Below are 288,358 nucleotides of genomic sequence, written 5' to 3' on the forward strand. Positions count from 1 at the left end.
AATAAGTAAAATAGATTAAAAAAAACTTCAAACAAGCAAAGGATGGCAGAGATTGACAGAGGATACAAAGACCATGCCCAGAACCATAGCAATGAATGAGAAACAAGATGGCCGCGCCCGTTCACGACCGCGCGGGTAAGTTCGCGCGAGATTTTCCTTGCGAACACGCGCGAGACTGTACTGGCAAACCGCGGACTTTGCGAGATTACACTTCGCGCCCGGAAACGGAAATACGTCAGGCAAACAAGATGGCTGCGCCCTTGAACGACCGCGAGGGTAACTTCGCGTCTTGCGCTACGAGCGGCTCGCAAAAACGCACAAAACCTTGCCAACTAACACGCCGCAAAAAAAACAAATTGCATATTCGCACGAATTTGCGGCTTCCGAATCCGATCTTGCGCGTGTTCGCACCCCGCGAACCCCGCGAAATTGCAGAAAAACGAGTTTTTCAAAAGTGAAAGCACTCGGCAGGGGCAAGAGTTCAAACTCATCATTAGTAACAATTCCCGGTAGTGCTTCCTGACTGGGGCCCCTCCAGAATTCAGTTGCTAGTTGCAACAATTGTATGACCCTGCTCTGACCCTCACAGCAGGCTCATACAATAGCTACAAGTAGGCCACAAAGAAGGTCCTGGGGAAAAAAAATGCACTGCAACAGAAAGCAAAATTACAGATAAGGAAGCAGGTGCCAGACTGGAATTTTAAAACAGTGACACATTAATAAACTAACCCCAAATTAATTCATCTGAGTTGAAGCAGGGATGGTGTGCTTGCTTTTCCCCCCCATAATCTACAGTAATGATGAACCAGAGGGTGGCATTGATGTAACAGAGGGTTGCAGTGGTGAAACAGAGGGTGCTGGGAACCTGTGATGATGAACCAGACGTAGAAACAACATAATTCGCGACCGTTGCGCGACGAAATGTAAGTTCGCAATTGCGAACTGGTACGAAACCCTCGCGAACTGGCAGAAATCCTTGCGAACACAAAAAAAAAAAAAAATCCGCAAATTCGCAAGAATTCGCGGATTTTGCGGATTGCGAGTTCAAAAATCCGCAAATTCGCGAACGCGAGATCCGCAAAATTCGCCCATGCTTAGAATAAAGCTAATGTGAGAAATATTTAATTCTAGTGACTGTGAGACAGTAGCGCTTAGCTAATGTACGCTCATATGTCCACAGGTGAAACGTCTCGCAGGAGTTCGCAGGAGACTGAAGGAACACCACCAGAGAGGGAGGAGAGTCAGGAGCCAGGTCCAAGTACACAGAACGTCTCACAGGACATAGGTGCACCAAGTACCCATACTCCTGCACAAGAATCAGAAATGGCTCCAGAGTTGCGTGCGTCCCCTCGCAGATCTCAATCCCCTCTGTTGCTGTCATCCCCTGAAATGCCAGCATCACAGCATGATACAACACCTGCATCACAACTAAGCAGGAGGCATGTTGTGGCCCCACTTCTAGAAATGGAGTCATCAGTGGCTGACATGGAGGGGGATGAAACACACAACTTGGCTGAAGATGTCAGCTCTAGTACAACGCACTCAAGTGCAGGGGTGGGCCATGGTGGTGCAAGACGCCGCAGAGTCCATGAAAGGCCAGCAGATGCACCTGTGGAGGGTCCAAGTGTGTTCCGTGGTCTGGAGGGGAGCATGGTGAGAATACAGAGGATGCAGGGAAGAGCCATCCAGGCATGCCAACGCCAAATGAGGTCCCTGAACAATAACATAGGAGAAATAGGGAAGGGCATCAATGAGCTTGTAGAAGTGAACAAAGAGATGGCAGCAGGGATGCACGAAATTAGCCAATTGGTGCAGCTGCTATGCACCAAACTAGACACTGATTTTGAGGCAAGGCGCAAGGAAAGGCAGCAAGCTCATGGCCAAAATAAAGCGATCAACCGCCTGGCCACTGCCACATCCCTGCTATGCAGGAGAAGCAGTAACATGCAGGAGGCTATGACCCAAAACACCAATAAGGGCACTAGGGGCATGGGCAGGATGACCAGTGCTCTTGAGGCGCTGTTATATGCCCAGACTGCACAAACAGCTGCTCTGGATGTGACTGTAAGTGAGAAGAGCACAAGCAGGAGCAGCATTGCAAGCTCCCTTGTCCCAGAGACGACGAGGAGCAGGCGCCACGCTGAGGCCACAGGCCAGCAAGACAGTGAGCATGGTGAGCAACATACAAGTGGCACTGGGAAGCGTGGACGGAAATGACTATTACAGTTCATGGTGAAGTGAACCAGGACTGACATCATTCAAGTTAAATACTTTTGTTGCACATTTGTGCTTTTGAAACCTACGTCATTACACTATTAAACTACATTGGGTGCATACTCCACCTGTCTGTGTCTCTTTACTTACTTAAAAGAAGTTGTGTGTGACCTCTTCCCGTCTGTGTCTGCCATCAGTTGGTGTTGCAACTCCAGATGTGTGTGGGTCAGGTACTGCTTCCTCGTCATCATGGTCCTCATAATCAGAGATATCCACTTCTGTGCCCTTCTTGACCGCAAGGTTGTGCAGCATTGCACAGGCTGCAATCATCTTGCAGCAGGTGATTGGTGTGTACTGGCGGGCCCCTCCACTCTTATGGAGGCAGCGAAACCTGCTCTTCCACATACCAAAGGTGCGCTCCACAATTTTTCGGGTTGTTTTGTGTGCCCTGTTGTATCTCCTCTGACTTGGTGTTGTAGGGTTGAGGTAGGGTGTGAGGATGAAGGACCGGAGGGCATATGCACTGTCCCCTAATTGTAAGAAGAAAAAACATTATTTCAGATATTTCTATGCGGAATTGGTGGATAAGATTCTGCAGCCAAATGTGCCTGTGTCAGCAGATTGTTCAGGTTTAACGCTGCACTTGTTATGTTCTACCTCATTCCTTATGCAAAACATTAAGTAGCAGGAAGCAAAACAAATCCCAAGATGAAATATTTACGTGACAATGGGCTCCTTGAAAAAGGGTGTACCGCCCTCAACTGTATTCTTTCCACATCTCACTTCTCACCAATTAATGAGGCTACTGTTTTGCCACAGGGCCTCTATTTGTCTGGCACAACTGGAATTAACATTGTGAATGTCAGTAAAAGCTAGAATGTTTTTCCTTGGAAAATGCAAATAGAAAACATCTAGCACAAAAAAAATTCTGAATTTACTTTGCCGTCTTCTAGGCTACGGCTAAAAAATTGTCAAAGCAAACGCAATCAGAAATGCCAACTTAGAGAACAGGGAATTTTACACAAGCTGAGACTCTAATACCAGCTGCAGGCCTTCCACAATCTCACATATGAACAAATACCTAATTTGTCTAATTAAAAATGACAAATGTAGCGCATCGCACCACGGTGTGACATTTCCAGCTGTTGCATGTATCATTTTATCACTAGTCTTCAATCCAAGCAGAGTCATTTCGTCCACCAATAGAAGGGATTTCTTCCAGGTGTTATAATCAATTAAACTTAGTGGAGCTAGGTCCAGATGTAGGTAATCTGATTTTACCGATTCTAAAATACCGAATTTTACCGATTCGGTATTTTAGAATCGGAAAATGGTATGTAGATAAAAAAATCGGTAAAAAATACAGATTCGGTAAAATTCAGAATCGGACAATCGGAAATTACCGAATCGGTATTTACCGGATTGGTATTTACCGATTCGGTATTCCCCATTCATTCCTATGGGCCTTTTGGCCCATAGGAATGAATAGGAAATACCGAATCGGTAAATACCGATTCGGTAAATACCGAATCGGAAAGCAAACAAAACTGAAACTAAAGTAGGCAGCCAATCAGGTGCTACCACCCTCCCCCTCCCTACCAGGAAGTGGCTACACAGGCAGATGCAACTAATTAGAAGGTACTGGAAAGGCAGTTGGAGCTGAGCTGAGTCCCTGAGCAGCAGAAAGGGTTTTGTGCACTTTTAAAACTGCAAAATGGCAAGCAGCAAAGACAAAGAGCAGCCTGAGAGGAGGAGGAAACTCAAATTCAGCAGCATGGACCTGCAGGTCCTTGTTGAGGAGGTGGTGAAGGTGCACCAAAAACTCTTTGGCAGGCAGTCCCTCACTGTGGCAGAATCTACCAAAAGGAAACTCTGGCTGGATATACTGGGCAAAGTTAATGCTGTTGGGGTGACTACCAGAGACACAGAGGACCTGAAAAAGCGCTTCTACGACCTCAGGAGCCAAACCAAAAAGAAATTGGCTGAACACCACAAGCAGGCATCAAAAACTGGCGGAGGCAAGAACCCAGCACCCCCCCTTACTGACCTGGAGGAGATGGTGGCCTCCACCATAGAACCTGACAGCGTCTGCGGACTGGGAGAAGTAGACAGCTCAGCCAGAGCTGCAAGCAGAAAAGGTAAGACAAATGCACTGCATTCCCCCCATACTATCACCTTACCTGTACCCTTTGTGGGCAAGTGAACCCCAGTCCAGTACTGCTAGCACTATACAGGGGCAATGCATCATGGTATATGTAGTCAGGAAATGTAAGAACATGTCATACAGCACACCAACCACAAAGTCAGCTAAATGTTTGCATAGAGAATAAAGCTAATGTGAGAAATATGTAATTCTAGTCACTGTGAGACAGTAGCGCTTAGCTAATGTACGCCTATATGTCCACAGGTGAAACGTCTCGCAGGCGTTCGCAGGAGACTGAAGGAACACCACCAGAGAGGGAGGAGAGTCAGGAGCCAGGTCCAACTAACCATAACGTACCACAGGACACAGGTGCACCAAGTACCCATCCTCCTGCACAAGAATCAGAAATGGCTCCAGAGTTGCGTGCGTCCCCTCGCAGATCTCAATCCCCTCCGTTGCTGTCATCCCCTGAAATGCCAGCATCACAGCATGATACAACACCTGCATCACAACTAAGCAGGAGGCATGTTGTGGCCCCACTTCTAGAAATGGAGTCATCAGCGGCTAACATGGAGGGGGATGAAATACACAACTTGGCTGAAGATGTCAGCTCTGGTACAACGCACTCAAGTGCAGGGGTGGGCCATGGTGGTGCAAGACGCCGCAGAGTCCATGAAAGGCCAGCAGATGCACCTGTGGAGGGTCCAAGTGTGTTCCGTGGTCTGGAGGGGAGCATGGTGAGAATACAGAGGATGCAGGGAAGAGTCATCCAGGCATGCCAACGCCAAATGAGGTCCCTGAACAATAACATAGGAGAAATAGGGAAGGGCATCAATGAGCTTGTAGAAGTGAACAAAGAGATGGCAGCAGGGATGCGCGAAATTAGCCAATTGGTGCAGCTGCTATGCACCAAACTAGACACTAATTTTGAGGCAAGGCGCAAGGAAAGGCAGCGTGCTCATGGCCAAAATAAAGCGATCAACCGCCTGGCCACTGCCACATCCCTGCTATGCAGGAGAAGCAGTAACATGCAGGAGGCTATGACCCAAAACACAAATGAGGTCACTAGGCGCATGGGCAGGATGACCAGTGCTCTTGAGGCGCTGTTAAATGCCCAGACTGCACAAACAGCTGCTCTGGATGTGCCTGTAAGTGAGGAGAGCACAAGCAGGAGCAGCATTGCAAGCTCCCTTGTCCCAGAGACGAGGAGGAGCAGGCGCCACGCTGAGGCCACGGGCCAGCAAGACAGTGAGCACGGTGAGCAACATATAAGTGGCACTGGGAAGCGTGGACGGAAATGACTATTACAGTTCATGGTGAAGTGAACCAGGACTGACATCATTCAAGTTAAATACTTTTGTTGCACATTTGTGCTTTTGAAACCTACGTCATTACACTATTAAACTACACTGGGTGCATACTCCACCTGTCTGTGTCTCTTTACTTACTTAAAAGAAGTTGCGTTTGACCTCTTCCCGTCTGTGTCTGCCATCAGTTGGTGTTGCAACTCCAGATGTGTGTGGGTCAGGTACTGCTTCCTCGTCATCATGGTCCTCATAATCAGAGATATCTACTTCTGTGCCCTTCTTGACCGCAAGGTTGTGCAGCATTGCACAGGCTGCAATCATCTTGCAGCAGTTGATTGGTGTGTACTGGTGGGCCCCTCCACTCTTATGGAGGCAGCGAAACCTGCTCTTCCACATACCAAAGGTGCGCTCCACAATGTTTCGGGTTGTTTTGTGTGCCCTGTTGTATCTCCTCTGACTTGGTGTTGTAGGGTTGAGGTAGGGTGTGAGGATGAAGGATCGGAGGGCATATGCACTGTCCCCTAATTGTAAGAGGAAAAAACATTACTCACATGCACACACACACACATCCACCTGCAATACGTATCAAGGGAGTTTCACACAGTGTGTTAACTAGCAAGTATCCTTCGCCAAATTCCCCCGCTGTCAGGCGTGCGTAGATCCCACTGTTTTGGAAGATGTAGGAGTCGTGGGAACTCCCTGGGAATTTGGCTACTATGTCAGTGATCATGTACTTGGAATCACAGATCACCTGTAGATTTATGATGTGGGTGGACTTCCGGTTCCGATAAATGTACTCTGTGGCAGCAGGTGGGCATATTGTTATGTGGGTACCATCAATACAGCCAATGATGTTTGGGAATGCGCCATCTGATAAAAGTCTGTCTTTGTCCTTAGCAGTTCTGCATGCGTTGCAGGGAAGCTGATGTAGTAATGCATTCTCTGCAACATGGTGTCAAGGAATTTTTTTAAGAAACTGGACAGACAGCTCTGGGACACCCCACCTACCGCAGCAACTACACTCTGGTAACTCCCAGATGCAAGCAGGTGTAGGCTGCTCAGCACCTGCACATGGGGTGGGATGGAGTGCGCCCTTGGGGTTGGATGGTCCAACAGTGGGTGGAGATCCCTAATAAGGTCCAGGATAGTATGGAGATTAAACATCTAGTTGAGGAAGGAGAAGCTGAGGGGTGGATCACTTCACACGAGGCTAAATTTTTGGTAACTGACAAACCTGTGATGCCATATTTTTATTGCCTCCCTAAAATCCATAAGAGTCAACGCCCTCCTCCTGGGCGACCCATTATCTCCGGGATTGGCTCATTACTCGAGCCATTATCCAAGTTTGTTGATTTCTTCCTACGACCGTTGGTTACCATCATGCCGACGTATCTTAAGGAAACAGCAGATGTATTGCGCATCTTGCCCGAGATTGAATTCAACAGCTCCACTAACGTCTTGGCTAGCTTCGATGTGGAGTCATTATACACGTGCATCCCACAGCAAGAAACCCTGGACTCCATTGGGAGTCTTCTAGAGGCGCGTGACTTGGACAGCATCACCCCGGTGTCTTTTATCATGGAGTGTGCCAGGTTGGCCATGATGGAGAACTTCTTCAGATTTGAGGAAAGAATCTTTCTCCAGGTCTCTGGCACCTCAATGGGCAGCGTTTTCGCGCCTAGCCTGGCCAACCTTTACGTCCATCAGTTTGAACTGAACTATGTACTTCACCCCAGCAACCCATACCAACAACATTTGGTGCTGTGGAAGAGGTACATAAACGACATCTTGGTGGTATGGCGTGGCTCAGTAGAGGAAATTAAGATCTTCCACTCATGGCTCAATCAACAAAACACCTTTCTTAAGTTCACTATCGAGGTTAGCCAGGAACAACTATCTTTTCTTGACATCTCGATCTTCCCTTGTGACGGGAAGTTACAGTGTGAACTTTTTAAGAAACCGATGTCCAGAAACTCTCTTCTGTCGTTTGACAGCCACCACCCGAGAGCCCTAAGGGAGAATCTCCCAGTGGGCCAGTTCCTTCGTATTCGCAGGAACTGTTCTACAAGGGACCTCTTTGACAAACATGCAAATGATTTGGCCTCCCAGCTACAGGCACGTGCCTACCCGAAGCTTCTTATACGCCAGGCATGGAAGAGGGCAGCAAATAACAATCGCGAAGCAATGCTCGAAGTTGATACCCCTAAACCTTCAAACGACTGGCTTACTTTTGTGACCACTTTTTGTACATTATCTAACCAACTACAGAAAACAGTGCGCAAGCATTGGCCTATCCTTAACATTGCTTCATCAAGGGCTTTGCCCCCTCTGTTTGCCTTCAAAAAGGGTCCCAGCCTACGAGACAGTTTAGTCCACACACGTCCTTTAACCCAGCCTGTGAAGGAGACCAACACACTTTGGAGTCTACCACCTGTGCGAGGCCACCATCCATGTGGCTCTTGCAGTGTTTGCCCCCAAACTACCAAAATGACCACAGTGGACATAGGTACCAATTGTTCCTGGATACTTCGCAACCATACCAATTGTAATTCAGAAGATGTAATATATATGATTACATGTCCATGCTCTCTGAAATATATAGGTCATACTACACGAAAAGTGAAGTTGCGTATCAGTGAGCACAAAAGCACAATTCGCTGTAGAAAGCAATCTACCTGTCTCACTGATCATTTTCTGCTCAAACATCATAAGGCTGATGAATTGAGGTGGTTTGTGTTGGAGAAACCTTTTATCCCTCCACATGTCTCTGACATCTCCCGCTTTCTGTTCATCAAGGAGCAGAAATGGATTTTCCGTTTGAAGACAGACACTGAGGGCCTTAATGACCACATCCCTTGGGTATCGATCTGATGATCCACTACTTGAACATGAGCCGTCATGAAGAACTTATGACCTGCTGTCGAAAGTTCTCTTCAGTCTATACTCCTCTCTCTGTTATTGTGGTCGACTAACAATTTCACTGCTAGCTCACAACGCAGTTGTAAGTATATTCAATACTATATACTAGTTTTGCCTCCAAAACCCCTTTTTCTATACTAGTCCATCTCTAGTGACAAACCAGTACTATCTGAACTAGCTGGGTAACAACAACATATATATTACAATTGTGCTCTTAATTTTACGAGGTCCTAGCCTTACATCCCTACTAATACTGGTCTTCCCCAATTAAATGGGACACGAGACACACATTGGGTCTAGGTTCAATAAGGACTAATCATCACCTGTGCTGACCCTGCCCCATTGTACGTGGGCAGACCAAATTGGGAAGGCAGCACTTAATTGTGTATGCGCGACTTGTTCTGACTCTGCCCCATGATCCTAGCTGTTTCGGCAGTGTTCAGCACACTGCACTCGAGTCTCCTTGATAGTTTGTTTCGAGGCCTGCAGCTTGTACTGGATTGGACATGTGATCGTACCTGATGGGCTCGTGTTTCAATCCTTGCATGCATGTGTGCCTTACTATGGGCTGACACTTGGTCTTGAAGCCCCGAGTATACATCTGTTTTCCCTCAGTGGTGGACAGTAAGCACCGGACACAGTGTGCGCAACTCATTCTAGCGCGTCTGCGCGGTGTGTAGTGTCTCGGGAGTGCTTGGTGGGAGCGTGACGCTTCACTCAGTTATTTGCGCATGCGTGCCACATAGCGTCCCGAACTTCAAAGGCGTGCAGACAGAAGTCAGGCATCTTTTTTGATCCTGCTCGATATGTCTGCCGCCTTTGACACAGTAAATCATAAGATCTTGCTGAGGCGGTTGTTTGAGGCAGGAGTGAGAGACTCAGCATTGCGTTGGTTCCATTCTTTTCTGCAGGACAGGCAGCAGGCGGTTTCAGTGCCTCCTTTTCAATCATCTTTTTCCCCGGTCTTGCATGGAGTGCCTCAGGGCTCTGCCATCAGCCCTATTCTTTTTAATGTATACCTCAGGCCATTAATTTCGCTTATTAAAGGATTCGGCATTCAAATGATTAATTATGCAGATGACACGCAGATGATTCTTTCCTTGGAAGGTGAGGAGTCCATCTCTGTGGAGGTCCTACATAACTGCCTAAGGAACACGGCAAGCTGGTTAAAGGCAAACTCGCTTCAGTTTAATGCCGGGAAAACTGAAGTGTTTTTCAACGCTGGAACGAGGATTCCTCGACCGTTTCCTAACAATTTCTGGCCCCCGGAATCCGGCTCCACCGTCCGGCCTGCGGACTCTGTCCACAACCTAGGGGTTATGTTGAACCATGGGCTCAGTATGGACACCCATGTACAGAAAACATCGGCCTGTTGTTATGCCATCCTTCGTTCTCTTAGGAAGGTTCTGCCCCTTTTACCCTCCCATGCTCGTGCCCAAGTGGTTAGATGTACCATCCTGAGCAGGTTGGACTATTGTAACGCCCTCCTGCTCGGGTCCCCTGAGTATCTATTGGACAGACTCCAAAGGGTCCAATCTGCGGCGGCTAAATTGGCTTTGGGGCTGCCTAGGAGATCTCATGGACCTGCTGCTCTGGCAAAACTACACTGGCTTCCTCTTAGACAGAGGATCCAATTTAAGGCCCTCTGTATAGTTTTTAGGGCTCTCCACTGATGCGGCCCAGCCCCTCTAAGATCTAAGTTTGTTTGGTATGCCTCTACCAGACAGCTTCGCTCATCTGATGCTAAACTGGTAGTCGTTCCCAGATTTAGGAAGGTCAGAGCTGGTGGTCGATCCTTCCAGGTGACTGCCGCCAGACTCTGGAACTCTCTCCCCATCGAGAACAGGGCTACCAACGAACTTCTGCAGTTTAAGTAAAAGGTGAAAACCTGGCTTTTCCCTGGCTAGCCTTTTCCCCCCGGAATTTTTTCTGTTCTGCCTCTATTTTGGTTCTGCCAGCGCCAGGATGCCTGCAATGGTGACAGCCGCGCTTTACAAATTCTTAAAATAAATAAATAGAGAGTCTGCCCGCTCCGAAAATGGCTATGTTTTATCTATCGGCAGCTGCAATCAATTAGCGCGATTTCAACCAATCAGGGCGACTATATAAACAGCGTCGGTCTTCCCAATCTCTACCTCCCAGACTGCTCGCAGTCTAGTTTGGAGCACCGACGGACAGGTAAAGAGGAGAGGATCGCTCTGAAGGTTTTTTACTAATACTGGAACCTCTGTCCTTCATCTTTCTCTCTGGTACTGGCAGAGTGGGTCTTATCTCTTCTCTGCCTTTTCTTGACAAATTACTTGCCTCTACAGTATACTAATCTCATGAATAAGTAAGGAGGATTTTGTATGGAGAGGGATCCACTTTGCATCTTATAAGAAAGATCTAACTGTGGGAAAAGGGGCTTTTCTGCCTTCCTGTATTTTTAACTCTATCTGGAGCAGAGTACTTTTGGGTTCGTTGATCTTGGCTTTTACATGGTTTAACGTTGTACAAAGTATTTAGACAGAGTGGCATCACTGAGCTAGCTCATTGTCTGACTTTGTTTGTAAACAGAGTGGGGCTTCCTTCTCCGAGCAGTCAGCCGGGTGAGGTGAGGCCTTCCTCCCGCATAAAGCTGGGTAAGAACAGAATCAGTCTTTACAAAAATGATAAAAGTGACTGGTTTCTAATTAACTACGTTTTGGGTTGTTTTTTGTGTGGTGCACAACAGCACCACGGCATGTGAATATCTGATGCTACACTATGTTGCACTCCTTTTCTTGTATTTTTTGAGCATACCTATGACCCACACTTTTTCTTCTAGGAAAGAAGAGGCAGCTCTTATATGCAAATACACATTTTGCATGTCGGGTAGGGTGGCGAAGGCCACAACTTTACCTTAATATTCTTTAAATCCGCTCTTTTCTCACGGGCCGCACTCAATCGGTCAGATTGGGCTCTTTCTCTGCCCCCATCCTACCTACCACCTGTGGGGTACCACAAGGCTCCTCATTGTCCCCCCTGCTCTTTAATGTGTACCTACGCCCTCTTCTGCACTCGCTCCGTAATGCTAATGTAACCATCTTCAACTATGCGGATGACTTGCAGCTCATCTTTCCTCTTAACACCCAGGACTCAGTGGTTGAATTCCAAAGAACTATGTCCCACATACTGAGTTGGATGAGCTGCAGCCATCTGAAGCTCAATCCGGGCAAGACCGAGTTGATCTTGCCCGGACAGAGCTCGCTTAGTTGGAACTCCAGCTTCTGGCCCATCAGTATGGGAGTCCCCCCACCTAAATCAACGGTGGTCAAGAGCCTAGGTATGCTTATCAGCGAGGATCTCTCGCTAAAAAGACAGGTTGGAGCGGTGGTATCCTCCAGCATCTTCCAACTGCAGAAAATAAAAAAAATCGCTCGTTTTTTTTCCCCTGCAGCTCTCACACAGATTGTCATCTCCTTGGTTCTGTCCAGGCTTGACTTCTCCAACAGTCTCTATCTCGGCCTGCAAATTGGAGAGCTAAAACGTCTCCAGCTTGTCCAGAACCAAGCCGCCAGGCTTCTTCTGAATATACCTAGGAGGCAATCTATCAGACCTGGCCTCAAACAGCTCCACTGGTTGCCAGTTGAGCAGCGTGTGGCCTTCAAGGCCGGGTGCATACTGTTCAGGTCTTTGAATAACTCTGGCCCTCTATTCATCAGAGATCTATTCAAAAAATACTGCCCTTCCCGTCATCTTCGTTCGACCTATAAATCACTCCTGATCGTACCCCCATTTAAAAGGAAACGCCTTGGAGGCAGCTGTTTCGACCACCTCGCTGCAGGTTTTTGGAACTCTCTCCCCCTCAACATTAAACTCAACGATAACATCCTCAGTTTCAGACATTCTCTGAAAACCTGGCTTTTCACTCAAGCTCACTACTGATAGCTCTGCTTTTTCTATTATCTGCCTGCTTGGTTCATTTTCTATAGCGCCATGAAGCCTCCGGGCGTACGAGCGCTCAATAAATTCCCAATTAACATTAACATTAACATTAACATTAAATATATAGTTTTTCACTTGTTACAAACTTTTCCTGCAGTAGCGTGTATCACACAAACATCTAGGTCCTGAAGAAAGCCGGGTTAGTTTACCGTAGCGGCTGAAACATGTCGACCTCAATAGTTATAGCCAGGAGATAGTCATTATTTCACATACTATCAGGTTATTTTAATATGGTGCTTGGACAATTTCTAATAAATATACATTTTTGTCCAAGTAGCTATTTTTAATTTTCACACACCTTAGCACTGCACCACACCAGAGGACATACGGTTTGAACTTTCACCTTGGCATGAGTCGTTTAGGAGCATGAGGTCAGGTACCCAGCAGGGCCAGATTGGCTCAGGACTGTGGTCCTAGACCTGAATCTCCTTGAGCTCCAAATGACGATGTTCCGCCAGTAAGGGTGGGCCGATGGACTCTTGCATCTAGCCAGGTGATGGGTCAAATATTTGAACTGGATCAATGCATCCCTGTAGCATTTAGTTGTTTTCGATGCCTTTCAAGCTAGACTGGGCATCTCTTCATTAGTCGTGTTAACTTTGATTGGGGAGCAGAGTTATTTTCAGTCTTTAATCTATTCCCCTTAGACCCTTCTTCAAAAATTTCTTTGATCCCTAATAAGGTCCAGGATAGTTTGGGGGGCCAGCCTGTACCTCTGTAGGATCTTAGGCTCAGTTCGCTGGGATAGAGTGATCCTCTGCCTGTACACCTGCTCCTCCCTCCTTCAGACCCTCTCTCATTCTGCCTGGAGCCGTAGCCGCCTCGCAATGACATAGAATGCTGCCATTGTGGTGAAAGTGGTGCATTTTGGGGGCTTTTTTATAGCCTGCACCTGGTTACCACCTGATTTCAATCCATGGTAAATACCGACTCTTAAATACCGAATTTCATGCAAATCCGGTATTTAAAAGGGTACCTACATCTCGAGATTCATTTTTTTCATTTCTTAATTATCGATTCGGTATACTTACCGAATCGGTAACTTTACCAAATCGGTAAATTTACCGATTCGGTAAAGTTTCCGATTCGGAAACTTTACAGAATCGGTAAATTATCCGATTCTGTAAATTTACCGATTCGGTAACGTTACCGATTCGGAAACTTTACCGAATCGGTAAATTTACTGATTCGGTTGCTTTTTGGTCCCCTACATCCCAAATGCCCAATACCGGTCGGTAACGGACGGAATTTGGTAATTTTGGCCGTTACCGACTGGTATTGGGCCACCTACATCCAGCCCTAATTGTCTTAACAGCAGTCGAACTCCCCACAATCACAAATTGCCTACATTGGTGCCTGTGACCAGATCAGGGCTCATCTCTTAACAATATTGATGCAATGGTCTCCTAGCACCAATTAAAACGTGTGCATGTTCAGATCCACCCCCCACACCTCATAGACCTCCCCCCAGGCCCTGCTTGCATTGATGCCACTGACAAAACCATTGTTCTTTACAGAGAAAATCAATCTTGGAAAACACCAGACTTCAAGAATAAATGCTGCTGTATATTCATGGTTTGGAAGAACTACCATTATGAAAACACAAATATACCTAATGGATACATTATTCTGTGTGAGTCCAGCTCATCGTTAACTATTGCATTATGGTACTTGTGGTTGTGTATCGCCAAGAGGAAAACCAAAACTAAAAGCACCAGAAATAAAACAGGACTGACATCTGTCATGAGGCAACTAGAGATCACTGCTTACAATACAAAGGTTTTAATTTAGGGGCATACATATTCAGTTCATTGAAACTTTATCTGTGAAGTGGAAGCAAATGTATTTTTTATTTAACTTTATTTTTGGAAAAAAGTGGGGAAGTCAACTTAATTAAGGTAAACAGCTCACACAGATAACAATTGCACAACTATTGATTTCTTTGAATACCTGGTATATATGTTTAGTGCTAGCAAAGTCAGAACAGGAAGATTATTAAAACATTGAGAACTGTGCACCGTGTGATCACACTGCGCATTCACAAAGTAGCTTTGTTTGTGTACCAATTCATGTTAGTGCAGTTATTTGGGGAAATTTACAAGCCCCTTGCGCCTCTTTTGTGACGCTGTTGCGTCACTTTTGTGCCGCAGCGGCAGCGCAAAAGATGCGCCATGGTGCGGGGTATTAACAATGTGACACATCTGGGAGTTGTGTCACGTAAAGCCCTGCGCCATAAGAAGGCGTTCCGGCGAAGGGGGGGGGGCGTACCTGCGCAGGGACGCCTCCTAAACATGGCTGAGTGAAATCTACAAGATTTCACTCAGTCACTTTTAGGCCAATGCTGCATCAAAACCCTGCGCCTGCTTGAAGCAGGCGTAAGGCTTGATGCAGCATTGGACAGATAGGGCCCCCCAGAGCATTGCAGGAGCTGCGACGCGCTTGCGACGCAACTCCAGCAATTACGGCACAGATGCGTCACGCATCTGTGACATTTTTGCCCCATGGTGCGCCGCATTGTAAATGCAGTGCACCGTGGGTGGCGGAGCTGCGGCGCACAATAACTGGCGCATCCCTGGGGATGCGCCAGTTATTGTAAATCTGTCCCTAAGTGCTTTGTTAAGAATCACAGGGTGGTGAGTCAACGCCAGAACTCGAAGCTGGTTCCCCTGTACCAAAGTCAACAGCTCAGACTGTTAGGTCACTTCTCCCCAGTTCTGCTAAGAAATATGACAACCCTATAAGGGAGGAGGTGTGTGTGAGCACAAAGGGAGGAAGAGAGAAGTCTGAACTGAGGGGATGCCCAGACAATGTGTGCAATGAATCTTGCGCTTTTTAAAAGCGTGTTTTAATAGAGATAGGCTTTTAGTACAGTCACTGCAGGCTATTTTATAATTAGGAACTGCCCTGCTCATCAAACAAGCTGCACTGACGATAGAAGAAATCACTGCACTAGAAAGAAAATGGTGTGGCTTGAACACTTAAGTACAAATGGTATAGTTATAACAACACAAAATATACATTTTAAAAGAGGTGACTGGGCAACCTTGCCTTTTTTGCCTGCACACTTCTCCGATTCCATTTGTGGAAGTAAAGTTGCCTTGGGTAGATCTTGGCTGGGGCCTGATGAGCTCAGCAGATGCTACAGCTCCAGGCCGAATATGGCCCCAGGCAGCAGCAGCAGCCGGTTCGGTGGGGCGGGGAAGGGGGTTGTCGACTGCCAACGGAATAGGGCAAATTAAATAAATAAATAACTCCTATTCCATCATCTGTCGAAATCCTCCCCCCGCAGCGCTCCACCCCACCGCCTACGCACTTACCTGCACTGGCTGCTGCTTGCCCCAGGACAAACAGCAGTGTGCATTAATCTCGAGTCGAGTGGAGCTGCTTATTGAGAGGGCTGCATTAGATGGTCTGGCAAGCTGCAAGTACAACGAGTACCAGTGTTTTACCTTTAACTTTAAAAATTCATAACTCCGGTTCTACTGATTGAATGTTTGTAGTTCTGGTGTCAATGTATTAAAAACTGTTTGTGTGCTGTATACATACTTTACACTGCCTCCCAGGTAAGCCTGACTGCTTTTAGTGGCAATCTGCCAAGGGTTAAGCACAGGTTAATTTAAGGAATTTTGTGAATCATCCTGGCAGGGATTGTGGCTGTTTCTTGAATAGGGGTTTCCCCCTTCCACCAACGACCCAATTTCTCTCAGTTTGTATGTGTAGTAAGTGTGGTAGTGGCACTCGGAGGATGTCTGAGTCTGAACACTGACACCAGTGGGATCCATTCCAGATTAGGAACAAGAATGAGGAGGGGTAGATCTTCCCCAGGCAGTGGAGGGGCACTCCCTGCATTCCTGTAGCCAAAAGGTCGAGATCCAGATGCTGGAGGGAGGAGGATGGAGACAGGCTACCGTTAGAAGTTTCCATAAGTACCTTATTAGCAAGAGGCTGCTGATAATTTCTTCCTGAGCACTGCGGTTTGATTGCTTGTAGGGGTAAGGGAAAGAACTGCAGTTCCTGTTGTTTATTGTGAAGAAATTTCTAGGTTGGGTCTGCTCTTTTGTCTGCCCCTGCTTCCTGCATCAGGTTGATGACAGCATGGTTCAGAAAGCTGACACTTCATTATGCCCATGTTGTAGGTGCCCCAGTTTAGAGACAGTTCTACAGTGCTGCATTCTGTGAGAAGCTTCACTTCACTCCAAGGTTGTGTGTCTCTACCTAGTACAAATGGCGCTTAATTATCTTGTGCTGCTGAAGTACAGAGGCTGCTGACTTCTCCTGGACTCTATATTGAAAGCAGTGGGGTGACAATGGCCCCAACAGCCGGCATGGTGTGAGGGGGGGCCCCGAGGTCCAGAGCGCCCCCTCTGGCATTGTGCACAGGCGGGCCTGAGAGCTCCTGACTGGGGTCCAGACCTTGAGGGCCCCCTCCATGTACTTTGTAGGGGGCCACCTCCAGTTTTGTTACCTGTACAATGTCGCTTCCGTTCATTTCTTTTAGTTACATATTCAGGAGGGGTTCAGAGATTACAGCTTTCTTGGCGACTCATGGGCATACATTAGTTATGTACTGGTGGAATTTCCAGTTTAATCGCTGCAATAGGTTTCTACAGAATGCAGACTTGGCAAGTGGGGTTTCGGACTCTGGTCTACACATGCCCAAGAGAAAGAAAATTAGTGGCTGTCTACATCTTTATTAAAAAAAAACCATCATTTCAAACCAAAAGGTACCGGTTAACAGTCTTAAAATGTACCTAGAACGACCTAGATAGTTCATTACTATACTGCGTGCTCCAAAAAGCTCAGAAGTTAACTGGTGAACCAGAACTTAACAGCGTGGGTGTGAGCAGGCGGAAGATATCTAGTCAACAATAATGGCGGGAGGGGGAGGGAGGGCTGAGAATTTATAGAGAGAAAGGATGCTGGCAACATGGACGAACAGAAGGGCAGGACACCTGCCAGAATGAGGTGTAAATACACGTCAATGCCTTCAAAACAGAAACGGTATGGAGAACAGCGCGGTGCTGCTTCCGTGTGCGGAGACAAATAGCAGTCAGAGAGCTGTGCTGGGATTTGCATGCAGGGCACTGCCTCAGCCCCGCCAGCGCTTTAAAGCGCCGCCCAGACCCGTCTGCATCAGAGACCAGGGGCCTCATTTATGAGGCCTTGCGTCAGTTTTGCGCTTCCGATGCGTCACTTTTTGTGACGCATCAGCAGCGTAAAACATGCCTCCTATTGCGCACTATTTACAAAGTGACGCATCTAAGCAGATGCGTCACTTTGTAAACCCCTGCGCTACATTATACCTGCGTCAGGTATAATGTATGCAGGGGGGCGTTCCCCCGCAAAAAGCCTCGTTGAAGTGACGCAGTGAGATCTATGAAAATCTAGGACGCCGTTGCGTCAAAATCTTGCGCCTGCCTCATAGCAGGCGTAAGACTGACGCAGGCCCTTTCACATGGGGCTTGCCCCATGTGAAAGGACGCATTGCTGGAGTTGCGTCACTTTTGTGACACACTCCAGCAATGCGTCAATTTTGCGCTTACAGATACGTCAGAAATACTGACGTATCTGTAACTCCTTGCGACCTGATGCGTCATATTATAAATATGACGCATCAATCATGTCGCAAGGAGTGCGCACTGAGAAGTGACGCATCGCTGCTTTCACGCAGCGATGCGTCATTTCTCATAAATGAGACCCCAGAGCGCTGCTGACGCTGCGCCATGTCCCGGTCTCCCCTCCTCCTCCTCGTGCTCAGCACGCTCTGTGCAGGTGCGTTATTATTGAGACTCTGTTACCGTATCTAAGATACATAAATCATAGTATATACTCACTTCTCTCCTTGTCACGTGACGCTGTTAGTCCTCATTCCTCCTCTCATTCCAGGGGCCTTATTTATGAAGGCCTTGCGCCACCGGTGCATCACTTTTTCCCATGTTAAAAGTGACGCACCTGTGGCGCAAGCCTTCATAAATAAGGCCCCAGGTTCTGTTGCTCAGTGGGTTCTGACTCAGCCGCCCTCGGTGTCTGTGTCTCCGGGTGGAACCGCTGAACTCACTGCTCCGCCAGTGGAATTGGAGGCAGCATTGTGCACTGGTACCAGCAGAGGCCGGGTGAGGCCCCCCGACTGATCATGTATGATGATGATGAGAGACCCTCAGATATCCCCGAGAGATTCTCCGGCACTAACTCTGGTGACAGGGCCACATTAACCATCACCGGGGTCCTGGCGGAGGACGACGCCGTCTATCACTGTCAGATCTGGGACAGCGACGCTGATGCTGCACAGTTACCCAGAGCGACGGGGAAGTGAGACTGAAAGCCACCCTAACGGTGCCCCAGAGCGGCACCCTCTCCCTCCCTGAAGCTGCTGCTGCTTGGGGGAAGATGTGAGCCAGTGTCTTATGGTTTCCATATGTCACTCTCAGGGGTATTCACTCCCTTATGGCTGTAAAAGTGATGAGTCAGTAACATACCTGGGAATGCCTGTCACTGACTACCTTAAGGTGACTAGTGTTCAGTCACGCACTAAATTAGTTTCTGTTTCTTTTTAACACTGTGTTTACATCATTTATGTCAAATGCCTCCTGTGTTTTGCTGGGCCACTTGGGGGGAATAACACACCGGGCCTCACTCCTCACAGGCAGCCGGACTCAGGCGGGCCGGGCCCCCGGTGTACCATCCCCCCTCTCTCCCAGGCCCTGCAGCCCCCACTGAGCGGTGCACAAGAAGAGGTGAGGTGTCCTCAAAGTGCCCAACCATTTTACTTTCACAGTTGTATTAATTCAACTTAATTTCAAACATCCTTTCATTTTTTTGAAGCATGAAAAGAATACACATTTCATTCATTTATACATTCCTCATGAATAAATGTTAATAAACCAGCTGCTCCTCCCTCCCACCTGCCCTTCTTACGGCGGCTGCTGCGTGGCCGCGCACAGCGGGCGCGCCAAGGGTAAGCCCGTCTGTGCCCGTCCGTGCCCAGCACCAGAACCCCTGGACCCAGAAGCCACCGCAACACCAGCCTGTACTACGACTCCGGTGCCCTTCACGCACTCAACCCCAGGCGAGATCACTCCTGCTACCGGGCCACCCCGAAGCGCACCCAAGGACCCTTCACCTGTCGGAACTGCAGCGTCACCATCATCCGGCCCACCAAACCATCAACCAGAGAACCCAACCACCTCCGATTCAACCTCCTCAACACCTGCTCCGCTCGCAAGCATGCCATCGAACTCTAGGACCTCCTAGACTCAACCACCCCTGACATCGCCTTCCTGATGAAGACCTGGCTGAACACCACCTCGGCACCAGACATCACCATAGCCATCCCAGAAGGCTACAAGATCTCCCGCAGAGACCGCACCAACGGAGTGGGAGGGGGAATCGCCATCATCCACAAGGACACCCTCAGAGTCTCGACCAACACCGACAACACCCTCACCACCGCCGAGCACATGCACTCCCAGATCCACACCGACCCCAACACCACCCTCGGAGGAACAATCATCTACAGACCACCCGGACCCCGACCACAGTTCAGCGACTCCATCGCCGACCTCATCAGCACCTACCCCTCGCCGCCACGGACTACATCCTCCTCGGGGACCTGAACTTCCACCTTGAGAACAACAACGCCAACTCCACTGCCCTGATCGACAACCTCGGACTCAAACAGCTCGTGACGACACCCACCCACGCCTCTGGACACACACTGGACCCCATCTTCTCCGCAAGTCCCCACGTCTCCTTCAATCACACCACCGAACCCCACTGGACAGACCACAGTTGCGTCCACTTCACCTTCAGGAAACCCACCACACACCACCGCACCCAACAGATGCCACCTCGCTGCTGGGGCAAGGTCACCAAGGACCAACTGATCACCACCCTCACCCTGTGACCACCCGCCGACCCCACTGATCCAGACACCACCGCCATCAACCTCAAACAGTGGAGCAACGACTGCGCCGCCACCCTCGACCCACTCAAGACCTCCACCACCAATCACACCAACAAGAAAGCCGCATGGTTCACCGAAGACCTCCGGACCTCCAAGCACACCTGTCGGAAGCTGGAGAAGAGCTGGCTCCGTGACCGAACACTAGACAGCTACACAGCCCACAAGAACGCCACCCGCAGACACCACCAACTCATCAGCACTGCCAAGAGGACCGCCTTCAAGGACCGTCTAGACAGCAACGCATACAACAGCAAAGAACTCTTCGACATTGTGAAAGAACTCTCCAACCCCAGCTCCAACACCAACGACATTCCACCATCACAAGACCTGTGCAACTCACTGGCCATCTTCTTTCACCGCAAGATCACCGACATCCACGACAGCTTCAACACCGCCACCCCCACATCCACCGCTGAGACCATCATCCCTGCAACCACCACCCGCACCCGTCGCCTGACCGCCTGGTCCAATGTCAGCGACGAAGACACCATCAAGACCATGAACTCCATCCACTCCGGATCCCCATCTGACCCATGCCCTCACAACGTTTTCAACAAACCCAGCACAGCCATCACACCCCATCTCCAGAAAACAATCAACATCTCCTTTGAGAGAGCAACCTTCCCAGAGAGCTGGAAGCATGGCAAGATCAATGCCCTACTGAAGAAACTAAAGGCGGACCCCACCGACCTCAAGAACATCCGGCCCATCTCCCTGCTCCCTTTCCCAGCGAAAGTCATGGAGAAGATTGTCAACAGACAGCTGACCCGCTACCTCGAAGACAACAACATCCTGGACCCATCCCAGTCCGGCTTTCACAGCAACCACAGCACTGAGACCGACCTCATCGCCACCACCGACGACATCAGGATCCTTATAGACAAAGGAGAAACAGCCGCCCTCATCCTTCTGGACCTATCACCAGCCTTCGACACAGTCTGCCACCGCACCCTAACAGCACGCCTCCATGACGTCGAAATCCAAGAGAAGGCCCTGGCCTGGACCACATCCTTCCTCTCCGGCAGAACCCAGAGCGTCCGCCTCCCACCCTTCCGCTCCAAGACCACCAAGATCATCTGTGGCGTTCCACAGGGATCATCCCTCTGCCCGACGCTGTTCAATATCTACTTGGCACCACTCCCCCGCGTCGTACAACAACATAGCCTCAACATCATCTCCTACGCCGACAACACCCAGCTGATCATATCCCTCACCGAAGACCCCCACACCACCAAAGTCAACCTCCATAGAGGAATGAAGGCCATCGCCGAATGGAAGAAAGACAGCAGGCTGAAGCTGAATTCAGACAAGACGGAGGTCCTCATCCTCGGCCCCATCCCCTCAGCCTGGGACGACTCCTGGTGGCTAACATCGCTAGGAACAGCCCCAGAACCCACCGACCACGCACGCAACCTGGGGGTCATCCTCAACTCCGCCCTCTCCATGACCAAGCAGATCAACGCCGTCTCCGCTTCCTGCTTCAACACCCACCGAATGCTCTGCAGGATCTTCAAATGGATCCCCTCTGACACGAGAAAGACCGTCACCGAGGCCCTCATCACCATTAGACTGGAGTACGGGAATGCCCTCTACGTAGGAACAACAACCAATCTCCTGAGATGGCTGCAACGCATCCAGAACGCCTCGGCACGACTAAGTCTCGACATCCCCCGACGCAGCCTCATCACACCCCACCTGAGAGGCCTGAATTGGCTCCCCGTCAACAACAGGATCACCTTCAACTCCTCATCCACGCACAAAAAGCCCTACACAACGCTGGACCAGCATACCTCAATGACCGACTCAGCTTCTACACCCCCACCCACAGTCTCCACTCTGCCAACCTCACCCTCGCCACAGTTCCACGCATCCGGAAAACCATCGCCAGCGGCAGATCCTTCTCCTACCTCGCCGCCAAGACCTGGAACACTCTCCCTACCGGCCTACGACAAACCCAGGACCTGCTGGCCTTCAGAAGACTTCTCAAGACCTGGCTTTTCAATCAGTAGCAGCCCCCTTCCTCCCCCGCCCCCAGCACATTGAGACCCTCACGGGTATGTAGCGCGCTTTACAAATGAATGATTGATTGATTGATTGACATAATTCGGGAGGCATTTTTGGGTGACATAATTCCTGTGACATACTTTATCTGACATACTTCCCGTGACATACTCTCGGGTGACATACATTATGTGGCATACTTCCTCTGACATACTTCCTCTGACATACTTCCTGTGACATACTATGGATAACATACTTGGAACCACACTGATGACTTAAAGGTTGCTTCAGTCTCCTGTCAGTGACACATTAGTCCTGTCCACGCGCCCAAGTGTCTTGTCACTGACTCACTTTGGGTTGATTGAATGCCCTGTTAGTGACATACTTAGGATCCCTGGAGGGAGTCACTTATATGAGGCTGCTCGAGTGTCTGTCTAGGGTGATACTTAGGGTTGACTCACAGGTACGTGAGAGTCCAGTCAGTAAAACAACCAGGACTTCGTACTGACTTACAGCAACACACATAGTAAAGTATGAGTGTCCTGTAGTAATATTCATAGTGCTGCTAGAGTATCCTACCCCAATGGTGTAGGAAGGAAGGACTGTAGAAAGAATGTGGTCAGTTCATAGTGAGTGAGTAAAAACTAGCAAATCTGCACTCGTAGGTTTACAACTGTGTGTGAGGTTAGAATTACTACTTTCTGACATGCATAGAAATTCCCAGGAACCTACCTGGAAAGTACGAGGCACAGATTTCCATGCAAAAGGGTGAAGATAATAAAAAAAACGGATTGAGAAGTGTTTGACTTGGCCCTCTCTGCAGGGTCATCCCTGAACTTTTTTCCTTCCTCCAATATTCTCTCTGACCTGTTTTTGTTGGTATAATAACTCTGGGCACTTTACCACTGCTGATCAGTGCTAAAGTGCATATGCTCTCCCTATGTGTAAATTGTTATATGTGATTGGATTCCATGTTTGGCTTATTTGGTTTACTGCCAGACCCCAGTAAAGTGCACCAGGAATGCCAGGGCTTGTAAATACAAATGCTGCTGGTGGGCCTGCAGCACTGGATGTGCCACCCACAGAAGCGGCCTAGTAAAATGTGTCTAAGGTCTGCCACTGCAGAACCTGCGTGCAGTCTGGTACTGTCATGCTGACTACGCAAGTGCACCTACTTTCCAGTCCCTAAACCTTCCCTTAACTTCATATTAGTCACCCCTATGGTGGGCCCAAGGGCAGGGTGCATTGTAAGCATAAGGTAGGACAAGCCCTGATGTGTGTGGGTGGCATGTCCTAATAGTGAATTACAGCCATTTTCGTTTTTCACTATTGTAAGGCTACCTGCTTTCCATAGGCCAGAATAGGCTGCTGGAATTATTACACTCTATAATCCTAACAGACTCAGAGAGCTATTTACTGGCACTAGACCGTGCCACAACTGTAGTCATTGTCACAACGTCATCCAGGGCAACACATTGAATCACCCAACTTCAGGCAAAGTAATGAAACTGTTCACCAATGCCACGTGCGATTCAAAAAACCTGGTATACCTTCTAAAATCTCCCTGCGGATTGCCCTACGTAGGGAAAACTGAAAGAAAAATAAAGGTTTGTCTACCGAACATAAGAGTACCATCAGGAACAAGGTCATGTAAGCTCCATTTGCTGCACATTTTGTCAATAACAATCATAACATTAGCCAAATTAGATTCTTGGTATTGGAGGTTGTCCTGCTCAAGCAGGGCGTAGACAATAGGAAGAGATTATTACAACGCGAACTTGTTTGGATAAAAAGACTGGATGCAAGCCAGCCTAAAGGTCTGAATGACCGGATTGAGTACAGCTGCTTTCTCTAATGTGACACTAAACGTGAACTACATTATGGATGAATGACTTTGTATATAAAAAACAATTTTTTCCTTGTATTTCATTGGTTGACATTCATGCATTTAATTTCCACACTTGTACACTTTTTTAAGATTTACTGATGTTTGCACATTATATGTTTTTACTCAGACTTAATCAATGTTCAGCTCAATTTTCATATACCATGTTTTCTTTTCAAGTTGACACATTTTTACAATCCACACACCAGACATATGGACTGACTTTGTTAGACTAGCATCTATAGATTGGCTTGCCATCTTCTTACATAATATTTACTCCGACATTCAAACCGTGGGTTACACAAATGGCACTTCAATAATTTGGCTGCCACATGTCATGGTCTGTTCTTGAGGTTCACTCAAGTTCATGTTTGTGATACTACAGACGCGTTCCATAATCACTGTTTTAAGATGGCTGCCAGGAATTAGTCCATCTTCGAGTTTCAGTCCAGCGCTCACAAACACGGTTGTGTCCTTCGTTGAGTTTCACCACTGTTCCGTTACTGTCTTAAGATGGCCGCCACAAATTAGTCCATCTTCGAGTTTCATTTCAATATCTGCACACATGGTTACATCGATGAAACTTAGCAGACTCGAATCGGAGCTCCGCGTTACTGAATGTATACACGTGAGGATACACTGATAAGCCGTCACGCCAACTTATGCGGTAAGACTTGCAGCACCTTGTTTACCAACATTACCCGAATGGCATTGATGCGTCCACGCAAGTCCCATTTGAAATGTGCCTGTGTCACTCTTATGCCTGCTGTGAGGCAGGTGTAAGATATTGACACATTTGCGTCCTAGAAGTGACGCAGTGAAATCTCATAGATTTCACTGCATCACTTCTACAAGGCTTACTTGCTTCAGGGCACCCACCCTGCATACATTGCATCCCTTGCGCAGGTATAATGTGACACAGGGGTTTACAAAGTGACACATCTATCTAGATGCATCACTTTGAAAATATGACGCAACATGGTGCATTTTTTACGCCGCTGGTGCAACACAAAAGGTGACGCATCGGTGCCCCAAAAGTGATGCACGGGTTTATAAATAAGCTCCTTAATTTGGTGGTGGGCACCAAAATACCTTAAAAGCATTGTTTTTAAGACAGGTTGAGGCTAACAGAATTGGAAAAGTGCATTATAGAATGCATTATTAGCCGGTGTTTGACCCAGAAGCTAGAATCTGAAATGTTGCCTCTTACCTAGTCTAATTACCTAGTCTCATTCTTCTAAAATCTCTTGAGGGGATGATCTAAATCCCCTCTAATAGTTGTTAAATCTTGCTATACTAAGCCCAACCTTACTGCCAGTGCTCTTAAAAATGCCTTACTGGCCACATATCATTGAGAATAATGACACCCCATGTCAGGTATTGTACCAGAAGATTGAAGGGAACCCCACAAGTGACTTTGATTCAGCTCTGAATATGGCTCTGCTCCTACTATTCTCCCTCCCCACGAAGTCTGATTCTCCTTATGCCCCCGACCCTTACACCTAATGAAAAACACTCTTCCTGTTGATCAATGTTTCAGTTTGATTCCCCTGAAATGTATGCAAATGTATGGTATTTTCCTGATTAACCACCAGTTCTATTCCTCCGAAAACTACCAGGACCGGATCACAGAATTTCAAGCAGAATCACTTAGTATCTCTGCTTTATAAACAGTCCTCATCCGCTGAAAGAAGTCCCGTGCTGGTCACTAGCTCGCACTGGCTTAAGTTAAGCATGCCCAGGTATCCCATGGTACCTAGTCTGAAGCATCAAGACATCTCCGAGAAATGCTTTTGGTGCATGAAAAACAACTAATAAAAACACAAGTAAGAAGTAAAAACTTTGGGGAATATAACCAAGAATGGCGTTAAAATTATTGCCGCTTTACCGGCAGGAAACCGCCGCTAACGTGGCGATAATGGACTTGATAATATGCCCTTGAGAATTCCAATAGAAAGCCAGGTTCACACCAGAACCTGGGCTTCTACTGTAATTCTCAATGGCATATTATCAAGCCCATTATAACCGCTTTAATGGCAATTTCCTGCCACAAAAGCGGCGATAATTTTAACGCTGTTCTTGATAATGTGCCCAATAGCATGCACAATCTAAATTTGTGTAAAAGATACAAATGTAATTACACCAATTCCTGAGAATTAAGAAATCCTATTGTAGACACCAAAAGTCATTTGGAAAATAAAAATGGGCCTCTTCACAAACGACGTTGCATAATGTATAAAGTAGTACTACAGTAGTACCAGTCACTACTAGTACGTAATGAATGTCATAAACCTACAGGTGAGGACCTCTGCTCCTCTCTTTCCTCTGCGGAAAAGGTGGCGGAGATCTACACATATTCCTGTAGCAAATGTGGGAGGAGCCAGTAGGAGGGGCACCAAAGTGGGGTATAGGTTTAAGTTTGACTAAATGGGAGGGGTTAAGGGACATTTAGAGTGGGGGCTTAGGGGGTGACCTGCTGAAATGCCGACCTTGGTGAAATAACACTACAGCCATTGTCAAATGTCAACACAAATGTTCAAAACAAAAACACACCTTTTAATTTTAAGACACCTTGACATATTTGTTTTACATCTGTTTAACAAAACTTATGTAATTTCTGTGATTTGCAAAATGTGTTTATTTCTAGTGTTCACATCCTGCTTCTGGCCCAGCTTCGGTCCGGTTCCTAGATCGCATCCTAGGTACAGAGACCTTTCTGGGTCAAGATGGTATGTTCTTTGCTTAGTTACCTATGATGTTACCTTTGCATGTAAGTTTTAACATCGACTTCTGATACATATGTCGATGTATACTGTATTTTCCAAAGAAAAAAATATGTATTCATAAAAGTGGATAGGAGAAGGTATCCCACTTATGGTCACTAGGTGGCACTCTGTCCTATCACAATTAAATCTATGATCATTTTTAGCTGCAGTTCTTCATTGCGACGAAGAATAGCCACCGTTGACACCAAATCCATTCAAACACCATTTTACGTGACGTGTTATTTGTTTATCTCTTGATACACCTGTGCAAGGTCGCTCTCGGTCATTAATGTTTATTACACATTCAAGAGGGGTTCGGAGATTAAAGCCTTAAATTCTGGGAGACTGTGGGCACAAATCACTTACCCACTGGTGGAATTTCCAGTTTAATAGCTGCAACGGAATGCAGATTTGGCACGTGGGGTTTCGGAACCTGGGGCCTCATTTATGACTTTTTACCATAGGGAAGCGCAGCAGGCCTTCCTGCTGCGCTCCCCGATGGCAAAAGAAAAGGACAGGAATGCGCTATTTCTATAAGATACGGCGCATTCCTGTCCTTTTCCCCTCCGCCGGCGCACAATGGGCTGCCTGCGCCAGGGTGGCACCCTTGCACAATGGTGCAAGGGTGCCTGCGTTGCGGGGAAGATTATTTTTGTACAGGAAGGGAAACCTTTCTGTACAAAAATAATCACAAGAGGCTTTTCCTCTTTCTATGTGTGCAGTAGAATGCAGCACACATAGAAAAAGGAAATACGAGGAGAAATAAAGACATTTCTCCCTGTTGCGCCTCCCGTACGCCTCCCCTGGGGAGGCGTAAGCTTTTGGAACTGCTTCAGAGTTACGATTTCTCGTAACTCTGGGGCAGTGTCAAAAGGCCATGGATGTTGCTGGGAACGCCCCCAGCAACACCCATTGCACGCCCCTTTACCGCAGTACACTGCGTTAAAGGGACTGATATTTATCAGGCAGCAGTACGCCACCAAGACTGGCGTACTGCTGCCTGATAAATACCACGCAGGCTTCTGCGCCACGGAACTTCATGAAAAGTGAAGTTCCGATGGCGCAAGGGGCCTCATAAATGAGGCCCCTGGACTCACATGCCCAAGAGAAAGAAACAAGTGGTTTTTTACTTCTTTAATAAAAATAAATAAATAGCTGAATCTGAAACCGAAAAACACCGGTTGCCAGTCTGACAATGTAACTGGGCCGACCTGGAGTTTTCATTGCTATAATTCGTGTTCCAAAAACTCAACTGCACTCCGACTCATGAGAACCCAGGAGTAACTGGTGAACCAGAACTTAATAGCAAGGGTGTGAGTAGACAGAAGGGGCCTTATTTATGAAGGCCTTGCGCCGCCGGTGCGTCACTTTTAACATGGGAAAAAGTGACGCACCGGTGGCGCAAGGCCCTCATAAATAAGGCCCAAGATGTCTAGTCATTGTGTGATGGCGAGAGGGGGAGGGAGGGCTGAGAGGGAAGCATCGAAGAACACGAGGGCTGGACTCCTACCGGAATGAGGTGTAAATGCATTTTAATGACTTCAAAACATGAAACTGTATAAAGAACAGCGCGGCGCTGCTTACGTGTGAGGAGGCACATAGCTGTCATCAGCAGTCAGAGAGCTTTGACGGGATTTGCATACAGGGCGCTGCCCCAGCCCCGCCAGCACTTTAAAGCGCCGTCCAGAACCGTCTGCACCAGAGACCAGAGCTTTGCTGAGGCTGCGCCATGTCCCGGGCTCCCCTCCTCCTCCTCGCGCTCAGCGCGCTCTGCGCAGGTGCGTTATTTATTGATATTCTGTTCTCTGCTCTAAAATCCATAAATCATATCTAATATTCACTTCTGTCCTTGTCACGTGACGCTGTTAGTCCTCATTCCTCCTTTCATTCCAGGTTCTGTTGCTCAGTGGGTTCTGACTCAGCCGCCCTCGGTGTCTGTGTCTCCGGGAAGCACCGCTGCCCTCACCTGCGCCGCCGCTGGCATCGGAGGCAGGAGTGTGTACTGGTACCAGCAGAGGCCGGGCGGGGCCCCCCGACTGGTTGATTATTATGGTAACAGACCCTCAGGGATCCCCGAGAGATTCTCCGGCACTAAGGCTGGTGACAGGGCCACATTAACCATCACCGGGGCGATGGCGGAGGACGACGCGGTCTATCACTGTAAGATTGATTATAGCGGAGCTCACAGTGACCCAGAGCGACGGGGAAGTGAGACTAAAACCCGCCGTGAAGGAGCCACAGAGCGGCGCCCTCACCCTCCCTGCAGCTGCTGCTTAGGGGAAGGAAGATACAAGCTTTTATCTTATGGTTTCCAAATTTCACTCTCTAGGGTGTTCGGTCCCTAAGGGCTGTAAAAGGGATCAGTCAGTAACATACCTGGGAACACCTGTCACTGACTACCTTAAGGTGACTAGTGTTCAGTCACGGACTAAATTAGTTTCTGTCCCTTTTTTAGCACACTGGCTTTATAACCTTTGTGTCAAATACTTCGTGTGATCTACTTCATGTCACATACTTCCCGTGACATGCTTTTCGTGACATACTTCTAGTAACATACATCGTGTGTCATACACAGAGGACATATTTTGGGTGACGTACATCGTATGACACACTTCCATTTTTTTGTTTGCCACCATCAGTTCAATACATTTAGATAAATACATTCGTAAATAAGTGTCGAAACACTTCCATAATACATAGATTGTAAAAGGGAGAATAAAACACTGTTTCTACATTGCCTATCTAATAGCAAAATTACATTATTAAACTGTATTCAGGACACCAGAGACTGCAAATCGTTTGGGCTATAGCTTAACTAGCCTCACTGACAATTTACTACTTCTAGATAAGGGCTCAGATATGTTTCCCCATTTTTTTAGACCTCCATCCTTTCCTTTCGTATAGACCCTTTTTGAAATTGTAAATAGCTAAAAGCTGTGTAAGTCACTATTGAAACAAGGGCCCGAATCCAGCCAAGCAAAGAATATACACATTCTTACTACTGCCATGGCCAAAAAAAAAACCAATCTCGTTGCGCCTCTGGCATTGTTTCCTTCGTGACGTCTAAAACCATTAAAGCGCCTTGAGACTCTCACGGGTGAGTAGCGCACTTTATAAACCCCTGATTGATTGATTGATTTTAATCCTCAGAGACTGCGCCAGGAAGTTTTCTGTAGCTGTCTTCAGAGGCTCTAGGATCGGACAAGTACCAAACCTATGAACGATGTCCGCCTCGGCGCAGCGCCATCGGAGGCAGAGGACTCCTTCTGCGCCACCCCATTGAGCGATCTTGGCTGGAGTATAATATGTGAAAACTTTGTTTTGTCGTGCTGTGTTTGCAGCCAGCCGATCTCAATATGGAGTGGCCCAGTAAAGGTGAGTCAAAGAACTCGGCACCATCAACGTCTAACCTTTGCTTCCACGCCTCAGTGTTTCTCTCGATCATCAGACATCAGCCGTCTTAGCCCTCCATATATTTGGGTGATAGTACAGGCCTCTGTGTCCCTAATCGCCTCCACTATGGGCTCTTCATTGAAAGCTCTTTACCCCCCTTTTTTTTCGCAATATAGCTCCAGACCTGTAGATATTTAAAACAATCTTTCTGGTCAGCGTTAAGAGACAGCTGGACTATCTCAAAGGGCACTACTCCACTTGAATCAAGCGGATCACCAACCTATCCCACACTTAGTGCATTCCAGCGCAACATAGCACCGCCATGGAATATTTCTAGAAATGATGGATTTCCAAAAAGCGCAGTGTAAAAATCATCCTTCCTAGTTTTTTCCTAACGGCTGTCAAGACAGAGGATGCTAACCTTAAGGTTTTAAATGTAACTTTTTTGTAGTAACTAGGGGCCCGATGTAGGTCGGTCGGTAATGGCAGAAAATCGGTATTTTCGGCCGTTACCGACCGGTATTCAAGAATTGGCATGTAGGGGCACAATTTTACAGAATCGGTACATTTACCGATTCGGTAAATTTACCGATTCTGTAAAATACCGCATCGGTATTTTTACCGATTCGGTAAATCTCAGATGTAGGTGGGACTCTTCTGAGTCCCAAAGGCCCTACAAAATCGGTATTTTACCACACAATCCTATTGTGTGGTAAAATACCGAATTCAGGTGTGCATGCGCATGTGTGCATGCACACCTAGCCATGTGACAGACAGACATGCCCTTAGGGCATGTCTGTGTGCTACATGGCGCACATGCCTATTTGTGGGGTGCCAGAGGGTGTCAAAGTGACTCCCCCTGCACCCTTGTGAAATTCGGTATTTACCGATTCTGTAAATACAGAATCGGCATTTTCCATTGATTCCTATGGGCTTCAAAGCCCATAGGAATCAATGGGAAATACCAATTCTGTATTTACAGAATCGGTAAATACCGATTGTTACAGATTCGATACCTAGATATCCACCCTTTAGATTTACCGATTTTTAATTACCGAATCGGTAAAATTCGGTAATTAAAAATCGGTAAATCTAATTTACCTACATCTGGCCCTAGGTTCTTTGTATGTCAGAAGTCAGTGAGAGGCCTCTTTCCCTAATATCAATTCCTATATATCTGCATGGTCGTCACTTCTCCTCTGATCCTTGACCTTTCCTCCAAGCAGTCCCCGGATATACTGGATTACTGCGGCCCAGTAATACATTTTAAAATCTGGGACGGGTCACCCCCCCCCTCCTCCCAGAGGAGGGACATGAATCTAAGTGCCCTTCTGTTCTTTCTATGTGTCTATATGAAATCATTAATCATCTTTTCCATCCCTTTAAACCAGTGACTTTCGAACTCTAAAGGTATTGCTCTAAAGAAATACAGAATATTTGGGAGAAATTTAATTTTCATGATGTTGCACCGTCCCACAATAGAGAGATGCAATCTATTCAGCCCATCTAGATCTTTCTTCCCCATTTGAATTGCAGGGGCTAGATTTTCCTCTACAATTTTACCCAGATCAGATGTTAAAGTGACCCCTGAGAAGACTGCTGATTTCACCACCCGTGGATCTGACAGGCATGTATTACTATTAATTACAATTTGTGTTTTATCCCGACTAAGCACATAGCCTGATACCACCCCAAAGTATTTAGCCTCATTCTCAATCTCCCTCAGGGCTTCATAAGTGTTAGGTCTTATAACTGCAAGATCATCCGCATACCCCAGGATTTTGGTGTCAATGTTTTGTAGCCGGATAGGTTTATTTATCACATTGGCTTCAATTTTCCAGATCATGGGGTATATATATTATGCAAATAAAGGGGGATAGCAAGGACACCCCTGTCTAGTCCCCCGTGTGATATGGATAGGATCTGTTTGACCTCCCAAAATTCAGAGTCAGGCACAAGGAGCTCTATAAAGTGCCTGCATGGCCTCATTAAATCCCTTTCTAATCCCCACCCTCTCTAGAGTGGCCCAGAGGTATTCCCAGGAGACCCTATCAAACGCTTTCTCTGCGTCAAGCCAAACAAGTGCCATATGGACTCCAGAAACGGATGTAGCATCAAATAGAGTGATCACACTGAGTATATAATCGGCCGTTCTTCTGCCTGGAATAAAACCATGTTGCCTGGAGGATATCACCTTCCCTATAATACAGCTCAGCCAGTTGGCCAATAGCTTTGAAAAGACCTTTGCCTCGCTATTCATGAGGCTTATGGGCCTGTAAGTCCCTGTCTCATTTGGAGGTTTCCCCTTCTTTGGGAAAATAACAATGTTAGCCCACAGTCCACTTGACACAATATTTTTATTATGTGCACACCAAGTGCTTAAAAAAACCCTTATAGAACTCTAGAGGAATTTCATTGGGACCCACAGCCTTACGGGAGGGGAGTTCTTCTAACACGATTTGTATTTCTTCACGTGAGAATGGAGCGTCAAGGGATTCCGCATCTTCCTGTAAAAACCGCTCATTCTGAAGAGACTCTAAGAACTCCTTTATATGCTTCACGTCAGGATGTCCCTCTTCTCCGAATAGTTTTTCATTAAATCTATGGAATTCCTTTTGTATATCCCTGGAGCCGGACACTAATTCACCCTTATACTTCTTAACTCCTTGAGTGCTCATGACAAGGTCAACTCGTCATGGGCTTTACCTACGCTGTGCTTATGATGAGTTGACCTTGTCACAAACAATGGGAAATCATTGAGTGCAGCACCGGAGGGGAAAACCCCCTAGCAGCCAAGGTGTTAATCTCTAGAATACCCCCCAACTATCTTCTGTTTTGTCCATGTGGCTAATAAATGCCCACTTGCTCACTATATTCATAGCAGTTTTTCCTCCAGGCCATGTATTTATCTGCTGTTCTTGCTGCAGAGATTTCACCAGCGGCTGCTTTTGCTAGGGTGAGTCTTTGCAGGATTCCCTCAATACATAAGCCATTAGCTATGGCTCTGACCAGTTCCTCTTTGATGTCTGCCATTGTACTATAAATCCTGTTTAGGCACTAGGATGACTTCCTATTCCGATTCAGAGAAAAGCTCAAGGTCTCCCCTCTACCCCCGGCTTTAAGAGCATCCCATACCACTCCACACCCAGCACTTCCCCTATTAAACTGCAGAAACTCTCCCAGCCATTTATTTATATGACTAATATATTCAGGATCTTGCAGCAAACCACTCTCAAATGTCCAGGTTTGTTCTGGTGTTTCTAACCCTGTGCAAGCTACTTCTAGGACCAAGGAGCTATAGTCTGACATGGCCCTGGGGAACTTCTTGATGGTGCATGCGCAAGCAGTTGCTGTGATACAAGGAAATAAACCAAGTGCGCTACTGCTCTATGCGGGGCAGACAAATATGTACTGCCCCCTCAAGAGTCTTTAAGTATGGCCAGACATCTGTAAGCCCATTATCTTGAATAGGTTGAGTGAGGGCTTGAAATACTTTTTTTTTCTTACCAGTATAATTACTGGAGTTCCCATTCCATAGCTCACCCAAACTGTTTATATTTATGTCACTGTTTATGTCACCACAGAGTATAATTGGTATTGGCCATTTCGTGCTCTCCAAAATAAGAAATTCAAAAATGTCAGGATCATCACCCGTGGAGCCATATATTGAGCAAAGAGTAAAATTAAGCCCTGAGAATTAACAGTCCACAACTATCCATCAACAAAATCTGTTGGTTACCTGTTTTATATGCCCCCCTTCAGGGCCAAAATAGGCACCCCCTAGTTCTGGTCCCTTGTGTAGTGTATGCCACAAGCTGCTAGCCCAACTGCTCTAGTACATTTTTCCTGGTTCCTTCAGCGTGCATTTCGTACAGACACTATATCAGAATGCAACATTTGCAGATCTTCTTTACTTTTCCGTCGCTTCACTGGGTCATTCAGCCCACATATATTTACTGTTGCCTTTCACATTCTGATTGCACTGATTACCCCCTGGGTCACCTGCCCCGCTACCTGAACCCCTCCCCCACCACCCTGCATTTGCTTCCCCCAACCCACCTCACCCGCCTGTTCCGCGAGACAAGCAGAGAGAGGGTCAGAGTGATGAACCTGTGGGTAGGTCCCCCGCCACCAAACAGGTCAAAACGCCTTGTTATATCTATTTTAGAGATGTGCCATTACTTTCCCTCTTACTCCCTCTTACTCTGACAAAGAAAGCCAAGCAGACAAAGCCAGAGCTAAATTGCTAAAAAATAGTGGCTGCTCAGTCTGATCTATTTCAGTTTATCAATGTACTCTTTGGCCTGAATTTCACAGGTAAACACTCTTGTGGTGTTTGGAATATGATTTTCATACAAGCATCAGATATGCTTCAGCCCCCAGAGCCTGGCATGGTTGGATCATTTTGTCTAAGCCTCCAACATTTCTCCACCATGAGGTGACAAAAATCTGGTCTTGCGAAGAAAGACTGGGCTTCATACGATCGTTTGGAATTGGGGCGTGCCTTTGAAAACACTGCTTCATGGAGTAAACAGATTCCAAAATAAATTATGATTGCTCTTGGCTCCTTAGTTTCTCCATTGCATGACTGAGCTGGCTTCTTTAGAGTCAATGGAAAGTGATGCACCCGCTGAATTTCTAGGTCCCAATTCCAGTGTTGGAGTTCCGGAAAGGCTGCGTTCATTAAATTCAGCAAATAGGTCCAAATGTCATTGCCCTTGATTCATTCTTTGATGTTGTTGATTCCTAAAATTCTTAAATTATGTGTCCACTGTCTGTTTTTGAAGTCTTCCAACTGGATTTCTGCTATTTGTGTCCCCTGGGACTCTCTCTGAATTTGAACTCTAGCCACATCCTCTTCTAGAGTAGCAGTTTGCTCTTCCGTAGCCGGCAGCCCTGTATTCATTTCAATGCAGGCTTTAGCCATCATTCTAACTACTCCTTGTAGCTTTCCAGTTGTCAGACATTTTTTTTCTATCCATTCAGGTCTCTTCTTGGAGCTGTTTGCCATATTTCCTGTGACATACTTCGGGTGACATACATCCTGTGACATACTTCCTGTGACATACTTTGGGTGACATACTTGGAGCCACACTGGCGCTTTTCGGTTGCCTCATTGTCCTGTCAGTAACACCTTAGGCCAGTCCACATGTCCCAGTGTTTTGTCAGTGACTTCCTTTGGGTTGATTGAATATCTTGTGCAGGACAACTTCCTGCACATAAACAATGATTCCCTACAACGCAGGCACTTTAGCACAAGGATGTCTGCGTTTTCGTTAGGCAGCTATTTTTAGCACCACCACTAGGGAAAACCTAGGGGTGTGCTATATCATTGTAAATATGGTACATCCCTGTGTTTTGGAAATTTAGAGTGTGGTGCTGCAACATGTGCTGCAGCTCTGTGCTCCATCATTTCCTTGCACATATGCTCCTATGTTTAAAACCAAATTTAACCTAGTTTCATTTATATGGTGATTATAAAGTGAAGCCTAAATATCTGCCATGTCCTAGCAGAGACTCAAGATGGCAGCCACCTACACGGGACGCACAGCCTGCACCCGCACGACCAGGCTCTCTCTTCTATAATCCACTCCGGTAGCGGAGCTTCTACCTGATACCTCTTCCACCTTTGGGCTGATCCCACAGCTGATACCACTAAGGCTGCCCGCCATACGCCAATAGCGTTTCTACTGTCTCGACCTCATATTGAGTTATTTCGAGATCCCTGTGATATCTTATCTGACGCCACAGCCTTCTCCAGACCCTGATTGATAAGCCACACCGTTTCATATACTAGCGAGAGCACCGTCTCCATAGTGTTGTGATTCCACTTCACTGGCATCCCACACACCCCGGGACGGTGGCCGCTTTCCATCAATCAACATTAACCATTTTACCTTTAACTACCGAACCTCCACTCAAGCTGCACAGCACCGGAGTGATACTGAGTCCTCCAACTAATATTACAGGTTACTAACATCTGAAGCCATGCTCCCCTAATTGCTCTGTCCACCTACAAGAGCCAGGCCCCTGGACGCTCCAGAGTCATCTGATATACTTTCGTGGCACTCCCGAAGAAGGCAAGTTCCGTGCCGAAACACGCGTAGAGAACTGTAACTACAGATACCATCGGCCACAATACATCAACAGTTCTATTTTCTTCACGTTTCAATCAAACACATTTTTTTGCATACATTACATTTATTGTATAATTGTTGTCATTGTATTGTTTGTTTTCATTGTGTTGTTTTTCATAAAGAGCTCACCGCCCGTTACTTATGGTAAATATATCCTCATTGATGTATAGGCACTCTTATATATACATATGTTTCATTTTTGCATTTTTGATGTTTGAAAAAAACTTTTTTAAAAATACCAATAAAAGAAAACTTTATATGTTTTAAACAGCTGTTTGTTATTTGCACTGAGCTTGGGTTATCCCCCACATAATTTTAGATAAACCAATGTAATATTTTCGAATCTTGCTGCCTAGGAATGTTTTTTCCATTGCTAGCAGAGACTGTGTCCTGCAGTTATATACACAGATTTGTGTTTATATAACAAGATAGAGAGGTAGGTTTATCACTTGTTGGCATCGGTGGCCAAAATCACTGCACAACTTCAAAGGTCACAGGTTAGCATCCCAGGAGGTTCCAAATGCTTTCCATCCTTTCTGGACCAATACGTCAAACCATGGGGTATATTTATAAGCCCCTTTTGCCACTGGAGCATCACTTTTTCGAAGCTCCGTTGGCATTGCGCCATTATCTATACTTACAATGTGGCGCTAAGCCACTTAAAGTGGCTTAACGCCACCTTGTTAATATGCCCCTTTCGGACACAGTCTGTCGTGACACAGGAGCGTGCAATGGGTGCTGCTGTGGACGTTCCACTGCAACATCCATTGCTTTTTGATGCTGCCAAGCGTGGAGCTCGGCCAAAAACTAAGGGCAGGTAACACCTGGTCTTACAATGGTGATACGAGGTGAAATTATTAATTTCTCCTAATTGTTTGCTCTTTCTATGTGTGTTGTATTCTGAAGCAAGCATAGAAAGAGCACATTGCCATTATTGATTGTACATGTGCAGGAAGGTGTCCCCTCCTGCACACAATCACCTCTGCAGTACATAAACCCATACTTCGTGGCAGCAGGGTGCCTGCGCTGGTGCTAGGCAGCTTGTTTTGTGCCAGCGCTAGGGGAATCAGAGGGGTGTGCCGTATTGTTGTAAATTTGGCGCATCCCTGCATTTTTTAAATGTTATAGCGCTGTACTGTCAAATTTGGAGTAGCACCACGCTCCAGCGTTTTCTTGTACATATGCCCCCATGTGTTACTAGTGTAGGAAAGCCAGACAGCAAATCAGGATGGGAGAAAGTACCTGTTGCAACTTCCTAAGTGCAAGTAACCTCCTTGTAGGAAATCAAGATCTTCTTTTATGGTTACCCCCATTTTTTGCCTGGTGCTATGCTGTTTCTGACTAGTTTGACTGGGATCCTGCTAATCAGGACCCCAGTCTCTGTGCTTTCTCCCCTAAATTGGTATCTTAAGTACTTAGGTACATCCCAGATTGGACACTGGTGTACCCTTATAAGCCCCAAGTATAGAGTATTGAGGTACAGAGAGCATAGGAACACTAGGGGTCTCCCATGGGCTGACGCATGCATTATGCCACCCATGGAGATCACTCAAACTATAACTACAGGCCTGCCATTGCAGCCTGTGTGAGCAGGCCTTTCAATCCTGAAGGCAGGGTGTTCGGTTCTAAGTGGAGGGTGCCCCTGCATGAGCAGGACCCCCTACAACCTTCGGAGTCCATTCTCCCGGGTTTTAAGTGCATCAGGGATACATAGAGTGGCCATGTGTCATTATGCGATGACCATCTCTAAACTGGCTGTAACGAACCCTGTAATGTTTGGTATCAAACATGTTAGAATAATACCCCCACACCATAAACAGTGTGGGAGTTATGATTCAGTGCACTGTGAAGCTACTCCGGTAGGCCCTCAGTGCTCCCGGCAGCAGTCTTCTACACTCGGACAACACAACATGGCCGCTGCCGACCAGAGAAACAATTCTGCCCTCCTGCTGCTGAGCCAAGCTCGAGCAAGGGAAGGCAGAACAATAGAGACACTACACGGAACTGCTCCAAAGGGAGGGACAGTAACATTTACATAAAAGTTTCAATCTCGCTTCTTCTTGGACAGCAGAGTGTATGTCAGATTACATCTGTTGTACAGACTCAAACAGGAGAGGTATTGTTCAGGTTACATATATCCCACTGGTTCTGGTAACAGACAAACCTACAGGATATTGCATCACACAGTTTTATATATGGTGCCAATTTTATTAAATGTTTCTAATATAGATTAATGCTACCATGGAAGTCATGAAATAGGTTGCCCATCAGTCAGAAGGTGCCCACTACACCTGTGAAAATTATGTATCAGCATGAAGTATAACTGTAATAACAGCTTGGAATATATTTCTATTGAGCTTACATCACCCTAAAGCACCAGCCTATGATTGTAGTCAAAAACCTAATTCTGTCCCCTAACATGTAATTTTAGAAAAATGAATCTGTTTTCCCCAAACCTAGAAAATGTTCAATTTTGTCCCAAAATGCCACCTTGTCCTTTAAATGAAATGAACTCATGTTTCAAATATTCCCTGCTTTCAGTATTAGTAAATTATCCTATGATGGCTTTACGCATGCTGAAGGAGCGAATGGTAATCTGCCAGGACAAATAGCCAGAGGGGCAGTAAAGCAAGCTGTGAGTATGTCCTCTGTCTATGAAGCATCTCAGATGTTGATGTAAAAAGTCTAACATCTCTGAAGATCCTGCTCCGCCCTTTGGGCTATCTATCCTGATTACCCCTTGGAGCCTGCTTTCTTCCCCCGCTTACTACGGTGATTGGCAGTGAAAGAGTGGTACACATCGTGTCCCAACTCTATAAGGCATGTGCTGCTATTGTACAGGTCAATGGGGATAAAATACGCAAGGTTTGGGAGGAGGACTTGGATGGCTCGATTTCAGACCAACAATGGGCCGCCTGCTGCGCAGTCACCAGCAGGGTGTCCCTCAACAGCAGGCACTAATTGCTTCACTTATAGGGGCAGATTTATGATGCCCTTGCGCCGCAATTGCGTCACTTTATTTGACGCAACTGCGGCGCAAACAATGCATCCTATTTACAACGTGACGCATCTAGGAGATGCGTCACGTTGTAAAGCCCTGCGCCATAAGGAGGCGTTCCTGCGCAGGGGGGGCGTTCCTGCGCAGGAACGCCTCCTGAAAGTGGCTGAGTGAAATCTATGAGATTTCACTCAGTCACTTTCTGGCCAATGCTGCGTCAAAACCCTGCGCCTGCTTGAAGCAGGCGTAGGTCTTGATGCAGCATTGTGTAGATGGGGCACCCCCGAGCCTTGCTGGAGCTGCGTCGCGCTTGCGACGCAACTCCAGCAATGCGTCACATTTCCGGCACAGATGCATCACGCATCTGTGCCGTTTTTGCACCATGGTGCGCCACATTATAAATGCGGCGCACCATGGGTGGCGTAGCTGTGGCGCACTGTGGCGCACGTTAACTGGCGCATCCCTCGGGATGCGCCAGTTAACATAAATCTGCCCCTACGTTTTTACGTCGAATGTACATAACCCAAGTCAGACTCCACAGAATAGACCCTAACAGGTCACACCATTGCACCAGGTGTAACGCCCTGAATGCCGATTTTGCTCACCTGGCCTGGACCTGTCTGAATGTGCAAAAATATTGGGTGGCCGTGCATGAAAAAGTGAGTGAGATGGTCAAGGTTCCGATGACCCCACTGCCCGAGATTGCACTCCTGGAATATTTTGTACAGTTCCCGAAGGCCACACGTAGATATGTTGCTATTAATTTGCTTCGGGCCAAATGGGAGGTGGCTATTCACTGAGGTGGTAGGAGGAATCCCTTGGTGAAGGGGTGTTTGAGGAGTATGGTAATTTGCTCTACAAACAGTGACGTTTATGCAATGACACTCCCCCCATCCTCTAGACAAAAGGATATATGGGGTCCCTTGAGAGCGAACATACAAGCCCGGCAACTGACCTCCCCCACACAAGCAGATAATGGAATAGTACCCACCGGTGTGGACTAAATTTGCAAGCTGCGTCTGATGCAATCTGTTCTCTGATGGGGTATTAAGCATGTTTCTACAGCTATGATCTGTTTAACTATTGTATTTGTTTCACCCCTCAGTTAAAAATGTGATTGCACTGGATTGCACAGTAGGATGTGGGTGATTTGAGGAGCTCTCGCTGGGGCGGCATTTGTACACCACGCTGTTGTTATTTTCTTCATGGGAAATGCATATTTTTGTCTGCGCATTCTTGTCACTCTGCTTTGTATTTTTATTTTGATGTTCATCTGATCCCAGTGCACTATTGTAACCGTAACAAAACTGCTAAATAAAGTGTTAAAAAAAAAACATCTCTGAAGATCGACGAGCTGAAGAATTGACCCCAAAGGCATATCAAAGTCTACCACAAAAGAAGATACCCAACTATGAGAGAAACTTGTAGGGGCTGAAGGGGTTGACAACTTAAATAATGCACCGAAGAGAAAATCGAAAAAGTTGCTATACTGCCAAAAATGAGTATGTATTTTTAAGACTAGGTGGGTGATATAAAGGGGCAATAAAAAGTGGGCACCGCAGTAAGCTGAAAGACTGGTTGTGACTGTCATGTTTTCACTTTATTATGTCCAAGCCACACATGTTTTTTTTATGTTTGAAAGCTTTATTGAAAGAAAGGATATATAACAACAATGTGACATCAGTAGAGAAGCAAAAATGCAAAGGAAAACATATGGAAAAACCAAAGACTACACATGTTTTGATAGAGATAGGCTTTTTGTAGAGTCATTGCAGGCTATTTTATAATCAGGAACTGCCCTGCCCCTCAAACAAGCTGCACTGACGATAGAAGAAATCACTGCATGAGAAAGAAAATGGTGTGGCTTGAACACTTAAGTGCAAATGGTATAATTACAGCAATTCAAAATATACATTATTTTCTTTAAAGAAATACAGGGCCCTTCAAAAGATAACTGGGCCTTCTTTGCCTGCAAACCCCTCCCAATTCCATTTGCGAAAGTAAAGCTGCCTGGGGTGAATCTCGGCCTGGGTCTGATGAGCCCATAATATGCTGCAGCTCCAGGCCGAATATGGCCCCATGCAGCAGCGACCGGTGCAGGTAAGCGCGGTGGGGCGGAGTGGGGGGGATGTGGACAGATGACAGAATAGGGCAAATTAAATAAATAAATAACTCCTATTCCATCATCTGTCGACATACCCCCACTGCATTCCTCCCCACCCCACTGCGCTTACCTTTCCCTGACCGCTGCTGGCCAAAGGACAAACAGCAGTGCACGTTCATCTCGAGCTGCGTGGAGCTGCTAACCAGCAGGGCCCCAGGCCGTACAATGAGTTCTAGTGTTTTAACTTAAACTTTAAAAATTCATAACTCCAGTTCTACTGATTGGGTTTTTGTGGTTTTGGTGTCAATTTATTACATTTGTTTCTAAAATTGGTGTCAGTTTTTTATTGTGTGTGTTTTCACTTTATTACTTTTTGTGTGCTGCATAAACTCTTTACACTGCCTCTAAGATAAGCCTGACTGCTTTTTGTGCGAAGCTGCCAAGGGTTAAGCACAGGTTAACTTAGTGACTTTTGTGGCTCATCCTAACAGGGATCGTGGCTGTTTCTTGAATGGGGGTTACCCCATTCAATCAACGACCTAAATTCTCTTAGTGTGTATGCGTAGTACGTATAGAAGTAGAACTCCGAATATGTCTGAGCCTGAATACTGACACCAGTGGGACCCCTTTAAGATTAGGGGCATGATTGAGGATGAGAACGGCTTCCCCAGGCAGTGGAGGTGTACTCGCTGCATTCCTGTAGCCGGAGGGTCGATATCCAGATACTGAATTGATGAGGATGGAGACAGGCTACCTTTAGAAGTTTCCATGAGTACCTTATTAGCAAGGGGTGGCTGATAATTTCTTCCTGAGCACTGCTATTTGATTGGTTGTAGGGGTAAGCGAAATAACTGCAGTTTCTGTTGTTTATTGTGAGGACATTTCAAGGTTGGGTCTGCTCTTTTGTCTACCCGTGCTTCCTGCATCTGACAGGTTGATGATAGCCAGGTTCAGAAAGCTGCCACTTCATTATGCCCATGTTGTAGGTGCCCCAGTTTGGAGACAGTCCTGCGGTGCTGAATACTGTGAGAAACTTCACTTTACTCAAAGGTTGTGTCTAGATAGCAGCCACGGAGGGACACTTGTAAGAGAACCACCCAAAACCGGTTCTGAAGTTTGAGACAGTGTGTCCACATTCTCGGCCGGGAAAGGTCTACAAAAGTGGGGTCCAAAAAATGCCATTCTGTTTCAGTTCCACATTCTTTTGACCAAAGACAAGAGCACTCCACAGAGTATTCGAAGATCTGTTGAGTGACGAGTGCTGACAGCCAGTCTTCCAAGGGCGAGAGGACATCATCTGATGTATTCACTTTTGGCTGCAAGACCAGAGGGTCTGCTAAGTGCCTACAAGTCAACCTACCTGTTGAAGCAGGGAAGGAGTCTGCCCAGGTCCTGCAGGAAGAGAGACTGTCAGGGAGATGAAGGCCAGTGTATTCCATGCCTGATGCGCACCCAGCAGAGGCGGCACCTCCATTTGAATGGAGGGGCACTGCCACACAAACAAAAGCCACAGGCCAGAGCTGAGAAATAAAATGGTAATAACGTTTATTTATTACCATTTTATTTTACAGCAACCGACCCATCCCGAACTGAGTATCAGGTTGGGGCGGGCCAATGCTGCTGAGTGACAGCATGGAACTTTGTGCTCTGGAGTTTATAATGCGCATTTCTCTTTGGAAGGCCGTCTTGCAACGGCGAGCGAGGAGTGCAAATTTTAAACCACTCTTACCCAGCTGTTTTAAGACTGCATTTTAGAGAAGGCAAAGGCCTCCAGTGCTCTTGTAAGCGCTGATAGAGGCCGCTCCCACCAATCCTAGCACTGCTTTCATGCTCCATGAGAGCAGTGCCAGGATTGGCTTGGGGGCCTGCCTGCCTCGTGGAGGATGTTGTGCTTGTATAAAAGGTAAGTGGCTTTCATTTTTTTATGTACCCCTCTGCCCCCCCCACTCTGGGGACTTGCCAGCCACCATTGGCACCCTGAGAATGAGGACTGATTTAGAAAGCAAACCCAGGAGCAACCAGTGCAGCGGGTCTCCTGATGTCTCTCCATGTTTACCTGCAAGAACTGAAAAAACTGAGTACATCCATACATCATCCCGAGTCAGGGCTGTATCTACCTTTCCAAGTGCATTAAGCCAGGTTTGCTCCATCTGCCTAGAAGTGCATATTGGCACAAGTCAAGTCAGGATTGAAACTGCCTGCCATAAGTATAGCCTTGAGGTGGCTGCTTCTCCCTTGCCAGGCGGTGGGCTGCATATGCCTGGATGTATGTATAGACCCACATCAGGGATCCAACTGTCTGCTATGCAGGGCATCCTAAGGAGAGCTGAATCTGCCTTGCCATATGTATCGGTCCAGGGTGGGTTGTAACTGCTTCGACCTATGTCTGCATCAGCCCAGAAGTGCCCTCGCCTGCTGGGGACACCCACATAACAACACCTTGGGCCTGCTGTGTGGCATCCCTCTGACCAAAGAGGTCATACTCACTCAGGATGCAAGCAGCATCTGACTCCCCTACAGGGGCTGCTGTGAATGAATGTGAGTACTGCCGGCCTCCATCTGTGTTTGGATCAAGCTCCCTGCAGTGCGCTGGCGTGAGCTGGAGGATTTAAGACTATTTTCTGCCTCACTACAACAGTGGGCTCAAGTGCAGAAAATAAAAAGACTACACATTTGATCTTGTGGGGAAACATAATCTTCTCCCTAGCCTTTTTAATGCTTCATGCTTCTACTAAAGCCTACTGGGGAACTATGCTAGAGAGAGTCGCTCTTGTGGGAAACAGCATTGCGAGGAGAGAGAGGAGTGGCACCCATCGGGTAAGGGGGAATCATCATCAGGGGTATCACTCTGTATTCGGAATGTAATAGTGTAGTATTAAATCATACAAAAATCACAAGAAGGTGGATTTGCTATTCCATATCTGCACATCAAATCATGTCCCCTTCTTATAAAAACAATTCATCTAAATGTGAGATTCAAATGTTGAGTATTGAGTGCAACCTTGGTGTTAAATGCTTATCCACCTCAAAAATTAGAAAAGGACTATCTGCCCACCAACAGCGTTGCTGAATATCATATTAATAAGAACAAATACACCAGTGCACATCACATAAAGTCACTTTTATCCTTGTGTAGTCAGAACTTTTCTCCAATTCGTAATCTCGCAGAGACACTCCTTTCCAATCCAAGAGAGTCGCGTTGTGTAGAAAATGCAGTTTTTATTTCTGTAAAACAAACTGCTTCACAGCTGACGCGTGTTTCGCCCTTTGCAGGCTTCCTCAAGGCTTATTCACAGCGTATTCAGCACTTTAGTAGTTAAAGCATAGGCTTGCCCCTTTATGTGATTCTTGGTACGAGATTCACCAAGAGTATAATCAAATCTATCCGAGCACGTAAATTGTAAGTAGTAAAAATAATACTGTTGTCAGAAATATAAATATCTCATTTCTGCTGATCACTGTTTGTTTTAGGAAAATAGACCAGAAGTCAAAGCCAGTTCTTGTTTTTGTTGCCTAAACTGCAGCTTTAATTATGCTCTGTGAACTCCCTTTAACATTGTAGCTGGTTCACACAAAAGCATTCTGATGTCACAACTCACACTGTAATAACATAAAAGTTGAACAGCAATGCCATTTCGTTACTACAGGTGTTTAGAGACATCACAACTCAGCTGTAGTAAGGATATTAGAGACAGACTTTCCTAGAGGGACTGCATGTAACATTGTATCACAGTGATATATTATGTTACTGTGGCAAGTGAGCAGAGGTGCAGAAGTAAACTGTGATTGATTTTCTCAAAAACATTCAAGATCCTGAGCACATGCACTAACCACATATGTTAGCACATGTACCACATCCAGAGCAACATAGATACTTGGATTAGCTCTGTGCTTCTTTGTTGTGTAATCGTCTACAGGAGTCCTGACTTGTAGATGTCTTTATGACACATCTACACTGTTCACTTGTGCACAGAAGCAAACCTGTGCCCGGGCGGCTCCGTGATACGGGCTCAGAGCGGCAATTTCGATTTTCATCAGACATAAAATATAACAAACTACCAGTTACCCTGCTGTATCATGTATTTTCACATAAGTGAACTTTGTTTGTCTTTACAGAAAAAGTACCCCAACCTAAACCATACAAAAAAACCTCTGAAGAGAAGATGGCTAATCTGTTTTTTAACGTAATCCATGATGTAAATCGAATATGTGTAATTAGCAGAGAACGGAAGTTGTTCAAATAAAAGAAACTGTCTCTTCTCACATTGTATCAATGAAATTGAAAATACTTCTCAAACAGCCCATCAGCAGCCTCAAAAAAGTGTTATGCAAAATTAGTATAGTTGATTGAAATATGTAAAGGAGGCCAACTATTATTTCTAGGTAAGGTCATATATTTAGGAATCAAACAAAAATTTACAAAAGAAAAGGCAAGTGACGACACTGAGTATGATAGAAGTAGAACAAGCAGGAACACCAAGAATGCAGCCTGATCTGTAGGCTTCAGTGGCCTGATGCAGACCCTGCAGAGTTCTGTGCGAAACATGTAGGTCTCGCATTTGAATCAAGCTCATATCAACCTAATATATTACAGTCATCAATAAAATAAGTTCAAGTCATCTGGCGAACAACCAATTCAGCTGCAAATCCTGGAGGAATTCCTTGGTGATGCCTCAGCAAGATTTGAGTCAGGTTTGCTGACGTCAAAGTCACGTGCTCTCCATGACTGGTAAAATACAGTTAACAGGAGTATGACCCATATACCTGATTAGGACTGGGTAAGGAAGGTACAATCAAAAACAATGTCCGAATAGGTGAAAATAAACAGTCAATTAAGCATGCATGCACATCGCATTGCTGAAAGGAAAGAAGGAGAACACTCTTTAAGTTTAAGACAAGGTAGTGAATCATCATAATTATGATATATGTTCATGGTCAGTAATACACAATTATTAGGCAGCACTGCATAAACTCAATTAAGTGACAACCATATAAAACTTGGTGCTCTTCAAAAGTGACTGTCGTGAAAGTGGCAACGCAAGTGAGGGAATAGACAGCATGGACGGCGCACTGTGAACAAGGTGCAAGTTATCAACAATGGGTGGCTCATATTATGTGACAAAGGGATATCACAGATTACAGATTTTTTCATTATTTGAACAGCATTAGTAAAGTACGCCAATTAATAAGCTGTAAAGTCGGCGGCGTTTCGATCCACGTTAGTAAGGATCGTCATCAGGACTTGGTTGTCTGACTTGGGGCGTGCTGCAAAGGAAAGAGAGGGTATCAGGGACTGGGTGATGGAAAGCCGGGATACCAGGGGACGTGAAGATGGGGGTATGAAGGTATTTACCTGGGAGAGGAGAAACAGGAACGGGGCAATCAATATGCGTGGAAACAGGCTGACTGGTAATGGAGGTACTAGTGGGGGCATAGAGGCGGCGGGTGCGGGCTCCGATAGTATTTACCTCAAAATCTTCGTGCTGATACCGGACTAAATCCTGTGGTCTGCTGAACGCTGGCGTTCGTGCTGGAAGGTGATTTACTTCCGCGTGTGGGCGGGGATGGGGCGTGATCTAGGAGCTGGACAGAGGGGGCGGGAGGCGGGGAACAGGGAGGGGCGGGAGGCGGAGAAAGGGCAATGACGTGAGTAAACACCAGTGACTCTGTTGCTTTGGTGATATCGTAAGGGCGACCAGGGTATATTTACACATATACATTCATTTCCGGTTAACAATTTGATATTGAGCTTGGAATTAACCACATCGTACACAATACATTGCGGGAGTGCTCTGAAGCATATGTGAATTCACTCGAAATTGTATGATATAAAACGAGTAGGGCATGATTGTGTGGTTATCAAAGCCAGGTGAAAGAATGTGCATTATACATAACTAATCATAAGCAGTTACATAATATCTGTACGGGCGGCCAGGAAACGACTACAACATGAGGGGTGCCTCGCTTCATATAAACGTGATACAATTAAAAGATGCAGGGTTATATATTTATTGTAAATAGGTAACTGGCAGTTCTTAGTAGTATAAACATTTCTCCTAACACTATGCTGAAGCTATATTAAGGGGGCGGGAAAAAGGTGGGATGGGGAAGGGGAGGGAGGGGGGCGGGGGGAGGAGGGCGGGAAAAAGGGGGGGTAAAGGGTGGGAGGAAGGGGCGATGGGGTGTTTGAACGGAAAAGAGGGCGGCTAAAAAATTTGGGGGTACTGATTACAGAGTCAGAAGGAGGGCTTAATAGTTTCACGTGGTGACAGTACTATTCCACTCATCGATTGTGTTGAGGCCATTGTTCACCGAATCACAAATGGTCATCCATTTGCATTCTGCTGTATTAAGTAGGGATTTGATATCCCCTCCACGGATCGTCAGAGTGGGTTTCTCCACCACTTGCAAAGAATGTCTGTGTCCACGTGTCCCAATTCTAGATAGTGTGCCACTAGAGGTGCCGTCAGTGTTTTACAGTTTATCCTGCTTTTGTGCTGGATGATACGTTGCTTGATCATCTGCGTTGTTTGGCCGATGTAGAGAAGTTCGCATGGACATTTTATCGCATAGATGACGTTTTGCGATCTGCAGTTCGTGTGATTTTTCAGCTTGTATGAGCGGTCATTGAATTTGAATTCTTTTGTGTTGAAAGTCAGGCTACACACACTGGCCTCAAAACAATCGATGAGTGGAATAGTACTGTCACCACGTGAAACTATTAAGCCCTCCTTCTGACTCTGTAATCAGTACCCCCGAATTTTTTAGCCGCCCTCTTTTCTGTTCAAACACCCCATCGCCCCTTCCTCCCACCCTTTACCCCCCCTTTTTCCGCCCCCCGCCCCCCCTCCCTCCCCTTCCCCATCCCACCTTCTCCCCCCCCTTAATATAGCTTCAGCATAGTGTTAGGAGAAATGTTTCTACTACTAAGAACTGCCATTTACCTATTTACAATAAATATATAATCCTGCATCTTTTAATTGTATCACGTTTATATGAACCGAGGCACCCCTCATGTTGCAGTCGTTTCCTGGCCACCCGTACAGATATTATGTAACTGCTTATGATTAGTTATGTATAATGCACATTCTTTCACCTGGCTTTGATAACCACACAATCATGCCCTACTCGTTATATCATACAATTTCGAGTGAATTCACATATGCTTCAGAGCACTTCCGCGATGTATTGTGTACGATGTGGTTAATTCCAAGCACAATATCAAATTGTTAACCGGAAATGAATGTATATGTGTAAATATACCCTGGTCACCCTTACGATATCACCAAAGCAACAGAGTCACTGGTGTTTACTCACGTCATTGCCCTTTCTCCGCCTCCCGCCCCTCCCTGTTCCCCGCCTCTCGCCCCCTCTGTCCAGCTCCTAGATCACGCCCCATCCCCTGCCCACACGCGGAAGTAAATCACCTTCCAGCACGAACGCCAGCGTTCCGCAGACCACAGGATTTAGTCCGGTATCAGCACGAAGATTTTGAGGTAACTACTATTGGAGCCCGCACCCGCCGGCTCTATGCCCCCACTACTACCTCCAACACTGGTCAGCGTGTTTCCATGCATATTGATTGCCCCGTTCCCGTTTCTCCTCTCTACAGGACACGTGCAGAAATTTGGTGGATTGCAGACGACGGCCCAGCCCTCCAGAGCCTGTATGTATACATGCCTTCCGGGTACCTCATATTATCACCACATTGAATCACTGACGAGTAATACTTAAACATTACTCTGGTTTTTTAATTACAGTGCCCCCGCGCAGGCTTCTAATTCATTCCTGACGATCGCTCCTGATCGCTCCTATACCAAGCTCCTTCCCAGGTAAATACCTTCATACCCCCATCTTCACGTCCCCTGGTATCCCCGCTTTCCATCACCCAGTCCCTGATACACTCTCTTTCCTTTGCAGCACGCCCCAAGTCAGACAACCAAGTCCTGATGACGATCCTTACTAACGTGGATAGAAACGCCGTCGACTTTACAGCTTATTAATTGGCGTACTTTACTAATGTGGTTCAAATAATGAAAAAATCTGTAATCTGTGATATCACTTTGTCACATAATATGAGCCACCCACTGTAGATAACTTGCACCTTGTTCACAGTGCGCTGTCCATGCTGTCTATTCCCTCACTTGTGTCGCCACTTTCACAGCAGTCACTTTTGTAGAGCACCAAGTTTTATATGGTTGTCACTTAATTGAGTTTATGCAGTGCTGCTTAATAACTGTGTATTACTGACCATGAACGTATATCATAAATAAGATGATTGACTACCTTGTCTTGTTCTCCTTCTTTCCTTTCAGCAATGCGATGTGCATGCATGCTTAATTGACTGTTTATTTTCACCTATTGGGACATTGTTTTTGATTGTACCTCCATGACTGGTGGCACCTATTAGTAATTGTGCAGGCCTGTGAAGCAAGATCGCTCTGTGGGTCCTGCTGTCAAGAACCAACAGCCTGATTCATGAAGCAAAATTGTGCTCGCAATAGCTGCGAAAATGCTATCGCGGGCGCAATTCCCATAATCGGAATTCACCATGGAATTTGCGAATTCGCAAACACAGATTTGCGAATTCACAAAAATATTTGCAGAATCCCGGCAGGAGACCATTTGCGAATCGGAAATAGAGAGCATTCACGGATCCTGCGAAAATAATAGCGAAATCGCACATTACTCGCAATCGGTATTTATGAAAAATCGCAAATAGCGAAAAAACCCAAAATCGCATTTTGCGAGGCGCAATTTAAGGACAACCCAAAGCAGGTGGTAACCATCAAACCCATAGTAAAAAAAAAATTGAAAAACAGTTGGCCAATCAGTAACTGGTGCAGGCCTGACCAAACACACTTAAGGAGAAGCAGCATCAGCAGAAGGAGTCTCACAATGCCAGGAATGTACATGGTGGTCAGGCGGCGAAGGCTACAGCGAGCAGCAAGGAGGAGACGCAGAATCCAGGACAGGATATTCCGCCAGCGGGTCACCCTGCTGGGCCAAACCAGAGAGCAAATATACGCAAAGTACCGGCTGAATGGGGCTATGATCATCAAGCTAATACAGGACCTTGACCCCCTGATGCAGCACCCAACAAGGCGGACCAATGTCGTCCCAACACATGTCCAGGTATTGTGTAGCCTGCACCTCCTGGCCTCTGGGAGCTTCCAGGGGATAGTTGCGGCAGCTGGGGGGATATCCCAGCCCACCATGTCCCGCTGCCTACGTAGTTTCCTTGATGCAATGCTGACCCAGCTACATCACCACATCAAATTTCCCACCAGCCAACAGGAATTGGATGAGACCAAGCTACAATTCTACAATGTCGCCCGTTTCCCAAACGTGATAGGATGCATTGACTGTACCCACGTCCACATTTGCCCACCTGCTGCTACGGAGGACATGTACCGCAATCGCAAGTCCCACCACTCCCTCAACATCCAGATGGTCTGCAATGCAAAGACATACATCACGGACATAGTGGCACAGTACCCGGGGAGTACACATGACTCATTCATATTCCGGCACAGCGGCCTCCACACACGACTGGTCAGGGGAGACTTCGGGGAAGGACACCTACTTGGTAAGTACACTTTGCCCACAATGTCACATTGCGATTAAGTAGCTGCGCTGCACAGGCACTCACCCTCTGCTCCTCTCATTCAGGTGGCAGTGGCTACGCCCTGCGTGAATACCTCCTCACCCCATACCTCAACCCTGCTACACCACAGCAACGGCGTTACAACGTATCACACATACGCACAAGGAATTGCATTGAGAGAACTTTTGGCCTACTGAAGAGCAGATTCTGCATACTTCACAAGACAGGTGGGGCCATGTACTACAGTCCTGAAGTGTGCTGCCGCATTGTGGCTGTCTGTGCTATCCTACACAACATTGCTACCAAGCACCGGATACCTGTCGACATCTCTGGCAGTGAATCGGAAGGGGACGACCGGCCACCTGCACATGCGCACCATGCACGCGGGGAGAACCCAGCTGAAGGCCACAGACGAAGCAACCACATCACACTGAACAGTTTCTAGTGCACCCTCTACCCTCACCCCACAAATCACATTTGCATGCAAAATGTAATAATGACACAACGCCAATGTGTGATGCTAAATTAAATATTATTGTTTCATTCACAATAATGATACCAGTTTCAATTTTGCCATTGCTAACAGTATTTCAGCATACTGCTGTGTCCAATTCACAGGGCAGGCTTATGCGCAGCCTGTGTCTGTACAAGTCCTATGAAGTCATGTGCGCCTCCGGCGCGAACCACCCAAGCGCTTCTGCGGCTCTTCCTCATCCAAGGCGCGTGTTCCTGCAGTGGGCCTGGTGCTGCGTCTGAGTGCCCGTACGTGTGAGGCAGAGTGGCTGCTCACACTCGATGTCCCCTCACTGGCATCATCACCCCTAACAGTGGCAGGTAGAGGAGGGTGAAGTGCTGTCACGGCAGTGGTCAGGTGCTCAAGGACCCTGGCCACATCCTCGCAGCACTGGATGAGCTGCTGCTGCGCAAGGGACCGGCGCGATAACTGTGAGGTGGCATTGCCTATTACATAATTGGACCTGGTGTAGGCCGTCAGCCGTGTCAATAGCTGACGGTGGCGGCGGCAGGCTGCGTTGCGCTGCGATGTCATTGCAGCAGTGTTGGCCTCCATGGCAGCAGCATGCGGGCCATTACCTCCCCCACACCTGCCATGGCTGCCGTCATGCGGTCCATCCGGTCCCCCACTCCGGCCACATTGCTGCCAATGTTGTATAGTTGAAGCTGTATGGCACCTTGCCAGCGTGCCTGCAGCTGATGAATACGGAGCATGCGTCGTTCCACACTCATTCTCGCCAGCCGCTGTCCATTCCCCCTCCTGGTGATAGGTGCAGTGGTCTGCAGGCGAGACCTGCCACGCCTGCTCTGCTGGCCTGACACAGTGGGTGGCCGCTGTGTTGCCGCTGTCGCGGGCCCTGATGTTGAAGCACCAGCTGCTGGTGGTGTCACGGTAGGCATTGCTGGTGCAGCAGGGGCTGGAGGCACACTGGTAGTGGGCCTGGCTGCGGGAGTAGTTGCAGCGGCAGAGGCTGGGGGCACACTAGTAGTGGGCCTGGCTGCGGGAGTAGTTGCAGCGGCAGAGGCTGGGGGCACACTAGTAGTGGGCCTGGCTGCGGGAGTAGTTGCTGCGCCAGACGCAGGAGGCACACTGGTGGTGGACCTGGCTGCAGGAGTTGTTGCTGCGGCAGGGGCTGGAGGCTGTGTATGTGGTGGCACCTCCTCCTCATCCTGGGCTTCCTCATCTATTTGCAGCCTCTCGCTGTCGCTGCTGTCTGCGCCACCTGTGAGGGGAAGTGGACGTTCATTAGTTGCATGTATCTGTCACACGTTCAGTTGCTACAGGCATGCTGGGTGACATTCCCTGACTGCCTATGGCTTTGCGTACTTTGGAACCTGTCTGGCTGCATTGTGGTGCTCTACATTGTGGCCACACTACATGTCCCATAATGCTTTAGGGCATTACCTGATGTGCAACGATGGCATGACTATGGAACATTATGGGAGGCTATATGGTCATGGCCATTCATAGGGGACAGGGTCGCAGTCGCATGCCACTTACCTTGGATGTCTTGGGTGGGGCGGGATGAGTCCAGACGGGTCACTCTGATGCACGCCTCAGTCTCCAGCGTGTCTTCTACTTGATCCTCCAAGGGGGTGTTTGGAGGGACTGTAGGTCCTCCCCCTCCAGTGGCCAGGGACTCTCCAAGCCTCTCAGCTACCTTCTCTTTGGCACAACCTTGGAGGTCGTACCAGCGTTTCTTAAGTTCGTCCAGTGACCTATCGGCCACACCCACAGAGTTCACCGTGGACGCAATGCCCAGCCAGATCCTGCGTTTTTCCTGCTCGGGCACCCTCCTTGAGTCCTTCCCAAACAGTTTGGAGTGGTTCGCCACCACCCCTTCTATTAAGTGCTCCTGCTCCTGCTCGGAGAACTTTAACTTTCTCTTCCGCCCTGTGGTGTTGCTGGGCCCAGGAACTGCCACCTCAGACATAGCTGCAGTGTAGTATCACAGTAGTAATCCAAGCAGAATTGCAGGAGCTCTCCCAGTTGCTGACTCAAGGTCTGCCTCACTGTGGTGAATGGGGATGGGAACTGGCTGCTTCCTGGTTGTGATGTCATCACTGTGCTCGAAATGCGACTTCCCGTTTTCCCGAACTCGCGATTTTGCGATCTCGCTTTTTGCGATCTCGCAATTAGCGATATCGCTATTTGCGATATCGCAATTCCGACACGGATGTAGCCGGAATTGCGATTTTTCTGCGATTATTGATAATCGCAAACGGCTTTTGCGGCCGCGTGCGAATCGTTTTTTTTATCGCAAAACATCATGAATTCCGTTCTGCAATTTCTCAATTGCGATTCGCAGTTAATCGCTAATTGAGAATCGCAGATTCCGGTTTTCATGAATCAGGCTGCAAGTCTACTGAAGTCAGGTTCGCCAAGGGCATGGAGACAGAGTCAGTGGTTTTAGAAAACAGCAGGCATTATATAAATCTTATTCTGTGGTGGGTCTATGTTTTGATTGGCAGTGCCTTTTACATGTTCTGGCTACGGTAACACTTGTTATATTATGTTATGTTATATAGCGCGCTAATCACCCGTGAGGGTATCCAGGCTCTATGCAGGTGGGTAGGCAACTGTCTCTCTGGTGTGTTTATGCATGACCTGTTATATTCCTTCAGGCAACAGTGGGAATGTCAAAGACTCCCAGTATACACACAGGCAGTCGGTATGTAAGATCTGTGAGTTGGTGTCTCCATCAGGTTTCTCACCACCCAGGCGTGTGCACCACTCTCATCACGGACCATGGGGCGGAAGCCAGGTTCCTTGACCATGTGAGATCTTAAATCCACAGCTGTATCCAGTTCTCAGTGGTCGAATGGAATGCTGAAGCCAGCCCAAACACCATGTCACCTCCTGCAACTCAAACGCTGTTTTCAAACAAACCCGTGTTATTTCATAAGTGTTTTGTCCAGGCAGAGGCAGTTTAGACTTTCACCGCAGAGGGCAGGCCTCACTGATTAATCTCATGCCGCTCTTGGAACCAGAGATGGCAGTGAATATTCACTAAGCTAGTAGATAGCCAGATTCCGAGCCTGTGTTAGAAACCTCTTTCTGTATTCACAACCATCAGGCATTAGACTAACGCATTTCAGCTGCACTGAAATACATTGTCATGCATTTAACCTTTTTGGTGCTGATGACAAGCTCAGCTCGTCATGCAGCACGGTGGCGCTGTGCTGATGATGAGCTGAGCGTGTCATGGCCTCCGCGGAACGCCGACCCGGGGATAATTACCCCGCTGTGCTGGATGTTCCATTGAGCAGGCGGGGCCATGACGAGCTCAGCTCGTCATCAGCACAGCGCCATCGTGCTGCATGACGAGCCAAGCTCATCATCAGCACTGCGGCGCCACGCGCGGACCCCTCCCGCTAGCGTGATAAGTAGCTCCGCAGGGATGGGTTATAGAGCTTCCTTAGCAAGCCGAGCCCAGCACTAATTACACCATACACTGACAGAGTTCTTAGCAGGCAGCAGCGCGTCCCTACAATGCTTGCTGCTTGCGGCAGGTTTGGGGGCTTGCGTAGCTGGCTACACTGTAAAACATTCACCCGTCACGTGACCCTGGAGCTGCAGCACATTTTATTCACTCAGGAAGTCTTCGTGTGTTGAGTAAGTTATACCCAAATCAATACTGTTGAGTCATCCTGCCAGAACACACTGTCTGTGAATCCCATACACCTATAGGATGTGGGAGGGTGAGGGCATGGCATAGTTTAAACTTTGGAAGCCAGAGCCCGCCTCTGCTGCAGGTCTGACCGCGTTGTGCTACGCGGCCGCATGGGGCTTCCAGCATGGTAATGAACACTTGATACCAATCCCGGGCAGACTTGTAGCTGCTGCCGGAGTTGTGGCCTCGTGCCATAGAGCTGCAGCCTGGTCCCCAGGTCAGTAAAATAAAACTCAAGAATTCCATGCCAGTCACAATGTATTTGCGTGTGAGTGTAAAGAATAAACATATGTACGGTAGACTCTGACTCAAGGTATGCGCGTATATGAATTGTGCCCTTTTACACACTTGTGAGGTGAAGCATGTGTGTCTGTGTGCCTAGTGCTCAACTCTGAAAAGATGCTGGTACCACACAGCCAAAATTCTAGCATCAGCACTCTTCAGACTGACACATTGTTAAAAATAAGAAAGCTGTGGTGCCGGAAAGAGCTGTTGTTTAAAACTTTCAAAGGAAGTGAAACATCTAGAGAAAAAACAGCGGAACGAGAGGAATGTAGTTGGAAAATTAGCATGTGGTTCAGACAGGTGCATTTGCCTTGTGGCCTGGTGAGGTATGCTCCACGGAATAAAACAGGCCAATGGGTCTTTTGTACTCAGAGCCTCCCATTGCCTTACCCCCCACAGGACTGTCAATCCTGCAGTGCCGGCCCTCCATGCAGCGCATGCATATTGGGTCAATAGTGAGCTATAAGCTCCTTTTGTACAGTTTGCATGCCACACGCATTAACTTCAGCTGCTTTGTTTTTTGTTGTAGCTGTAGCTTCAGCAGGCACCACTTGTGACTGCACCAAAAGTAAAAAGAAGGTAGCAGTGTTCTCTTTGAAGGACAAACCACACTAGACATGACAGGCACATATTCACATGCTGTCTGCTCTGACCACACTTGATGTGTGTAAAAGGTCATATTAGGGAGTCATAGGTCTCTGGGGATATCCCACCTTATTCAAATACTGTCTCATTTGGTTATATGACGTTTCAACGCATGATTTTACCACGCATGCCTTTACAACACAGGTATAACAATGCAAGTCGTTACAACGACTTGCGTTGGGGGCGCTGGATAGTGGAATAGTTTCATTTTCTATTCCAACTCCAGTCCCCGTGGATAGTAGGGAAGGTGTTGGATAGAAAATTAAACTATTCCCTATCCAACAGCGCCCTCCAGCGAAAGTCGTTGTAACGACTTTCGTTGTAATTCCTGCGTTGTAATGGTAGTGCGTGGTAAAAGTTTCTTTGTAAACGATGTTCCCCTCTCATTCAGACCAGTGTTTCATGCAACCTGAGAGTTTCATGTCACAGAGCACGACAGGATGGGCGAGGGAAGAATATCCCCTACCTCATTTTTTCAGGAGGCTATGACAAGACACTAAGACAAAGAGAGAAAGGGAGGTGGAGACTAGCCAAGATAGGAAGAGGAAGATTGTATAATAAGGCACTGGAGAGCAATGAAGTTGCAGAGGTGTCAGAGAGAGTAAGGTTGAAGCTGAGAGGAAAAGGGTGAGACTTGGGAGAGATGAAAGAGCAAGGGAAAGCAGGTGCTGAGCAAGAATGAGGAAGAGACATGGGGCAGGGGAGAAACAGGCACTGAAATATATGGAACAAACGAGGAGAAGTAGACACATAGGGGCAGATTTACAAGCCGCTGCGCCTCTTTTACACCGCCGTTGCGTCACTTTTGTGACGCAGCGGTGGCTCAAATCCAGCGTCATGGTGCGGGGTACTTACAACATGACACATCTGGGAGATGCATCACGTTGTAAAGCCCTGCGCCATAAGAAGGCGTTCCATCGCAGGGGGAGGCGTTCCGGTGCAGGAACGCCTCCTAAAAGTGGCTGAGTGAAATCTACTAGATTTCACTCAGTCACTTTTAGGGCCATTCTGCGTCAAAACCCTGTGCCTGTTTTCAGCAGGCGTAAGGATTGACGCAACATGTTAGAGATAGGGCACCCCCGAGCGTTGCTGGAGCTGCGTTGCGCTTGCGACGCAACTCCAGCAATGCGCCGCATTTCCGCCGGGGATTTGTCACACATCTGCCCATCCGAGCGCCACGGTGCGCCGCATTGTAAATGTGGCGCATCAGTGGTGGCGCACGGGTGGGCAGATGCGTCGCAACTCTTCTGGCGCATCCCTGCTGATTAGCAGAGATGTGCCAGAAGTCGTAAATCTGCCCCATGGTAAGCAAAACGCTGACAGGTGAAAAGAGACAAACTGTGCAAGATGAAAAGGGCCAGGAAAGAGCCAGAGAGCAGAGCAACAACGATGAGAATAGCACTGATTTACTTAGCAGGAATCAATTTATAATTGGACACATTATCATGTATACATTTTCATAATATAATGGACGTAGTCACCTTTAGCTAAAATATATCAGGCAAGCATTCTCCAATAAAACAATATTTATTGGATTGGAAAATATAAATGCATTATAAGATATGATATACAATTGTGGGAATAATCCTTATATGAATGAATAACTTTATTTTCACTGCTTTTTATGTTTTGTTTTGGAGGAGCGCAGCGTGCTGCCATCCATTAATCAGCTTGTACTGTAAGTAAAGTAACAGCTCGTCTGCATTAATTGCAGTCACTGTCTGCCAGTCTCAAATGGGTGTATTTTCACATATGTTAATGTTTCCCTCATCTTCATTGCTTGATTTTGCTCGCGAGAAAGTGTTACTTTAGTTATTGAAATGTCAATCATAATTACTCTGAAATTATGACAATGTCACACATAGCAATCTCAAACCCTGGCAGCTATGGACAACAGAGAGAATAATTTGGAAATGTGAGGTTCCTGACCCGAAACAGGAAGCCCAAACTACATCCTGATGAAAAGAAGGGAAGAAAGCCGAGGGGGCTCCCGGAGGGTCCGCGTTCGGTCTTTCACAAGAGCAAACGAGTGTTTTTTAACCGCAAGGTGGAGCTCAAGGTCCGTAGATCACACCCGCCTCCGTGAATAGTAAAACAAGAGTAAGTAACAGTCCATCGCCAATGTTCTCACCAGTCCCTCATTGCCTGTGTCATTGCTTTCTCTCATATATGTGGTTCAACCTCTTTATCTCTGGTTAAAATGCCAGAATTGAAATAAACTAAGCAAAAGCAGTGAACTAGATGTAATATGCCCTATCCTGATAGACATGTATCTGTAGTCAGCCCGCTTGCCTGTCGGGACCTGTAGTTTTTCTTTATCTTACTATTAACCTCAATATAATGTTAAACGTGGCTGCTCTGGAGACGTAGAGAACGAACGTCCGTGCATGCGTAATAGGAGTAATAAAATAACACGTGCAAAATGTGCGTAAAATCAGCGCCAGGAAGTTCGCGTTACAAACACACAGAAGCTCAAAATAGTAATTATGAGAACTCCTTCCCTTAACAGACCTATGCCTTTCATCAGTACACAAGCCTAACTGAATAATTGCTTATTAAAACATCACTAAAAAACAAAAATCTTACAATTAAAATAAAGTCAAACTAGTGCCATAATGCAGTACTTTCACTTACCTTCCGTGTCTCTCTCCCGCTCACGTTCCACCGGATGTGACGTTTCCTGCCCGCCTCAAGTTTGTGGGCTTTAAGCTCTGAAAGGTCTGCTATTTAATCATGTCAGAACATTTTATTTGACTCTACTAATATTACCGCTCTTCCTATTGACTTGAGTGGTCCCAGATGTTTAACCTTGCCATGGTTACTTTGTTCTACAATATATGTTAAATGTTTCCAATCTACCGCTTTTGAAATATCATGAATTGCATTTTCAGCATTGTTTGTACATAAAATACTGTCAAAATTAGTATCTTGTGTTCCGGCAAAAAACTTGGCAAACAAAAGTAATAAACAAAATATTGGTTTTGATACAGAAGTTTTGCAACTATAGTTAATGGCTCTGAAGGTATTGATTGCTAGAGAGAGTAATTGTGGAACGTGGTAGCCATTGATGCAATTGTGGACATCACTGAAAGCCAACAATAGCTCATTATTAGATTTGGAGGTCTCTAGTTGGCACAGGTAGGTACTTGTGACAAGTAGGGACCCTCTCCTCTAGTCAGGACAAGGGGATTACAAACCTAAAATAACGCCTGCTCACCCTCTAGGTTGCGTGGCGCGAGCAGTCAAGACTTATTTCAGAGGTATTGTAAGTTCAGGAGCTGTGACCGCATACAGTAACCCAGTGACAACACTACAAATGGACACCACACAGGTTTTATATAAAAAATAATTAGACTTTATATAGAGTTACCACAAGACCATAAATGACAAAAATACACACTATAATTACTTTCAGATGGTAGATTTAAGCTTAGTTCAGTTCAGTTCTTAGATGCGACACTCTGCGTCACTGTACCTAAAGTTGCGTTGCGCTTCCATGACAAACAATGTCGCAGTGATGGGAAAGGCGGCAAAGTTCAGATACAAAGAAAGAAAGACGTGAAGATCTTCAGATGCGGCACACTTCTCGGGGATGCAAGAAACTCTCGGTTCTATGAGTGGACTGCAGTGGCGACACCCTTACGATGCGACGGCAACAGCTCCAGCGGTGACGCTCTTCTCCGCAATGCGTGAAGCTTCCGCTCGATGCGACAACTACAGCGGCGACATCCAAGATGCTATGGCAGCAGCTCCGACGGCAGTGCGCTTCTCAGGGATGCAAACTGTTTACCAAGTCAATGAATCTGCCCCAATATTTCTGGCCCTTCATCCACCCTCCAACTCCACCATCCAACTCCACCCTCCAAATCCAACCTCCAAATCCAACTCCACCCTCCAAATCCAACTCCACCCTCCAACTACAACTCCACCCTCCAAATCCAAATACACCCTCCAACTCCACCCTCCAACTCCACCTTCCAAATCCAAATCCACCTTCCAACTCCACCGTACAACTCCACCCGCCTCCTTCTCTAACTCCCTGTTCTCTTCTCCTCTCCTGTGCTGATCTGCTGCTCTCTTCCACCGCCTCCTTCTTTAACTCCCTGGTCTGTTCTCCCATGCTGATCTGCAGCTCTCTTCCACCCCGCCCCCTTCTCCAACTCCCTGTTCTGTTCTCCCGTGCTGATCTGCTCTTCCCTTCCACCGCCTCCTTCTCTAACTCCCTGTTTTCTTCTCCTGTGCTGATCTGCTCTTCCCTTCCACCGCCTCCTTCTTTAACTCCCTGTTCTCTTCTGCTGTGCTGATCTGCTTCTCTCTTCCACATACATCCTTCTCTAACCGCTCACACACATAAAACCACGCGCACACACACACATACAACCACACACACAACCACACAAACACACATTATTGTCGTATGCATATATACTTTGCTGTACAGTAAAATTACAACAATATTTTTTGGGACCGCTAGTACATTAGTAACATTGGCCATCTAGCTCCAAGAGTGGTAACCAAAGGACTGTAGCACTCATATGAACAGAAGGTGGAGTCTCATGTGTCATCTAGGACAGATTAGACAATATTTATCAGCAAACGTCGATGTATGGTCAGATGAAAGCAGTACTTTTCACTAATACATTAACCAAGCTGACAATAGAGTACTGTGAATGGTGGCTCAATTAATGTGATAATCATATGACCAAAGGGGCAGAGAGCTGAATTAGATTCAGAATGGCAGTGGGTGGGCAGACATCTCAGGTGGTAACAGTGCTCTTCCATTCGTCAATTGTATTAAGTCCATGATTGACCGAATCACAGATGGTCATCCATTTGCATTCAGCCTTGTTTAGGAGAATTTTGATGTCACCTCCTCGAGTCAGCAATGTTGGTTTCTCTATTACTTGCCAGAAAATGTCTGTGTCCAGATGTCCAAGCTGTAGGTAGTGTGTTACCAAGGGTGCTGTCAGTGTTTTGCAATGAATCCTGTTTTTGTGCTGAATAATGCGCTGCTTGATCATTTGTGTTGTCTGTCCGATGTAGATAAGATCGCATGGACATTTGATTGCAAAGGTTACATTTTGTGATCTGCAATTAGTGTGTTTGTTCAGTTTGTGGGTTCGGCCATTAGCTGTAAATTCTTTCGTGTTGGTGGTCAGATCAGATACACTGCAGAGTTGGCATCTGTAGTGTCCCACAATCGTATCAAAGCCCCAAGCAGCTGTAATGGTGTTTCTTGAGCCACCATTCACAGTACTCTATTGTCAGCTTGGTTAATGTATTAGTGAAAAATACTGCTTTCATCTGACCATACATCAACATTTGCTGATAAATATTGCCTAATCTGTCCTAGATGACACATGAGACTCCACCTTCTGTTCATATGAATGCTTCAGTCCTTTGGTTACCACTCTTGGAGCTAGATGGCCAATGTTACTAATGTACTAGCGGTCCCGAAAAATATTGTTGTAATTTTACTGTACAGCAAAGTATATATGCATACGACGATAATGTTATCTAAGCTTCGTCTAAAGATACTTGTAACTAAAACATCCTTGTTCCAGATTCATAAATTGTTTATAGATATGTTTAAAATATGTCAAAATGCCAATTCGGATTGTTTGAGGCTCTGACTTCGCACACTTTCCCCTCCTGCCACAGGTCATGTCAACTCTCTCTCGCCCGATTCACTTCCATTCTCTGAGACATCCCCGACTGTCAATGATGTCACCCGGGTCATGCCCCAGAATACGCCCCTCCCTCGCTCCTACCCCGCCCACACGCGGAAGTGAAACTACTCTACCGTGCCTCGCCTTGGCTCCCTGTGTTTGGATTCATTCCATGCTGAGACGCCGCTTCTTCCAGGTATGTCCTCCTAGCCCCCAACTACTAACCGTATTTATACGATCTGTGGCTCCCGACCCCGGTCACGGGCCGCTAGAACTACTTCCAATATCCGTTTTTTCTAGCCGTAGTAGTCATGAAGCAGTAATCTGCCAACAATTGACGGCCACCCAGCACCCTGATCTACTCAGGTAGGTCTCTTTCCTTTCCCACAGCCCTCGTACATGATGAATTAGTCGCTCAGTAACGCGTGTTTTTTTCGGATCCCTGAATGTTGCCTTTAATTCTTAGAGCCGTGCTAACCCAGCGAATGATCACAGATGGCTGTGGAACTTAAGTAATACCTGTCAGTATTCTCTAACTCAGCGACTGATCACAGGCGGCCGTGGAGCACAAGTAATACTGGTTAGTAATTTTCCCCGCCTTGTCACTTCTAGCCATGCCCATTCCGTGTTGATGCAGTCATTAACTGTCCACTCTTCTACAGTGCCCGTATGCGGGTTCCAGAGGACTTCTACATTATCCCAATTAATTATCTACACTACGGAACTGACTCAGGTAAACCCTTGGCCTTTATCTGTACAAAACGCTTCTCCCCTTCCCTCCCCCTTCCACGACCTCTCCTTCGCACCACCCCACCCCCCCCCCATTGCTCCCACCCCTTTCACCCCTCCCCTTCCCCCCCCACCCTTCCCGGTTTTTATCTGACTCCCCCTTAAAATGCTTTCCTTTCCTTGCAGCACGCCCCGATCAAGACAACCAAGTCCAGATGACGATCCAAACTAATATGGATCGAAACGCCGTCGACCTAACAGCTCATTAACAGGCGTACTGCTTCATTGTGGCTCTACATCAAATTGAAAGAACTCTTACAAACTGTGATATCACGTTGCCACAATTTTTGAGCCACTCACTGTAAATTACTTGCACCTTGTTCACAGTGCGCCGTCCTCGCTGTTCACTTCTGCACTTGCGTCGCAACTTTCACCACAGGCACTTTTTTATGCACCAAGTATTATATGGTTGTCACTAATTCATTTTATGCAGTGCTGCTTTTAACTGTATATTTTCTGACCATGAACTTGTGATATAATATAGGATGATTAACCTCTTTTTTCAAAAACAATGAGTGCTCTCCTTCTTTCTTCATGAGTAATGCTGTATGCATGCATAATTAATTGCCTACATATTCTTACCTGTCAGGACATTGTTTCTTAACGCACCTTAATAATTCTCAAGGCAGAGCGCTTGGTTTTGTCTGAGAGGGTGCCCATGCATGAGCAGGACCCATCTGCAGATTTTGGCATCTATTCTCTGAGGCTGTTCAATGATGCAGCCAGACCATATACTCTTAAGTGTATTAGAACCTTGTTGTAAATGCTAACTTTAGAATGGCTACATCGAAACATGTCGTGTTTGGTGTCAAACACTTTGAAATCCTACCCCCCCCCCCCCGCCCCCCCCCCCCGCAAGTCCTGGTGGCAGCGATAGAATTCCATCCTTCTAGACGGAGAGACATGTACACACTGCTCCTACTGGTGATAGTTTAAAGGAACCCCAGCATCACAAAATGGATGCTTCAGCCACAGACACAAGTCTGACCTCCTGCTGCTGGACGAAACTCTGGCAGGGGAGGCCTGGACAGTAGGTTTCCCATCACAGGGAGGTGTTACCACCTCCCAGACAGGCTTTAGTGTATTGGGGCTGGGTGGGTGCATTCAGAGAATGCTTTTCAGACAGTGCTGGGGGCACACCTGCTGTCCCTGTGCATATCCCAGTTCAAACCGGTTGCAGGGGCACCCAGGCCCTGATCTGGCCCGAAACTGGACAAAGGGAATGGGTGTAACCACCCCACTTCCAATAACCTCCCAGGGGTGGGTCCCCAGAGTATTTCCAACCCCCTATCTTAGTATAAGTATAGGACCCCAGTCCGTAGGACTTCAGATTACACCTGGACGAAACTCTGCAACATATATTCTCGAACTTCGACATTCTATTTAGACAAGAAGATGGAAGAGTCTCCCTTGGGGTCAGGGAGTGACTCCTCTGTTCAAACAGGCACCAACGAACCTTTGACGGTCTGCATCTTTGATGCTCCCTCCAGACTCCGAAGTACCTGCAGTCCAGGAAGAGTATTTCCAGACTTCTCTAAGGCCGACCCGATTCCCCAGCAATGCTGAGACCCACAGCCCGAACAAGTGATGTGGAACCGGAACTCCTGACACCGTGCACCTTTGCTAAGCGTATCAACTTCCTGAGCTTTTCTGAAAGTTGTACTTTGGGTTACTTGTACCCAAGCCCCGAACATCATCTGCACTGAAGATTGTGGGCCTACGCTCCACGAGTGTTCTGTGGGCCTGCTTCTTTCATTTCCGCTTGAAGCTCCTTTGCTATCCATAGTCCGTTGACTGGTTGGTCCCCTCAAAGGTAACTCTGCTTTTCCTTGTGCTTGTCTGGTTTCTCCAGATGTGCCCTGACTCCCTACCAAGAGGTGAGTCTCGCAGACCTTGCTGGTCTGCACCGAAGCCAACCTCTGCTTTCTGCGTGGGTTGCTGTTGCCAAGGCTTGTTGGGTCCAAGGTATCAGAACGCCGCTTTGCGCTTCGCGCTTTATTTGCTGCTCTGCTATTTTTAAAATTACCTGTTTTACATTTCTGTTTCTTTAAGTTGTTTTCCCCTGATTTTAAACTAGGGAATCATTTGTCCCTCACTCACACTGTAATCGGTATTCACTGCCTTTTAGAGCGGGTCCGGTTCCTGGGGTGGGGAATTATCTTAGGCGCCATCTTTGAGTGGTGTGGACTGATTAGGGGGCATCACCTGCGAGCGGTCTAGCGCGCCAGATGAACAGAGGGACGCCTACTTAAGGCGACCGGCCCTGGGGACAGCCCTGACAAGGTATCAGAACGCCGCTTTGCGCTTCGCGCTTTATTTGCTGCTCTGCTATTTTTAAAATGACCTGTTTTACATTTCTGTTTCTTTAAGTTGTTCTCCCCTGATTTTAAACTAGGGAATGATTTGTCCCTCACTCGCACTGTAATTGGTATTCACTGCCTTTCAGAGCGGGTCCAGTTCCTGGGGTGGGGAATTATCTTAGGCGCCATCTTTGAGTGGTGTGGACTGATTAAGGGGCATCACCTGCGAGCGGTCTAGCGCGCCAGATGAACAGAGGGACGCCTACTTAAGGCGACCGGCCCTGGGGACAGCCCTGACAAGGTATCAGAACGCCGCTTTGCGCTTCGTGCTTTATTTGCTGCTCTGCTATTTTTAAAATTACCTGTTTTACATTTCTGTTTCTTTAAGTTGTTCTCCCCTGATTTTAAACTAGGGAATCATTTGTCCCTCACTCGCACTGTAATCGGTATTCACCGCCTTTTAGAGCGGGTCCGGTTCCTGGGGTGGGGAATTATCTTAGGCGCCATCTTTGAGTGGTGTGGACTGATTAGGGGGCATCACCTGCGAGTGGTCTAGCGCGCCAGATGAACAGAGGGATGCCTACTTAAGGCGACCGGCCCTGGGGACAGCCCTGACAAGGTATCAGAACGCCGCTGTGCGCTTCGCGCTTTATTTGCTGCTCTGCTATTTTTAAAATTACCTGTTTTACATTTCTGTTTCTTTAAGTTGTTCTCCCCTGATTTTAAACTAGGGAATCATTTGTCCCTCACTCGCACTGTAATCGGTATTCACCGCGTTTTAGAGCAGGTCCGGTTCCTGGGGTGGGGAATTATCTTAGGCGCCATCTTTGAGTGGTGTGGAGTGATTAGGGGGCATCACCTGCGAGCGGTCTAGCGCGCCAGATGAACAGAGGGACGCCTACTTAATGCTCCCTACTAAGTGCAGCGGGATCGCGCAGCGGGCGCGCCTTCGCTGCGCCTGAGTCGTGCCAGAGTCCTGCCCGTCTGCGCTTGTCTGCGCAAAGGACGCGCAGGACAGAGCAGGACCTCTATTTTTTTTGCCACAGTGGTGGATGCAATGATCAGCTACATGAGAGACTATCTTTTGTCCATCAGACAGCAAGTCCTCAGGTGTGATGTGGCTCCGGTGAGTCCTTTGTGTGGCCCCTACCAGTGTGTTTGCGATAGGTGGTCGCTTTGTACCCCCGCTCTTTCCCACTCTACGGGTAAGGCATCAGTACTTAGAAGTAAATGCCCCTTGCGTGAGCTTAGCATTTGGAACCTGAATGTTAGGTCGCTGGTGAAACACTACCAAGCTATCCATGACCTTATTAAGGATGAGTCACCCGATATCTTCTGTATCACTGAGACCTGGTTGCAGGAGGCGGACACAGCTATTTTCAACTTGGCTTTCCCCTCTGAGTACTCGGTATGCACGCTTAATCGCTCTACTTGAGGTGGGGGAATAGCGCTTGCCGTTAGGTCCTGCTACCCCTGCGCCTGGAGAGGTCTAAAAATTTCTGGCTGTGAAAGTGCTTTTTTTAAGATTTCAATTAGCCCCCACTTCTCTTTCTCTGGCATGCTGATCTATCGCCCTCCGGGTAGTGACGTGGCATTTAGGGAGGCCCTTCCAGACGCCATTAGTACGCTGGCTGTAGGATGCGCTAACTTTTCCATCCTTGGGGATCTGAATCTCCACTTTGATAACTTGACCGCCCCTGCTGTCAGTAGCACTCTGGCTGATTTGGAGGCCTTTCAACTGTCTCAATTGGTCACTCATCCCACCCACGTGGGAGGACATACCCTGGACCCTTTCTTTACGAATCTTGCTGAGGCCAGGGTTACAACCTCTACCCCCCTGGCCTGGACTGATCATTTTTTAGTGACGATTCAGTGCCCATTGTATGAGCACTCACCTAAACCTATGGCCAGAGTCGTCCCTAGCCGACACTGGAATAAACTCAAGTTAGAGGATTTTTTCCACATTTTGTCTGAGGACCCGTTGAGCCCATTAGACAATGTGGAAACGGGCTATAACCTCTTCTGTGAGTGGATCACTCGGGCTCTTGATTCCCTTATTCCGGTGACTCTTAGCAAATGTGGCTCTAGGGACTCTAGCCCTTGGTATGATGGATCCCTATGCGCACTAAAAAGTACGTGCAGACGCGCAGAAAGAGAATGGCGGAAAACATATGAATCCAGTAAAAAAGTTGTGTATCTCACCACCATCAAATCTTATCACCGCGCTGTCTGTAGTGCTCGTGTGGCGTTCTACTCTCTTGAATTTCGCAATAGCCCGAATCCCTCTAAATCCATTTTTAAGGCTCTTAAAGATCTGATGGCAAAAAAGACCTCTATTAATGAAACTAGTTCCACTGCACATTGTGAGGCCTTGGCGGCCTTCTTTCTTGAGAAGGTCCAAGCCATCTATCGAGCCTTCCCTACTGCCATGCCGTATGCTGGAGTTTCTCTTAGTCCTCAAGAGCACAATGTTTTGCATACTTTTCCCTGTCTGTTGCCTGAGAGCTTTAATAAACTGGCTCTGCAAATTAAGTCTGGTTCTCCAGCTGATCCGCTAAGACCAGCTGTGTTTAGGGACCCGTCATCCTTCGGTCTTCTACCAGTGTGTTCTCTGATCAATCTTTCGCTTGCTTCAAGTATGGTCCCTGCCAAGTGGAAACAGGTGGTGGTCACGCCCATCCTGAAGAAGCCTTCTTTAGATCCTCTCAAACCTGAGAACTACCGCCCGATATCGCTTCTTCCGTGGCCTGCGAAAGTAGCGGAGGCCCATGTGAATATGGCCCTTTCAGACCATCTCTCGGGGGCTAATATTTTGGATCCCAAGCAGAACGGTTTCCGGGCTGGCCACAGAACGGTTTCCGGGCTGGCCACAGCACGGAGACAGCCCTACTCTCCATGGTGGAACACCTGCGCACTGTGCTAGATTCCGGTCAAACGGTGGCGCTTGTTTTATTAGATCTTAGCGCCGCCTTTCACACCGTTTCGCACAGGATTCTTCTTCAGCGCTTGGAGGAAGCTGGCATTGTAGGGCCGGCCCTTCAGTAGTTCCGCTCTTTTCTTGCCGATCGATCTTTCTGCGTGGCTATTCCGCCCCACCAGTCCAAATTCCACCCCCTGTGCCTTGGGGTCCCCCAGGGATCCTCGCTGAGCCCCACGTTGTTCAACCTTTATGTGAGGCCAATGGCTGATGTCGTCAAGCAGTGGGGCATGACTATGGTCTCATATGCTGACGACACTCAGTTGGCGGTCACGCTCAGCGGGGATTCTTGCCTGGATGCCCCAAGGTTCCAGAATGGACTTCGGGTGGTCGCCAGCTGGATGAATTCCAACTGTCTCCAGCTGAACGCAAAAAAAACTGAGATAATGATCATCGGCAAGCAGGCGGAACTCTGGGGCGACATGTGGTGGCCGCCTGAACTTGGGACCACCCCGACTCCGGTAACGGAGATAAAAAATCTCGGGGTGTGGTTAGATCCTGCCCTTAGCTTTGTTTGTCACACCAAGAGAATTGCTGCATGCTGTTTTGGCATTTTGCGCGGTCTAAGACCAGTCTTGAAATTCTTTGACGCCTTGACCAGGCAGCTAGTGGTGCAGGCGACGGTGATCTCTCGGCTTGACTACGCCAGTTCCCTCCTGGTAGGGGTTAATCAGGCTGAAATCATCCGTCTGCAACGGGTCCAGAATGCAGCAGCCAGAGCAGTGGTGGGTCTGCCCAGGTTCTGTTCCGTTGCCAATACTTTGCGTTCCCTTAATTGGCTGCCGGTTAAGCAGAGGATTCAGTTCAAGGTGCTTTGCTTGTCCTATAAAATCCTCAAGGGCTCCTCTGCCCAGATCCTTACGAACCTTCTGTCCCCGTATGTTCCTGCCCGCTCTTTATGATCTTTGGGTCAGGAACTTGCAGTGGTTCCCCGGTTCAAGCTTAGCCGAGCGGGCGGCCGCTCATTTCGAGTGCGAGCTGCGGCTTTGTGGAACTCCCTTCCTTTAAAGATCCGTGCGCTGGATGATCTTCTTTCATTTCGTAGGGCCATTAAGACCTTTCTATTTCCTTAGCTTGTTGGCTCTTTATTAGTTTGCTGCTTTTTCAGTTGTGTTGTGTTGTTTACCTTGTCAAGCGCCAGGATGCCCCTTCGCTGGAGCAGCTGTGCGTGATATAAGTGCCCATAACATAACATAACATAACAATCCGGGCACCGACACGGCAGCACTCGACATCCTTTGTGAGACAGCTCAAATCCAGCTCCTGGTCATCGTCGACATCTCCGGGACCTCATGGCTGAAGAGTCAAGCTTCACCTTCTTCACCTGAAATCACCCGACATCGGTAGGCATCCGCTTATGACTTTCCTGGTCACTAGTTAGTGACCCAGACTCTGTCCCCTCTGCTTTCAGGTTCTTCAGATCTCTGATCCACCCTTGGATCCCTCTGGACACTTTCCACTTGGACGCCAGCAGCACTTTGCAGCAGCTCTCCATTGAAATCGACGACGAAACCCAACACGAAAAGACACCTATGCAACCGACCTAACTAGGTGAGATAACTCGAGTACTCCGGTCCTCCCGTGGGTGTTGACCAGTGGCGGTTTCTCTTTGCGGGCGTTGGGGCTCCGCCCCAGGCACATTTTGACATTTTCAAGTGATTCTATTTTAAATAGAGATCACGTTTATTTCATTTAAAAAAAATCCCAAAGAACACGGGGCAGTGTCTCCGAGTCTGCTGCCACCCTCACCAATACCACTGCACCAGCTCCTCCGCTGTTTACATTTTGTCATGTCATCACGTGACATGACTGATTGCTTTGCTGCTCCCGGGCCCCAAGAAGCCTGCTATGTCTTTGCCGGCTGAGAACCTCACAGCCCTGAAGGCTGTGACGTCATCAGCTAGGCAAAGACATAGCCTGGAGGCCCAGTCTCCACCCCCTGATGGCGTGGAGATTAAGTTAGCCCCGGGCGTTTTTAATAGAAGCCCAGGATCTCTTACTCTCCACGTCAATCAGAGAGTGGAGGAGAGCTTTCCATGGTGTCACCACACCCCCTCCATACTCGTCACAAGGCGTGGTGAGACCCACCCTGTGACTAGTAGTCAAGTGACCATCTGCGCAGGCTCAGAATGCTTCCTGCGTGCGTGATTTGGCAGTCGGAGCCTGAGGAGTGGCAGCCATTTCATGCAGACGGACGGTCACAGAGTAGACTGCATTACAGCGGAGACTACCCGAGGTCGGAGCCTCTGTCTGTCCTGTCCTGAGCCTGAAGGAAGAGAACCGGTCGTGCCCTGCAGCAGCAGCCTAGTCCATTTGGTTGCAGGCTGCCAGGTGGTTGCTGTCCGGAACAGACTTGTCAACTCGGGCAGTTCACCAGGTAAGGCCCCCGGGCGGGCAGTTTTTAGGTTTTGACTGGCCATGCGATTTGCGCATGTGCCAAAAAACCTCTTGAGTTGTGTGTTTGGCTTTGGGTCGGTCCTCGTCATTGATTGGCTGGCTCCGTAAACGGAGCCTTGCCATTGGACGAGGGGCCTGTCCGTCAATGCCGGACCAGACACGGGGGCGTTCCCGAGATTCTTTGGCTTTTGCCGACGTCACGCGACGCCGGGAACGCCCCCGATTCTGGTCCGGCATTGCCGGCACCTGCCTCTGCCTTCCTGCTCGGGACATTACACAAAAGACGCTCGATAGCCCCTCCCTCCCGCTCCGTGGCAGCCCGTCTCCCTCCCTCTCCTCAGGCCGGCCGGCCAGCCGAAGGAAGCAGCCGTCCGCCTCCAGCCAGGGCCGCGCTGGGATTGGCCCAGCCGGCCGAGCCTCCACCACGTCATCGGGAGGAGGAGTGGAGAGCAGGAAGCAAGAGATCTGCCAGATGTCCAGGTGAGTGCTTTGTCCGTGTGTGTGTGTCTGTTCCCGCCCCTCACCCTCCCGCTGTTAGTGTGTGGCCGTTCCCGACCCCCCTCCCGCTCTTCATGCCTTTCCGCCCCCCCCTCCTCCATTTACCTCGTGTGTGGCCGTTCCCGACCCACCTCCCGCTCTTCGTGCCTTTCCTCACTAACCTTTCTCTTGTACCCGCTCGGTGCACTCTTGTGAGTACAATTCTTAAGAAAAAGCACAGGGCCGGTTTGGAGTGCTACATAAAAACGCGGTCATTAAAAGGTTAAATCTTTCATCGTGCACTGTTATAAAGTGAGCCCTGAAAATTAAAATCAATGACGTGGGAAAAGAGGGGTGTGTGGTAATGTTGTAAAGCAATTAAGTTAAACCGAAATCCGCTGCCTCCGCTGCCGAGGTTTGTGTAAAGTGAGGGATTACGGGGGACGCGGGAGGCAAAATGTGAGCTGTACGGACACCGTCCCAGAGGCATCAAGTAATTCTGGAAGTCACTTCGGCGGGTGTCTAGACAGTCCGTGATAGTGGTGACTTGTAGCTGCCCGTGTTGAGTGAGGGGAGTTAAGGTGCTGAAGCACGTTGTGCACACAGTGCAGCACGTGTGCAGTAGGGGTGAGGTGACTGTAGAACTGAGGGTGATGACTTTGGTTGGGACTCCGGATTCGTCAGTGGTGATGTGAAATGAATTCTGTGACGAGGGTGTGGTTGCGCTGCGGTACGCTGATGAACGGGAGGTGTGTGGAAGGGCCCGTTGCCTGTGACGGGTCCCAAGGGGTCCGTGCCTACTAATGGTCGAGCAGCCTCTGCAGAAGCAGGACCCAGGGGCTGCTTACCTTGGGGCTCAGGGGTGTCTCCTTGACAGCAGGGGCCTCGCGCACCGGAGTTTCCATAACACATGCGCACCGAGGCAGCCTTATCGCCGAGAGAAGGGAAGGGTCTGTTCACTGCGGGAAGCCTGGGTCCCGCCGACACCCCAGCAGGCAGTGGGGGATTGTCAACACCACGGTGGGCGGGCTGCACTGGCCCAGGCAGAGGGGGACCCTGTGATGGGTAAAGGTGCATGTAGCAGCGCCATGTCGCTGAGGGGCGTCAGTTGCTTTGGAGCACACAAGACCACAATTCCCAGAATGCACTGGTTTTTATGTAAGCCTAGGACTGGAAACAAGATGTCATGTCAACACCCACCAGAACCTCTACAGAAAACATTTAGCTGCCAAGTTCTAAACAGCAAGCCCGGCCGGGGAGACGCTATGCCCCCTCTGCTCGGCTCCTCGCTGTGGCTGAGATGCATTAACCATTAACCCCTCTTTGTCGCACTTGCGTTTTTGCTGACTTTAGTAGGGGCTGGGGCACTTTCACGACTTATCGTGAGAGGTGGGTGGTCCCACTCATAACGATGCAGCTACGTTTTAAGGCGCTGCTAATGTAATCTGGAACACAAAAATGCTTATTTGTGATTCAGTGGCAACCCTTCGTGCTTTTAAAGGCCATGTGTACATTGAACCCCGCTCCCCCGCTTCACCCCACAAGGATTGGTATAGTCCACTTGCCATTCCCATGCCGCTCTGCGCCTGGAGCCCTCACCGGGCGGCGGTGTTGTTGTGTCTGGGGAAAGGGTCCGAGTGCGCTGTCCTGTGGTTTATTCTCAGCGTGGACAGGGAAGCCCCCTCCTGCGCTTGTTTTTGCTGTGGGAAAGCGAGTCTTCATTACCCCCTTGCCCAGGCGCCAATGCTTATTGTGTCCAGCCAGCCTCTTTCCGTGTTGTACTTCTTCACAGAACAGCAGTTTGTGGCCGCTTGATGCCACATCCGGGACCTTGCATCAGAATCCAGAGCTAGGCTTTAGAGCACCCGAGGCAGGCGCTGCACTGGAATCCCCAACACTTTACATCCTAAAGCTGCCAAGTTTTATTCAGTGACGTTCAACTACCAAATGCGGGATACTTTTCTGTGAGTAAAACCGAGCGACCATTAGCATGGAAAGATATATATATATATCAGAAAATGTACCCTTTTGAGCAATGAAAAGCTCCACCTTCCAGTTTTAGTAACTAATAGACACCGTTCTGCTTAAACAGGATCAAAGCAAGCTTCCCCCATGGCATGTTATTGACATACCATACATGCGTCATTGGTGAGCACAGCATACACATACACGCACCGTTCCACTCAAAAATCCCCAAACTTTTCACCGTGAGATTCCTTCGCAGTACCAGTGCATACTTTACTCACACGCTGCACAGACCGTAGCTGTGAAAGCTTCCCTGGCATGCGTCCTTCCAACACGTCACATGTGGTATGGGAAGAGAGACGGACGTGAAGGATGGAGGGGGTGGTAAACAAACTGCACCCATGTCCTGCGGTCATTGTTCTAGTTTTGCGTTGCCATCAGTTTCGCTTTTCATTCATCCTGGCACTCGGGTGAGTGGCATTGTGGTTTCACTCTAGCCTGTTTTGCCAAAAAGGGCACTCTGAGATCTTTTATAAGTTAGATGTCTTTGTCAGCAGATCTTGGGTTTTCTAGACGAAAGCATGCATTTCCAAAGGCCCCTCATACCAGTGTCCAGACTTGGAGATAAATAACTATCTGAATATTAGAAACCATGTTACATGTAAATAATGCACTAATTCCAAACATACTCAGTGTGTGTGTGCCGCTCCCCGCATTCTAACCAAGAGGTGCACTGAGTGAGTGTGAACATGTTGTAATGAGGCTGGTGCCGAATGCAGCGCACTGCTCCGAGCTCTGCCACAGGAGCCTTCACCTGTGTCAAAAATAGGAACACAAGTGATTCCTGTGTCTTTTACCCTGTGCATGGTTGTGTCTGACTGGGGCAGAAAATACGCCACCCCATTTGATGATCGCGGCAGTTTTTAACTTGTGAAGGGCAGCTGTGTGGATGTTTCGCAATGGATGGGAGACTGCATGCATGTGTACTCGCTGCGGGCAATGTTTGTGGGAAAAGTTGTCAAATTAACAGTAAAGCCAGGCTCGCCAGGCCATAAAAAAGGCCCACAAACAACCAGCTCACACACTGACTTGTCGGACCAGTTCTTCTGGCACTGCCAGTTTGCCCTGTAGGTCAGCTGGACCCAGGCCCCAAGGATGCAAGCAAGTCTAACAGGAATGATTTGGCGACACCAATTCCCAGAACTTGCGCTACAGTCTACACATTTTTACAAGCGGAGCAATCTCTCCCTCATCCAGTGGTGGGTGTAATCAAGGTATTCAGCAGAACCCGCCTCTCTGTTCTTCAAGTAGATGTGCTTGAGTGTCATCAGACATTTGCAAGAGCATCTGATGTTGTTCTGATATTTGAGCCTGGGGTGGGTGTAGCCATTAAAGGGCAGAGGTGAGAGGGAAGGCACCTGTTGTACTCCCTGTGAAACTCTGAGAACATATTTCTGTTGATCTAATTCAAGATTTCTGGCTGCAGTTGAGGAGGAAGTGTTGAATCTACTCATAGGCCATACGTAGCTCCCCTCCCCAGACCTAAAGCCTCTTTAGCAGAATGGCGTGGCCTACTGCATAGGTTGCTGAGAATCCTTGAGATGGTGGCCTGGCATTAATGGCGGGTGGTTAGATGATAATGTACTTGCTAAAAAAGATTCAGTGCCTCTGTCTTGTCGGAAGCCCAACTGGAGGGTTTGCAAAATTTGATTTCTTTTCACTCATTTTAGCAGCTGTGTGTTTTCTCTTCATGTACCCCTGTTAAGAATTGTGTCTGCCTATGCAGGCTGGAGATGAGTGAGGGGGGCACAAATTTAAGATTGATAGTGGCAGGGCATCAAAAGGAAATGCTGCTCAGGGTGCCAATTGTGTCAGACGTCTAGACTAAAAATATTGTGACTGCTTCATGCACGCTGAATCTGGGATGTGTGCCCGTCAGATCAATAGCAGCTCTGTCTGTTGCTAGTGTTACATTATCATATGTTCAGGGATTGGTCGTGGTGCCCAGATGGTGACCTTTGTTTGATAATGTCATTAAAAAACTCAACGTTCACTCACTGTTGGTGTCTTGTATTGCGGTATTATTGCGTTACTTATGTCTCTTAAGTGTGTGTTTGTGTGTGTATACATACACCGTATGTATTGTAATCTATGTGGTTTGATAGCTTAATCGGTCGCTCATTCAGCGCTGCATTTTAGCCCCGGTCATGGCGCTCGAGAGTGGACATTGCCGTTGATTGGCCGCCGCCCGTGGGATGCAGTGGTTCAGATGCGTTTCGGGCCCCAGAGGGGGGGGAGGGAGGGAGACCTTGTTTTGGAGTTGAGGTTTGCTTTGTTTTTTCTCGGATGCGGTGACAGAACTCCTCTTCTGTTTGCCATAGTCTCACGGTCATGATGACAAAGGTGACACGGCGCAGGGCTGGGCCTGCCAACCCGCCACACAATATAATCCGTTAGGGCCTTCAGAAAGATGTTCAATGTATTTTATTGTGACGAAAATCCAAGAACAGAAGTGAAATATTAACATATTGACATTTGTAATAAAGCTTGAAACATTTAGAGAACATATTTGATCCAGTTGTTGAATGGTTGCACAGATTGATGCTGTGGTGGCGCCGAGTGATGCTGTGGTAACGCATAGTGAGGTTGTGGTGCCCCTGAGTCATGCTGTGGTGGTGCTGAGTGATGCTGTGAATTGTTTCCCCTCGTTTTTGTATCCTTCTGCCCTCTGTCTGCCTGGTGTTTTGTGCCGTTCCTCCACCTGAACTGAGCCCTTTAAAATAAGGCCATGCTCCAAAAAGTACCGCAGCCCCCTGCCCTGAACCATAAAAAACTGCCCCCTACCTCCGTGAAGTACTCTGACTCTGCTCTCTACCCTCCCTTGGCGCCTAAAACTGTCCCCTGCCATGCACCCTACAACGCCTCGACTTACTAAACTGTCCCTTCTCTGTGTGCTTAGAGGCCGTAAAATGTAAGCCTAGGCACAAATGGATGGTTGGATTTGTGGGGTAAAGTTTTATTTAATGTGATTTTATGTAGCGCGAACTTTACCCGAAGGTGTCACAGCGCTTTACATAAGAACCAGTTGCCAAACCTAAGGACTTTGATTTACATGCGTTAAGTAAAAGATACAAACAGGAAAACAATTGAAATGTACTAGATGTAGTCACACAAAGAAGAGACTGTTGATTCTCGTTATATTTCTATATACATATGGAAGTGATATGAATAGATGTACTGCAAGAGTCACATAGGAATGTTAGTGTAGAACGGTCTACTGCATATACTAGTGAATACAGTCATCTCTATATAGAGAAAAAATGAGTTATATTTAGAGGGGTCGGAGTGGGACGCAGTGGGTGGATGGATGCATGATGGATGGATGTATGCATGATGCATGGATGTATGGGTGGATGCATGGATGGGTTGTTGGTTGGATGGGTTGGTGAATTGCATAAATTGTTGAGGGATTGGCTGTATATATGCATCTACCCATCCACCCATCCATGCATCTATCCATACACCCATCCATACACCCATCCATGCATCTATCCATACACCCATCCATACACCCATCCATGCATGCACCCATGCATGCACCAACTCATCCATGCAACATTACAACAAGAGCCCGCAGCTCTCCTTCGTCTCTCCTCGCCCCCCCTTCCCTGAGCCCGCAACTCTCCTTTGTCTCTCCTCGCCCCCCTTCCCCGTGCCCTGCCCTGCTATTGTAAATGACAATGCCATTTATTTATGTTAAAAAAAAAAAATGTCAAGAGCAATGCCAATAGCTCTAACTTTAACAAAGGCAAAACCATTGCATTGTAAATGCTTGTTAATTTATAGGCCTGCGCTGCGTGTGTTACTGTTATTCCATGTGGAGCGGAGGTCGGAGGAATAAGGGGAGATAGTTTAGCTTGCTGCGCCAGAACAGATAATGCCACACTGCACAATATTCCTAAAGAAAATCTGCAGACAGTGAATGCGGCCCGCATTCCCAAAATAACTTATGACTGTCTGCAGATTATGCGGCCCATTTTCTATAACCTGTATTTTTTTTGTGAATGTGACTGAGCATTTAATTTTATTTCCAAGGGTGGGAGTGACTTTCCGGCAGTGACTTTCAGAGTTTGTAAAGGAAACTAATCATTTGTAAACACGGATGAAAAGTCCAAGTTCATTTCTTTTCCCCGACTATTTTGCAAATAATGAATGGGAAGACTACACATTTGTAAACGAAATGATAAATGAAAGCATCCCCGGTGTAACTTTAGGTGCTAAAGGCCAAGGGTTTAATGCTGTGTCCTCATTTCTTCAAAAGCATGAAAGCAAAAGGGAGCTGGTAAAGAGTCTCTCTGAAGTATCTTGATTTGATGTGCTGCCAGGGTTATGAAAGTTTTAGTTTTATATATCAAAAGAATCCTATTAGCCTCAAGCGATTTTTTTAGATAGAGGAGCAGGCGACATATGCACACCACAGAAATACATAGTAGGCCTCGTTGTAGTGGTCCCTTTTGTGGTGTGGCCTATACTGATTTGCAGAGGGGGCTTGCTGAGTGTATTGGAACAGTAAGCAATAGACTAGAATTCGTCCCTGGGTAGTTACATTTGACTGAGATTAAGTCAATAATTGCACCCTACACTTCAGATATTTTCAATGCGGAACTGTAATAGGCTGACATAGGGGATCTGACTAAACTGGGCCTAGTACAGGTCTCTAGCTGCACCACACTGATAACGCTGAACAAGGCTGAAACAAGTTTGGGGTCTCTTGTGTTCACACACATAGCATGTGTACAAAACTGATTTGCATGTGGTGTGTCCCTATCTTTAGTGGCACAGTGAGTAAAAAGAAAAAAACTCTGGAAAGTGCCAGAGAATAACGGCCTGATTCATCAAAGGTAATTGCGCTCGCAAAGGGCCAGATTCTGAGAATCTGGCCCTTTGCGAGTGCGATTTTTGCATTTGGGATTCATCATCCCAAATGCAAAAATCGGTAATAGCGAATTCGCAAATTTGCGAGGAATTACATTTAAGGAATCTCTATTTGAGATTCCTTAAATGCAATTCATCATCCTTTTTCAAATTGCGAAATCGCAATTTCGGGCCGCTATTTACAGCGAGGTCAAACCTCGTGGTAAATAGTAAAAACTCAGAAAAATGCTTTTAAAAGCATTTTTCTGAGTTGCATGTTGCACACACACATGTCCTTTGGACATGTGTGTGTGCAACACCTGTTTAAATTAGCATTTAAGGGGTGCTACAGGGTGTCCTCTGGACACCCCTGGCACCCTTTAAATCGCTATCTTATTTGCGATTAGCTAATTGCTAATCGCAAATAAGGAATACTCCCCATTCATTCCTATGGGCCTTTTGGCGATTCCTTATGAATCGCTATTAGAGACTCGCAAAACAGGTCTTTCATGAATCAGGCCGTATCTCTCAGTGAGTCATTCTAAGTGGGTCAGGTGTGCCAATATGATGAAGCCAAATAAAGCTGGAACATCTGTGAGGTTGTTTGGTCTTCAGTTCCCAATCAGAAGGGACAGAGTCCAGTAGTTCGGGCTGTCCCTTTTTGAATAAGACTTGGACCGATTTTCATAGAGTGTGACCTTGTCTCTAGTGACACAGAGACTAAGAAAAAGAATGGACTGGAATTCAACTAAGAGTAATTACCATGGGCTGGGATGAATTCATGCATTCCAGCTACAACTTTCGGTTTTCCCATTCCTCCCTAAAGTCTTTCCTTGGAAAAAGTCAGTAGTCATGTGCAGGATCTTTCAATTGATGCCCCTTAACACTTTAGCAAGAACAGGCAGAAAATTATAACTGAGCACAAGAGGTGAGAAAAGCTATTTTTATGGTTATGGTGTGACAGTTTGAGTAGGCAAAGAAAGCTATTTTAATATAGTGAAAAAGCTTATGTAGTATTAAAATCCAAATCCACATATGTTCCCTAAGGCATGCTACTATATTTTATGAATCATTTGCTATTTCGTTTATGTGCCTGTTTTAAGACCACTTATTGCACACTTACATGATTTTAAGTGAGTTTCCATTTTGTGATCCTGTGCTGTAAATACAAACCTTTTTTCCTCCTCTATCCTTCTGCTATAATTCCAAATCTAATTAACTGACTAACCTATCCACTACTAAAAATTTACTTGCATGTTTCACTATACTACTTCAACACTAATCCTCTATGGGTCCCGGAGTAGTGTGCTACTCGCCGAAAAAGAGCTTTGACACCTCGTCATGGGTAGTAAGTGCTATATACATAGAATTACAATACAATACAATACAATACAATACAATACAATTTGTGCAATACGCTTATTAACCGTTATATCTATTAAGCTGAACGCAGTGGTGATATTAGAAAATATTATACCACAAATTGCATATTCTCACACTGTGCCAAAGAGCTGCTTTCGTGCTATGTGACATCCTGAGCTGAGACACCGACGTCATCATCAGCATGTCCTGACGCACTCCACTATTTATGACAAAGGTGTGTTGTGATACCCAATACAGGGATACAAAACGTCACGCTCCTAATCCCCAGCCCCCACCCCCTATGGCCCTATAGGCATAGTTAGCCACCACTGTGTTGCACTCGCCATGCGTCCAACTTAAGCTGAGAGTGACGACACAGCACCCAATTTCCCTTTCTTTTGTTGGTGATGACTGCCCGTCGCGTTTCCTTTACAAGCTCAACTATGCTTTAAACTCTCATTGGCCCACCATGGGGAAAGGAACAACAACTCTTGTTACATCAGTTTTATAAAATAAAACTATTTCACCCGACGTCAGGAGGCAGTGGAAAGGAGCCGGCTAAAGTGCTTCACTTGTAATCACCCCCTGTTCTCTCTCGGGTGAAAGGCTCAGTCAGTCACTAAAATGAAAGACGCTCTAAAGCCTCTAAAATGCTTGTACTGCGTCTTAAAGAGCTTTTGTGGGAAAGATATTTCATGTTTTTTGTTACAACAGCAGATCACCCTCCACAAACACTCCATACAGAACCCCACAATAGGCCACTGGAAGCACCAACTGCAGAAGCATCCTGCCTCCAGGCGACTTTAAATGATTCCACACAGGCCTCCAGAGACCACCTCAAACATGACTTTTCTCACCGTACAGAAGACAACACCTACTCTCCCTGCATGTTCCAGCTACAGCCATAACCCCTTCTAAAAGATCACCAAACAGCCCACACAAATCCCTGATCTTCGAAAACATTCTCTACAGTTCATAGAGGGGCGTGAGTCTGTCCTCATTGTCCTCTTGTCAATTCAACTGTTATTCACATTTTGCTTCCAACCACCACTGTATGGAGCATGTGGAAGATGTTCACCCCACATTGGCCGCTACCTGTGTTCAGCAACGAGTGACAGTATTTCTACTGATCACTTGTGCCCCTCAGCCTAACCATAAGTTTACTTTAGTGCTCAAGGTCCTCCAACAACCTCCAGCGATTTGATTTCTCATAGCTTTCTTTCACATAGAGCCTATTCATTAAACCACTTAAGCAACAATTTCCCTACCTCTTTCACAAACCAAGAAACCAGGCCTGTACCAGCATTTTTGTCTAGACCCCTTCAACCATCCACAAACCAACACAAAAATCAGACCATGCCACCATAAAATCAGCTACTTCAAAAACCTGCCCCGCACTGCTGTGTTGACAGGTTTGCTGGCACCTGTATCACTATCCAGAAACCCAAATTGTACGCATTTGATCTTTTAGCGAAATCTGTTCTGTCTGTGCTTATCAATGTGAACAAAAAGGTATCATTTAATAGACATTTTCATCAATGGAGTAATTATTCATGCAATGTTTTATGTTTAGAATGGCATGAGCAAACCATGACTCATTTAATTTAAATGTTGATGGTGGCATCGACTCCCACTCTTATGCATTCCTCTATTCACATATGCAATAACATCCACACTTCCTACCCATACCCCTAGCCATGCAGTCACTTAATCTTTGGCCCAACCACCCATGAACGCACACTTATCCTTCTCAGTTATCCACATGGATCTGCGTAAAGTTGTATATCCACCCATACCTATTCATCCCTAAACCACCTTCAACCAAGCACATAATCATCCACTCTTACCTGCGCATTGATCCATCCTCTAACACCCGGGTGTTCACCCATATGTTCGCATGTGCATCAAGCTAGTTATGTGATTAACACCGATCCACCATAATATGCACATACAGTCATACACAGTCTCTTTATGCATTCCCCATAACAGCCATCAGCGCATCCATTGACAACCACCTGTGTTTGCATGTTGCCTTTTGTGTATTGTCTCACTGCATATCTCTCTACATTTTGTCTGTATATGCTTCTGGGAATGCTTATATTGCTACATGAATGTGTTTGCTGTTTATGTACCTAAACAACAACAAAGACAATACAAACAAGCATTGGCATAGCCAATATGTCTCACCTTTGGGACTTTATAAGTGTTTAGTTATCCAGCAACAACATCAACTGTTGCATGGCTAACCACTTATACGGTCCCAAAGGCGAGACCTATTGGCTATGCCATTGCTTGTTCTTAATTATTATTATTTTTCTTATTTAGTAGAAATGTAGGGAAACATGAGGAATACAATACATACTTGATTTTATACACTGATAAAATGAAAGCATTTTTAATGAGGTGCCTGAAAAACCACCACCTCGGCTGCTGCTGAATAATTCTGACACGTTTTAAAAGCTTTCTAATAACCTGTTTCGGATCTGGTTTGTGAGGTACTGGCCATATGTTTGCGTTAATGTATCTGACCGCCCAGGCCTCTCTTGGGGCCATGCTGGCGCAGTCTGGGTTGTAATTAATGTGGCCGAGTATATTGCTGTAGGTTTAACTGTATCCTATATGCTGTGATTGTCTGTCAATTACAGTAGCATCCCTTCTTCCAACTAAACTGCGCTCAGAAAGGCCCACTAATCTCCAAAATACAAGTGGCAGGGCCTGTGCTGGGTGTATTAAAAGATTTGATAGATGAGTTTGATGACACTATTTAAGGTGTTGTGGTTGTGCCTCATTGCAGTTCCTGTTGAAAGAGTTGGACGGTCTCTGTCTAAACCTACATAAGTTGGGTTTCTAGAAGGCCTTGGAGCTGATGATAGTTTGAGGGGAGGCAGTGGCCTGTTTCTGTTTATCACAGTGGCTTCCAAAAGTCTTGAAAATGCACCATTTGCCTACTAATTTTTCAAAATTTTCTCGGGGGGGGTACCCCCGAACCCTCCCTAGGTGGTTCGGGCTTGCTCGCTACGCTCGGTGTGCTCCACCACTAATTTTACGCCTCACCACTTTCAAAAGTCACCAGCCGCCACTGGTGTTGACTCTAGAACCTCCTAGTTCCAAAGGGGTTTGCTTCAAGTCCTCTTCTAAGTGTCCTTTATCTGTAGTTTTCCAATCGCGACTTTCCCCATAGAAGTTAATGGTGATCCGCGGCTGTGTTTAGACACTGCACGGGTCCTCCGCGGGTCCCCTGTGTCACTACCTTAGGTGGTTCCTGGCAGCCCCAGTGCTTCTACAGGCCCTAGGCCTGTGCTCTATGTAAGTTGCAGTACTTATACCAATTTCTTAATATATGGTTGTGTACGCCCCTAGTATTCAACGTATATTGTGCTAATTTATTGTGTGCTATTAAGTTTTCCTTATGTACTTTTGCCTCTAGCCTCATAAAGAGACTAGAGGGATGTGTTTAGAATAAATACATATGTTTTATATATATACCTGGTGTGGTTCTCATTTAATTTGGTAATTCACGAGATTTTAGACTGCTGCTTTACATTCCTTCAAGACTTAGCCTGAAGGCTGCTCTCCACAGCTACCACTAGTATAGCTTTCAATAAGGTTGTCTTTAACCTACCATCAATAAGGGGTCGTTTGGACTGGTGCTAGGTGCCCACTAGAATAGTGGACAGCATATGCCAGGCCAACTTCTCACAGCCAAGTCACAAGCTAACCCCAAATTAACCAATTTTCAACCCACTGGTAGCTTGGCACAGGGAAGTCAGGCCTAACTTAGAGGCAATATGTAAAGTATTTATGCAGTATTTCATACAGTAATAAAGTAATAACACAATGCAAGAAACATCTCACACCAATTTAGAAAAATAGAGTAAAATGTAAAAGAATGTTTGAGACCAAAATGACACAAATCCAATCAGTGGAACTAGAAATGCACAGTTTAAAGTTGTAAGGTAAGTATATCACCTAAAAGCACAAAGTGCCACTTACGGTCATCTGGTTGTACGGAAACTGAAAAAGTCAGAAATTCAGGCCAACCGCGATGGAACATGGGTCACATACAGGCACCAGGTTAGTCATGCTGAAGAACGTACCTTCTCAAAGTCTGGCCTGAAGAGTCCAGTTTGAGGGTGGAAGAGGCAGCGAGAAGCAGTGAGAGCATTGTGGATGGTCATTGCTGTGGCATGAAGAGCAGGGCAGGCATCTAAGATGGCCGTTGCTGTAGTGTTGTACTGTTGGGCATCAGGGACACTCATTGCTGGAGTTTCATGTTAGCAGTCAACACTGGATGTCGATGCAGTATTTTAAAGTACAGATCTTGCCTTGCTGGCTGTCGCTGGTGGTTGCTGTACTGTGAAAAGTTTGGTCCACTTGTGGTTTGTATTAGCGGTCAGAGTGGGAGGATAGATCTTGGCAAAAATGTGCCCATTCTAGTCGAGAAGAGCCTAAAAACCTCAGGAGATGTTCTCTGATGCCACAGCAAAGGTTCAGGTCCAGGACCTAATGGGAACATCTTGGGGATCAGGAACACACTCCAAAAGAGGTCAGAAGCCTTCGGGCTGGGCCCGTTGCAGGGCCACGCAGGTCAAGTGCAGCAGGTTCAGCTGGACAGTTTAAGGGAGGCCTCTGGAGCTTGTTATGTCCATGTAGATCCTTAACAGGAGACCATTCAGCTGGCCCTTGGAGTCACTGCAGCCTGGGATGAAGGGTGCAGGTCCACTCTTCTTTCTCAGCAAGCATGGAAGTCCTTCTTCTGTAGTATCCATAGGTCCAGGAGTGTACTCAAGAGTTAGGGTCTGAGGTCCACTATTTATATTTGGTGCTCATTTTGAAGTAAGATACATTTCCAGAAGTTTATACCCCAGAGGTGTTTGGAATTTCCTGCCTCCTTGTCTGGGCCGCAGAATGTCTGGTGTCACAATGACTTATTGTGAACCTCTTTGGTAGTGTGCTGTAACAGTGACTTTGAAACATATATCCAGTAGGTGACAGCTCCTCCCTCTCTCTCATCCTAATGGAGATGACCCATTCAGACTACATACAGGTTGCAGGCTTCACATGTTTAAGACAGGAAAATTGCAACGTTCTAGAAGTGGCATTTTTGAAAAATGTGACTAAACATATGACTTTACCACTAATGAGGGTTTTAAATTAATATTCTTTAGACACCAAACTCGTCTGGTCTACCTGCTCCCAATTGATAGTTAGCATTTATGTATTGTAATAGAGTAACCTAATGTTATTGTATGGTAGACGTAGGCCTTGTATTAGTAAAAAAACGAATTTAAGGGTTTTTCAGTACCAGGACATGTAAAACTTAAAAGTACATGCCCACATTTTTAAATGTACAGCACTCTGCCCTGTGGGCTGTGTAGGGCCTACCCTTGGAGTACCTTATATATATATATTAAAAAGGAAAATTTAGGCCTGGCAAAAGGTTTATTTTGACAATTTGAAATGGCAGTTTAAAACCACACACACAGGCTGCAATGGCATGCTTCAGACATGTTTGACAGGCCAAGTAGGTGGCACAATAAATGCTGAAGGCCTTCTAGTAACATGTAATTTACAGGCCCTGAGTACATGTTGTACCACTTATAAGTAAATTATATGTGTCAAACCCCCAGATGCATCAAGCATCCATTTTGCGATTCCTTATTAGCGAAAAATAAGGAATCGCTAATAAGGAATAACAAAATGCTATGCAAGAAGAAATCACTTTAAAAATAGCGATTTCTTAAAATTCCTTAATTGCGATTCGCAAATTGCGAGTCGCGATTAAGGAATACCTCCCCATTCATTCCTATGGGCCTAGAGGCCCATAGGAATGAATGGGACAACATTCTCAATTTGCGAATCGCAATTAGCGAATCACAAAATGAGAATGAGATTTCAAGGGTGCAGGGGTGTCCAAAGGACACCCTGTTGCACCCCTGAAATTGATCTGTGCACATATGTTGCGCACATACATGCCCTTAGGGCATGTGTGTGCACAACATGAAACTTTGAAAAGTGAACTTGAGTGCATTTTTCAAAGTTTTTGCAAATTACCATGAAGTTGAACTTCATGGTAATTTGCGAGCCCTATTAGCGAAATCGCTATTTTTTAAACTTTAACGCATTGCATTTAAGGAATCTCAATTTGAGATTCCTTAAATGCAAGGAATCGCAATTTAGCAAATTCTTATTTTGCAATTTTTGCATTTGGGATGATGCATCCCAAATGCAAAAATACCGGTCACAAAGGGGCAGATTCTGCGAATTTGCCCCTTTGCGAGCGGTTTTTAGCTTCATGCATCTGGGCCAATATGTTTTAAACCAATTGTACAATTTTTAAAGAAGTGAGCACATGTACTGGTTATCAGTGGTAAAGTGCACAGAGTCTTCAGGCCTACAAAATTGAGATCAGAAAAATGGGCAGAGTGAGAGCAAATTATCTGATGGAAGGCTTCCCTAAGGCTCACAGGTCTAACAAATACAATTTAGGGAGCTATGGATACTACATTTTTCTGCTCACAGGACAACTTTATTGAGTAGGCATGATATTATGCCAATGCGCAGGCGGAGAACTCTGCTCTGCCAACAGAGTATGTGGAGATTTGCCTTCTCCGTATTCTCCGTGGAACGCGGAGTAAACAAATCTCCGCACACTCCACAGCGGAGCAGAGTTGGCCAGCCACTGATTCCATCCCCATGTGCATATGCAGTTTCAGCAATGATCACCCAGCGTAGGAGAGAGACAGTGAGGAAGAGGAGGAGGGCAGCCGGGGGACGCCGCAGTACTGGTAAGTGTTTTTTTATTGTTTCAATTAGATTCAAATACATTTTTATAAGGGGGGTGGAGGCGGGTGGTGGAGTGGAGCAGAGTTCCACAGAGTTTGTTCCCAACTCTGTGGACCTCTGCATAGTCCCACTCTGCCAGCTCCGCCCTGGGTTAATTATGCCTTATCATCTGATTGCAATTATGATACATCTAGCGCATGCAATCTCCCTTCCCACTATTACTAACAATTTATTGTTCTACCAGAATATGAATTTCTTTTCTTTCTGTAAGAAATCAGATTGTTGGTTGAATGGGTAGTGACACTTGTTCAAACAACAGTCACAATCCAAGTCAGGGTGAACCACAAAATACACTAAATGATGTTGTGCCTAACCCTCTGGTAGCTTGGCACACAAGCAGTAAACCTTACTTTAGAGGCAAAGTGAAACATATTTATCCAGCACACAAACAGTTATAAAGTAAACGTTTAAAGAAGATATATCCAGTCCATGAAGAAAACACAAGAAATTAGGTAAAATCAATACATTCGTTTATTTCCGTAGCGGAGGTAAAAATGTCTCCACTCAAGTCTCCAAGAATAATGTGATGCCCAACCCACTCCCACAATGGCCTATATACAAAACCCTACATTCAAATAAATACAGCCAACATCATCGACCATGTACATCCCATCCTTGTTGCCAGTGTAAAGAAGATATATCCAGTCCATAAAAAAACACAAGAAATGTGGTAAAATCAATCCATTAGTTTATTTCCAAAGTGGAAGTAAAACGGTCTCCACTCAAGCCTCCAAGAATAATGTGATGCTCAACCAACCCCCACAATTGCCTATATACAAACCTCACATTCAAATAAACACAGCCGACTTCATCACCCACGCAGGAGCGAGCGCAATTGCAACTTCCCTTGAATGCAGTGGCGGCTAGTGACATTTGAAAGTGGTGAGGCATAAACTTTTAGCCGGAGTGCACTGTGGCAAGCAAGCGCAGCAAGCTATCTGGAACATCTCAAAGGGAATTTGGGGGCTTCCCCCACCCAGAAAATTTTGAAAAAAGAGTTGGTAAATGGTGCATTTTCAAGCAAATTTGAAAAGAAAGAAGGTTAATAAAGCAATTGTGACAGTGCAATTATTACATTAATAAAGGGAAGTCACATAACAACATGTAGATAGAAATGTTTCTGAAGTTAGGCCCTGCCAGTGCCACTCACCTCAGAGCAATATGCACGCTGTGTGCCAGCAGGGCTTAGCATCAGAAACATTTCTATTGTTATGTTTTTGAAGCTAGGCCCAGTGCTGAAACTCAGTGTGTATGCTTCTCAGAGGCGCATCACGCATGGCAGTCTATCTTGCGGCCAGTGGTAAATTTGTAAAAATAATAAGTGCCCGGACTCTCGTCAGGAGGCAGCTTGCACCAGCCAATTTCTCCTGTTAGCGCCACCTAACTCAAAACCAACTACTAACCATAAAAGTGGGGAGAGGATGTGGCTACTGGCCAGAGCTGCCGATTTCGAAGCTGGGGAACCAGGTTCAAATCTCGGCGCCAGTCGGCTCAACATTCTGTGATTCTAGGCAAATCATTTAATCTCCACATACCTACCATATATGAATGTGTCCTTGACTGGTGCTCGTGAAAAGCGCAGGTGCTGATGATTAAGTGCTGGTGCTGAGCACCGGAAACCACCGGCTTAAATGAAGCACTGCTTGCCGCTAGACTTACAATTAACAAGGGTTTACTATAGACTCAAATTGAAGCACTATTTTTAGGCGACAAGTTACCAATAGATAATAAGTACATTGTGCATTAAATGCAGTAACCATTTATTGCATGCCAAAAATATTAAAGTTTGATTCAAACTGAGTGTTACTCAGGTCCCTAGTAGGTGTCATTGTGCCTTGTACTACGAGCCCCAAGTTGAGCAAATTCATTGGGTGCATAGAGAAAGGGAAACAACGACCAATGCACGTTACATAGTTTTGGGTTTGGTGTTGAACTGCAGTTTCTCAACCACCACCTTTACTTCTTCGTTTTGCAGCCCACCACAGACGCTCGTACTGCGTCAATGCAGCTGTCCACAACTCAGCATGTCTTTTGGGGCACAGGCTGTATCCCTAACACTTGGCAGTGGCCTGGCTGTCAGCATTGTATCTGCCATCAGATAAAATGCATTCAGGTCATTAGGAACATAAACCTCGCCAAGAGACGCCTGCTTCTAGTCGGCCTTACCTGTTTAATAACCTCATAAGTGCTGCGCTCAGTCCAACGTCCGACGGCACCACTACCTCGGGAGTGCTGCCGTCGGCCGTTGGACGTTCCAACTGCACCTTCAGCATTGGAGCTGGACGTTCCATAGCTGTTAAGGTGTTAAGAAGGTCAATGTGCCGACAAATAAAACTCCAAGACAGATCTGTCTGATTATTGTTTATGAAACAGCAAAAGGTTCTTTCGATCTCCGAATACTCATTACATGAGTCTATTAATAAACTGCTGCAAATGTTACAGATAAATGCAAGGGCAGCAACACCCGGCACAGCATACAAACTTGAGACATCTTGGGGTGGCTGCAGAGAAGGAGATAGTGAGGCAGAGACATCCAAGGGAGTGAACAATAATACAAGGCAATGGTGAGAGAACTTGCAGAAGTTTTTTATTTAAAGTGAAAAACCGAGAATGACTTAACTAAAGAAATAGAGACGAGGGAGTGGTAAATGAGTGAAGAGGTGAGGGCGAGAAAAGAAAAACGAAGAACAGAGAGAGAGAGCAAGAAATGAAGATGAAAGGACATGTCAAAAAGAATTGATGGCCGAAGAGCTGGACATGGGGTTGGGGGGCAAACCATAGAAATGGTACAGAGGAAACAGCGAGGAAGAGAGGAAAGACGCAGGTGTTTGAAAATGCCAACGAGAAGGGTAATAACATGTTAAGTTGTGATAATGAGGAGAAGCAAAGAGTACGCCTAACCACGGGTTCCAACTATGTGCAGCCCAGCCCTCTCAGCACTGTTAACCAACAGGCATGCAAGGATGACGCCTCTTCCTTCAAAGTGTTGTGGCGTGGATCCAGCGGTTGCGACACTTTAAAGGAAGAGGCGTCATCCTTGCGCGCCACGGACCCCTATGAGGGATAACCCGCCAGGAGACATTTTGGGATTTTGGGCCCCATTTCTATACCACTGGTAGAAGCATCGCCTTCAATTGTGCTCATTCGCTGTGATATTATTCTCACGATCTCATTCCTATGCACCTGTGAACAAGTGTATCAGCATCCGAACGGCTTAGTATGTCTCCGATAATTATCTAGGGATACTATTTAAGGATTCAATATAAGGATTTGAAGACACAGCCATGACTCTGTATTAATTTATGCTGAATGAAATTTTTCAAATTGAATTTATTTGTATACTTCTGATGTTGGAGAAGATACTGAAGAGACTGTATACATTTATTGCGCCCTGACGAAGGATTGGTGGATATCGGTCCTGTTCCGAAACGCGCGTTGGAGCTTCTTTTCCCTTATTTGCTTGTTTTTATGTATATATTTGATTGTTAATTATTTATAAATATCTGTAATTGTTGTCTTTTGTAAATGGTCTAGTGGTTTGGTTGATGATGGTCTGGATGGGTGTGAGAGTGTTGGATGTATTGAGGTTATGAGAGGGCTGTGCTGCTTATGTTTTGAGATGTAAATAGAATGTATATATATTGATGCCTTTTATGTTTTTTGATTCATCTTATGCCACAAAAAATAAAAAATAGACATATGCTTTTCAAATAAAATGTTCTGATTGGGACAATGATGATGTTTGAAAAGTATTGGAGTTAGTACCTAAATGTATATTATGTTCTAGGGGAGGTTCCCTTGTTCTTGATTCTAGATTTTCCCTGCCTCCTCCTCCTAGTATTTGTATTCAGGGACCCTCGTGTGTTTTTGAGTGCTAAGGGACCTGGCCAGGGACGCAACTTTGATTTGATTGAGAATTAATTGGTGTGAAAAACTAGTAACCCACATGCCTATGTACATAAAATACAAATCTGGGATCAAAATGTTGTGTTTTGCAGCAAGCACATGAACCCTCTGTGCTAACTTATGATGAGTCAAAACTGTTATCAGACAAAGCACTGATCTTTTTGGCAAGTACTTGTGTTGGTGTTTGGAAAACGGAACATGTGCAGGTGACCTAATTATTGAACCTGGGCTCGAGCTTAAAATGTCCCAATGGCGCCAACACTACACCCGGCTCCCAGCGAGGCCTCAGCGCCTTTGCACACTCCCACACCCACCATTGCCTGAATGCGATGGCCTGGCAGAGAGGTCAGCTGAAACAAATTGCTTCTGCACTGGGCTAGCCAAAAGGTAGAGCCAACCCTGGCCTTTCAGGAAGGCCTCTGAATGGTACCTGCACTCCCCACCTACCACGGGATGAATGTGAAGCGCCTGCCTGGGAGGGAGCATGGGGAAAACACAACCTTTAGGCTGCTGACAGACCCTAGGACCAGAACACCTGGCATGGTCTCCCTGTGGGGCTTATCAGCCTCCTCACACACTCTTCTCCCCCGCCTGCCATTGCCTCAGTGTAAGGAGTGCTTGGCAGAGGAGTACTGAAAAGACACTGCTTTTGGTTTTAGGTGTTCCACCTACCGAGTCCCATGTCTCACAGGGGGTGATTTGTGAATGGCCTAATGACCAGAGGAACACCTGCCCCACCCCAACCACATCTATTAAGGCACAGTTTGACGGACTGGCAGGAAGGAATGTGGAACAGCACTGCTTGTGGGGTCTGGGCTAAGGTTAAGACGGCCCAAAACTACAGCCACAGAACTGGCCTCTCACTTGTCTCCCCACCTCTAAGCACAGTCGTTTGTGCCTATCTACACATTCCATAGTGGCAGGGCTGGCTATAGGGTGGTGCGATCGGTGTGACTGCACTGGTTGTTGACTTGGGTTGGGGCGTTGTAGGAACTGGGGTCACCAGTTCCCCAGGGGTAGTCTGGCATGAGCAGGTAGGCACCCGAAAGCTCAGGTGTTAAGTGACTACATAGCACACACATCCACTGAGACAATAAATGCATGCACAGATTGAGACCACACCAGTGAGTAGGATTGAAACACTAGCTTTTATCTAGGATAAAATGCAGGGTATTCAATTACTCAATACATTCAAGTACATTTCATGTAGAGCCATCAATAATCACCGTAGCAATAACTCATTTCATTAGAGTGGAGAATTTCAATCATTACCATTGCATTAGAGGGGCAAGGTGAGCATTTCAATCAACTCCTCTCCAAGCAAGGGTGAACATTTCCTTAGACCCATTAGCAGAAATAACCATGTCATTAGACAGAAGTAACAGTTCAGTTAGCAGGGGTTAACCAGGTCATTACTCAGCAATAACGAACTCATTATGCAATAGTAAAACTCTTTGGAGATCAGGCCACATTTCCTTAAATGTAAAACATTTCATTAGGTAGGCAAACAGTGCATTAGGCCAGATTATTCATTGTAGGAATCAGAAAAAACACTTCAACTGAACAGGGCACGTCAGCCAATATCATTCCCTCTAGCAAGGGGTTACTCGTTTAACTGGGCAGTCACTGAGTTCTTACTGGGGGCTCTCGCCCAGTCACAGAAGCCCTGAGGGCACAACCGGGGCCAACCACAGTCTCCCTCGAGGAGGGGCGGTCTCGGGCCTCCCTCCGGTTCTCCAGAGGCCCCGCGTTCACTCAAGCGGCTGCCCTCCTTCCCCGAGGTTTTACCTGTTTCTTCTGGCCTCCTCGGGCCCCTTGAGTTGGCTGATGGCGGCTGGTATGGCCACCAGGGGACTTGCGCTCTTCCTGAGCCCTCTTTGGGGCCTTATGTTGCTATGGCGCACCTCTGGGCTTGCTCTGGCATGTGGGGAGGGTCACTCGCACACCTATGGTGCCCGGCGCAAGCTCCGAACCCGGTCCCGGGCCTCCAGAGGCTTCCCAGGCCCAGGACCAATCGGCAGGCTTCATTGGGGGGGCGTGCCCGCGGCCGCCAATGGTAGCACGCCCCGCGGGGGCGTTCCCGTCTTTCTTCAGACGACGTTAGCAAGGGCGGGGGCGTGGCCAATGAGGAGGCCGAGCGCCCCCGTCACGTGAGGAGGGGATGGTGACTTTCAGGCCCTAGTGGACTCGGTGCGGTGGCCCTCTCCTGGCTCCTAGCGCCGCCGAGGGGGGCAACGATGTTGGCGCTGGCTCCGATGAGGGAGCGCCGAGCACAGCACGGTGGCAGACAGCAGCGCTCACAGGCAGAGCGCGTCACAGGGATTTCTATGTGCGGCGCTGGAGCCGCAGCCACAGGGTTAGCATTCCTCAGGTGCCTCAGCAGGGCGCGAACAGCTCGGGGGCGCAGCAGTGAGTTCCCAGATAGCGAGTTGGAACCAGGGGACAGTTCAGTGGCTCAGTGATCTCGAAGGGCCTAGAGCCGGGGGTTTCTTGTGCTTGGGTCAGTCAGCAGGGCGCGAATTGCAGCGCTTCTCAGGGGGGCAATTACCACAGCGCCTCGGGCCACAGGCAGTTCAGTCAGCTCAGGGAGCTAGCGTGGCGTATCCAGATCAGGTTAGAAAGGACAGCAATTCATACAGTTCAGTCAGGGGGAGTTAGGCAGGACAGCGCAGGGGCCCAGGTTGAGGAAAAGGGGCGCAGAGTGGACACAGCACTGTACCTGGTTGATCCCCAGTAGTCCTTGGGGGCACAGAAAGAGGGTATTCTCGGCGCTTGTTGGTTCCTGAACCCTTGTGAAGTAGATTCTTGGTTTCTTGCAGGGGGGGGGGGGGGAGTTTGAGTTGAAGGCTTGTCAGCAGGTCACTGATTTTTTGTAATCAAGTTTCAAAATTCATAAAAACATGTCATCAAAAAGGAAGAACACAGTCACACAAAACAATCACATGACACCAAAATGCAACTTAGAAAACATTACATACATTTCAAATGAATTGAGATCAAAAAACATTCAACATGTAAGCAAAAGACCAGTCCTATTAACTAGATACCAGTGGACAGGCGGAATTAAAGGTGGAAAACAACTGATGTCTTTTGCTTACATGTTGAATGTTTTTTTATCTCAATTTATTTGAAATGTATGTAATGTTTTCTAAGTTGCATTTTGGTGTAATGTAATTGTTTGAATATTCAGTATTTATGTCAGTATATTTTGGATTTATTGTGCACACAATTGTTTGTTTTTGCCTTTGACTTGACTGTTTGTGACAGTATTTTTCCTTTATGATGACATGTTCTTATGAATTTTGAAACTTGATTACAAAAAATTTAAATAAATGTTTTGCTAAAAAAAGGGCCTAGTCACGCAGTACCTTTGGGCTGTGTGGGTTATAATTTGGATTCAAAAGTATCCTGGCAAGCCACTCCGTTCTGTTTTTCAATTGTTGAGGTCCAGGCTAGCCAGTTGTTAGGACCCAAAACCTTTTTGTGTACACGTTGGTAGAGCGGGCGGCTGCCCGCAAGGTTCTTTCACATTTCGACATTTAAAAGTGTGTCGCTTGTGCATATTAATTACAGTCAGGCGGTTTTCGCCTGATAACTCTAATATGGCTGAAAAGGACACCCTGTCTTTCAGTGAGGATCACATCCAAAAACTCCTCTCTAACTCCACTCTCTTTTCCTCAATTAAATTAAGCAGCACGGCTAAACAGCTCAATTTTGCAGAAAAACTCATCAGACTCCGTAAAAAAACATGTTCGGACAGAGCTTCACGGTCATTTCCTACTTGCGAACCTCCGAGCAGGAACGATTCCCTGGGGACTCCAGATCAAGAATGTACCTGTCATGATCACAGATGACCCTGTGTATCGTGAAGGATTTAGTTTCATCAGTACAAAATGCAGCAGAGACTTGATGGTGCACACTGTGGAAACCGCCCAAAGAATCTTGAAAAAGGAGGAGGAGGAAATTGAGGAGCTGTTATGAGCTATAAAAGACAATCATACTGAGCTTGAGGCCAAAACTCTCCTTGAAAAGATTGACAAAGAATTAAATACATTTAGGGACAACACCATCAACTTCAAAACGATTAAATTCGAGAAATATCAAAAAAATGTCAATATTGAGACGGTGTACCCATACCTCAAGGATGAGTTCTACACCAGGTCAGATTCCATCAGACACCTCAATTTCAACCAAGGAAGATCTAAGAAAAGATTCATGACGTTCTCCGAGACATCTTCCTCCGAGTCAATGGAAGGTTCTGATGCGGGCGAGGGCCCATCGAATAGGAACCAACAGAATAGAAACACCCCCAAGAGGCCTTTTTTAGGCCAGGGCCAACAGCAGAAACAGACACGATTCAAACCACAGTGGGAGATGACGACACGCAAACAGCACTACAAGTCGTAAAATCATCCTCCATTATCAACATCTCTGAAAAAATTCTAACTCAGACTGAAAAAGAAATCTTGGAATTGGGCCTCTCTTTTGTCCCTGGAAGAGCCATGGATTTCACTAAAATCAAACTGGAGGTCATGGAATTTTTTAGAAAAATCAGATTGAGATGGTTCTTTAGAGAGTCGCCAGACCAGGTTCTAACAGAAGCCTCAGGTCTTCGTAATAAATCGACATTTTGCCCTCCGAACCACACCACCTCGAAGAAAATCATTGCCTTTGAGCGCTCTGTTATGTCATCTTTGAACATATTGGAGAAGAGACGCCCTTTTGTTCCTGGGAACATCACCAAGAAACACAGAGAAGCCATACATGAATTGAAGAACCAGCAGGAGGCCATCATAAGGCCTGCAGACAAAGGAGGAGCTGTGGTTCTCTGGTCCAAGGACTTGTACAGAACCGAAGGAAGAAGTCATGTCTATAACCAGGACTGGTACCGCCGGATCACACAAGACCCCACAGCCCAGATAGTGGATGAGGTTACCAAACTTGTGAACAGGGCTAGAGATGCAGGGATACTTGGTCCAAAGGAGTCCGAATATCTGGTGAAGAAGTATCCACGAACTCCCCATCTTTACTTTCTTCCGAAAGTGCACAAAGACTCCAAAACACCTCCGGGACGTCCCATTGTGTCGGGGTGCGACTCTGTCTTCGAACCAATTTCACAATTCGTGGATATATTTCTTAAACCTCTGGTTGTCCATGTTCCATCGTACCTGAGAGACACCATGGATTTCATTAATAGGGTCGCAGGCTTGAAATTTGACTCAAATTCTCAATTGCTCGTCACCATGGACGAATCTTCTTTATACACACAGATTCGGCAGCAGGATGGCCTTGATGTCATTGAGCTATACCTTGAGACCAGACCCCGTCCACACAGGGTGCCCACCGATCTCATCGTCTCGTTTGCTACATTGGCCTTAAAAAAGAACTTCTTCACATTCGAGGAAGAAATGTTTCGGCAAATCAAAGGCTCAGCTATGGGCTGCCCCTTTGCGCCTGAAATGGCGATTCTCTACATGGGTCAATACGAGGAGAGATATGTATATACCAACAACCCCTACAGAGATCATATTGAGCAGTGGCTCAGATATATAGACGATGTCTGGTGCGTCTGGAATGGGTCCTCTGCCTTACTAGAAGAATTTCATGTTTGGCTGAACGACAGAAGCCCTGACATCAAATTCAGTCTGAGCTACAATTCTAAATCTTTACCTTTTCTTGATGTGGAGGTGTCAGCCAAGACAGACAGACTTATGTGTTCCCTGTATCAAAAGAAGACTGATAAGAACAATGCACTCCATTATAGGAGTTACCATCCCAGGAGTCTGCGGGATAATCTCCCATACAGACAAATTCTCCGTGTGAGACGAAATTGTTCGTCTACGCAGCAGTTCGATCTCCATGGACAGGCACTTATGGCCAAATTGCAGGAAAGGGGCTATCCCCACAAACTGCCCAAGCATTCTATGAAAAGAGCGAGATGGACGCCCAGGGAACATCTTTTAGAAAAAAGATCGAGACCTGCAACCCAAAGGATAGTGTGTGTATCCACGTTTGGCCCCCATACCAACCAACTCCAAAAAACCATCAGGAAGTGCTGGCACTTGGTTGAAGAAGTCTTACCAGATGTTGGAGTACCACTCTTTACCCTAAAAAAAAATCGTAGCATTGGCCAGATGATGACCTCGACACGACCCCCTGCAAAAAGAGACACTCAAAGTACCATCTTTGGATCTAACCCCGTCAAAGGACACCGCAAATGTGGGACATGCACTGTCTGTGACCTAATAATGGAGGGTACCCTGTTCACAGACGGCAATAAATTTTGGAGACACGACGAACACACTAATTGTAAGAGCAAAAATACAGTGTATGCAATCCAATGCCCTTGCAAAAAGATGTACATTGGGAAGACCACTCAGGAAGTTCGCCAACGAATTATCCAACATCGCTCCAGAATAAACAATAAGACTCTGACAGCCCCATTGGTTTCCCATTTCATACAACATAAACACTCCGCCAATGACATCAGACGGACCGTGCTTGCAGTCATCAGAGGTGGCAGTGGGGACCCGGATGTACGCCTCTCCCAAAAAGAAGCCTACCTCATTCTGAAATTTGATACTTCAAACTCTGGCCTCAACGAAATGTCTGAATTAGGTAACCTCTAACTCAGAGTATTTTCTGCACTTGGGCCCTAGCCGTGCTGCTGTACTTTGATGAATTGCAACAAAGAAAAAATTCCCTGTTTCAACAATACTGAGCAACAGTGGCTTGACGGACAGATGTTGGACAAGGAGAAGGCTATAGATATAGTTCTCTCTGTACTCTTATACTCATGACAAACTATATGAACAGGTAGACAGTTGAGCGTATATACAAAAATATCAGAAGGGGTCAGTAGTTGTTGGTTAAAAAAGTTTAGTGCAGTTTATTACCTCCCAACATGGGTTACAATCTAAAACACAAAATAAAAACATTGCAATTAAAAACCACCGACAGTGGTACAATAGTAAGATTATTTGAATCAAAGGTAAACAAAACAGTCGACGCAGCGTTTCGGTGCTTTTTTGAATCTTCACACCTTCTTCAGGACTTTTGTTACAGATTGATTCAATTTCTATAAAGTTAAAAACATACACTTTACTATATGATAACATCATTGTTAAAAACCAACAACCCTACTTGACCATTTTCTTTCTTAATAGTGTATACTTTATTCGAATACTTTAGTTCATTTATTTTCTTGGGATCCTTGCCCAAAAATTATTTGTTATGGGCATGGGATATCTAACTATATAGTTGTACCCTATCGCAGAAATGCTTTAGGTGCGTTATAATATTCTTAAAACGACTATTTGGAAGAGCATTTTATCATCAGCCATTCATTAATATTACCTGGCTTGAATGTGCCAAGAAGTTTAAAATTTCCTTCCCTCCATAACGGAATTGCTTGGACTATCGATATTTTCACAGGCTGTTTAAAAATAAAGTTTAAAATAATGTTCAGTGATAGTGCTCTTTTCTGACATTATCTAAAAAACATTTATGTTATACATCATTGAGCTGAAATTACCTTCGTGGTCAATAGAAAGAAGCCTATATTTTTGCACGGAGGAACCACCGTAAATGTCAGGATTGGGTCCTGTGTCTCAAAGGATCTGAAAAGGTCATATATATTAAATAATATTTATTTTGCTGTGTATGCAAGCTGTGTTTGCCTTCTGGGCAATATTGTGATTACCATATACTGACCTGCTCTTGTTAATAAAGATCAGATGGGCGACACCCTCGTTGTCGCAGATTTCACCTTTTTACTTTATTGAAGAAATCTATAAAAAGAAGAATATAGCTTCCTCTCAACATATATTTGAATGGATATACATAGTATTCAGGACAGCATCCTATTGGTAACAATTTATCTAATTTCACTGAGTTTTTAAGGGGTTTGTCCTTTGTTCTTATGACAGATGATTACTTTAAAATTCTATGTTATAAATCCTCTATATTTCATTATCAATATTTTTGCCCTCAGTCATTATCTATCACTACGTACGGGTTTCTAGTTAGATACAAGCCCTGCTTGCGTAAATAGATATTGTTGTCAATTCTAGGTAAACTCGAAGTTCGCATCCCCCACTGTTTCCAAATTATCAAAACATTCTAACTGACATTAATCTAATCCCAAGGTTATTTTGGTGGGGATTAGCGTTATCTTAATTATCGCGGGCAGAGTGCCTACCTGGTTCTTAAAATCCGGCCTCCCTGTTCCTCCGTGCTGCAGTCTTCATGGCAATTTGAAGTAGAATGAGACAGGGGAAAGCCCGGTGTTTTATGCTGCCGTTGCCTATGGAAACCCGGAAGTGAAACGGGTCCTATCACGGATTCAGTCTGAGATTTACATTATTCCCAGATTACGAGAAATGTGTCTCATATTGATAATTGAGGTCACATATTCATCTTTAATTACCTATTTACGTCGCTATCTTTATATATGCAAAAAGGGGCGAATCTTTGTTGTCTTCGTGAAAAAAATGACCCGGAAGTTCATTTGATACGCTAATTGTTCTAGCGCAATTTCTGCATTTTATTTGTCCCCAATGGGTCGTGTGTCTATATACGACTGAGTTGATGTTGGCATGTATTCACAAAATCATTACAGTACTGCGTGCCTTCAAACTTATTATCGACGCTCGTCAGTAATGTGTCGGCCATTTTGGATTGGGCGCCTGCATTTTTATGTTTGAATAAACATAACGTCTCAGCTAATAAGAATGGAAAAGCCGCCCGAGATTTCTTTCTAAAGTTTTTTCCGCTGTAATGTCCATGCACATGTTACAGAAAAATACTGCTTACAGTCTTTTTTCAAAAAACGACAATATTTTTTCAAAGGAACACAACAGATTGTTACACAAAAAAACCCTCTACGTTCTGGGGAGTATTATAACTCCTTATCGTCTGCTTTTAGATCATAAATTCACATTCTTCATGCCCACTTGTTATATATTAATGGAAGTGACACATCTCGATATATTTTCATAACGGGCATTGTATTACTTTGATCACAATTTATCTATTTCACAACTAGTTGTTCAAATTTACTTGATATGGGTTATAAAACAGTATACAGTATTTGCAATAAAAGCATACACAAGTGACATTATGATTTGTGGAGTTATTAATGTCTACAATTAAACAGTACTGATAAAACAATTTGTGCATGGGAATTATACTTGTGCCTCTAATATGACTAAACAAGCTAGTAACCGTGTAGTGTTGCTTGGAGGGGAACCTTCAGGCTATAGTTCTTAATTCAGATTGGTACTGACACGGGTCTAGCATGTTTCTGGTCTCCATGTATCGTCCTGAAATTAATTATATGATATTTTTATTTTTAAATTTAGGAGTGCCTATTTTGTAGGCTCTGACCTTCTTTTTTACTTATTCTCAAATCCAGAGTCAAAAGGTATCTTAACCTGATTTTCAATAGCTAACTGATTGCCCAGAAAGGAAAGATAAGAAAAGAAGCCCCGCCTAGCGGGTCCTAAAATTTAGTTATAAGATAATTCTTTCCCACTCCTCTCTATTGTTGAGACCTGTCCGAAATGTGTCAAACAGGGACATGAAAAATTGTTTTCTCTTTTTCCTTTTGTTATTACAGTTACCACCTCTTGTACTCTGCAAAATTACTTCCACTACACACCACTTCAGATCTTCTAATTTGTGGTTGTGTGTTGTCCAATGTTCTACAAGTGGAGCGGATTTCTTCTTTGTCCTAATGGCGGACCTGTGTTCAGAAATACGGGTTTTGATCTCTCTGGCTGTTTCACCTATATAGGCCTTATCACAGGGACATCTTATCATATAAATAAGATCTTTTGTCTTGCAGTTAGCAAAGCTTTTTACCTTATGTGTTATGCCATTATAGGATATCAGATCTCCTTTAATCATAAATGCACAGTTGGAACATGTAGTGCACGCAAAGTTACCTGTTGGAAGAGGGGCTTTATTAATCGTGTTGGAAAAATTGCGAGTCTTTTCTTTAAATGTATGCACAAGGCAATTCTTTATTGTTTTGTTCCGACGGAAACTAAACATTGGTTTAGGGATTTTGTTTCCGGGTCTACTGTTCAATAAAGACCAATTGCTATTGATGATGTTTTTTATTTTATTGCTGGCTGTGCTATAATTGGTTACAAAAATAAGTCTATCAGTGTTTTTGTCACTATCTACTTTATCCGTGTTGAATAGGGACTCTCGGTTATAATATTTCGCACGTTTGTATGCACGTCTAATGAGACTGTTAGGATATCCCCGATTCCTCAATTTTTCGGAGAGTAGGTCTGCATGTTTATTAAAGTCGCAAATGTTGGTACAATTGCGTCTGATGCGCAAAAATTGACCAAACGGTATATTATCCTTTTGGCTGTTTGGATGGTTGCTTTTGTAGTGTAGCAACGTATTGCGGTCACTAGGTTTACTGTACAAATCAACCCCTAAGGTCGCATTTTCAACTCTAATTTTAATATCTAAAAACTCAATTGCTTGTTTGTTGAAATTGGAAGTAAATTTGAGATTTTTATCTCCCAGGTTCAACCAAGATAAAAAATCATTAAGTAACTCTACTGTACCTGTCCACATGAAAAAAATGTCATCGATATATCTCGACCAACATGTAACATTCTCGCTAAAAGGGGCTATGTCATTGAAAATATGCTTGTCTTCGAAGGCCGCTACGTACAAGCAGGCTAAGCTGGGGGCACAGGTCGCCCCCATGCTGGTGCCTTTAATTTGCTTGAAAAAACTATTTTTAAACAAAAAGATATTGTTTTTCAAAATAATTTCTGCACATTCGACAATAAATGTTGCGTGACAGCTTAAGTCATCAGTCCCATTTTGTAAGAGGCCCTCTAACATCGTGATGGTGTCATCCTGTGGGATGTTGGTGTAGAGGGCCTCTATGTCTAAAGTTACCAGCCATTGAGTAGTGGTGTTGAATGGTAAGCCTTCGATCTTTTCAATCATTGACGTGGTGTCTTTTACATATGCTTTTTGATTGGTTACTATTGGTTGCAAAAACCTATCTATATACTTACTAAGGGGTTCAGTGATAGAATCAATAGAAGACACGATAGGACGCATGGGGGGATCCACTATATTCCTATGGACTTTAGGAAGTCCATATAGTGCCGGGATGATAGGTGACTCATTCTTTAAAAAATTATATTCATCCCGACAGATTATTTCATCTTCTAGGGCATGATTTACAAGTCGGTGTACCTTCTGAATTAGTGCATTCCACTCCAGTCTACTGGAAGGACAGTAATGTTCGGAGTTATTCAGCAGTAACAACATTCTTCTTTCATAGTCTTCTGTTTGCATAAGCACTATGCTCCCTCCCTTGTCACCTGGTTTAATGGTCAAAGAATCGTTATTCTCTAGGTTTTTTAGGGCCGCTCTCTCATCTACAGTTAAATTGTTAGGACCTCTTAAAGGATGTACTAGTAGTTCAGCAATCTTGTTTTCTACTACTTTTTCAAAAAGGTCAATTTGTTTATTCACCATACCAACATGAGGTGTCCATGATGATTTGGGTTTAAGGCCTGATTTATTTGTTTGATTGGCTCTAGGGGGTTTATCTCGGAAGAAATCCTGCAGTCTTATCTTCCTAAAAAATCCTTGTAGGTCCCTTTCTAAGTTAAATTTATTGACCCTATTGCTAATGGCAAATCCTAAGCCCTTTTCTAAGACATCTGTTTCCATTTTGTTTAGAGTGATGTTGGAGAGATTTATGATGGCTGCCTTTTGTTTTAGTCCCATTTCGGCTGACTCCTGGTGTAGTATCGCCTCTGCGGAGGTTGAGGGAAGAATTTCCCTCTTCCATTGCCTCTTGGGTGACTGTGGTGGTTCTGATGGTTGCCACGTCCCCGTTGTCGTAAAAAAGGCAGAGATTCCCTATTTGGGGTGGATGTTGTTTCACCCCCTCTATTTTTATCCATTGTTTTATCTTGTTCGGAGTCATTACTTGTATATGAGGAATCTGAAAACGTCACCCGTTTTTTTGGGTATGTACGCCAGGGTTGTTGTCCTTGATTTCTATTGAAGAAACTGTCCCTAGGTCGATCAAAGAAATCTTTTTGTGTATAGGGATAGACGATCTCAGTGTTGTAGTTAGACACGTCTTTGTTAAATTTATTTAGTTTTTTGTTGAAAAGATAATCCCTGTACCCAGCGACATCTCTTTGGATGTCTTCTAGTTTCTTCTTTGCATCTTCTAAGACTGAATTATCTAACTTAGTTTCTAATTCAGCTATTTCTTTTCTGTCAATTATTAAGATGGCGTTTGCTGTCTCAATTATAAGCAGCATCCAATCCCTCCTGCATCTATTTGCAATCAGGGTCCAATTCTCTATGAATCCTGCATGGCGTATAAAGACCCCTGGTTCATTTTTGACTTGTAAACCACTGGGAATTATGCCTTTTTTAAGATAATCGATTAGAAAATCTGCGTGTAACTCAGTGCGTACTAGTTTCTTCTTATTGTTCCACAATTCCCGCCACTGATTTTCATCATTATTGCTATTTGAAGTGGAAGTATAATTTTTAGAGGTGCCATTGACAATTTTATTAAATTCCTCTTCTGAAAAACCTTTGGTTTTTAAAGTGTCCATATTCAATTGGATACACTTATTAGGTTGATGCCCTTGATAGATTTATTTTAGCGAAAAAACGCCTCCCAGCTAAAGAGCTGTACAATCACTGTAGTTAAAAGAAAGGAGGTACCCCTGGTGTGTATACAGGGAAGGGGGTATTAGTATCAACAAAGAAAAAATTCCCTGTTTCAACAATACTGAGCAACAGTGGCTTGACGGACAGATGTTGGACAAGGAGAAGGCTATAGATATAGTTCTCTCTGTACTCTTATACTCATGACAAACTATATGAACAGGTAGACAGTTGAGCGTATATACAAAAATATCAGAAGGGGTCAGTAGTTGTTGGTTAAAAAAGTTTAGTGCAGTTTATTACCTCCCAACATGGGTTACAATCTAAAACACAAAATAAAAACATTGCAATTAAAAACCACCGACAGTGGTACAATAGTAAGATTATTTGAATCAAAGGTAAACAAAACAGTCGACGCAGCGTTTCGGTGCTTTTTTGAATCTTCACACCTTCTTCAGGACTTTTGTTACAGATTGATTCAATTTCTATAAAGTTAAAAACATACACTTTACTATATGATAACATCATTGTTAAAAACCAACAACCCTACTTGACCATTTTCTTTCTTAATAGTGTATACTTTATTTGAATACTTTAGTTCATTTATTTTCTTGGGATCCTTGCCCAAAAATTATTTGTTATGGGCATGGGATATCTAACTATATAGTTGTACCCTATCGCAGAAATGCTTTAGGTGCGTTTGGAAAGGGGCGACCACTCGGTCCCCCCGAACGTATGGCAGAGTGCCTCGATCCCCCCGGGAAGCCATTTTGGGCGGGAGGCGCGTCTCGGCTGGTATGCCCGAAGCGGCGTAGCCGGGGCGCGCTTTTTCCCGCCCTAGAGTGGGCTGGCCTAGACACTGACGCAGCCGGCCACGCCCTCGGGGCAGGCAGGGGCGGGTTTACGCCCGCCCTGAAGATGGATAAAAAGAGACGCAAGTCCAGAAGACATCCTCTTGTTCCTGTGCTCTGAAGCTGCACCTCCTCGCTGCACGTGAGCTCGAGACGGAACGAAGAGCCAATTTTGAGCGTTTTAATCGTTCTTGTTTGTTTTTCAGTTACTTTGTTGGAGAATGCCGAAGAAGGTGGGAAAGCGCATGACTACCGACCAGATGCTGCGTGTTCTCATGAAGGAGATGTCCGAGCTAAAGAAGCGGGTGGACAAGAATGAGGAAAAGGGTCCAAAACGTCCTTTGGCGGGAGCAGCCCCGGGAGGGAAAAACAAGAGGCCCAGGAGGGGGGCAGCGGGTGAAGACATCCCCGGTCCCAGTGCCCCGCTCGAGGCTCCAACTCCCGTGCCGGAGGAGGGGAATCCGATTCCCGTTGTGGTCACCCCCGTGTCCGAGGATGATATGCCGCCCGAGCTGGCAGCACAATTGGCAGCGTGGTTGGGTAAAGGTAACGAGGGCGCCACGGCTGTCGAGGCGCAGGCGCTGATAAAGCAATTGCGTGAGAAACGTGAAGCAGCCAAGGTGCCCGTGCCGGCTGCAGTAGGGGACAAGACACCAGGGACGATTGCGACCACAGAGGCAGCGTCAGGTGCAGGTAAGCGGCCATTGCCGATCGCGAGGGATGAGTCAACACCCTCTCGGAGAGAAAAGTTGGGGCAACATGTTCCTTTGGCAATTAAGGAAAAGATTTGGGCGGGGGAGTATGTGAACATTTTTTCATTGCTTGTTGACCATTATGAGGTAGAGCATGTAAAGAGTCAGAAGGATCTCATGCATCCGAGTGTTTGGCGCGCAAAAATGGCCGCCTTTAAAGTGAATGAGAATATTGGCAATTGGGGCAATGCCTGGGGAATCTTTACATCAATCTTGGGGGAACGTAGACCGGAGTTGCTTTCCGAGTTCCCAATCTATCAATCACAAATCATGGGGTATTCAACATCGCACCAGGGTAATCATTGGTTTTGTTACGATAATATGTTCAGAAAAGAAAAGGAGCATAATAAAAGTTTAACCTGGGATTGTTATGATGCCTTGACTTGGGATAAAATGAAGGAGTCAGGAATGTTGAGAATGCCGTTGGTGGGAAGTAATGTTGGCGAATCCTCCCGGCAGTATGGGGGGACGCCCTTTCGTTCAAGTACGGGTGCCGACGATCACTCGAAACCTACCGGCAATACCGGAAGAAAGGGTTTCTGCTTTAATTACAACAGAGGTAAATGTACGAGACCGCAGGGATCGTGTAAATTCAAACATGAATGTAGTGGTTGTGGGTCGTCCCATCCTGAGGCCTCGTGCAGAGCCAGAACGGGTGATAACGGGGGGAGAGGAGGTGCCAAACAGGTCTAATATAGTCCGAGGGGCGCCTTTACCCACTCCGATTGATACCCTGGCGATGATTCCTTGGCTCAGTGACTACCCGGATCGTACTTCTGCTGGGGTGCTGCGGAACGGTTTTTCGTATGGTTTCCGCATCCCGGTAGGGGACTTTCAGGGTGTGGATAAGTGTAAAAATCAACTTTCCGTCCTGCAGCATACAACCGTAGTACAGGATAAGATCCGGAAAGAGGTGACTCGAGGTCGGGTCGCCGGCCCGTTTAGCGTACCCCCGGTCCAGAATTTTGTTTGTTCTCCCTTGGGGGTAGTCCCCAAGAAAGACCCTGGTGAGTTCCGACTGATTCATAATTTATCAGCTCCACGAGGTCTTTCCGTAAATGAGGCAATCGATCCAGAAGTGTGTTCGGTGCGGTACGCATCCTTCGATGAGGCCGTAGCCATTTTGAATCGCCTGGGGCCCGGGGCGCTGATGGCGAAGTCAGATATCGAGTCAGCGTTCCGATTGCTCCCGGTACACCCAGACGACCAGCGTCTCCTAGGTTTCATGTTTCAGGGTTGTTATTACATGGATAGGTGTATGCCAATGGGGTGTTCTATATCCTGTGCTTATTTCGAGAAATTCAGTAGTTTTCTACAATGGGTCTTCACAAAGAGAACGGGTTTCCAAGATGTAATGCACTACCTTGATGATTTCCTGTTTCTTGGGGCAGCCGGGGGTCTTGAATGTGGCCGGGCCTTGGCCGAATTTTGTGTGTTGATGAAACAGTTTGGTGTGCCATTGGCGCCGGGTAAAACAGTGGGTCCTACGACTTGCCTCGAGTTTCTGGGGATCGAGTTGGACTCCATTGAGGGGTGTTTCCGTTTGCCAGCCGAGAAAGTGTTGAAGTTCAGGGCTGCGCTGCAAATGTGTATAAATGCTTCGAAAGTTACGCTGCAACAATTACAACAGGTGGTGGGACAGTTGAATTTTGCCTTGAGGGTAATACCAATGGCCCGCCCCTTTTCCCGTTCAATTGCCCAAGCGATGGTCGGCCTTAAAGAAGCCCATCATCGCACGAGACTATCGGCCGAGATCCGCCAGGACATGCGTATTTGGTTAGCATTCTTGGCGGATTTCAATGGTAGAATCGTCTGGAATGAACCAGCCGTGTCTTCTGAAGAGCTGGGGCTATGGACGGATTCGGCAGGAAGCATAGGTTTTGGCGCCATCTTCGGCACGAAATGGTCGGCACAAAGATGGCCGACATGGTGGCATGAGAATGGTCTGACGAGTAATATTGCTTTCCTCGAACTGTTTCCCATCTTGGTGGCCTTGAGAGCATGGCCCGATGGGTTCAAAGATCACTCTGTCATATTTTGGTCTGACAATATGACCGTGGTCGAGTGCATCAATAGTCAGGCAGCACATTGTAAACTGATTTTAAGACTGCTTAAGGAAATTGTTTTACTGTGTATGCAATTGAACGTGCTATTCAGAGCAAAACACGTTCCAGGGGTGATGAATCAGGCGGCTGACGCACTGTCTCGTTTTCAAATGCAGGCTTTTTCGGGTTTCCTTCCCTCAGCGGACCCAGAGCCGGCACCCTTTCCCGAAGCTCTCTGGTCTCTCGGTGCCCCGAACTTCGTCACCTCGTGGGAGAGAGTCTAGCACCAAGGACGAGGAAGGCATATGAAGGGGCGTTTCGGGCCTATTTAGCCTTTTTGGGGAGTGATAAAGAGCGACTTTGGGGTCACGAGGAATGGGTAGTGAATTTCCTGATGTCCTTACGGAGGGCTGGGAAGTCGGTGGCTACGGCCCAGAGGCATCGTGCTGCCATTTCCTTTGTTGCCAGAGCACACGCTATCCAGGACCCAACAGCGTCTTTCGTTGTACAGAAAGCGCTGCGTGGGTGGCAACGCCTTGAGGGTCGCAGAGTAGATGAAAGGCGCCCGATAGGTTTGGATAGATTGTCCCAGTTGTTGGCAACACTCCCTGCCACATGTTCATCTCAGTTTGAGGCGGTGCTGTTCCGAGCCGCTTTTACGCTAGCATTTCACGGAGCAATGCGGGTAAGCGAACTAGTTGCAAGGAACAAACTGGATGTGGCGGGGGGTTTGTGCCAAGAACACGTTCAGATCAGGGGAGAAACAATGACTGTCTCCTTTGTAAGGTCCAAGACTGACCAAGATGGGATGGGTGACTGCGTCATCATACGCAGGATTCCTGGGTCCTCCATATGTCCGGTAAAGTGTTTAGAGGATTACCTAGCACGAAGGGTGGCATCATGGGGGGGGGATTTTGTTAAGACACGCGGACGCCACCCCACTGACGAAATTTCAGTTTCAGCGGGTGCTTGCGATGTCAATTGCCGCTGCGGGCTTGAACCCGGGCGAGTTTGGGACCCATTCCTTTCGGATAGGGGCTGCTACGGAAGCTACAGCCAGGGGTCTTAATGTTGAGCAAGTGAAACGAGTGGGGCGTTGGTCCTCCAATTGTTATAAGAGATACGTGCGGTTGCACATGTTGTGAAGCTGTAATAATGTACTCACGCTTCTTGTTTTTGTTTGGTTTTCAGTTTCGCAAGCCTACGAGGCGGGGCGGACTATGCAGTCGACCCTACACCGGGCCAGCGGTCAGACATCACCGGCTGTGAAAAAGGAGGTGTGGGTCGTGGGCCACTCATACGTGAGGCGTGCCGCAGACGTATTCAAAGCAGGTGACATGATTCACGTAGCTGGGGAATACGGGTACAGGATGTCCTTCTACGGAAGGGGCGGTCTCTGTATTGACCAGTTTCAAACATTTTTTGAGGGTTTGTTAGGGCGGACAAGGTCACCGCCGTCTATAGTTATAGTGCATGTTGGGGGCAATGATTTGGTCACCATCGGTAGACGACTACTCCTGGAGGCAATGCTTTCCACTGTAAGTTGGTTGGCGAGGAGAGTTCCGGGGTGCACGATTGCATGGTCCCATTTGATTCCACGAAGGGTGTGGCGGGGGGCTATCTCTATACCTGCTTTGAATCATTCTGTTAGAAAGCTTAACAATAAAGTGAGTAGGTTGTTCCGTTCCAGGACATTGCGTTCTATTTCTCATAGCTGTATTAATGATGACAGTATGTATTCAGGGGATGGTGTGCATTTGTCTTGGGTGGGGAATGAGTTACTCCTAGGAGACTTCTTAGCATGGTTAAAATCTTTGAAACATGACCTTTAGGTAGGAGTTTTTGTGGGGGGTCCGGATAGCCGGTCAACTATCCGGCCTGTGGCGGTAAGGTCATGATCGGTGAGCACTAATTGGAAGATCCCTATGAGTGGGCGTCACCCAACACGGATGGGAGCGCTCGGGGGAGGTGGCCTTTGGCCCCTCAACGGGGAGGCGGTCCCTTCTAAGGATGGGTCGCCGAAAGAAGAGGAAAGGCGGTCAAGGCCCCTTCCTGTGTAGGAGGGGTTACAGCCCCCTCCTGGGGAATTTCCCGGGGCCAGTGACATCTGCGACGGCAGATGCGGTAAGTTGTGTGGGGTTGGGGGGAGGTCTACGATACCTTCTAGATACCTCACACGAGTCTTCAAACGACCTTTAACTGGCGTCGAGTTGATAAGTGCCCCCGTCAAGTCAAGGGAAATTGGTAGTAGTTGCACGTGAGTACGCCTCAGTGCTGTCGCCCCTCCCAAGTGGGGGGGGTATGTCTGGTTAGGGATCTTGACACCGGTTACGACCTTGCCGTTGGCCCTTAAACGTTAGGATGTACAATTTCAATATTTCAAGTAAATGTTTTGTAGGATGTTAGTTCGGCTAGGAGAACCTCTGTATTAGAGAATCTGTTAAGGTTAGCCAAACATCGCAATGTGGTATGAAATTGTACATTAATGTTTAAATGTTTTAATTTTTTGTTTTAATAAATACGGCCGGGAGGGTCACTCCCTCCCACTTCCAAAAACTTCAAGAACTGTTTCCGGTTTCCCTCATTTGGGGATTGTGTTGAGAGGGGGTGGCGGGTATCTCAGCCATATGGAAAGGGGCGACCACTCGGTCCCCCCGAACGTATGGCAGAGTGCCTCGATCCCCCCGGGAAGCCATTTTGGGCGGGAGGCGCGTCTCGGCTGGTATGCCCGAAGCGGCGTAGCCGGGGCGCGCTTTTTCCCGCCCTAGAGTGGGCTGGCCTAGACACTGACGCAGCCGGCCACGCCCTCGGGGCAGGCAGGGGCGGGTTTACGCCCGCCCTGAAGATGGATAAAAAGAGACGCAAGTCCAGAAGACATCCTCTTGTTCCTGTGCTCTGAAGCTGCACCTCCTCGCTGCACGTGAGCTCGAGACGGAACGAAGAGCCAATTTTGACCCACCCACCAGCCCCTGAGGACAGCTAGTTGTTTTAATAAAGTTGATCAGTTATTCTATTTCGTTTTCAGGTTGTTTTGGTGCTATGTTGATATTTAATGTGTAATAAAGATTGGTCTAATTTTACAAGTTTGTGATTAAAGAACTTCGGATTCAAGGTCCATTTATAAACAGGCGTTTTTTCGGTCATAGTGGCCAATGTAGTTTCGTTTAGTTAGCATTTGTCGTATTTATTTCAGTCAGGCGGTAGGCGGTAAGGTCATGATCGGTGAGCACTAATTGGAAGATCCCTATGAGTGGGCGTCACCCAACACGGATGGGAGCGCTCGGGGGAGGTGGCCTTTGGCCCCTCAACAGGGAGGCGGTCCCTTCTAAGGATGGGTCGCCGAAAGAAGAGGAAAGGCGGTCAAGGCCCCTTCCTGTGTAGGAGGGGTTACAGCCCCCTCCTGGGGAATTTCCCGGGGCCAGTGACATCTGCGACGGCAGATGCGGTAAGTTGTGTGGGGTTGGGGGGAGGTCTACGATACCTTCTAGATACCTCACACGAGTCTTCGAACGACCTTTAACTGGCGTCGAGTTGATAAGTGCCCCCGTCAAGTCAAGGGAAATTGGTAGTAGTTGCACGTGAGTACGCCTCAGTGCTGTCGCCCCTCCCAAGTGGGGGGGGTATGTCTGGTTAGGGATCTTGACACCGGTTACGACCTTGCCGTTGGCCCTTAAACGTTAGAATGTACAATTTCAATATTTCAAGTAAATGTTTTGTAGGATGTTAGTTCGGCTAGGAGAACCTCTGTATTAGAGAATCTGTTAAGGTTAGCCAAACATCGCAATGTGGTATGAAATTGTACATTAATGTTTAAATGTTTTAATTTTTTGTTTTAATAAATACGGCCGGGAGGGTCACTCCCTCCCACTTCCAAAAACTTCAAGAACTGTTTCCGGTTTCCCTCATTTGGGGATTGTGTTGAGAGGGGGTGGCGGGTATCTCAGCCATAATAATATTCTTAAAACGACTATTTGGAAGAGCATTTTATCATCAGCCATTCATTAATATTACCTGGCTTGAATGTGCCAAGAAGTTTAAAATTTCCTTCCCTCCATAACGGAATTGCTTGGACTATCGATATTTTCACAGGCTGTTTAAAAATAAAGTTTAAAATAATGTTCAGTGATAGTGCTCTTTTCTGACATTATCTAAAAAACATTTATGTTATACATCATTGAGCTGAAATTACCTTCGTGGTCAATAGAAAGAAGCCTATATTTTTGCACGGAGGAACCACCGTAAATGTCAGGATTGGGTCCTGTGTCTCAAAGGATCTGAAAAGGTCATATATATTAAATAATATTTATTTTGCTGTGTATGCAAGCTGTTTTTGCCTTCTGGGCAATATTGTGATTACCATATACTGACCTGCTCTTGTTAATAAAGATCAGATGGGCGACACCCCTGGCGTACATACCCAAAAAAACGGGTGACGTTTTCAGATTCCTCATATACAAGTAATGACTCCGAACAAGATAAAACAATGGATAAAAATAGAGGGGGTGAAACAACATCCACCCCAAATAGGGAATCTCTGCCTTTTTTAGGACAACGGGGACGTGGCAACCATCAGAACCACCACAGTCACCCAAGAGGCAATGGAAGAGGGAAATTCTTCCCTCAACCTCCGCAGAGGCGATACTACACCAGGAGTCAGCCGAAATGGGACTAAAACAAAAGGCAGCCATCATAAATCTCTCCAACATCACTCTAAACAAAATGGAAACAGATGTCTTAGAAAAGGGCTTAGGATTTGCCATTAGCAATAGGGTCAATAAATTTAACTTAGAAAGGGACCTACAAGGATTTTTTAGGAAGATAAGACTGCAGGATTTCTTCCGAGATAAACCCCCTAGAGCCAATCAAACAAATAAATCAGGCCTTAAACCCAAATCATCATGGACACCTCATGTTGGTATGGTGAATAAACAAATTGACCTTTTTGAAAAAGTAGTAGAAAACAAGATTGCTGAACTACTAGTACATCCTTTAAGAGGTCCTAACAATTTAACTGTAGATGAGAGAGCGGCTCTAAAAAACCTAGAGAATAACGATTCTTTGACCATTAAACCAGGTGACAAGGGAGGGAGCATAGTGCTTATGCAAACAGAAGACTATGAAAGAAGAATGTTGTGACTGCTGAGACTGGAGTGGAATGCACTAATTCAGAAGGTACACCAACTTGTAAATCATGCCCTAGAAGATGAAATAATCTGTCGGGATGAATATAATTTTTTAAAGAATGAGTCACCTATCATCCCGGCACTATATGGACTTCCTAAAGTCCATAAGAATATAGTGGATCCCCCCATGCGTCCTATCGTGTCTTCTATTGATTCTATCACTGAACCCCTTAGTAAGTATATAGATAGGTTTTTGCAACCAATAGTAACCAATCAAAAAGCATATGTAAAAGACACCACGTCAATGATTGAAAAGATCGAAGGCTTACCATTCAACACCACTACTCAATGGCTGGTAACTTTAGACATAGAGGCCCTCTACACCAACATCCCACAGGATGACACCATCACGATGTTAGAGGGCCTCTTACAAAATGGGACTGATGACTTAAGCTGTCACGCAACATTTATTGTCGAATGTGCAGAAATTATTTTGAAAAACAATATCTTTTTGTTTAAAAATAGTTTTTTCAAGCAAATTAAAGGCACCAGCATGGGGGCGACCTGTGCCCCCAGCTTAGCCTGCTTGTACGTAGCGGCCTTCGAAGACAAGCATATTTTCAATGACATAGCCCCTTTTAGCGAGAATGTTACATGTTGGTCGAGATATATCGATGACATTTTTTTCATGTGGACAGGTACAGTAGAGTTACTTAATGATTTTTTATCTTGGTTGAACCTGGGAGATAAAAATCTCAAATTTACTTCCAATTTCAACAAACAAGCAATTGAGTTTTCAGATATTAAAATTAGAGTTGAAAATGCGACCTTAGGGGTTGATTTGTACAGTAAACCTAGTGACCGCAATACGTTGCTACACTACAAAAGCAACCATCCAAACAGCCAAAAGGATAATATACCGTTTGGTCAATTTTTGCGCATCAGACGCAATTGTACCAACATTTGCGACTTTAATAAACATGCAGACCTACTCTCCGAAAAATTGAGGAATCGGGGATATCCTAACAGTCTCATTAGACGTGCATACAAACGTGCGAAATATTATAACCGAGAGTCCCTATTCAACAAGGATAAAGTAGATAGTGACAAAAACACTAATAGACTTATTTTTGTAACCAATTATAGCACAGCCAGCAATAAAATAAAAAACATCATCAATAGCAATTGGTCTTTATTGAACAGTAGACGCGGAAACAAAATCCCTAAACCAATGTTTAGTTTCCGTCGGAACAAAACAATAAAGAATTGCCTTGTGCATACATTTAAAGAAAAGACTCGCAATTTTTCCAACACGATTAATAAAGCCCCTCTTCCAACAGGTAACTTTGCGTGCACTACATGTTCCAACTGTGCATTTATGATTAAAGGAGATCTGATATCCTATAATGGCATAACACATAAGGTAAAAAGCTTTGCTAACTGCAAGACAAAAGATCTTATTTATATGATAAGATGTCCCTGTGATAAGGCCTATATAGGTGAAACAGCCAGAGAGATCAAAACCCGTATTTCTGAACACAGGTCCGCCATTAGGACAAAGAAGAAATCCGCTCCACTTGTAAAACATTGGACAACACACAACCACAAATTAGAAGATCTGAAGTGGTGTGTAGTGGAAGTAATTTTGCAGAGTACAAGAGGTGGTAACTGTAATAACAAAAGGAAAAAGAGAGAACAATTTTTCATGTCCCTGTTTGACACATTTCGGACAGGTCTCAACAATAGAGAGGAGTGGGAAAGAATTATCTTATAACTAAATTTTAGGACCCGCTAGGCGGGGCTTCTTTTCTTATTTTTCCTTTCTGGGCAATCAGTTAGCTATTGAAAATCAGGTTAAGATACCTTTTGACTCTGGATTTGAGAATAAGTAAAAAAGAAGGTCAGAGCCTACAAAATAGGCACTCCTAAATTTAAAAATAAAAATATCATATAATTAATTTCAGGACGATACATGGAGACCAGAAACATGCTAGACCCGTGTCAGTACCAATCTGAATTAAGAACTATAGCCTGAAGGTTCCCCTCCAAGCAACACTACACGGTTACTAGCTTGTTTAGTCATATTAGAGGCACAAGTATAATTCCCATGCACAAATTGTTTTATCAGTACTGTTTAATTGTAGACATTAATAACTCCACAAATCATAATGTCACTTGTGTATGCTTTTAATGCAAATACTGTATACTGTTTTATAACCCATATCAAGTAAATTTGAACAACTAGTTGTGAAATAGATAAATTGTGATCAAAGTAATACAATGCCCGTTATGAAAATATATCGAGATGTGTCTCTTCCATTAATATATAACAAGTGGGCATGAAGAATGTGAATTCATGATCTAAAAGCAGACGATAAGGAGTTATAATACTCCCCAGAACGTAGAGGGTTTTTTTGTGTAACAATCTGTTGTGTTCCTTTGAAAAAATATTGTCGTTTTTTGAAAAAAGACTGTAAGCAGTATTTTTCTGTAACATGTGCATGGACATTACAGCGGAAAAAACTTTAGAAAGAAATCTCGGGCGGCTTTTCCATTCTTATTAGCTGAGACGTTATGTTTATTCAAACATAAAAATGCAGGCGCCCAATCCAAAATGGCCGACACATTACTGACGAGCGTCGATAATAAGTTTGAAGGCACGCAGTACTGTAATGATTTTGTGAATGCATGCCAACATCAACTCAGTCGTATATAGACACACGACCCATTGGGGACAAATAAAATGCAGAAATTGCGCTAGAACAATTAGCGTATCAAATGAACTTCCGGGTCATTTTTTTCACGAAGACAACAAAGATTCGCCCCTTTTTGCATATATAAAGATAGCGACGTAAATAGGTAATTAAAGATGAATATGTGACCTCAATTATCAATATGAGACACATTTCTCGTAATCTGGGAATAATGTAAATCTCAGACTGAATCCGTGATAGGACCCGTTTCACTTCCGGGTTTCCATAGGCAACGGCAGCATAAAACACCGGGCTTTCCCCTGTCTCATTCTACTTCAAATTGCCATGAAGACTGCAGCACGGAGGAACAGGGAGGCCGGATTTTAAGAACCAGGTAGGCACTCTGCCCGCGATAATTAAGATAACGCTAATCCCCACCAAAATAACCTTGGGATTAGATTAATGTCAGTTAGAATGTTTTGATAATTTGGAAACAGTGGGGGATGCGAACTTCGAGTTTACCTAGAATTGACAACAATATCTATTTACGCAAGCAGGGCTTGTATCTAACTAGAAACCCGTACGTAGTGATAGATAATGACTGAGGGCAAAAATATTGATAATGAAATATAGGGGATTTATGACATAGAATTTTAAAGTAATCATCTGTCATAAGAACAAAGGACAAACCCCTTAAAAACTCAGTGAAATTAGATAAATTGTTACCAATAGGATGCTGTCCTGAATACTATGTATATCCATTCAAATATATGTTGAGAGGAAGCTATATTCTTCTTTTTATAGATTTCTTCAATAAAGTAAAAAGGTGAAATCTGCGACAACGAGGGTGTCGCCCATCTGATCTTTATTAACAAGAGCAGGTCAGTATATGGTAATCACAATATTGCCCAGAAGGCAAAAACAGCTTGCATACACAGCAAAATAAATATTATTTAATATATATGACCTTTTCAGATCCTTTGAGACACAGGACCCAATCCTGACATTTACGGTGGTTCCTCCGTGCAAAAATATAGGCTTCTTTCTATTGACCACGAAGGTAATTTCAGCTCAATGATGTATAACATAAATGTTTTTTAGATAATGTCAGAAAAGAGCACTATCACTGAACATTATTTTAAACTTTATTTTTAAACAGCCTGTGAAAATATCGATAGTCCAAGCAATTCCGTTATGGAGGGAAGGAAATTTTAAACTTCTTGGCACATTCAAGCCAGGTCAATATTAATGAATGGCTGATGATAAAATTGTGAGAAGTTGGCCCGATATGCAACGTTCGCTATTCTAACGACCGCTATGTATTGTTCCAACGACCCTTATGGTGTTTGGTTGTAAGTCAACCTATAGACCAGCTATCCTAGTAGCGTGGATACGAGCAGTCTAAGGCTAAAGACTCGAGAGGGCGCGTTAAGCCAGCTGTTTACCACACGTGTACCCCTTGAACACCCAGTGAAAGGACACCACACAAGTGTTATGAAAATAAACAGTATATTTATTAAGAATCACAACAGCCCTGTACTCTTTATGAGGACAGGGTACTAAGCACAAACCAAATCTCTTTAGCAAATACTTCAAGTGCACAATTAAAACAAGTGTCCGAGGACACGGAAAGGTTAAGGTCTCGGGCGGACCCGATAAGGCAAGTCGGAAGCGAAGGACTCGGGACCCTAGAGTAAGGAGGCTATGCAGGCACCGAAATGCCGAGTTACCTAGCCACGAGGGCTGCGGCTGCACAAGTCTTACAGGCATCGGGGTCTTCGCTGACGAGCCAGGAGCCGGAAGAAAGGAGTTGCTGGCCGGCGACCAGTGCTGAATAGTTCGTAGAGATCCAAGCCTGGATCGGAGATTGATGAAAACCTGAAAGCAGAGGGGACCAAGTTCGTACTACTAGCCAGTAGTCAGAGGGTACCAGGAGGGCACCGGTTGGCCGTCACCTCGACCAGGTGAGTGGGCGACGCTAGGCTCTGCAGTCTCACGGACCAGGAGGCGTTGTCGGCGACCACGGTGGAGGTGCGAGCTGTCCCACGAAGGATGATGCTGTCGGCGTCGCTGGGCCCAGGATGGGGCAACAAGCCTTGGCAGATCTCAGGGCCATGTGGTGGGCCTAAGATGGCATCTTGAGTGGACCAGGAGGGTCCGGGGTGCTTCTCGCAAAGATGGAAGCAAGGGCCAGTCTGGAGCAACCAGACCAGCAGTGTTGTTTGTCGGTCGTCGTCAAGGAAGGGCACCAGCCAGCGGCTAGTGACCAGACAACGGGCTGAGCAGCGAGCAGAAGGGCCCCAAGCAGATCGTGGAGATGCCGGGGGGCTGCACTTCGGTGCTGGAGCGGCTCAGGGTCGGGGCTTCTCGGACCCCAGAGCACTCACCAGAGAGTTACCTCGATGGTCGTGCTGGTTTTAAGAGCGTGCAGGTTCTGATGATGGCCGGTCCCTCGAGGTCTCGTCGCACCCACAGATCACAGCTGAGCTGATGACGTGGGTAGAGGTCAGAGGTGCCAGGGAAGCCGGTTCTTGTCGAGCTGGGCCGTCGGATTCCTTGAGGAAGGACTTACAGCAAACCGCAGAGTTCTTAGTTAGTGCCCGCTGATGCAGGGTGACTACTCCTTAGTCACAAGGGAGAAATCTTGAGAAGAGTCTTGAATGTCCTTTCGTAGAAAGTAGTTCTTGAATCAAAGATGATCTAATTTGGAAGGGTCCCCGCTCGGGTCTTTATCCTAAAGAAAGGGGTGGGTACATGACTAGGTCCTGCCCTAAGGGTGGGACCAGGAAGGGGGGTAGTTACACCCCTCTCCCCTGCCGGACTTTCCCCAGGCCAGGGCTGTCGCCCCTGGAACTGGTTCTAACCGGCAGATGCGTAGTGAGCACCGGGGTGCCACTCCGCAGTCACCTTCTCGCCAAAGCCCTACCTACCCAGAATACACAAACCCTGTCTGGGACGGTGCGAACACCGCCCTTGACAGGAAACCCTTTGTCCAAGCGCTCCTCGCTGGAAGGACTCCCAGCAGCAGGAGGTCAGACTCGTGTCTGTGGTGGCAGCATCCATTTTGTGGAGCTGAGGCTTCAGTTAACTTTAACCGGGGTTCACAGTTACGTACATGTCGTGTCCCTCTAGAAGGGTGGAATGCTAACCTCATCGCCAGAATTGGTGAGAGGGCAGCACCCCGATCCGTATGACACCTTACTCGACATGCCTTGATAACGCGACACCGGAGTTACCGATATGGTACGCGTTATCATGGAACAGCCATTGGGTCTTGATTCCGCAAGCTGCAACCGGGCTCGGCTCGGGCCTGAACCTAGCTCACACGAGCCCACGCACTCTGCCTTCCGGATTGTTAAGGCCTGCCATAGGAGTGACTGATAGGAACTCGGGTGTCCATTGTATGGTTAGATATAGAACTACTATACCTAAAGCAAAGGGTGATTACACGACTTCGCCCCAGCTGTCATGCAGCCAGTTGTGTCAAATTTAGGAGGCCAGCCAGGGGTGGCATAATGCATGCTGCAGCCCCTGGCGGCCCTGGGTACACCTATGCCCTGCGTTACGGGGTCTGATAAGGTGGCCCAGTACCAATTGGTAAATGCACCTAGGGTACATATCGTAATTTAGAAAGAGAACAGCCAGGCTGTGGGTCTGATTGGCAGGCCCACAGCCAGAGAAAGTCGTAAACCAGTGAAACAAAAGCAAAAAATCTGGGTGATCATAGGATTGCAGACCCTACTCTCCTACATGACCCCCCCCCCAAACGTCGGAACAATAAGCTAACCTTGACCAGGTGAGTCTTCTTGTTCTAAGTGGAAATATCTGGAGAGCCCATCGGCATTGCCATGATCAGTACCAGGTCTATGTTCCACTGTAAAGTCCATCCCCTGTAGGGAAATGGACCACCTAAGCAGTTTGGGGTTTTCACCCTTCATCTGATTTAGCCACAAGAGGGGCTTATGGTCGGTCTGAATCTTGAAGTGAGTGCCAAACAAGTATGGCCTCAGCTTCTTCAGGGCCCAAACCACAGCAAAGGCCTCCCTCTCAATAGCTGACCAATTCTTCTCTCTAGGGGTCAGCCTTCTGCTTATAAAAGCAATGGGCTGGTCTTGACCATCAAAATTCAGTTGAGATAGAACAGCTCCCACACCCAACTCAGAAGCATCTGTTTGGACAATGAATGGTTTGGAGTAGTCTGGACTCTTAAGGATAGGCGCCGTGCACATGGCCTGCTTTAGGTCATCGAATGCTTTTTGACAGCTCGCTGTCCACTGAACTTTTTTTGGCATTTTCTTACTTGTCAGTTCGTTTAATGGTGTCACAATTGAACCATAGTTCCTGACAAACTTCCTATAGTAACCAGTCAGGCCCAAGAAAGCTCGAACCTGAGTCTGGGTGGTTGGAGGAGCCCAGTCCCTGATTGACTGTATCTTGCTCTCCAGTGGCTGAACCTGGCCTCCACCTACAAGGTGGCCCAGGTATACAACCTGTGTCTGCCCTATCTGGCACTTGGTGGCCTTGATAGTGAGACCTGCTGCTTGCAGTGCCTCTAACGTCTTCCGCAGGTGGACCAGGTGATCCTCCCAGGTGGAGCTAAAGACAGCAATATCGTCAAGATACGCCGCACAAAAGTCATCCAGCCCAGTAAGGACTTGATTCACCAACCTTTGGAAGGTGGCAGGTGCATTTTTCAGACCAAAGGGCATTACCACGAACTGATAATGCCCACCAGGGGTTGAAAATGCGGTTTTAGGCTTGGCGTCCTCAGCTAACCTGATTTGCCAATACCCAGCTGTCAGGTCAAACGTACTTAAGTAGTTGGCCGAAGCCAATCTATCGATAAGCTCGTCTGCCCTTGGTATTGGGTGGGCGTCAGTCTTAGTGACTGCATTGAGACCCCTGTAGTCTACGCAAAACCTCATCTCTTTCTTACCGCCCTGGGTGTGAGGTTTCGGCACTAGAACTACGGGACTAGCCCAAGGGCTATCCGAGGGTTCAATGACTCCCAGCTCCAACATTTTCTGCACTTCACTCTTGATGCAGTCTCTAACGTGATCAGGCTGCCTGTAGATTTTACTCTTGACGGGCAAGCTGTCACCAGTGTCAACCTCATGGGTGCACCAATCGGTCTGACTGGGTGTTAGAGAAAACATATGTCTGAACGACTGAAGAACCTGTTTACAGTCGCTCTGTTGATGTTCGGAGAGGCTGCCACAAAAGACAACACCATCTACCGAGCCATCGTCAGGATTCTGAGTGAGCAGGTCGGGGAGAGGGTCACTCTCCTCTTCCTGTCCCTCATCTAGGGCCATGAGCAAACTCATGTCCTTCCTGTCGACATATGCTTTTAGCCTGTTGACATGAAGCACCCTGTGGGGGCTCCGGGGAGTTCCCAGGTCGACCAGGTAGGTGACCTCTCCCTTTTTCTCCAGGATGGTGTGGGGCCCGGACCATTTGTCCTTGAGTGCTGCTGGGGCCACTGGCTCCAACACCCACACCTTCTGTCCGGGCTGGTAAACAGTCAAGACAGCCTTTTGGTCATGCCAAGCTTTTTGGAGTTCTTGGCTGGCCTTAAGGTTTTCAGATGCCTTTTCCATGTATTCAGCCATCCGCGAGCGGAGGCCAAGCACATAGTCCACTATGTTGGCTGCAGGCTTTTTGAGAGGTCTCTCCCATCCTTCCTTCACCAAACACAGGGGTCCCCTTACAGGATGCCCGTACAAAAGTTCAAAAGGGCTGTAGCCAACCCCCTTCTGTGGGACTTCTCTGTAGGCGAACAAGAGGCAGGGGATCAGGACGTCCCATCTACGCCGAAGCTTTTCCGGTAGTCCATGAATCATCCCTTTTAGGGTCTTGTTGAATCTCTCAACAAGCCCATTGCATTGTGGGTGATAGGGTGTGGTGAACTTGTAGTTGACACCACATTCCTTCCATATAGCAGTTAAGTAGCTCGACATAAAGTTTGCACCTCTGTCGGAGACGACCTCCTTAGGGAAGCCCACTCTGGAGAATACTCCAACTAGGGCTCTTGCCACAACAGGTGCTGTAGTGGTCCTAAGGGGAATAGCTTCAGGATACCTGGTGGCATGATCCACTACCACCAGTATAAACTTGTGCCCTGATGCTGTAGGTGGTTCCATGGGACCGACGATGTCGATCCCCACCCGTTCAAAGGGCACCCCCACCACAGGCATTGGTATAAGGGGGGCCTTTGTCGTGCCACCTGACTTACCACTGGCTTGGCAAGTGACACAGGAGCGGCAAAACTCCTTGGTATCTTCGTTGATATGAGGCCAGTGAAAGTGTGAGACAAGCCTGTCCCACGTTTTCGTCTGGCCTAAGTGACCTGCTAAGGGAATCTCGTGGGCCAAGGTAAGTAGGAAACCACGCTGAGACAAGGGTACGACCAGCCTCCTGGTCATGCCAGGCTTGGGGTCTCTTGACTCAGTGTACAGGAGTCCATCTTCCCAGTATACCTTGTGGGTACCTGTGGCGTTCCCAGCAGCCTCAGCAGCAGCCTGCTGTCTGAGGGGTTCAAGAGAAGGGCAGTCTAACTGGTCCTTCCCCAGGTCTTCCCTTGAGGGTCCCCCTGAACCCAAGAATTCAACTTGATCAAGTTCGAATTCCCTAGGTTCAGTTTCCCTCAACTCCTGTAGGTCAGCCTCCTCTGAGACTTGATCCTCGACCTGGGGCAAGGGGGAAGGCGCAGCCTTAACCCTACTGCTCTTTTTCTTGGGAGGTGTCTGGTCCGTTGTTCCAGGATCCAGCACCTGTTCAGTGGGGCGTTTCCTGACCTGTGACCTAGTCACAGCGAACACATGTGCTGGCAAGCCTAACATTTCCATGTGAGTCCGATGCTCCACTTCTGACCATTGTGATGACTCCAAATCATTGCCCAACAAACAATCCACTGGGAGGTCTGGACTAACTACAACCTTCTTTTGGCCAGTTACCCCTCCCCAGGAGAAAGCTACAATTGCCATACTGTGATTGGTAGTGACATTGCTTGCATTGGTCACCAGGAATTCTGTACCTGGCATGATCTGTCCAGGGTCCACAAAGTTAGGCGTCACCATGGTGACGCTGGCACATGTGTCCCTATAGGCCTGAGCCATCTTTCCATTTATGAAAGGCGTCTGTCGGTATTTGCCCAAAGTATTGGGGCTTACGTCAGGGGATACGTCCGCGTCCCCTGTACTGACAAGGACAGCCTGAGTGAGTGTGCCAACTAAGTTGTCACGCCCCTCAGAACCCAGGGTTAACCCTACTAAACCCTTGGGAGGCGCACTACCACTGCTGACTGTACTAGGGGGCACAGGTGCCTTAGGGGCTGCAGTGGCAGGAGTCTGCCCTCCTCCTTTCTTGGTGCACTCACTAAACCAGTGAGATTTACTTTTACAGTACTGGCACCATCTTTTGGATTGGCCTTCTTTCTTCTTTTGGGGAGCCTGACCCCCACCCTCTTTGGGTTGTTGGGGACCTGTCGAAGACTTCTGGTCATTTTGTTCCCCCTTAGAATCTTTACCCTTCTGGTCTGCTTTCTTCTGACCACCTTGATTCTGGCCCTGGTTCTGTTTAACTCTTGTACGAACCCATCTGTCTGCCTTCTTTCCCAATTCTTGGGGAGAGGTCAGATCCGAGTCGACAAGATGCTGATGCAACAACTGGTTCTGACAATTGTTTAAAATTTGTTCTCTCATCATCAAATTATACAATCCTTTGTAATCAGTAACCTTACTGCCCAGCAACCAGCCCTCAAAAGCCTTAGTGGCACAATCGACAAAATCAGACCAATCTTGAGCCTGCGTTTTCTGGGTATCCCTGAACAGCACCCTGTACTGCTCAGTGGTTAGGCCGAACCCTTCAACGAGTGTATTTTTCAAGATTTGGTAATCGTTAGCATCCTCCACCCTTGTGGTGAGGAGCTTGTCTCTTCCTTTTCCTTCAAAGGAGAGCCACAAGATAGCTGCCCACTGACTCTGGGGAACACCCTGCACAGTGCAGGCCCTCTCCAAAGCAGTAATCCATTTGTGGATGTCGTCCCCTTGTTTAAAGGGGGGCACTATCTTCCCAAGGTGTTTCGTATCGAAACTCTTTTCCCTATTACTAGGTACATTGCTGCCACCAGTGGGGACTGCCCCACTTAACTGTTGCTCTCTAGCAAAGGCAAGCCTTTCTTTGGCCAGGGCAAGTTCTTCCCTTTCAATCCTTAGATTAGCTGCCCTTTCCTTAGCTTCGTACACTCTCCTCTGAGGGGACGTCATCCCTCTTTGAGAAGAGTTGTGAGAGCCATTGGTTTGAAGGGATCTGCCAGAGCCTCTTGACAGAGACCTGGCTCGTCCATTCCCAATGTTAAGCGGACCTGACGGTAGCGCCGGGAGTCCCCCAGTACCACCATCATGTTTGCTTAAGTTGGACCGTGTTAGTCTGACGACCTCTACCTGTCCCTTATCTGCCTCATCCCCAGAGAGATCCTCATCCTCATCCTCCTCCCCATCTTCGTTCTCAGTTGCGAGGTGGATGAGGTCAGGATCGTCTCGGGTTCCCTCGAGGGGAGGCATGTCTCCTTCTGGATTAGAAGAGCTGCGAAGTTTCTCAGCCCTTCTGGCATCATAAGTCTCCAAGAGACCAATCAGAAAGGACGTTGTGGGGTTAGACCCCTGCTGAATCTTCCTGGAGTGACACAGCCGTCTTAACTCCTTGAAGCTCAGCACAGTATATCCTGAAGGGATGACCTGTGGAGGGTCAACTGACACAAGTGGAGACCCAGAGTTTCCTCCTTTGTCCGACATACTGTTTCTAGTGTGGTGTAAGTGATGCACCTACCTACACTACGTGTTTACCTACTGTACCCTTGCTAAGAGTTGTAGCCAAGGTGTGCTAAGCCTTGAGGAGCTACAACAGCTGGTTCAGTAGAACTCAGAGTATTCTAAGCTTTAGTTATATGTACTAACAGTACTTGTGCGATCTTTCAACAAGATATTCTTAGGATACGTGTGGTAAAACAACAGCAAGCTCAAATCCCAACCGCTGCTCACCAATGTGAGAAGTTGGCCCGATATGCAACGTTCGCTATTCTAGCGACCGCTATGTATCGTTCCAACGACCCTTATGGTGTTTGGTTGTAAGTCAACCTATAGACCAGCTATCCTAGTAGCGTGGATACGAGCAGTCTAAGGCTAAAGACTCGAGAGGGCGCGTTAAGCCAGCTGTTTACCACACGTGTACCCCTTGAACACCCAGTGAAAGGACACCACACAAGTGTTATGAAAATAAACAGTATATTTATTAAGAATCACAACAGCCCTGTACTCTTTATGAGGACAGGGTACTAAGCACAAACCAAATCTCTTTAGCAAATACTTCAAGTGCACAATTAAAACAAGTGTCCGAGGACACGGAAAGGTTAAGGTCTCGGGCGGACCCGATAAGGCAAGTCGGAAGCGAGGGACTCGGGACCCTAGAGTAAGGAGGCTATGCAGGCACCGAAATACCGAGTTACCTAGCCACGAGGGCTGCGGCTGCACAAGTCTTACAGGCGTCGGGGTCTTCGCTGACGAGCCAGGAGCCGGAAGAAAGGAGTTGCTGGCCGGCGACCAGTGCTGAATAGTTCGTAGAGATCCAAGCCTGGATCGGAGATTGATGAAAACCTGAAAGCAGAGGGGACCAAGTTCGTACTACTAGCCAGTAGTCAGAGGGTACCAGGAGGGCACCGGTTGGCCGTCACCTCGACCAGGTGAGTGGGCGACGCTAGGCTCTGCAGTCTCACGGACCAGGAGGCGTTGTCGGCGACCACGGTGGAGGTGCGAGCTGTCCCACGAAGGATGATGCTGTCGGCGTCGCTGGGCCCAGGATGGGGCAACAAGCCTTGGCAGATCTCAGGGCCACGTGGTGGGCCTAAGATGGCGTCTTGAGTGGACCAGGAGGGTCCGGGGTGCTTCTCGCAAAGATGGAAGCAAGGGCCAGTCTGGAGCAACCAGACCAGCAGTGTTGTTTGTCGGTCGTCGTCAAGGAAGGGCACCAGCCAGCGGCTAGTGACCAGACAACGGGCTGAGCAGCGAGCAGAAGGGCCCCACGCAGATCGTGGAGATGCCGGGGGGCTGCACTTCGGTGCTGGAGCGGCTCAGGGTCGGGGCTTCTCGGACCCCAGAGCACTCACCAGAGAGTTACCTCGATGGTCGTGCTGGTTTTAAGAGCGTGCAGGTTCTGATGATGGCCGGTCCCTCGAGGTCTCGTCGCACCCACAGATCACAGCTGAGCTGATGACGTGGGTAGAGGTCAGAGGTGCCAGGGAAGCCGGTTCTCGTCGAGCTGGGCCGTCGGATTCCTTGAGGAAGGACTTACAGCAAACCGCAGAGTTCTTAGTTGGTGCCCGCTGATGCAGGGTGACTACTCCTTAGTCACAAGGGAGAAATCTTGAGAAGAGTCTTGAATGTCCTTTCGTAGAAAGTAGTTCTTGAATCAAAGATGATCTAATTTGGAAGGGTCCCCGCTCCGGTCTTTATCCTAAAGAAAGGGGTGGGTACATGACTAGGTCCTGCCCTAAGGGTGGGACCAGGAAGGGGGGTAGTTACACCCCTCTCCCCTGCCGGACTTTCCCCAGGCCAGGGCTGTCGCCCCTGGAACTGGTTCTAACCGGCAGATGCGTAGTGAGCACCGGGGTGCCACTCCGCAGTCACCTTCTCGCCAAAGCCCTACCTACCCAGAATACACAAACCCTGTCTGGGACGGTGCGAACACCGCCCTTGACAGGAAACCCTTTGTCCAAGCGCTCCTCGCTGGAAGGACTCCCAGCAGCAGGAGGTCAGACTCGTGTCTGTGGTGGCAGCATCCATTTTGTGGAGCTGAGGCTTCAGTTAACTTTAACCGGGGTTCACAGTTACGTACATGTCGTGTCCCTCTAGAAGGGTGGAATGCTAACCTCATCGCCAGAATTGGTGAGAGGGCAGCACCCCGATCCGTATGACACCTTACTCGACATGCCTTGATAACGCGACACCGGAGTTACCGATATGGTACGCGTTATCATGGAACAGCCATTGGGTCTTGATTCCGCAAGCTGCAACCGGGCTCGGCTCGGGCCTGAACCTAGCTCACACGAGCCCACGCACTCTGCCTTCCGGATTGTTAAGGCCTGCCATAGGAGTGACTGATAGGAACTCGGGTGTCCATTGTATGGTTAGATATAGAACTACTATACCTAAAGCAAAGGGTGATTACACGACTTCGCCCCAGCTGTCATGCAGCCAGTTGTGTCAAATTTAGGAGGCCAGCCAGGGGTGGCATAATGCATGCTGCAGCCCCTGGCGGCCCTGGGTACACCTATGCCCTGCGTTACGGGGTCTGATAAGGTGGCCCAGTACCAATTGGTAAATGCACCTAGGGTACATATCGTAATTTAGAAAGAGAACAGCCAGGCTGTGGGTCTGATTGGCAGGCCCACAGCCAGAGAAAGTCGTAAACCAGTGAAACAAAAGCAAAAAATCGGGGTGATCATAGGATTGCAGACCCTACTCTCCTACAAAAATGCTCTTCCAAATAGTCGTTTTAAGAATATTATAACGCACCTAAAGCATTTCTGCGATAGGGTACAACTATATAGTTAGATATCCCATGCCCATAACAAATAATTTTTGGGCAAGGATCCCAAGAAAATAAATGAACTAAAGTATTCGAATAAAGTATACACTATTAAGAAAGAAAATGGTCAAGTAGGGTTGTTGGTTTTTAACAATGATGTTATCATATAGTAAAGTGTATGTTTTTAACTTTATAGAAATTGAATCAATCTGTAACAAAAGTCCTGAAGAAGGTGTGAAGATTCAAAAAAGCACCGAAACGCTGCGTCGACTGTTTTGTTAACCTTTGATTCAAATAATCTTACTATTGTACCACTGTCGGTGGTTTTTAATTGCAATGTTTTTATTTTGTGTTTTAGATTGTAACCCATGTTGGGAGGTAATAAACTGCACTAAACTTTTTTAACCAACAACTACTGACCCCTTCTGATATTTTTGTATATACGCTCAACTGTCTACCTGTTCATATAGTTTGTCATGAGTATAAGAGTACAGAGAGAACTATATCTATAGCCTTCTCCTTGTCCAACATCTGTCCGTCAAGCCACTGTTGCTCAGTATTGTTGAAACAGGGAATTTTTTCTTTGTTGATACTAATACCCCCTTCCCTGCTATACACACCAGGGGTACCTCCTTTCTTTTAACTACTTTGATGAATTGCACCATTTACATCACAATTTCTTTTTCTGCCTTGTCTAAAATGTGGTCATGATCAGCAACACTTCTTCATACAGTGGCGATCTCTAGTTTCACAGGTACTTACAATATTGATGAGGTCGCATATTATGGATATTATAAATATGCTCAGATGCGGTGTTTGGGCTTGCACACATATACTGGCTGCATTGGTTACTTTAAACTACAGTGTGTTAAAAATATGTCTAATGAAAAACAATGTGAGACATTCTCCTTCATGTTCCTGTATGTAACGAACACACTCTGTCTCTGTATACACTGCGGCAGTGTCCAAAGAATTTGCTTTGCTCTTGTACTCAAAACGTCAGTGTTTCTTTAAAAATCTGCTTCGTGAAAAATGGGGGAACATTTCTTTTGTGTGCAAGTACGAGCGTCTCTGTTTACACTCTGGTAGTGTCCAAAGAATTCGTCATAAAAGGACAATAAGTGTTTCCGATTTACCAGTAAAACCGTTAGGACTCTAAATACCAGCATCCTCAGTACCTCCCTGTGTCCCTCCTCAGTTTCTGAGTTTCCTTTGGGATTTTATTCAGTTTCCTTTGCTCAAGCCCCCGTCTAGGAAGCACTGAACGCGTTTGGCCGCCGCCAGGATTGAATCATTTGTGCACAAGTAAGTGCTGTCATCGTGCCTTCTAGCCTACTGCAGCAGATGCAATACCCGCTGTACCAGGCAATGTGACTCGCACCTCCTTTGTTCTTCACAGCGGCTTCGTGCGGTTAAATTATTCCCGCCGACACTTCACTTGACGAAGATCCTCTGAGTCAGTCTTTTTACAACCGGCTCCCTTTCTGCACGGCTTGCAGGTAGGAGACACGCTGCGCACGATCTGTTGGATGTTTTCTCATTCAATTAATGTTCGCTGACTGATGTGGGCTTTTCATGATTTTTCCTTCCCGGTGGATACAAGGAATGTGAACCTTGCTATCTCCCCATAGCGTACCGCTTTGCGGGCGCGGTGTTTTTCGACATCTTCACAACTTGATCCAGGTATTCAATTGTTATCCTAAACACAGGAACTTGGTGAGGGCGCACGACTTATTAATGACACCGCCACTCGTGCCACTTATTTCATTTATTTATTTTTTTAACATAATTACTTTTCCGCTTCACAGTCTCCCTCCACTCGTGCAATCCATTTTGCACGTGGTGCAGGTAATTCTTCGTTTTTTTTTATTTTTTCTAGTGAAGATTGTACCCAGTCCCCGTCCTGAGGAGAACCGCTATTGATCTTGGTTCGAAACGCGTTGACCCCTAGCCTGTGACAAGAAAGGAGGGTGCAGCTAGGGACTAAATAATTCCACTTTTGTGGGCCCTTGCGTGCAGCCAGACTGAACACCAAGTCACAGGTCTTGTGAGACAGACAGGCAGTTGTTTTCCACCTTTAATTCCGCCTGTCCACTGGTATCTAGTCATTAGTACTGGTCTTTTGCTTACATGTTGAATGTTTTTTGATCTCAATTTATTTGAAATGTATGTAATGTTTTCTAAGTTGCATTTTGGTGTCATGTAATTGTTTGAATATTCAGTATTTATGTCAGTATATTTTGGATTTATTGTGCACACAATTGTTTGTTTTTGCCTTTGACTTGACTGTTTGTGACAGTGTTTTTCCTTTTTGATGATATGTTCTTATGAATTTTGAAACTTGATTACAAAAAATTTAAATAAATGTTTTGCTAAAAAAATGGCCTAGTCACGCAGTACCTTTGGGCTGTGTGGGTTATAATTTGGATTCAAAAGTATCCTGGCAAGCCACTCCGTTCTGTTTTTCAATTGTTGAGGTCCAGACTAGCCAGTTGTTAGGACCCAAAACCTTTTTGTGTACACAATTTCACTATCAGCACCTTCCTCCTCAAGTTTAAGTTTATTTGATTTAGTTCTATGCTGAGAACAACACCTTCCCCCTCAATCTGACTTCAAACAAGTGCATCCGTACTCTGCTATGCCAGCAGGAATCCTTTCTTAGATTTACAGTATTATTTTGCAATACTCATCTTACTGTACGTACTTTTTATAATAACAAGTCTTGCAATTGTGGCAATTCATTTCTCTTGTACGAGAAGAAAGACTGTTCAATAAATGTTACCCTTTATTGAAAACGCCCGTCTCTCTATTCTCTACATATTGTGAAAGTAAACTGCACAACCACTGACTGAGTAAAATAACTGTCTATTGTTTCACACGACCCTAGAGATTGACTCTTGATCTGAGGAGCAAAGTTGTCATGTTCCACGGTTGTTGGAAAACTGAATCCCTTCTTGGCTGTGCCAGGGAAGCTGATCACTTCCTATTCAGTCAAGAAAGTTTCCAGTGACCTCTGAGCTAGTTGGTAACAACCCCAATTAAGTTTAGCTTAGTCAGTAGAGGCCTGGAAGATCCGCACTTCTACGTCGATACTACTGTTTATGTTATTCCAATGCGCAGGGCCTATTGGGAAAATAGGAACTACACTACATTAAGCATTAACTTGCTTAATGGGATACTGCCTTTGGGCAGTTGGTTCACTTTTTAACTGGATTTTGTGAGGAGGTGAGTCCTCATCCCATCCTACATGATTTTTATATAATGCCGGTGCCTGGGCTACTACCCATTTCCTTGCATATGTATATTTTTTGTGAATTGGAATGTGATTCGAGAAGGCAGGCATAATCATTTCTTCGCCACGAGGGCACTCCCTGACAAACTCTGGGGGCCAATCTTTTTCAGCTAACAGAATATCATAGCCTTTTGAGAGTTTATCCCAAAATAGACCCCTTATTTTCCTAGTCTTATCACCCTCTATACGCAATGTTATTTCGTATATTTTATGGGGCTCGCTAAGTCTGGTGTCGGCAATTTTAACCTGAATGTATTCATTCGTGTCCACTGTCTCCAGATGACTCATCAAGATCTTGCGGGCTATACTGCTTTCTGCTTCACTGTCTAACATTGTCTGTGCCCACTCCCCGTTTTTCAACTGTGTCCTCAGTATTCTCGGCATGGTTGATTACTCTAATACTGGCTACCTTCTTTTTTGGAAATTGAGATTTTTTACTCTGAGCAGGTTCCTTGTCTTTGGACTTGGTGTGCTCTCCTGGGTCTGACCGTCCTCTTCTTTCCGATTTCTGCGAAAAAGATCGAGAGGGACGTGTATAAATACTTTGATATCTATCAGGTTTTTTCAAATTATCCCTATTTCTAAGGTTGTATCTTTTCTCAGAGGGCTCCCTCTGGGGAGACTGGAGTTCTCGAGTCGGAGTTCTTTCCCTTCGTCGAGGAGACCTTCCTCTGGACTGGAAAACTTTTTCCTTGGGAGTGGATTGTTTATTTCCATCCCAGCTCTTTTTAGGAGTATTTAAATTATTTTTAATAAATAATTTTTCAGGATTTTCGAGCAGTTGGGGCTTTACTGGTTTCCCACCCAAGCTGTCTCTACCTAATTCTTCATAGCATTTCTCTATGATTTTGGCAAGCTCAATTGGCTGATCTGTTATATCTGTTTCCTTCAACTACTGGCGGATCGCCACAGATGCTGCTTCTCCCTTTATATTGGCTAATAATATAGCCGAGACCTGCTTGAAGTCTTTCAGTAATTTCATACCAAGAGTTAAAGCAGGTTCTGGACCGTATTCATTTTGAATCTGTCTTAGTACATCTGGTATTACCGCCATAGACAGAACACCGTGTGTTTTTGTGTAAATGGAAGCAAAGACTGTTCCCCAAGTGTCACAGTCCTCCACGTGTGGTGCGATTCCCATAGGAAGGCAGATGGTCCAGATTCTGTGTTTCTCAATAGGGGTGGTATCCGGAAATACTGCCTCTATTTGAGTGATTTTTTGTGCTAACCAGAAAAGAATTTGTTCCAGTTTTACAGGTGTTTTACCAAGACATGACTGTATGTTCTGTGGTGTATTTTTATTAGTGTTCCCCTGATGAGGGGTTAGCTGTGGTACATTAACAGCTGGTTGAACTGTTGCAGTCCGCATTACATATTGGACTAATTGCCTATGTATTTTTATAAGTGTTTTTAGCTGTACTAACAGCTCTTCTTTTGACATTTTTGCAATGTCCGGGTGTGGTGTGTAGCTGGCTAGAACCGGCCACGTGGCTCCTGGTCTACCTAGTGGACCGAGCCTGGTAATATGATCATTATGTTTTAGGGCGCCATTAAACCAGGGCAGGTGCTCTTGGAATTTTAGTGGGATTTCAGTCTCCTCGAAAGGAGCGTACTCATCCGGTGGTTTCTCTATTTTGTAATAGTGAAACTCTTTTGTTCTAGCGTTTGCCGCTGGAAAGTTTATCCATGAATAGAATACCTCGGTCTGCCGATATTCGTGTGCCTCTATCACGAAAATTACTGTACCACCTTGTGGTGTCAGTCCGTTTTCTATAAGTTTTAAAGTTATAGATTTTCTTAAGTGTGCCGGGATGATTATTGCACCCGGTACCGTGTCGTCGGGACCCTGCTGAGTCGCATCTGCTGCGGCCCAAGTGGTTCCGTTTTCTCCTGGCATTGTATAAATGTAAGGCTTGCAGAGCAGGTCTCCAAGGAGACAAAGATTAGGTGCACAATATTTTGGAACACTGTATCCTTCAACGTTGAATAAACCCGAGCTTTACATAGGAATCTCTTCCTACTGAGTTCGGGCGGATTTTAACCTTTCACCCACTCCAGACGTCTATTGGAGTATTTACGGGAGAAAGGGGTCTGTGTGAAAAATGCACGACTGAGTTACTCTAACGTCTTGCGTTAGTTTATTGCCTTACCAAACGTTGGGCGCCATGTAGTGTAGTTCCTATTTTCCCAATAGGCCCTGCGCATTGGAATAACATAAACAGTAGTATCGACGTAGAAGTGCGGATCTTCCAGGCCTCTACTGACTATGCTGAACCTAATTGGGGTTGTTACCAACTAGCCCAGAGGTCACTGGAAACTTTCTTGACTGAATAGGAAGTGATCAGCTTCCCTGGCACAGCCAAGAAGGGATTCAGTTTTCCAACAACCGTGCAACATGACAACTTTGCTCCTCAGATCAAGAGTCAATCTCTAGGGTTGTGTGAAACAATAGACAGTTATTTTACTCAGTCAGTGGTTGTGCAGTTTACTTTCACAATATGTAGAGAATAGAGAGACGGGCGTTGTCAATAAAGGGTAACATTTATTGAACAGTCTTTCTTCTCGTACAAGAGAAATGAATTGCCACAATTGCAAGACTTGTTATTATAAAAAGTACGTACAGTAAGATGAGTATTGCGAAATATTACTGTAAAAGCATTGATATGGTTTCTTAGCCATACAATGGTTTAAAATGAATAAAACATATATACATTCATATATACATTAGGCTAAAATACTCAACTGGTGCTTCTAACTACGCCTACCCCAGTGTACCTGACCTAAGCCTAATACTTGGGAGGGGAGTAAGTAAGTAGCTTTAAGTTAAGTTGGTTTTGCCAAGGTTTGCTTCAAGAATTCTCTCTAAGGGTTTAGTCAACACCATACCTCTGGAATAGAATGATGGAGGTCTGGTATCTCCTTCAGGGGGTCGATATCCCAGTCACCCGCAAGGGTAGGCCGGAAACGCTGGAGCTGGATTTCTCTGCAGGAGAAAGACAGCGTCTCTCTCAGCTCGTCGAGGAGGAGGAGGAGGAGGGGCAGCGTCCGCGGGCAGCTTGCATCTGCTGGGCTCTTGCAGGGGACGGCTGTTCAGCTCCTAAGTTCACCACACCATCGTTCGCTAGTTAGCAGCGATAGCAGTAGCGATAGCAGCTATGGTATCATCAGCATAACAGCAGCTTCAGCAGCAGCGAGACAGCTAGCAGCATCAGCTTCAGCGAAACAGCAACAAGACAGCGTTTGCATAAGGCAACGTTGGTAATATTTATACCTGAAAGGTGCCTTGTTTGACGTAAGTTTTTGGACATAAGACGTCAATAAAGATGTCACTAGGAAGTGATCGTCTATCAGTGCTCATTAGAGTTCTATTACTAATCAAAACACAGCAAGCGGGGATTTCCAGGTTGCTGAGTTTTTATCTTGTTGAAGAACTCGGAGTGTTAATCTAGGAATCTCAGATAGTAACTTCTGCTATGTCATTGCACTAATTGGTTGCAATGGAAGTGGCAGAGAAAGCGATTCTGAAATGTGGCTCTGTTCGTGTGAGGCCAGAGACGAGTTTCTGAATATTGCACTTGAACGGTTATGCCAATATAGGGAATAAATGGATTTATAGCCGAATAGGGGCATAAGGTCACAGTATCGATCAGGGTCCTAGATTAGAACGTGACACCCACTCCACGAATTCATGTCCATCAAATTACTAAAACTAGAGCAATAAGATGCATGTGTAACATTGCCCACCCCAAAATACATATATGCATTTGAAATAGGCGTATTTGTAATACGTGAAAATTTAGGTACTGTACGTTTTTGAAGCATAGAAATCATTCAAAAATTATAGCATATGAAATCAATGAACGATTATGCAAAAAGAATTACACATGAAATATCTCTGAAACAGAAGAAGGGCGAGATAATTTCATCACATATAAATGCATTGCAGTAAAATGTGCTAGAGGCTGGTGTAAAGTTATTATGTCTCTAAGGGCCAGATGTAGGTAGGCATTTACCGGTCGGTAACGGCCGAATTCGGCCGTTACCGACTGGTAAATGCAATTTGAGATGTAGGGCCCTGTATTTTACAGAATCAGTAAATTTACCGATCGGTAAATTTACCGATTCTGTAAAATACCGAATCAGTATTTTTTTTCCGATTCGGTAAAATTGATATGTAGGTGGGACTCTTCTGAGTCCCACAAGCATTACAGAATCGGTATTTTACCATCAAATACTATTTGATGGTAAAATACCGATTCTGGTGTGCATGCACATGTGTGCATGCACACCTGTGCCATATGACAGGCAGACCTGCCCTTAGGGCAGGTATGCCTGCCACATGGCCCCCGAACCTTTTTTGGGGGTGCTAGAGGGTGTCAAAGTGACACCCCCTGCACCCTTGTCAGAATCGGTATTTACCGATTCGGTAAATACCGACCGGTAATGCCCCATTCATGCCTATGGGCTTCAAAGCCCATAGGAATAAATGGGGCATTACCGGTCGGTATTTACCGAATCGGTAAATACAGATATTTACCGATTCGGTAAAAGGAACATCTGGATGTTCCTACATATCCACCCCTCAGATTTACCGATTTTTAATTACTGAATCGGTAAAATTCGGTAATTAAAAATCGGTAAATCTCATTTACCTACATCTGGCCCTAGATGTATTTAGAAATAGAAGTTGAAGCTTCTGTTCTCTATGAATAGTTTTACTTTAAGCAAAGAATTTTTCGTGCCAAAAAAAAGTGAATATTAAAAAGTGTTCAATTCAAAAGAATTATTGCTTGAACGGGGAAAATAGAGTTCCAACGCTTTTAGCAGTTTTTGTTGTTCAAAACTGAAGGCCGAATCCAGAGTTCATGGGAACGCTGTGTGTCGGAATGCTTCTCTAAGTTATTGTTTCTGTTCGGGTGAGAACATCATATCAGACAGGCTCTCAAAGAATTGGTCTACAAAATCAGGTGACAGTTCGACCAAATTCGATAGTGCTGTAACTTGGCAGGTGTGAGAATGATTGCTGTCATCAAAGTCGGGATCAGCAATGCTCACAGAAAGTCGTACCTGGGTAATGTTGCTTTTGTCACTCGCTCCACTGTTACCACCTAGTCGTAGCACAGGAGTCTCAACGAATGCCGTCATCAGGATTGGTAGCCGCTGGAGACAACACAATGCGTGAGCCGTTATCGGACTTAGCAAAGTATCGATATCCATTGGTACTGCTGATGGAAGTGAAAGACAGGTGTCCAACACACACTCATCTCCGCATAGCATACATCGTAGTACAGGTAAGATGCAATTTTGCCATATCAGTCTGAATGAAAGGAACCAGGTCATGTTTAGATCTCTCAGCCTGGCCAATCCAAGGACTCTAGTTATTCTCTCCCGGTAGTGCACTGCTAGGATTGTTTCTTCCATTCCCATAGGAGTCATGTCTGAGCTGTGGCTTGCCATAACGAAGCAGGAGGATCAAAAAAAAAATCCCTGCTACAAGTCCCAAAAATAGGGGTATGCCGCCAAAAACAGAGTGGACAAAATTTGGAACGATTCCCAGAATTGCTTGAAACGGTGTTAGCAGTCCCGTAAAAATCGTCTTAAATATACCTGGGATGCCTGTGGCACTAGACATGTTAAGGAGTTGGCTCAACATTTCTACGAAAGGCACGGGGCAATTTGTTGATAAACGGTCATGAACCTCCGTAGCTGTCCTTGCAACTAGGAGATCATACGTCTCTTTTGATGACGTTATGGGCACTGTTGTCTGCAAAAGCACAGACTTCATTTTGCTTAAAGTATCAATTCGTATAGAATAGAGATTCAGACGAGGCCAGATGGGAGTCTCTATGTCTCCAGGCCCGCTCGGGAACAATGCTTGCATACAGCATTTGACCATGGAAGTTACGCTTACGAGATAACTTTTCCCTGGCACAAGGCCACAACATCTGTGATCCGTTCTTAGAATGTAACTCCCATTCGCGAGTTGCATAAAGAAGGGCTCTATTTGCGTTGCAGGTGTGACAAGCTGGTGGCATGAAAGGTTGTTAGAATTACCTTCACAGGCTCTGTGTAAATTAATACCCTGACACAAAAGTATACCGCTTAGTGAATGTTTACAGTTTTCACCACTAAGAAATACATTTTTGTCGCTGTCACTATAGCATGAATGTGTGTATGGAAATTTCCATGCTGATTTAACATATCCTTTACCCAATCGTTCATACTGGCCAGTAGGTATGTATTCAAGGCACTTTTTAAATCGGAAAGTTGTTATCGGAATAGTGATAATTCCGTGTATTATCCATTCAATGACAGGACTTTCTGACATTGTCAATGGTAATCTCTCAAGTTTTTCGATGCTCAGGATTGTATAGTCTGCTCCTTTCTGTGCCAAGCTGATTTGTTTATCAGTAAGGTTAAAAATGGAAAACAATGATGTTGTGTTGATTAAACGCCAAGGCACATAGCCTGAACGAAGATTTTGCAGCGTCCAGCCTAATTGTACAATAGAACGTAATTGCGACTGGCCATGCTGTAACATTAGCAAGTCTCTGTCTATTATGTCAAAGGCAGAGGATACAATATTGTCCAACGAATATATTCTGGAGGACAGAGTCATTAACCCATTGTCCACTACAGAAAGTGATTTTTCCAAATTAATACGATCAATTTCTCGTATTTTTTCTGCTGTTTCAATTTGTGTGACTTTCCAAGCCTCGTTGTACGCAGCATAGATACTGGTCGCTATGAAACGCTTTTGACGCTGTTTGCGTGGTCCCATAATAAAATCGCGCTAATCAGAACCATCTTTTAGTAAAGACAAGTGTTGCTTAATTTCAGCCAGTGTGGATGATCCTAGCCATTCTAGGCAGAGTTTCCCTACACTGTATGTTGTTACTATCCCTGGATGTTGTCTCTGGGAGTATCTAGGGTCTAGTCTGGTCATTTTTAACCCCTGTGTTTTATACAGGAATCTATCTTGACAGTTGTTTGTGTCAGTAGGCCAGATTAACAACTTTTTCCAATCAGGATGTGTTCGTAAATGTTAGTTACGTCTATCTCAATCTCTGCTGTTGCATCTTCAGGTATTGGCTTTGGAATAGATGGTTTGTTTAGGTCTTTGATCTTAGCTAGGCCAAGACAGGATGTTTGGTGAATTGTGTCATTTAAAAACATCATTTGTTCTGGTATCATGCAGGTTCTGAATAGTGCTTCTAGACCTTGTACCTGCCAATCTTTCGTATCCCAAATGTTTTTTGTTTCAATGTTATTTTTCCAATAATCAAAACCAAATGTCATCATTTTTTCATAAAATGCTTCTGAATATATTAATTTAGTGTTTGTCAGCATTGTTTTCATTCCTGTTTTATCTAACAGTTTGTAATAAAACGTTTCTGCATCACTGGTGTTAAACCCTGAGAAGTACTTGAATTTCTCAAAGAATGTTTTAGAACTGCTTTTAGGTGGTGTAGCACAATGTTCCCATTGATTATACTTAAAAACATTTCTAGGCTGTGCAGATTTATGCAAATGATGATCGCCATAATGTGTAAAACAGAACAACTGTTCATAACTAGACGAACCTTGTAAATAATCATGTTCTGTGAATCTAGCTGACATTACTAAATCAGACATCATGTCATTAATACTGTTAAAGTCCCAATCATCAGAGAATGTACTATGTTTTACAAAGTCACTTCAGGAAACCTTCAGTTGATGAGGATACTTTAGGATCTCGACCGGACCATAGATCTCATAGTCAGTTTTCTCCCATACTACCCCACCGGGTATTGGAATGGCTGTGACATTTACTGTTGACAGTTCTCTTTTCTTCACGTGGGATGATCTGTGTGGTTTGAGGACTAGGTTGATGTTCTGACTTGCTGTGTCCATTGTACTATATTTTCCCTCAATTAATTTTCCCAAACAAAGTACCATGATGAGCCAAAGCAGGAGGAGAAATACACCTAGACCGAACCAGAACTCTAACCAAGGGGAAATAAGGTAGATTTCCTACAGTTGATGAAAGAGTTTTGTTGCTTTTTCTTTAAACGTCATTTTTGTTTCTGGCATCACTTCGAGGTTACTTTGATCCTCGGAAATGTTGTCGAAGTCGATGAAATAACCAGAGGCAGTTCTGTCAATTGTTGGGATTGTTCTTTCAATCTGTCTTTCGGTAGCACTTTCTGATGCCACATTATTGTAGACTGGTGTTTCTTGACGAACTGTTTCAATCTGTGTCTCAAGAGGCACGAGTTCCATGGCATTATTGCATAGTCCTTCTCTGTGCACTGCAGGCTGATCGAATGTGATTAGTCTTTCAGTTTGAACCTCTTGGATTGTTGCAAGTTTGGGTATTCTGTTGTTTCTTGGGAGTCCACTGGGCCTACTGTTGATTTTAGGCCACATGCTTGTGGTTTTACCAGGTCGATAGATACAACTCTGTTCTCCTTATTACCAGCAAGGGGCGGTAGTACTACTGATCTTGTTCCGGTGACTGCCAAGACAGGTACTGCTTTTCTGTAAGAAGGCCCAAATTCCTTCTTCACCGCAATTTTTTCTCTGACTAGATCCCCAATCTTTGGAATCCAGACAGACCTTGCTGGGGCTGTTGCTTGTGGTGCCTCGTCAGTGGTATCTGGCTGTTGCTTTAACTTTATGTTGCTTAAGGATTTTCTTGTTTCATTCAAGTCCTGTAAAACAGCCAAACGATCTTTGATGTCAAAGTCTGTTTTATTATCTTGTACCACTGATACTTGACTATCTAAATCCTGAATTCTCATTCTAATTCTGAACAATAGTTCGTATGGGCTGAAACCTTTTAGAGAATTTCTTGGCAAATTGTTAAGACTGGTCTGGACACTTATTAGATGTTTGACCCACTGTTATGGCTGTCTTTTTGCTAGCTCTTTGGAGAAGGAGAATGATGGAGAGTGACTCCAGCCTATCACCCCCATAGCATAGGGATTAGGCCGATAGACAGGGACCCTGTCTTACATATATAAGGGCATTTTCGTATTATTTTCCTTAGAGTAAGGCTTATGAATTTAAGTTAGGGGATAGATATATAAATATTAGTCATGATTTGCTCATTTGCTAACCTGCTGAGCTGTTTTTCATGGAGCTATGCACATTATGGGCTCCGTAGGCCTTAAACGAGACAGACTCCATTTTGCTTTTTGCCCGGTAGCTCGAGAAGGCCTTCTAGGTCAAGTGTAATGTTTTAGTTTCAAGCTGTTGTTCGCTTGGAGAGAACCGGTTCAGGCTGACCCTTATCGAAGGAATGTATTTTTCTCCACTCCGAAGACACAACTTCAGGCCGGCCGGCTGGGAAAGTGTCCTTGGTACGGGGAGGTACAAGAATTTGGTGGGCGGAAGGTTACTGGCCGTGAATTTCCATGAAGGAACGGGCTTTGATATTAGCGAAGGTGTTAGTTTGTCAGTTAGTCCGTAGGCGGCATCTAGCCGTTAGCATCTCTGCTATTATTCATCTCATGGTGGACAGTCGCCATCTTTGAAGTCCGAGAAAGATTTAAGACCGAAACTCTCTGGGAAAGACTGAACGAGAAGTAGCGCGGAGCGCACTGACACAGAGAAAGAGAGAGACGGTAGCTAATAATCAGCAAGGTTCCGGTGCCCTGGAAGCAAGCAGACGAGGTTGAGCCTAGCGGTGCAGACGTGTACTTGTAACGGCTGGGGGTGACTGCAAGGAGAGCCAGGACACAGAGACGAGAAGGGAACCTAGATGACTGCCGAGTCCAGATTTCATATTAACCAGGTGATGTCCGTCCATTGCTCATAGATTGTGCACTCTAATCTTTACCTTTTTCTTGCAAAAGTTATGCTGCATAGTAATGTGATTTGTATCTATTGTTAATAAATACCCTAATTCATATAGAATTATCGTGTACCTGGTGCTTATGTTCAATCTTGGTAAACCGCACTTCTAGTTGAGAGCTGTTTAGGTGAACGGATGAGAAATCCCGATCAGGTAAATGGTGATTGAATAAAGAGGGAGTGAGTGGACCTTCGATGTCAAGAGCAGGGAGTACACTATACAATCTGGAACCCTATTCAAAGTTATTATTGTAGTTTTATTCCGAGTAGACCACTGACATATTATCCCAATAATGGTTCATAGGAATGTGGTCGTCGTTGATATGCGGCGTTAATGAGAGCACTGGGGGGTCGAACCAGTGTGGATACCCACTGGATTGTGGCTTGAATAAGTGAGAACGCCAGGGAGGATACTGGCGTGTAGTTTCGCAGGATTGCGAACAGTTTGGAAAAGGGAGCATTGGGTTCTGCAGGCCCATGTGTAGACACACCGGATTGTGTGTCAGATCTGCCCTAGGGTAGAACGGTCTGGGTCGGGGTGGCCGCGAGACCAACTGATGTGAATAAGATATTGTAGAAAATCCGTACATACATATATATATTGTCATTCCCCATCCTTAGGTGCGACCTGTATATTTATCTGTATATCTACTCATTGTGAATACGATCTGAGGAGGGAAGGTGAGTACGTTTTGGCTGGGTCACAGGGGCCCCTGGGGGCTGATCCCATCTAAACAGAAAATCCAGCCATTACATCTGGCGTCACGAACTGTTTACGAAGCCTGTGTGCATTGTATTGTTTTAATCTTGTTGGTTTGCGCTCGGCTTGTACGTATAAAATTTGTTTATAATTGTGTATATAATTTTTTTTGTTGTGTCATTATGTTTGCGAAAAAATCATCGTCGGTTTTCAAGTTGCCGATTCAGATTCCCGGCTGGCAATGTACGCCTTACGAGGCTTTGGCCCGTGAGTGGGCTGATTCTACTGGTTTAAGTGAAAATTGGTCTTCATGCTTGGAGCAGGCGGAGCCTGCTGATGTGGTTTCGTGCCTACAGAAAGCGCCAGTAGTGAAGGGTGATGAGCTTCCTATTTTAGGATGCAGAGGGTGGATTGTTCTTAATGCATACAGAATATTGCATGAGAGGTTTGTTCAACTACAGAAACAGTTTAAAGATTCGGAAGGACAGTGTGTTGAGTTGCAAAATGCGCACACTTTGTTGCATTGTCAAAATAAATTGCTTGCCGATAAACTTGAAACATATCAGACCATTGCGGAAAGAGCTGCGGTCCGTATTGCACGATACAAATATAAACATCGTCGTGGACGTGTGTCTTCCCGCAAAGTGCGTATGGTTGTAGCAAAAGCTGGAATGGATTGGAACCCCGATGAGTGGGACGGTAATATCTGGGATTCTCATACTTCTGACTCCTCGGCAGAGGAGGGTGATAAGCGCGAGTCTTCTCGCTCCGGACGTGATTGTAAATCTGTTTCATGTATTGATTCGACTCCCGATTGTGACCGTGCTCGTTCTTCCCGTGCGGATGACGTAGCTTGCCCTGATTGTGCTGTTAAATCTAAGATGCGGGCTTCCTCGGAAGCTCTTCCCGCAGTTTCCGCTCACCCGATTTTTCGACGAAAATTACAACAGGCCCCTGGTAATCCGGGTGGTATACCTCTTGATTGTATTGAAGATTTTACTCAGCAGGAGATTAGTGACATTCTGCAACGATTTCGACAACGGCCTGGTGAGGCCTTGCTTACCTGGATGGTGCGTCTCTATGAGCTTGGCGCTGCCGGTATTATGCTCGATGCTGTTGATTGCTTACGATTTTGCTCTTTGAGTTCTGATTCTACGATTCAGGATCATTTTCGGAATTACAATGGTGCTGGTCAAATTTCTTTGCTCCAGCTTGCGTCTGACGGCTGTAATCATAAATATCCAACTGAATCTGATTGGCCTACTGATGAAAAACCTTGGTACACTCTGCGCGATGCGTCGCAACGTTTGAAAGAGGAAGTCATGAAAACGTGTATCTTCCTTAGTACTGCTGACAAGTTATTGGATGGTCTTTTAACATCTTCTGTGCGTAATCGCATAATCCGTGCTTCTCCTGTTGCTTACAAGCAGGTCATGATGACATTATTGATTAACCAAACTGGCAACCCTTTGTCTGTTGTGCTTGAGTCTGTTCGTCAGCTTGGTGAGCTGGGTGAATGGTTTAAACCTGAAAGACAATCTCGACCTGAGGGTCGTACTGGTGGGGACTATAAGTTCTCTAGACGTGACATGTTTCTTGCTCTCATTGCTGATGGTGTCAAAAGAGAAGACATTGATGGCGAGCCTAATAATCGCTTATGGGACATGTTTCGTAAGCGTGGTTTGGATCGAAAGGAGGGTGCCCGTCGTGTGCGAAAGAATGAGTATGATCGTGGTTCGGATGACAGTGGTGATGAGAGACGACGTGTGAATTCTGATCGCCGTGATGATCGGCGCCATGAACGTGATGGATCCCCTCGTCGTCATGATGGGAGGGGGAGAGAGGATGATCGTGAGAGGGGAAGAGATGATCGTGGTTCTAGCAGACGACGAGATGCAAGGAGTTATTCCCCTGACGTAAGAAATAGGGAGGATCGTAACAGACTCCCTGAACGCAACTCACAACTTTTTGAACCTGACACTAATCCGTTTCGTACTGGAGACGGATATGAACAAGACATTCTAATACCAAAGAAAACTGAGAACATCTACCCTGATTTGTCTTGGTTGACAGATCGCAGGAAAAATGACTAGGAAATAGGTCAAGCTCCGGTACGCAAGTGGGCCCACAGAGATTACAGACCCTATGTAGATATTGAGATTTTTTGGAAACATCGTAATATCCAAAGGGCCCGAGCGTTGGTTGATACTGGGGCGGAGGCCACTTTAATTCATGGTAAGTCGAGAAAATTTAATGGACAGTCTTGGTAGAATTCCTCGTAGAGAATACTCTGTGTTGGTTGTGCCACTTTTGGAATACATTATTGGAATTGACATTTTGAAAGGTATGACTTTGCATTTGGATGATGGGTACTATCAATTTGGTACACGACAGTACATTTCGACCAGACCCGTACGGGTTGGCCGTTTACGCATGCCACCTATTAAAATACCTTTAGCAACGAAAGTGATTTCTCAAAAGCAATATCGCATCCCAGGTGGTCATGAAGAAATTACCGCTACGATTCAGGATTTGGTTGACGCAGGAGTCATTACTCCGGTCACATCTGCTTGGAATAATCCCGTTTGGCCCGTGCGCAAAAGTGACAACTCTTGGCGCATGACTGTTGATTATCGAGAATTGAATAAACATACACCTAAATTGACTGTTGCAGTGCCTGACATTGTCACACTGATTCAGAGAATTCAAAAGCATCCAGGTACATGGTATGCTTCCATTGACATTGCTAATGCGTTCTTTTCAATACCAATTGCCCCCGAATGTCAGGAACAGTTCAGTTTTACATGGAATGGACGTCAAATGACGTTCCGGAGTCTTCCTCAAGGCTATGTACATAGTCCTACAATCTGTCACCGGCTGGTGGCGGAGCATTTGTCGGAAGTACCCACGAATCCACACGTTCAGATTTGTCATTATATTGACGACATTTTGATTCAAGGTGAAGCGCAAGACCAGGTACAGTCCCATTTAGATCAAATCATTGACTGTTTGCGAGCGAAAGGCTGGGAAATTAATCCTGATAAATTACAAACTCCATCCCAAGCTGTAAAATTTCTAGGAATTAATTGGCATGAGGGTCACAGAGAAGTGATTCCACAGGTAAAACGAAAAATTCTTGATTTTGCTGTTCCCAGGAACAGGAAAGAAGCGCAATGCTTTATTGGATTGTTTGGATTTTGGCGTCAGCATATTCCCCATTTGAGTCAAATCTTGGCCCCACTGTATCGAGTTACTCGTAAAAAGAATGCGTTTGAATGGGGTGAACCTCAACAGACTGCTTTTAATTTGGCTAAAGAAGCTATTCAGTATGCTTTGGATTTGTGGCCCGTGAGTGAAGGTGATGTGGATTTGAATGTGTCCGTGGAAGGCCTGTATGCCAATTGGAGTTTGTGGCAAAAGCAGGGCAGACAAAGGGTGCCATTAGGTTTTTGGACCAAAAAGTTACCCGAGGCTGGTGAGCGTTACTCACCTTTTGAAAAACAGTTGCTCGCTTGTTATTGGGCTCTGGTGGATACCGAGCAGTTGACCCTAGGCCATGTTGTGATTTTGAGGCCTGAAATTCCCATTATGCAGTGGGTTTTGAGTTCACCTAAGTCCCATCGAATTGGACATGCTCAGGAGGCTAGTGTGATTAAATGGAAATGGTACATTCAGGACAGGGCACGTGTGGGTCCGAAAGGTGTGGCGGTTTTACATGAGCGAGTGGCGCAGGCGCCCTCCAATGAGGCTGAAAGTGAGTGTTCGGTTCCCGTAGTGCAGGAGTCTCCCGTGAAGTGGGGTAAATCATTTGATGATCTGTCCGCGGAGGATAGAAAACATGTGTGGTTTACGGATGGTTCTGCAAAATTCATTGGTGACAAAAGACATTGGAAAGCTGTTTCATATAACCCGATTACACAGAAATTGTTGAGTACAACTGGAGATGGTAAGAGTAGCCAATATGCTGAACTCTATGCGGTTTACCAAGTTTTGAAACAGGAACTACCAGGTACATGTCATATTTTCACTGATTCCTGGTCCACTGCAAATGGACTAGCGGTGTGGTTGCCTACATGGCATTCTCATAATTGGGAATTGCATTCCAAGGAGCTGTGGGGCAAAGAGCTATGGCAAGAAATTTGGGAATTGCTCCCGCAGAGTACTGTAACAATCTTTCACGTGGATGCTCATACTCCAATTGACTCCCTTGACAAATTTTTTCATAATATTGCAGATGAACAGTCTAAAATTTCTGAGGCAGTGGTTGACATGCAAGATTCTGATTTGGCGGGATTGGCGAAGTGGGCCCATCAGAAAGCAGGACATTTTGGAGAGAAAGCCACTAGCAGGTGGACTGCCGATAGAGGAATTCATATTCCCTTTTCTTTAATTAAAGATGTCATTCTACATTGTCCCATTTGCCAGCATTCTAGGAAAAAAGAGGTGCCTCAGATTGTTCGAGGCCACTTACATCGAGGTAAATTGCCCGCCCAAATTTGGCAGATTGATTGTATTGGTCCGCTCCCTATGAGCAGGAATTGTCAATATATTTGCACAGTGGTTGATACTTATAGTGGCCTTTTGGTCGCTTTCCCTTGCAAGAACGCTACCCAAGTGAACACAATTAAAACCCTGGAGCTCATTATTCTGTATTATGGTGTCCCATTCCAGATTCAATCAGACAATGCATCCCACTTTCGTGGAAGATTGGTGCAGGAATTCTGTACGGAAAATAATATTGATTGGGTGTTTCATATTCCATATTATCCACAAGCTTCAGGATTGATTGAGAGAATGAATGGCTTGTTGAAAGAACAGTTGCGCAAGTTGACTGATGATCGTTACAGCCAGTGGAGAGATGTCCTACTTCAAGCTTTGTTAATTTTAAATAATCGTCCTTTGTTACATGCTGAATCTCCTTTGATGCGTTTGTTTCCTCCACATGTTGATGCAAAACCAAATTCTATAGCGAACACCGTCATGTATTGGGAAATTACCCCCGGTGCTTTGGCTCCATGTAGAGCGACCCCAGGTTCTGCAGGCCTCGACCTGCATGCATTAAATGATGCACAATTTCCAGGAAGAGATCGAATCATTGTTGAAACTGGCATTGGTGTTTCAATACCTGCCGGTAGTTTTGGATTAATTGCCCCTAGATCTGGCCTGGCCCTGAAAGGTGTACAAGTACTCGGAGGAGTGATTGACAGTGATTATCAGGGAGAGATTAAGATTCTCCTGCTTAATAGCAGTGTGACGGATTTGTTCATCAAAAAGTCTGACCGTGTTGCTCAGTTATTGATTATGCCTGTCTTCAGTGGTGAGATCAAAAAAGGCTCTGCTCCAACGTTGCTAACTGTGCGAGGACAAAGAGGCTTCGGATCGTCTGATCTTCCTGGAGCTAAAATATGGGTGCAATCGCCTAAAAATCCTCCTGAACAGGCTGATATTATTGCGACCGGTCATGACAACACCGTTTTGGTGATGAAGCCAGGGAAAGATGGCTGGGAAGCTGTCCCAGCTGATAAATGTTATTTACGAGAATGATTAAGGCCTGTGTTTGTATTCTTCCAGATCATTCTTTGGATTGCTGCTGCAGGATGTGTCGGCGCTGGACTCCTTTTGGCCTGTTACGCCGGGAGAGGAGAGGATCTACCGACGCCGGTTGATGGGATAATACGAGCCCCGCGGTCTGCGTGGGCTGCTTCATCTAATTTTTGGATCACACTCGCGAAGCGAGTGACGAACTCTCCACATTTTTGCCTTACCCCCATGAAGAGCGTTACTGACATTTTAGCGACCTGTCTGGTAGCTGTCCCTGCATCCACTGAGACACTTCACCATATTTTTAATTTTTCTAATGCCCGACCTAATGTTATTCTGGGTGACTTTGCAGCACACGAATTTTGTCCCTCATGTACTCTTATTCCAGACCTTGATGTCTCTATTAATTCCAGAATTACTACTTTTAATATTACCCCTGGAGATCTTTGTTTCATGATGACCTGCAACCCTAAAGCTATTACCGAGTGCCTGCGGCTGAAGCTCCAAGCCGCTACTACCTTTTCATTTCATCAACGCTTGTTATGTTCAAAGAGACTTCCGGATTCATGTCTTTCAGTTAAAAATAATATGACCTGTAAACGTTTAGTAGTGGCCACTAGCCATTATCGTCCAATGTTATTGCCAGCTGGATGGCTCTTTTCCTGTGGGAATTCATCTTGGCTCTATATTCCCGCGAATATTTCTGGTGGCCCATGTGCCATCACTAGATTAAGTTTGCTAATGTTTTCCTCACATCCTACTTCACATTCCCGTATTGTACGTGATTCGATGTCATTGCATGAAGATTGTGACTCCTCTGTTCATCTCTATTCTAGATCAGAGTACCTTGGTTTAGCTTTTTCTATTATTGGAGTGCCTGCATTGGCCGTTTATAATGCCAAAACAATCGGCAAAATGGCCTGCTGGATGGTCAAATCGATTAATCAAACGTCTACTGTTTTATCAGATTTATTATTAGACTCCCAAGGTGAACGTAGAGCTATTTTGCAGAATCGTGCGGCTATCGATTACTTATTGTTGAAACATGGACATGATTGTTCCGATTTTGAAGGTCTATGCTGTTTTAATTTGTCTGACCATTCTAAAGCTATCCAATCCCATATTAACAAACTCCACGACTTGACTGCAGAAATTAGAGAACATATAGATCAGGGTTTCTTTGACTGGCTTTTTAACTGGCTCCCTGACATGCATTTAATGCGACAAATTCTAGGGGGGGTTATTCTTACTATTTGTATCCTCATAGCTATTTGTTGCTTTATTCAGTGTATCCCTTCCCTGCTACAATTTCTTAGACTTAGTAAGGGTCGTAGATCAGTTAATTTTGTTTCATATTATTCGTCTACTGACATTAGCTCCATTTAGTATGTGGTTAATAGACTGGAGTCAAGGGGTGTAATGTTATGGCTGTCTTTTTGCTAGCTCTTTGGAGAAGGAGAATGATGGAGAGTGACTCCAGCCTATCACCCCCATAGCATTGGGATTAGGCCGATAGACAGGGACCCTGTCTTACATATATAAGGGCATTTTCGTATTATTTTCCTTAGAGTAAGGCTTATGAATTTAAGTTATGGGATAGATATATAAATATTAGTCATGATTTGCTCATTTGCTAACCTGCTGAGCTGTTATTCATGGAGCTATGCACATTATGGGCTCCGTAGGCCTTAAACGAGACAGACTCCATTTTGCTTTTTGCCCGGTAGCTCGAGAAGGCCTTCTAGGTCAAGTGTAATGTTTTAGTTTCAAGCTGTTGTTCGCTTGGAGAGAACCGGTTCAGGCTGACCCTTATCGAAGGAATGTATTTTTCTCCACTCCGAAGACACAACTTCAGGTCGGCCGGCTGGGAAAGTGTCCTTGGTACGGGGAGGTACAAGAATTTGGGGGCGGCAGGTTACTGGCCGTGAATTTCCATGAAGGAACGGGCTTTGATATTAGCGAAGGTGTTAGTCAGTTTGTCAGTTAGTCCGTAGGCGGCATCTAGCCGTTAGCATCTCTGCTATTATTCATCTCATGGTGGACAGTCGCCATCTTTGAAGTCCGAGAAAGATTTAAGACCGAAACTCTCTGGGAAAGACTGAACGAGAAGTAGCGCGGAGCGCACTGACACAGAGAAAGAGAGAGACGGTAGCTAATAATCAGCAAGGTTCCGGTGCCCTGGAAGCAAGCAGACGAGGTTGAGCCTAGCGGTGCAGACGTGTACTTGTAACGGCTGGGGGTGACTGCAAGGAGAGCCAGGACAAAGAGACGAGAAGGGAACCTAGATGACTGCCGAGTCCAGATTTCATATTAACCAGGTGATGTCCGTCCATTGCTCATAGATTGTGCACTCTAATCTTTACCTTTTTCTTGCAAAAGTTATGCTGCATAGTAATGTGATTTGTATCTATTGTTAATAAATACCCTAATTCATATAGAATTATCGTGTACCTGGTGCTTATGTTCAATCTTGGTAAACCGCACTTCTAGTTGAGAGCTGTTTAGGTGAACGGATGAGAAATCCCGATCAGGTAAATGGTGATTGAATAAAGAGGGAGTGAGTGGACCTTCGATGTCAAGAGCAGGGAGTACACTATACAATCTGGAACCCTATTCAAAGTTATTATTGTAGTTTTATTCCGAGTAGACCACTGACATATTATCCCAATAATGGTTCATAGGAATGTGGTCGTCGTTGATATGCGGCGTTAATGAGAGCACTGGGGGGTCGAACCAGTGTGGATACCCACTGGATTGTGGCTTGAATAAGTGAGAACGCCAGGGAGGATACTGGCGTGTAGTTTCGCAGGATTGCGAACAGTTTGGAAAAGGGAGCATTGGGTTCTGCAGGCCCATGTGTAGACACACCGGATTGTGTGTCAGATCTGCCCTAGGGTAGAACGGTCTGGGTCGGGGTGGCCGCGAGACCAACTGATGTGAATAAGATATTGTAGAAAATCCGTACATACATATATATATTGTCATTCCCCATCCTTAGGTGCGACCTGTATATTTATCTGTATATCTACTCATTGTGAATACGATCTGAGGAGGGAAGGTGAGTACGTTTTGGCTGGGTCACAGGGGCCCCTGGGGGCTGATCCCATCTAAACAGAAAATCCAGCCATTACACCCACCCAGCGCCTGAACCTAATACCTTCGCTGTTATAGATCGCTTTATGTCCCGGTTTTTTCTTTCTACCACACTATTCTCTTCGGGGTGTGATGGACAAGAATACCGCAACCCAATTCCCATGCTGGCCATGGCCTCCCTATAAGCTCGAGAGCTAAAAGCAGAACCCTGGTCAGAATGGAACGTGGCAATTGCGTATGTGTAGATAAAGACTCGCAGATCTTTTATAACCGTTCTAGCGTCAGCAGAGCGCTGGGGGCCACATTTTTTAAGTGTGTTTAGCCTTAAGGATGTACCATGTGACGCGTTTCTCTTTTTTGATAGCGCGGATAGATTGCCTAATGCTTTCTATTAGGGCTTCTGACACTACACTTGCCGGTTCTTCACTGCGATCTCTGTTGCAGTCTTCACAGTTTTTTGCAAACTCATGAATGCCTTCACTCATTTTCGGCCACCACTACTCTGAGTCTAATTCTCTCAGAGAGTCCCTGATTTTTTGGTGTCTCAGACCCAACCCCATATGTGCTTCCTGCGTGAGGAAGCCCCTCCGGTCCTTGTTTGGAATTACCCTATCCTCCACTCCAGGGATTCGAGCAAAAGGAACGGAGTTTGCATCGATTGCGTATGCATAATTGAGTGGATAGTTCACGGGCAGTGCTGCACAGTCGCCTTTTACGGTCGTTTTTACTGCCAGCATGGTTTCCCCGTCTATGTATTTTTCTGTATGCTTTTTTGTGGCTACGGAAGCCGGTTTAGTTGCTTCCGCTGTGGCTGTATTAGCCAATGAATTCCCTGCAACGTGAACGCCATCACGTTGAAGACTCTGTGCGTGTATCACGTGAGTCTTTTGTAGTTCTTTCTGTAAAAGAGCTACCTGTTTCCAGAGCAATTTATGCTTTATTGTGGCACCTGTGTCATCTTTGTAATCATTTTCAATCCAGCTCTGCAGTTTATTATTGTAACAGTTGACGCAAAAATGAGAATCGCACGCGATAAGTGTGGGGAATTCACGTTCTGCATTTTCGAGCGCCATCTTTAAAGATCTGATTTCAGCTCTCTGAGCCGAACAGTTTCTTACTGATTCAGTTTTTGTTACTTTCGGTCTGAACTTACCGCACAGCCAACGACCTTTAACAATTGCACAGGCTGCATCGTAGGATTTGCTTTCTATGTTGAAATGCTGTACAAATCTATCTGTATAGATTATACAGGCGTACTGTGGGAGAGGCAGAAGTTCGATTGGCAAAGGATATTCTTCTTCATATTCTAAATCATTCAGTTCTTCGAATTGCGGGGCGAAATAGTATTTCACATCTTCCGCTCCTAGAGAATCTATACACTGTATCAATTTCGGATCCAGTGACACTGTAGGCAGGTTTACTGGGCTGAATAGCGCCTCGAAGGAGGATTCCGCTGTGAGGATATTAATCCTTTTGCCGTGTGCTAGTTCTCGTTCATTGGCTAATGACATTTTCACTGCTTTCACAGTTCTTTCTGTGTGACTGAATGTTTTTTCTACTTGTGTGTACAAGCGAGATTTAATTGAAATTGGTACATTTTCTCCATCATTAGAGGTTAGGTACGTGAATCCGCATCTTCCTGGGATGACTCGGATTACAAGATCGCGTGTGTTGTCACGTATATCTAATTTTGTTTTGCTAACATGTCTGTTTGCAGTGATCTCAAAATTTCTGTGTGTTTTTGAGTCCAATTGATTTGTTTAAAATCAGCTTTTATTAGTTCGTAGAGAGGTTTAACCCTCTCTGCGTAATTTAGAATGTATGTTTTCTGAAATTTAGAAAAACTAGTTTGGATTGTAAATTCTTCAGTGTTTTTGGAGCTTGGAGTACAGCGCACTTCTCTAAGAAGTTGTCCGCTAGGCTTTTTCCTTCACTTGATAATTCGTATCCTAAAAATAATACTGTCAGATGGGCAATTCGAGACTTTTTAAAGTTGAATTTGTAACCCTCTGCTGCGAACCCAAGTATAATGGTGTTCACTCTTTTCAAGTGAGTATCCAAGTTGTCGTCTGTGAGATAAATATCATCCACGTAAGATAATGCCTCATCCTCATATATTTGTAGTAACTCTGTTACCCTAGCTGAGAATAGTCCTGGGCTGTTCTTGAACCCCTGTGGGAGTGGACAGAAATTTTTCTGAGACCCCATTACGGAGAAAGCGGTCAAATCCCTGCTTTCTGGTGCAATGTTTTGGCAAAAGAAACCATTCGATATGTCTAATGTCGTTTTATATTTTTTCCTAACTATGTTGTTCATTAGTGCAGCACTATGCGAGTTTTGTACTGCAAACGTTTTGCAACATGCATTAAGGTGTCTGTAGTCCAAAACTAGACGATATGAATTGTCGGCTTGGAGACAGGAAACAAAGGATTGTTCATTTGAGAGGTGCATGTTTCAATCACCCCCTGGTATTCAAGTTGATCTAAGATCTCCATGACTTGTTTTTTAGCTTCTTGCCTAATGGGATACTGCCTTTGGGCAGTTGGTTCACTTTTTAACTGGATTTTGTGAGGAGGTGAGTCCTCATCCCATCCTACATGATTTTTATATAATGCCGGTGCCTGGGCTACTGCCCATTTCCTTGCATATGTATATTTTTTGTGAATCGGAATGTGATTCGAGAAGGCAGGCATAATCATTTCTTTGCCACGAGGGCACTCCCTGACAAACTCTGGGGGCCAATCTTTTTCAGCTAACAGAATATCATAGCCTTTTGAGAGTTTATCCCAAAATAGACCCTTTATTCTCCTAGTCTTATCACCCTCTATACGCAATGTTATTTCGTATATTTTATGGGGCTCGCTAAGTCTGGTGTCGGCAGTTTCAACCTGAATGTATTCATTCGTGTCCACTGTCTCCAGATGACTCGTCAAGATCTTGCGGGCTATACTTATTTCTGCTGCACTGTCTAACATTGTCTGTGCCCACTCCCTGTTTTTCAACTGTGTCCTCAGTATTCTCGGCATGGTTGATTACTCTAATACTGGCTACCTTCTTTTTTGGAAATTGAGATTTTTTACTCTGAGCAGGTTCCTTGTCTTTGGACTTGGTGTGCTCTCCTGGGTCTGACCGTCCTCTTATTTCCGATTTCTGCGAAAAAGATCGAGAGGGACGTGTATCAATATTTTAATATCTATCAATTTTTTTCAAATTATCCCTATTTCTAAGGTTGTATCTTTTCTCAGAGGGCTCCCTCTGGGGAGACTGGTGTTCTCGAGTCGGAGTTCTTTCCCTTCATCGAGGAGACCTTCCTCTGGACTGGAAAACTTTTTCCTTGGGAGTGGATTGTTTATTTCCATCCCAGCTCTTTTTAGGAGTATTTAAATTATTTTTAATAAATAATTTGTTAGGATTTTCGAGCAGTTGGGGCTTTACTTTGTTTCCCACCCAAGCTATCTCTACCTAATTCTTCATAGCATTTCTCTATGATTTTGGCAAGCTCAATTGGCTGATCTGTTATATCTGTTTCCTTCAACTTCTGGCAGATCGCCACAGATGCTGCTTCTCCCTTTATATTGGCTAATATTATAGCCGAGACCTGCTTGAAGTCTTTCAGTAATTTCATACCAAGAGTTAAAGCGGGTTCTGGACCGTATTCATTTTGAATCTGTCTTAGTACATCTGGTATTACCGCCATAGACGGAACACCGTGTGTTTTTGTGTAAATGGAAGCAAAGACTGTACCCCAAGTGTCACAGTCCTCCATGTGTGGTGCGATTCCCATAGGAAGGCAGATTTTCAAGATTCTGTGTTTCTCAATAGGGGTGGTATCCGGAAATACTGCCTCTATTTTAGTGATTTTTTGCGCTAACCAGAAAGGAATTTGTTCCCGTTTTACGGGTGTTTTACCAAGACATGACTGTATGTTCTGTGGTGTAATTTTATTAGTGTTCCCCTGATGAGGGGTTAGCTGTGGTACATTAACAGCTGGTTGGACTGTTGCAGTACGCATTACATATTGGACTAATTGCCTATGTATTTTAATAAGTCTTTTTAGCTGTACTAACAGCTCTTCTTTTGACATTTTTGCAATGTCCGGGTGTGGTGTGTAGCTGGCTAGATTCGGCCACGTTGCTCCTGGTCTACCTAGTGGACCGAGCCTGGTAATATGATCATTATGTTTTAGGGCGCCATTAAACCAGAGCAGGTGCTCTTGGAATTTTAGTGGGATTTCAGTCTCCTCGAAAGGAGCGTACTCATCCGGAGGTTTCTCTATTTTGTAATAGTGAAACTCTTTTGTTCTAGCGTTTGCCGCTGGAAAGTTTATCCATGAATAGAATACCTCTGTCTGCCGATATTCGTGTGCCTCTATCACGAAAATTACTGTACCACCTTGTGGTGTCAGTCCGTTTTCTATAAGTTTTAAAGTTATAGATTTTCTTAAGTGTGCCGGGATGATTATTGCACCCGGTACCGTGTCGTCGGGACCCTGCTGAGTCGCATCTGCTGCGGCCCAAGTGGTTCCGTTTTCTCCTGGCATTGTATAAATGTAAGGTTTGCAGAGCAGGTCTCCAAGGAGACAAAGATTAGGTGCACAATATTTTGGAACACTGTATCCTTCAACGTTGAATAAACCAGAGCTTTACATAGGAATCTCTTCCTACTGAGTTCGGGCGGATTTTAACCTTTCACCCACTCCAGACGTCTATTGGAGTATTTACGGGAGAAAGGGGTCTGTGTGAAAAATGCACAACTGAGTTACTCTAACGTCTTGCGTTAGTTTATCGCCTTACCAAACGTTTGGGCGCCATGTAGTGTAGTTCCTATTTTCCCAATAGGCCCTGCGCATTGGAATAACATAAACAGTAGTATCGACGTAGAAGTGCGGATCTTCCAGGCCTCTACTGACTAAGCTAAACTTAATTGGGGTTGTTACCAACTAGCTCAGAGGTCACTGGAAACTTTCTTGACTGAATAGGAAGTGATCAGCTTCCCTGGCACAGCCAAGAAGGGATTCAGTTTTCCAACAACCTTGCAACATGACAACTTTGCTCCTCAGATCAAGAGTCAATCTCTAGGGTCATGTGAAACAATAGACAGTTATTTTACTCAGTCAGTGGTTGTGCAGTTTACTTTCACAATATGTAGAGAATAGAGAGACGGGAGTTTTCAATAAAGGGTAACATTTATTGAACAGTCTTTCTTCTCGTACATGAGAAATGAATTGCCACAATTGCAAGACTTGTTATTATAAAAAGTACATACAGTAAGATGAGTATTGCGAAATAATACTGTAAAAGCATTGATATGGTTTCTTAGCCATACAATGGTTTAAAATGAATAAAACATATATACATTCATATATACATTAGGCTAAAATACTCAACTGGTGCTTCTAACTACGCCTACCCCAGTGTACCTGACCTAAGCCTAATACTTGGGAGGGGAGTAAGTAAGTAGCTTTAAGTTAAGTTGGTTTTGCCAAGGTTTGCTTCAAGAATTCTCTCTAAGGGTTTAGTCAACACCATACCTCTGGAATAGAATGATGGAGGTCTGGTATCTCCTTCAGGGGGTCGATATCCCAGTCACCCGCAAGGGTAGGCCGGAAACGCTGGAGCTGGATTTCTCTGCAGGAGAAAGACAGCGTCTCTCTCAGCGCGTCGAGGAGGAGAAGGAGGGGCAGCGTCCGCGGGCAGCTTGCATCTGCTGGGCTCTTGCAGGGGACGGCTGTTCAGCTCCTAAGTTCACCACACCATCGTTCGCTAGTTAGCAGCGATAGCAGTAGCGATAGCAGCTATGGTATCATCAGCATAACAGCAGCTTCATCAGCAGCGAGACAGCTAGCAGCATCAGCTTCAGCGAAATAGCAACGAGACAGCGTTTGCTTAAGGCAAGGTTGGTAATATTTACACCTGAAAGGTGCCTTGTTTGACGTAAGTTTTTGGACATAAGACGTCAATAAAGATGTCACTAGGAAGTGATCGTCTATCAGTGCTCATTAGAGTTCTATTACTAATCAAAACACAGCAAGCGGGGATTTCCAGGTTGCTGAGTTTTTATCTTGTTGAAGAACTCGGAGTGTTAATCTAGGAATCTCAGATAGTAACTTCTGCTATGTCATTGCACTAATTGGTTGCAAAGGAAGTGGCAGAGAAAGCAATTCTGAAACGAGTTTCTGAATATTGCACTTGAACGGTTATGCCAATATAGGGAATAAATGGATTTATAGCCGAATAGGGGCATAAGGTCACAGTATCGATCAGGGTCCTAGATTAGAACGCGACAACAATATGCCTACTAGCAGGGCCTGCTCGCACACCTACAGTGCTATTGACACCACAGGGCCTGAGTGTCAAATATCCCAGTGTGACGTGGGCCCCTCCCAAACTTCCTGCCAGCTCCAAATAAATGCATACGGATAGCACACTGAGAGCAGATTAGCACTTGATTATCAGAGTGCTTCACGAAAATGGACTGACTAGTCAGGTCTTTTGCGCTTCTTTTTGTACAGGCCAAATTGCACTGACCTTGGCATGCTACCCCATGAGTCCCTTGCTCATTGCACCATCAGGATTCAAGCAAGCCGGGCCGAAGAGGCTGAAATGCCAGAAACCGGTCCCCGGTAGCTTGTTTCCTTCCCAGTGTAAGAATTGGCTTTTGTAGTTTGGTTTGCCCTGTTCCCATCATGCACTGGGACAGGAACAGACTAATTTGCATACAGCCAGGTTCTGAAACTGGGATGGTGCAGTGAGCTAAAAAACGGTGTTGGATCTAGCCCTGATCTCTTGACTGGGTGAGAGTATTCTGTTTAATTCAGAGACTCTGTCCCTCACCACCCCTTGTTGTAAATATTTTTGTCCACCCTAAGCGTGGAAGGGTATACTCAGATGTGAGTCCCTTGCTCATTGCACCATCAGGATTCAAGCAAGCCGGGCCGAAGAGGCTGAAATGCCAGAAACCGGTCCCCGGTAGCTTGTTTCCTTCCCAGTGTAAGAATTGGCTTTTGTAGTTTGGTTTGCCCTGTTCCCATCATGCACTGGGACAGGAACAGACTAATTTGCATACAGCCAGGTTCTGAAACTGGGATGGTGCAGTGAGCTAAAAAACGGTGTTGGATCTAGTCCTGATCTCTTGACTGGGTGAGAGTATTCTGTTTAATTCAGAGACTCTGTCCCTCACCACCCCTTGTTGTAAATATTTTTGTCCACCCTAAGCGTGGAAGGGTATACTCAGATGTGAGTCCCTTGCTCATTGCACCATCAGGATTCAAGCAAGCCGGGCCGAAGAGGCTGAAATGCCAGAAACCGGTCCCCGGTAGCTTGTTTCCTTCCCAGTGTAAGAATTGGCTTTTGTAGTTTGGTTTGCCCTGTTCCCATCATGCACTGGGACAGGAACAGACTAATTTGCATACAGCCAGGTTCTGAAACTGGGATGGTGCAGTGAGCTAAAAAACGGTGTTGGATCTAGCCCTGATCTCTTGACTGGGTGAGAGTATTCTGTTTAATTCAGAGACTCTGTCCCTCACCACCCCTTGTTGTAAATATTTTTGTCCACCCTAAGCGTGGAAGGGTATACTCAGATGTGAGTCCCTTGCTCATTGCACCATCAGGATTCAAGCAAGCCGGGCCGAAGAGGCTGAAATGCCAGAAACCGGTCCCCGGTAGCTTGTTTCCTTCCCAGTGTAAGAATTGGCTTTTGTAGTTTGGTTTGCCCTGTTCCCATCATGCACTGGGACAGGAACAGACTAATTTGCATACAGCCAGGTTCTGAAACTGGGATGGTGCAGTGAGCTAAAAAACGGTGTTGGATCTAGCCCTGATCTCTTGACTGGGTGAGAGTATTCTGTTTAATTCAGAGACTCTGTCCCTCACCACCCCTTGTTGTAAATATTTTTGTCCACCCTAAGCGTGGAAGGGTATACTCAGATGTGAGTCCCTTGCTCATTGCACCATCAGGATTCAAGCAAGCCGGGCCGAAGAGGCTGAAATGCCAGAAACCGGTCCCCGGTAGCTTGTTTCCTTCCCAGTGTAAGAATTGGCTTTTGTAGTTTGGTTTGCCCTGTTCCCATCATGCACTGGGACAGGAACAGACTAATTTGCATACAGCCAGGTTCTGAAACTGGGATGGTGCAGTGAGCTAAAAAACGGTGTTGGATCTAGCCCTGATCTCTTGACTGGGTGAGAGTATTCTGTTTAATTCAGAGACTCTGTCCCTCACCACCCCTTGTTGTAAATATTTTTGTCCACCCTAAGCGTGGAAGGGTATACTCAGATGTGAGTCCCTTGCTCATTGCACCATCAGGATTCAAGCAAGCCGGGCCGAAGAGGCTGAAATGCCAGAAACCGGTCCCCGGTAGCTTGTTTCCTTCCCAGTGTAAGAATTGGCTTTTGTAGTTTGGTTTGCCCTGTTCCCATCATGCACTGGGACAGGAACAGACTAATTTGCATACAGCCAGGTTCTGAAACTGGGATGGTGCAGTGAGCTAAAAAACGGTGTTGGATCTAGCCCTGATCTCTTGACTGGGTGAGAGTATTCTGTTTAATTCAGAGACTCTGTCCCTCACCACCCCTTGTTGTAAATATTTTTGTCCACCCTAAGCGTGGAAGGGTATACTCAGATGTGAGTCCCTTGCTCATTGCACCATCAGGATTCAAGCAAGCCGGGCCGAAGAGGCTGAAATGCCAGAAACCGGTCCCCGGTAGCTTGTTTCCTTCCCAGTGTAAGAATTGGCTTTTGTAGTTTGGTTTGCCCTGTTCCCATCATGCACTGGGACAGGAACAGACTAATTTGCATACAGCCAGGTTCTGAAACTGGGATGGTGCAGTGAGCTAAAAAACGGTGTTGGATCTAGCCCTGATCTCTTGACTGGGTGAGAGTATTCTGTTTAATTCAGAGACTCTGTCCCTCACCACCCCTTGTTGTAAATATTTTTGTCCACCCTAAGCGTGGAAGGGTATACTCAGATGTGAGTCCCTTGCTCATTGCACCATCAGGATTCAAGCAAGCCGGGCCGAAGAGGCTGAAATGCCAGAAACCGGTCCCCGGTAGCTTGTTTCCTTCCCAGTGTAAGAATTGGCTTTTGTAGTTTGGTTTGCCCTGTTCCCATCATGCACTGGGACAGGAACAGACTAATTTGCATACAGCCAGGTTCTGAAACTGGGATGGTGCAGTGAGCTAAAAAACGGTGTTGGATCTAGCCCTGATCTCTTGACTGGGTGAGAGTATTCTGTTTAATTCAGAGACTCTGTCCCTCACCACCCCTTGTTGTAAATATTTTTGTCCACCCTAAGCGTGGAAGGGTATACTCAGATGTGAGTCCCTTGCTCATTGCACCATCAGGATTCAAGCAAGCCGGGCCGAAGAGGCTGAAATGCCAGAAACCGGTCCCCGGTAGCTTGTTTCCTTCCCAGTGTAAGAATTGGCTTTTGTAGTTTGGTTTGCCCTGTTCCCATCATGCACTGGGACAGGAACAGACTAATTTGCATACAGCCAGGTTCTGAAACTGGGATGGTGCAGTGAGCTAAAAAACGGTGTTGGATCTAGCCCTGATCTCTTGACTGGGTGAGAGTATTCTGTTTAATTCAGAGACTCTGTCCCTCACCACCCCTTGTTGTAAATATTTTTGTCCACCCTAAGCGTGGAAGGGTATACTCAGATGTGAGTCCCTTGCTCATTGCACCATCAGGATTCAAGCAAGCCGGGCCGAAGAGGCTGAAATGCCAGAAACCGGTCCCCGGTAGCTTGTTTCCTTCCCAGTGTAAGAATTGGCTTTTGTAGTTTGGTTTGCCCTGTTCCCATCATGCACTGGGACAGGAACAGACTAATTTGCATACAGCCAGGTTCTGAAACTGGGATGGTGCAGTGAGCTAAAAAACGGTGTTGGATCTAGCCCTGATCTCTTGACTGGGTGAGAGTATTCTGTTTAATTCAGAGACTCTGTCCCTCACCACCCCTTGTTGTAAATATTTTTGTCCACCCTAAGCGTGGAAGGGTATACTCAGATGTGAGTCCCTTGCTCATTGCACCATCAGGATTCAAGCAAGCCGGGCCGAAGAGGCTGAAATGCCAGAAACCGGTCCCCGGTAGCTTGTTTCCTTCCCAGTGTAAGAATTGGCTTTTGTAGTTTGGTTTGCCCTGTTCCCATCATGCACTGGGACAGGAACAGACTAATTTGCATACAGCCAGGTTCTGAAACTGGGATGGTGCAGTGAGCTAAAAAACGGTGTTGGATCTAGCCCTGATCTCTTGACTGGGTGAGAGTATTCTGTTTAATTCAGAGACTCTGTCCCTCACCACCCCTTGTTGTAAATACCCCATGAGTACTGGCACTCTTTGGCCATGGAGTAGTTCCGGTACTCAAGAGCAGAAAATGCAGAAGTGCTGGTACTTAGTAACCGCGAGTAGCGGCCCATTTAAAGCACTGTATATGTGTGTAAGTTTATTTACAACATTATATTAGGACATGCCATATAGAGTATTGGTGTTTCAGATTCAGCACCTCAAATGCTTAGTTGTAGATTCCTCTTTTCCCCAAGTTATTCAAACCAAATAACCTCCTTTATACTGCAGAAACTTGGAATACTTAAGCTGAGTTTCTACACAAGGCTACCTATTCCTCGAATGATTAATCAAATAATTAAGCGTAGTCCCTGGCCTAACTCTGCATGCAGATACACATCTTCTATATTAAGGCACATCTAGGTTCCAAATGCAGCATTCTACTTGGAGTAAACAGAACCGATATCACCCCAAAAGGAGAAGAGGGAGGTAATCAATTGGAGTCAGGGCTTTAAATGGAAAATGAGAAGTGCTGGCACTCACTAATTAGACTCTGTGGGCTGTTAGGGGAGTGGCTATGAGCCAGGAATTTAACAATAGCAACATAAGTAAGCTTTAGTGCAAATGTTCTGATTGTCATGTAAAGCACTTGAATGCCCATGGGCCAAATTCATACAATATCAAACTGCCTCCTTACATAGGAGACATGTCAAGCATCAGCTCCAATGTCATAGGTGCAGGGCATAATTTTTGGCAGTTTGATATTGCACAAATTTTGGCCATGGACATTTGAGCGCTTTACATGGCAGTCAGAACATTTGCATTAAAGCTTCCTTTTTTTAAGCACCACTGGTTAAGGGAGTTGTCCAGAATCACAGGGGGATGAGCCGACGTCGGGATTCAAACCTGGTTCTCCAGTTCCACTGTCGGCAGCTCTGGCCACATCCTCATTCTCGTTGTGATGCCAATTAGAAGCTAACACTGCAGGAGCTCCCCAGCACAGGAATGCACTACCAGTTGCCTGCCAGAGCGGCACATAAACACGCTCCATCTGAAAGGGTTATTTTCAGTAGTTTTTTGCATTGCACATACCCGTACTTCAGGGCATGCGCCCTGCTGCTTCTGGGAGTACCGGTACATTCCTTGCCCAAAAACAAGTTCCAGTACTCAGGGGGAGAAAACTGAGAAGTGCTGGTACTCAGTACTGGTAAGTACCGGCCCATTTAAAGCACTGGACCCTAATGCTGATTTATTTCTCATAGGTGAGCAGCACGTATCATGCGGGTGCTCCATGACAGGCCTGTCTCACGGTATGCGGTATTGTTGGACCAGGAAGGGTACCTAAAGTGCTTTCCTTATAGTGGTGGAAGGCTGCAGCCTTCACCAGGTGTTAAGCAGCAATAGGGCAGTGGGGGCAGCATACTGTGTAGTGATCATTATTAGTGAACAGATCCTTTTTACCCTGTCACTGGAGTGAGGCCTACAGACTCACTCACTTTTTTAAAAGTTCAGATGCTGTGTGCTTGACTCACCCTACTTCAGGTAGATGTGCAGTGCTGCACAGGTGCAGTGACTGCTCTAGATGTGTCTGTGCCTGGGAAGGGTACAGTACAGGGATTTTAAAATGCTGCTGCCTGCTGTACTTATTATTGTTTTTACAGTGACTTAGACATATCTGCACCGTCATGCACAAACCAAAGAGGCATTGGTTGACTAAACTGGTTTGATTTTTGTATGCTGCTGCCTGCTTAACTTGTTATTGTATAAAAAGTCAATGTGAAATATTTGCGCCTTCATTCACAAACCAAAGGGCCATAGTCTGATTAAACTAGTTACATTTGATTTTTGTATGCTGTTGTTCATGTTATTGTTTGACCAGTCACTTGTTTTTATTACACTCTTTGAAAGTGTTTTCACCTTGATGCAATAAGAAACGGGGATTGCTTTACAAAATACGCTTGAGTTTTGTATATTGCTGGATTGCTGATTCTTTTATTATACACTTTGAAAGTATTTGCACTTCTTTCTTTGCTTCACCAGCTACAGCTAGTATAGATTCTGTCATTAGGTACTTGCTAATATGGTTTGTTTTTATCCTACATGATGCGGTATTGATGGTGTTGTTTGCACCTGTCTATAATATGTGCACCTGAAATTGTGGAATTAACTTTTTTTACAATATAGAAATAATAGATACAGACACACATCTGCATCAATGTTCTGAAGCATCCAAGCAGTTTTCATCCTCAGCCTTGTGTGCCTGCCTGTTTATGCCCTGCTTTCTAATAATGCCCTGATGGTAGATATTGAAATTGCATCCTCAGTTCATTTAAAATACTATAGAGTGGTTAATATTGTACAAAATCCCTGACAGACACAAGCGTGTGGCATGCAGGTAATTCACACCAGTTTGTTTCTCTTGGTGCTGGCAGGATACTGTGTTATATCTTGTGTACTACTCATGTATATTGTCAGTCGAGTCTGTTAAATTTCAGATTTGGGTTTGTCTTTCAAAGTTTCAAGTAATTTTCCATCAATGTCAATTCTAATTCAGACCCTATGTAGTTGTTCCTTGTTCTTCAGCGATAGGCCGGTCCGAAAACTTCACAAACTCCTGGGCATTGCTCTGATTCCTGCCTCAGTTAAATAATCTGCTCTTGACAATAATGTTACAAATGGTCTAGCTTATACGGCAAGAGTGTTTCTTACATTCTTATTAGAATTTTGAGCACGCAAATATAGAGGCATTTCATTAAATGTTAGAGGTTTTAATTCAAAATATACCAGATTTTTGGGTGGTGGGGCAAAGTGGTGGGCGGTGGGTCAGGGGGCCCCCTCCATGTACTTTGCAGGGGGGCCCCCTCAGGTTTTGTTACGCCTGATCAGGGCAGCCTGTGCGCCATCCCCCTCCCTGTCCACCTCACAGCATGCCCCTTGCAAACCCACTCACTATTTTGAGGTTCCGGGAGGACAGCATGGTGCACATGGACCCAGGCCAGCCGTCCTGAGACTGAGGCCAATGAGGTTTAGCGCCTCTCTGAGCAAATAAGTGAGCCCTCAAATGCTTTAAACTTTCTCTGTATCGAGAGGGATGAAAATGAGATGTGTCCTACAGCCTACCTGAGCTAAGCAGAAGGAAGATAACCCAATGTAGCTATGGATTGGAATACAATGAAAATATGACAACTGTTTGTAAAAACAGAACGGCGCATAGCAGTTTAAAGTACTTTATAAAGAACGAAGTTATTTTAACCAATATTTAATGTCAAAGAACATGTTTGGTCACTTCTTCATATCTGTAAACATGCTCTCTGGTAGTTGTCATATTTCAACATTTAGCAGCAAAGAAACCAAAGCTGTTTAAGCCCAGAGCAAAATCCTTGATCTATTGCCAGATTTTAACTGGCTGTCTCAAAATAGGCTTTTCGAGCCCCGATTTAAATTTTGGTCAAGTTTGCCGCCTAGGATTCAGCCTCCAGTTCTTGAAGTGAAGTCTTCACGGTAACACAACTGAATCAGAATTCACAAATTGCAATTGTGTTCTCTATATTTTACAACGAGGACAAATACTGTAAATAATGCACATTACGGTATAGTGGTGGCACAATTTACATTTAATTAAAAAACTCATCCGTGCTCTCGCAATATTGCAACACTGAATACCTCCGGGCTGGGGTGCTGTTATCTCTGGAGTTGGGGCTTATGGAGTGCTGATGCCATTTAGCAAATTAGCATGCACAATTACTGGGATTAAGATTGCAATTGTCATCAGAGCACATGTAGCATAAAAATTTATTTTCAAGAACATACTTATGCTTTGAATTTTCTGGCCTTCACATATTTTCCAGCCACGGCTGCATGAATCATGGGGCGGAGAAAGGGCAGGCGCAGGAAGGTAGATGGAATGGTCAGGATGTGATTATTGTTTTGCAAAGCCTGTCAGAAACCGGCATGCCATGCACTGTTGATGCCAGCACGGATCAGCTGTGTGCAGGCTGCGCAGCAACGGTAAAGGTGACGGGTTGAACACAGTGTAAAGCTGCAAGAGGGCAGAGTCAGAACTGTGGGAACAGTGTGACATGAAAACAGGAATTTCTCAGATCAGTTTAATGCCATCTGAGAAACGATTTAACCCAACAGCTCTCATGTGCAGTCCCGCCTCTCAATAGAGAGGGGGGGTCGCGCTGGGTTTCTAGCGGGGGAGGTGGGTGTGGGTGTGACAGGGAGAGGACGTTAACATTTAAAAAAAGTTTAAAACTTACCTGACCTGGTCCATGCGGCCTCTGCTTCTGGCCCGGGTCCGCACGCTGCCTTTGCTGCTCCTCAACAGGAAGAGGCATGCGCCCTCCCTCCTGTAACCAATCACAACGCTGCAATGGCAGCGTTGTGATTGGTGGTCCATCCTGGACGGCGCCCTACTGGGCACCTGTAGGGACGCCATTTTCTCTATGTAGGCTGTATCCAGCCTACATATAGAAAATTTAGAGTGCGCACGACTGCTCTGGTCGACCCAGGGCCGACCAAGCAGTCACGGTACACAGAGTGGTGCAATCCACTCCTACCCGACCCGCCCACACACTCACCCCCAACCAGGCAAACCTGTGCAGTCTGCTTTCTCGCAGCGCGAGAAACAGAAAATAAAATGGTATTTTAAATACCATTTTATTTTCAGCATCTGGCGCTGCGGGAAAGCAGTGGGGCGGTGCTCCGATGCCCAAATGGAGTGGCCGGCACTGCTTGAATGTAAACACGGTGCCAATATAGTAGCGCATGTGTTCCCGTGAGAAACTTTAGACACAAACCAAAACATAACATATGTCACACATGCACAAGCACACAGGCGCGCGGGCGCAATCACCTTGCAGCGCTCGTGCATTTGCAACACAAAGCACCTCACAAAAAAAATTCCAAGCCACTGTAGAAAGTAGAGTGCATTATAATAAAGTATTCAACACCAAAATGCCAAAAATCCAAAATGGCAAAAATCCAATCAGTAGAATTAGAGTTATGAATTTTTAAATGTTTTAGTAAACTCTAGCACCTAAAAGATCAACGTGCCAACCGTACATATCTAGTCAAGCGAGACTAGGTCAAATATTGCTAACTGAGATCGAGCGCTGTCCACAGTTTTGGATTTTAACACTACAACCTAGGGTCTGGGGCAGGAGAGCCACCACTTGGATATTCAGGACTTATTAATGCTGGGTCCAGGTGCAGGTTTAAGATGGTGGGAACCTTATCTGTTCCTCAGGCAGCAAAAGGCAAGCAAACTAGCCCTTGATCAATCTGGTAGTCCTGGGTTCAGGCTATCAAGCAGCAGGGCAGACCTGTGACAGTTCAAGGCAGGTTCCAGGCAGAAAGCAGTCCTTCTAGGTGCAGCAAAGCAGTCTTGTGAAGTACACAGCAGGCCACAGCAACAGACAGTCATATGAGAGCCTTTCTACAGGAAAATGCCAGCTTTCTAAAAGTGGAATTTCAAAATTGTAACTTAAAATCTGACTTTACCATTAAAAGGACTTTTAATTGCAATTTATCAGACACCAAACATGAAATGCTTAACTGTTTCCAATGAAAAGTTACCACTTATTAAATTTAATAAGACAACCCAATGTTATCCTATGGAGCAGGTAGGCCTCGCAGTAGTGAAAAACACATTTTGTAGCTTTTTACTACCAGGACATGTAAAACATAGAAGTACGTGTTCAACCTTTAAATGCATTAAAAACAATTTTAAGGCTTGGCAAAGGGGTTATATTGCCAAGTTGAAATGGCACTTTAAAACTACATTTAATCTTCAATGCAAATCTAGGACATTTATAAAGGGCTACTTACGTGGGTGGCACAATAAGTGCTGATGGCCCACTAGTAGTATTTAATTTACAGGTCACAGTTATATGGTACACTACTCTCTAAGGGACTTACAAGTAATATAGGGATGCCAATCAGGTGTAAGTCAATTTTACCATGTTTAAAGTGAGAGCACAAGCACTTTAGCACACACTGGTTATCAATTGTGAAGTGCACAGAGTCCCAAAGCCTACAAAAACAAATTTCAGCAAAAAGTGGAGACAAAGGCAAAAACGTTTTGGGGAAGACCACCCTAAGGCTGATAGCTCCAACATTTTCATTATTCCTTTAGTTATATTTTTGTATTTGTGTATATGTAATTTTAATTTATGCTAGGTCTATACTTGATGAAGTTGCGTTATAAAATATAAAAAAGAGAAGTACACACAAAAACGAACAGGTTTGTGGGTATACAAAAAACGATGCAGTGACTTACTCACACCAAATACACTTCTACATATCAATTTCAAATATCAAGGGAAGGAGTAAATTCATAGTTATGTTTGGAAATAAGGAGAACACTCCCAAAGGGTATTGGACTGTATAGTAATCGGTTGTGCCATGGGGAAATGTTTCAGTGTGGAGAAATATGGTTGAAAGTGAAATATACCTTTTGTTACATTTAAGTGTGAATTATTGCGCACTGCAATTATTTACACAGAGATAGCTGCAACTAGTGTGAGCAACAGGACATTCACAAAATAATTTCATAATTAACGGTGGGAGGCTGCCAGTGTTGTATATTCCCAGGAATAGCTGTGGAATCCTATGTAAGATACATGGCATTTGGAAATTTACTCCAAAAGGCAGAGGAAAGATAAGTACATTTCGAAATTACGTGTGTGAATCAGGCACATGGGTCTGTGTTTCCATGCTATGCTTCTGGTCTCTTCTCTCTTTGTATGCACTTATTGCTAGCAGTACAGTGTGCACATGCGTATATGGTTTTCTAGCCACATATATTAGCTATGCATCAAGTTGCTATTTAAAATACATGCTGGACTTAGGGAATAGGTTCCTGTTTTATAAATATTCACAGTAAAAAAGTAATGAATAAACTGAGGCCCTTATTTAAGGTTTTAGGGTAGCATAGGACATTACTCCTGTGATTCGGATGGTCTATAATGCATAATATTTAGGGCTGACCACCATCTTCTATGTACCTGTCAGGCTCCTTCTTCCGATGTCTTCGGGATTGTGCTGATGCTATAGGGGTTCCACCTCTCGACGGCCCCGGAGTCTGAAGTGTAAATACACAGACTGCTGGGATAGTCCAGTGAGGGAAGGAAAGGAAGGGGACAGCAGGGAGGGAGACCTGAAATGACAATAGAAGATGCTTAGAACACACCAACAGGACTCATAGATCTCAGAACTTCTTTGTCCCTCCCTCCTAATACAACGTACAGTATGCCCACACTCCTACCTGTAAAGGAAAATACTGAAGCCTATATATAAGAAGAGATTAGGATTTGGTCGACTGTAATGGGAAAACAAGAGAATACATTGGAGCCTCTAAATATGTACCTGCTATGCAATCATGGGAGTTTCATACAATAACATACCTAACATTGATTGAGTATCTTCTTTGTGTAGACAAATCCCACTGACAATTCACCCTTAGATTATCTCTCCTATGTTAGACAAAGATAGAAAAGGTTGTGGAGAAAATCATACAAGAACAGCAGACGGGGTTAATACTCCTTAACGACGTCTGTTTTACCGCTACTATGAGCCAATATGTTCAGCAGCCTATAGGCTGACCAAGACCCCAAGTAATCCGTGGGTGATCCAACAAGTGAATTGAGCCCAAAAACACTCCTCGTGGTAATCAGCAAGACCACCAATGTCTCATCACTAAAACGGGAAAAGAAAGGTTCTCCAACCACGAGAGTCTACTCAAGCTTGTTTCTCTCCCCGCATCGAGACGGCGGTGTGCCCGACTCGGCCAATGGGGAAAGCGGACTTGAATGCTGAGAGATAGCCCCTGACACAAAACAGGAAGCGTGCCAGATCAACTCTCGCTGAGAGTTCCGATCGGCACTACAGAGGAATCTGCACCCAAATCCAGAACAGGGTGCAACGACATCAAGGCAAGATGAAGGAATAGTTCTTACCGCCTTCCAGCAAATACCAACCACTCACGACCTCAATAGCAGAATAATCGGCAGCGATGGCTTCTCCGGCAAAGGTTTTGATTCCGGTGGATGCGTGATTCACGTTGCAGACGCAACGTGCTGCTCGGCATTCTGGGATTGGTAGTTTTCTTGCTAGGAGCTCCACAACAGCGCAAGGAAGGGCAGTGCTTTACCGGTGACCCAGACCGTGACAGTACCTCGTAGCATTCCCTCCAAGGTACAAAAAGCTTGTAAAATGGCCGCTGTCGGCATTGATGGCTGACCAAACTTTTTAAAAGTTTTTGTTTTTCAGAAACAAACTCCTGAAGTGAGAGTCCTTTTCAGGAAAAAAAAAGCTAATGACCCCCACTCCATGGGAGATCTCACCCAGGGTGTGGAGGTAGGCATTTTTTTCTGACCCTAATTGCCAGGTTTTTTTCTGCTAGTGACGTACAGAAAAAAATACATTACATTGTCCACACTAAATAGGGTTGTAGCGCAATATCCTTTCTTTGGTGGCTCCTACTCCTTCGGGCTGGGATGAAGTTGTCTGGGGGCTTCATTGACAGAAACCATAAGGTCTGCCTATCTCTAAATGATGCGGGAGGACCCAAGGTTTGGGAAAAATAATTCTCTGGCACATGTGTGATGGAGTACCCTGTCCACCAAACTCTAAATCAGGTTATCTGTCTGGCTGGAGTATCCATGAGTTGCATCATATTCACAACCACAATTAGCTAGGAGACACAATGTCTGTCAAGGGACAGACTCTTTTTTTATCTTCTTTTTTTGCACACTTTTTTCATACAAGCTTGAGTCGATCTGGAGTAAATCTTTTGAAGAGTTGCATGAAAGCGCCTTTCACGTAAACTACAGAACGGGATTAGCTAAAAAAAGATTGTCATGCGGTCTGTGCAACAGCATCACAGGCAGTACTCTGCAGGGCCCTTTCGATTGTGTCTTGATTACATTCTGAAAGTGAACCATAAATGTGTACATTAGTACTCTAGGCTCATGGTGGCCCTGTGCAGGGAGCGTAGGTGGGGGCCCCGGAAGAGGGGGTCCGGACCCTCATGGACATCGATTCACCAAAATGTTATGGGTGACAAAAGCGACATGTCACTCCCTTTCACACCCAGTGACATCACAGGCGTGTCTAACCTTGGACTTTCGACGGCCTCTTATTTACTGAAAAGTAAACAAAGCTCCATGGGCCCTCTTTAGTTTCTGTTCTCTCTGTCAGTCAGTCTCTCTCTCTGTCAGTCTCTGTCAGTCAATCTCTCTCTCAGTCAGTCTCTCTCTCTGTCAGTCTCTCTCTCTGTCAGTCTATCTCTCTCTGACAGTCTCTCTCTCAGCCAGTAAGTCTCCCAGTCTCTCTCTCTCTTAGTCTCTCTCTCTGTCAGCCAGTCTCACTCTCTCCCAGTCAGTCTCTCTCTCTCCCAGTCAGTCAGTCTCTCTCAGTCAGTCATTCTCTCTCTGCCTCAGTCAGTCTCTCTCTCTCTCTCCCTGTCAGTCCCCCTCTCAGTCAGTCTCTCTCTCTCTCTGTCAGTCTCTCTCAGTCAGTCAGTCTCTCTTGCAGTCAATCAGTCTATCTCTCTCAGTCAGTCAGTCTCTGCCTCTCTCTCTGTCTCTCTCTCTGTCAGTCAGTATCTCTCTACCTCAGTCAGTCAGTATCTCTCTACCTCAGTCAGTCCCTCTCTCTGCCAGTCAGTCTCACTCTCAATCAGTCTCTCTCTCTCTGTTAGTCAGTCAGTCACTCTCTTAGTCAGCCAATCTTGCTCTCTCTCTCTGTCAGTTTCCTAGCCAGTCAGTCTCTCAGTCAGTCAGTATTCAGTCTCTGAGTCAGTCAGTCAGTCAGTCTCTCTCTCTCTCAACTCTCTCTCTCTCTCCATTCTCTCTCTCAACTCTGTCCACTCCATCTCCACTGTCTCTCCACTCTCTCTCCACTGTCTCTCTCTCCACTTTCTCGCTTTCTACTCTCTCTCCACTCTCTCTCCACTATCTCCCTCCACTGTCTCCCTCCACTCTCTCTACTCTCTCTCCACTCTCCCCCCACTCTCTCCCCACTCTCTCTCCACTCTCTCCACCCTCTCTCCCTTCACACTCTCTCTCTACTTTCTCGCCACTCTCTCTTTCTCTCCGCTCTCTCTCTCCCTCTCTCTCTCCACTCTCTCACTCCACTCTCACTCTCTCTCTCACTCTCTGTCTCACTCTCTTTCCACCCTCTATCGACTCTCTCCACCCTCTTTCTACTCTCTCTCCACTCCCTCTCCACTCTCTCTCCACTCTCTCCACGCTCTCTCTCTGCACTGTCTCCTCCACTGTCTCCCTCCACTCTCTCCCTCCACTCTCCCTCCATTCTCTCTCCACTCTCTATGCACTCTCTCTCCTCTCTCTCTTCTCTCTCTCTCCACTCTCTCTCTCTTCTATCTCTCTGTCCACTGTCTCCTCCACTGTCTCCCTCCACTCTCTCTCCACTCTCTCTCCACTGTCTCCCTCCACTCTCTCTCTCTCCACTCTCTTGCTCACTCTCTCCACTGTCTCCATGCTCTCTCCACTCTCTCTCTCTCCACTGTCTGGCTCCACTCTCTCTCCACTCTCTCTCTCTCTACTCTCTCTCCACTCTCTCTCTCTACTCTCTCTCCACGCTCTCTCTCCACTCTCTCCACCCTCTCTCCCTCCACTCTCTCTCTTTCTACTCTCTCTCCACTCTCTCTCTCCACTCTCTCTCTTCTCTCTCTCCACTGTCTTTCTCTCCACTCTCTCTACTCTCTCTCCACTCTCTCCCATTGACTCTCTCTCTCTACTCTCTCGATACTCTCTCTCTCCACTCTCTCTATACTCTCTCTCCACTGCCTCACTCCACTCTTTCTCCACTCTCTCTCCACTCTCTCTCTCCACCCTCTCTCTCCACCCTCACTCTCTCTCCACTCTCTCTCTCTACTCTCGCTCTCTACTCTTGCTCTCTACTCTCTCTCTCCACACTCTCTCTCCACTCTCTCTCTCTCCACTCTCTCTCACAAAGTAGTGTGCGTTCCATGGGCATCCGCAGAAATGTTTCCGGGGGGGGCACATTTTTAACTTCATCTCCATCCCCCTTGCACCCTTCTCCCCTCTGCCTTGCAGCACCCTTCTCGCCCTCCCCCTTGCACTCTTCTCCCCCTCCCCCTTGCACCCTTCTCCACCTCTGCCTTGCACCCTTTTCTACCTTGCACCATTCTCCCCTCTGCCTTGCACCCTTCTCCTCTCTGCCTTGCACCCTTCTCCTCTCTGCCTTGCACCCTTCTCCCCTCTGCCTTGCACCCTTCTCCCCTCTGCCTTGCAGCACCCTTCTCGCCCTCCCCTTGCACCCTTCTCCACCTCCGCCTTGCACCCTTTTCTACCTTGCACCATTCTCCCCTCTGCCTTGCACCCTTTTCCCCTCTGCCTTGCACCCTTTTCCCCTCTGCCTTGCACCCTTCTCCTCTCTGCCTTGCACCCTTCTCCCCTCTGCCTTGCACCCTTCTCCCATCTGCCTTGCACCCTTCTTCCCTCTGCCTTGCACCCTTCTCCTCTCTGCCTTGCACCCTTCTCCCCTCTGCCTTGCACCCTTCTCCCCTCTGCCTTGCACCCTTCTCCTCTCTGCCTTGCAGCCTTCTCTACCGTGCACCCTTCTCCTCTCTGCCTTGCACCCTTCTCCTCTCTGCCTTGCACCCTTCTCCCCTCCCCGTGGCACCCTTCTCCTCTCCACCTTGCACTCTTCTCCCCTCCGCCTTGCACCCTTCTCCCCCTCCCTGTTGCACCATTCTCCCCTCTTCCTTGCACCCTTCTCCTCTCCACCTTGCACCCTTCTCCTCTCTGCCTTGCACCCTTCTCCCCTCTGCCTTGCACCCTTCTCCCCTCCGCCTTGCACCCTTCTCCTCTCTGCCTTGCGCTATTCTCCTCTCTGCCTTGCGCCCTTCTCCCCTCTGCCTTGCACCCTTCTCCTCTCTGCCTTGCACCCTTCTCCCCTCTGCCTTGCACCCTTCTCCTCTCTGCCTTGCACCCTTCTCCCCTCTGCCTTGCACCCTTCTCCCCTCCACCTTGCACCCTTCTACCCTCCGCCTTGCACCCTTCTCCCCCTCCCCGTTGCACCATTCTCCCCTCTTCCTTGCACCCTTCTCCCCTCTGCCTTGCACCCTTCTCCTCTCTGCCTTGCACCCTTCTCCCCTCTGCCTTGCACCTTCTCCCCTCTGCCTTGCACCCTTCTCCTCTCTGCCTTGCACCCTTCTCCCCTCTGCCTTGCACCCTTCTCCCCTCCACCTTGCACCCTTCTCCTCTCTTCCTTGCACCCTTCTCCCCTCTGCCTTGCACCCTTCTCCTCTCTGCCTTGCACCCTTCTCCCCTCTGCCTTGCACCTTCTCCCCTCTGCCTTGCACCCTTCTCCTCCCTGCCTTGCACCCTTCTCCCCTCTGCCTTGCACCCTTCTCCCCTCCGCCTTGCACCCTTCTCCTCTCTGCCTTGCATCCTACTCCCCTCTGCCTTGCACCCTTCTCCTCTCTGCCTTGCACCCTTCTCCTCTCTGCCTTGCAACCTTTTACCCTCTGCCTTGCAACCTTCTCCCCTCTGCCTTGCACCCTTCTCTACCGTGCACCCTTTCTACTCTCTGCCTTGCACCCTTCTCCCCTCTGCCTTGCACCCTTCTCCCCTCTGCCTTGCACCCTTCTCCCCTCCGCCTTGCTCCCTTCTCTACTTTGTAACCCTTCTCTACCTTGCACCCTTCTCCTCTCTGCCTTCCACCTTTCTCCCCTCTGCCTTGCACCCTTCTCCTCTCTGCCTTGCACCCTTCTCCCCTCCGCCTTGCTCCCTTCTCTACTTTGCACCCTTCTCTACCTTGCACCCTTCTCCCCTCTGCCTTGCACCCTTCTCCTCTCTGCCGTGCACCCTTCTCCTCTCTGCCTTGCACCCTTCTCCTCTCTGCCTTGCGCCCTTCTCCTCTCTGCCTTCCTCCCTTCTCCCCTCTGCCTTGCACCCTTCTCCCTTCTCCCCTCTGCCTTGCACCCTTCTCCCCTCCACCTTGCACCCTTCTACCCTCCGCCTTGCACCCTTCTCCCCCTCCCCGTTGCACCATTCTCCCCTCTTCCTTGCACCCTTCTCCCCTCTGCCTTGCACCCTTCTCCTCTCTGCCTTGCACCCTTCTCCCCTCTGCCTTGCACCTTCTCCCCTCTGCCTTGCACCCTTCTCCTCTCTGCCTTGCACCCTTCTCCCCTCTGCCTTGCACCCTTCTCCCCTCCACCTTGCACCCTTCTCCTCTCTTCCTTGCACCCTTCTCCCCTCTGCCTTGCACCCTTCTCCTCTCTGCCTTGCACCCTTCTCCCCTCTGCCTTGCACCTTCTCCCCTCTGCCTTGCACCCTTCTCCTCCCTGCCTTGCACCCTTCTCCCCTCTGCCTTGCACCCTTCTCCCCTCCGCCTTGCACCCTTCTCCTCTCTGCCTTGCATCCTACTCCCCTCTGCCTTGCACCCTTCTCCTCTCTGCCTTGCACCCTTCTCCTCTCTGCCTTGCAACCTTTTACCCTCTGCCTTGCAACCTTCTCCCCTCTGCCTTGCACCCTTCTCTACCGTGCACCCTTTCTACTCTCTGCCTTGCACCCTTCTCCCCTCTGCCTTGCACCCTTCTCCCCTCTGCCTTGCACCCTTCTCCCCTCCGCCTTGCTCCCTTCTCTACTTTGTAACCCTTCTCTACCTTGCACCCTTCTCCTCTCTGCCTTCCACCTTTCTCCCCTCTGCCTTGCACCCTTCTCCTCTCTGCCTTGCACCCTTCTCCCCTCCGCCTTGCTCCCTTCTCTACTTTGCACCCTTCTCTACCTTGCACCCTTCTCCCCTCTGCCTTGCACCCTTCTCCTCTCTGCCGTGCACCCTTCTCCTCTCTGCCTTGCACCCTTCTCCTCTCTGCCTTGCGCCCTTCTCCTCTCTGCCTTCCTCCCTTCTCCCCTCTGCCTTGCACCCTTCTCCCTTCTCCCCTCTGCCTTGCACCCTTCTCCCCCTCCGCCTGGACTCCAAAACGTAAGCTGATCACTTTCTTCAAACAAAATAATTTTGACCCAATAGACAAGCTTTTTGTTTTTAGTAAATGCATGGCAGGTGCTCTACTATCAGTTTGCAATTTTCATCCAGTATCCATATGTACTCTGGCTATACAAGGAAAGTGCCACCACCCCAAGCCAAGGATACACACTAAATACTAAGAACTACCAACAATATATCGGCCAAACAAGGGTGGGCAGAGAGCACATCACCCTCACATGCATTCATGTTTTAATGAGGATGCTTTTCTCTCACAATAAAATTAATGTTTGTACAAATGCCATTTTGACACCTCTATGTGCTGTACATAACGATTGTCACTGTAACTCAGCTTACCGAACTCAGAGGGAAGGTTGACTTGGTACACCGAGAGAATAACAAATGACTCGAAGGACTTAAACAGATGTCAGGGTGAGCGTGAAACGGACTACGATAAAGCAAGCAATTAAAATTGTATTTTGTTTAAAAGAACCATGACTTGTCGGAAAACACAGTTTCTATTATGTATAAAAGTTCCTAAAAATGTCACAGTGATTACAAACTATATTACACAGGCACGTATGTTGGAGAAAGGACCTACAGGCTGTCTGAACAGAGATCAGATAAATCTTCCCTTACTTGCAGGCCCGTTATCCCATTCCACCGAGACCTCTGTTTCACCTTTCAACAATAAAAATAAACGTACTCACTGTCTCGTTCCTTGTCCCAAACTTGGTGGCTGAGGAAGCGCTTCTGCATCTGGAGCGTTCTTTCTAATAATTATAATTCACCATGCGCCAACCTGTGCACAAGCACACAGCAGAACACTGCGTCTTCTTCGCCAGCAAGCCAGCTCTCCACATTTACCGAGGCCCACTCAGAGGGGTGTGCAAATCGCTTTCACTTTCGCGTGTTAGGCATGCGTAGTCGAGCCGGCTAAAATCATCCAGAAAATGTAAGCATGCTTTTAAAATGCTGATGTGGAAACACAGAGCCAGCTTCAGCATTGTAATTGTGTCTTTAGATAACTTGTAGGGGGAGGCAGGGAAGCAGTTTTTTAAGGGTGCCACAAGCACATTAAGAGGTCCCCAGCCCATGTAGGCCCCCAAACCCTGACAACCCCTCACCCCTCACAGACAGCCCTGGCCTCCTCCCTTCTCAAAGGAATAGTGCCCTGAGGAGAATGCACCATCCTAGGGCCCCCACCCCCTCCTCTTTCCGGGCCCGGCTCGTGGCTTTGACTGAAAAGAAACAATGGAAGTTGATACTTTGTTTCTCTTCAGTCAAAGGTCAGCAGCGCGAGGAGCAGGAGCAGGCTACAGGCAGCAGCAGCTGCTTTAGAGAGAGAGAGACACAGCTCTCTACCGGAGGGCTCAGCTGAGGGGCCCCCTTCAACTACTGACTGGGCCCCCCCACCCCCAAAACAACAACACGTGCTGAGAGATGGAGAGAGAGACAGGGGAAGCGCGAGATATCCTAAAAAATAATAGAAGCCGGGAGGCTGCCAAATCCTGCCAGGGGGCCGCCAGTGCCACGAACGGATCCTCGTCGTGGCGGCCCCTGGGGTTTGGCGGCCCTGTGCAGGTGCACAGTTTGCACATGCCTAGGGCCGTCCCTGATGTGTAACTACTGCTTCTATTTCTTGCACTAAAAAGTTTTATGGTTGGTGTGTACTCCGATATGCAGCCTTCCCAGCCCCTTGCGAGTTGCTAGCACGAGGACGTGGTAAATTGGGTCCTTTATGGATTCACCCACTGGACACAAAAACAGGATTTGCTACATTAGTCTGTAAACCATTTTCTGGGTAAAGGACGACCTCCTTTGATGGGTATTACCTTTTCAGTGCTATTCACTCTAGGCCTCTCTGCATAGACTCATTTTAACTAAATGAAAGCCTACAGAGGAGGAACTTGACTTAAGAAAACAACACACTTTATGCAGAGGGTTGAGCCTCCGCCAGATAGCTGAGATTTGCATTTACTAGTGACAAGGCTGCATCAAAACCATTGACCCAGGCATGTAAATATGTGAGCTGTTTCCAAAGCAGTGAACCATCCAGTTCACTTTCTGTTATCATCGCCCAGTTGTTTGCTCTACTATCCATGTGTGACTACATGCAGTGACTGACACAGCCCTAGCTGTTGGAGTGCTGAACTGCACATGCAGGGGGCTCAGGAGCATCAGAGCAGAGGTGGCAGCCTGGGATGGGAAAAAATCCTACTTTGTGGAGGATCAGACCAGTAAATACTGTTCCAGGCTCATGTGAGTATCAGGACATGTTTGTGGCCCACCCATAACTCAGTGGGTGTTAATTTTGACTGGTGTGGTTGTTCAACAAGAAGCAATGGTGCAGGTGAAAAGGTGATAATATCTGGGAATATGGCTAGATTTGTGAGGCACAAACCAGGGGAAAAGAATGCATACAGTTCTGTTGGTGTCTAAATGTTGTAGCTCCACCATGGTGTTAGGAGACAGCATCTGAGGATACAAGCCTTACACTGGATGAAAAATATTCGGATGCTTTAACAGAAAATAGAAGGTAGAAACTTCATTCTGGCGGACTCGAAGTTCAAATACGCCTGATGGGACGCTGCTTGGCTTGTTCACCTTGGTATGTTAGAAACAGCGCATTTTTATTTGTAGATTTCGTTTCTCATTTCCTGGATAATTAAATGAACAGCTGGTGTTTGGGAAGAAAAGGTGTCTCTTAGACACCAGGGGGGCATATTATCAAGAACTGGCGATAACATTATCGATAACTGCCGGTAAAGCGGCGATAATGAGCTTGATAATATGCCCTTGTGAATTCCCATAGCAGCCCAGGTTAACACCAGAACCTGGGCTGCTCTGGGAATTCACAAGGACATATTATCAAGCCCATTATCGCCGCTTTACCGGCAGTTTCCTGCCGGTAAAGCAGCGATAATTTTATCTCCTGTTCTTGATAATATGCCCCCTCGATCGATGATACACTAGATGCAGAAATAACAATGCCTCGATGGTCCCCAGCAAATACTGCAAACAGGACTGTTTGAAAAAGGGTGCTTGACAGGCGAGTTCTGGCCTCTTTCCAAAGCTAGCTCTGGAATGGGTGTTGCTTCATGTTTGGGGTACTGTCATGGAGCACAGTATAAATAATTTACATTTGTCTTATTTAAACATTCGAATTTCTAATCCAATAATTCTTATGAAGATGTACTCAAAGTGCTACTATTGCAAGCGCAGCATACGAAAGAGCCTGGAGTACAATACTGCAGTTTGCTCCGCTTGGTCACAAGGAGCTTCAGTCTTTTGGGGCTTCTGTTCAGTGACTAGTATATACATAATTATTTTGTGAAAGCAGCAGCAGTATTTGTTAGGTTCACATTAAGACTTATTTAGGATTTTTGTTAACCTATTTCTATTTATGTCTACATATGGTATATGCATAGCACACATCTAGCCAAAAATGTTGCTAAGTCTAAGGCAGCACAACAGGATGCTTACCAAAGGTTATGCCTGAATTAAATGTCTTCAGAACGTGGGCAAGATGTGGATGATAGAGATATAGGAAGAATATAGCGACTTAATATGGCTCAGTTTTGATTGTGACCCTCCACCCTGCTTAAATCTAGTGATGCAAAAAGCTGTGTCCCTGTACTCTAAACAGCAATTGTGCCTTACCTTGTATTTTGGTGACACCAGTCTCATTGATAGAGTTGTGCTTGTCTTTGACTTGTGGTCCATAGGTGGTTGTGTCTTACTCCACACTAAGGTGTGACTTACTCCTGAATTTCTAAAAGTAATATGTTTACTTACAGATAAAAGCTTTGAGAATCAAGTTCCTGCACTAGTCCCTGAGTAAGTGTGAAGTCACAGCTGCTCATAGGAAATCGTTGGAAATAAGACAAAGACAATAACGAGCAATTTACACCTAATACAGGAGTGAGAAAAAACTACTCACAGGAAAGGTTTGTAAACTGAACATTCCTAGGCTGGTCCATGTTACCCATGATCTGTAAGGACCCTCTTCTGTATGGCATTCTCTTCTAATGCCAATAAACATATAACCCTCTGATCATGGTAAATGTGATCTCTTGACCAGTGTCTAAGGGTGAGCCTCAAGCCTTTATTTTACGTATTCGTCAGATCTAAAATTCATCTCAGTAGAATAAATGCCATGATCAGTGCATCATTTATGTATGAGACCAAGATAGGACGTGATGATAAAGGCCCTTTAAATGTGATATTGTAGTAACATTAGTTACTGACGTAGAAACATATTGATTTAAAATGCAGTTTTTTGGTTCCCTAATACGTCTATGGTGGTTTTGCAGACACATCTAGGGTGGCAGATCAGATGACTACCACGGAATGAATGGCTGAACTGCCTGCTCTGGTATTTGATATTTCATGTGTCCAGTGGTATGTGGTATCCGTCCAGTGGTATGTGGTGCAGACTGGACACACCACACAAAGAACAAAAAGGCAGCATTTATTTGTGCTGGATCGAAAATATTTTTAGTGGGATGTGCATAGTTATAGTTTGTGGCATGCTGGAAGTTGTGGGTTCAGGTGATGAGGCAGCACATCAGTTTGGGTATCATATCAGAAAGTCTCACACATAAATGAGGGCCAAAATTAGTGCACAAAGAAATATTTCAAAAGGGTTCATGAGACATTAGAAGTCAGAAAAAAAGTTAGGCTCTGTGAACTTAACAGGCATTATCAGGTATTGACGTTGATGTTCTGATCTTGATACCTACAATTATCAGTGCATATGTTGATGTGTCAATAAGGAATATGTTTGAGCACAAGTATTGAATTTGGAGGAAGCTAGGTACATCACTTTTAAACATGCCCAGTGGCATCTACAAATGCTTTTTACATGTTGTGTCCGTTGCATTTAATGATGCATTCCTTGTTTTGTAATCTTCAGTGCTTTGTGAGTTTGGGATATAGTTGGTAACTTGGTCAAATAATGTTTTTGTTGCTGTGTTACAATGTGCACACAAACATGCATACGTGGTTTGAGGAAATGGAGGGGCACAGAATGCAACACTGAATTCCTCACTAAGGATAGCGTGTGACATCAGCAGAAATAGAGAGTGGGGTTTTAACTGGACAGTCACTCAGGCAGAAACTCATTAGTCTGAACTTCACCAGAAGTATCATGGGGTCACAATACTGTGTGCTTGACACTCTGTTCAATGAGTCAAAGACACGAGGGTGCCTTCATCCAGCTGCACGGTGCATTCAAGGCTTACCCTTACTATTTTTAAACCAATGGGCTAATTCTTGTGTTCGATGGATGCCCTCAATCGAAATTCAAAGTAAGGGGTTCTATTATACACATTGGAAATGCAGGTGCGTGTTGGTTTGGTGGTGGGTCCTGAACTCTAATGTGCAGCTTGATTTTAAGATAATGCATGGCATTCTATTGATTTTTTTATGATCCTTGAATTTCCATTACATCTATTATTCCATTATAACCTTTTGGGTGCACCTCTCATCTTCATGTCTTGATAATTCACCATCGTCCATAGATGTATCTTGTTAAGACAGACCCACAGGAATTTCTCTATGGAGAATGCACTGCAGCTTTCATTTTTCAAGGTTTCATCTTGTGTAGATGCCCTTAGCTTGAACATTCCATTTCAGAGAGGCCAGGATCTCACAGAACCAGGTCTACACAGTCCACAATAGTGCATAACCAGTTGGTAACACATTTTGACATACCAGTTTGCTTAGAAAAAGTGATTTTGTGCAATGCCTACTGTACATTTGAAGGTCTTCTGGTCCACAGCAGATCCTTTGATCTAATAGGCTTGTGCATTTCATGCCAACTATAAATTTATAATTTAAGATAGGTAGGATACACTAATTGTTATCACTAACTGTTCCAGTATTCTGGCTTAATGCCGGTGTTAAGCTGGGCTCACAAGTAGGGCCTGAATTAGAGTGTGATTGGCAGGTACTCTGATATGATGGACAGAATATCTGTCACACTTTGATGGAGTTCCTCACCTGCCAAACTCTAACTAAGGGATTCATTAAAAGGAAATGGCATGTTGCTATATAGCAGAAATATGTGGTTATGCAGCACACACGGCAAGACACTTAGGTTCGGAATATGTGGCTGACAGGTACCATGAGAGCACACCACTGTCTGAAGTATTGACAGTATAACTGATTTGCAATTGTGATGTTGCAAATCATTGTATGTAGTTTGGTGAGCTCACTTGTATCAAATTAATACTGAAAGATTCAGAATCCACTGATTTCTTAGATGTACAATAACTTCATGAAGTGCTGATATAGAGAGATCTGGCAGCCAGAGGGCATCTGCAAAAACAGAAGCCTTCATCCAATTTTATTGTGCTTCTCGTTACTTTCACTGCTAAGCTAGTGGACTCTGCTAATTTGTCATGCCACAATGGATGGGGAATTCTGCATTCCCAGTTGATAAAAAAAAACTATAAAGTTACTTTACTGTGTAATTCCTAGTGTGTGCTCCATTGGCACACTTTCACACTAAGAGAGGATGGAAAGGTACCTGCTTTCCAAGACTGATCCAACAATTAGTTTTGGAAATTCGGGTATGAATGAACCTTATTTCAGACTTTTTCCTGATCAAGTCCTAAATAATAAGGATGTGCAGTCGAGAAACGTGAATGCAATTAATCTCCTCATATCCATACTTTTTCAAAATCTGCTGTTCCAGATACTGCTAACAGTGTAGACTGTGTTTGAGGCTTCACTGCATCAGATAATGAGCACCATCCATCTTTCATCCACCTGCAGACCTCAATCTGATTACGTTTGAGAACAGCCCTGTGGGACTTTATGTTTATCTACAATAGGAGCCAGATGACTGTCCACAGTAAGTGATGATATTAATAATCAATCAATCATTTGTACAGTGCACTAGTCACAAGGCGCTGAGCGCGGGGGTGGAGGGGGCTGCAGCTACTGCTCGAACAGCCAGGTCTTGAGCGGTCAACAGGCCCTGGGTTTGTGTGTCACAGCTGTGTGGGGAGGGTGTTCCAAGTCTTAGCAGCGAGGTAGGAGAAGGAAATGCTACCGGTGGAGGTCCTGTAGTTGCGTGGGACAGTGGCAAGGGCGAGGTCAGCAGAGCGCAGCCGGCGGTTCGGGGTGTAGAAGGTGAGATGTTTGTTGAGGTATGCTGGTCTGGCCTTGTGTAGGGCTTTGTGGGCGATCTTCTTTTTGACTGGGAGCCGGTGCAGGCTTTTCAGGTGGGCAGCGATGTGGGTGTGGTGGGGTATGTCGAAGATGAGGCGTGCGGAGGAGTTCTTTATGCGTTGGAGTCTCTTCTGGAGTTTGGCCGTGGTTCCTGCATAGAGGGTGTTGCCATAGTCCAGCCTGCTGCTGACGAGGGCCTGTGTGACCGTCCTTCTAGTTCCAGTGGGAATCCATCTGTAGATCTAGCGGAGCATGTGGAGGATGTTGACGCAGGAGAAGGAGACTGCGTTGCCTTGATGGGTCTTAGAGAGCGATGAGTCCAGGATGAACCCCAGGTTACGTGCGTGGTCAGTGGGGGTGGATGTGGCTCCCGGGGCAGCTGGCCAAAAGGAGTCGTCCCAGGCAGAGGGAGTGGATCTGAGGATGAGGACCTCTGTCTTGTCTGAGTTAAGTGTCAGGCGGCTGGTCTGCATCCAGTTGGCGACGGCCTTCATTCCTTTGTGGAGGTTGGTTTTGATGGTGGTGGGGTTCTTGGTGAGTGAGAGGATCAGTTGATTGTCGTCAGAGTAGGAGACGATTTTGTGGTTGTGCAAGCGGACGATGTTGGCGAGCGGTGCCATGTAGACATTGAAAAAGGTAGGGCTGAGGGATGATCCTTGGGGCACACTGCAGATGATCTTGGAGGCTTCAGAATAGAATGGGGGAGGTGGTCCCTCTGGGTTCTGTCTGTGAGAAAGAAGTTGGTCCAGTCCAGGGCTTTGTTGCAGATCCCTGCATTGTAGATGTGTGTATGTAGGGTGTGGTGGCAGACTGTGTTGCAACTGACCCAATTCCTTGAGGAGAGCAGCAGCAATCACAGCACCGAAACCGCCCACATCGCTGCCACAGATGATATCAGGACCCTACTGGACAACGACGAAATGGTGCCCCTCATTCTCCTGGACCTCTCGGCCGCATTCAACACAGTCTGCCACCACACCCTACATACACACCTCTACAATGCAGGGATCTGCAACAAAGCCCTGGACTGGACCAACTTCTTTCTCACAGACAGAACCCAGAGGGACCGGATCACTGACATAATATCGAATTCACAAATATAGAATTACCAAAATATCGAAGAAAAAATATAGAATGCAAACATATTCAATTCCTATCTACAAACAGGTAAGTACAAAAATATTGAATCAAAAATATAGTTTAAAATAATATAGTTAGTCAAAATATCGATTTTTTTTAAATGTCTTAAAAGTAATTTAAAATTAATGAAATAATCAATATAACATTTACTATTACCACTCCAGTGAGTGCAACAGTAGGGAAAGCGTTGGTTAGCGTAGGGGTAAAAATTACTATTCCCACTCTAGAGAGTGCAACAGTAGGGAAAGCGTTGGTTAGCGTAGGGGTAAAAATTACTATTCCCACTACAGAGAGTGCAACAGTAGGGAAAGCATTGGATAGCGTAGAGGTAAAAATTCCTATTCCCACTCCAGTGAGTGCAACAGTAGGGAAAGCGCTGGATAGCGTAGGGGTAAAAATTACTATTCCCACTCCAGGGAGTGCAACAGTAGGGAAAGCGTTGGATAGCGTAGGGGTAAAAATTACTATTCCCACTCCAGAGAGTGCAACAGTAGGGAAAGCGTTGGATAGCGTAGGGGTAAAAATTACTATTTGATATTAAATTACATACCTTCAATTCGATATTTTTCATCACTATATTCTGTCCATTCAATATTTTGTCCATTCTATATTTTGACTTCGATATTTTGGTAATTCTATATTTTGAATTCGATATTTTGTCTTGTTACCCCTTTCGATGACTTTCGCCGGGAACGGAAGAAGGAAGATGGGCTGGAAGTTCTTGAGGTCCTTTGGGTCCGCTTTGGGTTGATCTCAGCATGCTTCCAGCTTTCCGGGAAGGCGGTGGACCCGGAGGAACTTTTCTGGAGTTCGGGTGCGATGATGTGGTTAGCATTGTTGAAGATGTGGTGAGGGCAGGGGTCAGATGGTGAGTAAGAGTGGATGGTGTTCATGGTCTTGATGGTGTCGTCTTCGTTAACGTGGGTCCAGGAGAGCAGGCAATTGGTGAGGCTGGGGCGAGGTGAGTCTGCAGTGTTGGTGGCTGGGTGTTGAAGCGGTCGTGGATTTCTACGATCTTGCTGTGGAAGAAGGTAGCTAGGGAGTTGCATAGGTCTTGCGACGGCGGGATGTCGTTGGAGCTACAGCGGAGTTTGGAGAGTTCCTTTACGATGTTGAAGAGCTCTTTGCTGTTGTGTGCATTGTTGTCGGTGCTTTCCTTGAAGGAGGTCCTTTTGGTGGCACGGATGAGTTGGTGCTGCTTGCGGCTGGCGTTCTTTAGGGCTGCTTGGTTGTTCAGTGTCTTTTCTTGGTGCCACTTTCTTTCGAATCATTGGCAAGTCCGCTTGGATTCTTGGAGGTTGGTGGTGAACCAGCTGGCCTTTCTAACGGTACGTCTGTTTGAGGGTTTTTTGATCGGGGCGAGGGTGTTGGCACAGTCGTTGATCCATTGCCCGAAGTTGCTGGTGGCTGCGTTGGTATCGGTGGTGTCCACCAGTGGGTCTCGTGCAAGGGTGGTGATGAGCTGGTCTTCGGTGAACTTGTTTCAGCTGCAGTAGGGGAACCGTTGCGGGTGGTAGCTCTTGGTGGGTTTCTTGAAGGTGAAGTAGACGCAGTGGTGGTCAGTCCAGTGGAGTTTGGTGGTGTGGCTAACGGTGACGTGGTTGCTGGCGGATGAGGTTGAGCGTTTGTCCAGCGGTGTGTGTGCAGGTCATAACAAGCTGTTTGAGTGAGAGGTTGGTGAGGTTATCGAGCAGTGCAATGGAGTTGCTGTCGTTGGCGTTCTCAAGGTGGAAATTAAGGTCCCCGAGGAGGATGTCGCCTGTGGAGCAAGAGCATGCGTTCTGACGATGTCGACGATGGCGTCGATAAAATGTGGCCAGGGTCTGGGGGTTCTGTAACCAAGAGTTCCTCTGAGGGTGGTGTTGGGGTCGGTGTGGATCTGGAAGTGCAGGTGTTCGGCGTGCTGGAGGTGTCTGTTGTGCAGGTCGAGACTCTGAGGGTAATCCTGTAGACAATGGCAATTCCTCCTCCTGGTCTGTTGGTCCGGTCCCTTCTGGTGATTTTGTAGCCGTCCGGGATGGCTGTAGCAATGTCTGGTGCCAAGGAGGAATTCATCCAGGTCTTTGTTAGGAAGGCAACATCCAGGGAGGCGAGTTGAGTAGGTCCCAGAGTTCGATGGCGTGCTTGTGGATGGAGCGGGTGTTGAGTAATATGCATCTGAGGTGGCTGCGGTCTGCTCTGAAGTGTGAGATAGGGTGTGCGGGTGTTCGGTGGCTGCAGAAGTTGCAGCTACGGCAGGTGAAGGGCCCGTGGGGGAATGTCGGGCTGGCCTGAAAGCGGTTTGATGATTGGCCGGTGTTCAGTCCGTGGTGGAAGCCGACGTCATTGGGTGTCGTGGCTCCCGGAAGGACCAGGGGGTCTGGCCCTGGGCGCGGTCCAGGCGCGGATGGGCACAGACAGGCTTGCCTTAGGTGCGCAGCAGTTGCCAAATAAGTAGAGGAGGAGCGTGTGGCTAGGAGGCGCGAGCTGGGTGGGATGCGGCAGGAAAATAACGCAGATTAAGTGTTATGGGCTGCGGGGGAAAACACCAAGAGGCATGCTAAAAACAGAACCAACAACAGTCAGGAAGCAGGCCAAAAATAGAAACAAAAGAGCATCACCCAGCAAGGAGAAGACTCAAACCCTGCCTAAGAGGGGCTGAAGTCGAGCGCAGTCAGACAGAGCTGCGGGGGAAGAGCTGATCTCTGACCAAGGGTCAGGGGTCTAACACCAAGCACTGCTCCTCAGCTTTGATTCCTTGCAAGACTTTATCTTCTTCTAACTTTTTCTACTTCTTTGATTGCTTGATTGTATTGATCTACTACAAGATGTATTACTAATGCATATCAATAATAATGTATTCTTTTTGTTTTCAGTTTAGTTTTGTGTAAGAAGAACATCTCTTTTACTGCGATTTGCAGTTAGCTTTATAATGTTCCTTCACTGGATGGTCTATTGAGGTGATTGCTCCACTCTATGTATTTGTTATAACATAAAGAAATGTAACAACACTAGGAAGAAACAGAGGATAGGGACTGATGATGAGAGGATAATGAAGGTCTTCCCCTATAATAATAAGATCATAGTCAATCAATCAATCAATCATAACACTTGTATAGCGCGCTACTCACCCAGAAGGGTCTCAAGGCGCTTCGGGGAAGGGGGCCGCTACTGCTCGAACAGCCAGGTCTAGAGTTGTCTCCTGAAGGCGAGGTGGTCCTGGGTCAGCCGAAGGTGGATGGGGAGGGAGTTCCATGTCTTGGCGGCCAGGTAGGAGAAGGATCTGCCTCCGGCGGTGGTTCTTCGGATGCGTGGTACGGCGGCGTGGGCGAGGTGAACACAGACTTCATAGTGTGGGGTTCACTTAGAAAACAAGAAGGCAAGGAAAACATAAAATGTTAAAATATATATTAAAGTGAGGAGAGCTTAGGAGTAAAGCAGAGAAAAGTAGAATGAGAATTGAAAGCAATGGCAGAAGAGAATAGTAAAAAGAAACAGAAATGAGGAGTGGAATAAAAATAGAAATAAGAAAAATGGACTTAAGGACAGTGAGGTGGATGCCACTTCTAACAGGGTTTGATAGCATAGCTAAATTGAAAAGCAAGTAATAGAGAAATGGCAGCTGAAAACGCAGGTGAATGAGAAAGAGGTGACTATTAAAGTAATGTAATGTAGTAGATGAGGAAATTGGGTTTGAAAGGATATATGTTATTGGAACAAGAGGTTGTGTGAAAGAAATGCAGATGTGGTTGAATGAGTCTGTTTTTTTTTTTAATGAAGGTGGGATGAAACACAATAAGCCTCAGTGAGTTGAGACTTGGCAATGACCAGAATTGATTGTATTCTAAGTAAGGAACCAAGAGTAACTCGATGTTATCTTTATTAAATGAGATTGAGAAAAATACCTATCAAAAGGCAATCCTTATTCGAATGGTCAAAACGTGATTCTTGGTATAGATTGTTAGCCAATTGTGAAGAGTGTGTCTTATTTCTCTTTCACTGATATCAGTTTTCCAGCACTACCAAGGCAGTAGTGCAACATTAGCGTACATTTGCACTGGGTACTTGTGGTAACTCTTCCAATTTATGGAGCACTTTGAAGCCCATAGAAAGCTATCTACTAGTGAATTCTCTTTGTTTTTTTTTTCCAATGGAGGGGCTAATTCCAGCACAAATGCGAGAATGCTTCATGGTACACAACGTTAAATAAGCCCAGTAACATACAGAAGCCCTAATAATTGGAAGAAACATAAGCATTTTGATGTTGGTTGTATTTAGGCAACATTCACCAATATTGTTTCAGAACAGCACCAAATATTAAGTTACAGGCCACATGAGATTAGGATGGTATGTAAATAAGAAAAGCAAAGAAGTGATTAACAGGATATAGGCTATCCTTTTTCTGCAACTCATGCCTTTGGGAATAGATAGTAAGTTTATGCAAGTTCGGGTAAACTTTTCAATACTCTAACCATTTATATTAAATTCATAAATCTTCCACACCATAACAAAGACGGAGTCAATTGGTGGAGCTAAAGTGGAACATATGAATATCTACAATAAAGGGCTCTTATAAAAGTCATACATCGCAGTCAGAGACAATGTGTTCTAGTGACTATGAGAAAGGGCTGATAATGTTAGCAGTTTGTCAGGCACCAGCTATACACTGCTCACTTTGAATGTAATTGCTGCCCTTTACTATTTTACATCTCAGCTCAATGAAAACAGTAATTAGGATATACTTGATCATAATGCCCTTGAGGTAGTTATTAGATGAAATTATTTGTACTCCTTTGTAATCCTAGAAAATTAATTATGCTATCCCTACTACTGTAATTATTTGACAATCTCCCATAGGTGTCTAATCCAACAAGAGCACCACTACTAGACATGGGCTTTTAGGAAGAAATTAAACTCAGCAGACATTTGGGATTCTGGTTTACAAAGGGACCATCAAGCTCATCACTACATGTGCTGAACCAAAAGGCAGTATATTAAGCAGATTGGCTCTTCACTCATTCCTATAAAAGTTCAACAGCAGAGTCAGAGGCACAGATTTCCTGCTAGTGACTTTGAGAAAGGGCTGATCATGGTAGCAGCTTGTCGGGCACCACATATACACTGCACACTTTGAATGGAAATGATGTCCTTTACCATGCATTTTACATCTCCACTCAATGTAAATAGTATTTTGGAAATACTTGATCATAGTACCCTTGAAATATTTACTAGATGAAATTATTTGTACTCCATTATAATCCTAGACAATTAATTATGCTATTCCTACTACTGAAATCATTTGACAATCTCCCATAGGTGTCTAACCCAATGAGAGCACCACTACTAGACATGGACTATTAGGAATAATGAAACTCAGCAAACATCTGGGATTCTGGGTTACAAAGAGACCCTCAAGCTCATCATTAGTTCTGTCGAACCAAAAGGCAGTATATTGAGCTGATTGGCTATTCATTGTCTTACTGCCAAACCCATATTAAATGCAGTCCTAGAAGAACAGCTGAGTAAATAATAATATTTCAAATTCTACACACAATCTGTAATTTGTGGGCTCTAATTTCTTGATCTTGCTAACATATTGTTGATGTTCAGCAAGGTAAGTCAAATATTGAGAGCTCATGTACACCTCATTGCCTTCTTAAAGTCAGCATACCGTCAGATCATGCCTATTCCAATCCTTCACCTAAAGAAGGTGAAAGAAAATGTCCCATATTATTGTGATAACAAAAGTTATTAATTCTATTCAAGGACATTTTTGAAGAACATTTTACTGATAAGCAGATTGCAACCAGGCAGTTGACCCAACTGATGCACCACTTTTGGGGTTCTAGACTTTCTTCAACAATAGAGTATTGTGACGCTCAATAATCAGTCAAAAATTATATCCCATAATAGAGAATTGATACATTGTCTGATGATCTCATGCTCTGTTAAATCATGTGGGGACAGTTTTTGTATAGCAGTACATCACAGTGGTGGATCTTCGGTGGAGGCACCCAAATGAACGTCCTTTGTAAGTAGAATCATTAATCCTCTACATTATTTTTCAAGGATATTTATTTAAAACCTTCTGGAGTGTTGATTTATTTGTCCCTAAATCTATTTGTAATGCTTTAACTGATGGACATTAACTTATCATACATGTGTACATCTGTCTACTTTTGAAGCAAATAAATGGACAATACAGTCTAGTACTAAATTACTATGAATTTCCAATTTTTTATCTTTTGCCAGACGTACTTAATATTTTGTGTTGCTTTGTTTGAGATGACAGAAAAATAAGCTAGATAATAGTTTAAAAAGGGATTTCCTTTCAAAATGTTCCTCTCTCATAATGGACTTTTCTTTGTGCACATTGTCAGGATTTTCTATCAACATCCTACAGTTGGACCACTTTGTACTGTTTGACTGTGTTTGGATTGTATAACACCATACCCATGTAACTTACAATAATCTTAAAAGTGTTCCTTCCAAAAAACACATTATTTAAGATTATTGTAAGACTGTGGGAAAGGTATCAAATTCAGGTCTTTCAAACAGTAGCAGTATTCTGAAGAAAGAAAACTTTCTTATTGTGAGCAGGAGAAATTCAGCAAAAGTGTATGCCTTTGGAAATATGTTAGATCATTTAAAATATAACTGAGAAAAAAAATACATTGCACTAGCTCAAGATATTTGTGGATTATTGGATCCATCTGTCAGATAATGTGTTAATAATATTGCAAATCACTACGTATTGTAAACAGCTTTCCAAAATGACAATTATGCAGAGATCTTAAGAGATGTCTAGAATGTCTCAAAGATGCAGATACCTGAATGAAATGTCAAGGGTTCTATAGTATCATTGATTTTTTTTGTGAGGAGATGAAGACAATTGCATAAAATTGAGTTTTATATGCCTATCATACACTAAATTTATTGAGAACAATTCTTCTCATGCATACATGTACCTGCAACGCTGTATCATTAGGCAATTGTGGCAATGGAGTACTAGCAGTCCTGTATCTAGCCATAACTGCTTCATATACTTCTTACATTTCCCATTTATGCCTGCTATTCTGCATCACCAGGTGAAGGAGTGCCATCCATCCTTTGTTTTGCTGCAGGTGCTGCTGCAGATAATGTTTACAGTGCTTCTCTGTATCTGTAACAATTCATCAACAGGTGATAGAATAAATCTAAAACTCAATGTACTGTCTTTACTGCCCTTTAAATTGCTGGTTTGTGTACAGCACTGTGGCACTGTGGGTATATCTTTGGTGGAGGAACTCAGCTGAATGTTCTAAGTAAGTAACATAGCCAGCACTGTGCAATATTTCTAAGAGCTACTTTGTTCTTAAACAAATTCTCCACTACATGTTTCTATATTTATTGTACCAATGTAAAAAGATCTTGTTTAGTAATGTAGCAATTCATATTCTTGTACAATATATATACATTCGCACATTATCAAAAATTACAATATGTTTTTCTATTTGCAATCTATAACGGTTATGTGATTCTTTTAGGTAGAAAGAAAGGTTAGCCTACAAATTGGAATCCACATTTTCAATCATGTTACCTAGCTCTTTAGATGACAAATACCTTCAAATAAAATTAATAAACAGCAGATTTTAAGAATGTTTTTTGAGCCTAAATATGTTGGGGAAAATGTGGTTTTCTTGTTGAATTGTGAAAGAGTATACTCTTAGTATTGATTTTGAAAACAGGTTCTTAAAGTTAGAATATTTTGTGTACCATCAGTCTAATTTTACAGTTATCTAAAAAAATCAACCTGGTGCTGAAAGCCTCATATCTGATCTATTTCACTCTAATTAAAAGGTACTAAATTAACAAATATGGTATTCAATGTTTTTCTCATTGAATTCAGAAATTGGACTACTAGTCTTAAGTTTCACTAAAATAAATCACATTTAACTGTTTGGAGATTGTCCTAAGTCTAGAAATCATTTAATTTCATCCTTATGTCATGTAAACCCTTAGGAAATTTTACACCATCCTTTAGAAACAACACTGTTCTTAAGAAGAACCATAGTAGGTATGAAAACGGTTAAAAGTATTGGAAGCCAAAAAACTATGTTTGTAGTTCGGTATCTTAAGGACATTGAGATGCATACAGCCATCAATCTTTAATCCAGCTACACATGCAAAACTGCACTGGCTGGGTTTGTGCACAGTCTTGTGGCACTTTGTGTTTATCTTCGGTGGAGGAACCTAGATGAACGTCCTAAGTAAGTTGCAGAATAATATCAACTACTTCCTTAGGAAGCAGAGATTTTATACAAATTTATTGCTTTCTTTATTGTTCTTTGATCATCTTCTAGTCTTAGGATATCAACAACAGATTTTGCATCTCAGTATGTGTTGTCTAGTGAAATGATGGGGCAATACAGCATCCTGTAATCTTAATGCTACGGTGTTCCATAATAGTTAGTTGTGGAAATAATGTATAGTTATGGATTTCTTCTCTAGGAATATTACATAGCATGTGGAATTAGTGTTTTATGGTAATGCCTTCATGTTTTATCTTTTTATAAGAAATTCGAATAATTCCTTTCCATTGCAAAAAGTAAATCATGAAAACTTTCCTGAGGTGAGGTTTTTTACAGTCAGCTCATATTGCTAATCTAGGCTGATTTTCCTTTTTCTGCACAGATCCTCAGTATTGGCAAACCTGTCATGAGAGTCAAAATAAGTTATTCTCATGAAATTGCATATATTTACATTTTTCATAATTTGCACAGGAAAATACATCTTATGTACCTTAATGGGAATGATTTGTGATCAAATGACTCTTTATCCCTTGGTTTGTCTCCTGGATTTAACAATCAACCAAATGGTATTGTCTTTTGCAGATTAGTTTCTTCTCTGTGCCTCCAATCCCGTCGCTATTTTTAGAGCACTTGGACATAGGATAATTGCTGAGATAAAGCATTTGAAATATACCTGGAGACCTTTGTTTATATTTTCTTGTTTATGCTGCCCATTTCCTGTAAATGGATTTTTACTGAACATATGTTGTATTCTCTTTCAATCATCTCTTTTTTTGTAATGAAATAAAGTAACATGGTCTATAATCCCATATTTACCTCGCACCGTAGTGCAATGTCAATAAGACTATTGCACCTACTTTTTTGTGGCTATGGCTATTCAACCACATTTAAAAAATTCATATCTTCTCAGAATTGTTCATTTGTTTCTTCCATTCAATACCTACTAAGACTGCATTGCTTTTAATATTCTAAAACATATTTTACTTTATTCATGCCATGCATTTTCGTTCTTTGACAGAATCTAACTTGAGTTGGTCCAGTTTATGAAGTGAATTTTCCCATAAAAATACAAACAAATGAAGAATCTGTTTAACTTGTGACATTTCATATATAAGCTGCTGTTTAATGGGCTATTCAATAAATTAAATAAACTATCCAAACAACTAGGATTTGATTTAGAACCCTTCCAAGTACTTTCTATTAATTGAATGTATAATCCAAAAGAAAGAGCTTCCATTGCGACTGTGGTTTGTACCTATCAAATATTTTAAAAGGTGATAGATATCTGATAACATTAGAAAGTACAGATAATATATTATTTGTTTAAGATGATGCAATAAATCACTGAATTGACTTCAAATTTTCAGCTCTAAAAGTTTTAAAGTATTCATTGACTCCACTTTTCATCTTCTAAGGCGGATGAAATATGTAAAACTGACTAGCAAATCATTTTATTGGCGTTGTTGCAATAACAGCAAGATTCAAGCATGTAATGATACAGAACAAACCCTTTTTCATGGTTTTCAATACTGTTACAAATTGCACATTATTCAAATAAAATGTGAGATGTTTCCTCATTTGTGTTATGTGATAAGGTTATCCTCAGCAGATTACTCAGGTGTTAAGTCAGTTAGCTCCTATTAACTTATTTAATCTGTCATTTATTTCTGTACCAATCTTAATGGTATTCATCTGTAAGAGCAATATGTTTTCCTTTAGCAGATCCGTTTAAAAATAAAAGTGTATAAGTAAGCTTTTGACAGCACATATACCAAAGTTCAAACACTTTTTAAAGCTCTATGGTCATGTGCTTGGACAATATACCATATACCAGTCTTTTTGTGCAATGACCTTGTGTCAGATAGGATCTTTTAAGCAGCTTTTATTAATATTTCTTAGTAGACCAGAAGTTGTAGCTCTTCAATTCCATTTAAGGTTCTCTGGAAGAGATTGTTCTAATTGTAATTTGGCACTTCAGTATCCTTTTATTTCCCAAAAAAGGAAACACTGTTTGCATTTCTAAATAGGATTGCATCAACAAATTGCAGCAAAATTATATGTTTTAGAAAAGCAACTGGAATTAGGGAAATACGTGTTGGTGCTGGAGACTAAAGTTCCTATACTATTTTCAAAGTACAAATAAACCTGTATTTTAATGGGACTACATTGTAAAGCAATAATCTAAAACGAATGCTGAAGTCAAGTTTTCTCGTCAGATAATTCTTTTAAAAAAATATGTTTTCCATACTTTATCACATATGTCTGAATATGTCACTTTATTGTTTGGTTTAAAAGCCATTTAATAGAAGTTGCAAACAATGTTTCCCGGGCAATTGAATTTGACAAAGGATGATTAACCAAAAAATAACAAAATATTTTTTTTAAATGATTCCTATTTTCTCATACTTTTCCTAATTTTCTTGCAGCCGGTGAGACACAGGCTCCTACTCTGAGCATATTCCCACCCTCTCTGGAGGAGGTAGAGAAAAACAAGGCCACTGTGGTGTGTCTTCTCCAAGACTTCTATCCGGCCTCTCTGGATGTGACATGGAAAGTCGATGGTCAAATATTTACCAATGGAGTAGAGAAAAGCAGAGCTACCAAACAGAGTGAAAATAACCTGTTCATGGCCAGCAGTTATCTGTCTCTGCCCCCCATGGACTGGAGTGCAGAAAAGACAGTCACCTGTCAGGTCACCCACCAGGGAAAGACCTTTGAGAAATCTGTCAAGAAATCAGAATGTGTTTAATATTCAACACCAGCTTTTTCCCTGTGGAACGTTGAAATCATCTCCTTATTACGGTTCGGTGATATATAATTTTAACACCCATCATTTTACGGTAAATAAACTGCGGCTTCCATGAGAAGAAGTACATTAAATTCTGGTATCAATGTGAGTGATTACAAAATAGTCTCTCCAGTTACTTTTGTTCCTCAATCTTATTTATCATTTAACCTGTAATGTCTCCTTTTCATCACGTAATTCAATCATTTAAACCTTAATGTACCACCAATGGGAAACTGCTGATCTATTCTGTGGCTCCTTAATTGTCTTTTGTATTGTCAATAAAATTTGTTTTTTTCATCACACAATATTTTGAAAATCTATTTCTTTGTATTTTGTTGCTAATTTCTTGAATATGCCTTAATATCAGTCAGTTAATACTGAAAAGATATGTCAATGGTTCTCCCTTGAAAATGTTTGCGAAATTCAGAAAATCATAATAAAAAGTGTTGCCCTTAGTTACCTCTGACGCCTTCCTTCTTCAGACCTGAAAATAAGACCTTACCTGTCTAACAAAGCACAGCAGAGCTATAAAATTCAATCTGGATATGGGTATGACTCCCTTTTGTTTTAGAATGCATGACACTTAGTTAAACAGACCGTCATGAACAAAACTGGATTTATTATCAATTTTCATAGGTGGATCAGTGGTTTAGCGTTCTAGGGACAGTCTAAAGCTTAAAGTTGTCTCTCTCGAAGCATCTTTTGCTGTTAGACTTATTGCAGATCAGAAGTTTCTTTGTTTGTATGTATGGTTGTTTGCATGAATAGACTGATTAATGAATAGTTATAAAGATTTTGACATGAGACTGTAGTAAGTCAGAAGCAAGTGGTAGACTATATTTAAAATCCATGACATTGCTTATAAACGATTAGCAACGCTTGATGCATTTCAAAAGAGCCATACCTTATATTATTGATCAAACTTAACATCTCAGTTTCTGTCCAATGTTGCCACTAAACATGTATAAAACACAATACAATTTCTGGTTTCAATTTTTTCATGATATCCATATCAAAAAACCAAAGGTTCCTATGAAAACAGAGGCTTATAATGGAAAAATTTGTTGTCATTTTGTCTTAGGGTCAATAGCAGAAAAGGTCTACATATTCAGACAGATGCAGCTTGCACAATATAATATTCAGAAAAACATTACAATCTTATCTATCTTTTAACCAATGTACTGATTCTTATCAGCCACAATATAATATTCAGAAAAACATTACAATCTTATCTATCTTTTAACCAATGTACTGATTCTTATCAGCCACAAGTTACATCTACTGCTTCTCTAAAATCAAGATGTTCTATTGAGGTGATTACATCACCCTATATATTTGATATAACATAAAGAAATATAACAAATACTATGAGGAAAGAGAAGATATGGATTGATGAGAAGGCATATGATGAACATGTTCAATTATATAAATAAGGTCACAGTGTAAATAGACTTCATTAGAACAGTGTGGGGGTCACTTATAAAAACAAAATGCAGGAAATACCTACAATGTTATAAATAGATATTGGAAGGATGAGAGCTCAGGAGAAGAGCTAAGAAAAAGAGAAAAGTAGAGTGAGAATTGTAAGATATGGAAGAAGAGAATAGTAAATGTAGACAAATGTGAGGGGGAAATAAAAAATCAATATGAGAAATATTGACTTTGGGACAAGGAGGTGGGCATAAGTAATAAGGGTTAGTAGCCTAGCCAAATTGAAAAGCAAGTAAGAGAGAAAGGATAACCGAAGGAAGGAGAAACTGACAATAGAAGTAATGAAAAATTATAGATGAGGAAATTGGTTTGAGAGGTTGTATGATAAGGGAACCCGTGGCTGCATGAAAGTAAAGTAGATGTGGGTGAATGAATCTGTTTCTTTGTATACATGGTGCAATGAAAAACACAGTCAGCCCCAGGGAGATGAGACTTGGCAATGCCCAGAGAGTTGATTGTATTCTAAGTAAGGAACCAAGTGTAATGCAATGTTAATTTTATTAACTGAGATTGACTCAAATAAGCATCAAAAGACAATCGTCATGTGAATTGTTAAACCCTTATTCTTGGAATCAATTGGTATTCAATTGTGAAGGGTGCTTCTCATTTCCCTTTCACTGCGATCAGTTTTCCAGCACTACCAAGCCAGTAGTGAAATATTAGCATGCATTTGCACTGGGTACTTGTGGTAAATCGTCCAATTTACAGAACACTTTGAAGCCCATATAAAGCAATCAACTAGTGAATTCCAAAAGTGGATTTTGCTTTGAAGGGACTACTTTCAGCACAAATGTGAGATTATTTCAAAGCTACACAACTTTTAATAGGCCCAGTGACATGACAGAAGCCCTAAAACTTAGTAGAAATCGAAGTATTTTGATTTTGGTTACATTTAGGAAACATTCACCAATATTGTTTCCGAACAACACCAACTATAAAGTTCCAGGCCACCTGAACCAGAGATGGCACACTGAGTTTAGGATGGCATCTAGGTAAGAAAAGTAAAGAAGTGATTAACAGGATGTAGGCTATCCTATTTTTACAACGGTTGCCTTTGGGAATAGATAGGAACTAAATGCAAGATACAGTAAAACTTTCAGTATTGTAAACACTTATACTAAATGCATAAATCTTTCATTCCATAAAAAATGACAATGTCAATTTGTTGAGCTCTAGTGAAACATATAAATATCTGCAGCGAGGGACTCCTACAAAAGTTATACAGCAGAGTCAGAGGCAAAGATTTCCTGCTAGTGACTTTGAGAAAGGGCTGATCATGGTAGCAGCTTGTCAGGCACCAGATATACACTGCACACTTTGAATGGAAATGATGTCCTTTACGATGCATTTTACATCTCCACTCAATGTAAATAGTATTTTGGAAATACTTGATTATAGTACCCTTGAAATATTTACTAGATTAAATTATTTGTACTCCTTTATAATCCTAGACAATTAATTATGCTATTCCTACTACTGAAATTATTTGACAATCTCCCATAGGTGTCTAACCCAATGAGAGCACCACTACTAGACATGGACTATTAGGAATAATGAAACTCAGCAGACTTCTGGGATTCTGGGTTACAAAGAGACCCTCAAGCTCATCATTACTTCTGCCGAACCAAAGGGCAGTATATTGAGCTGATTGGCTATTCATTGTCTTACTGCCAAACCCATATTAAATGCAGTCCTAGAAGAACAGCTGAGTAAATAATAATATTTCAGATTCTACACACAATCTGTAATTTGTGGGCTCTAATTTCTTGATCTTGCTAACATATAGTTGATGTTCAGCAAGGTAAGTCAAAATATTGAGAGCTCATGTACACCTCATTGCCTTCTTAACCCCTTCCCTGCTGGCCCGATTCCGCCCCCGTGCGGTAAACAAACGAACAGGGGCGGGCCATGACGAACCCCAGCCGTCATCAGCACACGAGCACCGTAGTGCATGACGGCTGGGGTTCGTCACCAGCATGGAAGGGGTTAAAGTCAGCATACCGTCAGATCATGCATATTCCAATCCTTCACCTAAAGAAGGTGAAAGAAAATGTCCCATAAATCATGTGGGGACAGTTTTTGTATAGCAGTACATCACAGTGGTGGATCTTTGGTGGAGGCACCCAAATGAACGTCCTTTGTAAGTAGAATCATTAATCCTCTACATTATTTTTCAAGGATATTTATTTAAAACCTTCTGGAGTGTTGCTTTATTTGTCCCTAAATCTATTTGTAATGCTTTAACTGATGGACATCAACGTATCATACATGTGTACATCTGTCTACTTTTGAAGCAAATAAATGGACAATACAGTCAAGTACTAAATTACTATGAATTTCCAATTTTTTTATCTTTTGCCAGACGTACTTAATATTTTGTGTTGCTTTGTTTGAGATGACAGAAAAAAAGCTAGATAATAGTTTAAAAAGGGATTTCCTTTCAAAATGTTCCTCTCTCATAATGGACTTTTCTTTCTGCACATTGTCAGGATTTTCTATCAACATCCTACAGTTGGACCACTTTGTACTGTTTGACTGTGTTTGGATTGTATAACACCATACCCATGTAAATTACAATAATCTTAAAAGTGTTCCTTCCAAAAACACATTATTTAAGATTATTGTAAGACTGTGGGAACGGTGTCAAATTCAGGTCTTTCAAACAGTAGCAGTATTCTGAAGAAAGAAAACTTTCTTATTGTGAGCAGGAGAAATTCAGCAAAGGTGTATGCCTTTGGAAATATGTTAGATCATTTAAAATATAACTGAGAAAAAAAAATAGATTGCACTAGCTCAAGATATTTGTGGATTATTGGATCCATCTGTCAGATAATGTGTTAATAATATTGCAAATCACTATGTATTGTAAACAGCTTTTCAAAATGACAATTATGCAGAGATCTTAAGAGCTGTCTAGAATGTCTCAAAGATGCAGATACCTGAATGAAATGTCAAGGGTTCTATAGTATCATTGATTTTTTTTTGTGAGGAGATGAAGACAATTTCAGAAAATTGAGTTTTATCTGCCTATCATACACTTTTAAATTTATTGAGAACAATTCTTCTCATGCATACATGTACCTGCACCGCTGTATCATTAGGCAATTGTGGCAATGGAGTACTAGCAGTCCTGTATCTAGCCATAACTGCTTCATATACTTCTTACATTTCCCATTTGTGCCTGCTATTCTGCATCACCAGGTGAAGGGGTGCCATCCATCCTTTGTTTTGCTGCAGGTGCTGCTGCAGATAATGTTTACAGTGCTTCTCTGTATCTGTAACAATTCATCAACAGGTGATAAAATAAATCTAAAACTCAATGTACTGTCTTTACTGCCCTTTAAATTGCTGGTTTGTGTACAGCACTGTGGCACTGTGGGTATATCTTTGGTGGAGGAACCCAGCTTAATGTTCTAAGTAAGTAACATAGCCAGCACTGTGCATTATTTCTAAGAGCTACTTTGTTCTTAAACACATTTTCCACTACATGTTTCTATATTTATTGTACCAATGTAAAAAGATCTTGTTTAGTAATGTAGCAATTCATATTCTTGTACAATATATATACATTTGCACATTATCAAAAATTACAATATGTTTTTCTATTTGCAATCTGTAACCGTTATATGATTCTTTTAGGTAGAAAGAAAGGTTAGCCTACAAATAGGAATCCACATTTTCAATCATGTTACCTAGCTCTTTAGATGACTAATACCTTAAACTAAAATTAATAAACAGCAGATTTTAAGAATGTATTTTGAGCCTAAATATGTTGGGGAAAATGTGGTTTTCTTGTTGAATTGTGAAAGAGTATACTCTTAGCATTGATTTTGAAAACAGGTTCTTAAAGTTAGAATATTTTGTGTACCATCAGTCTAATTTTACAGTTATCTAAAAAAATCAACCTGGTGCTGAAAGCCTCATATCTGATCTATTTCACTCTAATTAAAAGGTACTAAATTAACAAATATGGTATTCAATGTTTTTCTCATTGAATTCAGAAATTGGACTACTAGTCTTAAGTTTAACTAAAATAAATCACATTTAACTGTGTGGAGATTGTCCTAAGTCTAGAAATCATTTAATGTCATCCTTATGTCATGTAAACCCTTAGGAAATATGACACCATCCTCTAGAAAGAACACTGTTCTTAAGAAGAACCAGAGTAGGTATGAAAATGGTTAAAAGTATTGGAAGCCAAAAAACTATGTTTGTAGTTCTGTATCTTAAGGACATTGAGATGCATACAGCCATCAATCTTTAATCCAGCTACAAATGCTAAACTGCACTGGCTGGGTTTGTGCACAGTCTTGTGGCACTGTGTGTTTATCTTCGGTGGAGGAACACAGATGAACGTCCTAAGTAAGTTGCAGAATAATATCAACTACTTCCTTAGGAAGCAGGGATTTTATACAAATGTATTGCTTTCTTTATTGTTCTTTGATCATCTCTAGTCTTAAGATATCAACAACAGATTTTGCATCTCAGTATGTGTTGTCTAGTGAAATGATGGGGCAATACAGCATCCTGTAATTTTAATGCTACGGTGTTCCATAATAGTTAGTTGTGGACTAATGTATAGTTATGGATTTCTTCTCTAGGAATATTACATAGCATGTGGAATTAGTGTTTTATGGTAATGCCTTCATGTTTTATCTTTTTATGAGAAATTCGAATAATTCCTTTCAATTGCAAAAAGTAAATAATGAAAACTTTCCTGACGTGAGGTTTTTTACAGTCAGCTCATATTGCTAATCTAGGCTGATTTTCCTTTTTCTGCACAGATCCTCAGTATTGGCAAACCTGTCATGAGAGTCAAAATAAGTTATTCTCATGAAATTGCATATATTTACATTTTTCATAATTTGCACAGGAAATTACATCTTATGTACCTTAATGGGAATGATTTGTGATCAAATGACTCTATATCCCTTGGTTTGTCTCCTGGATTTAACAATCAACCAAATGGTATTGTCTTTTGCAGATTAGTTTCTTCTCTATGCCTCCAATCCCTTCGCTATTTTTAGAGCACTTGGACATAGGATAATTGCTGAGATAAAGCATTTGAAATATACCTGGAGACCTTTGTTTATATTTTCTTGTTTGGATTGTATAACACCATACCCATGTAAATTACAATAATCTTAAAAGTGTTCCTTCCAAAAACACATTATTTAAGATTATTGTAAGACTGTGGGAACGGTGTCAAATTCAGGTCTTTCAAACAGTAGCAGTATTCTGAAGAAAGAAAACTTTCTTATTGTGAGCAGGAGAAATTCAGCAAAGGTGTATGCCTTTGGAAATATGTTAGATCATTTAAAATATAACTGAGAAAAAAAAATAGATTGCACTAGCTCAAGATATTTGTGGATTATTGGATCCATCTGTCAGATAATGTGTTAATAATATTGCAAATCACTATGTATTGTAAACAGCTTTTCAAAATGACAATTATGCAGAGATCTTAAGAGCTGTCTAGAATGTCTCAAAGATGCAGATACCTGAATGAAATGTCAAGGGTTCTATAGTATCATTGATTTTTTTTTGTGAGGAGATGAAGACAGTTTCAGAAAATTGAGTTTTATCTGCCTATCATACACTTTTAAATTTATTGAGAACAATTCTTCTCATGCATACATGTACCTGCACCGCTGTATCATTAGGCAATTGTGGCAATGGAGTACTAGCAGTCCTGTATCTAGCCATAACTGCTTCATATACTTCTTACATTTCCCATTTGTGCCTGCTATTCTGCATCACCAGGTGAAGGGGTGCCATCCATCCTTTGTTTTGCTGCAGGTGCTGCTGCAGATAATGTTTACAGTGCTTCTCTGTATCTGTAACAATTCATCAACAGGTGATAAAATAAATCTAAAACTCAATGTACTGTCTTTACTGCCCTTTAAATTGCTGGTTTGTGTACAGCACTGTGGCACTGTGGGTATATCTTTGGTGGAGGAACCCAGCTGAATGTTCTAAGTAAGTAACATAGCCAGCACTGTGCATTATTTCTAAGAGCTACTTTGTTCTTAAACACATTTTCCACTACATGTTTCTATATTTATTGTACCAATGTAAAAAGATCTTGTTTAGTAATGTAGCAATTCATATTCTTGTACAATATATATACATTTGCACATTATCAAAAATTACAATATGTTTTTCTATTTGCAATCTGTAACCGTTATATGATTCTTTTAGGTAGAAAGAAAGGTTAGCCTACAAATAGGAATCCACATTTTCAATCATGTTACCTAGCTCTTTAGATGACTAATACCTTAAACTAAAATTAATAAACATCAGATTTTAAGAATGTATTTTGAGCCTAAATATGTTGGGGAAAATGTGGTTTTCTTGTTGAATTGTGAAAGAGTATACTCTTAGCATTGATTTTGAAAACAGGTTCTTAAAGTTAGAATATTTTGTGTACCATCAGTCTAATATTACAGTTATCTAAAAAAATCAACCTGGTGCTGAAAGCCTCATATCTGATCTATATCACTCTAATTAAAAGGTACTAAATTAACAAATATGGTATTCAATGTTTTTCTCATTGAATTCAGAAATTGGACTACTAGTCTTAAGTTTAACTAAAATAAATCACATTTAACTGTGTGGAGATTGTCCTAAGTCTAGAAATCATTTAATGTCATCCTTATGTCATGTAAACCCTTAGGAAATATGACACCATCCTCTAGAAAGAACACTGTTCTTAAGAAGAACCAGAGTAGGTATGAAAATGGTTAAAAGTATTGGAAGCCAAAAAACTATGTTTGTAGTTCTGTATCTTAAGGACATTGAGATGCATACAGCCATCAATCTTTAATCCAGCTACAAATGCTAAACTGCACTGGCTGGGTTTGTGCACAGTCTTGTGGCACTGTGTGTTTATCTTCGGTGGAGGAACACAGATGAACGTCCTAAGTAAGTTGCAGAATAATATCAACTACTTCCTTAGGAAGCAGGGATTTTATACAAATGTATTGCTTTCTTTATTGTTCTTTGATCATCTCTAGTCTTAAGATATCAACAACAGATTTTGCATCTCAGTATGTGTTGTCTAGTGAAATGATGGGGCAATACAGCATCCTGTAATTTTAATGCTACGGTGTTCCATAATAGTTAGTTGTGGACTAATGTATAGTTATGGATTTCTTCTCTAGGAATATTACATAGCATGTGGAATTAGTGTTTTATGGTAATGCCTTCATGTTTTATCTTTTTATGAGAAATTCGAATAATTCCTTTCAATTGCAAAAAGTAAATAATGAAAACTTTCCTGACGTGAGGTTTTTTACAGTCAGCTCATATTGCTAATCTAGGCTGATTTTCCTTTTTCTGCACAGATCCTCAGTATTGGCAAACCTGTCATGAGAGTCAAAATAAGTTATTCTCATGAAATTGCATATATTTACATTTTTCATAATTTGCACAGGAAATTACATCTTATGTACCTTAATGGGAATGATTTGTGATCAAATGACTCTATATCCCTTGGTTTGTCTCCTGGATTTAACAATCAACCAAATGGTATTGTCTTTTGCAGATTAGTTTCTTCTCTATGCCTCCAATCCCTTCGCTATTTTTAGAGCACTTGGACATAGGATAATTGCTGAGATAAAGCATTTGAAATATACCTGGAGACCTTTGTTTATATTTTCTTGTTTGGATTGTATAACACCATACCCATGTAAATTACAATAATCTTAAAAGTGTTCCTTCCAAAAACACATTATTTAAGATTATTGTAAGACTGTGGGAACGGTGTCAAATTCAGGTCTTTCAAACAGTAGCAGTATTCTGAAGAAAGAAAACTTTCTTATTGTGAGCAGGAGAAATTCAGCAAAGGTGTATGCCTTTGGAAATATGTTAGATCATTTAAAATATAACTGAGAAAAAAAAATAGATTGCACTAGCTCAAGATATTTGTGGATTATTGGATCCATCTGTCAGATAATGTGTTAATAATATTGCAAATCACTATGTATTGTAAACAGCTTTTCAAAATGACAATTATGCAGAGATCTTAAGAGCTGTCTAGAATGTCTCAAAGATGCAGATACCTGAATGAAATGTCAAGGGTTCTATAGTATCATTGATTTTTTTTTGTGAGGAGATGAAGACAGTTTCAGAAAATTGAGTTTTATCTGCCTATCATACACTTTTAAATTTATTGAGAACAATTCTTCTCATGCATACATGTACCTGCACCGCTGTATCATTAGGCAATTGTGGCAATGGAGTACTAGCAGTCCTGTATCTAGCCATAACTGCTTCATATACTTCTTACATTTCCCATTTGTGCCTGCTATTCTGCATCACCAGGTGAAGGGGTGCCATCCATCCTTTGTTTTGCTGCAGGTGCTGCTGCAGATAATGTTTACAGTGCTTCTCTGTATCTGTAACAATTCATCAACAGGTGATAAAATAAATCTAAAACTCAATGTACTGTCTTTACTGCCCTTTAAATTGCTGGTTTGTGTACAGCACTGTGGCACTGTGGGTATATCTTTGGTGGAGGAACCCAGCTGAATGTTCTAAGTAAGTAACATAGCCAGCACTGTGCATTATTTCTAAGAGCTACTTTGTTCTTAAACACATTTTCCACTACATGTTTCTATATTTATTGTACCAATGTAAAAAGATCTTGTTTAGTAATGTAGCAATTCATATTCTTGTACAATATATATACATTTGCACATTATCAAAAATTACAATATGTTTTTCTATTTGCAATCTGTAACCGTTATATGATTCTTTTAGGTAGAAAGAAAGGTTAGCCTACAAATAGGAATCCACATTTTCAATCATGTTACCTAGCTCTTTAGATGACTAATACCTTAAACTAAAATTAATAAACATCAGATTTTAAGAATGTATTTTGAGCCTAAATATGTTGGGGAAAATGTGGTTTTCTTGTTGAATTGTGAAAGAGTATACTCTTAGCATTGATTTTGAAAACAGGTTCTTAAAGTTAGAATATTTTGTGTACCATCAGTCTAATATTACAGTTATCTAAAAAAATCAACCTGGTGCTGAAAGCCTCATATCTGATCTATATCACTCTAATTAAAAGGTACTAAATTAACAAATATGGTATTCAATGTTTTTCTCATTGAATTCAGAAATTGGACTACTAGTCTTAAGTTTAACTAAAATAAATCACATTTAACTGTGTGGAGATTGTCCTAAGTCTAGAAATCATTTAATGTCATCCTTATGTCATGTAAACCCTTAGGAAATATGACACCATCCTCTAGAAAGAACACTGTTCTTAAGAAGAACCAGAGTAGGTATGAAAATGGTTAAAAGTATTGGAAGCCAAAAAACTATGTTTGTAGATCTGTATCTTAAGGACATTGAGATGCATACAGCCATCAATCTTTAATCCAGCTACAAATGCTAAACTGCACTGGCTGGGTTTGTGCACAGTCTTGTGGCACTGTGTGTTTATCTTCGGTGGAGGAACACAGATGAACGTCCTAAGTAAGTTGCAGAATAATATCAACTACTTCCTTAGGAAGCAGGGATTGTATACAAATGTATTGCTTTCTTTATTGTTCTTTGATCATCTCTAGTCTTAAGATATCAACAACAGATTTTGCATCTCAGTATGTGTTGTCTAGTGAAATGATGGGGCAATACAGCATCCTGTAATTTTAATGCTACGGTGTTCCATAATAGTTAGTTGTGGACTAATGTATAGTTATGGATTTCTTCTCTAGGAATATTACATAGCATGTGGAATTAGTGTTTTATGGTAATGCCTTCATGTTTTATCTTTTTATGAGAAATTCGAATAATTCCTTTCAATTGCAAAAAGTAAATAATGAAAACTTTCCTGACGTGAGGTTTTTTACAGTCAGCTCATATTGCTAATCTAGGCTGATTTTCCTTTTTCTGCACAGATCCTCAGTATTGGCAAACCTGTCATGAGAGTCAAAATAAGTTATTCTCATGAAATTGCATATATTTACATTTTTCATAATTTGCACAGGAAATTACATCTTATGTACCTTAATGGGAATGATTTGTGATCAAATGACTCTATATCCCTTGGTTTGTCTCCTGGATTTAACAATCAACCAAATGGTATTGTCTTTTGCAGATTAGTTTCTTCTCTATGCCTCCAATCCCTTCGCTATTTTTAGAGCACTTGGACATAGGATAATTGCTGAGATAAAGCATTTGAAATATACCTGGAGACCTTTGTTTATATTTTCTTGTTTATGCTGCCCATTTCCTGTAAATGGATTTTTACTGAACATATGTTGTATTCTCTTTCAATCATCTCTTTTTTTGTAATGAAATAAAGTAACATGGTCTATAATCCCATATTTACCTCGCACCGTAGTGCAATGTCAATAAGACAATTGCACCTACTTTTTTGTGGCTATGGCTATTCAACCACATTTAAAAAATTCATATCTTCTCAGAATTGTTCATTTGTTTCTTCCATTCAATACCTACTAAGACTTTATTCATGCCATGCATTTTCGTTCTTTGACAGAATCTATCTTGAGTTGGTCCAGTTTATGAAGTGAATTTTCCCATAAAAATACAAACAAATGAAGAATCTGTTTAACTAGTGACATTTCATATATAAGCTGCTGTTTAATGGGCTATTTAATAAATTAAATAAACTATCCAAACAACTAGGATTTGATTTAGAACCCTTCCAAGTACTTTCTATTAATAGAATGTATAATCCAAAAGAAAGAGCTTTCATTGCGACTGTGGTTTGTACCTATCAAATATTTTAAAAGGTGATAAATATCTGATAACATTAGAAAGTACAGATAATATATTATTTGTTTAAGATGATGCAATAAATCACTGAATTGACTTCAAATTTTCAGCTCTAAAAGTTTTAAAGTATTCATTGACTCCACTTTTCATCTTCTAAGGCGGATGAAATATGTAAAAACTGACTAGCAAATCATTTTATTGGCGTTGTTGCAATAACAGCAAGATTCAAGCATGTAATGATACAGAACAAACCCTTTTTCATTGTTTTCAATACTGTTACAAATTGCACGTTATTTAAATAAAATGTGAGATGTTTCCTCATTTGTGTTATGTGATAAGGTTATCCTCAGCAGATTACTCAGGTGTTAAGTCAGTTAGCTCCTATTAACTTATTTAATCTGTCATTTATTTCTGTACCAATCTTAATGGTATTCATCTGTGAGAGCAATAGGTTTTCCTTCAGCAGATCCGTTTAAAAATAAAAGTGTATAAGTAAGCTTTTGACAGCACATATACCAAAGTTCAACACTTTTTAAAGCTCTATGGTTATGTGCTTGGACAATATACCATATACCAGTCTTTTTGTGCAATGACCTTGTGTCAAATAGGATCTTTTAAGCAGCTTTTATTAATATTTCTTAGTAGACCAGAAGTTGTAGCTCTTCAATTGCATTTAAGGTTCTCTGGAAGAGATTGTTCTAATTGTAATTTGGCACTTCAGTATCCTTTTATTTCCCAAAAAAGGAAACACTGTTTGCATTTCTAAATAGGATTGCATCAACAAATTGCAGCAAAATTATATGTTTTAGAAAAGCAACTTGAATTAGGGAAATACGTGTTGGTGCTGGAGACTAAAGTTCCTATACTATTTTCAAAGTACAAATAAACCTGTATTTCAATGGGACTACATTGTAAAGCAATAATCTAAAACGAATGCTGAAGTCAAGTTTTCTCGTCAGATAATTCTTTTAAAAAAATATGTTTTCCATGCTTTATCACATATGTCTGAATATGTCACTTTATTGTTTGGTTTAAAAGCCATTTAATAGAAGTTGCAAACAATGTTTCCCGGGCAATTGAATTTGACAAAGGATGATTAACCAAAAAATAACAAAATATTTTTTTTAAATGATTCCTATTTTCTCATACTTTTCCTAATTTTCTTGCAGCCGGTGAGACACAGGCTCCTACTCTGAGCATATTCCCACCCTCTCTGGAGGAGGTAGAGAAAAACAAGGCCACTGTGGTGTGTCTTCTCCAAGACTTCTATCCGGCCTCTCTGGATGTGACATGGAAAGTCGATGGTCAAATATTTACCAATGGAGTAGAGAAAAGCAGAGCTACCAAACAGAGTGAAAATAACCTGTTCATGGCCAGCAGTTATCTGTCTCTGCCCCCCATGGACTGGAGTGCAGAAAAGACAGTCACCTGTCAGGTCACCCACCAGGGAAAGACCTTTGAGAAATCTGTCAAGAAATCAGAATGTGTTTAATATTCAACGCCAGCTTTTTCCCTGTGGAACGTTGAAATCATCTCCTTATTACGGTTCGGTGATATATAATTTTAACACCCATCATTTTACGGTAAATAAACTGCGGCTTCCATGAGAAGAAGTACATTAAATTCTGGTATCAATGTGAGTGATTACAAAATAGTCTCTCCAGTTACTTTTGTTCCTCAATCTTATTTAACATTTAACCTGTAATGTCTCCTTTTCATCACGTAATTCAATCATTTAAACCTTAATGTACCACCAATGGGAAACTGCTGATCTATTCTGTGGCTCCTTAATTGTCTTTTGTATTGTCAATAAAATTTGTTTTTTTCATCACACAATATTTTGAAAATCTATTTCTTTGTATTTTGTTGCTAATTTCTTGAATATGCCTTAATATCAGTCAGTTAATACTGAAAAGATATGTCAATGGTTCTCCCTTGAAAATGTTTGCGAAATTCAGAAAATCATAAAAAAAAGTGTTGCCCTTAGTTACCTCTGACGCCTTCCTTCTTCAGACCTGAAAATAAGACCTTACCTGTCTAACAAAGCACATCAGAGCTATAAAATTCAATCTGGATATGGGTATGACTCCCTTTTGTTTTAGAATGCATGACACTTAGTTAAACAGACCGTCATGAACAAAACTGGATTTATTATCAATTTTCATAGGTGGATCAGTGGTTTAGCGTTCTAGGGACAGTCTGAAGCTTAAAGTTGTCTCTCTCGAAGCATCTTTTGCTGTTAGACTTATTGCAGAACAGAAGTTTCTTTGTTTGTATGTATGGTTGTTTGCATGAATAGACTGATTAATGAATAGTTATAAAGATTTTGACATGAGACTGTAGTAAGTCAGAAGCAAGCGGTAGACTATATTTAAAATCCATGACATTGCTTATAAACGATTAGCAACGCTTGATGCATTTCAAAAGAGCCATACCTTATATTATTGATCAAACTTAACATCTCAGTTTCTGTCCAATGTTGCCACTAAACATGTATAAAACACAATACAATTTCTGGTTTCAATTTTTTCATGATATCCATATCAAAACATACCAAAGGTGCCTATGAAAACAGAGGCTTATAATGGAAAAATTTGTTGTCATTTTGTCTTAGGGTCAATAGCAGAAAAGGTCTACATATTCAGACAGATGCAGCTTGCACAATATAATATTCAGAAAAACATTACAATCTTATCTATCTTTTAACCAATGTACTGATTCTTATCAGCCACAATATAATATTCAGAAAAACATTACAATCTTATCTATCTTTTAACCAATGTACTGATTCTTATCAGCCACAAGTTACATCTACTGCTTCTCTAAAATCAAGATGTTCTATTGAGGTGATTACATCACCCTATATATTTGATATAACATAAAGAAATATAACAAATACTATGAGGAAAGAGAAGATATGGATTGATGAGAAGGCATATGATGAACATGTTCAATTATATAAATAAGGTCACAGTGTAAATAGACTTCATTAGAACAGTGTGGGGGTCACTTATAAAAACAAAATGCAGGAAATACCTACAATGTTATAAATAGATATTGGAAGGATGAGAGCTCAGGAGAAGAGCTAAGAAAAAGAGAAAAGTAGAGTGAGAATTGTAAGATATGGAAGAAGAGAATAGTAAATGTAGACAAATGTGAGGGGGAAATAAAAAATCAATATGAGAAATATTGACTTTGGGACAAGGAGGTGGGCGTAAGTAATAAGGGTTAGTAGCCTAGCCAAATTGAAAAGCAAGTAAGAGAGAAAGGATAACCGAAGGAAGGAGAAACTGACAATAGAAGTAATGCAAAATTATAGATGAAGAAATTGGTTTGAGAGGTTGTATGATAAGGGAACCCGTGGCTGCATGAAAGTAAAGTAGATGTGGGTGAATGAATCTGTTTCTTTGTATACATGGTGCAATGAAAAACACAGTCAGCCCCAGGGAGATGAGACTTGGCAATGCCCAGAGAGTTGATTGTATTCTAAGTAAGGAACCAAGTGTAATGCAATGTTAATTTTATTAACTGAGATTGACTCAAATAAGCATCAAAAGACAATCGTCATGTGAATTGTTAAACCCTTATTCTTGGAATCAATTGGTATTCAATTGTGAAGGGTGCTTCTCATTTCCCTTTCACTGCGATCAGTTTTCCAGCACTACCAAGCCAGTAGTGAAATATTAGCATGCATTTGCACTGGGTACTTGTGGTAAATCGTCCAATTTACAGAACACTTTGAAGCCCATATAAAGCAATCAACTAGTGAATTCCAAAAGTGGATTTTGCTTTGAAGGGACTACTTTCAGCACAAATGTGAGATTATTTCAAAGCTACACAACTTTTAATAGGCCCAGTGACATGACAGAAGCCCTAAAACTTAGTAGAAATCGAAGTATTTTGATTTTGGTTACATTTAGGAAACATTCACCAATATTGTTTCCGAACAACACCAACTATAAAGTTGCAGGCCACCTGAACCAGAGATGACACACTGAGTTTAGGATGGCATCTAGGTAAGAAAAGTAAAGAAGTGATTAACAGGATGTAGGCTATCCTATTTTTACAACGGTTGCCTTTGGGAATAGATAGGAACTAAATGCAAGATACATTAAAACTTTCAGTATTGTAAACACTTATACTAAATGCATAAATCTTTCATTCCATAAAAAATGACAATGTCAATTTGTTGAGCTCTAGTGAAACATATAAATATCTGCAGCGAGGGACTCCTACAAAAGTTATACAGCAGAGTCAGAGGCAAAGATTTCCTGCTAGTGACTTTGAGAAAGGGCTGATCATGGTAGCAGCTTGTCAGGCACCAGATATACACTGCACACTTTGAATGGAAATGATGTCCTTTACGATGCATTTTACATCTCCACTCAATGTAAATAGTATTTTGGAAATACTTGATTATAGTACCCTTGAAATATTTACTAGATTAAATTATTTGTACTCCTTTATAATCCTAGACAATTAATTATGCTATTCCTACTACTGAAATTATTTGACAATCTCCCATAGGTGTCTAACCCAATGAGAGCACCACTACTAGACATGGACTATTAGGAATAATGAAACTCAGCAGACTTCTGGGATTCTGGGTTACAAAGAGACCCTCAAGCTCATCATTACTTCTGCCGAACCAAAGGGCAGTATATTGAGCTGATTGGCTATTCATTGTCTTACTGCCAAACCCATATTAAATGCAGTCCTAGAAGAACAGCTGAGTAAATAATAATATTTCAGATTCTACACACAATCTGTAATTTGTGGGCTCTAATTTCTTGATCTTGCTAACATATAGTTGATGTTCAGCAAGGTAAGTCAAAATATTGAGAGCTCATGTACACCTCATTGCCTTCTTAACCCCTTCCCTGCTGGCCCGATTCCGCCCCCGTGCGGTAAACAAACGAACAGGGGCGGGCCATGACGAACCCCAGCCGTCATCAGCACACGAGCACCGTAGTGCATGACGGCTGGGGTTCGTCACCAGCATGGAAGGGGTTAAAGTCAGCATACCGTCAGATCATGCATATTCCAATCCTTCACCTAAAGAAGGTGAAAGAAAATGTCCCATAAATCATGTGGGGACAGTTTTTGTATAGCAGTACATCACAGTGGTGGATCTTTGGTGGAGGCACCCAAATAAACGTCCTTTGTAAGTAGAATCATTAATCCTCTACATTATTTTTCAAGGATATTTATTTAAAACCTTCTGGAGTGTTGCTTTATTTGTCCCTAAATCTATTTGTAATGCTTTAACTGATGGACATCAACGTATCATACATGTGTACATCTGTCTACTTTTGAAGCAAATAAATGGACAATACAGTCAAGTACTAAATTACTATGAATTTCCAATTTTTTTATCTTTTGCCAGACGTACTTAATATTTTGTGTTGCTTTGTTTGAGATGACTGAAAAAAAAGCTAGATAATAGTTTAAAAAGGGATTTCCTTTCAAAATGTTCCTCTCTCATAATGGACTTTTCTTTCTGCACATTGTCAGGATTTTCTATCAACATCCTACAGTTGGACCACTTTGTACTGTTTGACTGTGTTTGGATTGTATAACACCATACCCATGTAAATTACAATAATCTTAAAAGTGTTCCTTCCAAAAACACATTATTTAAGATTATTGTAAGACTGTGGGAACGGTGTCAAATTCAGGTCTTTCAAACAGTAGCAGTATTCTGAAGAAAGAAAACTTTCTTATTGTAGGCAGGAGAAATTCAGCAAAGGTGTATGCCTTTGGAAATATGTTAGATCATTTAAAATATAACTGAGAAAAAAAAATAGATTGCACTAGCTCAAGATATTTGTGGATTATTGGATCCATCTGTCAGATAATGTGTTAATAATATTGCAAATCACTATGTATTGTAAACAGCTTTTCAAAATGACAATTATGCAGAGATCTTAAGAGCTGTCTAGAATGTCTCAAAGATGCAGATACCTGAATGAAATGTCAAGGGTTCTATAGTATCATTGATTTTTTTTTGTGAGGAGATGAAGACAATTTCAGCAAATTGAGTTTTATCTGCCTATCATACACTTTTAAATTTATTGAGAACAATTCTTCTCATGCATACATGTACCTGCACCGCTGTATCATTAGGCAATTGTGGCAATGGAGTACTAGCAGTCCTGTATCTAGCCATAACTGCTTCATATACTTCTTACATTTCCCATTTGTGCCTGCTATTCTGCATCACCAGGTGAAGGGGTGCCATCCATCCTTTGTTTTGCTGCAGGTGCTGCTGCAGATAATGTTTACAGTGCTTCTCTGTATCTGTAACAATTCATCAACAGGTGATAAAATAAATCTAAAACTCAATGTACTGTCTTTACTGCCCTTTAAATTGCTGGTTTGTGTACAGCACTGTGGCACTGTGGGTATATCTTTGGTGGAGGAACCCAGCTGAATGTTCTAAGTAAGTAACATAGCCAGCACTGTGCATTATTTCTAAGAGCTACTTTGTTCTTAAACACATTTTCCACTACATGTTTCTATATTTATTGTACCAATGTAAAAAGATCTTGTTTAGTAATGTAGCAATTCATATTCTTGTACAATATATATACATTTGCACATTATCAAAAATTACAATATGTTTTTCTATTTGCAATCTGTAACCGTTATATGATTCTTTTAGGTAGAAAGAAAGGTTAGCCTACAAATAGGAATCCACATTTTCAATCATGTTACCTAGCTCTTTAGATGACTAATACCTAAAACTAAAATTAATAAACAGCAGATTTTAAGAATGTATTTTGAGCCTAAATATGTTGGGGAAAATGTGGTTTTCTTGTTGAATTGTGAAAGAGTATACTCTTAGTATTGATTTTGAAAACAGGTTCTTAAAGTTAGAATATTTTGTGTACCATCAGTCTAATATTACAGTTATCTAAAAAAATCAACCTGGTGCTGAAAGCCTCATATCTGATCTATATCACTCTAATTAAAAGGTACTAAATTAACAAATATGGTATTCAATGTTTTTCTCATTGAATTCAGAAATTGGACTACTAGTCTTAAGTTTAACTAAAATAAATCACATTTAACTGTGTGGAGATTGTCCTAAGTCTAGAAATCATTTAATGTCATCCTTATGTCATGTAAACCCTTAGGAAATATGACACCATCCTCTAGAAAGAACACTGTTCTTAAGAAGAACCAGAGTAGGTATGAAAATGGTTAAAAGTATTGGAAGCCAAAAAACTATGTTTGTAGTTCTGTATCTTAAGGACATTGAGATGCATACAGCCATCAATCTTTAATCCAGCTACAAATGCTAAACTGCACTGGCTGGGTTTGTGCACAGTCTTGTGGCACTGTGTGTTTATCTTCGGTGGAGGAACACAGATGAACGTCCTAAGTAAGTTGCAGAATAATATCAACTACTTCCTTAGGAAGCAGGGATTTTATACAAATGTGTTGCTTTCTTTATTGTTCTTTGATCATCTCTAGTCTTAAGATATCAACAACAGATTTTGCATCTCAGTATGTGTTGTCTAGTGAAATGATGGGGCAATACAGCATCCTGTAATTTTAATGCTACGGTGTTCCATAATAGTTAGTTGTGGACTAATGTATAGTTATGGATTTCTTCTCTAGGAATATTACACAGCATGTGGAATTAGTGTTTTATGGTAATGCCTTCATGTTTTATCTTTTTATAAGAAATTCGAATAATTCCTTTCAATTGCAAAAAGTAAATAATGAAAACTTTCCTGAGGTGAGGTTTTTTACAGTCAGCTCATATTGCTAATCTAGGCTGATTTTCCTTTTTCTGCACAGATCCTCAGTATTGGCAAACCTGTCATGAGAGTCAAAATAAGTTATTCTCATGAAATTGCATATATTTACATTTTTCATAATTTGCACAGGAAATTACATCTTATGTACCTTAATGGGAATGATTTGTGATCAAATGACTCTATATCCCTTGGTTTGTCTCCTGGATTTAACAATCAACCAAATGGTATTGTCTTTTGCAGATTAGTTTCTTCTCTATGCCTCCAATCCCTTCGCTATTTTTAGAGCACTTGGACATAGGATAATTGCTGAGATAAAGCATTTGAAATATACCTGGAGACCTTTGTTTATATTTTCTTGTTTATGCTGCCCATTTCCTGTAAATGGATTTTTACTGAACATATGTTGTATTCTCTTTCGATCATCTCTTTTTTTGTAATGAAATAAAGTAACATGGTCTATAATCCCATATTTACCTCGCACCGTAGTGCAATGTCAATAAGACCATTGCACCTACTTTTTTGTGGCTATGGCTATTCAACCACATTTAAAAAATTCATATCTTCTCAGAATTGTTCATTTGTTTCTTCCATTCAATACCTACTAAGACTTTATTCATGCCATGCATTTTCGTTCTTTTACAGAATCTATCTTGAGTTGGTCCAGTTTATGAAGTGAATTTTCCCATTAAAATACAAACAAATGAAGAATCTGTTTAACTAGTGACATTTCATATATAAGCTGCTGTTTAATGGGCTATTTAATAAATTAAATAAACTATCCAAACAACTAGGATTTGATTTAGAACCCTTCCAAGTACTTTCTATTAATAGAATGTATAATCCAAAAGAAAGAGCTTTCATTGCGACTGTGGTTTGTACCTATCAAATATTTTAAAAGGTGATAGATATCTGATAACATTAGAAAGTACAGATAATATATTATTTGTTTAAGATGATGCAATAAATCACTGAATTGACTTCAAATTTTCAGCTCTAAAAGTTTTAAAGTATTCATTGACTCCACTTTTCATCTTCTAAGGCGGATGAAATATGTAAAAACTGACTAGCAAATCATTTTATTGGCGTTGTTGCAATAACAGCAAGATTCAAGCATGTAATGATACAGAACAAACCCTTTTTCATTGTTTTCAATACTGTTACAAATTGCACGTTATTCAAATAAAATGTGAGATGTTTCCTCATTTGTGTTATGTGATAAGGTTATCCTCAGCAGATTACTCAGGTGTTAAGTCAGTTAGCTCCTATTAACTTATTTAATCTGTCATTTATTTCTGTACCAATCTTAATGGTATTCATCTGTAAGAGCAATAGGTTTTCCTTCAGCAGATCCGTTTAAAAATAAAAGTGTGTAAGTAAGCTTTTGACAGCACATATACCAAAGTTCAAACACTTTTTAAAGCTCTATGGTTATGTGCTTGGACAATATACCATATACCAGTCTTTTTGTGCAATGACCTTGTGTCAAATAGGATCTTTTAAGCAGCTTTTATTAATATTTCTTAGTAGACCAGAAGTTGTAGCTCTTCAATTGCATTTAAGGTTCTCTGGAAGAGATTGTTCTAATTGTAATTTGGCACTTCAGTATCCTTTTATTTCCCAAAAAAGGAAACACTGTTTGCATTTCTAAATAGGATTGCATCAACAAATTGCAGCAAAATTATATGTTTTAGAAAAGCAACTGGAATTAGGGAAATACGTGTTGGTGCTGGAGACTAAAGTTCCTATACTATTTTCAAAGTACAAATAAACCTGTATTTCAATGGGACTACATTGTAAAGCAATAATCTAAAACGAATGCTGAAGTCAAGTTTTCTCGTCAGATAATTCTTTTAAAAAAATATGTTTTCCATGCTTTATCACATATGTCTGAATATGTCACTTTATTGTTTGGTTTAAAAGCCATTTAATAGAAGTTGCAAACAATGTTTCCCGGGCAATTGAATTTGACAAAGGATGATTAACCAAAAAATAACAAAATATTTTTTTTAAATGATTCCTATTTTCTCATACTTTTCCTAATTTTCTTGCAGCCGGTGAGACACAGGCTCCTACTCTGAGCATATTCCCACCCTCTCTGGAGGAGGTAGAGAAAAACAAGGCCACTGTGGTGTGTCTTCTCCAAGACTTCTATCCGGCCTCTCTGGATGTGACATGGAAAGTCGATGGTCAAATATTTACCAATGGAGTAGAGAAAAGCAGAGCTACCAAACAGAGTGAAAATAACCTGTTCATGGCCAGCAGTTATCTGTCTCTGCCCCCCATGGACTGGAGTGCAGAAAAGACAGTCACCTGTCAGGTCACCCACCAGGGAAAGACCTTTGAGAAATCTGTCAAGAAATCAGAATGTGTTTAATATTCAACGCCAGCTTTTTCCCTGTGGAACGTTGAAATCATCTCCTTATTACGGTTCGGTGATATATAATTTTAACACCCATCATTTTACGGTAAATAAACTGCGGCTTCCATGAGAAGAAGTACATTAAATTCTGGTATCAATGTGAGTGATTACAAAATAGTCTCTCCAGTTACTTTTGTTCCTCAATCTTATTTAACATTTAACCTGTAATGTCTCCTTTTCATCACGTAATTCAATCATTTAAACCTTAATGTACCACCAATGGGAAACTGCTGATCTATTCTGTGGCTCCTTAATTGTCTTTTGTATTGTCAATAAAATTTGTTTTTTTCATCACACAATATTTTGAAAATCTATTTCTTTGTATTTTGTTGCTAATTTCTTGAATATGCCTTAATATCAGTCAGTTAATACTGAAAAGATATGTCAATGGTTCTCCCTTGAAAATGTTTGCGAAATTCAGAAAATCATAATAAAAAGTGTTGCCCTTAGTTACCTCTGACGCCTTCCTTCTTCAGACCTGAAAATAAGACCTTACCTGTCTAACAAAGCACAGCAGAGCTATAAAATTCAATCTGGATATGGGTATGACTCCCTTTTGTTTTAGAATGCATGACACTTAGTTAAACAGACCGTCATGAACAAAACTGGATTTATTATCAATTTTCATAGGTGGATCAGTGGTTTAGCGTTCTAGGGACAGTCTGAAGCTTAAAGTTGTCTCTCTCGAAGCATCTTTTGCTGTTAGACTTATTGCAGAACAGAAGTTTCTTTGTTTGTATGTATGGTTGTTTGCATGAATAGACTGATTAATGAATAGTTATAAAGATTTTGACATGAGACTGTAGTAAGTCAGAAGCAAGCGGTAGACTATATTTAAAATCCATGACATTGCTTATAAACGATTAGCAACGCTTGATGCATTTCAAAAGAGCCATACCTTATATTATTGATCAAACTTAACATCTCAGTTTCTGTCCAATGTTGCCACTAAACATGTATAAAACACAATACAATTTCTGGTTTCAATTTTTTCATGATATCCATATCAAAACATACCAAAGGTTCCTATGAAAACAGAGGCTTATAATGGAAAAATTTGTTGTCATTTTGTCTTAGGGTCAATAGCAGAAAAGGTCTACATATTCAGACAGATGCAGCTTGCACAATATAATATTCAGAAAAACATTACAATCTTATCTATCTTTTAACCAATGTACTGATTCTTATCAGCCACAATATAATATTCAGAAAAACATTACAATCTTATCTATCTTTTAACCAATGTACTGATTCTTATCAGCCACAAGTTACATCTACTGCTTCTCTAAAATCAAGATGTTCTATTGAGGTGATTACATCACCCTATATATTTGATATAACATAAAGAAATATAACAAATACTATGAGGAAAGAGAAGATATGGATTGATGAGAAGGCATATGATGAACATGTTCAATTATATAAATAAGGTCACAGTGTAAATAGACTTCATTAGAACAGTGTGGGGGTCACTTATAAAAACAAAATGCAGGAAATACCTACAATGTTATAAATAGATATTGGAAGGATGAGAGCTCAGGAGAAGAGCTAAGAAAAAGAGAAAAGTAGAGTGAGAATTGTAAGATATGGAAGAAGAGAATAGTAAATGTAGACAAATGTGAGGGGGAAATAAAAAATCAATATGAGAAATATTGACTTTGGGACAAGGAGGTGGGCGTAAGTAATAAGGGTTAGTAGCCTAGCCAAATTGAAAAGCAAGTAAGAGAGAAAGGATAACCGAAGGAAGGAGAAACTGACAATAGAAGTAATGCAAAATTATAGATGAGGAAATTGGTTTGAGAGGTTGTATGATAAGGGAACCCGTGGCTGCATGAAAGTAAAGTAGATGTGGGTGAATGAATCTGTTTCTTTGTATACATGGTGCAATGAAAAACACAGTCAGCCCCAGGGAGATGAGACTTGGCAATGCCCAGAGAGTTGATTGTATTCTAAGTAAGGAACCAAGTGTAATGCAATGTTAATTTTATTAACTGAGATTGACACAAATAAGCATCAAAAGACAATCGTCATGTGAATTGTTAAACCCTTATTCTTGGAATCAATTGGTATTCAATTGTGAAGGGTGCTTCTCATTTCCCTTTCACTGCGATCAGTTTTCCAGCACTACCAAGCCAGTAGTGAAATATTAGCATGCATTTGCACTGGGTACTTGTGGTAAATCGTCCAATTTACAGAACACTTTGAAGCCCATATAAAGCAATCAACTAGTGAATTCCAAAAGTGGATTTTGCTTTGAAGGGACTACTTTCAGCACAAATGTGAGATTATTTCAAAGCTACACAACTTTTAATAGGCCCAGTGACATGACAGAAGCCCTAAAACTTAGTAGAAATCGAAGTATTTTGATTTTGGTTACATTTAGGAAACATTCACCAATATTGTTTCCGAACAACACCAACTATAAAGTTGCAGGCCACCTGCACCAGAGATGACACACTGAGTTTAGGATGGCATCTAGGTAAGAAAAGTAAAGAAGTGATTAACAGGATGTAGGCTATCCTATTTTTACAACGGTTGCCTTTGGGAATAGATAGGAACTAAATGCAAGATACAGTAAAACTTTCAGTATTGTAAACACTTATACTAAATGCATAAATCTTTCATTCCATAAAAAATGACAATGTCAATTTGTTGAGCTCTAGTGAAACATATAAATATCTGCAGCGAGGGACTCCTACAAAAGTTATACAGCAGAGTCAGAGGCAAAGATTTCCTGCTAGTGACTTTGAGAAAGGGCTGATCATGGTAGCAGCTTGTCAGGCACCAGATATACACTGCACACTTTGAATGGAAATGATGTCCTTTACGATGCATTTTACATCTCCACTCAATGTAAATAGTATTTTGGAAATACTTGATTATAGTACCCTTGAAATATTTACTAGATTAAATTATTTGTACTCCTTTATAATCCTAGACAATTAATTATGCTATTCCTACTACTGAAATTATTTGACAATCTCCCATAGGTGTCTAACCCAATGAGAGCACCACTACTAGACATGGACTATTAGGAATAATGAAACTCAGCAGACTTCTGGGATTCTGGGTTACAAAGAGACCCTCAAGCTCATCATTACTTCTGCCGAACCAAAGGGCAGTATATTGAGCTGATTGGCTATTCATTGTCTTACTGCCAAACCCATATTAAATGCAGTCCTAGAAGAACAGCTGAGTAAATAATAATATTTCAGATTCTACACACAATCTGTAATTTGTGGGCTCTAATTTCTTGATCTTGCTAGCATATAGTTGATGTTCAGCAAGGTAAGTCAAAATATTGAGAGCTCATGTACACCTCATTGCCTTCTTAACCCCTTCCCTGCTGGCCCGATTCCGCCCCCGTGCGGTAAACAAACGAACAGGGGCGGGCCATGACGAACCCCAGCCGTCATCAGCACACGAGCACCGTAGTGCATGACGGCTGGGGTTCGTCACCAGCATGGAAGGGGTTAAAGTCAGCATATCGTCAGATCATGCATATTCCAATCCTTCACCTAAAGAAGGTGAAAGAAAATGTCCCATAAATCATGTGGGGACAGTTTTTGTATAGCAGTACATCACAGTGGTGGATCTTTGGTGGAGGCACCCAAATGAACGTCCTTTGTAAGTAGAATCATTAATCCTCTACATTATTTTTCAAGGATATTTATTTAAAACCTTCTGGAGTGTTGCTTTATTTGTCCCTAAATCTATTTGTAATGCTTTAACTGATGGACATCAACGTATCATACATGTGTACATCTGTCTACTTTTGAAGCAAATAAATGGACAATACAGTCAAGTACTAAATTACTATGAATTTCCAATTTTTTATCTTTTGCCAGACGTACTTAATATTTTGTGTTGCTTTGTTTGAGATGACAGAAAAAAAAGCTAGATAATAGTTTAAAAAGGGATTTCCTTTCAAAATGTTCCTCTCTCATAATGGACTTTTCTTTCTGCACATTGTCAGGATTTTCTATCAACATCCTACAGTTGGACCACTTTGTACTGTTTGACTGTGTTTGGATTGTATAACACCATACCCATGTAAATTACAATAATCTTAAAAGTGTTCCTTCCAAAAACACATTATTTAAGATTATTGTAAGACTGTGGGAACGGTGTCAAATTCAGGTCTTTCAAACAGTAGCAGTATTCTGAAGAAAGAAAACTTTCTTATTGTGAGCAGGAGAAATTCAGCAAAGGTGTATGCCTTTGGAAATATGTTAGATCATTTAAAATATAACTGAGAAAAAAAAATAGATTGCACTAGCTCAAGATATTTGTGGATTATTGGATCCATCTGTCAGATAATGTGTTAATAATATTGCAAATCACTATGTATTGTAAACAGCTTTTCAAAATGACAATTATGCAGAGATCTTAAGAGCTGTCTAGAATGTCTCAAAGATGCAGATACCTGAATGAATTGTCAAGGGTTCTATAGTATCATTGATTTTTTTTGTGAGGAGATGAAGACAATTTCAGAAAATTGAGTTTTATCTGCCTATCATACACTTTTAAATTTATTGAGAACAATTCTTCTCATGCATACATGTACCTGCACCGCTGTATCATTAGGCAATTGTGGCAATGGAGTACTAGCAGTCCTGTATCTAGCCATAACTGCTTCATATACTTCTTACATTTCCCATTTGTGCCTGCTATTCTGCATCACCAGGTGAAGGGGTGCCATCCATCCTTTGTTTTGCTGCAGGTGCTGCTGCAGATAATGTTTACAGTGCTTCTCTGTATCTGTAACAATTCATCAACAGGTGATAAAATAAATCTAAAACTCAATGTACTGTCTTTACTGCCCTTTAAATTGCTGGTTTGTGTACAGCACTGTGGCACTGTGGGTATATCTTTGGTGGAGGAACCCAGCTTAATGTTCTAAGTAAGTAACATAGCCAGCACTGTGCATTATTTCTAAGAGCTACTTTGTTCTTAAACACATTTTCCACTACATGTTTCTATATTTATTGTACCAATGTAAAAAGATCTTGTTTAGTAATGTAGCAATTCATATTCTTGTACAATATATATACATTTGCACATTATCAAAAATTACAATATGTTTTTCTATTTGCAATCTGTAACCGTTATATGATTCTTTTAGGTAGAAAGAAAGGTTAGCCTACAAATAGGAATCCACATTTTCAATCATGTTACCTAGCTCTTTAGATGACTAATACCTTAAACTAAAATTAATAAACAGCAGATTTTAAGAATGTATTTTGAGCCTAAATATGTTGGGGAAAATGTGGTTTTCTTGTTGAATTGTGAAAGAGTATACTCTTAGCATTGATTTTGAAAACAGGTTCTTAAAGTTAGAATATTTTGTGTACCATCAGTCTAATTTTACAGTTATCTAAAAAAATCAACCTGGTGCTGAAAGCCTCATATCTGATCTATTTCACTCTAATTAAAAGGTACTAAATTAACAAATATGGTATTCAATGTTTTTCTCATTGAATTCAGAAATTGGACTACTAGTCTTAAGTTTAACTAAAATAAATCACATTTAACTGTGTGGAGATTGTCCTAAGTCTAGAAATCATTTAATGTCATCCTTATGTCATGTAAACCCTTAGGAAATATGACACCATCCTCTAGAAAGAACACTGTTCTTAAGAAGAACCAGAGTAGGTATGAAAATGGTTAAAAGTATTGGAAGCCAAAAAACTATGTTTGTAGTTCTGTATCTTAAGGACATTGAGATGCATACAGCCATCAATCTTTAATCCAGCTACAAATGCTAAACTGCACTGGCTGGGTTTGTGCACAGTCTTGTGGCACTGTGTGTTTATCTTCGGTGGAGGAACACAGATGAACGTCCTAAGTAAGTTGCAGAATAATATCAACTACTTCCTTAGGAAGCAGGGATTTTATACAAATGTATTGCTTTCTTTATTGTTCTTTGATCATCTCTAGTCTTAAGATATCAACAACAGATTTTGCATCTCAGTATGTGTTGTCTAGTGAAATGATGGGGCAATACAGCATCCTGTAATTTTAATGCTACGGTGTTCCATAATAGTTAGTTGTGGACTAATGTATAGTTATGGATTTCTTCTCTAGGCATATTACATAGCATGTGGAATTAGTGTTTTATGGTAATGCCTTCATGTTTTATCTTTTTATAAGAAATTCGAATAATTCCTTTCAATTGCAAAAAGTAAATAATGAAAACTTTCCTGACGTGAGGTTTTTTACAGTCAGCTCATATTGCTAATCTAGGCTGATTTTCCTTTTTCTGCACAGATCCTCAGTATTGGCAAACCTGTCATGAGAGTCAAAATAAGTTATTCTCATGAAATTGCATATATTTACATTTTTCATAATTTGCACAGGAAATTACATCTTATGTACCTTAATGGGAATGATTTGTGATCAAATGACTCTATATCCCTTGGTTTGTCTCCTGGATTTAACAATCAACCAAATGGTATTGTCTTTTGCAGATTAGTTTCTTCTCTATGCCTCCAATCCCTTCGCTATTTTTAGAGCACTTGGACATAGGATAATTGCTGAGATAAAGCATTTGAAATATACCTGGAGACCTTTGTTTATATTTTCTTGTTTGGATTGTATAACACCATACCCATGTAAATTACAATAATCTTAAAAGTGTTCCTTCCAAAAACACAATATTTAAGATTATTGTAAGACTGTGGGAACGGTGTCAAATTCAGGTCTTTCAAACAGTAGCAGTATTCTGAAGAAAGAAAACTTTCTTATTGTGAGCAGGAGAAATTCAGCAAAGGTGTATGCCTTTGGAAATATGTTAGATCATTTAAAATATAACTGAGAAAAAAAAATAGATTGCACTAGCTCAAGATATTTGTGGATTATTGGATCCATCTGTCAGATAATGTGTTAATAATATTGCAAATCACTATGTATTGTAAACAGCTTTTCAAAATGACAATTATGCAGAGATCTTAAGAGCTGTCTAGAATGTCTCAAAGATGCAGATACCTGAATGAAATGTCAAGGGTTCTATAGTATCATTGATTTTTTTTTGTGAGGAGATGAAGACAGTTTCAGAAAATTGAGTTTTATCTGCCTATCATACACTTTTAAATTTATTGAGAACAATTCTTCTCATGCATACATGTACCTGCACCGCTGTATCATTAGGCAATTGTGGCAATGGAGTACTAGCAGTCCTGTATCTAGCCATAACTGCTTCATATACTTCTTACATTTCCCATTTGTGCCTGCTATTCTGCATCACCAGGTGAAGGGGTGCCATCCATCCTTTGTTTTGCTGCAGGTGCTGCTGCAGATAATGTTTACAGTGCTTCTCTGTATCTGTAACAATTCATCAACAGGTGATAAAATAAATCTAAAACTCAATGTACTGTCTTTACTGCCCTTTAAATTGCTGGTTTGTGTACAGCACTGTGGCACTGTGGGTATATCTTTGGTGGAGGAACCCAGCTGAATGTTCTAAGTAAGTAACATAGCCAGCACTGTGCATTATTTCTAAGAGCTACTTTGTTCTTAAACACATTTTCCACTACATGTTTCTATATTTATTGTACCAATGTAAAAAGATCTTGTTTAGTAATGTAGCAATTCATATTCTTGTACAATATATATACATTTGCACATTATCAAAAATTACAATATGTTTTTCTATTTGCAATCTGTAACCGTTATATGATTCTTTTAGGTAGAAAGAAAGGTTAGCCTACAAATAGGAATCCACATTTTCAATCATGTTACCTAGCTCTTTAGATGACTAATACCTTAAACTAAAATTAATAAACAGCAGATTTTAAGAATGTATTTTGAGCCTAAATATGTTGGGGAAAATGTGGTTTTCTTGTTGAATTGTGAAAGAGTATACTCTTAGTATTGATTTTGAAAACAGGTTCTTAAAGTTAGAATATTTTGTGTACCATCAGTCTAATATTACAGTTATCTAAAAAAATCAACCTGGTGCTGAAAGCCTCATATCTGATCTATATCACTCTAATTAAAAGGTACTAAATTAACAAATATGGTATTCAATGTTTTTCTCATTGAATTCAGAAATTGGACTACTAGTCTTAAGTTTAACTAAAATAAATCACATTTAACTGTGTGGAGATTGTCCTAAGTCTAGAAATCATTTAATGTCATCCTTATGTCATGTAAACCCTTAGGAAATATGACACCATCCTCTAGAAAGAACACTGTTCTTAAGAAGAACCAGAGTAGGTATGAAAATGGTTAAAAGTATTGGAAGCCAAAAAACTATGTTTGTAGTTCTGTATCTTAAGGACATTGAGATGCATACAGCCATCAATCTTTAATCCAGCTACAAATGCTAAACTGCACTGGCTGGGTTTGTGCACAGTCTTGTGGCACTGTGTGTTTATCTTCGGTGGAGGAACACAGATGAACGTCCTAAGTAAGTTGCAGAATAATATCAACTACTTCCTTAGGAAGCAGGGGTTTTATACAAATGTATTGCTTTCTTTATTGTTCTTTGATCATCTCTAGTCTTAAGATATCAACAACAGATTTTGCATCTCAGTATGTGTTGTCTAGTGAAATGATGGGGCAATACAGCATCCTGTAATTTTAATGCTACGGTGTTCCATAATAGTTAGTTGTGGACTAATGTATAGTTATGGATTTCTTCTCCAGGAATATTACATAGCATGTGGAATTAGTGTTTTATGGTAATGCCTTCATGTTTTATCTTTTTATAAGAAATTCGAATAATTCCTTTCAATTGCAAAAAGTAAATAATGAAAACTTTCCTGAGGTGAGGTTTTTTACAGTCAGCTCATATTGCTAATCTAGGCTGATTTTCCTTTTTCTGCACAGATCCTCAGTATTGGCAAACCTGTCATGAGAGTCAAAATAAGTTATTCTCATGAAATTGCATATATTTACATTTTTCATAATTTGCACAGGAAATTACATCTTATGTACCTTAATGGGAATGATTTGTGATCAAATGACTCTATATCCCTTGGTTTGTCTCCTGGATTTAACAATCAACCAAATGGTATTGTCTTTTGCAGATTAGTTTCTTCTCTATGCCTCCAATCCCTTCGCTATTTTTAGAGCACTTGGACATAGGATAATTGCTGAGATAAAGCATTTGAAATATACCTGGAGACCTTTGTTTATATTTTCTTGTTTATGCTGCCCATTTCCTGTAAATGGATTTTTACTGAACATATGTTGTATTCTCTTTCAATCATCTCTTTTTTTGTAATGAAATAAAGTAACATGGTCTATAATCCCATATTTACCTCGCACCGTAGTGCAATGTCAATAAGACCATTGCACCTACTTTTTTGTGGCTATGGCTATTCAACCACATTTAAAAAATTCATATCTTCTCAGAATTGTTCATTTGTTTCTTCCATTCAATACCTACTAAGACTTTATTCATGCCATGCATTTTCGTTCTTTGACAGAATCTATCTTGAGTTGGTCCAGTTTATGAAGTGAATTTTCCCATTAAAATACAAACAAATGAAGAATCTGTTTAACTAGTGACATTTCATATATAAGCTGCTGTTTAATGGGCTATTTAATAAATTAAATAAACTATCCAAACAACTAGGATTTGATTTAGAACCCTTCCAAGTACTTTCTATTAATAGAATGTATAATCCAAAAGAAAGAGCTTTCATTGCGACTGTGGTTTGTACCTATCAAATATTTTAAAAGGTGATAGATATCTGATAACATTAGAAAGTACAGATAATATATTATTTGTTTAAGATGATGCAATAAATCACTGAATTGACTTCAAATTTTCAGCTCTAAAAGTTTTAAAGTATTCATTGACTCCACTTTTCATCTTCTAAGGCGGATGAAATATGTAAAAACTGACTAGCAAATCATTTTATTGGCGTTGTTGCAATAACAGCAAGATTCAAGCATGTAATGATACAGAACAAACCCTTTTTCATTGTTTTCAATACTGTTACAAATTGCACGTAATTCAAATAAAATGTGAGATGTTTCCTCATTTGTGTTATGTGATAAGGTTATCCTCAGCAGATTACTCAGGTGTTAAGTCAGTTAGCTCCTATTAACTTATTTAATCTGTCATTTATTTCTGTACCAATCTTAATGGTATTCATCTGTAAGAGCAATAGGTTTTCCTTCAGCAGATCCGTTTAAAAATAAAAGTGTATAAGTAAGCTTTTGACAGCACATATACCAAAGTTCAAACACTTTTTAAAGCTCTATGGTTATGTGCTTGGACAATATACCATATACCAGTCTTTTTGTGCAATGACCTTGTGTCAAATAGGATCTTTTAAGCAGCTTTTATTAATATTTCTTAGTAGACCAGAAGTTGTAGCTCTTCAATTGCATTTAAGGTTCTCTGGAAGAGATTGTTCTAATTGTAATTTGGCACTTCAGTATCCTTTTATTTCCCAAAAAAGGAAACACTGTTTGCATTTCTAAATAGGATTGCATCAACAAATTGCAGCAAAATTATATGTTTTAGAAAAGCAACTGGAATTAGGGAAATACGTGTTGGTGCTGGAGACTAAAGTTCCTATACTATTTTCAAAGTACAAATAAACCTGTATTTCAATGGGACTACATTGTAAAGCAATAATCTAAAACGAATGCTGAAGTCAAGTTTTCTCGTCAGATAATTCTTTTAAAAAAATATGTTTTCCATGCTTTATCACATATGTCTGAATATGTCACTTTATTGTTTGGTTTAAAAGCCATTTAATAGAAGTTGCAAACAATGTTTCCCGGGCAATTGAATTTGACAAAGGATGATTAACCAAAAAATAACAAAATATTTGTTTTAAATGATTCCTATTTTCTCATACTTTTCCTAATTTTCTTGCAGCCGGTGAGACACAGGCTCCTACTCTGAGCATATTCCCACCCTCTCTGGAGGAGGTAGAGAAAAACAAGGCCACTGTGGTGTGTCTTCTCCAAGACTTCTATCCGGCCTCTCTGGATGTGACATGGAAAGTCGATGGTCAAATATTTACCAATGGAGTAGAGAAAAGCAGAGCTACCAAACAGAGTGAAAATAACCTGTTCATGGCCAGCAGTTATCTGTCTCTGCCCCCCATGGACTGGAGTGCAGAAAAGACAGTCACCTGTCAGGTCACCCACCAGGGAAAGACCTTTGAGAAATCTGTCAAGAAATCAGAATGTGTTTAATATTCAACGCCAGCTTTTTCCCTGTGGAACGTTGAAATCATCTCCTTATTACGGTTCGGTGATATATAATTTTAACACCCATCATTTTACGGTAAATAAACTGCGGCTTCCATGAGAAGAAGTACATTAAATTCTGGTATCAATGTGAGTGATTACAAAATAGTCTCTCCAGTTACTTTTGTTCCTCAATCTTATTTAACATTTAACCTGTAATGTCTCCTTTTCATCACGTAATTCAATCATTTAAACCTTAATGTACCACCAATGGGAAACTGCTGATCTATTCTGTGGCTCCTTAATTGTCTTTTGTATTGTCAATAAAATTTGTTTTTTTCATCACACAATATTTTGAAAATCTATTTCTTTGTATTTTGTTGCTAATTTCTTGAATATGCCTTAATATCAGTCAGTTAATACTGAAAAGATATGTCAATGGTTCTCCCTTGAAAATGTTTGCGAAATTCAGAAAATCATAATAAAAAGTGTTGCCCTTAGTTACCTCTGACGCCTTCCTTCTTCAGACCTGAAAATAAGACCTTACCTGTCTAACAAAGCACAGCAGAGCTATAAAATTCAATCTGGATATGGGTATGACTCCCTTTTGTTTTAGAATGCATGACACTTAGTTAAACAGACCGTCATGAACAAAACTGGATTTATTATCAGTTTTCATAGGTGGATCAGTGGTTTAGCGTTCTAGGGACAGTCTGAAGCTTAAAGTTGTCTCTCTCGAAGCATCTTTTGCTGTTAGACTTATTGCAGAACAGAAGTTTCTTTGTTTGTATGTATGGTTGTTTGCATGAATAGACTGATTAATGAATAGTTATAAAGATTTTGACATGAGACTGTAGTAAGTCAGAAGCAAGCGGTAGACTATATTTAAAATCCATGACATTGCTTATAAACGATTAGCAACGCTTGATGCATTTCAAAAGAGCCATACCTTATATTATTGATCAAACTTAACATCTCAGTTTCTGTCCAATGTTGCCACTAAACATGTATAAAACACAATACAATTTCTGGTTTCAATTTTTTCATGATATCCATATCAAAACATACCAAAGGTTCCTATGAAAACAGAGGCTTATATTTGAAAAATTTGTTGTCATTTTGTCTTAGGGTCAATAGCAGAAAAGGTCTACATATTCAGACAGATGCAGCTTGCACAATATAATATTCAGAAAAACATTACAATCTTATCTATCTTTTAACCAATGTACTGATTCTTATCAGCCACAATATAATATTCAGAAAAACATTACAATCTTATCTATCTTTTAACCAATGTACTGATTCTTATCAGCCACAAGTTACATCTACTGCTTCTCTAAAATCAAGATGTTCTATTGAGGTGATTACATCACCCTATATATTTGATATAACATAAAGAAATATAACAAATACTATGAGGAAAGAGAAGATATGGATTGATGAGAAGGCATATGATGAACATGTTCAATTATATAAATAAGGTCACAGTGTAAATAGACTTCATTAGAACAGTGTGGGGGTCACTTATAAAAACAAAATGCAGGAAATACCTACAATGTTATAAATAGATATTGGAAGGATGAGAGCTCAGGAGAAGAGCTAAGAAAAAGAGAAAAGTAGAGTGAGAATTGTAAGATATGGAAGAAGAGAATAGTAAATGTAGACAAATGTGAGGGGGAAATAAAAAATCAATATGAGAAATATTGACTTTGGGACAAGGAGGTGGGCGTAAGTAATAAGGGTTAGTAGCCTAGCCAAATTGAAAAGCAAGTAAGAGAGAAAGGATAACCGAAGGAAGGAGAAACTGACAATAGAAGTAATGAAAAATTATAGATGAGGAAATTGGTTTGAGAGGTTGTATGATAAGGGAACCCGTGGCTGCATGAAAGTAAAGTAGATGTGGGTGAATGAATCTGTTTCTTTGTATACATGGTGCAATGAAAAACACAGTCAGCCCCAGGGAGATGAGACTTGGCAATGCCCAGAGAGTTGATTGTATTCTAAGTAAGGAACCAAGTGTAATGCAATGTTAATTTTATTAACTGAGATTGACTCAAATAAGCATCAAAAGACAATCGTCATGTGAATTGTTAAACCCTTATTCTTGGAATCAATTGGTATTCAATTGTGAAGGGTGCTTCTCATTTCCCTTTCACTGCGATCAGTTTTCCAGCACTACCAAGCCAGTAGTGAAATATTAGCATGCATTTGCACTGGGTACTTGTGGTAAATCGTCCAATTTACAGAACACTTTGAAGCCCATATAAAGCAATCAACTAGTGAATTCCAAAAGTGGATTTTGCTTTGAAGGGACTACTTTCAGCACAAATGTGAGATTATTTCAAAGCTACACAACTTTTAATAGGCCCAGTGACATGACAGAAGCCCTAAAACTTAGTAGAAATCGAAGTATTTTGATTTTGGTTACATTTAGGAAACATTCACCAATATTGTTTCCGAACAACACCAACTATAAAGTTCCAGGCCACCTGAACCAGAGATGGCACACTGAGTTTAGGATGGCATCTAGGTAAGAAAAGTAAAGAAGTGATTAACAGGATGTAGGCTATCCTATTTTTACAACGGTTGCCTTTGGGAATAGATAGGAACTAAATGCAAGTTACAGTAAAACTTTCAGTATTGTAAACACTTATACTAAATGCATAAATCTTTCATTCCATAAAAAATGACAATGTCAATTTGTTGAGCTCTAGTGAAACATATAAATATCTGCAGCGAGGGACTCCTACAAAAGTTATACAGCAGAGTCAGAGGCAAAGATTTCCTGCTAGTGACTTTGAGAAAGGGCTGATCATGGTAGCAGCTTGTCAGGCACCAGATATACACTGCACACTTTGAATGGAAATGATGTCCTTTACGATGCATTTTACATCTCCACTCAATGTAAATAGTATTTTGGAAATACTTGATTATAGTACCCTTGAAATATTTACTAGATTAAATTATTTGTACTCCTTTATAATCCTAGACAATTAATTATGCTATTCCTACTACTGAAATTATTTGACAATCTCCCATAGGTGTCTAACCCAATGAGAGCACCACTACTAGACATGGACTATTAGGAATAATGAAACTCAGCAGACTTCTGGGATTCTGGGTTACAAAGAGACCCTCAAGCTCATCATTACTTCTGCCGAACCAAAGGGCAGTATATTGAGCTGATTGGCTATTCATTGTCTTACTGCCAAACCCATATTAAATGCAGTCCCAGAAGAACAGCTGAGTAAATAATAATATTTCAGATTCTACACACAATCTGTAATTTGTGGGCTCTAATTTCTTGATCTTGCTAACATATAGTTGATGTTCAGCAAGGTAAGTCAAAATATTGAGAGCTCATGTACACCTCATTGCCTTCCTAACCCCTTCCCTGCTGGCCCGATTCCGCCCCCGTGCGGTAAACAAACGAACAGGGGCGGGCCATGACAAACCCCAGCCGTCATCAGCACACGAGCACCGTAGTGCATGACGGCTGGGGTTCGTCACCAGCATGGAAGGGGTTAAAGTCAGCATACCGTCAGATCATGCATATTCCAATCCTTCACCTAAAGAAGGTGAAAGAAAATGTCCCATAAATCATGTGGGGACAGTTTTTGTATAGCAGTACATCACAGTGGTGGATCTTTGGTGGAGGCACCCAAATGAACGTCCTTTGTAAGTAGAATCATTAATCCTCTACATTATTTTTCAAGGATATTTATTTAAAACCTTCTGGAGTGTTGCTTTATTTGTCCCTAAATCTATTTGTAATGCTTTAACTGATGGACATCAACGTATCATACATGTGTACATCTGTCTACTTTTGAAGCAAATAAATGGACAATACAGTCAAGTACTAAATTACTATGAATTTCCAATTTTTTATCTTTTGCCAGACGTACTTAATATTTTGTGTTGCTTTGTTTGAGATGACAGAAAAAAAAGCTAGATAATAGTTTAAAAAGGGATTTCCTTTCAAAATGTTCCTCTCTCATAATGGACTTTTCTTTCTGCACATTGTCAGGATTTTCTATCAACATCCTACAGTTGGACCACTTTGTACTGTTTGACTGTGTTTGGATTGTATAACACCATACCCATGTAAATTACAATAATCTTAAAAGTGTTCCTTCCAAAAACACATTATTTAAGATTATTGTAAGACTGTGGGAACGGTGTCAAATTCAGGTCTTTCAAACAGTAGCAGTATTCTGAAGAAAGAAAACTTTCTTATTGTGAGCAGGAGAAATTCAGCAAAGGTGTATGCCTTTGGAAATATGTTAGATCATTTAAAATATAACTGAGAAAAAAAAATAGATTGCACTAGCTCAAGATATTTGTGGATTATTGGATCCATCTGTCAGATAATGTGTTAATAATATTGCAAATCACTATGTATTGTAAACAGCTTTTCAAAATGACAATTATGCAGAGATCTTAAGAGCTGTCTAGAATGTCTCAAAGATGCAGATACCTGAATGAAATGTCAAGGGTTCTATAGTATCATTGATTTTTTTTTGTGAGGAGATGAAGACAATTTCAGAAAATTGAGTTTTATCTGCCTATCATACACTTTTAAATTTATTGAGAACAATTCTTCTCATGCATACATGTACCTGCACCGCTGTATCATTAGGCAATTGTGGCAATGGAGTACTAGCAGTCCTGTATCTAGCCATAACTGCTTCATATACTTCTTACATTTCCCATTTGTGCCTGCTATTCTGCATCACCAGGTGAAGGGGTGCCATCCATCCTTTGTTTTGCTGCAGGTGCTGCTGCAGATAATGTTTACAGTGCTTCTCTGTATCTGTAACAATTCATCAACAGGTGATAAAATAAATCTAAAACTCAATGTACTGTCTTTACTGCCCTTTAAATTGCTGGTTTGTGTACAGCACTGTGGCACTGTGGGTATATCTTTGGTGGAGGAACCCAGCTTAATGTTCTAAGTAAGTAACATAGCCAGCACTGTGCATTATTTCTAAGAGCTACTTTGTTCTTAAACACATTTTCCACTACATGTTTCTATATTTATTGTACCAATGTAAAAAGATCTTGTTTAGTAATGTAGCAATTCATATTCTTGTACAATATATATACATTTGCACATTATCAAAAATTACAATATGTTTTTCTATTTGCAATCAGTAACCGTTATATGATTCTTTTAGGTAGAAAGAAAGGTTAGCCTACAAATAGGAATCCACATTTTCAATCATGTTACCTAGCTCTTTAGATGACTAATACCTTAAACTAAAATTAATAAACAGCAGATTTTAAGAATGTATTTTGAGCCTAAATATGTTGGGGAAAATGTGGTTTTCTTGTTGAATTGTGAAAGAGTATACTCTTAGCATTGATTTTGAAAACAGGTTCTTAAAGTTAGAATATTTTGTGTACCATCAGTCTAATTTTACAGTTATCTAAAAAAATCAACCTGGTGCTGAAAGCCTCATATCTGATCTATTTCACTCTAATTAAAAGGTACTAAATTAACAAATATGGTATTCAATGTTTTTCTCATTGAATTCAGAAATTGGACTACTAGTCTTAAGTTTAACTATAATAAATCACATTTAACTGTGTGGAGATTGTCCTAAGTCTAGAAATCATTTAATGTCATCCTTATGTCATGTAAACCCTTAGGAAATATGACACCATCCTCTAGAAAGAACACTGTTCTTAAGAAGAACCAGAGTAGGTATGAAAATGGTTAAAAGTATTGGAAGCCAAAAAACTATGTTTGTAGTTCTGTATCTTAAGGACATTGAGATGCATACAGCCATCAATCTTTAATCCAGCTACAAATGCTAAACTGCACTGGCTGGGTTTGTGCACAGTCTTGTGGCACTGTGTGTTTATCTTCGGTGGAGGAACACAGATGAACGTCCTAAGTAAGTTGCAGAATAATATCAACTACTTCCTTAGGAAGCAGGGATTTTATACAAATGTATTGCTTTCTTTATTGTTCTTTGATCATCTCTAGTCTTAAGATATCAACAACAGATTTTGCATCTCAGTATGTGTTGTCTAGTGAAATGATGGGGCAATACAGCATCCTGTAATTTTAATGCTACGGTGTTCCATAATAGTTAGTTGTGGACTAATGTATAGTTATGGATTTCTTCTCTAGGAATATTACATAGCATGTGGAATTAGTGTTTTATGGTAATGCCTTCATGTTTTATCTTTTTATAAGAAATTCGAATAATTCCTTTCAATTGCAAAAAGTAAATAATGAAAACTTTCCTGACGTGAGGTTTTTTACAGTCAGCTCATATTGCTAATCTAGGCTGATTTTCCTTTTTCTGCACAGATCCTCAGTATTGGCAAACCTGTCATGAGAGTCAAAATAAGTTATTCTCATGAAATTGCATATATTTACATTTTTCATAATTTGCACAGGAAATTACATCTTATGTACCTTAATGGGAATGATTTGTGATCAAATGACTCTATATCCCTTGGTTTGTCTCCTGGATTTAACAATCAACCAAATGGTATTGTCTTTTGCAGATTAGTTTCTTCTCTATGCCTCCAATCCCTTCGCTATTTTTAGAGCACTTGGACATAGGATAATTGCTGAGATAAAGCATTTGAAATATACCTGGAGACCTTTGTTTATATTTTCTTGTTTGGATTGTATAACACCATACCCATGTAAATTACAATAATCTTAAAAGTGTTCCTTCCAAAAACACATTATTTAAGATTATTGTAAGACTGTGGGAACGGTGTCAAATTCAGGTCTTTCAAACAGTAGCAGTATTCTGAAGAAAGAAAACTTTCTTATTGTGAGCAGGAGAAATTCAGCAAAGGTGTATGCCTTTGGAAATATGTTAGATCATTTAAAATATAACTGAGAAAAAAAAATAGATTGCACTAGCTCAAGATATTTGTGGATTATTGGATCCATCTGTCAGATAATGTGTTAATAATATTGCAAATCACTATGTATTGTAAACAGCTTTTCAAAATGACAATTATGCAGAGATCTTAAGAGCTGTCTAGAATGTCTCAAAGATGCAGATACCTGAATGAAATGTCAAGGGTTCTATAGTATCATTGATTTTTTTTTGTGAGGAGATGAAGACAGTTTCAGAAAATTGAGTTTTATCTGCCTATCATACACTTTTAAATTTATTGAGAACAATTCTTCTCATGCATACATGTACCTGCACCGCTGTATCATTAGGCAATTGTGGCAATGGAGTACTAGCAGTCCTGTATCTAGCCATAACTGCTTCATATACTTCTTACATTTCCCATTTGTGCCTGCTATTCTGCATCACCAGGTGAAGGGGTGCCATCCATCCTTTGTTTTGCTGCAGGTGCTGCTGCAGATAATGTTTACAGTGCTTCTCTGTATCTGTAACAATTCATCAACAGGTGATAAAATAAATCTAAAACTCAATGTACTGTCTTTACTGCCCTTTAAATTGCTGGTTTGTGTACAGCACTGTGGCACTGTGGGTATATCTTTGGTGGAGGAACCCAGCTGAATGTTCTAAGTAAGTAACATAGCCAGCACTGTGCATTATTTCTAAGAGCTACTTTGTTCTTAAACACATTTTCCACTACATGTTTCTATATTTATTGTACCAATGTAAAAAGATCTTGTTTAGTAATGTAGCAATTCATATTCTTGTACAATATATATACATTTGCACATTATCAAAAATTACAATATGTTTTTCTATTTGCAATCTGTAACCGTTATATGATTCTTTTAGGTAGAAAGAAAGGTTAGCCTACAAATAGGAATCCACATTTTCAATCATGTTACCTAGCTCTTTAGATGACTAATACCTTAAACTAAAATTAATAAACAGCAGATTTTAAGAATGTATTTTGAGCCTAAATATGTTGGGGAAAATGTGGTTTTCTTGTTGAATTGTGAAAGAGTATACTCTTAGTATTGATTTTGAAAACAGGTTCTTAAAGTTAGAATATTTTGTGTACCATCAGTCTAATATTACAGTTATCTAAAAAAATCAACCTGGTGCTGAAAGCCTCATATCTGATCTATATCACTCTAATTAAAAGGTACTAAATTAACAAATATGGTATTCAATGTTTTTCTCATTGAATTCAGAAATTGGACTACTAGTCTTAAGTTTAACTAAAATAAATCACATTTAACTGTGTGGAGATTGTCCTAAGTCTAGAAATCATTTAATGTCATCCTTATGTCATGTAAACCCTTAGGAAATATGACACCATCCTCTAGAAAGAACACTGTTCTTAAGAAGAACCAGAGTAGGTATGAAAATGGTTAAAAGTATTGGAAGCCAAAAAACTATGTTTGTAGATCTGTATCTTAAGGACATTGAGATGCATACAGCCATCAATCTTTAATCCAGCTACAAATGCTAAACTGCACTGGCTGGGTTTGTGCACAGTCTTGTGGCACTGTGTGTTTATCTTCTGTGGAGGAACACAGATGAACGTCCTAAGTAAGTTGCAGAATAATATCAACTACTTCCTTAGGAAGCAGGGATTTTATACAAATGTATTGCTTTCTTTATTGTTCTTTGATCATCTCTAGTCTTAAGATATCAACAACAGATTTTGCATCTCAGTATGTGTTGTCTAGTGAAATGATGGGGCAATACAGCATCCTGTAATTTTAATGCTACGGTGTTCCATAATAGTTAGTTGTGGACTAATGTATAGTTATGGATTTCTTCTCTAGGAATATTACATAGCATGTGGAATTAGTGTTTTATGGTAATGCCTTCATGTTTTATCTTTTTATAAGAAATTCGAATAATTCCTTTCAATTGCAAAAAGTAAATAATGAAAACTTTCCTGAGGTGAGGTTTTTTACAGTCAGCTCATATTGCTAATCTAGGCTGATTTTCCTTTTTCTGCACAGATCCTCAGTATTGGCAAACCTGTCATGAGAGTCAAAATAAGTTATTCTCATGAAATTGCATATATTTACATTTTTCATAATTTGCACAGGAAATTACATCTTATGTACCTTAATGGGAATGATTTGTGATCAAATGACTCTATATCCCTTGGTTTGTCTCCTGGATTTAACAATCAACCAAATGGTATTGTCTTTTGCAGATTAGTTTCTTCTCTATGCCTCCAATCCCTTCGCTATTTTTAGAGCACTTGGACATAGGATAATTGCTGAGATAAAGCATTTGAAATATACCTGGAGACCTTTGTTTATATTTTCTTGTTTATGCTGCCCATTTCCTGTAAATGGATTTTTACTGAACATATGTTGTATTCTCTTTCAATCATCTCTTTTTTTGTAATGAAATAAAGTAACATGGTCTATAATCCCATATTTACCTCGCACCGTAGTGCAATGTCAATAAGACAATTGCACCTACTTTTTTGTGGCTATGGCTATTCAACCACATTTAAAAAATTCATATCTTCTCAGAATTGTTCATTTGTTTCTTCCATTCAATACCTACTAAGACTTTATTCATGCCATGCATTTTCGTTCTTTGACAGAATCTATCTTGAGTTGGTCCAGTTTATGAAGTGAATTTTCCCATAAAAATACAAACAAATGAAGAATCTGTTTAACTAGTGACATTTCATATATAAGCTGCTGTTTAATGGGCTATTTAATAAATTAAATAAACTATCCAAACAACTAGGATTTGATTTAGAACCCTTCCAAATACTTTCTATTAATAGAATGTATAATCCAAAAGAAAGAGCTTTCATTGCGACTGTGGTTTGTACCTATCAAATATTTTAAAAGGTGATAAATATCTGATAACATTAGAAAGTACAGATAATATATTATTTGTTTAAGATGATGCAATAAATCACTGAATTGACTTCAAATTTTCAGCTCTAAAAGTTTTAAAGTATTCATTGACTCCACTTTTCATCTTCTAAGGCGGATGAAATATGTAAAAACTGACTAGCAAATCATTTTATTGGCGTTGTTGCAATAACAGCAAGATTCAAGCATGTAATGATACAGAACAAACCCTTTTTCATTGTTTTCAATACTGTTACAAATTGCACGTTATTTAAATAAAATGTGAGATGTTTCCTCATTTGTGTTATGTGATAAGGTTATCCTCAGCAGATTACTCAGGTGTTAAGTCAGTTAGCTCCTATTAACTTATTTAATCTGTCATTTATTTCTGTACCAATCTTAATGGTATTCATCTGTAAGAGCAATAGGTTTTCCTTCAGCAGATCCGTTTAAAAATAAAAGTGTATAAGTAAGCTTTTGACAGCACATATACCAAAGTTCAACACTTTTTAAAGCTCTATGGTTATGTGCTTGGACAATATACCATATACCAGTCTTTTTGTGCAATGACCTTGTGTCAAATAGGATCTTTTAAGCAGCTTTTATTAATATTTCTTAGTAGAACAGAAGTTGTAGCTCTTCAATTGCATTTAAGGTTCTCTGGAAGAGATTGTTCTAATTGTAATTTGGCACTTCAGTATCCTTTTATTTCCCAAAAAAGGAAACACTGTTTGCATTTCTAAATAGGATTGCATCAACAAATTGCAGCAAAATTATATGTTTTAGAAAAGCAACTGGAATTAGGGAAATACGTGTTGGTGCTGGAGACTAAAGTTCCTATACTATTTTCAAAGTACAAATAAACCTGTATTTCAATGGGACTACATTGTAAAGCAATAATCTAAAACGAATGCTGAAGTCAAGTTTTCTCGTCAGATAATTCTTTTAAAAAAATATGTTTTCCATGCTTTATCACATATGTCTGAATATGTCACTTTATTGTTTGGTTTAAAAGCCATTTAATAGAAGTTGCAAACAATGTTTCCCGGGCAATTGAATTTGACAAAGGATGATTAACCAAAAAATAACAAAATATTTTTTTTAAATGATTCCTATTTTCTCATACTTTTCCTAATTTTCTTGCAGCCGGTGAGACACAGGCTCCTACTCTGAGCATATTCCCACCCTCTCTGGAGGAGGTAGAGAAAAACAAGGCCACTGTGGTGTGTCTTCTCCAAGACTTCTATCCGGCCTCTCTGGATGTGACATGGAAAGTCGATGGTCAAATATTTACCAATGGAGTAGAGAAAAGCAGAGCTACCAAACAGAGTGAAAATAACCTGTTCATGGCCAGCAGTTATCTGTCTCTGCCCCCCATGGACTGGAGTGCAGAAAAGACAGTCACCTGTCAGGTCACCCACCAGGGAAAGACCTTTGAGAAATCTGTCAAGAAATCAGAATGTGTTTAATATTCAACGCCAGCTTTTTCCCTGTGGAACGTTGAAATCATCTCCTTATTACGGTTCGGTGATATATAATTTTAACACCCATCATTTTACGGTAAATAAACTGCGGCTTCCATGAGAAGAAGTACATTAAATTCTGGTATCAATGTGAGTGATTACAAAATAGTCTCTCCAGTTACTTTTGTTCCTCAATCTTATTTAACATTTAACCTGTAATGTCTCCTTTTCATCACGTAATTCAATCATTTAAACCTTAATGTACCACCAATGGGAAACTGCTGATCTATTCTGTGGCTCCTTAATTGTCTTTTGTATTGTCAATAAAATTTGTTTTTTTCATCACACAATATTTTGAAAATCTATTTCTTTGTATTTTGTTGCTAATTTCTTGAATATGCCTTAATATCAGTCAGTTAATACTGAAAAGATATGTCAATGGTTCACCCTTGAAAATGTTTGCGAAATTCAGAAAATCATAATAAAAAGTGTTGCCCTTAGTTACCTCTGACGCCTTCCTTCTTCAGACCTGAAAATAAGACCTTACCTGTCTAACAAAGCACAGCAGAGCTATAAAATTCAATCTGGATATGGGTATGACTCCCTTTTGTTTTAGAATGCATGACACTTAGTTAAACAGACCGTCATGAACAAAACTGGATTTATTATCAATTTTCATAGGTGGATCAGTGGTTTAGCGTTCTAGGGACAGTCTGAAGCTTAAAGTTGTCTCTCTCGAAGCATCTTTTGCTGTTAGACTTATTGCAGAACAGAAGTTTCTTTGTTTGTATGTATGGTTGTTTGCATGAATAGACTGATTAATGAATAGTTATAAAGATTTTGACATGAGACTGTAGTAAGTCAGAAGCAAGCGGTAGACTATATTTAAAATCCATGACATTGCTTATAAATGATTAGCAACGCTTGATGCATTTCAAAAGAGCCATACCTTATATTATTGATCAAACTTAACATCTCAGTTTCTGTCCAATGTTGCCACTAAACATGTATAAAACACAATACAATTTCTGGTTTCAATTTTTTCATGATATCCATATCAAAACATACCAAAGGTGCCTATGAAAACAGAGGCTTATAATGGAAAAATTTGTTGTCATTTTGTCTTAGGGTCAATAGCAGAAAAGGTCTACATATTCAGACAGATGCAGCTTGCAGAATATAATATTCAAAAAAACATTACAATCTTATCTATCTTTTAACCAATGTACTGATTCTTATCAGCCACAATATAATATTCAGAAAAACATTGCAATCTTATCTATCTTTTAACCAATGTACTGATTCTTATCAGCCACAAGTTACATCTACTGCTTCTCTAAAATCAAGATGTTCTATTGAGGTGATTACATCACCCTATATATTTGATATAACATAAAGAAATATAACAAATACTATGAGGAAAGAGAAGATATGGATTGATGAGAAGGCATATGATGAACATGTTCAATTATATAAATAAGGTCACAGTGTAAATAGACTTCATTAGAACAGTGTGGGGGTCACTTATAAAAACAAAATGCAGGAAATACCTACAATGTTATAAATAGATATTGGAAGGATGAGAGCTCAGGAGAAGAGCTAAGAAAAAGAGAAAAGTAGAGTGAGAATTGTAAGATATGGAAGAAGAGAATAGTAAATGTAGACAAATGTGAGGGGGAAATAAAAAATCAATATGAGAAATATTGACTTTGGGACAAGGAGGTGGGCGTAAGTAATAAGGGTTAGTAGCCTAGCCAAATTGAAAAGCAAGTAAGAGAGAAAGGATAACCGAAGGAAGGAGAAACTGACAATAGAAGTAATGCAAAATTATAGATGAGGAAATTGGTTTGAGAGGTTGTATGATAAGGGAACCCGTGGCTGCATGAAAGTAAAGTAGATGTGGGTGAATGAATCTGTTTCTTTGTATACATGGTGCAATGAAAAACACAGTCAGCCCCAGGGAGATGAGACTTGGCAATGCCCAGAGAGTTGATTGTATTCTAAGTAAGGAACCAAGTGTAATGCAATGTTAATTTTATTAACTGAGATTGACTCAAATAAGCATCAAAAGACAATCGTCATGTGAATTGTTAAACCCTTATTCTTGGAATCAATTGGTATTCAATTGTGAAGGGTGCTTCTCATTTCCCTTTCACTGCGATCAGTTTTCCAGCACTACCAAGCCAGTAGTGAAATATTAGCATGCATTTGCACTGGGTACTTGTGGTAAATCGTCCAATTTACAGAACACTTTGAAGCCCATATAAAGCAATCAACTAGTGAATTCCAAAAGTGAATTTTGCTTTGAAGGGACTACTTTCAGCACAAATGTGAGATTATTTCAAAGCTACACAACTTTTAATAGGCCCAGTGACATGACAGAAGCCCTAAAACTTAGTAGAAATCGAAGTATTTTGATTTTGGTTACATTTAGGAAACATTCACCAATATTGTTTCCGAACAACACCAACTATAAAGTTGCAGGCCACCTGAACCAGAGATGACACACTGAGTTTAGGATGGCATCTAGGTAAGAAAAGTAAAGAAGTGATTAACAGGATGTAGGCTATCCTATTTTTACAACGGTTGCCTTTGGGAATAGATAGGAACTAAATGCAAGATACAGTAAAACTTTCAGTATTGTAAACACTTATACTAAATGCATAAATCTTTCATTCCATAAAAAATGACAATGTCAATTTGTTGAGCTCTGGTGAAACATATAAATATCTGCAGCGAGGGACTCCTACAAAAGTTATACAGCAGAGTCAGAGGCAAAGATTTCCTGCTAGTGACTTTGAGAAAGGGCTGATCATGGTAGCAGCTTGTCAGGCACCAGATATACACTGCACACTTTGAATGGAAATGATGTCCTTTACGATGCATTTTACATCTCCACTCAATGTAAATAGTATTTTGGAAATACTTGATTATAGTACCCTTGAAATATTTACTAGATTAAATTATTTGTACTCCTTTATAATCCTAGACAATTAATTATGCTATTCCTACTACTGAAATTATTTGACAATCTCCCATAGGTGTCTAACCCAATGAGAGCACCACTACTAGACATGGACTATTAGGAATAATGAAACTCAGCAGACTTCTGGGATTCTGGGTTACAAAGAGACCCTCAAGCTCATCATTACTTCTGCCGAACCAAAGGGCAGTATATTGAGCTGATTGGCTATTCATTGTCTTACTGCCAAACCCATATTAAATGCAGTCCTAGAAGAACAGCTGAGTAAATAATAATATTTCAGATTCTACACACAATCTGTAATTTGTGGGCTCTAATTTCTTGATCTTGCTAACATATAGTTGATGTTCAGCAAGGTAAGTCAAAATATTGAGAGCTCATGTACACCTCATTGCCTTCTTAACCCCTTCCCTGCTGGCCCGATTCCGCCCCCGTGCGGTAAACAAACGAACAGGGGCGGGCCATGACGAACCCCAGCCGTCATCAGCACACGAGCACCGTAGTGCATGACGGCTGGGGTTCGTCACCAGCATGGAAGGGGTTAAAGTCAGCATACCGTCAGATCATGCATATTCCAATCCTTCACCTAAAGAAGGTGAAAGAAAATGTCCCATAAATCATGTGGGGACAGTTTTTGTATAGCAGTACATCACAGTGGTGGATCTTTGGTGGAGGCACCCAAATAAACGTCCTTTGTAAGTAGAATCATTAATCCTCTACATTATTTTTCAAGGATATTTATTTAAAACCTTCTGGAGTGTTGCTTTATTTGTCCCTAAATCTATTTGTAATGCTTTAACTGATGGACATCAACGTATCATACATGTGTACATCTGTCTACTTTTGAAGCAAATAAATGGACAATACAGTCAAGTACTAAATTACTATGAATTTCCAATTTTTTTATCTTTTGCCAGACGTACTTAATATTTTGTGTTGCTTTGTTTGAGATGACTGAAAAAAAAGCTAGATAATAGTTTAAAAAGGGATTTCCTTTCAAAATGTTCCTCTCTCATAATGGACTTTTCTTTCTGCACATTGTCAGGATTTTCTATCAACATCCTACAGTTGGACCACTTTGTACTGTTTGACTGTGTTTGGATTGTATAACACCATACCCATGTAAATTACAATAATCTTAAAAGTGTTCCTTCCAAAAACACATTATTTAAGATTATTGTAAGACTGTGGGAACGGTGTCAAATTCAGGTCTTTCAAACAGTAGCAGTATTCTGAAGAAAGAAAACTTTCTTATTGTAGGCAGGAGAAATTCAGCAAAGGTGTATGCCTTTGGAAATATGTTAGATCATTTAAAATATAACTGAGAAAAAAAAATAGATTGCACTAGCTCAAGATATTTGTGGATTATTGGATCCATCTGTCAGATAATGTGTTAATAATATTGCAAATCACTATGTATTGTAAACAGCTTTTCAAAATGACAATTATGCAGAGATCTTAAGAGCTGTCTAGAATGTCTCAAAGATGCAGATACCTGAATGAAATGTCAAGGGTTCTATGGTATCATTGATTTTTTTTTGTGAGGAGATGAAGACAATTTCAGCAAATTGAGTTTTATCTGCCTATCATACACTTTTAAATTTATTGAGAACAATTCTTCTCATGCATACATGTACCTGCACCGCTGTATCATTAGGCAATTGTGGCAATGGAGTACTAGCAGTCCTGTATCTAGCCATAACTGCTTCATATACTTCTTACATTTCCCATTTGTGCCTGCTATTCTGCATCACCAGGTGAAGGGGTGCCATCCATCCTTTGTTTTGCTGCAGGTGCTGCTGCAGATAATGTTTACAGTGCTTCTCTGTATCTGTAACAATTCATCAACAGGTGATAAAATAAATCTAAAACTCAATGTACTGTCTTTACTGCCCTTTAAATTGCTGGTTTGTGTACAGCACTGTGGCACTCTGGGTATATCTTTGGTGGAGGAACCCAGCTGAATGTTCTAAGTAAGTAACATAGCCAGCACTGTGCATTATTTCTAAGAGCTACTTTGTTCTTAAACACATTTTCCACTACATGTTTCTATATTTATTGTACCAATGTAAAAAGATCTTGTTTAGTAATGTAGCAATTCATATTCTTGTACAATATATATACATTTGCACATTATCAAAAATTACAATATGTTTTTCTATTTGCAATCTGTAACCGTTATATGATTCTTTTAGGTAGAAAGAAAGGTTAGCCTACAAATAGGAATCCACATTTTCAATCATGTTACCTAGCTCTTTAGATGACTAATACCTTAAACTAAAATTAATAAACAGCAGATTTTAAGAATGTATTTTGAGCCTAAATATGTTGGGGAAAATGTGGTTTTCTTGTTGAATTGTGAAAGAGTATACTCTTAGTATTGATTTTGAAAACAGGTTCTTAAAGTTAGAATATTTTGTGTACCATCAGTCTAATATTACAGTTATCTAAAAAAATCAACCTGGTGCTGAAAGCCTCATATCTGATCTATATCACTCTAATTAAAAGGTACTAAATTAACAAATATGGTATTCAATGTTTTTCTTATTGAATTCAGAAATTGGACTACTAGTCTTAAGTTTAACTAAAATAAATCACATTTAACTGTGTGGAGATTGTCCTAAGTCTAGAAATCATTTAATGTCATCCTTATGTCATGTAAACCCTTAGGAAATATGACACCATCCTCTAGAAAGAACACTGTTCTTAAGAAGAACCAGAGTAGGTATGAAAATGGTTAAAAGTATTGGAAGCCAAAAAACTATGTTTGTAGTTCTGTATCTTAAGGACATTGAGATGCATACAGCCATCAATCTTTAATCCAGCTACAAATGCTAAACTGCACTGGCTGGGTTTGTGCACAGTCTTGTGGCACTGTGTGTTTATCTTCGGTGGAGGAACACAGATGAACGTCCTAAGTAAGTTGCAGAATAATATCAACTACTTCCTTAGGAAGCAGGGATTTTATACAAATGTATTGCTTTCTTTATTGTTCTTTGATCATCTCTAGTCTTAAGATATCAACAACAGATTTTGCATCTCAGTATGTGTTGTCTAGTGAAATGATGGGGCAATACAGCATCCTGTAATTTTAATGCTACGGTGTTCCATAATAGTTAGTTGTGGACTAATGTATAGTTATGGATTTCTTCTCTAGGAATATTACACAGCATGTGGAATTAGTGTTTTATGGTAATGCCTTCATGTTTTATCTTTTTATAAGAAATTCGAATAATTCCTTTCAATTGCAAAAAGTAAATAATGAAAACTTTCCTGAGGTGAGGTTTTTTACAGTCAGCTCATATTGCTAATCTAGGCTGATTTTCCTTTTTCTGCACAGATCCTCAGTATTGGCAAACCTGTCATGAGAGTCAAAATAAGTTATTCTCATGAAATTGCATATATTTACATTTTTCATAATTTGCACAGGAAATTACATCTTATGTACCTTAATGGGAATGATTTGTGATCAAATGACTCTATATCCCTTGGTTTGTCTCCTGGATTTAACAATCAACCAAATGGTATTGTCTTTTGCAGATTAGTTTCTTCTCTATGCCTCCAATCCCTTCGCTATTTTTAGAGCACTTGGACATAGGATAATTGCTGAGATAAAGCATTTGAAATATACCTGGAGACCTTTGTTTATATGTTCTTGTTTATGCTGCCCATTTCCTGTAAATGGATTTTTACTGAACATATGTTGTATTCTCTTTCAATCATCTCTTTTTTTGTAATGAAATAAAGTAACATGGTCTATAATCCCATATTTACCTCGCACCGTAGTGCAATGTCAATAAGACCATTGCACCTACTTTTTTGTGGCTATGGCTATTCAACCACATTTAAAAAATTCATATCTTCTCAGAATTGTTCATTTGTTTCTTCCATTCAATACCTACTAAGACTTTATTCATGCCATGCATTTTCGTTCTTTGACAGAATCTATCTTGAGTTGGTCCAGTTTATGAAGTGAATTTTCCCATTAAAATACAAACAAATGAAGAATCTGTTTAACTAGTGACATTTCATATATAAGCTGCTGTTTAATGGGCTATTTAATAAATTAAATAAACTATCCAAACAACTAGGATTTGATTTAGAACCCTTCCAAGTACTTTCTATTAATAGAATGTATAATCCAAAAGAAAGAGCTTTCATTGCGACTGTGGTTTGTACCTATCAAATATTTTAAAAGGTGATAGATATCTGATAACATTAGAAAGTACAGATAATATATTATTTGTTTAAGATGATGCAATAAATCACTAAATTGACTTCAAATTTTCAGCTCTAAAAGTTTTAAAGTATTCATTGACTCCACTTTTCATCTTCTAAGGCGGATGAAATATGTAAAAACTGACTAGCAAATCATTTTATTGGCGTTGTTGCAATAACAGCAAGATTCAAGCATGTAATGATACAGAACAAACCCTTTTTCATTGTTTTCAATACTGTTACAAATTGCACGTTATTCAAATAAAATGTGAGATGTTTCCTCATTTGTGTTATGTGATAAGGTTATCCTCAGCAGATTACTCAGGTGTTAAGTCAGTTAGCTCCTATTAACTTATTTAATCTGTCATTTATTTCTGTACCAATCTTAATGGTATTCATCTGTAAGAGCAATAGGTTTTCCTTCAGCAGATCCGTTTAAAAATAAAAGTGTATAAGTAAGCTTTTGACAGCACATATACCAAAGTTCAAACACTTTTTAAAGCTCTATGGTTATGTGCTTGGACAATATACCATATACCAGTCTTTTTGTGCAATGACCTTGTGTCAAATAGGATCTTTTAAGCAGCTTTTATTAATATTTCTTAGTAGACCAGAAGTTGTAGCTCTTCAATTGCATTTAAGGTTCTCTGAAAGAGATTGTTCTAATTGTAATTTGGCACTTCAGTATCCTTTTATTTCCCAAAAAAGGAAACACTGTTTGCATTTCTAAATAGGATTGCATCAACAAATTGCAGCAAAATTATATGTTTTAGAAAAGCAACTGGAATTAGGGAAATACGTGTTGGTGCTGGAGACTAAAGTTCCTATACTATTTTCAAAGTACAAATAAACCTGTATTTCAATGGGACTACATTGTAAAGCAATAATCTAAAACGAATGCTGAAGTCAAGTTTTCTCGTCAGATAATTCTTTTAAAAAAATATGTTTTCCATGCTTTATCACATATGTCTGAATATGTCACTTTATTGTTTGGTTTAAAAGCCATTTAATAGAAGTTGCAAACAATGTTTCCCGGGCAATTGAATTTGACAAAGGATGATTAACCAAAAAATAACAAAATATTTTTTTTAAATGATTCCTATTTTCTCATACTTTTCCTAATTTTCTTGCAGCCGGTGAGACACAGGCTCCTACTCTGAGCATATTCCCACCCTCTCTGGAGGAGGTAGAGAAAAACAAGGCCACTGTGGTGTGTCTTCTCCAAGACTTCTATCCGGCCTCTCTGGATGTGACATGGAAAGTCGATGGTCAAATATTTACCAATGGAGTAGAGAAAAGCAGAGCTACCAAACAGAGTGAAAATAACCTGTTCATGGCCAGCAGTTATCTGTCTCTGCCCCCCATGGACTGGAGTGCAGAAAAGACAGTCACCTGTCAGGTCACCCACCAGGGAAAGACCTTTGAGAAATCTGTCAAGAAATCAGAATGTGTTTAATATTCAACGCCAGCTTTTTCCCTGTGGAACGTTGAAATCATCTCCTTATTACGGTTCGGTGATATATAATTTTAACACCCATCATTTTACGGTAAATAAACTGCGGCTTCCATGAGAAGAAGTACATTAAATTCTGGTATCAATGTGAGTGATTACAAAATAGTCTCTCCAGTTACTTTTGTTCCTCAATCTTATTTAACATTTAACCTGTAATGTCTCCTTTTCATCACGTAATTCAATCATTTAAACCTTAATGTACCACCAATGGGAAACTGCTGATCTATTCTGTGGCTCCTTAATTGTCTTTTGTATTGTCAATAAAATTTGTTTTTTTCATCACACAATATTTTGAAAATCTATTTCTTTGTATTTTGTTGCTAATTTCTTGAATATGCCTTAATATCAGTCAGTTAATACTGAAAAGATATGTCAATGGTTCTCCCTTGAAAATGTTTGCGAAATTCAGAAAATCATAATAAAAAGTGTTGCCCTTAGTTACCTCTGACGCCTTCCTTCTTCAGACCTGAAAATAAGACCTTACCTGTCTAACAAAGCACAGCAGAGCTATAAAATTCAATCTGGATATGGGTATGACTCCCTTTTGTTTTAGAATGCATGACACTTAGTTAAACAGACCGTCATGAACAAAACTGGATTTATTATCAATTTTCATAGGTGGATCAGTGGTTTAGCGTTCTAGGGACAGTCTGAAGCTTAAAGTTGTCTCTCTCGAAGCATCTTTTGCTGTTAGACTTATTGCAGAACAGAAGTTTCTTTGTTTGTATGTATGGTTGTTTGCATGAATAGACTGATTAATGAATAGTTATAAAGATTTTGACATGAGACTGTAGTAAGTCAGAAGCAAGCGGTAGACTATATTTAAAATCCATGACATTGCTTATAAACGATTAGCAACGCTTGATGCATTTCAAAAGAGCCATACCTTATATTATTGATCAAACTTAACATCTCAGTTTCTGTCCAATGTTGCCACTAAACATGTATAAAACACAATACAATTTCTGGTTTCAATGTTTTCATGATATCCATATCAAAACATACCAAAGGTTCCTATGAAAACAGAGGCTTATAATGGAAAAATTTGTTGTCATTTTGTCTTAGGGTCAATAGCAGAAAAGGTCTACATATTCAGACAGATGCAGCTTGCACAATATAATATTCAGAAAAACATTACAATCTTATCTATCTTTTAACCAATGTACTGATTCTTATCAGCCACAATATAATATTCAGAAAAACATTACAATCTTATCTATCTTTTAACCAATGTACTGATTCTTATCAGCCACAAGTTACATCTACTGCTTCTCTAAAATCAAGATGTTCTATTGAGGTGATTACATCACCCTATATATTTGATATAACATAAAGAAATATAACAAATACTATGAGGAAAGAGAAGATATGGATTGATGAGAAGGCATATGATGAACATGTTCAATTATATAAATAAGGTCACAGTGTAAATAGACTTCATTAGAACAGTGTGGGGGTCACTTATAAAAACAAAATGCAGGAAATACCTACAATGTTATAAATAGATATTGGAAGGATGAGAGCTCAGGAGAAGAGCTAAGAAAAAGAGAAAAGTAGAGTGAGAATTGTAAGATATGGAAGAAGAGAATAGTAAATGTAGACAAATGTGAGGGGGAAATAAAAAATCAATATGAGAAATATTGACTTTGGGACAAGGAGGTGGGCGTAAGTAATAAGGGTTAGTAGCCTAGCCAAATTGAAAAGCAAGTATGGAAAGGGGCGACCACTCGGTCCCCCCGAACGTATGGCGGAGTGCCTCGATCCCCCCGGGAAGCCATTTTTGGGCGGGAGGCGCGTCTCGGCTGGTATGCCCGAAGCGGCGTAGCCGGGGCGCGCCTTTTCCCGCCCTAGAGTGGGCTGGCCTAGACACCGACGTAGCCAGCCCCGCCCTAGGGGCAGGCAGGGGCGGGTTCTCGCCCGCCCTGAAGACGGATAAAAAGAGACGCAAGACCAGAAGACGTCCTCTTGTTCTTGTGCTCCGAAGCTGCACCTCCTCGCTACCCGTGAGCTCGGGACAGAACGAAGAGCCAATTTTGAGCGTTTTGATCTTTTTCTTTGTCTTCTAGATACTTCGTCGGAGAAATGCCAAAGAAAGTCGCAAAGAGAATGACGACCGACATGGCTCGCCCTTTTTCCCGCTCAATTGCCCAAGCGATGGTTGGCCTAAAGGAGGGTCATCATCGCACGAGGTTATCGGCTGAGGTCCGCCAGGACATGCGGATTTGGTTAGCATTTTTGGCGGACTTCAATGGCCGAGTCGTCTGGAACAAGCCAGCCGTGTCCTCAGAAGAGCTGGGGCTATGGACAGATTCAGCAGGAAGCATAGGCTTTGGCGCCATCTTCGGCACAAAGTGGTCTGCTCAAAGGTGGCCCCTATGGTGGCACGAGAAGGGGCTAACGAGTAATATTGCTTTCCTCGAACTATTTCCCATTCTGGTGGCCCTGAGAACCTGGCCAGAAGGGTTCAGAGATCATTCTGTCGTGTTCTGGTCCGACAATATGACCGTGGTAGAATGCATCAATAGTCAGGCAGCCCATTGTAAATTGATTTTGAGGCTGCTCAAAGAAATTGTCCTACTGTGTATGCAACTGAACGTGGTATTCAGAGCAAAACATGTCCCAGGGGTGATGAATCAGGCTGCTGATGCACATGCAGGCTTTCTCGGGTTTCCTTCCTTCAGCGGACCCGGAGCCGGCACCCTTCCCCGAAGCTCTCTGGTCTCTCGGTGCCCCGAACTTCGTCACCTCGTGGGAGAGAGTCTAGCACCCAGGACAAGGAAGGCATATGACGGGGCGTTCCAGGCCTATTTAGCCTTTTTGGGGGCAGAGAGAGGGGGACTTTGGGGTCAGGAAGAGTGGGTTGTACTTTTTCTGATGTCCTTACGTAGGGCTGGGAAATCGGTGGCTACGGCCCAAGGGCATCGTGCCGCCATTTCTTTTGTTGCCAGGGCCCATGGCATCCTGGACCCAACAGCGTCTTTTACAGTACAGAAAGCGCTGCGTGGGTGGCAACGCCTAGAGGGTCGCAGCGTAGACGTAAGACGACCGATAGGTTTAGACAGGTTGTCCCAGTTACTGGCCACACTCCCTAACACATGCTCGTCCCCTTTCGAGACCTGTTTGTTCCGGACTGCATTTACGCTGGCATTTCACGGGGCTATGAGAGTTAGTGAGCTAGTTGCAAGGAACAAACAGGATGTGACGGGGGGCTTGTGCAGGGAACATGTTCAGATCAGGGGTGATGCGATGATTGTCTCCTTTCTCAGGTCCAAGACTGACCAAGATGGGAGAGGGGACTGCACGATCATTCGCAGGAACCCCGAGTCATCCATGTGTCCGGTACAGTGCTTAGAAGATTACCTAGCACGAAGGGTGGCATCATGGGGGGGGACATTGTTGAGGCATGCAGACGCCACCCCGCTGACGAGGTTTCAGTTTCAGCGGGTGCTTGCAATGGCCATTGCCGCAGCGGGCTTGGACCCGGGTGAATTTGGGACCCATTCCTTTCGAATAGGGGCTGCCACTGAAGCTACAGCCAGGGGTCTTAATGTAGAACAAGTGAAACGTGTGGGGCGCTGGTCCTCCAATTGTTATAAGAGGTATGTGCGATTGCACATGTTGTGAAGCTGTAATCATGTACTCACGCTTCTTGTCTTTTGTTTGTTTTCAGTTGCGCAAGCCTACGCGGCAGGGCGGACTGTGCAGTCGACCCAACACCAGGCCAGCGGTCGCACGTCACCGGCTGTGAGGAAGGAGGTGTGGGTCGTGGGCCACTCATACGTGAGACGGGCCGCAGACGTATTCAAAGCAGGTGACATGATTGACGTACCTGGGGAATACGGGTACAGAGTGTCCTTCTACGGAAGGGGCGGTCTCTGTATTGACCAGTTTCAGGAATTTTTTGAGGGTTTGTTAGAGCGGATGAGGTCACCGCCGTCCATAGTCATAGTGCATTTGGGGGACAATGATTTGGTCACCACCGGTAGACGACTTCTCCTGGAGGCTATGCTTTCCACAGTAAGTTGGTTAGCGAAGAGAGTTCCGGGGTGCATAATTGCGTGGTCTCACATGATCCCACGAAAAGTGTGGCGGGGGGCTATCTCGATCCCTGCTTTGAATCATTCTGTTAGAAAATTGAATAACAAAGTGAGTAGGTTGTTCCGTTCCAAGACATTGCATTCGATCTCGCATAGTTGTATTAATGATGACAGTATGTATCTGGGGGATGGTGTGCATTTGTCGAGGGTGGGGAATGAGTTACTCATAGGTGACTTCTTAGCTTGGTTAAAATCGTTAAAAACATGACCTTTAGGTAGGAGTTTTGTGGGGGGTCCGGATAGCCGGTCAACTATCCGGACCTGTGGCGGTAAGGTCATGATCGGTGAGCACTAATTGGTAGATCCCTATGAGTGGGCGTCACCCAACACGGATGGGAGCGCTCGGGAGAGGTGGCCATTGGCCCCTCAATGGGGAGGCGGTCCCGTCTAAGGGCGGGTCGCCGGAAGTAAAGGAAAGGCGGTCAAGGCCCCTTCCTTTGTAGGAGGGGTTACAGCCCCCTCCTGGGGGAATTTCCCGGGGCCAGTGTCATCTGCGACGGCAGATGCGGTAAGTTGTGTGGGGTGGGGGGAGGTCCACGATACCTTCTAGATACCACACACAAGTCTTCGAACGACCTTTAAATGGCGTCGAGTCTTAAGTGCCCCCGTCAAGTCAAGGGAAATTGTTAGTAGTTGCACTTGAGGTAAGCCTCTGTGCTGTCGCCCCTCCCAAGTGGGAGGGGTAAGTCTGGTTAGGGATCTTGACACCGGTTATGACCTTGCTGTTGGCCCTTAAACGTTAGGATGTACAATTTCAGTGTTTCTAGAGAATGTTTTTGTAGGATGCTAGTTCGGCTAGGAGAACCTCTGTATTAGAGAATATGTTAAGGTTAGCCAAACATCGCAATGTGATAATGAAATTGTACATAACATGAAACGTTTAATGTTTTAATTTTTTGTTTTAATAAATACGGCCGGGAGGGTCACTCCCTCCCACATCCAAAAACTTTAAGAACTGTTTCCGGTTTCCCTCCTTTTGGGGATTGTGTTGAGAGGGGGTGGCGGGTATCTCAGCCATATGGAAAGGGGCGACCACTCGGTCCCCCCGAACGTATGGCGGAGTGCCTCGATCCCCCCGGGAAGCCATTTTTGGGCGGGAGGCGCGTCTCGGCTGGTATGCCCGAAGCGGCGTAGCCGGGGCGCGCCTTTTCCCGCCCTAGAGTGGGCTGGCCTAGACACCGACGTAGCCAGCCCCGCCCTAGGGGCAGGCAGGGGCGGGTTCTCGCCCGCCCTGAAGACGGATAAAAAGAGACGCAAGACCAGAAGACGTCCTCTTGTTCTTGTGCTCCGAAGCTGCACCTCCTCGCTACCCGTGAGCTCGGGACAGAACGAAGAGCCAATTTTGACCCACCCACCAGCCCCTGAGGACAGCAAGTCGTTGTGCAATAAAGTGAATTTTTATAAGTATGTTTTTCCGTTTCGTTTACAGGCTGTGAAAGTATCAGTTTGTTGTTGATCATAATAAAGTATGGTGAATATCGTGTAAGTTGTTACGATTAAAATGATTTGATGTAGTGTTGCATTTTAAGCATATTCTTTCGGTCGTAGCGACCAATGTTTTCTTAGGTTTGAGTAAGAATTGTCGTATTTATTTTTTGGTAGGCGGTAAGGTCATGATCGGTGAGCACTAATTGGTAGATCCCTATGAGTGGGCGTCACCCAACACGGATGGGAGCGCTCGGGAGAGGTGGCCATTGGCCCCTCAATGGGGAGGCGGTCCCGTCTAAGGGCGGGTCGCCGGAAGTAAAGGAAAGGCGGTCAAGGCCCCTTCCTTTGTAGGAGGGGTTACAGCCCCCTCCTGGGGGAATTTCCCGGGGCCAGTGTCATCTGCGACGGCAGATGCGGTAAGTTGTGTGGGGTGGGGGGAGGTCCACGATACCTTCTAGATACCACACACAAGTCTTCGAACGACCTTTAAATGGCGTCGAGTCTTAAGTGCCCCCGTCAAGTCAAGGGAAATTGTTAGTAGTTGCACTTGAGGTAAGCCTCTGTGCTGTCGCCCCTCCCAAGTGGGAGGGGTAAGTCTGGTTAGGGATCTTGACACCGGTTATGACCTTGCTGTTGGCCCTTAAACGTTAGGATGTACAATTTCAGTGTTTCTAGAGAATGTTTTTGTAGGATGCTAGTTCGGCTAGGAGAACCTCTGTATTAGAGAATATGTTAAGGTTAGCCAAACATCGCAATGTGATAATGAAATTGTACATAACATGAAACGTTTAATGTTTTAATTTTTTGTTTTAATAAATACGGCCGGGAGGGTCACTCCCTCCCACATCCAAAAACTTTAAGAACTGTTTCCGGTTTCCCTCCTTTTGGGGATTGTGTTGAGAGGGGGTGGCGGGTATCTCAGCCATAAGAGAGAAAGGATAACCGAAGGAAGGAGAAACTGACAATAGAAGTAATGCAAAATTATAGATGAGGAAATTGGTTTGAGAGGTTGTATGATAAGGGAACCCGTGGCTGCATGAAAGTAAAGTAGATGTGGGTGAATGAATCTGTTTCTTTGTATACATGGTGCAATGAAAAACACAGTCAGCCCCAGGGAGATGAGACTTGGCAATGCCCAGAGAGTTGATTGTATTCTAAGTAAGGAACCAAGTGTAATGCAATGTTAATTTTATTAACTGAGATTGACTCAAATAAGCATCAAAAGACAATCGTCATGTGAATTGTTAAACCCTTATTCTTGGAATCAATTGGTATTCAATTGTGAAGGGTGCTTCTCATTTCCCTTTCACTGCGATCAGTTTTCCAGCACTACCAAGCCAGTAGTGAAATATTAGCATGCATTTGCACTGGGTACTTGTGGTAAATCGTCCAATTTACAGAACACTTTGAAGCCCATATAAAGCAATCAACTAGTGAATTCCAAAAGTGGATTTTGCTTTGAAGGGACTACTTTCAGCACAAATGTGAGATTATTTCAAAGCTACACAACTTTTAATAGGCCCAGTGACATGACAGAAGCCCTAAAACTTAGTAGAAATCGAAGTATTTTGATTTTGGTTACATTTAGGAAACATTCACCAATATTGTTTCCGAACAACACCAACTATAAAGTTGCAGGCCACCTGAACCAGAGATGACACACTGAGTTTAGGATGGCATCTAGGTAAGAAAAGTAAAGAAGTGATTAACAGGATGTAGGCTATCCTATTTTTACAACGGTTGCCTTTGGGAATAGATAGGAACTAAATGCAAGATACAGTAAAACTTTCAGTATTGTAAACACTTATACTAAATGCATAAATCTTTCATTCCATAAAAAATGACAATGTCAATTTGTTGAGCTCTAGTGAAACATATAAATATCTGCAGCGAGGGACTCCTACAAAAGTTATACAGCAGAGTCAGAGGCAAAGATTTCCTGCTAGTGACTTTGAGAAAGGGCTGATCATGGTAGCAGCTTGTCAGGCACCAGATATACACTGCACACTTTGAATGGAAATGATGTCCTTTACGATGCATTTTACATCTCCACTCAATGTAAATAGTATTTTGGAAATACTTGATTATAGTACCCTTGAAATATTTACTAGATTAAATTATTTGTACTCCTTTATAATCCTAGACAATTAATTATGCTATTCCTACTACTGAAATTATTTGACAATCTCCCATAGGTGTCTAACCCAATGAGAGCACCACTACTAGACATGGACTATTAGGAATAATGAAACTCAGCAGACTTCTGGGATTCTGGGTTACAAAGAGACCCTCAAGCTCATCATTACTTCTGCCGAACCAAAGGGCAGTATATTGAGCTGATTGGCTATTCATTGTCTTACTGCCAAACCCATATTAAATGCAGTCCTAGAAGAACAGCTGAGTAAATAATAATATTTCAGATTCTACACACAATCTGTAATTTGTGGGCTCTAATTTCTTGATCTTGCTAACATATAGTTGATGTTCAGCAAGGTAAGTCAAAATATTGAGAGCTCATGTACACCTCATTGCCTTCTTAACCCCTTCCCTGCTGGCCCGATTCCGCCCCCGTGCGGTAAACAAACGAACAGGGGCGGGCCATGACGAACCCCAGCCGTCATCAGCACACGAGCACCGTAGTGCATGACGGCTGGGGTTCGTCACCAGCATGGAAGGGGTTAAAGTCAGCATACCGTCAGATCATGCATATTCCAATCCTTCACCTAAAGAAGGTGAAAGAAAATGTCCCATAAATCATGTGGGGACAGTTTTTGTATAGCAGTACATCACAGTGGTGGATCTTTGGTGGAGGCACCCAAATGAACGTCCTTTGTAAGTAGAATCATTAATCCTCTACATTATTTTCAAGGATATTTATTTAAAACCTTCTGGAGTGTTGCTTTATTTGTCCCTAAATCTATTTGTAATGCTTTAACTGATGGACATCAACGTATCATACATGTGTACATCTGTCTACTTTTGAAGCAAATAAATGGACAATACAGTCAAGTACTAAATTACTATGAATTTCCAATTTTTTATCTTTTGCCAGACGTACTTAATATTTTGTGTTGCTTTGTTTGAGATGACAGAAAAAAAAGCTAGATAATAGTTTAAAAAGGGATTTCCTTTCAAAATGTTCCTCTCTCATAATGGACTTTTCTTTCTGCACATTGTCAGGATTTTCTATCAACATCCTACAGTTGGACCACTTTGTACTGTTTGACTGTGTTTGGATTGTATAACACCATACCCATGTAAATTACAATAATCTTAAAAGTGTTCCTTCCAAAAACACATTATTTAAGATTATTGTAAGACTGTGGGAACGGTGTCAAATTCAGGTCTTTCAAACAGTAGCAGTATTCTGAAGAAAGAAAACTTTCTTATTGTGAGCAGGAGAAATTCAGCAAAGGTGTATGCCTTTGGAAATATGTTAGATCATTTAAAATATAACTGAGAAAAAAAAATAGATTGCACTAGCTCAAGATATTTGTGGATTATTGGATCCATCTGTCAGATAATGTGTTAATAATATTGCAAATCACTATGTATTGTAAACAGCTTTTCAAAATGACAATTATGCAGAGATCTTAAGAGCTGTCTAGAATGTCTCAAAGATGCAGATACCTGAATGAAATGTCAAGGGTTCTATAGTATCATTGATTTTTTTTTGTGAGGAGATGAAGACAATTTCAGAAAATTGAGTTTTATCTGCCTATCATACACTTTTAAATTTATTGAGAACAATTCTTCTCATGCATACATGTACCTGCACCGCTGTATCATTAGGCAATTGTGGCAATGGAGTACTAGCAGTCCTGTATCTAGCCATAACTGCTTCATATACTTCTTACATTTCCCATGTGTGCCTGCTATTCTGCATCACCAGGTGAAGGGGTGCCATCCATCCTTTGTTTTGCTGCAAGTGCTGCTGCAGATAATGTTTACAGTGCTTCTCTGTATCTGTAACAATTCATCAACAGGTGATAAAATAAATCTAAAACTCAATGTACTGTCTTTACTGCCCTTTAAATTGCTGGTTTGTGTACAGCACTGTGGCACTGTGGGTATATCTTTGGTGGAGGAACCCAGCTTAATGTTCTAAGTAAGTAACATAGCCAGCACTGTGCATTATTTCTAAGAGCTACTTTGTTCTTAAACACATTTTCCACTACATGTTTCTATATTTATTGTACCAATGTAAAAAGATCTTGTTTAGTAATGTAGCAATTCATATTCTTGTACAATATATATACATTTGCACATTATCAAAAATTACAATATGTTTTTCTATTTGCAATCTGTAACCGTTATATGATTCTTTTAGGTAGAAAGAAAGGTTAGCCTACAAATAGGAATCCACATTTTCAATCATGTTACCTAGCTCTTTAGATGACTAATACCTTAAACTAAAATTAATAAACAGCAGATTTTAAGAATGTATTTTGAGCCTAAATATGTTGGGGAAAATGTGGTTTTCTTGTTGAATTGTGAAAGAGTATACTCTTAGCATTGATTTTGAAAACAGGTTCTTAAAGTTAGAATATTTTGTGTACCATCAGTCTAATTTTACAGTTATCTAAAAAAATCAACCTGGTGCTGAAAGCCTCATATCTGATCTATTTCACTCTAATTAAAAGGTACTAAATTAACAAATATGGTATTCAATGTTTTTCTCATTGAATTCAGAAATTGGACTACTAGTCTTAAGTTTAACTAAAATAAATCACATTTAACTGTGTGGAGATTGTCCTAAGTCTAGAAATCATTTAATGTCATCCTTATGTCATGTAAACCCTTAGGAAATATGACACCATCCTCTAGAAAGAACACTGTTCTTAAGAAGAACCAGAGTAGGTATGAAAATGGTTAAAAGTATTGGAAGCCAAAAAACTATGTTTGTAGTTCTGTATCTTAAGGACATTGAGATGCATACAGCCATCAATCTTTAATCCAGCTACAAATGCTAAACTGCACTGGCTGGGTTTGTGCACAGTCTTGTGGCACTGTGTGTTTATCTTCGGTGGAGGAACACAGATGAACGTCCTAAGTAAGTTGCAGAATAATATCAACTACTTCCTTAGGAAGCAGGGATTTTATACAAATGTATTGCTTTCTTTATTGTTCTTTGATCATCTCTAGTCTTAAGATATCAACAACAGATTTTGCATCTCAGTATGTGTTGTCTAGTGAAATGATGGGGCAATACAGCATCCTGTAATTTTAATGCTACGGTGTTCCATAATAGTTAGTTGTGGACTAATGTATAGTTATGGATTTCTTCTCTAGGCATATTACATAGCATGTGGAATTAGTGTTTTATGGTAATGCCTTCATGTTTTATCTTTTTATAAGAAATTCGAATAATTCCTTTCAATTGCAAAAAGTAAATAATGAAAACTTTCCTGACGTGAGGTTTTTTACAGTCAGCTCATATTGCTAATCTAGGCTGATTTTCCTTTTTCTGCACAGATCCTCAGTATTGGCAAACCTGTCATGAGAGTCAAAATAAGTTATTCTCATGAAATTGCATATATTTACATTTTTCATAATTTGCACAGGAAATTACATCTTATGTACCTTAATGGGAATGATTTGTGATCAAATGACTCTATATCCCTTGGTTTGTCTCCTGGATTTAACAATCAACCAAATGGTATTGTCTTTTGCAGATTAGTTTCTTCTCTATGCCTCCAATCCCTTCGCTATTTTTAGAGCACTTGGACATAGGATAATTGCTGAGATAAAGCATTTGAAATATACCTGGAGACCTTTGTTTATATTTTCTTGTTTGGATTGTATAACACCATACCCATGTAAATTACAATAATCTTAAAAGTGTTCCTTCCAAAAACACATTATTTAAGATTATTGTAAGACTGTGGGAACGGTGTCAAATTCAGGTCTTTCAAACAGTAGCAGTATTCTGAAGAAAGAAAACTTTCTTATTGTGAGCAGGAGAAATTCAGCAAAGGTGTATGCCTTTGGAAATATGTTAGATCATTTAAAATATAACTGAGAAAAAAAAATAGATTGCACTAGCTCAAGATATTTGTGGATTATTGGATCCATCTGTCAGATAATGTGTTAATAATATTGCAAATCACTATGGGCCCCATTAGGATGGCGGGCGGATTGCCTCCGCCAGGGTAGCGGTGGCCACCGCCACCCTGGCGGAGGCAATCCGCCCGCCATCCTTCCCTGCATTCCCCCCCGCCATATTACGATGGCTGAGGGGACCGCAGCGGTCGGAAACACCGCCCGCCTGTTTTCCGCCCCGGTCGCCTAGCGGCCGGGGCGGAAAGCCTGTAACATGGTGGCGGTGTCTTGTAGACACCGCCCGCCATATTACTATGTGCATTACACAGTGCATTTCCGTGGCGGCAATGCCGCCACGGAAAGGCATGCGGAGACTCCCTGCGGGGGGCCCTTGCGGGCCCCCTGGGAGTCCGTGGCTTGGGGGGTGCACATGGGGGTACCTATGGTACCCCCCCGCATGTCAGAGTGCAACATGGCAGGCACCGCGCGGTGCCTGTCGTGTTGCGCGTTGCCAAGCAAAACGTGCACTTTTACCATTGCGGCGGGCGGAGATTCCTGCTCCGCCCGCCGCAATGGTAGACATACAGGATGCACCCGCCTGTGTGGCGGGCGCATCCTAATACATATGTCGGGACCCCCGCACTGTTAGCGGGCGGTCCTCTTCTCCGTTAGGGTGGCGGGCGGGCAAAGCCCGCCCGCCATCCTAATGGGCCCCTATGTATTGTAAACAGCTTTTCAAAATGACAATTATGCAGAGATCTTAAGAGCTGTCTAGAATGTCTCAAAGATGCAGATACCTGAATGAAATGTCAAGGGTTCTATAGTATCATTGATTTTTTTTTGTGAGGAGATGAAGACAGTTTCAGAAAATTGAGTTTCATCTGCCTATCATACACTTTTAAATTTATTGAGAACAATTCTTCTCATGCATACATGTACCTGCACTGCTGTATCATTAGGCAATTGTGGCAATGGAGTACTAGCAGTCCTGTATCTAGCCATAACTGCTTCATATACTTCTTACATTTCCCATTTGTGCCTGCTATTCTGCATCACCAGGTGAAGGGGTGCCATCCATCCTTTGTTTTGCTGCAGGTGCTGCTGCAGATAATGTTTACAGTGCTTCTCTGTATCTGTAACAATTCATCAACAGGTGATAAAATAAATCTAAAACTCAATGTACTGTCTTTACTGCCCTTTAAATTGCTGGTTTGTGTACAGCACTGTGGCACTGTGGGTATATCTTTGGTGGAGGAACCCAGCTGAATGTTCTAAGTAAGTAACATAGCCAGCACTGTGCATTATTTCTAAGAGCTACTTTGTTCTTAAACACATTTTCCACTACATGTTTCTATATTTATTGTACCAATGTAAAAAGATCTTGTTTAGTAATGTAGCAATTCATATTCTTGTACAATATATATACATTTGCACATTATCAAAAATTACAATATGTTTTTCTATTTGCAATCTGTAACCGTTATATGATTCTTTTAGGTAGAAAGAAAGGTTAGCCTACAAATAGGAATCCACATTTTCAATCATGTTACCTAGCTCTTTAGATGACTAATACCTTAAACTAAAATTAATAAACAGCAGATTTTAAGAATGTATTTTGAGCCTAAATATGTTGGGGAAAATGTGGTTTTCTTGTTGAATTGTGAAAGAGTATACTCTTAGTATTGATTTTGAAAACAGGTTCTTAAAGTTAGAATATTTTGTGTACCATCAGTCTAATATTACAGTTATCTAAAAAAGATCAACCTGGTGCTGAAAGCCTCATATCTGATCTATATCACTCTAATTAAAAGGTACTAAATTAACAAATATGGTATTCAATGTTTTTCTCATTGAATTCAGAAATTGGACTACTAGTCTTAAGTTTAACTAAAATAAATCACATTTAACTGTGTGGAGATTGTCCTAAGTCTAGAAATCATTTAATGTCATCCTTATGTCATGTAAACCCTTAGGAAATATGACACCATCCTCTAGAAAGAACACTGTTCTTAAGAAGAACCAGAGTAGGTATGAAAATGGTTAAAAGTATTGGAAGCCAAAAAACTATGTTTGTAGTTCTCTATCTTAAGGACATTGAGATGCATACAGCCATCAATCTTTAATCCAGCTACAAATGCTAAACTGCACTGGCTGGGTTTGTGCACAGTCTTGTGGCACTGTGTGTTTATCTTCGGTGGAGGAACACAGATGAACGTCCCAAGTAAGTTGCAGAATAATATCAACTACTTCAGGGGTTTTATACAAATGTATTGCTTTCTTTATTGTTCTTTGATCATCTCTAGTCTTAAGATATCAACAACAGATTTTGCATCTCAGTATGTGTTGTCTAGTGAAATGATGGGGCAATACAGCATCCTGTAATTTTAATGCTACGGTGTTCCATAATAGTTAGTTGTGGACTAATGTATAGTTATGGATTTCTTCTCCAGGAATATTACATAGCATGTGGAATTAGTGTTTTATGGTAATGCCTTCATGTTTTATCTTTTTATAAGAAATTCGAATAATTCCTTTCAATTGCAAAAAGTAAATAATGAAAACTTTCCTGAGGTGAGGTTTTTTACAGTCAGCTCATATTGCTAATCTAGGCTGATTTTCCTTTTTCTGCACAGATCCTCAGTATTGGCAAACCTGTCATGAGAGTCAAAATAAGTTATTCTCATGAAATTGCATATATTTACATTTTTCATAATTTGCACAGGAAATTACATCTTATGTACCTTAATGGGAATGATTTGTGATCAAATGACTCTATATCCCTTGGTTTGTCTCCTGGATTTAACAATCAACCAAATGGTATTGTCTTTTGCAGATTAGTTTCTTCTCTATGCCTCCAATCCCTTCGCTATTTTTAGAGCACTTGGACATAGGATAATTGCTGAGATAAAGCATTTGAAATATACCTGGAGACCTTTGTTTATATTTTCTTGTTTATGCTGCCCATTTCCTGTAAATGGATTTTTACTGAACATATGTTGTATTCTCTTTCAATCATCTCTTTTTTTGTAATGAAATAAAGTAACATGGTCTATAATCCCATATTTACCTCGCACCGTAGTGCAATGTCAATAAGACCATTGCACCTACTTTTTTGTGGCTATGGCTATTCAACCACATTTAAAAAATTCATATCTTCTCAGAATTGTTCATTTGTTTCTTCCATTCAATACCTACTAAGACTTTATTCATGCCATGCATTTTCGTTCTTTGACAGAATCTATCTTGAGTTGGTCCAGTTTATGAAGTGAATTTTCCCATTAAAATACAAACAAATGAAGAATCTGTTTAACTAGTGACATTTCGTATATAAGCTGCTGTTTAATGGGCTATTTAATAAATTAAATAAACTATCCAAACAACTAGGATTTGATTTAGAACCCTTCCAAGTACTTTCTATTAATAGAATGTATAATCCAAAAGAAAGAGCTTTCATTGCGACTGTGGTTTGTACCTATCAAATATTTTAAAAGGTGATAGATATCTGATAACATTAGAAAGTACAGATAATATATTATTTGTTTAAGATGATGCAATAAATCACTGAATTGACTTCAAATTTTCAGCTCTAAAAGTTTTAAAGTATTCATTGACTCCACTTTTCATCTTCTAAGGCGGATGAAATATGTAAAAACTGACTAGCAAATCATTTTATTGGCGTTGTTGCAATAACAGCAAGATTCAAGCATGTAATGATACAGAACAAACCCTTTTTCATTGTTTTCAATACTGTTACAAATTGCACGTTATTCAAATAAAATGTGAGATGTTTCCTCATTTGTGTTATGTGATAAGGTTATCCTCAGCAGATTACTCAGGTGTTAAGTCAGTTAGCTCCTATTAACTTATTTAATCTGTCATTTATTTCTGTACCAATCTTAATGGTATTCATCTGTAAGAGCAATAGGTTTTCCTTCAGCAGATCCGTTTAAAAATAAAAGTGTATAAGTAAGCTTTTGACAGCACATATACCAAAGTTCAAACACTTTTTAAAGCTCTATGGTTATGTGCTTGGACAATATACCATATACCAGTCTTTTTGTGCAATGACCTTGTGTCAAATAGGATCTTTTAAGCAGCTTTTATTAATATTTCTTAGTAGACCAGAAGTTGTAGCTCTTCAATTGCATTTAAGGTTCTCTGGAAGAGATTGTTCTAATTGTAATTTGGCACTTCAGTATCCTTTTATTTCCCAAAAAAGGAAACACTGTTTGCATTTCTAAATAGGATTGCATCAACAAATTGCAGCAAAATTATATGTTTTAGAAAAGCAACTGGAATTAGGGAAATACGTGTTGGTGCTGGAGACTAAAGTTCCTATACTATTTTCAAAGTACAAATAAACCTGTATTTCAATGGGACTACATTGTAAAGCAATAATCTAAAACGAATGCTGAAGTCAAGTTTTCTCGTCAGATAATTCTTTTAAAAAAATATGTTTTCCATGCTTTATCACATATGTCTGAATATGTCACTTTATTGTTTGGTTTAAAAGCCATTTAATAGAAGTTGCAAACAATGTTTCCCGGGCAATTGAATTTGACAAAGGATGATTAACCAAAAAATAACAAAATATTTTTTTTAAATGATTCCTATTTTCTCATACTTTTCCTAATTTTCTTGCAGCCGGTGAGACACAGGCTCCTACTCTGAGCATATTCCCACCCTCTCTGGAGGAGGTAGAGAAAAACAAGGCCACTGTGGTGTGTCTTCTCCAAGACTTCTATCCGGCCTCTCTGGATGTGACATGGAAAGTCGATGGTCAAATATTTACCAATGGAGTAGAGAAAAGCAGAGCTACCAAACAGAGTGAAAATAACCTGTTCATGGCCAGCAGTTATCTGTCTCTGCCCCCCATGGACTGGAGTGCAGAAAAGACAGTCACCTGTCAGGTCACCCACCAGGGAAAGACCTTTGAGAAATCTGTCAAGAAATCAGAATGTGTTTAATATTCAACGCCAGCTTTTTCCCTGTGGAACGTTGAAATCATCTCCTTATAACGGTTCGGTGATATATAATTTTAACACCCATCATTTTATGGTAAATAAACTGCGGCTTCCATGAGAAGAAGTACATTAAATTCTGGTATCAATGTGAGTGATTACAAAATAGTCTCTCCAGTTACTTTTGTTCCTCAATCTTATTTAACATTTAACCTGTAATGTCTCCTTTTCATCACGTAATTCAATCATTTAAACCTTAATGTACCACCAATGGGAAACTGCTGATCTATTCTGTGGCTCCTTAATTGTCTTTTGTATTGTCAATAAAATTTGTTTTTTTCATCACACAATATTTTGAAAATCTATTTCTTTGTATTTTGTTGCTAATTTCTTGAATATGCCTTAATATCAGTCAGTTAATACTGAAAAGATATGTCAATGGTTCTCCCTTGAAAATGTTTGCGAAATTCAGAAAATCATAATAAAAAGTGTTGCCCTTAGTTACCTCTGATGCCTTCCTTCTTCAGACCTGAAAATAAGACCTTACCTGTCTAACAAAGCACAGCAGAGCTATAAAATTCAATCTGGATATGGGTATGACTCCCTTTTGTTTTAGAATGCATGACACTTAGTTAAACAGACCGTCATGAACAAAACTGGATTTATTATCAATTTTCATAGGTGGATCAGTCGTTTAGCGTTCTAGGGACAGTCTGAAGCTTAAAGTTGTCTCTCTCGAAGCATCTTTTGCTGTTAGACTTATTGCAGAACAGAAGTTTCTTTGTTTGTATGTATGGTTGTTTGCATGAATAGACTGATTAATGAATAGTTATAAAGATTTTGACATGAGACTGTAGTAAGTCAGAAGCAAGCGGTAGACTATATTTAAAATCCATGACATTGCTTATAAACGATTAGCAACGCTTGATGCATTTCAAAAGAGCCATACCTTATATTATTGATCAAACTTAACATCTCAGTTTCTGTCCAATGTTGCCACTAAACATGTATAAAACACAATACAATTTCTGGTTTCAATTTTTTCATGATATCCATATCAAAACATACTAAAGGTTCCTATGAAAACAGAGGCTTATAATGGAAAAATTTGTTGTCATTTTGTCTTAGGGTCAATAGCAGAAAAGGTCTACATATTCAGACAGATGCAGCTTGCACAATATAATATTCAGAAAAACATTACAATCTTATCTATCTTTTAACCAATGTACTGATTCTTATCAGCCACAAGTTACATCTACTGCTTCTCTAAAATCAAGATGTTCTATTGAGGTGATTACATCACTCTATATATTTGATATAACATAAAGAAATATAACAAATACTATGAGGAAAGAGAAGATATGGATTGATGAGAAGGCATATGATGAACATGTTCAATTATATAAATAAGGTCACAGTGTAAATAGACTTCATTAGAACAGTGTGGGGGTCACTTATAAAAACAAAAGGCAGGAAATACATACAATGTTATAAATAGATATTGGAAGGATGAGAGCTCAGGAGAAGAGCTAAGAAAAAGAGAAAAGTAGAGTGAGAATTGTAAGATATGGAAGAAGAGAATAGTAAATGTAGACAAATGTGAGGGGGAAATAAAAAAACAATATGAGAAATATTGACTTTGGGACAAGGAGGTGGGCGTAAGTAATAAGGGTTAGTAGCCTAGCCAAATTGAAAAGCAAGTAAGAGAGAAAGGATAACTGAAGGAAGGAGAAACTGACAATAGAAGTAATGCAAAATTATAGATGAGGAAATTGGTTTGAGAGGTTGTATGATAGGGGAACCCGTGGCTGCATGAAAGTAAAGTAGATGTGGGTGAATGAATCTGTTTCTTTGTATACATGGTGCAATGAAAAACACAGTCAGCCCCAGGGAGATGAGACTTGGCAATGTCCAGAGAGTTGATTGTATTCTAAGTAAGGAACCAAGTGTAATGTAATGTTAATTTTATTAAATGAGATTGACTCAAATAAGCATCAAAAGACAATCGTCATGTGAATTGTCAATCCCTTATTCTTGGAATCAATTGGTATTCAATTGTGAAGGGTGCTTCTCATTTCCCTTTCACTGCGATCAGTTTTCCAGCACTACCAAGCCAGTAGTGAAATATTAGCATGCATTTGCCTTGGGTACTTGTGGTAAATTGTCCAATTTACAGAACACTTTGAATCCCATATAAAGCAATCAACTAGTGAATTTCAAAAGTGGATTTTGCTTTGAAGGGACTACTTTCAGCACATATGTGAGATTATTTCAAAGCTACACAACTTTTAATAGGCCCAGTGACATGACAGAAGCCCTAAAAAATTAGTAGAAATCGAAGTATTTTGATTTTGGTTACATTTAGGAAACATTCACCAATATTGTTTCCGAACAACACCAACTATAAAGTTGCAGGCCACCTGAACCAGAGATGACACACTGAGTTTAGGATGGCATCTAGGTAAGAAAAGTAAAGAAGTGATTAACAGGATGTAGGCTATCCTATTTTTACAACGGTTGCCTTTGGGAATAGATAGGAACTAAATGCAAGTTACAGTAAAACTTTCAGTATTGTAAACACTTATACTAAATGCATAAATCTTTCATTCCATAAAAAATGACAATGTCAATTTGTTGAGCTCTAGTGAAACATATAAATATCTGCAGCGAGGGACTCCTACAAAAGTTATACAGCAGAGTCAGAGGCAAAGATTTCCTGCTAGTGACTTTGAGAAAGGGCTGATCATGGTAGCAGCTTGTCAGGCACCAGATATACACTGCACACTTTGAATGGAAATGATGTCCTTTACGATGCATTTTACATCTCCACTCAATGTAAATAGTATTTTGGAAATACTTGATTATAGTACCCTTGAAATATTTACTAGATTAAATTATTTGTACTCCTTTATATTACTAGACAATTAATTATGCTATTCCTACTACTGAAATTATTTGACAATCTCCCATAGGTGTCTAACCCAATGAGAGCACCACTACTTGACATGGACTATTAGGAATAATGAAACTCAGCAGACTTCTGGGATTCTGGGTTACAAAGAGACCCTCAAGCTCATCATTACTTCTGCCGAACCAAAGGGCAGTATATTGAGCTGATTGGCTATTCATTGTCTTACTGCCAAACCCATATTAAATGCAGTCCTAGAAGAACAGCTGAGTAAATAATAATATTTCAGATTCTACACACAATCTGTAATTTGTGGGCTCTAATTTCTTGATCTTGCTAACATATTGTTGATGTTCAGCAAGGTAAGTCAAAATATTGAGAGCTCATGTACACCTCATTGCCTTCTTAAAGTCAGCATACCGTCAGATCATGCATATTCCAATCCTTCACCTAAAGAAGGTGAAAGAAAATGTCCCATATTATTGTGATAACAAAAGTTATTAATTCTATTCAAGGACATTTTTGAAGAACACTTTACTGATAAGCAGATTGCAACCAGGCAGTTGACCCAACTGATGCACCACTTTTGGGGTTCTAGACTTTCTTCAACAATAGAGCATTGTGACGCTCAATAATCAGTCAAAAATTATATCCCATAATAGAGAATTGATACATTGTCTGATGATCTCCTGCTCTGTTAAATCATGTGGGGACAGTTTTTGTATAGCAGTACATCACAGTGGTGGATCTTCGGTGGAGGCACCCAAATGAACGTCCTTTGTAAGTAGAATCATTAATCCTCTACATTATTTTTCAAGGATATTTATTTAAAACCTTCTGGAGTGTTGCTTTATTTGTCCCTAAATCTATTTGTAATGCTTTAACTGATGGACATCAACTTATCATACATGTGTACATCTGTCTACTTTTGAAGCAAATAAATGGACAATACAGTCAAGTACTAAATTACTATGAATTTCCAATTTTTTATCTTTTGCCAGACGTACTTAATATTTTGTGTTGCTTTGTTTGAGATGACAGAAAAAAAAGCTAGATAATAGTTTAAAAGGGGATTTCCTTTCAAAATGTTCCTCTCTCATAATGGACTTTTCTTTGTGCACATTGTCAGGATTTTCTATCAACATCCTACAGTTGGACCACTTTGTACTGTTTGACTGTGTTTGGATTGTATAACACCATACCCATGTAAATTACAATAATCTTAAAAGTGTTCCTTCCAAAAACACATTATTTAAGATTATTGTAAGACTGTGGGAACGGTGTCAAATTCAGGACTTTCAAACAGTAGCAGTATTCTGAAGAAAGAAAACTTTCTTATTGTGAGCAGGAGAAATTCAGCAAAGGTGTATGCCTTTGGAAATATGTTAGATCATTTAAAATATAACTGAGAAAAAAAATAGATTGCACTAGCTCAAGATATTTATGGATTATTGGATCCATCTGTCAGATAATGTGTTAATAATATTGCAAATCACTATGTATTGTAAACAGCTTTTCAAAATGACAATTATGCAGAGATCTTAAGAGCTGTCTAGAATGTCTCAAAGATGCAAATACCTGAATGAAATGTCAAGGGTTCTATAGTATCATTGATTTTTTTTTGTGAGGAGATGAAGACAATTTCAGAAAATTGAGTTTTATCTGCCTATCATACACTTTTAAATTTATTGAGAACAATTCTTCTCATGCATACATGTACCTGCACCGCTGTATCATTAGGCAATTGTGGCAATGGAGTACTAGCAGTCCTGTATCTAGCCATAACTGCTTCATATACTTCTTACATTTCCCATTTGTGCCTGCTATTCTGCATCACCAGGTGAAGGGGTGCCATCCATCCTTTTTTTTGCCGCAGGTGCTGCTGCAGATAATGTTTACAGTGCTTCTCTGTATCTGTAACAATTCATCAACAGGTGATAAAATAAATCTAAAACTCAATGTACTGTCTTTACTGCCCTTTAAATTGCTGGTTTGTGTACAGCACTGTGGCACTGTGGGTATATCTTTGGTGGAGGAACCCAGCTGAATGTTCTAAGTAAGTAACATAGCCAGCACCGTGCATTATTTCTAAGAGCTACTTTGTTCTTAAACACATTTTCCACTACATGTTTCTATATTTATTGTACCAATGTAAAAAGATCTTGTTTAGTATTGTAGCAATTCATATTCTTGTACAATATATATACATTTGCACATTATCAAAAATTACAATATGTTTTTCTATTTGCAATCTGTGACGGTTATATGATTCTTTTAGGTAGAAAGAAAGGATAGCCTACAAATTGGAATCCACATTTTCAATCATGTTACCTAGCTCTTTAGATGACAAATACCTTCAAATAAAATTAATAAACAGCAGATTTTAAGAATGTATTTTGAGCCTAAATATGTTGGGGAAAATGTGGTTTTCTTGTTGAATTGTGAAAGAGTATACTCTTAGTATTGATTTTGAAAACAGGTTCTTAAAGTTAGAATATTTTGTGTACCATCAGTCTAATTTTACAGTTATCTAAAAAAATCAACCTGGTGATGAAAGCCTCATATCTGATCTATTTCACTCTAATTAAAAGGCACTAAATTAACAAATATGGTATTCAATGTTTTTCGCATTGAATTCAGAAATTGGACTACTAGTCTTAAGTTCAACTAAAATAAATCACATTTAACTGTGTGGAGATTGTCCTAAGTCTAGAAATCATTTAATGTCATCCTTATGTCATGTAAACCCTTAGGAAATATGACACCATCCTCTAGAAAGAACACTGTTCTTAAGAAGAACCAGAGTAGGTATGAAAACGGTTAAAAGTATTGGAAGCCAAAAAACTATGTTTGTAGTTCTGTGTCTTAAGGACATTGAGATGCATACAGCCATCAATCTTTAATCCAGCTACAAATGCTAAACTGCACTAGCTGGGTTTGTGCAGTCTTGTGGCACTGTGTGTTTATCTTCGGTGGAGGAACCCAGATGAACGTCCTAAGTAAGTTGCAGAATAATATCAACTACTTCCTTAGGAAGCAGGGATTTTATACAAATGTATTGCTTTCTTTATTGTTCTTTGATCATCTCTAGTCTTAAGATATCAACAACAGATTTTGCATCTCAGTATGTGTTGTCTAGTGAAATGATGGGGCAATACAGCATCCTGTAATTTTAATGCTACGGTGTTCCATAATAGTTAGTTGTGGAAATAATGTATAGTTATGGATTTCTTCTCTATGAATATTACATAGCATGTGGAATTAGTGTTTTATGGTAATGCCTTCATGTTTTATCTTTTTATAAGAAATTTGAATAATTCCTTTCCATTGCAAAAAGTAAATAATGAAAACTTTCCTGAGGTGAGGTTTTTTACAGTCAGCTCATATTGCTAATCTAGGCTGATTTTCCTTTTTCTGCACAGATCCTCAGTATTGGCAAACCTGTCATGAGAGTCAAAATAAGTTATTCTTATGAAATTGCATATATTTACATTTTTCATAATTTGCACAGGAAATTACATCTTATGTACCTTAATGGGGATGATTTGTGATCAAATGACTCTTTATCCCTTGGTTTGTCTCCTGGATTTAACAATCAACCAAATGGTATTGTCTTTTGCAGATTAGTTTCTTCTCTGTGCCTCCAATACCTTCGCTATTTTTAGAGCACTTGGACATAGGATAATTGCTGAGATAAAGCATTTGAAATATACCTGGAGACCTTTGTTTATATTTTCTTGTTTATGCTGCCCATTTCCTGTAAATAGATTTTTACTGAACATATGTTGTATTCTCTTTCAATCATCTCTTTTTTTGTAATGAAATAAAGTAACATGGTCTATAATCCCATATTTACCTCGCACCGTAGTACAATGTCAATAAGACTATTGCACCTACTTTTTTGTGGCTATGGCTATTCAACCACATTTAAAAAATTCATATCTTCTCAGAATTGTTCATTTGTTTCTTCCATTCAATACCTACTAAGACTTTATTCATGCCATGCATTTTCGTTCTTTGACAGAATCTATCTTGAGTTGGTCCAGTTTATGAAGTGAATTTTCCAATAAAAATACAAACAAATGAAGAATCTGTTTAACTTGTGACATTTCATATATAAGCTGCTGTTTAATGGGCTATTTAATAAATTAAATAAACTATCCAAACAACTAGGATTTGATTTAGAACCCTTCCAAGTACTTTCTATTAATAGAATGTATAATCCAAAAGAAAGAGCTTTCATTGCGACTGTGGTTTGTACCTATCAAATATTTTAAAAGGTGATAGATATCTGATAACATTAGAAAGTACAGATAATATATTATTTGTTTAAGATGATGCAATAACTCACTGAATTGACTTCAAATTTTCAGCTCTAAAAGTTTTAAAGTATTCATTGACTCCACTTTTCATCTTCTAAGGAGGATGAAATATGTAAAACTGACTAGCAAATCATTTTATTGGCGTTGTTGCAATAACAGCAAGATTCAAGCATGTAATGATACAGAACAAACCCTTTTTCATGTTTTTCAATACTGTTACAAATTGCACGTTATTCAAATAAAATGTGAGATGTTTCCTCATTTGTGTTATGTGATAAGGTTATCCTCAGCAGATTACTCAGGTGTTAAGTCAGTTAGCTCCTATTAACTTATTTAATCTGTCATTTATTTCTGTACCAATCTTAATGGTATTCATCTGTAAGAGCAATAGGTTTTCCTTCAGCAGATCCGTTTAAAAATAAAAGTGTATAAGTAAGCTTTTGACAGCACATATACCAAAGTTCAAACACTTTTTAAAGCTCTATGGTTATGTGCTTGGACAATATACCATATACCAGTCTTTTTGTGCAATGACCTTGTGTCAAATAGGATCTTTTAAGCAGCTTTTATTAATATTTCTTAGTAGACCAGAAGTTGTAGCTCTTCAATTGCATTTAAGGTTCTCTGGAAGAGATTGTTCTAATTGTAATTTGGCACTTCAGTATCCTTTTATTTCCCGAACAAGAAAACACTGATGGCATTTCTAAAAAGGATTGCATCAACAAATGGCAGCAAAATTATATGTTTTAGAAAAGCAACTGGAATTAGGGAAATACGTGTTGGTGCTGGAGACTAAAGTTCCTATACTATTTTTAAAGTACAAATAAACCTGTATTTCAATGGGACTACATTGTAAAGCAATAATCTAAAACGAATGCTCAAGTCAAGTTTCCTCGTCAGATAATTCTTTAAAAAAATATGTTTTCCATGCTTTATCACATATGTCTGAATATGTCACTTTATTTTTTGGTTTAAAAGCCATTTAATAGAAGTTGCAAACAATGTTTCCCGGGCAATTGAATTTGACAAAGGATGATTAACCAAAAAATAACAAAATATTTTTTTTAAATGATTCCTATTTTCTCATACTTTTCCTAATTTTCTTGCAGCCGGTGAGACACAGGCTCCTACTCTGAGCATATTCCCACCCTCTCTGGAGGAGGTAGAGAAAAACAAGGCCACTGTGGTGTGTCTTCTCCAAGACTTCTATCCGGCCTCTCTGGATGTGACATGGAAAGTCGATGGTCAAATATTTACCAATGGAGTAGAGAAAAGCAGAGCTACGAAACAGAGTGAAAATAACCTGTTCATGGCCAGCAGTTATCTGTCTCTGCCCCCCATGGACTGGAGTGCAGAAAAGACAGTCACCTGTCAGGTCACCCACCAGGGAAAGACCTTTGAGAAATCTGTCAAGAAATCAGAATGTGTTTAATATTCAACGCCAGCTTTTTCCCTGTGGAACGTTGAAATCATCTCCTTATTACGGTTCGGTGATATATAATTTTAACACCCATCATTTTACGGTAAATAAACTGCGGCTTCCATGAGAAGAAGTACATTAAATTCTGGTATCAATGTGAGTGATTACAAATAGTCTCTCCAGTTACTTTTGTTCCTCAATCTTATTTAACATTTAACCTGTAATGTCTCCTTTTCATCACGTAATTCAATCATTTAAACCTTAATGTACCACCAATGGGAAACTGCTGATCTATTCTGTGGCTCCTTAATTGTCTTTTGTATTGTCAATAAAATTTGTTTTTTTCATCACACAATATTTTGAAAATCTATTTCTTTGTATTTTGTTGCTAATTTCTTGAATATGCCTTAATATCAGTCAGTTAATACTGAAAAGATGTCAATGGTTCTCCCTTGAAAATGTTTGCGAAATTCAGAAAATCATAATAAAAAGTGTTGCCCTTAGTTACCTCTGACGCCTTCCTTCTTCAGACCTGAAAATAAGACCTTACCTCTCTAACAAAGCACAGCAGAGCTATAAAATTCAATCTGGATATGGGTATGACTCCCTTTTGTTTTAGAATGCATGACACTTAGTTAAACAGACCGTCATGAACAAAACTGGATTTATTATCAATTTTCATAGGTGGATCAGTGGTTTAGCGTTCTAGGGACAGTCTGAAGCTTAAAGTTGTCTCTCTCGAAGCATCTTTTGCTGTTAGACTTATTGCAGAACAGAAGTTTCTTTGTTTGTATGTATGGTTGTTTGCATGAATAGACTGATTAATGAATAGTTATAAAGATTTTGACATGAGACTGTAGTAAGTCAGAAGCAAGCGGTAGACTATATTTAAAATCCATGACATTGCTTATAAACGATTAGCAACGCTTGATGCATTTCAAAAGAGCCACACCTTATATTATTGATCAAACTTAACATCTCAGTTTCTGTCCAATGTTGCCACTAAACATGTATAAAACACAATACAATTTCTGGTTTCAATTTTTTCATGATATCCATATCAAAACATACTAAAGGTTCCTATGAAAACAGAGGCTTATAATGGAAAAATTTGTTGTCATTTTGTCTTAGGGTCAATAGCAGAAAAGGTCTACATAGTCAGACAGATGCAGCTTGCACAATATAATATTCAGAAAAACATTACAATCCTATCTATCTTTTAACCAATGTACTGATTCTTATCAGCCACAAGTTACATCTACTGCTTCTCTAAAATCAAGATGTTCTATTGAGGTGATTACATCACTCTATATATTTGATATAACATAAAGAAATATAACAAATACTATGAGGAAAGAGAAGATATGGATTGATGAGAAGGCATATGATGAACATGTTCAATTATATAAATAAGGTCACAGTGTAAATAGACTTCATTAGAACAGTGTGGGGGTCACTTATAAAAACAAAATGCAGGAAATACATACAATGTTATAAATAGATATTGGAAGGATGAGAGCTCAGGAGAAGAGCTAGGAAAAAGAGAAAAGTAGAGTGAGAATTGTAAGATATGGAAGAAGAGAATAGTAAATGTAGACAAATGTGAGGGGGAAATAAAAAAACGATATGAGAAATATTGACTTTGGGACAAGGAGGTGGGAGTAAGTAATAAGGGTTAGTAGCCTAGCCAACTTGAAAAGCAAGTAAGAGAGAAAGGATAACTGAAGGAAGGAGAAACTGACAATAGAAGTAATGCAAAATTATAGATGAGGAAATTGGTTTGAGAGGTTGTATGATAGGGGAACCCGTGGCTGCATGAAAGTAAAGTAGATGTGGGTGAATGAATCTGTTTCTTTGTATACATGGTGCAATGAAAAACACAGTCAGCCCCAGGGAGATGAGACTTGGCAATGTCCAGAGAGTTGATTGTATTCTAAGTAAGGAACCAAGTGTAATGTAATGTTAATTTTATTAAATGAGATTGACTCAAATAAGCATCAAAAGACAATCGTCATGTGAATTGTCAAACCCTTATTATTGCAATCAATTGGTATTCAATTGTGAAGGGTGCTTCTCATTTCCCTTTCACTGCGATCAGTTTTCCAGCACTACCAAGCCAGTAGTGAAATATTAGCATGCATTTGCACTGGGTACTTGTGCTAAATCGTCCAATTTACAGAACACTTTGAAGCCCATATAAAGCAATCAACTAGTGAATTCCAAAAGTGGATTTTGCTTTGAAGGGACTACTTTCAGCACAAATGTGAGATTATTTCAAAGCTACACAACTTTTAATAGGCCCAGTGACATGACAGAAGCCCTAAAAATTAGTAGAAATCGAAGTATTTTGATTTTGGTTACATTTAGGAAACATTCACCAATATTGTTTCCGAACAACACCAACTATAAAGTTGCAGGCCACCTGAACCAGAGATGATACACTGAGTTTAGGATGGCATCTAGGTAAGAAAAGTAAAGAAGTGATTAACAGGATGTAGGCTATCCTATTTTTTACAACGGTTGCCTTTGGGAATAGATAGGAACTAAATGCAAGTTACAGTAAAACTTTCAGTATTGTAAACACTTATACTAAATGCATAAATCTTTCATTCCATAAAAAATGACAATGTCAATTTGTTGAGCTCTAGTGAAACATATAAATATCTGCAGCGAGGGACTCCTACAAAAGTTATACAGCAGAGTCAGAGGCAAAGATTTCCTGCTAGTGACTTTGAGAAAGGGCTGATCATGGTAGCAGCTTGTCAGGCACCAGATATACACTGCACACTTTGAATGGAAATGATGTCCTTTACGATGCATTTTACATCTCCGCTCAATGTAAATAGTATTTTGGAAATACTTGATTATAGTCCCCTTGAAATATTTACTAGATTAAATTATTTGTACTCCTTTATAATCCTAGACAATTAATTATGCTATTCCTACTACTGAAATTATTTGACAATCTCCCATAGGTGTCTAACCCAATGAGAGCACCACTACTAGACATGGACTATTAGGAATAATGAAACTCAGCAGACTTCTGGGATTCTGGGTTACAAAGAGACCCTCAAGCTCATCATTACTTCTGCCGAACCAAAAGGCAGTATATTGAGCTGATTGGCTATTCATTGTCTTACTGCCAAACCCATATTAAATGCAGTCCTAGAAGAACAGCTGAGTAAATAATAATATTTCAGATTCTACACACAATCTGTAATTTGTGGGCTCTAATTTCTTGATCTTGCTAACATATTGTTGATGTTCAGCAAGGTAAGTCAAAATATTGAGAGCTCATGTACACCTCATTGCCTTCTTAAAGTCAGCATACCGTCAGATCATGCATATTCCAATCCTTCACCTAAAGAAGGTGAAAGAAAATGTCCCATATTATTGTGATAACAAAAGTTATTAATTCTACTCAAGGACATTTTTGAAGAACATTTTACTGATAAGCAGATTGCAACCAGGCAGTTGACCCAACTGATGCACTACTTTTGGGGTTCTGACTTTCTTCAACAATAGAGTATTGTGACGCTCAATAATCAGTCAAAAATTATATCCCATAATAGAGAATTGATACATTGTCTGATGATCTCCTGCTCTGTTAAATCATGTGGGGACAGTTTTTGTATAGCAGTACATCACAGTGGTGGATCTTCGGTGGAGGCACCCAAATGAACGTCCTTTGTAAGTAGAATCATTAATCCTCTACATTATTTTTCAAGGATATTTATTTAAAACCTTCTGGAGTGTTGCTTTATTTGTCCCTAAATCTATTTGTAATGCTTTAACTGATGGACATCAACTTATCATACATGTGTACATCTGTCTACTTTTGAAGCAAATAAATGGACAATACAGTCAAGTACTAAATTACTATGAATTTCCAATTTTTTATCTTTTGCCAGACGTACTTAATATTTTGTGTTGCTTTGTTTGAGATGACAGAAAAATAAGCTAGATAATAGTTTAAAAAGGGATTTCCTTTCAAAATGTTCCTCTCTCATAATGGACTTTTCTTTGTGCACATTGTCAGGATTTTCTATCAACATCCTACAGTTGGACCACTTTGTACTGTTTGACTGTGTTTGGATTGTATAACACCATACCCATGTAAATTACAATAATCTTAAAAGTGTTCCTTCCAAAAACACATTATATAAGATTATTGTAAGACTGTGGGAACGGTGTCAAATTCAGGTCTTTCAAACAGTAGCAGTATTCTGAAGAAAGAAAACTTTCTTATTGTGAGCAGGAGAAATTCAGCAAAGGTGTATGCCTTTGGAAATATGTTAGATCATTTAAAATAGAACTGAGAAAAAAAACATACATTGCACTAGCTCAAGATATTTGTGGATTATTGGATCCATCTGTCAGATAATGTGTTAATAATATTGCAAATCACTATGTATTGTAAACAGCTTTCCAAAATGACAATTATGCAGAGATCTTAAGAGCTGTCTGGAATGTCTCAAAGATGCAGATACCTGAATGAAATGTCAAAGGTTCTATAGTATCATTGATTTTTTTTTGTGAGGAGATGAAGACAATTTCAGAAAATTGAGTTTTATCTGCCTATCATACACTTTTAAATTTATTGAGAACAATTCTTCTCATGCATACATGTACCTGCACCGCTGTATCATTAGGCAATTGTGGCAATGGAGTACTAGCAGTCCTGTATCTAGCCATAACTGCTTCATATACTTCTTACATTTCCCATTTGTGCCTGCTATTCTGCATCACCAGGTGAAGGAGTGCCATCCATCCTTTGTTTTGCTGCAGGTGCTGCTGCAGATAATGTTTACAGTGCTTCTCTGTATCTGTAACAATTCATCAACAGGTGATAAAATAAATCTAAAACTCAATGTACTGTCTTTACTGCCCTTTAAATTGCTGGTTTGTGTACAGCACTGTGGCACTGTGGGTATATCTTTGGTGGAGGAACCCAGCTGAATGTTCTAAGTAAGTAACATAGCCAGCACTGTGCATTATTTCTAAGAGCTACTTTGTTCTTAAACACATTTTCCACTACATGTTTCTATATTTATTGTACCAATGTAAAAAGATCTTGTTTAGTAATGTAGCAATTCATATTCTTGTACAATATATATACATTTGCACATTATCAAAAATTACAATATGTTTTTCTATTTGCAATCTCTAACGGTTATATGATTCTCTTAGGTAGAAAGAAAGGTTAGCCTACAAATTGGAATCCACATTTTCAATCATGTTACCTAGCTCTTTAGATGACAAATACCTTCAAATAAAATTAATAAACAGCAGATTTTAAGAATGATTTTTGAGCCTAAATATGTTGGGGAAAATGTGGTTTTCTTTTTGAATTGTGAAAGAGTATACTCTTAGTATTGATTTTGAAAACAGGTTCTTAAAGTTAGAATATTTTGTGTACCATCAGTCTAATTTTACAGTTATCTAAAAAAATCAACCTGGTGCTGAAAGCCTCATATCTGATCTATTTCACTCTAATTAAAAGGTACTAAATTAACAAATATGGTATTCAATGTTTTTCTCATTGAAATCAGAAATTGGACTACTAGTCTTAAGTTTAACTAAAATAAATCACATTTAACTGTGTGGAGATTGTCCTAAGTCTAGAAATCATTTAATGTCATCCTTATGTCATGTAAACCCTTAGGAAATATGACACCATCCTCTAGAAAGAACACTGTTCTTAAGAAGAACCAGAGTAGGTATGAAAATGGTTAAAAGTATTGGAAGCCAAAAAACTATGTTTGTAGTTCTGTATCTTAAGGACATTGAGATGCATACAGCCATCAATCTTTAATCCAGCTACAAATGCTAAACTGCACTGGCTGGGTTTGTGCACAGTCTTGTGGCACTGTGTGTTTATCTTCGGTGGAGGAACACAGATGAACGTCCTAAGTAAGTTGCAGAATAATATCAACTACTTCCTTAGGAAGCAGGGATTTTATACAAATGTATTGCTTTCTTTATTGTTCTTTGATCATCTCTAGTCTTAAGATATCAACAACAGATTTTGCATCTCAGTATGTGTTGTCTAGTGAAATGATGGGGCAATACAGCATCCTGTAATTTTAATGCTACGGTGTTCCATAATAGTTAGTTGTGGACTAATGTATAGTTATGGATTTCTTCTCTAGGAATATTACATAGCATGTGGAATTAGTGTTGTATGGTAATGCCTTCATGTTTTATCTTTTTATATGAAATTCGAATAATTCCTTTCAATTGCAAAAAGTAAATAATGAAAACTTTCCTGACGTGAGGTTTTTTACAGTCAGCTCATATTGCTAATCTAGGCTGATTTTCCTTTTTCTGCACAGATCCTCAGTATTGGCAAACCTGTCATGAGAGTCAAAATAAGTTATTCTCATGAAAATGCATATATTTACATTTTTCATAATTTGCAGAGGAAATTACATCTGATGTACCTTAATGGGAATGATTTGTGATCAAATGACTCTTTATCCCTTGGTTTGTCTCCTGGATTTAACAATCAACCAAATGGTATTGTCTTTTGCAGATTAGTTTCTTCTCTGTGCCTCCAATCCCTTCGCTATTTTTATTGAAATATTGACTTTGGGACAAGGAGGTGGGCGTAAGTAATAAGGGTTAGTAGCCTAGCCAACTTGAAAAGCAAGTAAGAGAGAAAGGATAACTGAAGGAAGGAGAAACTGACAATAGAAGTAATGCAAAATTATAGATGAGGAAATTGGTTTGAGAGGTTGTATGATAGGGGAACCCGTGGCTGCATGAAAGTAAAGTAGATGTGGGTGAATGAATCTGTTTCTTTGTATACATGGTGCAATGAAAAACACAGTCAGCCCCAGGGAGATGAGACTTGGCAATGTCCAGAGAGTTGATTGTATTCTAAGTAAGGAACCAAGTGTAATGTAATGTTAATTTTATTAAATGAGATTGACTCAAATAATCATCAAAAGACAATTGTCATGTGAATTGTCAAACCCTTATTATTGCAATCAATTGGTATTCAATTGTGAAGGGTGCTTCTCATTTCCCTTTCACTGCGATCAGTTTTCCAGCACTACCAAGCCAGTAGTGAAATATTAGCATGCATTTGCACTGGGTACTTGTGGTAAATCGTCCAATTTACAGAACACTTTGAAGCCCATATAAAGCAATCAACTAGTGAATTCCAAAAGTGGATTTTGCTTTGAAGGGACTACTTTCAGCACAAATGTGAGATTATTTCAAAGCTACACAACTTTTAATAGGCCCAGTGACATGACAGAAGCCCTAAAAATTAGTAGAAATCGAAGTATTTTGATTTTGGTTACATTTAGGAAACATTCACCAATATTGTTTCCGAACAACACCAACTATAAAGTTGCAGGCCACCTGAACCAGAGATGATACACTGAGTTTAGGATGGCATCTAGGTAAGAAAAGTAAAGAAGTGATTAACAGGATGTAGGCTATCCTATTTTTTACAACGGTTGCCTTTGGGAATAGATAGGAACTAAATGCAAGTTACAGTAAAACGTTCAGTATTGTAAACACTTATACTAAATGCATAAATCTTTCATTCCATAAAAAATGACAATGTCAATTTGTTGAGCTCTAGTGAAACATATAAATATCTGCAGCGAGGGACTCCTACAAAAGTTATACAGCAGAGTCAGAGGCAAAGATTTCCTGCTAGTGACTTTGAGAAAGGGCTGATCATGGTAGCAGCTTGTCAGGCACCAGATATACACTGCACACTTTGAATGGAAATGATGTCCTTTACGATGCATTTTACATCTCCGCTCAATGTAAATAGTATTTTGGAAATACTTGATTATAGTACCCTTGAAATATTTACTAGATTAAATTATTTGTACTCCTTTATAATCCTAGACAATTAATTATGCTATTCCTACTACTGAAATTATTTGACAATCTCCCATAGGTGTCTAACCCAATGAGAGCACCACTACTAGACATGGACTATTAGGAATAATGAAACTCAGCAGACTTCTGGGATTCTGGGTTACAAAGAGACCCTCAAGCTCATCATTACTTCTGCCGAACCAAAAGGCAGTATATTGAGCTGATTGGCTATTCATTGTCTTACTGCCAAACCCATATTAAATGCAGTCCTACCAGAACAGCTGAGTAAATAATAATATTTCAGATTCTACACACAATCTGTAATTTGTGGGCTCTAATTTCTTGATCTTGCTAACATATTGTTGATGTTCAGCAAGGTAAGTCAAAATATTGAGAGCTCATGTACACCTCATTGCCTTCTTAAAGTCAGCATACCGTCAGATCATGCATATTCCAATCCTTCACCTAAAGAAGGTGAAAGAAAATGTCCCATATTATTGTGATAACAAAAGTTATTAATTCTACTCAAGGACATTTTTGAAGAACATTTTACTGATAAGCAGATTGCAACCAGGCAGTTGACCCAACTGATGCACCACTTTTGGGGTTCTAGACTTTCTTCAACAATAGAGTATTGTGACGCTCAATAATCAGTCAAAAATTATATCCCATAATAGAGAATTGATACATTGTCTGATGATCTCCTGCTCTGTTAAATCATGTGGGGACAGTTTTTGTATAGCAGTTCATCACAGTGGTGGATCTTCGGTGGAGGCACCCAAATGAACGTCCTTTGTAAGTAGAATCATTAATCCTCTACATTATTTTTCAAGGATATTTATTTAAAACCTTCTGGAGTGTTGCTTTATTTGTCCCTAAATCTATTTGTAATGCTTTAACTGATGGACATCAACTTATCATACATGTGTACATCTGTCTACTTTTGAAGCAAATAAATGGACAATACAGTCAAGTACTAAATTACTATGAATTTCCAATTTTTTATCTTTTGCCAGACGCACTTAATATTTTGTGTTGCTTTGTTTGAGATGACAGAAAAATAAGCTAGATAATAGTTTAAAAAGGGATTTCCTTTCAAAATGTTCCTCTCTCATAATGGACTTTTCTTTGTGCACATTGTCAGGATTTTCTATCAACATCCTACAGTTGGACCACTTTGTACTGTTTGACTGTGTTTGGATTGTATAACACCATACCCATGTAAATTTCAATAATCTTAAAAGTGTTCCTTCCAAAAACACATTATATAAGATTATTGTAAGACTGTGGGAACGCTGTCAAATTCAGGTCGTTCAAACAGTAGCAGTATTCTGAAGAAAGAAAACTTTCTTATTGTGAGCAGGAGAAATTCAGCAAAGGTGTATGCCTTTGGAAATATGTTAGATCATTTAAAATATAACTGAGAAAAAAAAATACATTGCACTAGCTCAAGATATTTGTGGATTATTGGATCCATCTGTCAGATAATGTGTTAATAATATTGCAAATCACTATGTATTGTAAACAGCTTTCCAAAATGACAATTATGCAGAGATCTTAAGAGCTGTCTAGAATGTCTCAAAGATGCAGATACCTGAATGAAATGTCAAAGGTTCTATAGTATCATTGATTTTTTTTGTGAGGAGATGAAGACAATTTCAGAAAATTGAGTTTTATCTGCCTATCATACACTTTTAAATTTATTGAGAACAATTCTTCTCATGCATACATGTACCTGCACCGCTGTATCATTAGGCAAATGTGGCAATGGAGTACTAGCAGTCCTGTATCTAGCCATAACTGCTTCATATACTTCTTACATTTCCCATTTGTGCCTGCTATTCTGCATCACCAGGTGAAGGAGTGCCATCCATCCTTTGTTTTGCTGCAGGTGCTGCTGCAGATAATGTTTACAGTGCTTCTCTGTATCTGTAACAATTCATCAACAGGTGATAAAATAAATCTAAAACTCAATGTACTGTCTTTACTGCCCTTTAAATTGCTGGTTTGTGTACAGCACTGTGGCACTGTGGGTATATCTTTGGTGGAGGAACCCAGCTGAATGTTCTAAGTAAGTAACATAGCCAGCACTGTGCATTATTTCTAAGAGCTACTTTGTTCTTAAACACATTTTCCACTACATGTTTCTATATTTATTGTACCAATGTAAAAAGATCTTGTTTAGTAATGTAGCAATTCATATTCTTGTACAATATATATACATTTGCACATTATCAAAAATTACAATATGTTTTTCTATTTGCAATCTCTAACGGTTATATGATTCTTTTAGGTAGAAAGAAAGGTTAGCCTACAAATTGGAATCCACATTTTCAATCATGTTACCTAGCTCTTTAGATGACAAATACCTTCAAATAAAATTAATAAACAGCAGATTTTAAGAATGATTTTTGAGCCTAAATATGTTGGGGAAAATGTGGTTTTCTTTTTGAATTGTGAAAGAGTATACTCTTAGTATTGATTTTGAAAACAGGTTCTTAAAGTTAGAATATTTTGTGTACCATCAGTCTAATTTTACAGTTATCTAAAACAATCAACCTGGTGCTGAAAGCCTCATATCTGATCTATTTCACTCTAATTAAAAGGTACTAAATTAACAAATATGGTATTCAATGTTTTTCTCATTGAATTCAGAAATTGGACTACTAGTCTTAAGTTTAACTAAAATAAATCACATTTAACTGTGTGGAGATTGTCCTAAGTCTAGAAATCATTTAATGTCATCCTTATGTCATGTAAACCCTTAGGAAATATTACACCATCCTTTAGAAAGAACACTGTTCTTAAGAAGAACCAGAGTAGGTATGAAAACGGTTAAAAGTATTGGAAGCCAAAAAACTATGGGGCCGATTAGGATGGCGGACGGACTTGCGTCCGTCCGCCACCCTTGAGGAGGAGGGAACGTCCGCAGGGGCTGCGGCGTTCCCTCCGTCCTGATTAGGATGTGACCGCCAGGGTGGCGGTCACATCCTCCATATTTAACATTGCGGCGGGTGCAGCTTCAAGCTGCACCCGCCGCAATGTTAAAAAAGCATGTGTTACATTTACATGCACAAAGCGGCAGGGACCGCACGGTGCCTGCCGCTTTGTGCACGCAAATGCAGGGGGGTACCATAGGTACCCCCCATGTGCACCCCCCACCCCCCATTCACCCAGGGGGCCCGCAACGGGCCCCCAAAGTGAATGTCCGTATGCTTTTCCATGGCGGAAATCCGCCTTGGAAAAGCAGTTTTACACATACATCATAATATGGCGGACGGTGTCTCATAGACACCGCCTGCCATGTTATAGCTTTTCCGCCGCGGTCGGAAGCCGACCGCGGCGGAAAAGCGGCGGACGGAATTCCAGACCCACCAGCCATCCTAATTTGGCGGTGGGTCTTTGGTGACTCCGCAGAGGATTTTCCGCCTCCTCCGGGCCGGAGGTGGCTTCCGCCGGCCCGGAGGAGGCGGAAAATCCTCCATCCTAATCGGCCCCTATGTTTGTAGTTCTGTATCTTAAGGACATTGAGATGCATACAGCCATCAATCTTTAATCCAGCTACAAATGCTAAACTGCACTGGCTGGGTTTGTGCACAGTCTTGTGGCACTGTGTGTTTATCTTCGGTGGAGGAACCCAGATGAACGTCCTAAGTAAGTTGCAGAATAATATCAACTACTTCCTTAGGAAGCAGGGATTTTATACAAATGTATTGCTTTCTTTATTGTTCTTTGATCATCTTCTAGTCTTAAGATATCAACAACAGGTTTTGCATCTCAGTATGTGTTGTCTAGTGAAATGATGGGGCAATACAGCATCCTGTAATTTTAATGCTACGGTGTTCCATAATAGTTAGTTGTGGAAATAATGTATAGTTATGGATTTCTTCTCTATGAATATTACATAGCATGTGGAATTAGTGTTTTATGGTAACGCCTTCATGTTTTATCTTTTTATAAGAAATTCGAATAATTCCTTTCCATTGCAAAAAGTAAATAATGAAAACTTTCCTGAGTTGAGGTTTTTTACACTCAGCTCATATTGCTAATCTAGGCTGATTTTCCTTTTTCTGCACAGATCCTCAGTATTGGCAAACCTGTCATGAGAGTCAAAATAAGTTATTCTCATGAAATTGCATATATTTACATTTTTCATAATTTGCAGAGGAAATTACATCTGTTGTACCTTAATGGGAATGATTTGTGATCAAATGACTCTTTATCCCTTGGTTTGTCTCCTGGATTTAACAATCAACCAAATGGTATTGTCTTTTGCAGATTAGTTTCTTCTCTGTGCCTCCAATCCCTTCGCTATTTTTATTGAAATATTGACTTTGGGACAAGGAGGTGGGCGTAAGTAATAAGGGTTAGTAGCCTAGCCAACTTGAAAAGCAAGTAAGAGAGAAAGGATAACTGAAGGAAGGAGAAACTGACAATAGAAGTAATGCAAAATTATAGATGAGGAAATTGGTTTGAGAGGTTGTATGATAGGGGAACCCATGGCTGCATGAAAGTAAAGTAGATGTGGGTGAATGAATCTGTTTCTTTGTATACATGGTGCAATGAAAAACACAGTCAGCCCCAGGGAGATGAGACTTGGCAATGTCCAGAGAGTTGATTGTATTCTAAGTAAGGAACCAAGTGTAATGTAATGTTAATTTTATTAAATGAGATTGACTCAAATAAGCATCAAAAGACAATTGTCATGTGAATTGTCAAACCCTTATTATTGGAATCAATTGGTATTCAATTGTGAAGGGTGCTTCTCATTTCCCTTTCACTGCGATCAGTTTTCCAGCACTACCAAGCCAGTAGTGAAATATTAGCATGCATTTGCACTGGGTACTTGTGGTAAATCGTCCAATTTACAGAACACTTTGAAGCCCATATAAAGCAATCAACTAGTGAATTCCAAAAGTGGATTTTGCTTTGAAGGGACTACTTTCAGCACAAATGTGAGATTATTTCAAAGCTACACAACTTTTAATAGGCCCAGTGACATGACAGAAGCCCTAAAAATTAGTAGAAATCGAAGTATTTTGATTTTGGTTACATTTAGGAAACATTCACCAATATTGTTTCCGAACAACACCAACTATAAAGTTGCAGGCCACCTGAACCAGAGATGATACACTGAGTTTAGGATGGCATCTAGGTAAGAAAAGTAAAGAAGTGATTAACAGGATGTAGGCTATCCTATTTTTACAACGGTTGCCTTTGGGAATAGATAGGAACTAAATGCAAGTTACAGTAAAACTTTCAGTATTGTAAACACTTATACAAAATGCATAAATCTATCATTCCATAAAAAATGACAATGTCAATTTGTTGAGCTCTAGTGAAACATATAAATATCTGCAGCGAGGGACTCCTACAAAAGTTATACAGCAGAGTCAGAGGCAAAGATTTCCTGCTAGTGACTTTGAGAAAGGGCTGATCATGGTAGCAGCTTGTCAGGCACCAGATATACACTGCACACTTTGAATGGAAATTATGTCCTTTACGATGCATTTTACATCTCCGCTCAATGTAAATAGTATTTTGGAAATACTTGATTATAGTACCCTTGAAATATTTACTAGATTAAATTATTTGTACTCCTTTATAATCCTAGACAATTAATTATGCTATTCCTACTACTGAAATTATTTGACAATCTCCCATAGGTGTCTAACCCAATGAGAGCACCACTACTAGACATGGACTATTAGGAATAATGAAACTCAGCAGACTTCTGGGATTCTGGGTTACAAAGAGACCCTCAAGCTCATCATTACTTCTGCCGAACCAAAAGGCAGCATATTGAGCTGATTGGCTATTCATTGTCTTACTGCCAAACCCATATTAAATGCAGTCCTAGAAGAACAGCTGAGTAAATAATAATATTTCAGATTCTACACACAATCTGTAATTTGTGGGCTCTGATTTCTTGATCTTGCTAACATATTGTTGATGTTCAGCAAGGTAAGTCAAAATATTGAGAGCTCATGTACACCTCATTGCCTTCTTAAAGTCAGCATACCGTCAGATCATGCATATTCCAATCCTTCACCTAAAGAAGGTGAAAGAAAATGTCCCATAATATTGTGATAACAAAAGTTATTAATTCTATTCAAGGATATTTTTGAAGAACATTTTACTGATAAGCAGATTGCAACCAGGCAGTTGACCCAACTGATGCACCACTTTTGGGGTTCTAGACTTTCTTCAACAATAGAGTATTGTGACACTCAATAATCAGTCAAAAATTATATCCCATAATAGAGAATTGATACATTGTCTGATGATCTCCTGCTCTGTTAAATCATGTGGGGACAGTTTTTGTATAGCAGTACATCACAGTGGTGGATCTTCGGTGGAGGCACCCAAATGAACGTCCTTTGTAAGTAGAATCATTAATCCTCTACATTATTTTTCAAGGATATTTATTTAAAACCTTCTGGAGTGTTGCTTTATTTGTCCCTAAATCTATTTGTAATGCTTTAACTGATGGACATCAACTTATCATACATGTGTACATCTGTCTACTTTTGAAGCAAATAAATGGACAATACAGTCAAGTACTAAATTACTATGAATTTCCAATTTTTTATCTTTTGCCAGACGTACTTAATATTTTGTGTTGCTTTGTTTGAGATGACAGAAAAATAAGCTAGATAATAGTTTAAAAAGGGATTTCCTTTCAAAATGTTCCTCTCTCATAATGGACTTTTCTTTGTGCACATTGTCAAGATTTTCTATCAACATCCTACAGTTGGACCACTTTGTACTGTTTGACTGTGTTTGGATTGTATAACACCATACCCATGTAAATTACAATAATCTTAAAAGTGTTCCTTCCAAAAACACATTATTTAAGATTATTGTAAGACTGTGGGAACGGTGTCAAATTCAGGTCTTTCAAACAGTAGCAGTATTCTGAAGAAAGAAAACTTTCTTATTGTGAGCAGGAGAAATTCAGCAAAGGTGTATGCCTTTGGAAATATGTTAGATCATTTAAAATATAACTGAGAAAAAAATACATTGCACTAGCTCAAGATATTTGTGGATTATTGTATCCATCTGTTAGATAATGTGTTAATAATATTGCAAATCACTATGTATTGTAAACAGCTTTCCAAAATGACAATTATGCAGAGATCTTAAGAGCTGTCTAAAATGTCTCAAAGATGTAGATACCTGAATGAAATGTCAAAGGTTCTATAGTATCATTGATTTTTTTTTGTGAGGAGATGAAGACAATTTCAGAAAATTGAGTTTTATCTGCCTATCATACACTTTTAAATTTATTGAGAACAATTCTTCTCATGCATACATGTACCTGCACCACTGTATCATTAGGCAATTGTGGCAATGGAGTACTAGCAGTCCTGTATCTAGCCATAACTGCTTCATATACTTCTTACATTTCCCATTTGTGCCTGCTATTCTGCATCACCAGGTGAAGGAGTGCCATCCATCCTTTGTTTTGCTGCAGGTGCTGCTGCAGATAATGTTTACAGTGCTTCTCTGTATTTGTAACAATTCATCAACAGGTGATAAAATAAATCTAAAACTCAATGTACTGTCTTTACTGCCCTTTAAATTGCTGGTTTGTGTACAGCACTGTGGCACTGTGGGTATATCTTTGGTGGAGGAACCCAGCTGAATGTTCTAAGTAAGTAACATAGCCAGCACTGTGCATTATTTCTAAGAGCTACTTTGTTATTAAACACATTTTCCACTACATGTTTCTATATTTATTGTACCAATGTAAAAAGATCTTGTTTAGTAATGTAGCAATTCATATTCTTGTACAATATATATACATTTGCACATTATCAAAAATTACAATATGTTTTTCTATTTGCAATCTCTAACGGTTATATGATTCTTTTAGGTAGAAAGAAAGGTTAGCCTACAAATTGGAATCCCCATTTTCAATCATGTTACCTAGCTCTTTAGATGACAAATACCTTCAAATAAAATTAATAAACAGCAGATTTTAAGAATGATTTTTGAGCCTAAATATGTTGGGGAAAATGTGGTTTTCTTTTTGAATTGTGAAAGAGTATACTCTTAGTATTGATTTGGAAAACAGGTTCTTAAAGTTAGAATATTTTGTGTACCATCAGTCTAATTTTACAGTTATCTAAAAAAATCAATCTGGTGCTGAAAGCCTCATATCTGATCTATTTCACTCTAATTAAAAGGTACTAAATTAACAAATATGGTATTCAATGTTTTTCTCATTGAATTCAGAAATTGGACTACTAGTCTTAAGTTTAACTAAAATAAATCACATTTAACTGTGTGGAGATTGTCCTAAGTCTAGAAATCATTTAATGTCATCCTTATGTCATGTAAACCCTTAGGAAATATTACACCATCCTTTAGAAAGAACACTGTTCTTAAGAAGAACCAGAGTAGGTATGAAAACGGTTAAAAGTATTGGAAGCCAAAAAACTATGTTTGTAGTTCTGTATCTTAAGGACATTGAGATGCATACAGCCATCAATCTTTAATCCAGCTACAAATGCTAAACTGCACTGGCTGGGTTTGTGCACAGTCTTGTGGCACTGTGTGTTTATCTTCGGTGGAGGAACCCAGATGAACGTCCTAAGTAAGTTGCAGAATAATATCAACTACTTCCTTAGGAAGCAGGGATTTTATACAAATGTATTGCTTTCTTTATTGTTCTTTGATCATCTTCTAGTCTTAAGATATCAACAACAGGTTTTGCATCTCAGTATGTGTTGTCTAGTGAAATGATGGGGCAATACAGCATCCTGTAATTTTAATGCTACGGTGTTCCATAATAGTTAGTTGTGGAAATAATGTATAGTTATGGATTTCTTCTCTAGGAATATTACATAGCATGTGGAATTAGTGTATTATGGTAATGCCTTCATGTTTTATCTTTTTATAAGAAATTCAAATAATTCCTTTCCATTGCAAAAAGTAAATAATGAAAACTTTCCTGAGGTGAGGTTTTTTACAGTCAGCTCATATTGCTAATCTAGGCTGATTTTCCTTTTTCTGCACAGATCCTCAGTATTGGCAAACCTGTCATGAGAGTCAAAATAAGTTATTCTCATGAAATTGCATATATTTACATTTTTCATAATTTGCACAGAAAATTACATCTTATGTACCTTAATGGGAATGATTTGTGATCAAATGACTCTTTATCCCTTGGTTTATCTCCTGGATTTAACAATCAACCAAATGGTATTGTCTTTTGCAGATTAGTTTCTTCTCTGTGCCTCCAATCCCTTCGCTATTTTTAGAGCACTTGGACATAGGATAATTGCTCAGATAAAGCATTTGAAATATACCTGGAGACCTTTGTTTATATTTTCTTGTTTATGCTGCCCATTTCCTGTAAATGGATTTTTACTGAAAATATGTTGTATTCTCTTTCAATCATCTCTTTTTTTGTAATGAAATAAAGTAACATGGTCTATAATCCCATATTTACCTCGCACCGTAGTGCAATGTCAATAAGACTATTGCACCTACTTTTTTGTGGCTATGGCTATTCAACCACATTTAAAAAATTCATATCTTCTCAGAATTGTTCATTTGTTTCCTCCATTCAATACCTACTAAGACTGCATTGCTTTTAATATTCTAAAACATATTTTATTTTATTCATGCCATGCATTTTCGTTCTTTGACAGAATCTATCTTGAGTTGGTCCAGTTTATGAAGTGAATTTTCCCATAAAAATACAAACAAATGAAGAATCTGTTTAACTTGTGACATTTCATATATAAGCTGCTGTTTAATGGGCTATTCAATAAATTAAATAAACTATCCAAACAATTAGGATTTGATTTAGAACCCTTCCAAGTACTTTCTATTAATAGAATGTATAATCCAAA

At 42.2% G+C, this 288,358-nt stretch overlaps 1 protein-coding gene and 8 long non-coding RNA genes across 9 annotated transcripts in view; all 9 read left to right on the forward strand.

Annotated features, from left to right (window-relative positions):
• The first annotated feature begins 28,869 nt into the window (after positions 1-28,869).
• LOC147678968 (immunoglobulin lambda-1 light chain-like) lies at positions 28,870-192,261 on the forward strand. The gene is made up of 5 exons (XM_086942695.1): positions 28,870-28,941; positions 29,057-29,323; positions 56,549-56,561; positions 186,859-186,908; positions 191,595-192,261. Exons 1-5 carry the CDS (start codon positions 28,893-28,895, stop codon positions 191,915-191,917), a joined length of 702 nt encoding a protein of 233 aa, XP_086798821.1. The 5' UTR covers positions 28,870-28,892; the 3' UTR covers positions 191,918-192,261.
• Positions 192,262-201,920: 9,659 nt separating this feature from the next.
• Positions 201,921-206,032, forward strand: LOC147678969 (uncharacterized). Its single transcript, XR_015300859.1, has 2 exons — positions 201,921-201,988; positions 205,366-206,032. It is a non-coding gene; the product is annotated as an uncharacterized LOC147678969 (long non-coding RNA).
• A 4,571-nt stretch (positions 206,033-210,603) lies between these two features.
• LOC147678970 (uncharacterized) lies at positions 210,604-214,683 on the forward strand. The gene is made up of 2 exons (XR_015300860.1): positions 210,604-210,638; positions 214,017-214,683. It is a non-coding gene; the product is annotated as an uncharacterized LOC147678970 (long non-coding RNA).
• Positions 214,684-221,781: 7,098 nt separating this feature from the next.
• On the forward strand, positions 221,782-225,894 carry LOC147678971 (uncharacterized). Its single transcript, XR_015300861.1, has 2 exons — positions 221,782-221,849; positions 225,228-225,894. It is a non-coding gene; the product is annotated as an uncharacterized LOC147678971 (long non-coding RNA).
• Positions 225,895-232,993: 7,099 nt separating this feature from the next.
• Positions 232,994-237,105, forward strand: LOC147678972 (uncharacterized). Its single transcript, XR_015300862.1, has 2 exons — positions 232,994-233,061; positions 236,439-237,105. It is a non-coding gene; the product is annotated as an uncharacterized LOC147678972 (long non-coding RNA).
• A 4,562-nt stretch (positions 237,106-241,667) lies between these two features.
• Positions 241,668-245,756, forward strand: LOC147678973 (uncharacterized). The gene is made up of 2 exons (XR_015300863.1): positions 241,668-241,711; positions 245,090-245,756. It is a non-coding gene; the product is annotated as an uncharacterized LOC147678973 (long non-coding RNA).
• A 12,487-nt stretch (positions 245,757-258,243) lies between these two features.
• On the forward strand, positions 258,244-262,347 carry LOC147678974 (uncharacterized). The gene is made up of 2 exons (XR_015300864.1): positions 258,244-258,311; positions 261,681-262,347. It is a non-coding gene; the product is annotated as an uncharacterized LOC147678974 (long non-coding RNA).
• Positions 262,348-265,640: 3,293 nt separating this feature from the next.
• On the forward strand, positions 265,641-271,002 carry LOC147678975 (uncharacterized). The gene is made up of 2 exons (XR_015300865.1): positions 265,641-265,685; positions 270,337-271,002. It is a non-coding gene; the product is annotated as an uncharacterized LOC147678975 (long non-coding RNA).
• A 13,827-nt stretch (positions 271,003-284,829) lies between these two features.
• The window catches only part of LOC147678976 (uncharacterized), a 5,395-nt gene continuing 1,866 nt past the window's right edge, over positions 284,830-288,358 (forward strand). The window contains exon 1 of the long non-coding RNA XR_015300866.1: positions 284,830-284,874. This is a non-coding gene — a long non-coding RNA (uncharacterized LOC147678976). The remainder of the gene's footprint in view (positions 284,875-288,358) is intronic.

This window comes from Lissotriton vulgaris, chromosome 11, assembly GCF_964263255.1.
Source record: "Lissotriton vulgaris chromosome 11, aLisVul1.2, whole genome shotgun sequence".
Taxonomy (NCBI): Eukaryota; Metazoa; Chordata; class Amphibia; order Caudata; family Salamandridae; genus Lissotriton; species Lissotriton vulgaris.

Coding starts and splice junctions, on each gene's coding strand:
- LOC147678968 (XM_086942695.1), top strand. CDS start 28,893: ATGTCCCGGGCTCCCCTCCTCCTCCTCGCGCTCAGCGCGCTCTGCGCA. Junction 28,942..29,056: donor GCTCAGCGCGCTCTGCGCAG/GTGCGTTATTTA, acceptor CTTTCATTCCAG/GTTCTGTTGCTCAGTGGGTT. Junction 186,909..191,594: donor CACCCAAATGAACGTCCTTT/GTAAGTAGAATC, acceptor ATTTTCTTGCAG/CCGGTGAGACACAGGCTCCT.